This window comes from Pinus tabuliformis, chromosome 6 (assembly GCF_031772625.1).
Source record: "Pinus tabuliformis cultivar Carrire ecotype Pingquan chromosome 6, CPIR1, whole genome shotgun sequence".
NCBI classification, from domain to species: Eukaryota; Viridiplantae; Streptophyta; class Pinopsida; order Pinales; family Pinaceae; genus Pinus; species Pinus tabuliformis.
In genome coordinates, this window is record NC_142292.1 from 1,783,353,000 (window position 1) to 1,783,641,357 (window position 288,358).

The 288,358-nt window shown below is 40.1% G+C and overlaps 2 protein-coding genes across 2 annotated transcripts; both read right to left on the reverse strand.

The window, feature by feature from the left end:
* Positions 1-2,271: 2,271 nt before the first annotated feature.
* On the reverse strand, positions 2,272-215,185 carry LOC149266125 (antitermination NusB domain-containing protein). Its single transcript, XM_089430045.1, is given in 8 exon segments — positions 2,272-2,899; positions 3,016-3,114; positions 76,679-76,766; positions 86,883-86,937; positions 153,601-153,735; positions 214,552-214,628; positions 214,732-214,960; positions 214,963-215,185. Coding segments are annotated over 8 exon segments (978 nt in total). The 5' UTR covers positions 215,078-215,185; the 3' UTR covers positions 2,272-2,719.
* Positions 3,798-7,670, reverse strand: LOC149266126 (uncharacterized). Its single transcript, XM_089430040.1, has 2 exons — positions 4,723-7,670; positions 3,798-4,598 (listed from the first exon to the last, which is right to left on the reverse strand). The coding sequence occupies exons 1-2, from the start codon at positions 6,297-6,299 to the stop codon at positions 4,118-4,120; spliced, it is 2,058 nt and encodes a 685-aa protein (XP_089286166.1). The 5' UTR covers positions 6,300-7,670; the 3' UTR covers positions 3,798-4,117.
* Positions 215,186-288,358: the final 73,173 nt, after the last annotated feature.

The window sequence follows — 288,358 nt, forward strand, 5'->3', positions numbered from 1 at the left end:
TCAACAATTAAATAGGAAAACAAGAGCTGAAATGCAAGCTTTTGATTCTACTCCCTTTTCACTTCAACACAAATCTCACAAGTTCAACATGAAGATTTAATATACACAAATTGAAAACAAGCAAAACACATGTAATTTGAAAGAATAAGATATTGTTAAATTGTCCAAGTCTGCATTCTATTCAATCATATATATTTGTATGTGCACAACTTGAAAATAACAAATGGAACACTAACCTAAGAAAGATCAAGCAAAATAGATATTCTCAATGCTTGTATTCACAAACAATATGGATGTAGCATACTTTGTAGTGGTAGGTGAGGCATCACTTTGATATAGTCTCCATGTTATATTTTATTTTACAATGTGGTAGGTGAATGGGCAAGATATATACAATACAAAAATTATAAACTACAATGAAGTCAAGTAAATAGCTGACGAGGAATGTTAAATATAGAGAATTCACATGGTATAGTCTACACTGTGCTTTTAGGCTCGTTCCTAAAGAGGCCTTGATTAAGGATTTTCTCCACAAGCACAACTGGGCTAAAATTGGCTTCTCAATATGCATATAAGGTGGCAAAAGAAAAGATTTGAAGCATATCTTTTGGGATTGCAAGCTTGTTACATGGTTTTAGCTTATTATTAGTCAATGGTTCCATGATATCTTTTGTTTGACTTGTTCATTGGAGGTTAGCCTTGTCTAGCAATCCTTAGTTTTGTAGGCAATTGTCATGAGTTTTATGCTATGTTTTTCTATTTATTGTCTTTTCATTCTCTTCGATGTCATGTGACTTTCATAGACTTACAAAATCCCCTTCTATAGATACTTCAATGACTTAACTACTCAGGTTTGCACTTTTACTCGAGAAGTATGTTATAAATTCTTAGCTACTAAGGTTTGCATTTTTACTCAAGAAGTATGTTATAAATTCTAATTATGAAACTTGATTGAAAATGGTTACAATCTTGTTTGAATAGGTAAGAAATCCATATGATATTTGTGCTTTTGGATGTACCATATTAAGGCTTAGTTTTTTGGATGACAGAAAAACAAGTATTATATTTCTAAAAACTCAAGATTATGAAAGAATTGTTTTTTTGGATAATGGAAAAAATCTATATAAAATTTTGAAAGTTCAAACTTAACCTAACAAGTGTTGTAATAGGACAAAACTTTAACCAAATGATTTTACATCATTAAATAATATTAAAAAAAGGATAATAAACATTAAATAATATCAGACATGTTCACGCAGCACAACATAAACTAGTATAACCCTGTGTAAAATAGCTGTGTCAAATACTTATACAATACTAGCTTTTATAACCGTGTAAAGTAGTCCTGTGTCAAATGCTCTTTTCACAATATAAATGTAAATTTGACGGTCTGACAATTATTTGATAGACTTTCACATACAAAATCAGTATTCACATAAAGGTGGTGTCCCCTTTATTAAGCTTCATTATACTGGAAATTTGGAACTGTAAATTATATATGAAAAGTGAGAAATAAATATAACATATTGCAATACACACTAACCAATGTGTGCACTCAATCTATATATCGGCGTTTACATACAGCACAAAGTATAGGGCTCCACAGTATAAGTCTTGTGGCTAGGCATAACGTTAGCACATCACATTGCTAAAGATCTTGGGCAACATGACCCTATGAGCCCACAATGCATGACGAGTAACCCGAGCATATACAAATAGCCTTATTATAGATAGCCTCCCCATAACCATACCTAACAACCCTGGCTTGGCAGTAATCTGGTGAAAATTGTTTCAAAAAATCCGAATATAGGGTGTTTGAATTGTTTTTTTGATGGTGGAAATGGATTCAACACCATCAAAAACCCCTTGGGCACCCCAAATCCTGAAGCTTGACAGCTGTAACCAAGACTTCCAAAAACAATCGCCCAGATTTTCTCAGAATCATGCCGGAATTTCCATTGATTTCCGGGCAAAATTGTGGCCTTGTTAGACGACAGCCATATATAATTCATAGAGCTCACTCAAATCCACGATTCATGTCAGTCATTTCAATATAAATATATAGTAAGCTACATTTTATCCATTCACATTTTCTTATAATTCATCTGCCCAAGTTCATTCAGGTAACAATGGCTTCTATGGGAAACTATAGGAGAAAGTAAAGAATTCTTTAACATGATTTTTTTTAAATTTATCTTATACCCATCAGAAAATCTTCCTGTCACTTATTACCATGGGCAATTTCTGCAGATTTACATATACTGCCCTCCATTTGCTATCTATACAGTTAGAGAGTATAATGTTATGAGTCGGAAACAGCGAATCAATCATGTATATGAACTGTCTGAAAGCACTCAGTTTAAAATAAAAACTATAAACACTCTGCATCAGTATTTTTACATGATACATATCCCGACATACAATTTACATGTAATTAACATGGTGAAGCTTCTTAGAAATTGAACAAATGACCAATGATTGGTAACTTCTAGCTCCTGGCAACCAAATCAATTATGTTCTGCCCATAGTATCGCAATATATTTTCAGCTCAATTGCCTCATACAATACACTTGCTTTAGTGCATATAGTGAACCAAAGCTCACTGTCTTCATGTATACAGATTTTGTAAATCTGCATTTGCCAGACATCAAGAAGAGGGATCATTGCCTGTTGATAGTTTCTCTTGCCATTGTTTGCTTTGTGGATTTTTCTTTCAAGTCTAAGTGGCATCTGATAAAGAGTTAGAGGTTTCTAAGATTGTACTTTGTAGTTGAGACTCTCTCAGACTTTGAGAAGGTATTTTTGCCACAAAATTTTCTTTCACAATAAAACTTCGGAGACAACCATTGATAATACGAGGTGAAGCACCATCACAAAAGCGTTTTGCTAAATCAATCGCCTGCAAAGTTTAAAAAAGTTGTGTGCTTACTCTTTAAGGGCAAATGAAATGTATGGAAAGTAAAAAGTCACACAACAAAAATAGTAAGGGCATTTCTAACCCATAATGCAACAGACCTCATTAATGACAACTTGGTAACGCGTGCCCAGAACTACTATTTCTGCCATGGCAATGTGCATGATACATAGTTCTAGAATCCTCCCAGCTGATTCATCCTGCATCATAAACAGGCGTATTATTTTAGCAACATAATAACCATAATGTGTAAGTTATATAGAATAGGCCACATGCAGAAAATTTCATAATCCCATTATTCCAACAAAACACACTTCAATACATTGAATGATAAACTCTTAACTTGCCATCTCAGCAGATGAACTTACCTAATCCCCTCTCAGCAAACCTACCTCATAGTAGTCCATCCAAGTCAACTACAACATCTTCGCAATTTACAACCTAAAAGATCCTACTCCTCCATCCCTAGAAAATACATATTAAATTTGGTTGTTCTTCCCTATTTGAAAAGAAGTAAAGCAGTGATTCATCCATCCTACAAACATTGCATCCACAAACAGGCAACAATGCTCTTTAAGAACAGTATACTCCAAATGAATGAACAAGACATAATAGCACAGGGAAAAGAGAGGGCAATTCTATGGGAAAAAAATTGAAGTTTGGGACTGTTACCCTAAGTCACCAGGTTCGAATTCGAGTTCGAGTTCGAGGACCTTGAAATTCGAATAAAGTTCGGCAACTCAAATTTTGTCGATAAAATTCGACATATAGAAATTCGAAAAAAAAAATGTATATTAAAGATAGAGGGCATATTTATACACTTATAAAGACTATCTTATTGTTAGAAATTATATTAATAATGGAGTCAAAGCATAATTCGATGAAAAGCTTGAAATGTATAGGAAAAATCAGCAAGTTATGTAGCACATGAAAATTGCTAATGAGTCAACCATATTGACAAAGAAATAATGAAAATTTCTAAAAGATACCATTTGATCACCAACCAAAATATGATGTACCATGTAACCATCAAAGCGAATAGAACAGTAAACAGTCATCAAATAAGAGTGAACAGCTTCCACATTAGATAAAAAGAGAGTTTAAACTTTAAACTTTAAAGTAGCAGCTAGCTTGGCAGTTTTAGGCTCTAGCAAATTGTTCATGCAAAAACTAAACTAGAACTCTAAAACAGGAACACAAGTTTTATTCTTGACGTTCCTGTTGACCACTTGTTATATCAAAAAGTTCTATGTCATCAAGAGCAGTATGAGATATGGATCCGCTAGATGCTTCAGCACCAGATTCATCAGCGAATTCCCTGTCACTATCAATGTACAAATCAGCATCATCCATTGTTGCATTTGGAACAGGATCGATCCACGGAGTAGAAGAATTGGCTGACTCTTTAGCCACATTCTTCAATGCCAACTGCAAATTACTACGAACATAAACAAGATCTTCTAATTTTTGAGATGACAGTCTATTTCTTTTTTTGGAATGAATGTGGTCAAAGGAACTCCAATTCCTTTCACATGCTGATGCACTTGCTCCTTGGCTTAAGATACGCATTGCAAAATTTTGCAATTTTGGTGCCCCTGAACCATACCATTCCCACCATAGTGTTGGATCACTTTTGCTCCTATCATACTTTGCTGATACTGTTCCAAATAATCCTTCTTCTAACCTGTATGCATTCAAGTTGAGAGTCTCAATCAGTTCATATACAACAAGATTCATATAATTGCAAGACATTAACAACAAGATTCATATAATTGCATGCAAAGGAATATAATTCAATAGACATTTACCTGTATGCTCTCAACTGACTTCTGATCAAACCTGCAATCTCTGGATCTGGATTTAGCTTCTCAATAGATTGGATAAGTCCATTCATGATTTCTTCGTCCCTATGTCTTGGCAACCCAAACAATCTAGGGTCCAAATAGCATGCTGCTGCGTGTAATGGACTATGCATCATCTTCCATCTATGATCAATTAAATCCCATATCTCCTTGTAATCAGCTTCCACATTATCAAAAGCAGTTGCAATGGCCTCTTTGCAACGATCAAGGCTTTCATAAACAAAACCCATACAAGGTTTGTCACCATCAACCATGCGGAGCACATTAACAATTGGGCCACAAATTTTTAAAACCTTGTTTGCATTTTCCCAAAAGCCATTATTGAGCACTATTTGTTCAACATTTTTCCCCTTAGTTTCTTTTGAGAGAGTAGATCTCTCCCACTCAGTGCTGCAAAAAACAGCTCTTAGGCTCGCTTTTTCCTCAACAACTCTTTTCAGAGTAATATAAAAAGTGGCAAACCTTGTATCACAAGGCCTCAACAACTCTTTTGATGCATTCTTCCTGTATATGCTCAAAGTGAGACGATGGTTGATGATGAAGTTTGAAATTGATTTGGCTCTTCGGATTGTTTCATTGACCCAAGGAAATTTGGCTAAGTCATGCAACATTAAATCCAAGCAATGAGCTGCACAAGGGGTCGAATAAATCTGCCCATATTTTTCCATAATCAGCTTCCCTGCACCAACACAATTTGATGCATTATCTGTAACAACATGGACAACATTTTCCACCCCAACTTCTTGAATCGCTTCATCCAAAATTCCAAAAATGAATTCTGATGTCTTCACTTGATCCATTGCATTCACTGCCTTCAAGAAAACTACCCCTTGAGGACAATAAACAAGCACATTGATCAATGGGCGATGACACAAATCTGACCAACCATCACTCAAAATTGTGCATCCTGTAAGCTTCCAGGACTCTTTAATATCAGCGAACTTTTCTGTCACTCTGTCTTTCGCTCTGTTTAGCAAAGTTGTCCTTAAAGCTTCAGATCCAGGAGGAACATAGCCCTTCCCAAAATCAATGGCCTTTTTAATTACATTTTTAAAATATGGACTCCTCGCCACATTAAAGGGAATTGCACATGCATAAAAATACTCAGCAACAGCGTCATCAACTTCCTGTTTCTCAACAGGTTTCCAGAATTGATTTAATGTTTTCGGCCCACCTGTTTTTGCTTGAGGAGCTGTAGAACTAGATCCACCAATGTTTGAAACTGAATTAATGGTGGAGGAAGACATGGCAATCTCCCTCTCAATTCGCTGCCTCTTATTCACCCTTTTCTGCTTTTGCATCTGTGAACTGGAATGGTCTTTATCCACTTTGGCTTTTTGTTCATCAGTGATCTTAGTGCAGGCTTCAACACCACCTCCACTTCCATTGGTAATACCGAGAAGGTGATCCACTGCTCTAGTCAAAGTGCCCTTGAAATTATGTCCACACAGCTGACATGAAAGATTAGAACCATCTTTTTGGATAAAATTCCAAGCTACAGCAGTTGACTTTGGGGGTGCCATTGGAATTTAGAAGTCTGAAATGTCTGACACTTCAATGTCTGAAATGCCTGCAATTCGTGTTGAAATTACATTTTCGTTAGTCATCTTCAACACAGTCAAATCAGGCTTCAGCCTTCAACACAGTGAGAACATAATTAGAGCCTAGAGCCTAGAAAAAGTGGAGCATATGATCCAAAAGAAATTGTCCTTTGGGTACTCTCAGGCTTCAGCCCACTAAAACATTTTGTTAACTGCAGACTCAAGTTTCAACTGGGCTGATATCATTATAATTTATTACAGTGGCTTGACATAAAATTACAGAGGTTTGATCTTGTTATGACTGTTGAAATAACAATGAAAGACACTACCTTTCTGTTCAGCTTGTTTCTGGCTTACCTTTCTGTATAGAATACATTGCAATTCCATTATGATTGGTCTAATACCAACGAAAGAGACTATCTTTCTGTTCAACTTGTTTCAAATGGTTTTACATGGTATATTATCTTTCAATGTTTGATCAAACAAAGAATCATGGTATGTGAAAATTTCGAGTTTAGTATCTTTTACATGGTATTCTAGACCAGAATATTTTTCTGTTGAAGTTTTGGTGGAGAGATCTACCAGTTTCTTAACATCTGTGGTATTAAAATCAATATAATTCACAAGATCTACAAGTTTTATTCTAGAGACATTGCTGGCAGTATTTTTGCAATTCAGGTGTGTTGAGAATTTTGTTTGATGAGCTTTTGATACTTCAGAAATCTGTACAGTTATGGAAAATTGAATATTATCCATGTATTATATTTAAAAAGATAACCTTTTTATAAGTTTAAAAGGATTTGGCCTTTATAGATATAGGCATATAGCCTCTCGACATACTAAGACGCAGTCCCAGTCTCAGGCTTCAGCATATGTGTAAATTGTAATGAAGATCTCTCAGTAATAGAGTCTTAGCATACCTCTGTTTCAGCATATAGTCTCGGCATTCTTGTGAAGAGGAGGATCTTAAAGTGTCACTCTCTGTCTCAGGCTAAGGTTTCTTAAAAATTGGATTTAATTGTGGAAGCAGCTATATTGAGATGAGAACCTCAGTTGGTTGGACAGATCAGGATACAAAGTCAACAATGCCATCAGATGAAAGGATGTAATGTTCCTGTTCTTATTCATAAGTTTGGGGGGTTTTATGGCTCATCATTTCATCATTTATCATTTTAGGCCATAGTCAACCATGTTTGTACATTTAAACTGTTATATAACTTTTGGAACATATAGACTTTTTGATATTCACCGTTTAATGTCTATATATTTTGAGAGTTGATGTATTTTTCATTTGATTATTTAGTATTTACAATCAAATTCTATGGATTTGACATGAAATTGAAAATCCTTCATCTCATCTTGTGAGATTATGAATATTCTGTGTGTGTATTATGCTGTGTTATTGCTTTACTTTTCAGTGCTTTTTGTGGAGTTGCTGGGGAGTTTCTTGAACTCACTACAGCGGTTCTTCTCCTTCAGATTAGGACCAGCTTGCTTCTTCCGAGTAAGATATAAGTTTCAGCATACATTTAAGATGCAGCTATAATTTGAGCATAGAACTTAGAAGTAACATAAAGACACAGACTACAGTCATAAGTTTTAGTTACAAACTTACAAGCCTACAGGCTACAACCATATGATATATCTACTGGACGGTGGACCATGGTTCGTAACTTCGTTGACGTTCCATTAATAACTATGACGGAATTTGGAAACCGAAAAACTTACAAGTTACAGCCTACAGCCTACAGGCACAGCTGACAGCACGCGGCAGGAAAAACCCGAGCCCGTCAAGCGTTCAAGGTGTAGAGTTAGACTGTAGTGAATAGTCTATGGCGTCTGCGGGCCTGCGGCGGCAATGAAACCCTAGCCCGAGCCCGTCAAGGTGTCGTGTTACAGTGTAGTCGTGTAGTCTCTGTCTCTGTCGTGCGGCGGCAATGAAAACAACAATGAAACCTAAGCTAAAGCCTAAAACAGCAACACGCATACCCGAAAAAACGAATTTGAACGCATATAAACGAATTTAATCGATTTTAATGTCGAATTTATTCGACAAAAATTCGAATACGCCATTAAATACGGCGAACTGAAACGAATAAATTCGAATGACCATTAAATACGCCGAATTTCGAATTTTTTGGATTAAATACGCCGAATCCGGTGACTTAGCTGTTACCCACCACCAGTGGGAGAGACCCCTATAGGAGAATTTTTTCCCTAGATTTATCTTCAGCCAGCAGCCCCTTGCAGCCACCTGATAGCTCGATGTGCTACCATTCTCCGCCACCTGAGCCAGCCATTGTGAGCCCTCGCTCATCTGTCATCATCGTATATTTGAAGGTGGGCCATCCAAACCCGAAGGTATGATTTTTCATTATGTAATTGGGTGTGTATGCTTGCTTTTCTTGCACACTCTTGGGCATGGATTAGTGGAGGGATTCGGAGGAAAGAACAAGCTTTGACTGTATTCTTGTTTACTTACCTCAACTTGGGGGTTAATCTTACATCCTAGTCCCATGGGATCTCCTTTATTGGCTACTAGTTTTAGGAGTGGCACTACATGGGAAACCCAGATTGTGGTTGTGTGGTCCCACTTCCCGATACCATATATCTCACTCCCCTCCACTCATTACAAGCCCTTTCACATTTTCCCCATCTGAGTCCACATTTGTCCATTGGGTCCACAAGGTCCTAGCCTCCCCCTCCCCTTGGGTCGGGCCTAGAGTGATGCTGCTAAAAAAAAAGATAAAAGCATAATATGGCCACATATAATAGGAAGTGTATCACAAAATGCAAAAGATGGCTGGGACATAAAATTTAGCGCATGGGACAAAGCCAAACATGAGCTCTACCCCCTATCATTATGACCATTCTCCGCCACCCGAGCCAACCATTTTGAGCCCTCGCTCATTTGTCATGATCTTATATTTGAAGGTGGGTCATCCAAACCCGAAGGTATGATTTCTCATTATGTAATTGGGTGTGTATGCTTACTTTAATTGGGAAATCCTGGGCATGGATTAGTAGAGGGATTCAGAGGAAAGAATGGGCTTTGACTGTACTCTTGTTTCCTTACCTCAACTTGGGGGTTAATCTTGCATCATAGTCCCGTGGGATCTCCTTTATTGGCTACTAGTTTTAGAAGTGGCACTACATGGGAAACCCCGATTGCGGTCGCGTGGTCCCACTTTTCGATACCATATATATCACTCTCCTCCGTTCATTACAAGCCCTTTTCACATTTTCCCCATCTGGGTCCACATTTGTCCATTGGGTCCACAAGATCCTAGCCTCCCCCTCCCCTTGGGCTGGGCCTGGAGTGATGCCTCGAAGGTTGATGCTGCTAAAAAGAAAGATAAAAGCATAATATGGCCACATATAACAGGGAAAGTACCACAAAATGCAAAAGATGGCTAGGACAATAAAATTTAGCACGTGAGAAAAAGCCAAACATGAGCTCTACCCGCTATCATTATAGCCATCACCCTGGTTCCTAGGGCCCATATGAGTGCCCCTTGCATCATTAGGGAACCCATGATTGTCCCAACCAATGTTGCACGAAACACCCCCTCTGCATCTAAACCGAGATCCGCGTCCCATACAGCTCCGTGGGGGATCTATTGTTGGATCTGCAGTTCGCAAATTCGGAACCTCAAATCGGGCCGGAAATCACAGTTCCTAGAATTTCAAAACCGTGTCAGCCTAATCCGCAGTTTCGAATTTCTGAACCGCAGATCCGGCGTCGGATCTGCCTTGGTTCGGGCATGGATCCCGTGCGGATCCGATGCCCAACGGGTGGTTCTACGCGGTTGTTGGGTCCCTATAATACTAGTGATTACCCCATTACTATTGTAGTTATATCCCTTATTAATATTGTTGTGCCCCTATTGTCTCCATATTGTTATTACTGTGCCCCATAGAATCCCTCTATTGTTATTTTTGTGGCTTTATATTATTATTGTTAGGTCGGCTGGGTTATATTGTGACTCCTTAGACTCCTATATATAGAAAGGAGGTTTTGTCATTTGAATCATCTAAGAATTGCTCATTTGTGTAATGTAAAGGAGGTTGCCCCCTCGAAGAGGCTGAATTCTAAGGCGTTGATCTCTCTTTTCTATCCTTTTGTGAGCTGGTTTCATAACATTTGGTATCAGAGCTTTGGATTCTAGGGTTTCGCTGCTCCAAATAGGTCATCGTGGCATTTTCGCTATAACTTTTTTTCTGCGACGTTTCAGAAGCTAAAAAAAAAACCATTTGAGAAGAAATCACGTTGAATCTCGGGTCCGAATTTCAGAGCTTTTCGCGCTATATTTGCGGAGATATGATCTGAGGAAGTTGGTCTTTTTGCAAACTCCTGAATTACATTCCAAACAGGTGACCTGAGGAAAATCGTCATAACTTTCTCTCTGAGCATCAGATTGAAATTTCATAAGAAGGTACAGAAAGAGGACGGACTGTAGTTTCTTGTATATATTTTTCAAAGCCAAAGGTCAAAACAGTGACTCGTGGCACGTCGTACAAGTTCGCTCTACTGAACTAGTCTATAATCAGGTCATCTTGGGAGATTGTGCATAACTCTTCCTTGGAGAATCCAATTTGGATCAGACTGGTGGCATTGGAAACAGGACACAGAGGGCCACTATAGGTCGCAATTTCATAACTGGATGATCCGAAATTGCAGAAATACATCAGATTCAATATCAAGCTTCTACAAAGTGAAAAAAGGTGTGTAGTTTTTTTTAAATTTTTGCATAAGCTTGGTTTGAAAAATTAGTTTGAATCGGTAATTGATGCCTCGAGGAAAGAAAATGCAAACACCTAGTAAGCAACCTAAAAGCTCTAGCATGACTCATGAAGAAGAGGAAGAAATGCAACATGATATATCAAAATTACGAGACCAAGTGCAACAAGTGTCACTTGCACAAAAAGCAACAGAATCTAAGATGGATGGTTTAAGAAAAGATGTAGAAGCTAAGATGGATGGTTTAAAGAAAGGTGTAGAAGCTAAGATGGATTGTTTAAAGAAAGGCGTAGAAACTAAGATGGATGGCATGGAAGCTAAGATGAATGGCATGGACGCTAAAATTGATGGCATGGATGATAAGATGGAAGAATTGAAGATAAATATGAATAAGTTGCTACAAGAAATGGTCACTAATGGTGAAAGGGTAGTAAAGGAAACTCATGCTGAGAACAAAAGAAATGTTAATCATGATTCCATAACTCTAATGTTGGATCTAAGACCCACCATATTCCAAAAATCGATATGAGGAAGTTTGATGGTAAGGATCCCGCAACATGGATATTACAGATGGAGCAATTTTTCGATCTCAATAATGTGCAAAATACACAAAAGGTACGTATTGCAACTTTATATTTGGAACCAAATCAGTTTGTATGGTATCAATGGCTTTGCTCTCGTAAACAAATTATCACTTGGGCAATTTTTACGGAAGAAATGACAGCACATTATGAGGATACAAAAAGCAACACTTTTTTTAGCCAATTGATAAGTCTCAAACAAAAGGGTTCAATAATGGAGCACATTGAAGAGTTCCAAAAATTGAACATAAGGGTAAAAAATATTCGAGATGAGCATAGGATTGATGCGTTCATAGGGACTTTAAAGGATAATATCCAACATGATGTTCGCCTTTGGGAACCTGATTCATTAGAGAAGGCATTCAGGTTAGCAAGAAAAATGAAAAGCAAAATTATGGCAACCAGGAAGCATACCACTCACAACTATAAAGATGGAAGTGTTGTTGCCCCTAGTCTTCCACAACCTATAAGGTTGACACCACAACAATTGGAAGAAAAAAGAGCAAAAGGGCTTTGTTACAGTTGTGATAGCAAATACACTAAAGGTCATAAGTGTGCTGAGAAGAAATTATTCTACATAGATTGTGAAGAGGAAGAAGAAAAGGAGCAAGAAAGGTCAAAAGAAGAGGATATACTCCAGGAACAAAGCCTAGATAAAGAAGAAATGAATCCGACCATATCTTGTAATGCATTGGCGGGAATTACCACTCCTTAAACCATCAAGATAGAAGGACAAATCAAGAAGAAAAAGGTAATAGTGTTGATTGATTCAGGAAGCACCAACAATTTTATTCATTGTAAGGTAGCAAAAGAATTGAATTGCTTCCTATATCCAGCACCAGAGTGTCAAGTGATGGTTGCAAATGGAGGAACAATAAATTGCTCTGGAAAGTGCCATAATATCAAGCTATCCATGGGAGAATATGTATTGACTAGCCCAATGCTTTCCATTCCAATGGGAGGTGTTGATACTGTACTAGGAGTCCAATGGCTACAATCCTTGGGTACAATAGCTTTTAATTTTCAAGAACTTTTCATGAAATTTTATGTGGAAGGAAAGAAAGTTGAATTAAGGGGTATTGCAGGGAAACCGGGAAAGATAATCAGCTCTAACGGTATGACAAAGCTTCTAAAAAAGGAACAAAGAGGTGTAATTGCACAATTATGTTCACTAGATGTTTCCACATTGGAATCATCTATTTCTCCAGATCTCCAAAAAGTCTTGGACAATCATTCCAAGGTATTTGAGACTCCCAAAGGTCTCCCACCTATTCGTGATCATGATCATGCTATTCATCTGATTCCAGGAAGTGTTCCTCCAAACATCAGGCCGTACAGATATCCCTATGCCCAAAAGAGTGAAATTGAACATATGGTTGCAGAAATGCTAGAGGCTGGTATAATTCAACCGAGTCAAAGTTCTTTCTCTGCTCCAGTAGTATTGGTGCACAAGAAGGATGGATCATGGCGCATGTGTCCAGATTATAGGGAGCTCAACAAGCTCACTATTAAAGATAAGTTTCCCATTCCTGTCATTGATGAATCACTGGATGAATTGCATGGATCAATTTACTTCACCAAGTTGGATCTCCGTTCAGGATATCATCAAATCAGAATGAAGACTGAAGACATTTCGAAAACAGCATTTAGAACTCATGAGGGTCATTATGAATTTTTGGTCATGCCTTTTGGCCTTATCAATTCACCTTCAACATTTCAAGGTTTGATGAATTCCATTTTCAAACCATTCCTTAGAAAATTTGTGTTAGTATTTTTTGATGATATACTAATCTACTGCAAGTCTTGGAAGGATCATGTTGAACATGTTGACAGGGTGCTACAACTATTGGAGGAGAAACAATTATATGCAAAAAGATCCAAATGTTTCTTTGGAGTACAAGAGGTGGAATATTTGGGTCATATTGTATCTCATGAAGGAGTTAAGGTAGACCCTAGCAAAATTAAAGCCATTAAGGAATGGAAAATCCCCACATCCATAAAGCATCTGCGAGGATTTCTCGGGTTGACAGGGTATTATCACAAGTTTGTTAAAAATTATGGGAGAATAGCAGCACCTCTAACAACATTATTGAAGAAAGATGCATTTTCATGGACTCCAGAAGCAACAAAGGCCTTCGAGCATCTTAAAGAGGCAATGTGCCAAGCACCGGTCTTAGCTACACCAGACTTCACAAAAACCTTTATTGTGGAATGTGATGCTTCAGGAAATGGAATTGGTGTTGTTTTAATGCAAGATGAAAGACCCATTTCTTTTGAAAGTTGTCCAATCAAGGGAAAGTTTTTACACAAAGCTATTTATAAGAAGGAAATGTTGGCAATACTCCATGCACTTAAGAAATGGCGACCCTACCTAATGGGAAGACACTTCAAGGTAAAAACGGATCATGATAGCCTTAAATACTTTTTAGAACAAAGATTATCCTCTGAAGAGCAACAAAAGTGGGTCACAAAGATGTTGGGTTATGACTTTGAAATAATCTACAAAAAAGGGAAGCAAAATGTGGTGGCAAATGCACTCTCAAGAAAGGATGAGGATGTGGAAGCATTGTTGTGCGCCATTTCTATTATCCAACCAGATTGGATAAACGAAGCAAGGGAGGAATGGAAGAATGACGAAGAAGTGTGGGCACTTATTCGAAAGTTACAACAAGACTCCAGTACGTCTGATACATTTAGCTGGCAAAATTATTCGTTATGGTACAAAGATCGCTTATACCTCTGTAAGAATTCCCAGCTAAAACAAAATATTCTTATGGAATTTCACACTTCTCCCTTAGGAGGGCACTCAAGTTTTTTAAACACTTACCACAGGGTTAAGAAGGAATTTTTTTGGGAGGGCCTTAAATCAGATATTCAAAAGTTTGTGGCGGAATGTTTGGTTTGCCAACAAAATAAAGTTGAAACAATTAAGACACCGGGTCTATTACAACCTTTATCCATTCCAAGCCAATGTTGGGAGGAGGTTTCAATGGATTTTATCACAGGTTTACCCAAGTCTGAGGGAAAGAGTGTCATCATGGTGGTAGTTGACACACTTACCAAGTATGCACACTTTTGTGCATTATCACATCCATTTAAAGCCAGTACAGTTTCTACTGCATTTATGGAAACAATTCAAAAGCTACATGGAAACCCAAAGATTATTGTAAGTGACAGAGATCCCATTTTCACTGGAAATTTTGGGACAGAATTATTTTCTTGTCTTGGTACTTAGTTAGCTCATAGCTCATCTTATCATCCTCAATCTGATGGGCAAACTGAGATAGTAAACAAATGTTTGGAAGGATATCTTCGTTGCTTTGTATCTGATAAACAGACACAATGGGTCAAATGGTTGCCTCTGGCTGAATGGTGGTATAACACTTCCTTCCATACAGCAACAAAAATGACCCCATTTATGGCACTTTATGGATATCAACCACCATCCATCACATCATATTTAAGAGAAAATTCTAAGGTTCAAGCAGTGGAACATCACATCGAACATCAACAACAAGTCCTCCAACTCTTAAAGGATAACCTCGTGTTGGCACAGAATAGAATGAAACAACAGGTAGATCAACATCGCAATGAAAGAAGTTTTGATGTAGGTGATTGGGTATTCCTACAGCTACAACCATATAAGCAAATGTCCCTCAAGCAAGCTAAGAAGGATAATAAATTATCACCAAAGTATTATGGTCCGTACAAGGTGTTGCAAAAGATTGGTACTATGGCATACAAATTGGAGCTTCCTGCAGCTTCTCGATTGCACCCAGTTTTCCATGTTTCATGTTTAAAGAAGGTTATAGGTGACAAGCTCCCAGTTCAAACAATATTGCCAGAACTTGACGAGGAAGGAAAAATTATATTGGAACCAGAAGCAGTGACAGAAACAAGAACTCGACAGTTATGAAATCGATCAATTTCGGAGTATCTTATCAAGTGAAAGAACTTATCCACTGAAGATTCCACATGGGAGGATGAGAATTTTATACGGAAGCATCCAGAACTACTCAAGCGTTGAGGACAACACTTTTTTGAAGGAGAGGGGCATGTTGGGTCCCTATAATACTAGTGATTACCCCATTACTATTGTAGTTGTATCCCTTATTAATATTGTTGTGCCCTTATTGTCCCCATATTGTTATTACTGTGCCCCATAGAATCCCTCTATTGTTATTTTTGTGGCTTTATATTATTATTGTTAGGTCCGCTGGGTTATATTGTGACTCTTTAGACTCCTATATCTAGAAAGGAGGTTTTGACATTTGAATCATCCAAGAATTGCTCATTTGTGTAATGTAAAGGAGATTGCCCCCTCGAAGAGGCTGAATTCTAAGGCGTTGATCTCTCTTTTCTATCTTTTTGTGCGTTGGTTTCATAATAGCGGTTGACCCAAAAAAATCATTTTTTTTTTATTTTTACTTTGTCTAACTTGAGTTGGGAGTGGGTTTAGGTTGAGTTAGGGAAATGATAAATGGGGTTAAAGCTCATTTCCCCCTCTCATTTCCTCACTCTTGTATTTTTGGAGAGTTTGGAAAGAGAGGAGAAAGAAAGGAGAAGAGAGCTTGGAGAAGAGAGGCTTGAGGGAGCGTGGAGTAAAGGACGAGGAGCTAAGAGCAGTGAAGGAGTAGGAGCTTGGAAGAGTAAAGAAGGGCTTCCATCTACAAGAGCTAAAGAGGTAAGTGCAAACCCCAAACTCCCTCATTTTTCTGTCATTGTTATTTGTATTTTTTCTCCTCCCTCTCTTACTCTTTCCCATTCTTTCTTCTTGCTCATTTCATTGCAGGTTGTCCATCTATATTCATATTCCAAAATGGTATTCTTTTGGCTTCTATGTATCATTCCACTTTTGGTTTTCATGATGGCAAAGGGGGAGTAGGAATAGAAGGGAAGAAGAACAAGAGGATAGTGGTCCCCATATGAGTGACCCAATGTATGATGATGAAGAAGGGTTTGAAGAGGAAGGGGATGAAGAGAACACTGAAATGCTAGAGGAGAAAGCTGCATTGACACCCTTGTCGAATTATGTGACCAAATTTGAAGGGGTAAAAGGTGGTGGAAACGACAAGTTTTTGTGCCCTCATGGTTGTCATGGAGGAAAACCATATAGTGGTTCATATACCCGTGTGAGGAGGCATCTTTGTGGGGTGTTGAACCGTGATCACAAAAAGGGTGTTGTGGGGATAGCAATTTTCCCAAAGGTTTCAACTAGACAAAAAAGAAAATACATCCAAATAGAGGAGTCTGCAACCTCTAGAAGTAGAAGAACAATAGGGGATTTCCAAAATGTTGTTGGGAGGGATGATGTGGATGGAAAGATAGTCCGGTTTCTTTGTGCTTGTGATGTGCCATTCAATGTGCTTCACTCTCCCTATTGGCATTATATGGTTAAGGCCATCAATGAAGCCCCAAAAGGATACAAGAGCCACAACTATGAGAAAGCTAGAACTGTGGTATTAGAAAGAGAAAAAGCAAAGGTTCAAAGAGATTTGACACGTTTTACAAATGAGTGGGTGGATTATGGGGTATCCATTGTATCAAATGGGTGGACAAATGTTAGAAACCAACATTTGATAAATGTTCTTGTTGTTTCTGCTAGTGGTGTAGTGTTTATTACATGTAATGACTCCTCCATCAGTGCAACTTCCCAAAACATTGCAAATCTCCTATTGCAATCAATCAAAGATATTGGTCCTAATAATGTTGTTCAAGTGATCACTGACAATGCAACAAATTGTAAGGCAGCAGGAAAAATTATTGAGCATACTCATCCACACATATTTTGGTCTGAGTGCTTGGTGCACACATTGAACGTTTTGATGCATTATATTGTGAAGCATAAAGAATGTGAATGGGTTAATGAGCTTTACAAGAGAGGGAAGCAACTCATTAAATTTATCACAAGGCATACAAGGGTAAAATAATTTTATGGCACTTACTCCAAATTGTAGTTGCTTAAACTTGCAAAAACAAGATTTTCAAGTTATTACCTTGCCTTTAGGCAGCTAGTGAAGGTGAGACAAGTTTTCACTAATATGGTGACCTATGAATCATGGGAAGAAATTAACATTGATAGAGATGGTGCTAATGTAGCCAAGGACAGTATTCTTGACAATTTAAATATGTTTTGCAATTCATTAAACCAATTTATTACATGATCAAGTTTGCAGATTCATATCGGACAATAATTGGGGAGGTATATGAGCAAATGGATAGCATGTTAGAGCAGATTAAAGACATTGTTAAGCCTAGAGATATCACTTTGTACAATTATATTTGCGTAGAGGTGGAAAAACGATAGGATATGCTAAATGTTCCATTGCATGCCTTAGCATATGTTCTGACACCTAAATACTATCATCCATCATGGCTTTCAACACTAGCACCTGAGGGGGGGAGCAGGAGAAAACCACACCTAAATCCAAAGGTTCTATCTGGTTATATGAAAGCATTGGATAAATTAGTCCTGATAAGGAGGAGGCTGCCATGATACAGAAACATTTGAGCAACTATACGCTTAGCATTGGTCCATTTGGGAGCATGCATGCAATTAGAGACCGAGATAAATTTTCTTCTCTTGAGTGGTGGAACATGCATGGAGGTGCTACTCCACTTCTACAAACTTTGCTATTGTGGGTGCTATCACAGGTGATAAACACTTCTTCTGCAAAGGGGTGTTGGAGCTCTAATTCTTTCATCCACAGTGTTAAAAGGAATAAGTTAAATTTAGATCGGGCAGAGAGCTTGGTTTATGTTCACTACAACTTGTGATTGTTGTCCCATTACTGTGATGATGCAAAGACTAATAAAGACCTTAAGGTTTGGGACAGAAATCCAAAGGAGCCCAATTTGGAGGATGGAGTGTTGCGATTAGAGCAATTGGAGGATGCTCTTATCCAAGATGATGATGATCGAGTTGAGATGCCACCCGCATCTAGTCCCTTGGTTCCCAGGTTCCATGCTTCAACACAAACAGCAGGGGCTTCATCTTCATCAGTTCCACTGCCAGTGCCACAACTTCCAGAGCCACCATCTTCTTCATTGCCACCACGTAGAGGCTCGTGTCCTGTTCATTGTGGAAGGAGGAGAGATTAGTAGATATATTCACAGTTTACTACTTTTGTCATAGATTAGACTTGTAGTCTTGTTGTGAATTTGAACTTTTTTGTCTTACTCTTCCTAGTTCAGTGTGTACTTGAGCCTTGGAGGTGGCTAAGTGGCCTATTTTGTAAACATTATTATTTGAATTTTGGACATGACTCGTGTTGACAATTGCTCACTTGTTAGATAAGTTACTTGAATGTTTGATGATTTTATCTTCTAAATGTTTTATGTTTTAGGATATGCTTAAAAATTTGATGTATGTTTCTAATTGCAAGATTCTAGATGGTTGATATACAATGGAATCATGGATGCCATATCTATCTTGGTTTATGTAAAATATGCATGTTTTCATACCTTCTACAACTAATTTGGTATTTGGAATGTTTTTTAAAATAAAAGCAAGAAAATATAAATATATATACATATATATAGTAGACGCTTCCGAGACACTTCAATTCCTAGATTTTTGGGAAATGATGCTTCCACGTTCACTCTTCCAAAAAACGTCCTTGCTTCGTGCAACATTAGTCCCAACCCTTAGTGGGCAATGAACTACGCCACCTTAAGGGGGTAATCACTGCTACATCTTACGCATCATGCTCTCACACCCTTGAGCCCTGAGCAGTAAAATGAAGAAAAATCAATAAAAAGCAAAAGGCATATGAAGAAGGGTGGCAAAACAAAGGCCAGGGTAACTCATGTACCATGATTGCTCCCTCCTACATTCATACACCCAAGGTATGGTCTCCCCTCATCATAGCTACCCTTGTACCATGGCATGTGGCTTTGAGCCTCCCCCTTTCTCGCCACTCCATTCCATCCTCATTTCACATGACATCTGCCACTTGATGGGTATCCCTTGGACCTGCCATTCCCTTAGAGGTTGAAACCACCTAATAAGGCCCTTCATTAACCTATCTTGTTGAGCAAGGTAACACCAATACATGTTCAAAGCCCATTTGGAAGGGTAAGCCACTATGAAGTGTCCAATTCTACCCTTGATTAGCAAGCTTATTTACTTAATTGCACTATTGAATCATTGTATTGGAAGGTGAGGAGACGCATTGGATGTTATACATGATTGCAAGTGGGTTTTCATCTTGGACATGGCCTCCCTATATGGGATCCAAGCCCTCCAGAGGATTACAATGGCATTTGTAGGGTGGGTGCTGAGAGGCTTGGGCCTCCATCCATTTAGAGCATTGATTGCCATGCCATGGGCTTCTTCAACACCACCATATTGCTTGTTCATGCCCTAGTTATACAGAGATGATGATGCACTTGGACCACATTGCCCAACCGGCTACATACTGCACCCGACACTTGGCAGCTGATCCAGGGCCCAGAGGAGGTTGTTGTTGATTTCTGGTAGCATCAGATGTGCTCTAAGTCTCAAATTTTGCAGGGAGGTTTGGGCACATGCCAAAGAACCCAGAAAGCGTTTTGGAAAATTCCACCCGTAGACAGTTTTATTAAAATAATTAATTATTTTTAATGGGACCCAAAGTCTAAACATAGGAAATTAAAATAATTAATGGGTATTAATCTAACTATGGGTGTAACTTCTAGAAGAAGACGAGGATCAAGCAGAAATGATCTTAGCCATCGATCAGCTTCTAATCTGGGTTGTTGAATGTCAACGAGGAGATTATTTAAGGAGGCTTGAGGGCCATTTGGATTACACACAGAGAGTTGATCAGTCAGATCGAATTAATGAAGCTAGAGGCAGCGCAGTGAATTGTAGTGATCATGCAGAGAGGGGCAGACGGAGTTTTGGCAAGAGAATCTTGTCTACAGCCAAGAATACTCAGCAGAGAGGCAAAGAGACACATAGAGGAGGCATCACAAAGGCCATAGAGGGTGACACAGAGCCAGGAAGGGCTCACGCAGACCCCACGCAGAGCAGCGGAGAGCCTTCACAAAGAAGTCTGAGATTTGTCGGGAGGTTGATGTTTTTGAGCCGGGAGAGCTGGAATCATCTCTTGAGAAGCAAATCGATCTCCAACAGAGGTGACACAAGACCTTAGAGGCTGAGGCGGGCCCAACAGGGGCAGTGCAAAAGTAGCCGGGAACTCGTTGGTTCAACTGCTGGATCAACTGGGACTTGCAATGTAGAGTGATGTAATCTCACTATTTTCTTTTGCCGAGTGATATTCTCTGTAACTAGATTGCCGGAAAGGCATCTAGTAGTTGTATTCATAAATACTTCAACTTAATAATAAAAACCCTCAGATCTGCTACACAGATTTTCCCACATTAGGTTTTTCTAGGGACGTTTATCCAAAAACCACTATCATTTGTGTGTATCTTTCTCTATTGTTTAGTTTCTTGTTTCAACATATTATTTAAATGTAGGCTCAATTTTTGTCGTAGGAAATTGCAAATAACTTGTTCATGTAAATCTAACGAGTAGGATAAATATCATCAGTTGTTGCAGTAGGGATTCCTGGGTTTAAGAAATTTTCATATGGTATCAAAGCAGTGCAGGTGAAGCAAGAAGAATAATGCCAGAGAACCCAGCGTTGAGCAGAAAAGGAGATCGAAAGAACTGCAGAAGGCAGCAGTTCGAATCCCTAAAGGGGTTTGCTCAGTCCAAGCCGAACAACTAAATTTCAAGGCAGTCTCTCTCTAAGTGAGTCGATAGAGAGAAGGGCTTCCCGATCAAAATCTTGTCGTGGCAGAGTGTTAATTTTTGGTAGGTTCTATGCTTAGAGCAATTTATTTCAATTTTTCATTTGGCTCAATATCAATTCGAGATTAGCAATCACATTTAGCATGATAGTAAAATGCAAATAGAACATAAACATAAATCGCAGAAAACAAGCCAAGACAAGAGGACACAAGGTGTGGCGCCAGCCAGGGACAAACCCCAATGTGGGGAAACCCTTGATCAATTCTTCTTGTGTTCTTCAATAGTTCAACAGAGAGAGAGATAGTACATATACATTAGAAGTCAACATTTTGACTTATCAAAATAAGAGCAAAGATCTTCTCTATGAAGATAACACATGAGGTAGTTGATCTGAACTTAGGTGAAGGCATACTGCTTCAACTGATCCTTCAAGGTGACTCCATCACCATGCTACACCCATCACTATGTTGCACCTTATCATCATGTTGCACCCGACACTGTGCTGCACTCAATCACTATGCTACTCCCATCACTGAGCTGTACCTCATCATCACACTGCACCCATCAAGCTGCTCTTCATCATCATTAAGCCGCATCCTTCATGTTGCACTATGATGTACCCTTCATTGCACTATGTTGTACCCAAATGCATACTGCAATACATCGTCATCATGCTGCACCCATACATTCTTGTTGTTGTTATACATCCATGCGCATCATCACTATGCTGCACCATGCAACGCCCAACCTCACTGTCACCTATATGCTGCATATTTTTATTGTGCACTATGCTGCACCCATACATTCTTGTTGTTGTTATACATCCATGCGCATCATCACTATGCTGCACCATGCAACGCCCAACCTCACTGTCACCTATATGCTGCATATTTTTATTGTGCACTATGCTGCACCATCACACACTCAATGCATACCAGCCTTGGTTGCTTGCTATGGATTACAGCCTAGCAGAGCAGCTAAGCTATAGTAGCAGACTCCTTCAACAGGTCCCATTCATGCAGTGATCCATTCATCCTTCAAACAACAACTTCGTAGCGTCTTCTTATAGGATACTTATGCCTAGGATATCATACCAAAACATAACCATGCTATCTCCAACAGCAAGTGGCTAGATGACTGTGCAAGACTTCTTTCGGGACAGCAACCCACTGCTTGTGACCTTCCTCCTGTAAACAACGTGTAAGGTCTACCTCGAACAATCCTCCTCAACTGCGGATTAGATTCTTTCATGCACTGTGTATGCATCTCCTTCTTGATTGCGTTAGGGCTTGTCAAGGGCCTCCTCTTGCTGCATCTAAACTCTTTATGAATGCGGCCTAGGACAGCGTATTATTGTTGTATATAAGTGTCCCTTCTTGCTGCCTTAAGTGTTGCGGCTAGGAGACTATATTTACTTCCTTATTGCAGCTAGGGTAGGATAGATCCTCCATGACAGTGTTTAGCATTAGGACTTCATGACAGCGTTTAGCATGATCTCTTCATGACAGCATTTAGCATCAGGACTTCATGACAGCGTTTAGCATCTATCCTTCATGACTGCATTTCAATTAGAACAGCAGTTAGGGCATATTCTTAACTGTAAGTAGGGCTTCTTCATTTCAGCGTTTAGGGCTTATTTCCATGCCAACATAGGTGTTTCTCCATGATAACAATAAGGCTTCTTCCATGGCTGCATTAGGCTTCTCCATTAGGGCAGCGTAGAGCCTTCTCCATCACAGCTTCTAGGGTATCTCCTATTAGTGCAGCGTATCACCTAGGGCACTCTAGATCTCATCTTCATCAAGCCCAAAATAGAATGAAGAGAGATCACAAGAGTGTGTGTGACAAATGACTTAAAGTCCTCTTGTATTTATACTAAAACGTGGAGGATAAGTGGGGGCAATTTGGTTGCTGGCCGACCTTGACGAATTGTCCCATAACACCAATAAGTTCATATCTCCATGAATACATGTCGGAATCGGATGATCTTTAGATCAATCCTACACCTCTCGATGAGAGGAATCCAAGAAAAATACCAACTGCCATAAATAAGATGACCCACATGGAGTTTGGCCCTAGTTGCCAATTTTAACAAGGGGGAACAACGTTGAGCCTCAGTGTGAGGAAGAGTTGGTGGGACGTAGTTTTTCTGCAACCCGTTTTGCGGGCAGAAAGACGTCAGAAGAGAGAAGAGAAGCACAGTGAGGGAATTTTTCCTCGGTAGACTTCCCGCCAAGAGGAGCAGTTGACATTTTCGTGGCAAAGATGGCAACCAATGGGTTGAGAGATCAAGACAGGTTGGATGGGGCATCCAACTACATCATCTAGAAGGCAAGAATGGCATTCCTTATATATGAGCATTCTCTCAAGACCTATGTCAGCAGCATGGTCGCTGTGCCTGCAGACGCAGATCCGCTCAAGAAGTACCAAGCAAAAATGGTGAAGGCCAAGAGAATGATCCTGGATAGAGTAAAGGATCATGTAGTATGTGACTATGTCACATCGCTAGCAGAGGGATTTCTAAGGAGATGCAGGATGCCTTGGCAATGCTATATCAAGGATCTTCCAAGCAGTAGAAGATGTACTTAGAGCAGAAACTGAGATCTGCACAGATGCAGAAGGGGGAGCGCATAGATCCGTTCCTCACGAAGCTTCAGGAGACCCGTGATGAGTTAGCAGTTATGGGGTCTATGCCTCAAGGGTCTGAGTTGGTTAGACTGACCCTCAATTCAGTCTCAAATGAGTGGCAAGTCTTTGTCCAGAGTATCTTGGGCAAGGCGACTTTGCCAAATTGGGATGAGATGTGGGCAACTCTTAAGCAAGAGGAGCTGAGGAGAGACTTGGTCAAGTGTAAGCTTGATGGAAGTAGCAGCAGTGGGTCGAAGCCCAAGGAGGAGGATGAGAATGCAGCCCTTTCATCCAAGGGGCAGCAAGAGGCGAAAGAAGGACGTCCCGAAGATAAAATGCTTCAAGTATGGTGAGATCAGCGTTTTAAAAACCAGCTAGTCTGAATCGGTAATCAGTCAAACCGGCCAGTTAGTAAGCCCACCAGGTCAACCGGCTTAAAAACCCGGTTTACCTCCTTATTTCGCCTTTTTTTGCCCTAACCGGTCCTAACCAGCCGATTTGGGATGGAACCAGCCGGTTTGTGGTCAAACCGACCAGTTTTGTCCTAAACTAGCCGGTTTATTGCCAGGGCAACTATAACCCCCACAAAATGCATTTTTGTGAGTTTTGAAGCTAGTTTGAGGGAAATTTGGGGTTGTTTTCCTCAAAAAATAGTCCCTGCAAGAAAAAAATGCCTACCCTCTCAGTTTCCTGACACATCTCAACCCTAACAATGTTGAAAATTAATGGTAATGTTAAATTCTTAAAGTAAAAAGGATGAAAATGAAAATTAATCCTTTTACTTAAATTTTTAACATTACCATGAAATGACTCAGGATGTTTGAGAGTGGTTTCGATCTCATTAGATTTCATATGGAGAAACTAGAATTTTAGATTTCACTCAAAATTCAACAGACTTAATGGTTTTCAGAATTTCATGGTTTGGGGGTTTGCAATGTTTCAATTTGATTCTATCATGCGTGACAGTATGAGATTGGCATTTGATCAGGAGCATCAAGCCCTTTAAGAACCTTGATCGTGGTGGCATTGATTGTTGAACTTTGTTGATGTTGGTGGTCCTGATTGTTGAACTCCTCTACCATGGCCTTAACAAGAATGCACCCTTCACTCAAAGGAAAACAACTGGTTAGGCATGCTAATCTTTTTCTACCACATTGTAAGGTTGAGGAGATGAACCCTTCACTCAAACCAAAATCATTGGTTAGGCATGTTAAATCTTTTGAATTTCTATCATGTTATAAGGTTGAGCAGTCCAAGTCTGAAGACTTTGAGCTAGATGATGTTCATGTATCTCTTGTTGATGATGTTTATGTATTTCTAGTACCGTTGAATCAATGATGAGTTTCATGAGTGACCATGTTTATCAGTGATTTGTAGTTTTGATGTCTATTTTTGCTACTACTACTAAAGTTGTAGAGGAGTTTTAGGAGTCCTCAAACTCGGAGGCATATTATTTATGTAGCTCATGTTGATGATCTCTTGTCTAGTAGTGGTGATGAGTTTGATCATGATGAGGAGTGATCATGTTGTTGATCACTGATATGTAGACTTGTAGTAGTTCAGTGACCCCATAGCTTAGAGCATTGTTTTTGGACTCTAGAGGCCATTTAGAGCCTCATTGATTATGTATTTTGTTGCGGATATGTATTGCACTCAATGCCATTTTGATATATTCAGCTTTACATGGTATATAGATGAGCAAACCTTGCATATTTTATTTCTATTGGCTTGGAATCATGGTTTTAAATCTTAAAAATAGTTTTTTTCCATTAAAAAATAATTATTTATTGTATTTTTTTAAACCTGTTCGTTTAGACCTCAACAGTCCCGGTTCGAAACCAGATTCATTAGGTGGACTGGTCTGGTCACCAGTTCCGGTTTTTAAAACATTGGGTGAAATGGGTCACTACGCAACACAGTGTCCTCTTAGGAAGAAGGACAAAGATGAGAAGCACAATCCGAAAGTTGAACCCGTGTAGATCGAGGAGGAGTTCGCCATGACAGTCGGGATACCTCTAGGACAGAGGTGGGCTGATTTGGAGCTGTAGTTCGAAAGAGCTACAGATGGGCAGGATCCTTGAGAAGCCCACCTCTTGGATAAATTCCTTGCTACGGGAGCCCAAATCAGAAGTAGCAAGATGGACCAAGTGTCAGATGGTGCAAAGGAGTGTTGGAGAGAGTTGTAGTGGCTAGGAGTGCCAAAGACTGAGCAAAGCAGAGCTAGAGTTGACAACAGTGCAGTTGGCACATAGCAGAGGTCAGCAACAACGCAAAGGCTTCAGAGGGTCAACGTAGAGACTAGCAGCAGTCAGATCTTCAGCATTGAGATGCATCTATGCTGAACACTTGTTCAGTAATTTAGGATGTTTTTCCATCGCTATTACAGTAGCAGTAGTAGTTTGCAGCACAGGGGCAATTGGCAATAGCAGTGCCAGCAGCAGCACGGATACAAAAATTCAAAGGGAGTTGTAGTATGGATGTAGTGTTGACAGTGGCAGTGTTAGCAGTAGTACAGTTGCAGCAGCAGCGCAGTAGTTGATGGACAACATGTCAGACATTTGCAGTGTAAAGGACGATGTTATGAAGTCAGGGTGATGCTTTCAGTGGAAGGCATTGCTAGAGCACATTCCTCGCTAAGAGGGAGTGTTGATTTCTGGTAGCATCAAATGTGTTCTTAAGTCTCAAATTTTGCAAGGAGGCTTGGGCACATGTATTCCAAAGAACCTAGAAAGCGTTTTGGGAAATTCCACCCAGAGATAGTTTTATTAAAATAGTTAATTATTTTTAATGGGACCCTATGTCGAAACTTAGGAAATTAAAATAATTAATGGGTATTAATCTAACTATGGGTGTAACTTCTAAAAGAAGACAAAGATCAAGAAGAAATGATCTTAGCCATTGATTAGCTTCTCATCTGGGTCGTTGTATGTCAACAAGGAGATTATTTAAGGAGGCTTGAGGGCCATTTGGAAGACACACAAAGAGTTGATCAGTCAGATTGAATTGTTGAAGCTAGAGGCAACGCAGTGATTTGTAGTGATCACGTAGAGAGGGGCAGAGGGAGTTTTGGCTAGAGAATCTTATCCGGAGCCAAGAATACCCGGCAAAGAGGCAAAGAGACACACAGAGGAGGCAGCACAGAGGCCAGAGAGGGTGACGAAGAGCCAGGAAGGGCTCACGCAAGCCCCACATAGAGCAGTGCAGAGCCTTCACGCAAAAGTCCGAGATTTGTTGGGAGGTTGACGTTTCTGAGCCCGGAGGGATGGAATCAGAGCCTGAGAAGAAAATCGAGCTCAAGCAGAGGTTATGCAGGCCCAACAGGGGCAGCGCAAAAGTAGCCGGGGAACTCGTTGGTTCAACTATCAGATCATCCGGTACTTGCAGTGTAGAGTGAGGTAATCTCACTATTTTCTTTTGGCAAGTGATATTCTTTGTAACTGGATTGCCAGAAAGGCATACAATAGTTGTATTCAGAAATACTTCAGCTTAATAATAAAAACCCTCAGATTTGCTGCACCGATTTTCCCACATTAGGTTTTTCCGAGCACGTTTGTCCAAAAACAGCTGTGTCATTTGTGTGTATCTTTCTCTATTGTTGAGTTTCTTGTTTCAGCATATTATTTAAATGGTGTAGGCTGCAGTGTATGTATTTCGATGTTTGTCATAGGAAACTGCAAATAACTTGTTCATGTAAATCTAACAAGTAGGAGAAATATCATTAGTTGTTGCAGTAGGGATTCCTGGGTTTAAGGAATTTTCACAGTTGTATTTCCTAGGGAGACATGGGAGGGCATGTGTCATCCTTTATCCCTCATTGATGGAGCATCAACTTGATCTTGAGCCATTTGGAGACCCATGTGACCCATTTGGAATCCACAAAGCCCAAATTGGGGATTGGAGATGCTTTGCAGCATTTGGAGGTCATCCCTCTCTTATTCACCATGTTTGAGGCCCTCACTCTCATCCTTGGCACATGAGGCCTCAACGCTGCCCTTCTAGGCCTCCACGTCAGCCTAGCATGAGCCTAAGAAGGCTTATTCGATTTACCTTTTGAGCTATCATGGTTGGCTTGTAACCATGGGTGGGTTACTAGACGTTTTAGGCATAGGAGGGGCTTTGTCTTTTCATTTTTGAACTCATAGATCATGTATAAATAGATGAGGCCTAGCCTCATTCTAAACATCATCACTTGGATCTTCGATCTCTCTCTTGAGAATTTCAGACCTGCAATAAGAGGACGAATTTGGATGTTATTGATGAACTATGATGTTTGGATAATTTCACTATCATTCTTGGAGCTTCTCTTTGGCATTTTTGTGGATGGATATATTCTTCATTGTCTTGTAAGTGCCTTTTAATGTTATATTTCTGATTTGGTGAATGTCTAATGCATGGAATATTTTTCTCATGGTTATTGATGTGCCCTAATTGATGAAAATTGTTTAAAGCATTGAAACTAATGGGAATTTTGCATGTGTTACTCATAAGATAATGAGTGAATGAATGTTCCTAGAGGATTGTTTGCATTTTGCATTGTTGAATCTCCATAACAGGGGTCATCAAAGTATAAAAATCTAGAAGTTGTTTTGTTGTTGCTTCCATCAAGGGTAGTGAAATTTTCCTTCTAGGTCTCCTTAAAGAGCAAGTTGCCATTTCTTGGTTTATCCTTGACTCCAATTCTCCCAATAGGCAAGCAATGGTCTTAGATCCTTTGTGATCACATTTTACTCAAAAAATCATTTTTCTTTCACCTTCTTAGCACCTTCTCCTTCATCCCTTAGGATAGGGAGGCCTCTCTAGGGCTTGGTGTGAATTCCAATAGAGGGGGAAATTTTGAATTTCGTTCCAATAGATCTCTTCCTTATTGTCTCCTCTAGGCATCCTCAAGTTTTGAAAGAATTCCAATAGTGGAATATCCATAAAATTTATGCCCTAGCCTTCACACCAAGTGGGAATCCTAGAAGCTAATCCCTCAACTTGGGGACTTCTTCAAGGCTTGTGCTTTAGTACTTCTTGAAGTATATCATTCATAGCCTCTTCTCTTGTCTACCTTGACCATGGATGAATTCATACATCATCGAATATCTCAACCCTAGGTCATGTATAGCCCTTCTTTCAAAGGGTTTTTCTTGGAAAGACATCCTAGATTCTCCCAAAGCTCACGCTTTCATCGAACCTTTTCATTGAATGAGCCACCTTACCTCACTTCAAATCTATTCTAGATACATCTATCACAAGTGAGGAATACTGGGACTCCTCCCATCAGTGAAAATCCAAGAATATAAGGGGACGTAGGCTTTGGTGACAGTGGGCCTCTGTTCCAAGGTGTTGTTGTGCCCTCTAGCTTTTGCCTCTTTACAAGGCCTGCTAGTTTGTGCAACAACAAGGACAAACAAGATGAGATTCATTAGTAAATCCAGGCCTTATGCAGTCATGGGATGAAATGAATTGCTTCTAAGTACACCCATAAAGACACAAAGCTACATGAGATTATGGATTGGTGACCATGGAGGTGCTAAAAAAGTTGATAAAGACAGAAAGATCAATCCTAGTATTTTGAATCATGGCAAAAACAATGGGAACACCATGCAAAACTACATGTAATAACTCTGGAACAAAACTTTCACTAACAAAGAATCCTCTATTTGAAGATATGGGAGAAGCTCCACGAGGCACTAAGGTTCGTTGAGCACAACCGCTAAGCGTGTATTCCTTAGCTACCCTCCTCTGATACAATGTATTCAAAGGCCTTTCCTTTGGGAATGTAGAAACCAACTATTCTCACAACTATGACAAACAAACAAGTGTTAGTTTATTATCTAAGCTAGTGGGTCGGCTTGTGAGTTGTGACCCAATTCATCATTATGACATAACTTGTTGTCCTAGGGGCTTTAGGCCTAAAATAGATGTTATTCCTCCTCATATAAAATGAGGAGAGGACTATTGTATTTTTCATCATCACTTGGATATTTCGGCCACTCTTAGGAGAATTTCAACCTCTTTGTCTTGTGGAGGAAATTGCGTTCTATGAATGCATTTTGATATCTAGAGCTACTCACTTGACTTTGGAGCTCTCGTCTTGGATCAATGGATGAAATTTAATGCATGTTATCTTGTAAGTGAGCATTTTTTTGGATAAATCTTTTCTTTATGTCTAATGTATGGAATATATTGAATCTAAAGTTTTCTACTATGCCCTAATTTATTGAAAATATATTTGGTAGAATCTAAATATCGTTATTCCATGCATTACTCATGAATAACATGTGAATGATAATCCTAGTGGTGAACTTTGATTAGCTCTCCCATGAAACTTCTTGATCCATTGCATAGGTAATTGCAAGGGTTTTTTATGCTAGGGCATCAATTATCCTTCCTCCTTAGCAACTTTTAACTATCTAATCAACTCATAGACTCCATCCTCCCAAGGAGTTGGGCACTGTATCTACTTTGTTGGTGATCAAATCACTTTTCATCCATAAATTTTCTCTTTTCTTCTCTTGACCTAATTCAAACCCTTTAAGGCCAAGCATCCAAGCTAGGGCTTGGTGTGAATTTCTAGGGAGAAAGGATTTTTGGGATTGGAGAGTCTAAATGCCAAGGGTATAGTTGCCTCAAAATCAACCCTCCTGATAAGCATTCACTTCAATTTTATCCATAAATTTTCTTCCCTAGTTGTTTGCCCTAGGGTAAACCCTAGTTTGAATTTAGCTTCAGTATGGGGGCTTCTTGAGGGTTTCATGTACCTTGGCTTTATCAAAATAGATTGTTGGAAACCCTTTATCTTCACCTTGACCTTTGGCCATCCCTGTTGTTTTTCCACGATACTAGTATCTAGGATAGAATCTTAAATCACTGACGCTACCAATCCAAGTATCACAACAAGTCTACTTTGCACAGTGGAATATAAACAAAAGTAAATCTACTAGTGCACAAAATATACACAACATTTTAAAAAATATGTACAATAAACCAACTTCGTTATATTAATCCAACTAAATAATACAAAAGTCAAGGGCTCTTGTACCATGGATAATGGCCCTCATACATCCACTAATACAAGACAACAATAACTAGGGCTTGGTGTCTGTCATAATGACCACCAATCTACCCTAATCAAGATACTCTGACCATCTGGTTGTGGCTCGCTCTTTCAGCTCGTCTTGGTCATACACTGAACACATCTGCACGGTCCTTCGTGTTGAAGAATGTAACTAGTGTTGGTCTTCATAATTGTATTTGAGTCATGGTGTAATGTGTTTATCAAAAGAAAGAAAAAGCAATTTTATTATTAAATAAATTGACTTATTAAAGCATGGGTTTCATGCTTGGGTCAATTGTTTATAGGTCAAAGCCTCCATTGCAGGCTTCTAGGGTTTATGTCAAGTGTCCTTGTCCTTGTCATAATGTAAAAAACCCTTCTTGGGATTTATTTGTCAAGAAAGAAACTTATTTTCATGTAAATTAAGTCTTTTAGGCCTCTCCACCAACTCGGCCTCAAAATGGACAAGTCGGCCTAAACTAAGGGGTAGAAACACCACCTCATTTGTCACACTCACTCATCAAGTTTGATATATATCTTCTGGGGCTAGAAAAAGTGTGAATTTCAAGGAAGAAGGCCAACAAAAATGAAGAAGGTTTCTCTTAACCATTAGAAGTCGAAATTCTCTCTCTCACACACACGTGTGAATTTACTGAGCTGCTGGACGGGTTGAAACTGTAGTTCTGTTGCTGGAGGGGTTAAAACTATAGTTCTGCTGCTGGGTCGAAGTTCTGTTGATGGGGGTCGAAATTCTATAGCTGGGAAGTCGAATTTCTGGATTATTGTTGGGCTGAAGCTATTGGATAAAAAGAGACTACTAAATCATCTTAAAGGACTGACTTGGTGGATGAAGGTATGTTGGTCTAGGGTCTTGGTCCATCTTATTTTGAATTAATGAAGGAAGAGTTCTTGACTAGGTTTTCCCTTATATAGGGGTTTTAGCCCTTGGCAAGTGCCTACATCTAGTGTCCCTAATCTTTGTGTTTTGGTTTTTGGTAATTGCTTGATGAACTATGATAAAAAGGAACATAAGAAAGATAATAAGAATTCAAAGATATCACTGGTAATTATCAACTAGAGAAAATCTTTCTTCCTTTCTTATTTTCTAACATGGTATCAGAGCTAAGGTGAAGAAGGAAGAAAAAGGCAGTTTAAAGGATCTATTGAGGGAAAAGAGATCAAGGAAATTTCATTAAGGGGGACCATATAAAGTATCAAGCCTATTGTCTATAGGAACTATGTAAAATTCATTGAAGGGAGAAAAAAAACTAGAAGGAGCCTCCAACTACAGGGCCTGGAAAAAGAGGATAGATCTCATTCTCGAAAAGAACAAAGTTTTAGATCTTGTTTAAGGAAAAATCAAGAAGCCACTTAGCCACCACTTTGTGGATGATATCCCCAGTAGAATTTTTTCTCCATGAGGAGCCTCAGCCAACAGCTCCTTGATGCCTCCTACTAGCTTGTTGTGCCATTTCTCTGCCACCTGAGCTAGCCATGTGGTCCCTCAACCCCCTGTATTGATTGTATGTTTGAAGGTGGGCCTCCCAAATCTAAAGGTATGTCTTGTCATTTCGTAATTGAGTATTGGGTTTACTTATCATGGATACTTCTAGGTATGGATTGATGGGGGGATTTGGCGAAAAGAGTGGGCTTAGTTTGTGCTCCCGCCCCCTTGATCTCTTTTGGTTGTTACCCTTGGACCTTAGTCCTGTGGGATCTCCTTTATTGACCATTTGGTTCTAGGGTGGTACTACTTGGGAAACCCCAACTTTGGGTGTGTGGTCCCACTCTTTTATCCGCACATATTACTCCCTATCCACTCACTATACCCCCATTCATCTTTTCTCCCACCTGGGTCCACATTCCCATTCTGGGTCCACATAGGGCTAACCTCCCTATCCCCTTGCCCCCACCTTGGGTCCACATAGGGCTAACCTCCCTATCCCCTTACCCCCACCAATGTTGAAACAGTACCCAGAGGTACTTTTCCGATCCACTGAACATCCTGCCCAATCTGCATCAGTAAATCCACTCAACCTAATATCCTTCCCCTTGTTGTACAAGAGCCCATAATCAATTGTTCCTTGTAAATACCTAAGAACGTGCTTGGCTGCTGCCCAGTGAGCCCTCTTTGGTTCGACCATGAACTGGCTGAGAGTGTTGATAGCGTAGCAAATATCTGGCCTGGTATTAACTGGATACATCAGGGACCCTATGAGTTGTCGGTATAGGGTGGGATCGGCATCCTTGTCTTCTGATGCATCAATCTTCTTCCAGTTGGTGATCATTGGTGTAGACATAGGTCTACAGTCTCCCATCCCGAACCTTTTCAGAATTTTTGTAGCATACCTTCTATTGACCACTACCGGTCAACCGCCCATAGCAGTACACCCCCTTTTTTCTTTGCAAAAAGGGTAGCGCTTGATCGACATGTCCGTGCCATCCTTCAGTGATCGACAGCTTGATCAATTTATGTTGTAAACCCAGTCTGCATGTATAAATTGTAAATAATCTTAGCAGATATGAGTCATGTCTGTAAATTGCCTAGGTGGACCTAATTTTCTAAGTGATAATCTACGTCCCGAAAGGTTTTTTGTCTCACCGATCCATGATCGGCAGAGTTTTCCTTCAGCCTAACCCCAAAGCCGGGATGGATTTTGTCACTAGAATCTTAGGAGAATCCTAGTGTGTTAATCTGCTAGATTATAGTTGTGTCGCAGAACTGGGTGATTTATGAGGGTCTATGTCAAATGGGTTTTCCCCCCTTGGGATGTAAAGTTGTAAAAGTCATGATGTAAAGTGTCTTGAGGGTTAGAAAATGTTTTAATCCCCTCATAAGTCCTAAGTCCTAGGTCCTAGGTGATTTTTCCAAAGGCTAAGTTCGAAGATCCATCTAAAAATAAATTAAAAAATTAAAATAAAATAAAATAAATAAATAAAAATAATAAAATAAAGCAAAAACCCTAAAAATAATAAAATAATAATATTTTGAGTAAATAAATGCAGAATTTCAATTTTTTAATACATTAAAAATTCGACGGATGAGATCAAGAGATATCTTGATCCTCATCGACGGTCGAGATCATTTTGACATGGATCACTCGAAATAGCCGTTGGGATTTTTTCCCTTAAATAGGGTCCTAGGGGTCATTTGAGATCAGATAAGATCTGTGAGTCTTCTGCTGAAGAAGCTCTCTTGTAGTTCATTTTTTGTGCAATAAAGAAGACTTTGGGGTTAAAAATCTTGCTGGTGTTACTCTTCTGAAAATGCTATAAGATTGTTCTATTTGTTCTGCATAATTTTATTTTCAGCCATTAATGATAGCTTAATGAAGATTGATCTAGGCACAGGTATCTTGTCTGATCTTTGAGGTTTGAATGATAGTTTAAAATCTGAAATATATTGGCAGGTATCTCCATTTGATCGGGGTTTCACTATTGTTTTCTCCTTCTATGTTGATGGTTGATTTTAAGTTGTGCAGGAAATCTTTTTTTCAGATTACCGGGCGTTAGGGGAAGTTCTCGGCTGAACCAGCCAACTCCCGGGTTGTGTTTTCTGAAAGAGCCCAGCCAGTTCTTGATCCCGGGCTTATCATTCGAAATTTTTTTTTATGAATGCATGCAGGGTCTTCTGAAGCGTTTTATATTAAAATTAAATTCTGATAATATTACTGTGATTATTGATAAATCTGGCTACTAAAGAGCCTTAGATCTGTAAATACTGTAATTATTTAGTTGGCTTTAGGGTTTTGTCTCTAGCATATTTTATTTCTGGGTTTTCTGTTATTGTAGGTTGCAGGTACAAGTTTTGAAAGTTTTGCAGGGTCACTGTTTCGCTGTCCAGGGGTATTTCAGATCTGGAAAAATTTTCACATCAGTTTCATTTGATAATCAGCTCCTGAGTTCTCACTGTCAGATCATCATTCAGCAAACTCAAACCAGCGCAGCTGAGCCTCTCTACCAGGCTGCCAACTGCCTCACGTCTATCCCATTTGCTGCGAAATCTGCCATTCAAACCCTCTTCCTCTCCAGCTCAGCCATCCATAAACGATTCTATTGATCCCCTCTGCCTACCATCACGTCCTTCAATTTCCAAGCTCTTTGCAAAAGATCGTGCCTTCTCCTGCCTGCAAATTTCCTTCTATCTGCCGCCACGAAGAAGCACGTTCTTCTGGGGTATATACTGGTCATCTCATTGCAAATACAATATTCCGCCTGCATAAAACAGCGCGGACGCAGAGCCGAATTTCATGTGCACACATTGGTTGATATACTCTCAGAGCGTTGTCGTTGATCAGGTGTTTAACGTGAGGCAACCGCAGTATTCCGCAGGGGCAATCGGGATCAGCCTGCAGGCCTGTCGTGCGTTCCACCGTCACCTGAGCATATCATAAGCTTCAGAGGCATTACGATTTGGTCAGCCCGTCGGACGTCAAACTTGAAAAAATACCCACGCGTTTTTCTCACCGCCGCCTGGTTGCTGGAGGCTGCACGCTTCAGGTCTACACAAAAACCAGTTGACGTGAGGCATCGATTTTCATTTTTCTATGCGTGGGCATGATTGCGTGTGATGCCAGGTTGCTTGAAAGCTTTCCGGCGTGAACCATTTCGCTCCAGGTAAGAAATCCGGTTTCAATCGAATCGTTCCAGCCAGCAACCCTCCGGTAATCTCAACTGTGGTCCCGTTTTCCTCAGGTTTTTATCGTAGATCTGTTTTCGATATCTCGTAGCCGCCTGAGCAAGAGCGATATTTGCAGTGTCATTTGCATTAGTTTCTTTATTTTTGGCTTACGGTTGTATGCGTTGGTCTATTTTAGATCTAGGTTTTTTGTATATTTTCATTTCGTTGTAAGCATTAGACTTTAGATTTTTTTATTTTTAGATTAGCATAGATTTTAATCGTTATGCGTTTATTTTAGTTAGGATTAAGTTTAGAGATTTAGATTTTAATTTAGTTTTGGTTTTTATAGTTTTGTTTTAGTTTAGAAATAAATTTTTTATTTTTTTTGTTAAGCTTTAGATAGTTTCAATTATTTTTAGATTTTATTTAAAAAAAAAAAGAGTTTCTTTTCTTGTGGTTTAGATTTAATTAAAGTTTCCCTTAGTCTTTAATTTTTTTAAAAATAAATTTTGCATTTTCAGTCTTGGCTCGGGAATTTTTAGGTTTCATCTTTTATGCTAAGGCTAAAATTTTGACGTGGGAATTAATGTTTATCGTGCTTAAATGTTCATTTGAAGATTAACTGCATAAATATGATCTCTGGTGGTTGTTTAAAGCATTTACCTTTTAAAATTTTTAATTGCTAAGCTATTGAAGCCTTTATTGATTATCTTGTATCTGGCAAAAGTTAAGCTTTTCATGATAAATGATTGCTCTTCATGGTTTATATTGCTGCAGTGTCTGATAATTAATCGATTAAACATTTACTCCACAAGGCACTGGTCTATTATTTCAACAAAATCAATCTAGTGCTTGTTTCTTCGTGTCTCCCAACCCAACTGGTCCACAGTTGGTCTTCATCGTCCCTTAGGGTCTACCCCCCTTAGCCGCGGGAGACAGGCTTAAACGGAGAGATCGGGGATCAGAGTGACAGCCCCTGGTTTGAGCGTTGTCGTGTCAATCTGTGCGAAAACACCTTCCTTGCCCAAGGAAGATTTATCCTTTTTGCTGCCAAACTTCCAACCCTAGAAAATAGTGCATTCGTCCCAGATCCTTCATATCGAACTCTATGGCTAGATTCTTCTTGCAGTCTTCAATGAGTCTAGATGATCCTGTCAGGAAGAGATCATCCATATATAATACTAAGATAAGTGGTTCGCTCTCTACGACCGGATAGTAGAGATTCGGATCCGCGTCACTCTTGACAAACCCCATCTTCTGCGAGTAGCCATCTATTCGACCATACCACGCTCTTGGTGCCTACTTCAGCCCATACAAGGCTTTCTTCAGTCTACATACATAAGACTTATTCTCATGAGTTTCAAAGCCCTCTGGTTGTTCAACGTATACTTCTTCTTCTATTACCCCATTCAGAAATGTCGTCTTAACATCCATCTGATGGATCTCCCATCCCATCTAGGCTACAAGAGATATCACAGTTCTGATAGATGTATACCTGGCTACCGGGGCGAAGGTTTCCTCATAGTCAATCCCTTCCTTTTGAGCATACCCCTTAGCCACAAACCTAGCCTTGTTTTTTTCAATACTGTCGTCCGCAGCATATTTGATCTTGTAGATCCATCTTGAACCTACCACAGATCTGTCTTGAGGCCTTGACACCACCTCCCAGACATCGTTTACCATTATGGAGTTATACTCCCCCATCGCATCTAGCCAGACCTGATGCTGAGCTGCCTCTTTGACGCTGGCAGGCTCTCCATCCTGAGCTACTAACGCCTGATACCTGTCTAACTGCTTTCGCTCCCTTTTACTGTTCCTAGGCTCTCCGATGAAGTTCTCTGCATCACGCGGAATCTGACGAATTTCCCTGTTGGTTCTTCTTCTACCAATAGGTGCCTCTGTTTGCTCCTCTTCCTTATCCTGAGAATCTTCCTGATCTGAGGAAGGATTCTTCACTTTCGTTGGTTGAAGAGGCATGACCAACGGATCCTCTTTCGACTACTCCTTGGAAGGCATTTCGCGAGATCTTCTGAAAGCTCTGTCCTCCATGAACTTTACATCTCGTCGTACTACTACCTTCCTGCTCCCTGGAAGATAGATCCTGTATGCCTTAGCGTTCTTGCTATATCCTACCAGATACCCCTTTTCTGCAGTCTGATCCAGCTTCTTCCTCTTTTCTTCAGGTATGCGACAATATGCCAAACTCCCAAATATCCTGAAATCACTGACTTCAGGGGTCTTCCCAGTGAAGACTTTCTCTGGAGTAATCTTGCCCAATGCCTGATGAGGAGTCCTGTTCTAAACGTAGACAGTTGTGTTGCATGCTTCTGCCCATAGGAAATTTGGCATATCCTGATCATACAGCATGGCCCTAGTTGCTTGTACAATAGTCCTGGTTTTCCTTTCTGCCATCCCATTCTGCTCCGGATTATAGGGAGCTGTCCACTCTTTTCTGATGCCCTCCTTAGCGCAATGATCAATGAAGTCCTTATCGACATATTCTCCACCATTATCCGAGCGCAAGACTTTGATTTTCTTACCTGTCAGATTCTCCACTAGAGCCTTGAACTCCTTGAATCGACAGAAAACCTCATCCTTGGTTTTCAAAAAATAAATCCAAGTTTTCCTCGAGTGGTCATCAATGACGGTAAGGAAATATTCGGCACCGTTGAGAGCTTTGACGAACATAGGTCCACAGATATCTGAGTGTATCAATCCTAGTACACTCTTGGCCCTGTGGTTGCTCCTAGGAAATGCCACCTTGGCATACTTTCCTAGAGCTCATCCCCTGCATGCATCATCTCATTCCGTACTCAGATCCGAAACCCCTGTTACGGTGCTCCTAAGAATTTTCAGAGCTCCATGGTGCAAGTGACCCATCCTTCTGTGCCATAGTTCGTTCAAGTCTTTGTCCCATGAATGCCTATTAGTGCCATTGGAGATTCTAGTTGTAATCTGTACAACCGATTACTTTTGATCCCGATCTGCACTTTCTTTTTCCAGCTCGGGTGTTTGACGTATACCTTTTCCTTGATGAAGTAGACGTCATAGCCCTTGCCTTGTAGTTGTGACATGGAAGGTAAGTTCATCCCCAATCCTGGCACATGCAGCACATTTGTGGCACGAAACCGCTCTCCCGATTCTGTCTGAACACTTTGCCCTGTTCCCCATGGTGATCTGAAAGTTCATCTTCTCTTCTCGATATTCTGAGAAACACTCCCTGATTCCCATCATATGCCACGAGGCTCCACTGTCTATATACCATACTTCTAATGATGCAGCACTAGTCATGCACGCCACTTCTTCTTCCAACCTGGAAGCCAACATAGAGAAATCGAAATCTCTCTCTCTTGTGCAATATTTTGAAAATCTGTGTGAGTCCCCTGAGGTGGATGCCTCTGCATCGTGGTCTTGACCCATAACTGATTTTCCCTTTCTGTCTCTAATTACTTGCTCTGATACCATGTGAAAATTCTATCACTGCAGCAACTGATTTACTTTTCCTACTTATTTCATCATAAGTTATTCATGAAATTACTTCAACAAACATTAAAATAAACATTGCTGCAGATATCACATCGTAATACAAAAACAAAAATATGCACACATTGACACAGTTATTTTGGACTAATGTCGCCAAAAAAACCCAATGTGGGAAAACCAGTGCAACAAGGGATGATTTTATTATTCAGCGATTTTCTTGTACAACAGGGTGCCAAACTGGCTTACCCACAGATAGACAAACTTCCAGCACTTTCCTAAACCCAGCGTAGGCCCTACTGACCTCTGCTACAGCCTGAAACCCTCTGCGTCAGCCTACTAAGGCTCTGCGCAACCTCTCTGGGCTTCTGCGTCACTCCTGTAGCCTCTGCGTGGATGATACAGGCCCTTCTGGCTCTGCGCAGTCTCTATTGCTTCTGCGTGGCTTCCTCTGGTTCTGCGTCTGCCTCTTCTGCGTTGATCTCCCATCCCTCTGTTCCGTACTTGCTACCACCTGACTACTCTCCAGACCACTGGTTCAATTTCTTGGCAAACCCCGCTCCAGAAATTGAACTCACTGGGCTCCCTCAGTGTATCCTCCAAGTGCCCCTCAAGCCTCCTCTTATACTTTTTCTGTTGACATCTCAACAGATGAGATTGAGTCCCTAATCAACGGCTAAGATTAGATCTGGCTTGATCCATGTCTTTTGGACCATTCTAACACAGATTCATATTAATACACATTAATATTTTATTTTCCCTAAGTTTAGACTTAGGGACTACATTAAAAATATTAATTATTTTAATATCTTCTGATCTGTTTAGAATCTACCCAAACCCTTTCTGGGTATTGGAGATCTCATGTGCCCCAACCTCTCCACCAAATTTCGTGGCTAGAGCACATCCGACGCTACCCCAAATCAACAAATATGTGTTTTGCAGCTATCCAATGATCATGTCTCAGTTCTATTTGAAATTGATTGAGAATGTTTACTGCAAAACATATATATGGCTGAGTATTTACTAGATACATCAGAGATCCTACTAGTTGTCTATACTTGGTAGGATTTACTGGACTGGATTCAGAGTTTCTTAACATCTTCAAGTTTGTGATCATCGGAGTAGTCATGGGTTTGCATTCCATCATATCAAATTTCTTTAGTAATTTGATCACATACTTCCCTTGTCCCAAGTAGATTTCATTTGGCTCTTGCCAAACTTCTAGACCCAAATAGTAGTGCATGAGTCCTAAATCCTTCATGTCAAATTCTGCTGTTAGCAATTTCTTACATTCTTGAATTCTTTCTTCGATCCCAGTGATTAGAAGATCGTCTACATATAGAAGTATGATGACAGGTTCATCATTTTCTATTTTGATGTAAAGGTTTGGATCAGCTGTACTTTTCTTGAAACCCAACCTTTGCAAGTAAGCATCCATTCTGGCATACCATGCCCTAGGAGCTTGCTTGAGGCCATAGAGTGCTTTCTTTAATTTGCAAACGTGAGTTTCCCTTTCCTTTACTTCATATCCTAATGGTTCTTCGATGTAGACTTCTTCATCTATGGTGCCATTCAAAAATGTTGTTTTGACATCCATTTGATGTACCTTCCATTTCATGGATGCTGCCAGAGATATCAGAGATCGGATTGTGGTGTACCTTGTTGTGGGAGCAAAGGTTTCTTCATAGTCAATGCCTTCTTCCTGAGAGAAGCCTCGAGCCACGAATCTTGCCTTGAGTTTGTCAATGCTTCCATCGGTAGCGTGCTTGATTTTATATAACCATTTAGAGGTTACCACTGACTTGTCATCTGGTCTTGGGACAATTTCCCAAACTCCATTCTTCATGATAGATTGGTATTCCTCATTCATTGCATCTTTCCATTCTTGATATTTGGTTGCTTCTTCAAATATAGAAGTTTCTTCTTCAATGAACTTTGATATGTATACTGCATATCCTGAGTATCTTTTTGGTTTTTTGGTTTTTTGGTTTCTTGCTTTCAGACATAGACCCTCTATACTTGATAATGTCAAGCAATGGCAGGTATTCGAGGATGATAAGCGGATCAAAGGTTTTACAGAAGTAGTTGGGGAGTTCACTAGCTCAACTATTGATCAAGGAGAGGAAAAAGAGGCAGATCAAGAACCAACTTCGTGGGAAGACACAGTGGCTGGACAGAAAATTCTACAACTGGAAGGGAATACTATTCCTCGTGGGCTAGTCCCACTAGAAAGATTATTTAATAAGAATGATGTAGCCTCCAAACCAATGGCTCCGGAGATGGACGAACAAGTAGAAGATTGCAATATCGGCTCAGAAGATGAACCCCAGATGGTCAGACTATCAAAAGGAATCCCCTCACAATATAAACAAAGGTATTTAAATCTCTTCAAAATCTATAAGGATGTTTTTGCTTGGTCTTATGAGGATTTAAAAGCATTTGATACTAACATCATGCAGCATAAGATTCCTTTAAAGAGTGGAATAAAACCATGCAAGCAGAAGCTCAGGCAAATTAATCCACTCTTACTCCCCTCTATTGAAAAAGAAGTGAGGAAACTTCTACAGGCTAAAATCATAGTGCCTTTAAGGTACTCGGAGTGGGTGGCCAACCTAGTCCCAGTTCAAAAAAAGAATGGAGAAATAAGGTTATGTGTAGATTTTCGTAACCTTAACAGGGCATCTTTGAAAGACAATTACCCACTGCCCAAGATGGATTACATATTATAGAAGGTGGTTGGATCAGTTAGAATGTCCATGATGGATGGGTTCTCTGGTTACAACCAAGTGGCAGTCCACCCTGATGATCAGAAGAAGACTGCTTTCACCACCCCTTGGGGAACTTTCATGTATGCTCGCATGCCTTTCGGTCTTATTAATGCAGGGGCCACCTTTTAGAGAGTTATGGATATAGCTTTTGTAGGAGAGAAAGACAAGTTCATAGTGGTATATTTGGACGATATCACAGTCTTCTCTAAGACTGATGAAGAACACATCCTCCACTTGAAGCTCACCTTTGAGAAATGCAGGAGGTATGGGCTATCTTTAAATCCCAAGAAGTCTCAGTTTGCCTTGAGTGAGGGGAAGCTACTAGGACACATAGTAGCACAAGAAGGAGTGAAAATTGATCCTAAGCGAGTCGAAGCTATCAGTCACATTCCTCTACCTAGAAATAAGAAAGAGGTCCAAGTCTTTTTGGGGAGAATCAATTTCTTGAGAAGGTTCATACCCAACTATGCAGAAATAGTGAAGGGTATTACAGATATGCTAAAAAGGAAAATGAAGTCAAATGGAGCCCTACCTCTTGAGATTCTTTTACTAGAATTAAAGAAGCTTTTGCTGAAGCACCGGTACTAGTCAGCCCTGACTACTCAACACCTTTCTATATCTTTTCTTTTGCTTCTCCGCATACTATTGCCACAGTCCTGCTACAGAAGAATAAAGACGGTTATGAACAGCCCATCGCCTTCTTCAGCCAAGTCCTGAGGGATGTTGAGCTAAAATATAACATCTTGGAGAAACAAGCCTATGCTCTAGTCAAAGCTTTGAAGGCATTTCGAGTGTATGTGCTACAGTCAGAAATCACAACATTTGTCCCAACGACAGCGGTCAAGGACATCCTTGTGCAAGGAGACAGTGAAGGAAAAAGGGGTAGGTGGATAGCAAAGATACAGGAATATGAGTTAGACATAAAGCCTACTAAGCTCATAAAATGCCAGGGGTTGGCCAAGATTTTATCAGAATCTAACTGCCAAGCTTTGGGAATAAACTTGATAACAAAGGAAGACAGAACAGAAGTTCAGCAGAATGGGATTAAAACAACAGAGCAAAAGATCTGTGCTAAATATGAGGGATCACCCTGGTATAAGAATATCATCCATTATCTCTTATTCCTGAGGTGCCCACTAGGGCTGGATAAATCCAAATACAGGACGTTGAGACTGCAAGCTCAAAAGTATATCATATCCAATGGTCAACTCTACTGGAAAGACCGGTGGGAGTTTTGTTGTTATGTTTGGTAGAAGGCGAAACTCATAAAGTGATTGAGGAATTTCATGGAGGAGTTTGTGGAGGTCATTACAGCTAGAAGACCACAACTCAAAAAATCCTCAAGGCAAGATTCTACTGGCCTACACTGTTTGGAAATGTGCATTTACAAGTCAAGTCATGTCAGAAGTGCCAAGTCTTTGCTGAGAGACAAAAACTTTCTCCTCTTCCCTTGATCCCAGTGCATGTGGAAGAACCCTTCAGACAGTAGGGACTAGACTTCATAGGAGAGATAAACCCACCTTCTAGTGGCCAACATAAGTCGATATTAACGGCCATGGATTATTTCACCAAGTGGGTAGAGGCCATCCCAGCCAGAAATGCTACAAACTCAGTGGTAATTAAGTTTATGGAGGAAAACATATTATCGCGTTTTGGTTGCCCTACCAAAATCATCACTGAGAATGCAGGTTCTCGATGCATTGCAATCCAATGCCCCGTCCCCAGGTGGAGCCAATGTTGTCACCTTCTGCAAAAAGAGTTCCAGTTGTACAAAGAGGGAAAAAGAACAAAGACGTTTGGAGCTAGCCTCCAATGCCACAGAAGCACTCAAAACTAAATCAGACCCTCTCCATTGGAAAGTGCTCTGAAGCAGCTTTCCAACGGTATATAGAACTCCCCATATGGACTCCAGAATCAAAAGTTAGAGCAGATTGAAGGTTACCTTTGAAAATCAGAAAACAAGGAGAAAATGCCTAAGTGTAAAACCCTGGGTCTCGGCATATCGGCGATCCCACAAATCGGAAGTCTCGACATATCGGAGGTCCCACACATTGGAGGTCTAGAGCGATATTGGCATATCAGCAATCGAGGGTCCATGGCGCATAGTATATCAACATATCAGCGATCGCACTCAGAGCAGCATGGCATATCGACCCATCGCATGTCAAATGCCTGATATATCGGAGGTCCTATATCAGCGAGCTCACATATCGGCGAGGTCAGAGTAAACTTGCAATTAGCGATCGTTGATATCAGGGATCACATATCAGAGGTCCAAGGCACAGTATCGGCGATCGCAACAGCACTGGCATGTCGCAAATCTATAATCGGCGGGGTCCTGTACATAGTGCAATCGGCAGTCGGTGACCAAGCCGTATTGCATATCGACGATCAGCGTTTTCAAAAGTGTCAATCCTAATGGAATTGCGATGTGCGATATACAATAATGTTGTTAGTGTTAAAATGTCAGGAAAGGCCGAAAACGATTTACAAAGGATTTTAGCGAAAAACCAAGGGCAGGTGGGCCTTTTCTCTCTCCTCTAGAAGGCCACATGGCAGAATACTATTGGTCCCAATAAATCCACATGGCATCTGACGTCATCATGATGTGGCAGTACGAAGGACACGTGGCATGCAGATCTAGCATTTTCAAGGGTCCAAAGGGGGCATATCCAGGTGACACGTGTCACCACTCAGAAAGTGACATGTGGTGGAGTGATGATGTCACTAATCGGAGATCGGTGTTCGCAGGATGAGGCATGTTGTTACATCAAAGTTGAAACCCCGATTACGATCCGCCAATAAAGGGTCTCCGATACAGGGGCTGGCCCGCGGTCACATAAAGAGTCAAGGAACCAAGGGCTAAGCACAAAGGATGATCGGTGATCGCAAGTTTCAGGAGGATGCACCAAGGACGTTGATAGGAAATCACCGATTTGCCGACCTCCGATATTTGGCCAAGCACCCGGTCATAGCCTCTGGTCATATGATGAAGAAATACCGAAAGGGATCAAAGCAAAAGGGGCTTAAAGAGATCGGCGTTCGCAGTTTTACAAAGCCTGTCCAGTTTAAAGTTCTCGAACAGCCTGAGCTCCGATACAACTGTATAACTGTTTCACAGGGCATGTATGGCTCTGATAGTGTTCCGTAGGAAGTCTAGAGGGACAGATGAGTTGGCAGCAATGTTCAGGATATGTCATGGCCACTACGCAGAACCACTTTCGGGTTCTTGTAAGTGCAGAAGTGAAACTGTTGAGACTGAAAGCGACAAGGAACTGGCCGAGAGAGCATGAGGCATAATGTAGCAGAAGCGTGGTTGGACCAGAGGCCAGCAAAGAGAGTGGTGTGGAGATATTTTTACAGGACCATCATTTCAGTTCACTTGTTAATTATGTTTTGTTGATTTTGATTGCTATTGTTATTCTGTTTTATTTCCAAGAAAAGTACCTTTCTGTTGTAATAATTGGAGGCGACAGAGACTACACGCCAAGACAGCTAGTCATGCCGACCGCTGGAAGCTCTGGCCTGAGATGTTTTGTAACTAATTTCCATGTTCTCCCTCTCCTTATAAAAGGGAGGAAGAAACACTTAGAAAAGGTTCTGAATCCTAAAGATTAACTACATGTTATTTTTGAGACTGTATGACTTCAAGATTTGCATCTTTCAGAATATTAATGAAATGGTGGTGATTCCTACCTTCGAGTACTACAATATGTTACCTCTCTGTTCAAATTCCATTATGTTCATGTTTCCTCTCTGATTTCATGTAATTGTAGCTACTAGAAATGTTTCATATGTTCTTACAGATTCATTTGTGTTGACTCGTTAATGCACATGCTTGTATGGATCTTTGAGATTATATCTTTAAAATTGCGCTCCATGAATCATCGCACCCAATCCTCTTTCATCCGCTATGTCTATCTTTAACTCAGATAAGTGTAGAATTATTGATGTTTCAAGCTCTATATGATGAGTTATTCTATCTCCTTCTCTTCTTTCATTGCTCTGCCAAAGCTGATTAAACTGTAGGTCCTCGAACTACTCGGCCTCCACTAGTTTATACATATATTTCTGTGAGTTGTATATGTGAAAGAGTACCAGAAATACATGGCTTATGTCCTTGGATGAATGAACCAACCCATGTTGTTTATTGTATATATATATATATATATATAGGTTCAAAATATATGTGATGTCTCCAGTCTCCTGAGAATCATATGAGACACACGAAAATCTAGATGTTCCAGGCACTGGTCTTGTAAGCAATCTAAGGTTGTCTCTGGAAGCAACAACACCTTATAGCATGGTAAAGATGGACTTCCAGGATTATAGGCAGCTAGGCCACAGGAGCAGATTTACTCCATCAACGGGCCCAAGGGCTTCTGGAGGGGCTTTATGCGGTTTTGAGGATCTTTTATGGGATTCGATGGCATTTGCTTGGCATATTCCATCATCCGCACAGCTTTTCTTTTGTTCCATTGCATTCCGACAACTTTCAAAATGGGGTTATTATTGAGCCTAACTCCATTAATTACGCTTAAGGTGGCATTTTGGGAGGAATACTTGATGGAACACCTTAGTGTAATAGCTCATTGGAACCGGAACGAGAAATCTACAGGATGAGATGGTGGGAAGTGACTTCTAGTTGCCTAAGGAGTGATGTTGGCCGATTTACCATTTTAATGAATTTAAAAGATATTTTAATTGATTAAAAGGAGGCAAAATGTACGAAGTGATTAAAATAATAATAGAATAAAGGTTTCTAGAGGGGTCCATGAGATCTATAAAAGAGAAGACCATTTGAGGACATCTTGGATTTGTGCATGTTGTCCTGATGAAAGTTGGAGAACCTAGTTCCTAGCTACTATAGCCCTAGAACGGAAACCCTCAAGTATGTTGTTGAGTGTTGGACGAAAACCCACCACTCCTTGAGGAGACTTCATCCAGGAGTTTCATAGAGCTTCAATGATATTTGAATGGGAACCACTCAGATCCTCAGCGTGGGCATTATCTTCAGTTAATTTTGTAGAGGTTGGGTTCGGCTTGCAGAAAACTATTTTGTGGCCATCTTATCTCAGCTAACTCTAGCTATTGTATTGGCATATTATATCTTTGTTTATAAAGTTGAGTTTGCAACATTTTTGGGTTCCATAATGTAAATCTGTCTCTGCTGTCATAATCTCATGGTGCATGTTCTACTACTGTTTGGAGAAATTTAGGGTTAAATCTTGGTTAAGCAATTTTTGGCAAATTTTTAATTTTGGAACATTACAGTGGTATCAGAGTTGTGCATCCTGCCAACCTAGCTGGTTTCAATTCCAATTGAAGATTGTTTGAGGGTTTATTTTGAAGATAACAAATTTTATTTGCCAGAGAAGCCAAAGACCTAGTCTGCTCAACAAATTTTCCTTATTAAGCGTTCAACAAATTTTCTTCCAAATTGTCTTTCGCTCAATAACTATCCAACAAATTGACAAAAGAATTAGAAAGCCAAGAGGGACGCATCTTGATTATTTTAAGGAGGGGCCATTATATTTTTAAAGGCCATTGAATAATTTTTTATAAAATTGGCCAAATGTTGTTTTTAGAAAGGGACCGTGTGCATCCAAAGTGATTTTCCAAAGGGAGAACGAAATTGCAGGATCGGAACATCGACCATGGGCAGAATTCCATTAAGAGTACTGGGTCGAAATTTCCATTCTCATGTGAAATCGAATCACTGCTGGACCGAGTTTGAGCGATATTTCACTCACTTTCATTAGGCCAAGGCTGTGGTTTGGAATCTATTAGTGGTCGAATTCTCTGTTGTCGCTATATAAGTTGTGGTTGTATTACACAACGATCAATGAGCATTGCTTTGGCCAAATTGGTCTTTCTGTGGCTCGATTGATGATATGTGCAGAGGTTAGACAGTGTGCCAGCGCAATAAAAAATTGAATCTCTGATCATGGGTGGAATTTGCAAATGCTATGGCCGTGAAATCGAATCAGTCACTGTTGTGATCTCAACCCAGTCGAGCACATAATTTGTCAGAGAGCCGAATACCCTCTTTCTTATGTTGGTCGAGATGCTTGACTCAGGGCTGAATCTTGTTGAAAAGGACGAGTTCTACTCCTGTGTGTGGTTGCTAGTCCCATTCCGGAATCGATTCCTTTCCCACTGAGCAAGACCGAGTACCTTCAGCTGGAACGAGCTCATTCTTGTTGACTGGTCGTGGTCACATTCCAAGGCAAAGACTATTGTGGAGAGGAGAACAGAGCGGATGGGTAAAGGATACAACTCCCTTTGTGTGCATCTTTCTTGCTGAGTATTTCACTGGCCATAAACTCGTGGAGCGCTGGTCAAGGGTGGTTCGAATCTGCCTTCACAAGCTTACTGGACATGTAAATAAACTTGAAGCCCAAGCTGATTGCTTCAGACATGAACACTGTGTCCCTGTGCCGTGAATTTGAGTAGCACGTATCTCTCTATTGGCAGTTTGGTGTATCAGGTGCCTCATTGCCAATTCTCGTGTATTTTCTTAAGGGACTGAAAGTTAATGTTATATAAATGACCCAAAACGTCTCTGTTATGAAATTCTATCAGTCATTTCTTAAAATCTTTGAGTTGGAATAAAATATCAGTTGTTGTTGAAGTTATCCATTCTAAGTATGAGTCACTGTGTGTTCACAATAAATATATTTCATCCACAGCAGTGGGTGGTGTAACATATTTGACAAAAATTTCTATCTAAAATATTTATTGAAAACTCATAAATTTGGGGTCTTTGGGGAAATTCCCTCGGGAGGAATTTGACAATGGAATTTTAATGGCTCAGAATGAAAAACAACTAGAACAGTTCCATATATTCAATGTACAAACATACTAGAAATTAAATGAGATAGAGGAACCTGGAAATTTCGTTCCAACTGGGTACTCTGAAAGCTTTTTTTTGGATGCATATTGTTCTTTGTATGAGTTGTTAAGTTAAATTGTGAAGGAGGCACCTACAACAACATACAATCAAATTGTTTGACATATTGCATCACTGAAGGCTTTAACATAAACTCATAAAATTACTGCAAATTCAGGAAATCCCAAGGAAGGAATTTTACAGCGAGGATCATAGAACAGTTATAGGAGATTTACAGGGGAAATGGGTATTGAAAAGACCCTAGAAGACCTCAAAGATGGCCTTAATAATTTAGAGAGAAGATGGGAGTAGCAGCAGTTTAAGACATTACTTGGTTCTTCTTTGGGCCAAGAAATAAAGCAAAACAGTAGACCTTTTCCCATGAAGGTCCATAATATGCTAATGGAAAAGAAGCAGAGCGACTTATAAAAGCAAAAAGAAGTGGGAAATTGCCTTTATGCACTTCGGTTGGACTTAAAGACTGGAAGATCAGAAAATGACCTTCTCACATTGGAAAAGTTGGAATCCTGTCTTTCCAAGGTGGAGCAATCTGATTGGAGTTTAAATTGGGCTCTGGAGCCAGCTATGCTTGCATTGGTACAAACCAGATTCTTGGAGCATCCGGGTGAGAGATTCAAGCTTATAATTGCCTCTTGTTTCAGCAATATTCTGAGGATAGTAGCACCCTTTCCTCCCTACAATGATGACATCATGAAGAGGGTCTTTCAATTGATTGTAGAGTGCTATTCAGGGCTGCATGACACCCAGAGCTCAAACTTTGATAGAAGGCGTGTGATCTTAGACACTATGGCCAAAATCAGATCCTACATAGTCATGCTTGATCTAGAACAGGATGATTTGATCCTTTAGATGTGTCAATTCTTCTTCACCAACATCAGAGAGCATCACCTTGAAGAGGTAAAAGTCAACATGCAAGATATCTTATCTTCATTACTAGTTGAAGGTGATGTCATTTGAAAACAGCTGCAGACAAATTTGTTAGCCATTTGGAGGAAGACACAGATTGTCTCACCAGCATCCTAGGAGCTAGCCATAGGGGTGGTTGAGCAAAACATGAGATTCTTCAGAAGGCAGCTAACCCAAGAGGAGTTGACGTTGATGCAGGCTACAAAGATCCAAACATGTAGCAACAATGAGCTAAGAAGGAAGGGTCTTTGCTTCATTTGCAAGGAAACTTGGGGGCCTAACCACTCATGCTTGAGTAGCACAGATGAGATGACAAAGGGAGATCAGGTGGAGATTCCTTTTGACTTTCTAGATGAGGATTCTCCATCTATAGTAGATTCCATGAGTTTTTACGAGGATACCTCTGAGGAGCAGGAGCAAACAGGTGATGGTGTTGGCAACAACCCAGATGTGCAACCACATTTGACAAAGGTTTATGATTAGTCAATAGACCCAATGGGAGACATTCAGGGAGATGAGTCATCCAAGGTGATTCAGCATGAGCAGCAGCATATCATGGGGCATGAGTCAGATGAGGAGGAGGATATGCACAATGTGCGTGATGGGCCATTTGTGGAGGGTTAGCTAGTGGCTCATGTTGAGCCTAAGCTGCACGAAGCGCCGAAAGGTTTCGGAGTTTCCGAAATGGGTACTTTTAGATATGTCACCTCCCAAAAATGGAAACGTCGGTTGAAACGTCATATATATATATATATATAGAGAGAGAGAGAGAGAGAGAGAGAGAGAGACAGAGAGAGACAGAGACAGAGAAATTTATAAATAAGTGAATAACACATTATCTTGCAAGAAAAAAAAGAATAAGACCCATAGATGACAATTTAGAAGGAAAACCAAGTCTATATTAACTCTCATAGATGATTACATGATGGTCGAGTTTTGGCCAAGTTTTGGCGGAGTTTTGTGGTTTCGGGTATGAGTACGACCTGAAACGCTGAGTTGCTAGAAGTTTCGCGCAACATACCCATGATGTAGGAGGATGAGCAGTCGTCCTTTGGGCCAGCCATTGGGGAGGAGCAGACAAATGCATAGGCAGCAAGCGAAGTTGTCGACACTTGTCATTAGGAGGTGCTAGATCCTAATAGGACAGCTTTGCAGGGAGTAGTAGACTAGAGGAGCACAGAGTTTTCAGTCAGATGAGTGGGGATATCCTAGAGATGGCAGTGCATCCATCTATGGGTCTACCCATTGATGAGATGCAAATAGGCGCAATGGCAGCCAGCAGGGTTATAGTGTTTACTGGCGGCAACCCTCTCGAGGAGTACATAAATAGCGCTTGCAACACCATTTGCCCACCTTTATCCTTCCAAGAGAGAGGTGTAAAGTTTTCCTTGTTGGTTGATCGATTAGTGTGACGGTAGTTGAGCATGGACCAACATCTGCCTTGTAGACTTGTTCTATATGTTGATTTGTGGTAGCATCGAATGTGCTCTAGCCATGAAAATCGGTGGAGAGGCTAAGCCACATAAGATATCCAAGACCCAGAAATGGTTTCGGGAAATTCCACCCGGTTGGAGAGATATTAAAATAATTAATATTTTTAATGGGGTTCCTAGGTCTAAACTTAAGAAAATTAAAATATTAATGGGTATTAATATAAAACTAGGGGAGAATGTTATAAATGACATGGATCAAGCCAAATCTAATCTTAGCTGTTGATTAGGGACTTAATCTCAATCGTTGAAGACTCAACAGGAAAAGTATAAGAGGACGCTCGAAGGTCAGTTGGAGACACACCAAATTGATCAGTCAGTTCGATTTTCTGGAGCGGGGTTTTGCTAAGAGAATCGAGCTAGTGATCTGTTGCAGCGAGGGGCAGTTCGAGGGGTAGTTTGGCACGAGGCCAAGAATACATAGTAGAGAAGCAGAGATAGTTCCAGAGAGACAATGCAGAGCCTGGAGAGGCTAACACAGAGGCTTCAGTAGCTGCACAGAGGCTAGCAAAGTTGATGCAGGCCAAGAGGCAGCGCTAGGAGATTTTTCGTGAGGCAGACTAAGTGTTGGTGAGCTGGGAAGGGTGACGCAGTACCTGCAAAGTGACGCAGAGCAGTAGAGAAGCTTGGAGTAGCTTTTGTTGTCCAACTAAGGAGTTGACGTAGTTGCTATGGGATCGTTCATCCGATGACTGATCAGCGAGAATATACGTCTTCGAGGAGAAGTAGTTCTGCCAAGGGCATTCTTTGTTGGGTGAGCCATTTCTAGCACCCTAATTGTATTAAGAAACTGCATAATAATAAAACCCTCATATCTATTGCACTGGTTTTCCCACATTGGGTTTTTCCGGGGACGATTGTCCGAAAAGAACGGTGTCCCTTGTGTGTTTGTCTCAGTTATTTCAGTGGTTGACCTGTATATGAGTTAAGGCTGCATTTGTGTTTATTTCAGTATTTATATTTATAAATAACTTGTTAATGAAATGAACAAGTAGGAGAAATCAAACCAAAAAATGCAGTAGGGATTTCTAACGTGTCAGACATAGAAATTTCAACATGGTATCGGAGCATTGCAGATCACATGAGGATTGAAGGCACCAGCAGTAATCTGAAGAATTTGCAGTGTTAGCAGTTGTCCCGAGAGACAGCGTTGTTCCAGAGCAGAAGCAACAGTGAAGAAGTGGCGCAGAGGCAGAGAGGGGTAGATCAGACCTACGCAATTCCCGGTCATCTTTCTCAGCCAAGAAGGATCAATGCTGTGGCCAAGAGGAGCAAATTATGTCATTGTCGGGATTGCGCAAAGCCTAAAAGGCTCAGTTTCTTCAGTTGTCGAGGCTTGGGGAGTTGTAGGCAGATTGTGATTGAGAAGTTGGTGGGGTGTTGGTTATGTCAGTACAGAATAGTACCTAAGGAGATGGAACCAAGGTAGAGAGAGTCGTTACCTTGACGGATTTCTGGCCAAGAAATCCAGATCTGAGTTACAGTTGCAAGGAGGATTGGAGAGGGGCGATTCGACAGCTGGCCAGAGGATTTCCAGGAGGGAAATCAGGACTTAGAGGGAGATTTCCAGGAGGGAAGTTGAATCTCAGAGGGAGTCTAAAAGAGGAGTTGAAATGACAGTGAACGGACTGAGGGATCAGGACAGGTTGGACGGGGCTTCCAACTTTGTCATCTAGAATGCCAGGATTCTGGCAGTTCTGGATCGACATCACATCAAGGACTTTGCCTTGAGAACTGTCGACCCCACTGAGAATGAGAAGTATGAGGATGCAATGGCAAGGGCGAAGTGCATGATCCTAGACGGGGTCAAAGATCATGTCATACCACATATTGTTGAAAATAACACAGCAAAGGAGATGTGGGATACTTTGACGACCTTGTATCAGGGCACTTTTGTGCAACGGAAGATGCTATTGGAGAATCAGTTGCGTTCGTATTAGATGCAGAAGGGAGAGCAGATAGATCCATTCCTTCTCAGGTTGCAGGAGATTTGCGACCAACTTATTTCCGAGGGGTCTACGCCAAATCCAGAATTTATGGTTAGGACTGCCCTGAATGCAGTCTCCGAGGAGTGGGAGACATTTGTCCAAAGTATTTTGGACAAGGCTACTATTCTAGGTTGGGAGGAGATGTGGGCAGCTCTTCCCCAAGAAGAGATCAGGGGGATGACCAAGGCAGGGAGTAGTGGCAAGGGAAGTCGAATCAAGAAAGAGGAGGAGGAGGATGTGGCTCTAGCATCTGTGGGACAGCAAGGGATGAGGAAGAAGAAGGACATCTCCAAGGTGAAGTGCTTCCATTGTGGGGAGCTGGGACATTATGTATCCCAGTGTCCCAAGAGGCTTCTGATTCTAAGGCAGCTCCAGCTAAGGCGGAGAAAGAGGTCGAGACTAATAACGATTGTGCCATGAGTGCCCATGCACCTCTAGAGAAGAGGTGGGGAGACATCGAGTTGTAGTCAGGAGGACTACATACTAGGGGCAGGATCCTTGAGGTGCCCAAACTCTTAGATCACATCCGCCTACAGGAGCCCTTAACGACAAAAGCAGAATGACAAGGGTCGAGTGGAGCAAAGTGTATGGAGTAGCAAGGCAGTGCTTGGGTGCAGAAATCTCAGGCAGCGTAGTGGAGGTTGCAATAGTGCGAGAGGCACAGAGGTGTATGCAGCAACGCAGTAGCAGCAGAGGGAGCACAGAATAGCAACAGCGGCAGCTTCAATTTCACGAGGCTTCCAAACTGACTGGGATGTCAGTATTTGGGAGAAGTCAGTTACTTACTTCTCAATAACTGAGTTGTAGTGCAGCAGTTAGCAGTGGCAGTGCTAGGTGCAGCATGGGCAGCATATTGAGAGGGAGTTGCAATACAGATGTGGCAGTGACAATGGCAATGTCATGGGCAGTAGTATAGGGAGAAACAATGCAGATGAAGTGAGGCAGCAAGCCAAGCATCAGCATAGGTACGGGTATGGAGGATCAATGTGATGTTTCCATGGTGAAGCATTACTAGAGCACATTCCTCGCTAAGAGGGAGTGTTGATTTGTGGTAGCATCGGATGTGCTCTAGCCATGAAAATTGGTGGAGAGACTAAGGCACATAAGATCTCCAAGACCCAAAAATGGTTTGGGGAAATTCCACCCGGTTGGAGAGACATTAAAATAATAATGGGATTCCTAAGTCTAAACTTAGGAAAATTAAAATATTAATGGGTATTAATATAAAACTGGGTGAGAATGTTCTAAATGACATGGATCAAGCCAAATCTAATCTTAGTTGTTGATTAGAGACTTAATCTCGGTCGTTAAAGACTCAACCGAAAAACTATAAAAGGAGGCTTGAGGGTCAATTGGAGACACACCAAATTGATCAATCAATTAGATTTTCTGGAGCGGGGTTTTGCTAAGAGAATCAAGCTAGTGATCTGTTGCAGTGAGGGGTAGTTTGGCACGAGGCCGAGAATAGATAGCAGAGAGGCAGAGATAGTGCCAGAGAGACAGTGCAGAGCCTGGAGAGGCTGACGTAGAGGCCTCAGTAGTTGCGCAGAGGCTAGCAGAGCTGACGCAGCACCAAGAGGCAGTGCCAGGAGATTTTTCGTGAGGCAGAATGAGTGTTGGTGAGTTGGGAAGGGTGGCACAGTCCCTGCAGAGTGACGTGGAGCAGTAGAGAAGCTTGGAGCAGCTTTCATTGTCCAGCTAAGGAGTTGTCGTAGTTGCTGTGGGATCGTTCATCCGATGACTGATCAGCTGGAATATTTGTCTCTGAGGAGAGGTACTTCTGTCGAGGGCATTCTTTGTTGGGCGAGCCATTTCTGGCACCCTAATTGTATTCAGAAACTGCATAATAATAAAACCCTCATATCTGTTGCACCGGTTTTCCCGCGTTGGGTTTTCCCGGGAATGATTGTCCAAAAATAACGGTGTCCCTTGTGTGTTTGTCTTAGTTATTTCAGTTGTTGATCTGTATATGAGTTAAGGCTTCATTTGTGTTTATTTCAGTATTTATATTTATAAATAACTTGTTAATGAAATGAACAAGTAGGAGAAATTAAACCAAATAATGCAGTAGGGATTTCTAACGTGTCAGACTTAGAAATTTCAACACTATAACAAGTGTCCATGCATTAGATTCTTTCCACGAGCTGGATTGGCGGGAGATCGTGAGTTGGGACCCTATTGATGGAGAGATATTTTTAGTCAAGGACATAGTGCAACAGGAGCCCTTAGATGGGAGGGATACTACATGTTTTGATTGGCAGTGGGATGCAAGCTGGCAGTTCTTCAACATTCCAACCCAACATCAGTAGATTAGGATTGGCATTGGTTTGTATTAGGGGTTGGATTTGAGAGAAGTGATGAGTTGGTATTCAATTGGAGCAACATCTACAATCAGAGACAGAGCAAAGTTAGCAACATGGGATAGGGGTGTTGATGATTGGCCATGGTGGCATTGGGATCCAAGGGGATCTGTTAATGGCAGGACTAGTCAAAGTTTAGTCTAGGCTTTGAGCATTAAGGGATCCGTTCATGGTTGGGTAGCACTGAGACATGGTATCACTCAGTGGTTTGTATGGGATCCAGGTATTGGCTCTTAGTTGCACGAGACCACTAGATTGGTTGACAAATATGGATTGCTTGAGGGCAAGCAATCTTGGGGCGGGAGGATTTGTCATGTTCCTTTTTCTGGTTTCCCTTATAGCATGGTCAGGATGGATTTCGAGGGTGTTGGAGGCAGCTAGGTCACAGGAGCAGATTTACTCCATCAACGGGCCTAGAGGCTTCTACAGAGGCTTTATGGGATTTTGAGGATTTTTTATGGGATCTGAGGCATTCGCTTGGCAAATCCCATCATCCGCACAGCTTGGCTTTTGTTTCGTTGCATTCTGACAACTTTCGAAAATGGGGTTATTATTGAGCCTAACTCCATTAATTACGCTTAAGGTGGCATTCCAGGAGGAATAATTGACGAAACACCTTAGTGTAATAGCTCATTTGAACCGGAACGAGAAGATCTACAAGATGAGATGGTGGGAAGTTACTTCTAGTGCCTTGAGGAGTGATGGTGGCCGATTTACCATTTTCCTGAATTAAAAGTATATTTTAATTAATTAAAAGGAGGGAAAATGTACTTAAGATTAAAATAATAATAAAATAAAGGCTTCTAGAGGGGTCCATGAGATCTATAAAAGAGGACGAACGATTTGAGGACATCTTGGATTTGTGCATGTTGTCATGATGAAAGTTGGAGAACCTATTTCCCAGCTACTATAGCCCCAAGACGGAAACCCTCGGGTATGCTGTTGAGTGTTGGACAAAAACCCAACACTCCTTGAGGAGACTTCCTCCAGGAGTTTCATAGAGCTTCAGTGATATTGGAGTGAGGACCACTCACATCCTCAGCTTGGGCATTATCTTCAGTTAATTTTGTGGAGGCCAGGTTCAGCTTGCAGAAAACTATTTTGTGGCCATCGTATCTTAGCTAACTCTAGCTATTGTACTGGCATATTATATCTTTATTTATAAAGTCGAGTTTGCAGTATTTCTTATGAGTTTGCAGCATTTTTGGGTTCCATAATGTAAATCTACCTCTATTGTCATAATCTCAAGGTGCATGTTCTGCTACTGTTTGGAGAGATTTAGGGTTAAATCTTGGTTAAGCAATTTTCTGGCAATTTTTTAATTTTGGAACATTACTGTCTGGGGAAGAAGTTCATTTGAAACTTGCTCTAGATTTGACAACTAACCTAGCTAATTTAATCTAAAATAAACCAAGAGCATTCCACTACATATATCTTGCAATCTTAGTGCTTAAGCTTTATTTCATTTACTTTCCTTGCTTTGCCAAGTTTATCTATCTATTGGAGCAATTGTGATTTATTTCAAGTACACTTATTTATTTTGAAGCATTCACATTGCGGGCATTTGAGGATTTACTTTCCAAGTGTTACTTGCTTTACTTTCAAAGTTATTTTATCTCACTTGGATTACTTTTCTTTGCAAGTATCATACACATTGGCACTGGTCTACTTGTTCCTTTATTGCAATATCTTGCTCGTGGATGGTCATTATCATGCTCATGAAATTTATGCTTTGAATCTATTGGTTGTGCTTAATATTGTAGATATATCTTGGTCTTACATTTTTAACTTCTAGATTTTAGCTCATCTAATATAGATTAGTTAAGCCTTGGACATTTTTATAGGGTCCACCACCCTTGATTTCACTAGGAGTTAACCTAGACAGAGGACTTGGGAATTAAGTGTCAACCTCAACTCGAGACTTGCCTTGAAGAACACACCAAGTGGAGTTAAAGATTTTCCCCACGAGAAGCCCAGGTGTGGATTTAGGCAGCATCACCCCTCTCTAAGACCTGCTAGATTTTGCGGCAATAGGCCTTAACCATAATTAATGCCTAATAAAATGCATTAATGACAAAATATGAGATGGTCATGGCCACATTTGAAGATTACACCATTCTCAACAACGTGTGAGTTTAAAAGAGTTGAGTTAGTCTTTTTCCATCTTCCTTATATGCCATTTTATCTTCTTACGCCATTTGCTTGCTTCAAATATAAATCACACCCTATAGGGTTCTTTGAACTTCTAGGTTGAAGTAAGAAATTCAGCAAACAACAAAGTAAACTTCAAGTTCATTCTGGTTCAATGAAGGGTTCAACAAGGTTCTTTGTCGCCAGTCACTTCCATGTGTTATTGTGGATTTACATGTCTTTACGAGTTCTATGTGTCTTCTCCATACTAGCAATGAAAGTTGTTACCGCTCAAACTAGCAGGGATACTAAAAGGCGATCCTTGAAGGGTTACTACTAGGATAAGGGCAACAATGGAGTGATAGCCCACTGTCACTTCAACTAAGGCTCCCTACTCTTTACGGATTTTCACCGATAGGAGTGTTGATTTGGGGTAGCATCGCATGTGATCTAGCCATGAAAATGGGTGGAGAGGCTAAAGAACATGAGATCTCCAAGACCCAGAAATGGTTTGGACAGATTGTACCCGGTTTGAGAGATACTAAAATAATTAATATTTCTAATGGAGTTCCTAAGTCTAAACTTAGGAAAAATAAAAGATTAATGGGTATTAATATAAAACTAGGTTAGAAGGTTCCAAAAGTCATGGATCAAGCCAAATCTAATCTTAGTCGTTGATTAGAGATGTAATCTCGGTCGTTGAAGGACCAACAGCAAAATTATAAGAGGAGGCTTGAGGGTCATTTGGAAGAGATACCAGAGTGATCAATCATTCAATTTACTAAAGAAGGGTTTGCTAAGTAAAGTCGAATCAGTGATCAACAGCGAGGGACAGAGAGGCAGAGATAGTGTTGAGAGACCAGTGCAGAAACCAAGAGGCAGACGCTGAAGCCAGAGCAAGTCACGCAGAGCCTAACAGAGACAGTGCAGACGCCAGAGGACCTGCGTCATCCACGCAGAGGGCAACAGGAGTGGCGCAGAGGGTCCCAGAGGCTGCGCAGTGCCTCGGAGGGCTGACACAGAGGCCAGAAGGGCCAGCACAGTGCTTCAGAGTTGTTGGAGAGAGTTTCGTGGGACAGGTTTTCTGAATACCTATTTCCGAATAGAGAGGTATTACTGCCAGTTGCTTTTCTCTGTCGGGTGAGCCAATTTGGCATGCAAATGTACTTAAGGAAACACTGCATAATAATAAACCCTCAAAATTGTTGCACCAGTTTTCCTACATTAGGTTTTTTCGGGGACATTTGTCCAAAAATAACGGTGTCACTTGTGTGTTTGTTTTCTTTCAGTTGTTGATCTGTAGATGTTGAGACTGTATTGTGCTTATTTCGTTATTTATATGTTTTAAATAACTTGTTCGAATTTAACAAGTAGAAGAAATAAACCAGAAGAATACAGATTAAATTTCTAACAGGTAATACTTAGAAATTTCAACATGGTATCAGAGTGTGGTTGCAAATCACAGGAGAGATGAAGGCATCAGCTAAGCAAAGCATTTGTAGCAGAATCAATTGTCCCGAGTGACAGAAGTTGATCCTTGCAGAAAGTGGCAGAAGTAGGGTTGATGCAGAGGGACTGCGTCATCAGTCTGGGCCAGAGAAAGGCCAGCGCAGAGGCTGAGGAAGGCAGAAAGAGGCTCACGCAGAGACCAGGAGGGTTGACGTAGTTGGCTGAGGGAGTTGTTTTGCCAGTGTCGGGATTGCGCAGAGCCTAGAGGCTCAGTCCTTCAGTTGTTGGGGCATAGGAAGCTATGGGCAGTTTGCGGGAGCGAAGCTGGTGGGGTACTGTGGGAAGAACAGTACCTAACAGGGAAAAACCAAGGTAGAGGGAGTTGCTACCGAGGCGGATTTCTAGCCAAGAAATCTGGATCAATGTTGCAAGTGCACAGAAGATCGAAGAGGTGCAACTTGACGATTGGCAGGAGGATTTCCATAAGAGAAATCGGGACTCAAAGGGAGTCCAGCAAAGAACTTCCAAGCGGGAAGTAGAGCGAATCAGTAGGAGTCGAAGAGAGAACTTCCGGAGGGAAGTAGAGAGACTCGGAGGAGACGACAGAAAGAGCAGAGAGATGGCCATGAATGGGCTGAGGGATCAGCGCAGGCTGGACGGGACATCCAACTTTGTGGTCTGGAAGGCCAGGATCCTCTCCATTCTAGATAGACATCGCATCAAGGCCTTCACCTTGAAAACAATGGCGATCCTATTTGACCACGCTGATAATGAGAAGTACGAGGAGGCAATGGACAAGGCAAAATGCATCATCCTTGATGGGGTTAAGGATCATGTGGTCCAACATATTACCGAGAAGGAGACGGCAAAGGAAATGTGGGACGCCTTGAAGAAGTTGTACCAACATACTTCCGCACAGAGGAAAATCTTACTTGAGAATCAGTTGCGGTCATACCAGATGCAGAAGGGAGAGCAGATAGATCACTTCCTCGGTCGGTTGAAGGAGATTCGGGACCAACTGACTTCCATAGAGGCCACGCCGAATGAGGAAATGTTGGTGAGGACCGCACTTAATCCAGTCTCCGAGGAGTGGGAGACATTTGTCCAGAGCATACTAGGGAGGGCGGATCTTCCAGATTGGGAAGAATTGTGCGCAGCTCTTTGCCAAGAGGAGATCAAGCGGTTGAGCAAGACGAGAAGTAGCAGCAAAGTAGTCCAGATCAAGAAGGTAGAGGAAGAGGATGCAGTTCTGGCATCTGCGGGAAAGAAGGAGAAGAGGAAGAAAAAGGACCTCTCCAAGGTCAAGTGCTTCAACTGTGGGGAACTGGGTCATTATGCGAACCAGTGTCCGAAGAAGAAGTCTAAGGGAGAGGCATCTAACTTTAAGGCAGCACCAGCGAAGGCGAAGAAGGAGGTAGAGGAGGATGACGATTGTGCCATGAGTGGTCATGTACCTCTAGAGAAGAGGTGGGGAGACATCGAGCTGTAGTCAGAAGGCTACAGGCGATGAGGAGCAGGATCCCTTAGATACCCAACCTCTTGGATTATACCTTGCTACAGGAGCCCCGAAGAGAGAGTAGCAAGACTGGCGGATGTCGGTAGAGTCAAATGTGGATGAAGCGGCAGAGAGTGCTACAGTGTAGGAGTCCGCTGGCAGCGCGAGGTTAGCAGGCTACAACAATGCGAGAGGCACGGAGAGTGTTGCAATAGTGCAAGATGGCATAGAGAGATTTATAGTGGTGCGAGATGCAGGGAGTTGTTGCAGCGACGCAGAGGTTAGTAGAGGGAGCACTTGTTGGTCGCAGAGAAAGCTTTAGCATCGAGAGTGTTTTTAGCCTGAAAGGGATGTTAGAAGTTGGGTGGATCAGTTACTTACTTCTAAGTAACTGAGTTGCAGTGCAGTAGCAGTATGCAGTAGCACGATGCAGCGTGATGAAAGGGGGTTGCAATGCAGTTGCAGTGTTGAGAGAAAGGACCAGCAGCAACACGGATGTAGAGGGAGTTGTCATACGGATGCAGCAGTGGTAATGGCAGGGCCATGGGCAACAGTACAGGATACAGCAATGCAGAGGATGTTGAGCGGGGAGGCCTAGCATCAGCACAGGTACCGGTGCCATATAATCATAGTAATGCTCAATGAGGAGTATTACTACAGCATAGTCCTCGCTAAGAGGGAATGTTGATTTTGGGTAGCATCAGATGTGCTCTAGCCATGAAAATTGGTGGAGAGGCTAAAGCACATGAGATCTGCAAAATCCATAAATGGTTTGGAGAGATTGTACCTGGTTTGGGAGATATTAAAATAATTAATATTTTTAATGGAGTTCCTAAGTCTAAACATAGGAAAAATAAAATATTAATGGGTATTAATATAAAACTGGGTTAGAAGGTTCCAAAAGTCATGGATCAAACCAAATCTAATCTTAGTCGTTGATTAGAGATGTAATCTTGGCCGTTGAAGGACCAACAGGAAAAGTATAAGAGGAGGCTTGAGGGTGAGTTGGAAGAGACAACAGAGTGATCAATCATTTGATTTACTTCAGCGGGGTTTACTAAGTAAATTTGAATCAGTGATCAGCAGTGAGGAGCAATGAGTACTGGACAAAGAGGCAGAGATAGTGTCGAGAGACCAGCGCAGAAGCAGAGATGCAGACGCTGAAGCCAAAGCAGGCCACGCAAAGGCCAGAGGGCTTGCGTCATCCATGCGAAGGGCAGCAGGAGTGACGTAGAGGATCCCAGAGGCTGCGCAGTGCCTTAGAGGGCTAACGCAGAGGCCAGAAGGGCCAGCGCAATGTTTTAGAGTTGCTGGAGAGGATTTCGTGGCACAGGTTTTCTAAATACCTGTTTCCGAATAGAGAGGTATTATTGCTGGTTGTTTTTCTCTGTCGGGTAAAGCCAGTTTGGCACCCAGTTGTACTCAAGGAAATATTGCATAATAATAAACCCTCATAATAGCTACATCAGTTTTCCCGCATTGGGTTTTCCCAGGGACATTTGTCCAAAAATAACGGTGGCACTTGTGTGTTTGTTTTCTTTCAGTTGTTGATCTGTAGATGTTGACACTGTATTGTGTTTATTTTTGTTATTTATATGTTATAAATAACTTGTTTGAATTTAACAAGTAGAAGAAATAAACCAGAAGAATATAGATTAAATTTCTAACGGGTAATACTTAGAAATTTCAACAAGGAGGAGACCCATTATAAGGATCACGAAATGGATGGACCAATGATAGGGCGAGGGGTGATCCTAGAAACCTATTCACGAGAGAGACTCAAATATGTATCTTGCATGTCTTGGAAGACAAGATGGAAGGCCCTCCAGGAAGGGCTTGGGGAAAATTTCCAAGGTTAGGTTTTGAGTATGTGTCTTATAAAGGAGATCCCTAAGTCCTAGAATTCTTGTGCAAACTTGGGTTCCAGGTGATCTTTGAAGAATTAACCTTGATAATGTGTGGGACCAAACAGGACCAAGTAAACCCGAGGTTCGGTAAGGGGATAGGATTTAGCAACCAATGATATGCTTGACCTAATTAGGGAGGGGAAAGCGATCAAGGAATGAATTTTCAATGAAAGGCAATGCAAGAATCCCAATGAGGTTTCTAGCCTAAGGGAAACCAAGGGTAAGAATTAGTCTTCAAGCTAGGGCTTGTGATATCTCAAAATCCCACCGTCGGAATCTCATGAAATTTCAAGGGCTTCTTGAGGACACACTAGTGCAGTTGTGGACCAAAAATCAAAGTATTTGGATGACTAGATCGTGAGATAATTGATGCCCTAGGTGACCTAGAGAAGGGGAAAGGGGAGAAGGAAAATACTTTTAATGTGATCACCTTTGGGTGGACCAGTGCCTAATCCTTTGGGGAGATTGGAGTCCGGTAGAATTATGACTATTCACCCTTGAATTTTCTCGGTCAAGGAGGCCTCAAAGACAACTTCACTTGGCACTAGGGCAGCAGCAAAAGCAGCTTCAAAGACTTTATACTTCGTTTTGCAAGGTAGATGGCTTGTCAAGGTGAATTTCAGTAATTAAACATCCCTAGGAACATTCGTTCATTATACATGGCCCATACATGAAGCATTTACTATCCACAAACAAAATTTCCACAACTTCGCATATGAGATGCAGCAAATAAGCCCTAGTATAGCAAAATCTCAGCAACAATGTACATGACAAAATTAGAAAGAAAGAATAGAATTAAAATGTACTTACATGTATAAGAATATATCCAACCATCCAAAAAACTTGCCATTAAGAAGCTCCAAGAAATATGAAAATTGTCCAAACATCAAAATTCATTCCATGCTCCAAAAATTTGTCTTCCAAGAAGGATAGTGAAAATATCTAAAGAGATACCAGTTCCAAATCGAAGTGATGATGCTAAAATGAATCCTCATCACTTCTATTCATACACTTCAAATGAGCTTGATTTAGCTACTTGGGCCTACCTTAGCCCCTAAAATAAAATAATGTGCAAAACAACTAACTTTTGGTGGCAAACCCACCAAACTAGCTCATAAACAAAAGAATAAGCCTCTCAAGAGGTCGAATGATAAATAATACATGTTGTTGGGCCTTCTAAGAACCCTAATGAAGTCCATTGTTGAAATTTCTAAGTCTACCCGTTAGAAATTTTATCTGTATTCTTTTGGTTTATTTCTCCTACTTGTTAATTACAAACAAGTTATTTAAACATATAAACATCGAAATAAGCACAATACAATCTCAACCATCTATAGATCAACAGCTGAAAGAAATAGCAAACACACAAGTGACACCGTTATTTTTGGACAACTCGTCCCCGGAAAAATGCAACTTGGGAAAACCAGTGCAGCAATTTTGAGGGTTTATATATTATGCAGTGTATCCTTGAGTACAACTGGGTGCCAAACTGGCTCACCCGACAGAGAAAAATAATCAACAGTAATACCTCTCTATTCGGAAGAAAATATTCAGAAAATCTGCCCCATGAAACCCTCTCCAGCACCACTGAAGCACTGCGTCAGCCCTCCTGGCCTCTACATCAGCCTCAAACCCCTTTGTGTCAGTCCTTGGAGGCACTGCGCAGTTTCTGCAGCCTTCTGCGTCACTCCTACTACCCTCTGCGTGGATGCTGCAGGCCCTTGTGGCTCTGCATTGTCTCTGTTGGGCTCTACGTGGCCTGCTCTGGCTTCTGTGTTTGCCTCTCTCCCTCTATGCTGGTCTCTCGGCACTATCTCTGCCTCTCTGTCCAGTACTCACTGCCCCTCGCTGCAAACTAATCACTGATTCGACTTTTCTTAGCAAACCCCACTCTAGAAAATCGAATGACTGATCACTCTGGTGTATTCTCCAACTAACCCTCAAGCCTCCTCTTATACTTTTCTTGTTGGTCCTTCAACGACCGAGATTACATCTCTAATCAACGACTAAGATTAGATTTGGCTTGATCCATGTCTTTTGGAACCTTCTAACCCAATTTTATATTAATACCCATTAATATTTTATTTTTCCTAAGTTTAGACTTAGGAACTCCATTAAAAAGATTAATTATTTTAATATCTCCCAAACCGAGTAAAATCTGCCTAAACCATTTCTAGGTCTTGGAGATCTCATGTCCTTTAGCCTCTCCATCAATTTTCATAGCTAGAGCACATCCGATGCTACCCCAAATCAACACTCCCTCTTAGCGAGGACTATCCTATAGTAATACTCCACTGAGCATCACTCTGAATATACGGCACCAGTACCTATGCTAATGCTAGGCCTCCCGGCCCAAAATCCTCTGCATTGCTGCATCCTGTACTGCTGCCCATGGCTCTCCCACTGCCACTGGTGCATCCGTACGGCAGCTCCCTCTACATCCGAGTTGTTGCTGGTCCTTTCTCCCAACATTGCATCTGCACTGCAACCCCCTCTCATCATGCTGCATTGTGCTACTGCGAACTACTACTGCACTGCAACTCAGTTACTGAGAAGTAAGTAACTGATCCACCCAACTTCTAACATCCCTTTCAGGCTAGAAACACTCCCGATGCTAAAGCTTTCTCTGCCGCCAACAAGTGCTCCCTCTACTGACCTCTACGCTGCTGCAACAACTCCTGCATCTCGCACCACTACAAACCTCTCTATGCCATCCTGCATTGTTGCAACACTCTCTGTGCCTCTCGCACTGTTGCAACCTACTAGCTCTCCGCTACCCGGGACTCCTGCACTGTAGCACTCTTCGCCGCTTCATCAGCATCTGTTTCTACCGACATCGCCAGTCCTGCTACTTCTCACTTCGGGGCTCCCGTAGCAAGGATTTGATCCAAGAGTTTGGGTACCTCAAGGATCCTGCCCCTCATCGCCTGTAGTCTTCTTGACTATAGCTCGATGTCTCCCCACCTCTTCTCTAGAGGTACGTGAGCACTCATGGCACAATCGTCATCCTCCTCTACCTCCTTTTCCGCCTTCACTGGTGCTGCCTTCGAGTCAGACGCCTCTCCCTTGTTCTTCTTACTTGGACACAGGTTCGCATAATGACCCAGTTCCCCACAATTGAAGCACTTAACCTTGGAGAGGTCCTTTTTCTTCCTCTTCCCCGCAGATGCCAGAGATGCATCCTCTTCCTCTTCCTTCTTGCTCCGGACTCCTTTGCTGCTACTTCCCCTCTTGCTCAGCCATTTGATCTCTTTTTGGCGAAGAGTCGCCCACAATTCTTCCCAATCTGGAAGATTCGCCTTGCCCAGTATGCTCTGGACAAATGTCTCCCACTCCTCGGAGACTGCGTTTAGTGCGGTCCTCACCATCAACCCCTGATCCGGCGTGGCCCCCATGGGCAGCGGTACAGGATGCAGTAGTGCAGAGGATTTTGGGCGGGGAGGCCTAGCATTAGCATAGGTACCGGTGCCGTATAATCAGAGTGATGCTCAGTGTGGAGTATTACTATAGCATAGTCCTCGCTAAGAGAGAGTGTTGATTTGGGGTAGCATCGGATGTGCTCTAGCCATGAAAATTGGTAGAGAGGCTAAAGCACATGAGATCTCCAAGACCCATAAATGGTTTGGGCAAATTCTGCCTGGTTTGGGAGATATTAAAATAATTAATATTTTTAATGGAGATCCTAAGTGTAAACTTAGGAAAAATAAAATATTAATGGGTATTAATATAAAACTGGGAGAGAAGGTTGCAAAAGTCATGGATCAAGCCAAATCTAATCTTAGTTGTTGATTAGAGATGTAATCTCGGACGTTGAAGGACTAACACGAAAAGTATAAGAGGAGGCTTGAGGGTTAATTGGAGAATACACCAGAGTGATCACTCATTCGATTTACTAGAGCGTAGTTGCTAAGTAAAGTCGAATCAGTGATCAGCAGCAAGGGGCAGTGAGTACTGGACAGAGAGGCAGATATTGGGCTGAGAGACCAGCGCAGAGGCAGAGAAGTAGACGCAGAAGCCAGAGCAGGCCACGCAGAGCCCAGCAGAGACAGCGCAAAAGCCAGAGGGCCTGTGCCATCCACGCAAAGGCAGCAAGAGTTACGCAAAGGGTCCTAGAGGCTGCGGAGTGCCTCAAAGGGCTAACGCAGAGAGTTCAGAGGCTGACACAGAGGCCAGGAGGGCAAACCCAGTGCTTCAGTGTTGCTGGAGAGGGTTTCGTGAGGCAAGTTTTCTAAATAGCAGCGTCCGAATAGAGAAGTATTATTGCCGGTTATTTTTCTCTGTCGAGTGAGCTAGTTTGGCACCCAGTTGTACTCAAGGATATATTGCATAATAAATAACGCTCAGAATTGCTACACCGGTTTCCCAAGTTGGGTTTTTTTAGGGACGAGTTGTCCAAAAATAACGGTGTCACTTGTGTGTTTGCTATTTCTTTCAGTTGTTGATTTGTAGACAGTTGAGACTGTATTGTGTTTATTTCGATATTTATATGTTTAAATAACTTGTTTGTAATTAACAAGTAGGAGGAATAAACCAGAAGAATACAGATAAAATTTCTAACGATTAGACTTAGAAATTTCAACATGGTATTAGAGCGTGGTTGCAGATCACAGGAGAGCTGAAGCAGAGCATTTGCAGCAGAAAACAGTTGTCCCGAGTGACAGAAGTTGTTCCTTGTAGAAAGCGACAAAAGTTGGGTTGATGCAGAGGACTGCGTCATCAGTCCCGGCCAAAGAAAGGCCAGTGCAGAGGCTGAGGAGGGAAGAAAAGGCTCACGCAGAGCCATGCAAGACTAGGAGGGTTGACACAGTTGGCTGGGGGAGCATTTCAACCAGTGCCGAGATTGCGCAAAGCCTAGAGGCTCAGTCCTTTGGTTTCTGGGGTTTAGGAAGTTATGGGCAGTTTGCGAGGAGTGAAGTTGGTGGGGTGTTGTGGATAGAACAATACCTAACAGGGCAAAACGAAGGTAGAGGGAGTCGCTACCGAGGCAGGTTTCTAGCCAAGGAATCTGGATGAGTGTTGCAGCTACACAGAAGATCGAAGAGGTGCGACTTGACGATTGGTAGGAGGATTTCCAGAAGGGAAATTGTGACTCAAAGGGAGTCTAGCAAAGAACTTCTAGGCAGGAAGTAGAGAGGCTCAGCAGGAGTCGAAGAGAGAACTTCCGGAGGGAAGTAGCGAGACTCAGAGGAGTCGACAAGAAGATCAGACAGATGGCCATGAATGGGCTGAGGGATCAGGACAGGCTGGACAGGGTGTCCAACTTTGTGGGTTGGAAGGCCAAGATCCTCTCCATTCTAGATAGACATCGCATCAAGGCCTTCGCCTTCAAAACAGTGGCTATCCCAGTTGACCCAGCTAATAATCAGAAGTACGTGGAGGCAATGGCCAAGGCAAAATGCATCATCCTTGATGGGGTCAAGGATCATGTGGTCCAACATATTGCCAAGAAGGAGACGGCAAAGGAAATGTGGGACGCCTTGAAGAAGTTATACCAGCATATTTCCATGCAGAGAAAGATGTTACTTGAGAATCAACTACGGTCATACCAAATGCAAAAGGGGGAGCAAATAGATCACTTCCTCGGGAGATTGAAGGAGGTCCGGGACCAACTGACTTCCATAGGGGCCACGCCGGATCAGGAGTTGATGGTGAGGAACGCACTAAACGCAGTCTCTGCAGAGTGGAAGACATTTGTCCAGAGCATACTGGGCAAGGAGAATCTTCCAGATTGGGAAGAATTGTGGGCGGCTCTTCGCCAAGAAGAGATCAGACAACTGAGCAAGACGGGAAGTAGCAGCAAAGGAGTCTAGATCAAGAAGGAAGAGAAAGAGGATGCAGCTCTGGCATCTATAGGGAAGCAGGAAAAGAGGAAGAAAAAGGACCTCTCCAAGGTCAAGTGCTTCAACTGTGGGGAACTGGGTCATTATGCGAACCAATGTCCGAGGAAGAAGAACAAGGGAGAGTGCTCATGCACCTCTAGAGAGGAGGTGGGGAGACAACGAGATGTAGTCTGGAAGACTACAGGGGATGAGGGGCGGGATCCTCGAGGTACCAAATCTCTTGGATTATACCTTGCTACGGGAGCCCCGAAGAGAGAATAGCAGGACTGACGTATGTCAGTAGAAAGATGTGGACAAAGCTCCAGAGAGTGCTACAGTGCAAAAGTCCCCGGGCAGCGCGAGGCTAGCAAGCTGCAGCAGTGCGAGAGGCACGGAGAGTGTTGCAATAGTGCAGGATGGCACAAGAGGTTTGCAGAGGTGCAAAATGCAAGGAGTTGTTGCAACAACGCAAAGGTCAGTAGAGGGAGCACTTGTTAGCGACAGAGAGAGCTTCAGCATCAGGAGTTTTTCTAGCCTGACATGGATGTCAGTAGTTGGGTGGATCAGTTAATTACTTCTCAATAACTGAGTTGCAATTCAGTAGCAGTGTGCAGTAGCACGATGCAGCATGATGAGAGGGGTTTGCAATGCAGATGTAGTGTTGGGAGAAAGGACCAGCAGCAGCACGGATGCAGAGGGAGTTGTCGTACAAATGTAGCAGTGGCAGTGGCAGGGCCATGGGCAGCAATACAAGATGCAGCAATGCAGAGGATGTTGGGCGGGGAGGCCTAGCATCATGACAGGTACCTGTGCCATATAATCAGAGTAATGCTCAGTGAGGAGTATTACTACAACACAGTCCTCGCTAAGAGGGAGTGTTGATTTGGGGTAGCATCGTATGTGCTCTAGCCATGAAAATTGGTCGAGAGGCTAAAGCGCATGAGATATCCAAGACCCAGAAATGGTTTGGGAAGATTCTACCCGGTTTGGGAGATATTAAAATAATTAATATTTTTAATGGAGTTCCTAAGTCTAAACTTAGGAAAAATAAAATATTAATGGGTATTAATATAAAACTTGGTTAGAAGGTTCCAAAAGTCATGTATCAAGCCAAATCTAATCTTAGCTGTTGATTAGAAATGTAATCTCGGCCATTGAAGGACCAACAGGAAAAGTATAAGAGAAGGCTTGAGGGTCAGTTGGAGAACACACCAGAGTGATCAGACATTCGATTTACTAGAGCGGAGTTGCTAAGTAAAGTCGAATCAATGATCAGTAGCGAGGGACAGTGAGTACTGGACAGAGAGGCAGAGATAGTACCGAGAGACCAACGCAGAGGCAGAGAAGCAGACGCAGAAGCCAGAGCAGGCCACGCAAAGCCCAGCAGAGATGGTGCAGAGGCCAGAGGGTCTACGTCATCCACACAGAAGGCAGCAGGAGTGACGCAGAGGGTCCCAAAGGCTGCACATTGCCTCAGAGGGCTGTCGAAGAGAGTTCTGAGGTTGACACAGAGGCCAAGAGGGATGACGCAATGCTTTAGTGTTGCTAGAGAGGGTTTCGTGGGGCAGGTTTTCTGAATACCTGTTTCTGAATAGAGAGGTATTACTGCCGGTTATTTTTCTCTGTCGGGTGAGCCAGTTTGGCACCCAGTTGCACTCAACGATATCCTGCATAATAAATAACCTCAAAATTGTTGAACCAGTTTTCCCAAGTTGGGTTTTTCCGGGGACTATTTGTCCAAAAATCACGGTGTCACTTGTGTGTTTGCTATTTCTTTTAGATGTTGATCTATAGATGGTTGAGACTGTATTGTGTTAATTTCGATGTTTATATGTTTAAATAACTTGTTTGTAATTAACAAGTAGGAGGAATAAACCAGAAGAATACAGATAAAATTTCTAATGGTTAGACTTAGAAATTTCAACACATTTCCTTTGTCGTCTCCTTCTCGTCAATATGTTGGACCACATGATCCTTGACCCCATCAAGGATGATGCATTTCGCCTTGGTCATTGCCTCCTCATACTTCTCATTATCAGTTGGGTCAACTGGGATAGCCACTATTCTCAAGGCAAAGGCCTTGATGCGATGCCTATCTAGAATGGACAAGATCCTGGCCTTCCAGACCACAAAGTTGGACGCCTTGTCCAGCCTGTCCTGATCCCTCAATCCATTCATGGCCATCTCTCTGATCCTTTGTTCGACTCCTCCGAGTTTCTACTTCCCTCTGGAAGTTCTCTCTAGACTCCCTCTGAGTCCCGATTTCCCTCCTGGAAATCCGCCTACTAATCGTCAAGTCAAACCTCTCTGATCTCCTATGCACCTGCAACACTAATCCGAATTCCTTGGCTAGAAATCCGCCTCGGTATCGACTCCCTCTACCTTGGTTTTTCTCGTTAGGTACTATTCTGACTCGGCAGCAATAGCACCCCACCAGCTTCACTTCTCGCAATCTGCCCACAGCGTCCTATGCGCTAACAACTAAAGGACTGAGCCTCTAGGCTCTGCGCAATCCCAGCGCTGGCTGAAATGCTCCCCTAGCCAACTGCGTCAACCCTCCTGGTCTCTACGTGAACCCTTTTTTGCCTCCTCAGCCTCTGCATTGGCCTCTCTCTAGCTCGAACTGATGACGCAATCCCTCTGCATCAACCCTTCTTCTATCGCTTTCTGCAAGGAACAACTTATGTTACTCGGGACAGCTGTCTCTATTGCAAATGCTCTGCTTCTATTGATGCCTTCAGCTCTCCTGTGATCTGCAACCATGCTCCGATACCATGTTGAAATTTCTAAGTCTACCCATTAGAAATTTTATCTGTATTCTTCTGGTTTATTTCTCCTACTTGTTAATTACAAACAAGTTATTTAAACATATAAACATCGAAATAAACACAATACAGTCTCAACCATCTACAGATCAATAGCTGAAAGAAATAGCAAACACACAAGTGACACCATTATTTTTGGACAACTCGTCCCCGGAAAAACCCAACTTGGGAAAACCAGTGCAGCAATTCTGAGGGTTTATTTATTATGCAGTATATCCTTGAGTACAACTGGGTGCCAAACTGGCTCACCCGACAAAGAAAAATAATCGGCAGTAATACCTCTCTATTCGAAAGCAGATATTCAAAAAATATGCCCCGCGATACCCTCTCCAACACCACTGAAGCACTGTATCAGCCCTCCTGGCCTCTGCGTCAGCCTTAAACCCCTTTGCGTCAGCGCTCTGAGGCACTGTGCAGCCTCTACGGCCTTTTGCGTCACTCCTGTTGCCCTCTGCGTGGATGAAGTAGGCCCTTCTCACTCTGCGCTGTCTCTGTTGGGCTCTACGTGGCCTGCTCTGGCTTCTGCGTCTGCCTCTCTGCCTCTACGCCGGTCTCTCAGTACTATCTCTACCTCTGCGCCGATCTCTCAGTACTATCTCTGCCTCTCTATTTAGTACTCACTGCCCCTGGCTGCAAACTGATCATTGATTCGACTTTTCTTAGCAAACCCGCTCTAGGAAATCGAATGACTAATCACTCTAATGTGTTGAAAATAGTAACAAGAAATGATAAAAATAGAATCTAGAATATTCCAATTTTAATTTGTCCTTGAATTAAAATTGTGAATTAAATTCGAATTTAGTCTCACCATCTGCTTGGAATTAGTTAATTAATTCATTATGGATTAATTAGTCGGAGAAATTCAAGTTAGAAGTCTTTCTGAAATCATGCAACAGTTATCCCTTAATTAAGGAGATAAGATTGAGTTATACTTGAGTTGTAATTAGTTAGCTCAGTTTACTGAGTTAAGTCCAGTTAAATTAGTTCCAAACTGTTTGAGGAACTAATTGTGAGTTATTAGTCAGTTGATGCATGCATGCACTCAACAAGTGTACTCCGGATAACTGAAGATTCTCTCATCAAAACTCATGCATGTCGATTTAAAGAAAGACCCAGTTGAGCTAAATGTCAAGGACAGTGTACTATCAGTTGCATGTGTTTTCCTATATAGGAAACTCATCCATGCAGTCAAGGTAAGGTTCCTTGAGGATTGCGTAGTTTTACAAGGTGTGAGATCAGTGTGGGTGATCAGTGTTACACTTGGTAACAGGAGGATCACCCAGGAGAAACTGCGCAAGGAAATAGGAGGCTTGGAGGGCAGAGGAGAAGGCTTGTGAGAAGCTTCGTTTGCCTGTGAGCATTTAGGAGGATTGTACTAAGAGCTAAGGCTTTGTATAATTCTGATGTATTTCCACCTTGTATGATAATACAGATAATGGGGTTTTTAGCTGAGGCTTTCCCCAAAGTATTTTCATGTGTATTGTGCATTGATTCTTCTTCTTCTGGTTATATGCGTTCAGCTTTGATTCAGCGCAATCTTTAAGCTTCCGCAAATTGATAGTAGAAGTAGATTATAGTATTTTGCTTTGGTTATATTGCATTATTGGGTTAATCTACAGTTTTGTATGGTCTTAGGGCGAGATTTGTAGAGAAATTGCAGAATTTCTACATGGTGTATTCTACTATTCTCCAACTAACCCTCAAGCCTCCTCTTATACTTTACTTGTTGGTCCTTCAATGGCCAAGATTACATCTCTAATCAACAGCTAAGATTGCATTTGGCTTGATCCATGTCTTTTGGGACCTTCTAACCTAGTTTTATATTAATACCCATTAATATTTTATTTTTCCTAAGTTTAGACTTAGAAACTCCATTAAAAATATTAATTATTTTAATATCTCCCAAACCGGGTATAATCTACCAAAACATTTATGGGTCTTGGAGATCTCATGTGCTTTAGCCTCTCCACCAATTTTCATGACTAAAGCACATCCGATGCTACCCCAAATCAACATCCATAAGTGCCACAATGATGAATAGAACTCCTAAAAGTAGTGGACAAGGGGTTGGCCCCTTGTTCTCCAAATAATAAGCCTGTGGTGCTCCCAATGGGTGTGAGGGCACACAAATAACCTCATGGGCCTCCAAGTAGGTCGAAGATGCCTGTAGACTATCTGCAAGGGCTCAGATGATGGTGTAATTGATGCGACATCGACATACAAGTCTTGGGTCATCTGCCAAATGTATGGTACAACTGTGTGGTCGGCAGGGCAAAGTGAACTAGGTGCATCTTCATCGTCCAATAGGTGAACCTTAAGCAATCTCTGAACATCTTTGGGGATCCATGGAGTACTATCTACTATTATGGAGGCCCATGGCTCTCAACACACACCCTACATGTGCCAATGTAGCCCTCGGGAGGGTTAGGACCCCATATAGAGAGACCAAACCCAAAATGGAGACCATCTACAATCCAGTACAACAAGTCAGTAAAGGAAATCAAGTTAAAACGCTTACAAACCATGAGCAATAGGTGGGCCCTTCATAATCGCATGTGCTAATGTCTCCAAACTCCAAATGGGGTGAACCAAGTATCCTATTAGGTGGTTTTTACCTTTAAAGGGGATAATATGTCCAAGGTCCATCCTTCAAAGGGTGGTGGCATGTGATAAAGAGATGAATGGAGTAGGGAATGAAAAGGGGCAACCCTAGGCCACATGTTGGGGTAGTAGGGTAGCTAGCAAAAGGGAAGCCCACACTTGAGTATATAATGTATAGGAGGGAGCAATCATGGTACATGAGGTGCTCCGGCCTTGATTTTTCCACCCTTCTTTATATTCCTTTTGCCTTTTTATGATTTTTCTTTGATTAACCGCTTGGGGTTCAAGGGATAAGAGTATGATGTGTAAGGTATAGCAGTGGGCACCCCCTTTAGGGTAGGGCGGTTCATTTCCCACCAGGAGTTGGGACAATCATGGGTTCCTGAATGATAAAGGAGGCTCATCTAGGGCCTGTAGGAACCAGGGTGATGGCCATGATAATGGGGTAGAGCTCATGTATTAGCTTTTGCCCACATGCTAAATGTGTTTGTCCTGACCATCTTTTGCATTTTGTGGTACATTTTCCTGTTGAATGTGGCCAATTATGCTTTTAATTTTCTTTTCAGCTGCATCAACTTCCGGGGCATCGTTCTAGGCCCGACCCAAGGTGTGGGCAAGGGGAAGGGGAAGGTTAACCCTACGTGGACCCAGTGGAGGAATGTGGACCCAAGTGGGAGGAATGACGAATGCAGTTATAATGAGCGCAAGGGGAGTGATATATGTGGATGAGGGAGAAGGACCACACAACCAAAATCATGGTTTCCCATGGAGTACCATCCCTAAAGCTCAAAGGTCAATAAAAGAGATCCCACAAGACTAGGGTCCAAGGTTAACATCCAAAAAAGTCTCGGGGACAAGAGCACAGACCTAGCCCACTCTTTCCGTCGAATCCCCCCATTAATCCATGCCCAAAAGTTTTCATGATAAATAAACTACAATACTCAATTAACAAATGACAAGGCATACCTTTAGGTTTGGGAGGCCCACCTTCAAACATACGACCATGATAGATGGGAGGGACCACATGGCTAGCTCAAGTGACGGAGAAATGGCACAACGAGCTAATTGGTGGCTACAAGTGGCTATTGGCTACCGACTGAGGACCATCTTCTAGAAAAAAAAAATCTAGGAATATTTCCCACACAATGGTGGGTAGCAAACCAGTTTTAACCATCAGGCATCATCTTTGTATTGTCGTGCTGTCAATTCATTGCACTATGCACTTGCGCTTTCCTCCCTGTGGGCTTGGCGATGGTTGTGATTCGCTATTGGCGATGGTTGTGATTTGCTATTGGCGATGGTCACATTGTAATGAGTCATGACAAAGGAGTGCTCGCTCAACAGAGTACCGGCCACAATTACCAGTGGTTATTTATGATTTTTTTAATTTTATATTATACAATATTTATTATATATATTTTATATTATATTCTTTTTTAATATTACTCTATATATACACTTTATATATATATATATATATATATTAATTAATATTGTAACATAAATAAAATTATTATAAATTTTATAATGAAATATAACATTATATATATATATATATATATATATATGAAAAATGTGTATAGCCGAGCCTAAAGCTGAACCTCATTTGCTCCTTATTGGAAGATCTGAATCTGAATTGAATTGAATCGTTGTCAAATCCGAGCCATGTGACTTAGCTTCAGATGAGCACAAGGCAAGTCTGAGGCTGTGTTAGTTTCAATTTCTCACACGAGGGGAGCACCTACAACATTCAACTCCTGGAAGTATACAAAATGCAAGTCCACAGAACCAAACCAACCACATGATCAGTTTATTCTACACTTCTTTTCCCATTCCAGCTCCATTATCTTCAAGGGGGGAGGATGATTCAGGCCAATCACAAGATTTCCTACACTACTGCCTCTGTGGAAGAAGAACCAAAGAAGGTGAATGAAAAGAAAGTAGCTTGCTGTTACATAATTCATGGTTGTGGTTTGTGATTGCAGAATTCTTATCTTTCAAATTTACAGTACATCACTAACTGTAACGATCAAAGATTTACATATGCAGTTTCAACTCTCCTGATCTATACTCCCATGCTTTTAGTTTTTGAAAATCAGAAGTTTTGTTAAGCATTTCTCAACGTTTAAACTTTCAGCTGTAGAGTAGAATCTTTGAGTGCAGACTCATGTTATGAATTATAAAATTAACATATTTATATGTATTTTGACCTTGTAGTAGCTCTATTACACCTAACATATTTATATATTTTTTTTTTCTTCCACTTCTCTCATCTGCCAAAACATGACATTATCCTCGGTCTCGAACATCTCAAACATAATTTTGAATGCATCATTCTCTTCCCAACATCTTGAGGATTTTTCTACAATCATAATTGATGATAAGAACTTTCGAATTTCATTTAGTCCAGAACTTTTAGGTGATGCTGGGCAGGCTCCTAAAGTACCAAGGTTGGTATGGTAGTACAAAAAAAGAAGAGCAAGAAAAATAGTGATTAAAGGGTCCTCAAACCTTTGACGGTCCTCACTGTTCCAGTGTTTCCTGAAAAAAATTAAAGATACATCTCCATTTTCTTCATCAATTTTACAAATACCTCAACCAAATTCAATAAATATATTGCAATGAAATACATCACAATGGCATGTTGTCACTATTTAATCTATTACTTGAAAAATTGAGTTCTTATACTCTAAAATAATAACCAACTTAACAGATGTTTACGTTGAATGCCATATAGTATACCATGTATGTGACCAATGCATCTACGCAATTAAAAGAAAAATTAGCTAAATCCTGGTTTGTAATAGCTCAAGACTATAAAATTAAACTCATGTTTTCAAGAGCAAAGTAAAAAGTTTAAAGAGAATACCTTCACCTTCCACTTGGACGGAACAGTTTCATCCAAAGTAGCAGCTTGTTCATCCCATCTTTCAACAACTGCTTTTAATATTTTCTTGGCCATGCTGCACTCAAAATCATTACACTTACTCCGCTATGGCACAGAAAAAAGGAATGGAAGCAAATGCCTTCAGAAATTCTAATAAAAACAGTATATGTTCCAAAATAGATGTAGAACAAAATGTTGGGAAAGCAAGTGTAGTATACATTAATGCTTGATTCCTCTTCTTGATAATTACTTGTGAATATTAGATGTCTTATTATTACTTGTTATGTCTTCTTCATCAAGCAATTATACAAATGTTCAATCAACCAGGAAAATATAGAGATCACAAAGAGACAAGAGACACCAAAATTAGGCTGTTAGTCAGGGGAAATCCGAAAACGGAAAACCCAACAATCTTTCCTTTATAGAATCAGATCAAAATGAGAGATATCCAAGACCAGGACCAATCTGCCACCAAAATACAAAGTCTAGCCCTCTTCCAAGTCACCTCCAAAGTCAAAGTCAACGCTGGTCAAATATGCTCCAATCTGGTCGACCACAGAAAATTTCGGTCCTGTAATTGCTTCAAAAGGTTTGGCATTTTCCACGAAAAGTCAGAAATTCAATCAACAATAGAATATTCTTTTATTCTTTGGCTTCTCTTTATGTTCTCTTTACTTTCTCTTGACTCGGTCTTTTCCTTCCTCGCTTAGGTTCAGATGTACTTCATTTCTTGTTGATGAATGCTCTGTCAAGTAAGTCGAACTTGTCGTTTATATATAGCTGTTCAGGGGGTCAAATAGGTATCTTTTGGAGGACTGGGCCAACTTGTTCATTTGGTGGACTTATGACTCAAAGAAAAAACTAAAATTCCTTTTCTTACATATGTCCAACTGGGACATGACTTAAATACATTTTCTTTTGACTCACAATAAATTCTTTTTGACTCGTTTTGACTCTTTAAGCATGAAGAACATTCTTTGACAAAAATAATAAATACATCAATGATAAATTTACATTATGAAGACCGACTCTAGTTACAACTTCAACAGAAAAGGTTCAAAAAGAAAAATCTAAACTTCAACCCTGCCCAAAACTCAAACAATGACATTTAACTCTTGTTGATCTAAAAGCAATAACCTCAAAACCTGGCTAAAGGATAAATCCCCTAGGATTACATGGATTGGGATAAGAATTGTGATAGGCAGTGAGGGATTACTGACTAATGATCTATCAAAAGCATTGGCATGCAGGTCTTATATGTGAGCAGATTAATTCACGACCAATTAAGTTAATTCCCAAAGGATTCAAGGAAACAATCTGGGTTGGGTCACTTTATGTTATTGAATATCTCATATGAGCTTTTAGCCAAGGTGCTTGCCAACTGGATCAAAAACACAGCTACAATGATAGTTAAACCTGAACAAACAGGTTTTATCAGGGGTCATTTAATCTTGGACAACCCCATCACAACTTGAGAAGGTTTGGAGAGGAAGAGAAATTCAGCAAAATGTCATCATTTAAATTGAATTTAAAAAACCATGTTACAGAATTGCGGGACTCCATCCTGGACATGCTCCAGTGTTTAAGATTCAGTACATTTTCCACTCACACAGTTAAAACATTTTTTTTAACACTGTTACCGCTCAATCTAGCAGGGTCCTAGGAAGGGATTCCTATAGAGTAACTACTAGGTCAAATGGCAACAATGGAGCAAAAGCCCACTGTCACCTCAGCTAACAGTCTCTATAATTATTTTTGACTCAAAATTAATTAAGTTTTTGCCTTAAGATTTTAATTTAATTTAGCAAGAAAATTAATTAATTGACACAAGAGGGGATTAATAGTTTTTTTCCACCCTCAAATATTTTAGCTATGGTGTCTAAATATGAGGTTTTTTACATCAAATTATTACAATATCAACCCTTGAAAGGGGAAAACACATTTAGAGTCTAGACTCATACCCTCAACAATTTACTCAATTCTGGGACTCAATATGATCTGGTATAGACCAAGTGTGTTTGTAATAAAATAATTTAGCCAAATGTGGTTAAATTATTCCCAAACATACTTTTTCAAAGACTCAATATAACACTAGGACTCACCTAAGACCTTGTCAAGGAATTCTACCCTAGCTTTGGGGTTTAAGCTAGAAGAAAAACTTTGTCGACTATCCGTGTTTAGAAACACAAATAATTTGGTGAGGTTAAAAACTTCCTAGGATGAAATCCTTTGGCAAAATCAGAGGTTTACCTAATTGTTGTTACATAATTAAATGGTTATTTACAATATAACTTGCAAAATTGGGTTTACAATGATACAATGGTGTTGACTGAGGACTTCGAACTTTGAAAAAATTTCTTCGCATCTTTGTATTATGTTTCCTTGGACTGTTGACAAAGTGTGGTCAATGGCACCAAAATGTGGCTTTGCCGGATTAGATGAAAAGATGAAAGGATGGAGAAAATGTCGTTGAAGTGTTGAGAAAAATATAAACTTATCCCCAGCAATAGGGCTAAAATGTTGTCGCTCAATTGTATATGCACGATGTGACAACAATCAGAGCGGGGGTTGTCACTCTGATCCCCGCCCTCTTTGTTCTAGTTGTCTCCCAACAACAGGCTATGAGGAGTATCCCTATGAAATGTGAAGACGAAAAGACTCGTTGGCAACCAACAAGTCCAGGAGACACAACTGAATGGCATAGTAACTTGGTTAATTTAGCAAGCTTAATGACTAGATTAGATTATCTTGAGAGACAAGTGCCTTAATGGAGTCAAAACACTTGCTTAATTGAATTATCTACCAAGTTATCAGATGAACAGTTGTTGCTTCAAGATGCTTCATTATCCTCTATGAGATGCACCACCTAAAAACTAAGTGAAATGCAGGATCTTGGTTTATTTTAAATTATATGCCTAATTAGGTGAATCCTTCCTCCTAGTTGTTTTGACTCTTGAGACTAGTCTCTAAAGTAATTTGTGGAGAGAAACCAAGGAGAAGCAAGCTATGGCTTGATTAACTATCCCTCCCCTTGAGTTCTAACTACGTGATGCCTCTGGCACTGCAGAGATTGTGGCTCTGACGACTACAAGGTCACTGTGTTAACCAAGCTCATTATCTCCATGAACTCACTCCATGTTCAAAGAAAAACAACTCGAGATCTTTTTGGCTAAGGCACAAGCCAGAGAAGACTTTCCACTTGCTACAATTTTCAACAGAGTTCAAATAAATGGCGAGTTGACTCTACCATAGTGACTCAATTTGCATTAATTGCCTTTTTTGATGAATTTGACCTCCTGTTCTTCCTACTGCGCATTGGAGGAATTAGAGGAAGGGGTGATAAATACAGATAGAGGCTATGGTTTCAAAACGAATTATCTTCAATAGAAGCAACATTAAACTATCTTTCTCTCTTGTCTCTATTTTCTCTCTCTTATAGCTTCTACTCTATTGTGGTTGAATATCATTGTCATCTGTTCTATGATAGTCATCTTGGTGTAACCAAGCTCTTGGCCTTTGTAGAATAAATTTCAGTTTTGATCCATTGTATCTCTCTGAGTTGTTTGATCTCTTAATATTATCTTATGCAACATCGTAAAAGTTTATGACCCATTTTTACTGGTTTAAATTTGCCATTTAAATGTGAGTTCTATCTATTTTATCTTCCATTTAAATGCTAACACAAGAGATTTTTCCACCATTTTACAAACTTGTTTGGCCACTAACTTGTTGGTCAAAAAACCATTGCATGATGTTCTATTGATGATATTTTACAGATTTTTAGGTGAAAACAATGCATACTAGACGAGGAACACCCCTTGTGATTGGAAAGCACCAACCCAAATGGAGAGAAAGATTTGCAAGTAACACTAAGGGATGTTTCCTATATGTTGCATTGAGATTTTTTATCCCAGATTTCATCAAATAATCTAATTTTGGAAGGGGTAAAAATCCATGCTAATCGGAACCCTTCACATGCAAATATCTCCTAGTAACTTGTCTTCAATGATTGCAATGAATACTAATAGCAGTGACTATATCTTCACTTGATGGCTTGTCATTGCTGAGGAATTATGCCTTCTAATAGTGGCTCTTCCACAAGTAGGACCCCCATAATTCGTCATTGAACCCCTATCACTTCTCTCAGCACCTCTAATCCACAATGGAGACAACTCGATTATGTGGCAGTTTGGAAACATATCATTAATTCGATGGTCTCTTAGTTCAACAGCATATCACACATCTTTATTTCTCATCCTACTATGACGGTTTATTGATTCTCATCTGGTAGCTCCTTCCTTTCACACACCCCACACTCACTTGCCTTCACACCTCTCTTTGACAAATATCACCTTTTTACGACAACACAACCATCATTAATCATCATTTCAATTCTCTTAGTGTGGTTGCAGCTCAACTCCTCTATCCATGGTCTCCCTAACAAACTCTTTGATTGGTCACCCTTTGCAATGGCTCTAGACTTCATCGACCACTTCTACACTTGTGCACTCTCAACATACATAATGGAAATGGCAATAGCTCCTTTAATCTTGATCAATTAACACAACGTCAATGTTAATCTCTTAAGGTGGAACAATATCTCTCTATTTGAGTATCATAGTGATAGCAACTTGTAGTTTATCTTATGTAATAATTCCATGGCTCTATTCTTTCCCTATGAATTCCCACATACACAGTTCTTTGACTCAATTAAGTATGGATTGCTCTTTCTATCTTCTATCCACTATGTGTGAGCAGACACTCGATGTCTTTCTCTTGTCTTCGCAATCTCTCAACTCTGTCACCCCCTTCTTTGGCTTCCCACCTTGGCTTTAATACCATATGATATTTCACACGTGCAACGGTGGATGGGAATACACATGAATGAGAAGAGTCGATTGATTCATCATTAGATGATGCAATGTCTGATTACATAGTAGGAGAGAGAAGTACCTTACATAATGTTGGAATTTCTAAGTCTAAATATTAAAAACCCTTCATGTATTTTTCTGATTTATTTCTGCCTACTTGTTCTGATTAATTAACAAGTTATTTACCATGTGAATAATGAAAATAAATACAAGTACATTCTCAACATTACAGATCATCAACTGAAGGAAACAAAACAAGCACACAAGTGACACCGTTGTTTTTGGACAAATGTCCCCGGAAAAACCCAATGCGGGAAAACCGTGCAGCTATCTAAAGGTTTTATTATTATGCAGTTTCTGAATACAATCTGGGTGCCAAAACTGGCTCACCCAACAGAGAATAATCTCGGCAGTTGTACCTCTCTACTCGGAAGCAAATATTCCAGCTGAAACCCCGGATAAACACTCTGACAGCTCCCAGCTCCAATCTGCCACACGAAAACCCCAGCGTCGGCCTCTAGGGATTGCGTCAGCCATTTCTGGCCCAGCGTTAGCCCATCATCAACCCAATAACCCCTGTGTCAACCTCTGGAGGCACTGCATCAACCTCTAGAGCCTCTGCGTCACCCACGTTGGCTCTCTGAGGCACTGTGCAGCTCCTGGCTGCCTCTGCATCCCTCTCTCCCGGCTTCTGCGCTGATTCTCCCAGTACCCTCTCTACCTCTCTACTTTTGTATTCGCTGCCCCTCAGCTGCAACTTTGATCACTCTTTCGACTTCCTCAGTAAACCTTGCCCCAAAAAATCAAAATCTTGATCAACTTGGTGTGTGCTCCAAGTGACCCTCAAGCCTCCTTTTATACTTTTCTCATTGACAAATAAACGGCCAAGATTAAGTCCCTAATCAACGGCTAAGACTAATTTTGGCTTGATCCATGACTTTTGGACCATTCTAACACAGTTTTATATTAATACACATTAATATTTTATTTTCCCTAAGTTTAGACTTAGGGACTCCATTAAAAATATTAATTATTTTAATATCTCTCAAACTATTTAGAATATGCCCAAACCATTTCTGGGTATTGGAGATCTCATGCGCCTTAGCCTCTCCACCAAGTTTCGAGGCTAGAGCACATTCGATGCTACCCCAAATCAACACTCCCTCTTAGCGAGGACTGTGCTCTAGTAATACTCCTAACTGAGCATCACCCTGATCATCCGACATCAATCCTTATGTTGATGCTAGGCCTGCTGCCCAACATCCTCTGAAGTTGCTGCATCATGTACTACTACCCATGGCCCTGCCATTGCCACTGTTGCATCTGTACAACAACTCCCTCTGCATCCATGTTGCTACCCATGGCTTTGCCACTGCCACTGCTGCATCTGCACTGCAATCCCTCTCATCATGCTGCATTGTGTTGCCCATAGCACTGCCATCTCCCAACTCTGGCATCTCTATCAAGCTAGAGACACTCTCGATGCTGAAACTCCCTCTGTTGCTGACAAGTGCTCCCTCTCTGACCTCTGTGTCGCTACAACAATTCTATGCATCTCGCACTACTGCCTCACGCTGTCCTAGGACTCTTGCACTGTAGCTCCCTCTGTCGCTCCATCCGCATTCCTCTCCACTGACATCCACCAGTACTGCTACTCCTCTTCGGGGCTCCCGTAGCAAGCTATAATCCAAGAGGTTGGGTACCTCGAGGTTCCTGCCCCTCATCACCTGTAGTCCACCTGACTACAGCTCGATGTCTCCCCACTTCCTCTCAAGTGGTGTGTGAGCACTCATGGCACAGTCATCATCTGTCTCCACTTCCTTCTCTGCCCTCGCTGGCGTTGCCTTGGTCTCAAAAGCCTCTCCTTTGCTCTTATTCCTCGGACACTGGCTCGCATAGTGACCCAGGTCCCCACAGTTGAAGCATTTGACCTTGAAGAGGTCCTTCTTCTTTCGTTTCTCCTGCTTTCCTCAGATGCTAGGGCAGCATCCTCCTCTTCCTCCTTGATTCTGATCCCCTTGTTGATGCTTCATGCCTTGCTTAGCCTTCTTATCTCTTCTTGGCGAAGAGTCACCCACATTTCCTCCCAATCTGTAAGGGTCGTCCTGCCCAGTATACTCTGGACAAACACCTCCCAGTCTTCTGAGACTGCGTTCAAGGCTGTTCTCACCATCAATTCTTGATCCGACGTGGCCCCTATGGAAGTTAGCTGATCCCGGATCTCCTTCAATCGACCGAGGAAGATGTCGATCTGTTCTCCCTTCTGCATCTGGTATGACCGCAGCTGATTTTCTAGTAGCATCTTCCTCTGCACGGAAGTATGCTGATACAACTTCTTTAGGGCCTCCCACATCTCATTTGTCGTATTCTTCTCGGCAATGTGTGGTACTACATGGTCCTTGACCCCGTCAAGGATGATGCTCTTGGCCCTCGCCATTGCATCCTCGTACTTATCGTTATCAGCCAAGTCAACTAGGACCGCTATTGTCCTCAAGGCGAAGTGCTTGAGACGGTTCCTGTCTAGAACGGATAAGATTTTGGCCTTCCAGACTACGAAGTTTGAGGCTCCGTCTAGTCTATCCTGGTCTCTTACCTCGTTCACTGCCATCTCGCTGCTCCTCTACTTCCCTTCTGGAAGTTCTCGGTGTGACTCCCTCTGAGCCTCGATTTCCCTCCTAGAAACCCCTCTGCCAATGTCGAGATGCCCCCACTCCAATCCTTAGTGCAGCTGCACCATTGATCCAGATTTCTTGGCTAGAAATCCTCGTAGAAACTCCCTCCTCCTTGGTCTTGCCCTGTTAGGTATTGTTCTGACTACAACACCCCGCCATCTTCACTCTGCAACTTACCCACAGCACCCTAAGCCCCAGCACCTTGAAGGTTAGAGCTTCTAAGCTCTGCGCAATCCCGGAACCAGCAAAATCCGCACCACCTGGCCACGGGCGTCAATCCTTCCTGACTGAGAAAGATGACCGGGCACTACGTAGGTCGAGTCTGCTCCCCTCTGCCATTGCGCTGATCCTCTTCTCGGCTCAAACTTGATGACGTAGACACTGTGTCACCCCTTCCTCGCTGCTTCTTTCTTAGGAACTTCTATCACTCAAGACAGTTGTTTTCTATTGTTGCTGCTCTGCTCAGTTGATGTCCTCAGTTCCCATGTGATCTGCAACCACGCTCTGATACCATGTTGGAATTTCTAAGTCTAACTGTTAGAAACCTTTCATGTACTTTTCTGATTTATTTCTGCCTACTTGTTCTGATTAATTAACAAGTTATTTACCATGTAAATACTGAAAATAAATACAAGTACATGCTCAACACATTACAGATCATCCACTGAAGGAAACAAAACAAGCACACAAGTGACAACATTGTTTTTGGACCAATGTCCTCGTAAAAACCCAATGTGGGAAAACGGTGCAGCTATATGAGGGTTTTATTATTATGCAGTTTCTGAATACAATCTGGGTGCCAAAATCGACTCACCCAACAAAGAATAATCTCGGCAGTTGTACCTCTCTACTCAGAAGCAGATATTCCAGCTGAAACCCCAGATAAACACTCCGACAACTCCCAGCTCCAATCTGCCCCACGAAAACCCCAGCATCAGCCTCTATGGACTGTGTCAGCCCTTTCTAGACCAGCATCAGCCCAGTGTCAACCCAATAACCCCTGCGTCAACCTCTGGAGGCACTGCATCAGCCTCTAGAGCCTCTGCGTCACCCACACTGGCTCCCTGAGGCACTGCGCAGCGCCTCGCTGCCTCTGCGTGGGCCCAAACTGGCTTTGCGTGGCCTTTGGCTGGCTCTGCGTCCCTCTCTCCCGGTACCCTCTCTGCCTCTCTGCTTCTGTATTCACTGCCCCTCAACTGCAACTCTGATCACTCTTTCAACTTCCTCAGCAAACCCTGCCCCAGAAAATCAACAGTCACTTGGAGCACACACCGAGTTGACAAATCAACGGCCGAGATTAAGTCCCTAATCAATGGAAAAGATTAATTCTAGCTTGATCCATGACTTTTGGACCATTCTAACACAGTTTTATATTAATACACATTAATATTTTATTTTCCCTGAGTTTAAACTTAGGTACTCCATTAAAAATATTAATTATTTTAATATCTCTCAAACTGTTTAGAATCTGCCCAAACCATTTCTGGGTATTGGAGATGTCATGTGCCTTAGCCTCTCCACCAAGTTTTGAGGCTAGAGCACATCCGATGCTACCCCAAATCAACACATAACTCCCAAATACCTAACTATTCACAACTACATTAATGACTACATTAAATGCTCCATTATTACATCACCTTATTAGTGAGCAATTATTATTCATCCAAGTTGGGTAGAATTTAGTGGCAGTCAAAGACTATCGAATTTCGGTCTACTTTGCCATGAGATTTTTCAGGGTTTAGTCATATTTGTTCAGACCCAATATAGTGTACAACATGGAGGTCAAATTTCAAGCCATTCCAATATATGGTTCAATTTATATGCATTCTATCTTGGAGGACTCCTTTGGCTTTCAAGCTTAACTTTTGTATAACTTTTAGGAGCTGAGATATCTTTGAGTTGAACTTTACATGGACATATATAGGTACAAATTCTTAGGAGTATCCCAATCTTCTCATTGGGTTCGGGCATGCTTCAATTAGAAGATTCCTTTTCCTAGAAGATGTGTACAACAGTAATAGTACTGACATCCAAAACCTAAATCCAATCACTGAAAAGATAATTCCATAATTTAGTTTTTTATGAAGATAATCCAACTCCTTGCACTGTTAAATTCCAATATACTCTATAACATGGAGATCAAATTTCAAGCCATTCCAATATATGGTCTAATTTATATGCATTCTAGTTTGGAGGACTCCTTTGGCTTTGAAGCTTAACTTTTGTGTAACTTTTAAGAGCTGAGCTACCTTTCTGAGTTGACCTTTAAATAGAGATATTTAGAGACAGAAATTCTTAGGAGCATCACAACCTTCTCATAGGGTTTAGGTATGCCTCAATTAGGAAAAAAAAAAAAAAAAAAATCTTAGAAGATGTGTAAAACAGTCACAGTACAATAAGATAACCTTCGAATAAATGAAGACATCCAAAATCTAAAATCCAATGACTGAAAAGGCAATTCCATAATTTAATCTTTTTATGAAGATAATCCAATTCCTTGCACTATTAAAACTTAACTGTCAAAAATATTTCATAGAATGCAAGATACATACAGATTAAGACATTAAATAATGTTAAATATTAGGATAGTCTCAAATTCTCTGAAGCTTATTTTGCGGTCCGTCTCAGAGAGAGAGAGAGAGAGAGAACCTTAAAACAAACTTGTTATATACCAACTTCAGAGGAGCTGCAAGAACGGCTGCTTCTGCAAATATTAAAAAACAAGGTAAGTATATGCTATTAACCCTCTTTTACTACCATGACCACATTGTTGTCATCCAATAGAAACACGAAGTAAAGATTTACTTTCACCCTATTCATTGTGGATGCATGGAAGGTAGCCGTTAGTAGTGTTTGCTAATCTACAATACACACAAAATCCTGAATGCATTGACATATTTCTTGGTCACCACTTGGTATTTGTATGTTTAAACAGTTAAACCCAGTAAGCACAAAATTACAACAATATATGCACCAACAATAGCCATAGAACTTAGGATCATACGTAATAACAGCAAAGTACAATGCCAACTCACTCACTCAGACTCTACGGAAAGGTATAATACAAATAAACAAACTCATATATCTATCTATATATATGGAATAATACAAAGATGATGGTGCTGTTGAAAATTACAAAGATGATGCTTATCCTGGGGTCCATAGCCATTCCATAATCTTATTAATTATTACTTTTATATTAAATGTCATTTGATTATATTTGGATATACGACAGACTTTCCTCTTGAATTGCTTTGTCCTCACAGCATAGCTAGAGGAAGGTACTGAACTCAAGGCTAATTTTCCCATGAAGCTTCTTCATTAGGAAATCTTCTCCATCTCATAAAGCCCTCGGTTCTTGTTGAAAATGCTTGACAGCAGATTGTTGAAAATGCTTGATAAAGGGATAGAAGAAGCTGACTCGAGTGGCAAGGGCCATCTTTGCTTGTGGCATCCCATTTAATGTGGTTCAATCCCCATATTGGCAGGATTTGGTGAGCGATTAACAAATCTCCTCAAGGTTACAAGGGCCCAAACTATGAAAAAGTCAGAATAGTTTTCCTGAAGAAAGAAAAGCAACTTCTTGATGATGTTCTGAAACCAATTCGTAACTCATGGGGTAGTACAGGGCTTTCCATTATCTCAAATGGCTGGACTGATACAAGACGCAAGCCTTTGATTAATGTCATTGCATCATCACCAAAAGGAGCCATGTTCATCAAAGCAGAGGATTGTTTGGGTGAGATAAAGGATAGTAAGTTCATTGCTGATATTTTAATTTCTACTATTGAACAAGTAGGGCCAGAAAATGTGGTGCAAGTTATCACAGATAATGCACTTGTTTGCAAAGTTGCAGGCTTGATTGTTGAAAGTAGATAAAATCACATATTTTGGACTCCTTGCATTGTCCACAATTTGAATCTGATTTTAGAAGAGATTGAGGCAAAAACAGAATGGATTAAGGAGGTCACAGGGCAGGCTAGGGAGATTATAAAATTCATCACCAACCACCACCAATCTCAAGCAATATATCAAAAGTACTCCAAATTGGAGTTGTTGAGACAAGGTATGCCTCAAACTTCATGTTGCGTTGCCTTGCTGAAGTTAAAAATGCATTAATGAGTATGGTGGTCGGTCCAACTTGCGCTGAGTGGAGACAGGTGGATTCAGAAAAGGGAAGTATGGTGAGGAGAGTGTTGGTTGACAAAGATTGGTGGAGCAAGATTGATTTCTTGCTCAAGTTCATATCACCTGCATTTGATCTTCTCCGAGATGCAGACACAGAGAAACCTTTCCTAGGAGAGGTTTATGATGGCATGGATACCATGGTTGAAAAAACTTTGGAAATCATTACACAAAAGGCTCCCACTCTTCTTTTTGTGGATTTTGATTTTTCTGAACAAGTAAGATCCATTATTGTTACTAGGTGGAATAGCTTCAACACTCCATTGCACACTTTGGCACATGCTCTGAATCCAAAATTTTATGATGAAAAATTCATTGCTGAAAACAATGGGAAGAGGAAGGCTCCACATAAGGACAAGGAGGTGGCTAATGGAATGAAGAAAGCCTTTCTTAGGATATTTCCAACTTCTTAACAAGAATTTGCCTGTTTTGTTGCTGGATTAGAGGATTTGTAGACATATCAGCTTTTGATGAGAGGAGGACCATCGACCTAGTTAAGTGGTGGACTTGTCATGGGGCAAGTGGTGTTCATTTGCAAAGTCTTGCCACTCGTATTCTATCACAAGTGGCAAGCTCTTCATCAGCAAAACAGAATTGGAGCACCAACAACTTCATTCATAGTGTAAAGCACAACAGGTTGGGATCGCAGAAGGAAGCAGACCTTGTACATGTTTATTCAAACCTACGCCTTGTGTCTCGTAGGGGTGAAGAATATACAAGTGGATCTTGTGAAAAACCCCAAACCAAAATCCCTACTGCAGCAACTGATGATATTACTCCTATTTGTTAAATTCCTTTAAACAAATTACTTACAGTTTCCTACAACAAATATCGTAATACATACACTACAGCCTTCACTTAATTAAATATTATGTGGAAACAAGAGACTGAGCAAGAAAGAAAATACAACACAATTGACACCGTTATTTTTGGACAAATGTCTCTGGAAAAACCCAATGAGGGAAAACCGATGCAACAGATCTAAGGGTTTTATTATTATGCAAGAGAAAATTTGAGTACAATTCTTGGATGCTCAACTAGCAATCCAATACAAAGAGAAACTAGACAAAATGAATGGTGAAATGATCTCACCCTGTCACTGGGAGAATCTGAGTCTGATCATGCTGAACTGGAGCCTTTGCGTACCCTCTACACAGAACTACGTCATTCCCACGCAGTTCCTGCGTCACCCCTGTTGGGTATCACGTCGCTCCTTCTCTAGACCCTCTTCTGGCTAGAAAATCCGAATCTCTGCCTCTCGGTCTCACAACCTGGCTCCCGGCTACTGAAATTCAATTTCCTCAACAAGAATTTGATCTCCCTCTAAGGCCTGCTCTGCCACTGTGTCAGCGCTATGTGGGCCAGCATCTACCTCTCTCTGGACGTCATTTTGCCCTCTCTCTGCCTCGTACTCTCCGGCCTAGGAAAACTTCCTTCTTCTGGATACTCACTGCCCCTCTTTGCAAGAAATCTCCTCGATCAGAAGTTCCTCTTGAGAACTTCTCACTTCATAAATTCGATCTCTTAATCTCTCGGTGTGTTTTCCAAATGACCCTCAAGCTCCCTTAAATAATCTTCTCGTTGACATTGAACAGCCCAGATTAAAAACTAATCAATGGCTAAGATCATTTTAGCTTGATCCTCGTCTTCTTCTGGAAGTTACACCCACAATTAGATTAATATATATTAATATTTTTAATTTCCTAAGTTTAGATTGGGGGTCCCATTAAAAAAATATTAATTATTTTAATAGAATTATCTCTGGGTGGAATTTCCCAAAACGCTTTATGGGTTCTTTGGAATACATGTGCCCAAGCCTCCCTGCAAACTTTTAGGCCTAGAGCACATCTAATGCTACCCCAAATCAACATACCTCATAAAGATTAGGATGTGGATGTGTTATGAATTAAATATTTCATAACTATATATATAATAAAATGACAAAATACTAATAAATAAATATCAATTAATAATTAAGTTAATAATTTAAATTAAGCTAGGTTACTCAATTAGTTTTAAGGAGGCATCAGTCTAAAGGGACATGTCTTTTGGGCTCGTGGCCAGTCAACTCCTATAAAGGAGAACTGCCCTAGCCTTGTAAACAATCATCCTTTATCTGGATAAAATTTATATATGAATGTGTTAATAAACATCAATGTTTCTGAGCGTATTGAACGTGAGTACACAACACAGGCGTTCTAGTGGTATCGGAGCCACTATTTCGTTGCCCCGATGTCCTCCTTCCTGCACCATCGCATCATCTTGTTGTAAGTATCATGGTCGTTCACTCCTCGTTCTGCAGGCACCCAAAACCTTGTTTTTCGACACCCTGTACCCTCGTCCTGTGTCCCGCTGTGTTTGTTCCGCACTATTTCCTGTTCCATTCATTCCACCACACTCATCACCGTCCCCTGTCATGACAATCTCCGTCAACCTACATTAAATCATGACAGTCCGTTGTCACTACCTGTCGTGACAATCCCCGTCGCCTGCCCACCTACTGACCAACGGTCCCCGTTGACATTTTCTGAGAAAAAAACTACGGCTGGATGTGTGATACGTCATGCACTTTGGGCAAAGCGAATCCCATATCACACGCTGATTCATATATATTACAATATTAAAACAATATTACGATATTTTTACATATATAATTTAATTAAATTATATTAATTGATTATTTTATATACCAATGATATAATTTAATTAAATTTTATTAATTGGTTAATTTATATACCAACAGTGGGGTGGCAGGAGGGGGGAGGGATTCTCATTAATCCCGAAGGAATCATTGAATATAGATATGCTTGGGGGCTCAGCGGAAAGACCAATAATTAAGCTGAGGCCTATGGAATGCTCCTAGGACTAATCCTGACACATAGAAATGGGATTAAAAAAAATTCAAGTGTTAGGAGACTCCATGATAGTCATACGGCATATGATTAATACTTCAAAGGCTAAGATCTCTACACTGAATCAAATCATAATGAGAGCCCAGAACTTGATCCCTGCTTTCAACTCGGTGACCTTCTATCATGTCTTGAGGGGAAATAATCATGATGCTGATAGACAAGCCAATAAGGCAAGCCACCTGGAGGAGAAAAAATGTGTCATCAACGATGTCGTGAGCACAACAAAAATACCTTAAGAAATTGAAGAGTGTCATTTGTAGGCCGGAAATAAAGCCTCAATGGATTGAAATGGAGGTGGAAAAGTTGAATCGGTCATTCCATCATGTAATATAGCCCTACCCTTCTCCCCCTAGCTCTCTCCTGCCATCTTCTCGAGTCCCCCCTCCCCCTTCCTATCCTTTCCCCCATTCCCCCCCGCCTCCCTTCCCCTTTCTCCCATACCCCCTCCCCTCCCCTAGATTCCTCCCCTTCCCCCTTCCCTGTGGCCCCTCCCCGCTCTAACCCTCACCTCTACGTTACAACCTTTGCCCTGAACTCCCTCTCCCCCTGTCGCATCACCCTTTGCACGCTCCTGCCAGCCATGTGGAATCGTGGCAAGCCGGACACCTAGACTTGCTCGAAACGTGGCGTCCCATGGAATTTTGGTACCACCACTGTTTCACGAATAAGTCACAGCGTGCAACCTCATCGCTTCGGCCCTAGTTCTTGGAGAAATGGGCGGCACATGCAGGGAATTAAGTTTTACGGAGCAAAATTGAATTCAAAACCTCAGCGAGGATGGCTTTGTTTGTGGGAGAATTGTGGGAATGACTAATAGAGAACAGGAGCCTAATGGGCAATTAATGGAGGAGGGTGGATTTATGATGGAATACTCATGGGATCTTGATTGCAGCAACGTCCTCACTCATTTTTGCATCACCTCCAGGTCACGCAGCAAGTATAAAGTGCATACAGGTATGTGGATTTTGTATGTCATAAGGTCTGAGAATGGAACAGTGGCCTCTGTGAAAGCCTGGTGGCTAGAGCCGAGGCTGCTGTGTATCAGTTTTAGTGTCACGAACGCTGGGCATTATGAGGTGAAGTGTTGAAATTGGCAACTAGGGCCAAACTCCATGTGGGTCACCTCATTTATGGCAGCTAATATTCTCCTTGGATTCCTCTCATCGAGAGGTGTAGGATTGATCTAACGATCATCCGATTCCGACATGTATTCATCGAGCTATAAATTTGTTTGTATTTCTTGACAATTTGTCAAGGTCGGCCAGCAAGTAAAATAGTGTTTTACACCCCCAGCTTATCCTCAACGTGGCATATAAGAAGAGGAGACCTTGAGGCATTATAACACTCATCTCACCATCTCATTCCTCTCTCTCCTAGTCTTTTGGGTATGCGTAGGAGGACGAAAGCACTCACATGTGGGAGAAGGAAGGACGCAGGTCTGTTTTAGGGTAGCGTTGACCTAGGGCTGACTGTGGAGCAGCATGACTGTTTTATGCATGCGTTGACCAGCGAAGAGGAGGTTTGACTACGTTCTTGGGTTGGGCAGCCTCTCCTAGGCTAGCTGCATTGCTGGGCAGCCAAACGTTGACCTGTTTGACCACGGATTTGACCAGCATTGACTGGTTAGGGCTGATTGCGAGATTGTTGATATGTTGACTGTTGTTTGACCATATTTTGTGGACTGTTTTGGGTTGCTTACTATTGCTGTTGGAGGCCGAGTTCTCCTAGGTTGAGTTGAGGACATTTGGGAGCTGTTTGACCAGCTTTGACCTTGTTGATTAGGATTGTACTACTACTGTTGTGAAATCAAAAATTTGTGATATTGTACTATCTCTCTCTTTGCTTAATTATTGAAGAATATAGAAGAATTGATCAAGGGTTTCCCCGCATTGGGGTTTGTCCATAGTTGGTGCCACATCTTGTGTCTCTTGTCTTGGCTTGTCTTCTCTTGTTTACATTTATGTTCTATCTGCATTTTACTATCATATTGATGTGATTGTAATACTGGAAATTAATATTGAGCTAATAAGAAGATTTGAAGTAAAATTGATCTTAAGCATAGAACATACCATAATTTAGCATGGTAGCAGAGCTGAGGTGAAGACAAAGCCCAAGCAAGAGCGAGAGCAATCATCGAAGACAGTTGGAAAATCAAAAGGCTTCATGGGTTCCTCATCACACTTCCCGGCCGAAGACAAGCTTCGTGAGAAGTTCGACTATCACGGATGGAAGATGTCTCCTGATCTGACATTGGAAGAGCAAGAAGTGTTGGACTATGTCAGGGGCAGAATTACGGAGCCTCCATCAAATGCACCAGCTGCTACAAAGAACAAGTACACTAAGGGAGAAGCCAAAGCGAAGAAGATCATCCGAGACTCCATTCACAAGCATCTGGTGGCCTACGTTTCCGAATTGAACACCTCCAAGGAGATCTACGATAGACTAGTAATCTTGTTTAAAGTTAGTGATGCAAATCAAGTTTTGTTCCTCAAAAATAAGTTGAAGGATATTAAGAAGGGCAAAGACGAAGATATTCAATCCTACTCCTTAAGGATCACTGAGATCAAGAATGATCTCTTATCGATTGGAGAAGTCATTCCTGACAGGGAACTAACTATCACTACCCTTGGAGAGCACCCATCCGAATGGTATATATTTAGAACCACTCTTCTCAACAATGATCGAATTCCGGGATTTGAAGAATTGATGGCAAGATGCATTCAAGAAGAGACAAGGATGGTGGAGCAAGAAATGCCTTCAAGCAAAGGCAACCCTACTGCTTTCTCCTCTCATGCCAAAGGGAGAAATAATTCTAGGTCTAAAGGTCATTTCAAAGGAAAGCCTAGATCGAAGGGTGGAAGGAAGGGAAGATGCTTCACTTGCAATAAATTTGGCCACTATGCGAGGGAGTGTCCAAATATAAAGGACACATCACATGATGATGATCAAAATCACTCCAGGGGCAACTCCAACCACAATCAAAGGAATGGCAGGTTCAATGGCAAAGGAAAGAGGAATGCAGGAAAATCAAGGAAGTGGTCAACCCTCCAAGAAAGCAAGGAACTCCAGATATGAATCAAATGTTGTTAACAATAAGCAAGATGAATATTATTTGATATCGGCCCTCTCCACTACCTCTCATTAGGAGTCGTTGGGCAATTGGCTTATTGATAGTGGTGCATCAAGGCACTTCACTGGTTACAAGGAAGCTCTTTCTAATCTGATAGAGAAGGAGACAAACTTGGAAATTATTCTTGGAGACAATTCCACCTATCCCGTAAAGGGTGTAGGGAATGTTACTCTTCAATTAAATCAAGGTAACACGATCCATTTGCAATAAGTCTTATATGTACTCGATCTCAAGAAGAACCCGGTGTCCATTTCGGCAATGGAAAACAAAGGCAACAAGGTGGCCTTCATCGATGGCAAGGTACGCGTGTGGAAAAAGAATTTTAGAGATGCTTTCACTCTTCGGTTTCGGGTTGACTCTTTATATCAAGTTGGAGGAAATTGGTGGGCTCCAGTATTGCAGCAATAATGCTGCAACTCCTAGGACTCCCTTCTTTACTTTTATCAACCCGGTAGTTCGTAACAAACTTGGAAGCGACGGTGCTGTATGCACAAGTACTAGCTCTTGCCGCAGCTGTCACTTGGTCAGCTGGCACAAGTCCGCTAGGAGCTTAAGCCAACTTCTATGAGCTCTTAGAAGAAGTTTTTTAACTGATGGATGAAATCTAACTCAAAGGAAGCTAATCTACTTGCGGAAAGAAACTGAAAGCCAAAAAGTAATGCAAACCCTAGCAAACCCTAATTCTACCAGCTAGTCCTATTGATGCAAAGGAGAGAATGCAAACTACTAGAAGGGATGCCATTACTTCTATGAAGGTAAAAATTAAATACATGTGTCTAGACTACCTCTACCTGAAGAAAACATCTTTTTGTATTTTTGAATAAGTTATTAGAATTTTCATGCATGTGCTTTTAACTGGCTTTTTACTGTGCAGGGGTGGATCAAGGAGGAGAAATGCTTGGAAAAGGTTGGGAAGGTTCAGAGAGGCTCTAAGGAGTCCCTAACACCCTTCCAGAGAGTTTCACAAAGTTTGGCTATCAAGAAACCTCATTTGTGAGCTTCTACAAGAAGTCTGCAGGGGTTCTACAGGATGTTCAGAGATTTCTGCAGGATGTTCAGAAATTTCTACAAGATGTTTAAAAAGTGGATTTTAGAGGATGGGTGAGTGAGGGAAGATGCATAAATGGATAGGGAGGTAGGATAGAGGCCTGGAGTGACCCAGGGACTGGTGGATGGAGTGGTGAGAGGGTGTAGAAGGCTGACTTGGCTTAAAGAAGGCTAAGACAATGATGGAGCAAGAAGGTAGGGTTACGTGGGCAAAAGGACAGGTGTGAGACGAGGAACCTAGCTAGGAGATGGAACAGCTGGCTCTGATGAAGCTTAGGCGGATGAGAGAGTGGTAGAGATGCCCTGCACGATGTACATTTAACCGAATCAACAAAGTCTTACAAATAATCAAAGTCCTAGCTAATCTAATCTAACTATCAATAAAACGAATGAACAACAGCTTTATTTGGAAAGAAAACCATGTACATCAATCATGCAAAGAAACATTTCAGAGATCTAAACCCATAACTAACTTCTGCAAATGAAAACAGTACACTAAGGATTGCATGGTCAAGCAAACTAGTGTTTTTGTTGGGGCAGCACTGTTTCTTCAATTCCAGCCCCTGATCCAATAAGGATGAGGTGAAACTGAGAGTGTTGTTGACCCTTTTCTTGGAGCTTTTTTCCTGTTATTATCCTACCAATCTATTTTAAACCTCTGAAGCAATTCTATTCATAAACAGTGACCTATTTAACCAACACAACTAAATCTACCCAACAGAAATATGTTTCAAATGCATAAAAGGAAAACAACAATGCATAAGGGAAAGGTAACAGTACAAAAAGGAAGCCCGAGGCTCTCAGGTTGGGCCCAACCCTAAGAGCTATGGATCCTATAGAAAACTCAGAGTTGATATAAAATCAGACTGCTTCTCATTATCAAAAAATAGTCATAAGTCAAGAGTTATGCCAAAATGGCTACAAGAGAACAAAGTAAAGCTAATAGCACTGTAGTGCAAAATATGCAATGGTTTCAAAAAGTCCCTTACGAAGGCTGAGGCCTTAACATTTATACACCACGAGGGCCCTAGCTGGCCTCCTAGATCTATGGGACTTGACTTTCCAAACTGTGAGTAGACAGCCCCTTCCAAAATCTGCTTGGCTGCCTTCTAGATCCGGTTTTGGTGGCCTTTGGAACTCGGAGTTGGGGGTGAAGATCCCGATGAAGGGCTATTTAATGCCATAGACAACCCCCCTATGAATCCTCACCTCAAGCTTGGCTGTCTTCTAGCCCATGATTGCTCGGTTTTGCTCCAACATGTGTCAAAAAACCTGAAATGAGCACGTGTTAGACACCTAGGAAGAGTGACTACCCTTATTCGTACAAATGACATAAACATACTGAAAAATAATGCATAAACTATGAAAAATGAAGGATTGAACAAGGACTGAACAAGGATAATTAGGCCAAATGAGCCCAACAAGTTACCAAATTTGGGGCTCATCAGAAGTCTGTTAGGAGTCATGTCTTGCGACACATCTCTACAGTCGGAACTATGGCACCGGAGGTTTGCCCACCTTCATTATAAGGCTCAACCCGATGTGAAACAGATGGTGACAGGGATGCCTGAGTTCAAAGTAGAGCATGAAGGTTTATGTCCAAGGTGTGCCAAAGGGAAGCTTAAAAGGGGACCATTCCCCTCAAGCCATAGCAAGACCTCCGACATTTTGCAGTTGGTTCACTCTGACATATCTGGTATGATGCCCATGAACTCTTTGGGAGGATATCAATATTATCTCACTTTTACAGATGATTATTCTCGCAAGACTTGGATATACTTCTTGAAAAATAAAGATGAAGTGTTCTCCTAGTTCCATCACTTCAAAGCCTTGATCGAGAATCAAACCGAGAAGAGAATCAAGATTTTAAGGACTAATGATGGGACCTAGTATGAATCCAATGAGTTCCATGACTTTTGCAAAGAAGTTGGCATTAAGAGGGAGACCACAACACCATACACTCCTTAGAAGAATGGTGTGGCTGACATCTTGCTTTGCATGAATCTAATTTCTGTGTCATGATTAGTCTTCATGGCTTCAATTTCCTTACTATGTTGATTTTGCATGATCTCCATCTCCCTATTACGCCTTTCCAGGTGAGTGCATAAAGTTCTCACATCATTGGCATAATTAGTTTGATTTATCTCCATATTTCTTACCAGTAGCAATAGATCTTGTATAATTTGCTTATGACCTTCCTTTTCATTGTCAACACTACTATGATCTGCAATGGTACAAGTGGATGGCACATTCTGATATGAAGCATTGTCTTGAAATCTTTCTTCGACAGCTGAACCTTTTATAAGATTACTTTCATTCTGTTGCACGATTTTAGGGGCACAAGGCGAGCTATCTGGATCACCATATCTATCTTTAAAAGCATTGACAATGTCTTGCAAAGAAATGAAGGAATCTTTAGGAAAACTATTAAACCAGTTCAAAGCATCACCCTTTAAAGAATGGACAAATAGACGCATCTTGAAATCTTCATGATTATATTGAGGAAGTCTACAATATATGATCATTACACAAGTAAACCTGTTTAAATGCTGTCTAACAGCGACCGAATCACCACCTGAGAACTTAAATAATTTAGAAATGGCCTCTTTCGGAAAATCATGGAGATTATCAGTAAAATGACATGGTTTAAATGAATAATCCATGATGAATAATACGGGATCAAATGGATGATAGAAAGAGATTTCTGCTCAAGAGAATTAAGAGATGAAAGAAGTGGAGTCGCCACTTGAACAGTGAATCTAATTCTAGAATCCAAAAATCAACCAACAAGCAGATATGAGAGAGGCTTCTTGTCTGGGAAATGAAAAGAAATGGAGTCGCCACCCAAACAAGAAACGAATTGAAGAGAAGTTGCTGATATGACGAAAGATAAGATCCAAATGATGCCAAAAAATGTTGAATCTGCCAGCTCAAATGAGAGATGAGAAAGATGAAAGATGATGAAAAATGAGAAGATGAATGTCGAATAAACCAAGGACAGAAAAAACTCTTTCCCCGGCAACGGCGCCAAAAAATGTTGGCGTTGTCGGCTCAAACGAATGATAGAAAGATGAACGATGAATGATAAAAAGTCGTTGAAACACTGAGAATAAAGTATCCCCGGCAACGGCGCCAAAAAATGTTGTCGCACAGATTGACACGACAACGCTCAGACCGGGGGCTGTCACCCTGATCCCCGATCTCTCCGTTTAAGCCTGTCTCCCGCGGCTAAGGGAGGTAGACCCTACGAGGTGATGAAGACCCACTGTGAACCAGTTGGGTTGGGAGACACGAAAGAGCAAGCACTAAAAAGATTTTATTAAGTTAAAAGACCAGTGCCTTGTGGATTTAATGTTTAAACGATTAATTACCATGTACAGCAATCATTTATCATCAAATAATTTGAACGATGCAAAATATCCAGTAAAACCACAATGCTCTTATGAAAATTAAAGCTCAATAACGATATCCAGAGATTAAAACTTCGAAAGATAGATGCTTCAAACAAGCACGCAAATTGTGAACATTATGCAACTAATCTTCAGAATAATCATTCATTCCATATCAAAAGAAAATTTGAATCTCAGCATGAAAAAATAGATAAGTCCCCAAGCTGAGACTGAATCTGGCAAAAATTTCCCACAATATTTTTTATGCTTTTATAATTTTTTTTTTTTTTTTATTAGAAGAAAATAAACAAAACCTAAAGTTAAAATTAAACTGAAACAAAACTTGAATTTATAAAAAATCTACTCTAATTTAAATTAAAATCTAAATCTATAAAATCAAAACCCTAAAAACAAATAATAATTAAAACTAAACGCTACCCTCCCTTTTTTCTTTCTTTTTATATATTCCTTTTAAAAGGTCAAAACTTAACTAAAATTAAACAAATTCAAAAAAAACAAAACCTAAAACTAAACAAAGTGCATCTAAAATCTAGATTAATCTAACCATGTAATAACAAAAATCAAACTAAAAAAAAAACTCAAACTAAAGTTCTAAACGCTAATGTGAATAAAATATAATCGAATAAAACAAACGTTCAGCTCTTACTCACGTTGAGGGCCCGAAAAAGATATGCAGACTTCACAACGAATTTACCTGGCCCGTGGATGAAGAAAGACGTCAAACAGCTTACTGTTGCGGGTTGAAATGAGCTTGACGGCGATGAATATGTTTTCATGCAAGCAAACGGGTCAAACGTAATACCAAAGTTGCCCTCCCCTGCTTGTACATGGATGTGCTTGATGAGCAGAGGGAATCGATGTATTTCCTTCTTTGTGCTTCTATCCAAATCGAAACCATCTGCGTGATGAGGGTCGACTGGCCTGCGTAGCAACAAATTTTTTGTTTGACGGCGGTAGACAGCAAAACGGAGTGATCTCTTGCAAGAGATTAAAGCCACGCAGATTTGCCTGAAGATTTTTGCAGGGCCACGCAATTTTACCCAGCGGCAGCCACACGTAGGAAGAAAACCGGTTTGCTGAAGTGATGAAAGGATCTGCCTGTGGTTTGCAGGTTGCATACACGCACTAAAACAAATTTCACAGGTTTGCAAGCGTTGATGAAGAGATGGACACAGCGAATCAATTCTGGGCGTATTGATTCGGATTTGTCATTCAACGCAGAAACTTGAGACAGGCTTCTCAGCAGAAGTTGAAAACAAAACAGCGGCCTGAACAATGATGGGTAGAGCAGCAAATATAGAGAGAAATGCGTGAGGGATGACCGCTGTAGGCTGAGACGCAGGCCAATTTAAAAAAAATGCGGCTGTGGTAAATCGATTTTTCCAGACTGCGTTTTGCATCCACAGGGCAACGTTTGAAACTGACAATGCTTTTTGCAGGGTTTAAGGATTGTTTTGAGATGCAATCGGTGATGGCAGAATGACTGAATCTGATGCCCACACGCGTGTCTTCAGATTGTTTTCAGTGGGTAGAAGGCAGCAAACGCCGACAACATGGGAGAAAGCCACGCTGAGACCCCAAGAATGCAGGCAGATTGACGCTGGCCTTCATGCATATGATTGCAATGCGACTTGAAAAATCAACTGACAGATAGACGCGGCAGGGATAAAATATTTCAATGCACCAGATATTGTCACGATTTTACTGCTCCTTCCCTCTTTTTTCTATTGCGTTTGTTAACCCGACAGCAACAAGAGCGGCAAAAAAAAAAGGGTGACTGCGTGCAGGACTAGAGCTGCGTGGAGGCCTACAGTAGCCCTGGTGAAGGCAATGAAGAGCTGATGCGTAGAAAGCCTCACGCGAGTAATCTCCAAGTGCTGTGAGCAAATATGCAGACAAACTCACTTGCTGACCCAAGAAATCGAATTTTGTTGGCTTAATGTGACTGCAGGATTGATTGTGGTGACCGATCTGCGTTGAAGAATAGATTTGGGCGATGGCGTGGAGAGAAATGAAATCTGCAGGATGTAGGTTGTTCGCAGGTTTGGAGCAGGGATGCACATTCAAGGGAATAGGAAGAGCATGGGAGGGCTGTAAAAAAAAAAATGTTGTAGCAAATGGAGGGGGCAGCGTACAGGAGTTGGAATTTGATGGGGAACAGCGAAAAATAAACTTCCTGCAAATAATGAAACCCTGGATCTGAAAACAACTGATATCTGAAACCCTTGGACAGCAAAACGGTGCAGATAAATCCTCAGAGATCTCCAGAAAACCCTGCAACCTGTAATAAAAAAATCGCCAAAAATAATATGTGCAGTAAACAAAAACTGAAAACCCTAAACCCAACTAAATAATTACAGTATTCACTGATATAAGGCTCCTTAGTAGCCAGATTTATCAATAACCACAGTAATATTATCAGAATTTAATTTAAATGTAAAATGCTTCAGAAAACCCTGCATGCATTCATAAAAAATATTTCGAATGATAAGCCCGGGATCAAGAACTGGCTGGGCTCTTTCAGAAAACACAACCCGGGAGTTGGTTGGTTCAGCCGAGAACTTCCCCTAACGCCCGGTAATCTGAAAAAAGGATTTCCTGCACAGCTTAAATTCAACCATCAACATAGAAGGAGAAAACAATAGTGAAACCCCGATCAAATGGAGATACCTGCCAATATATTTCAGAATCTAAACTATCATTCAAACCCCAAAGATCAGACAAGATACCTGTGCCTAGATCAATCTTCATTAAGCTATCATTAATGGCTGAAAATAAAATTATGCAGAACAAATAGAACAATCTTACAGCATTTTCAGAAGAGTAACACCAGCAAGATTTTTAACCCCAAAGTCTTCTTTATTGCACAAAAAAAATGAACTACAAGAGAGCTTCTTCAGCACAAGACTCACAGATCCAATGATCTCAAATGACCCCCTAGGACCCTATTTAAAGGAAAAAATCCCAACGGCTAGTTCGAGTGATCCATGTTGAAATGATCTCGACCGTCGATGAGAATCAAGATATCTTTTAATCTCATCCGTCGAATTAGTTGATTCATTAAAAAATGAAAATTTGCATTTATTTACTCAAAAATATTATTATTTTATTATTTTAGGTTTTTGCTTTATTTTATTAATTTTTTATTTTTTTATTTTTTTATTTATTTTTTTATTTTATTATTATTATTATTATTATTTTTCAGTTATTTATTTATTTTTTTTAATTTTTCAATTTTTTTTCAATTTTTAATTTATTTTTAAATGGATCCTCGAACTTAGCCTTCGGAAAAATCACCTAGGACCTAGGACTTAGGACTCATGAGGGGATTAAAACATTTTCTAACCCTCAAGACACTTTACATCATGACTTTTACAATTTTACATCTCAAGGGGGGAAAACCCATTTGACATAGACCCTCATGGACCACCCAGTTCTGCGACACAACTATAATCTAGCAGATTAACACACTAGGATTCTCCTAAAATTCTAATGACAAAATTCATTCCGGCTTTGGGGTTAGGCTGAAGGAAAACTCTGCCGATCATGGATCGGTGAGACGAAAAACCTTCCGGAACGTAGATTATCACTTAGAAAATTAGGTCCACCTAGGCAATTTACAGACATGACTCATATCTGCTAAGATTATTTACAATTTATACATGCAGACTGGGTTTACAACATAAATTGATCAAGCTGTTGATGACTGCAGAATGGCACGGACACGTCAATCAAGCGCTACCCTTTTTGCAAAGAAAAGGGGGTGTACTGCTATGGGCAGTTGACCGGTAGTGGTCAACATCTGGCTCTACTTGGGGACACGTTGCTGCACTGTAGGAATGTGAGAATCCAGAATCTGTATCCATGCAACACACAACAAAATATAAGTAGCGTCCGTCCAAAAAATCATAACATTAAGCACATGAAAGATATAAGCTCTTCATTTATTAACTAATCTAGAAAAGCAAATCTAATCCTAAAACAAAAATGAAAATACTGAAATGACAAGGAGTATGGTTAGAAATACAATACAAAGGATGCCCCATGGCATCAGATGTGTTCAATATAGTGTATACTGAGCATTTGCCTGCTTTCAGGCAAATCTGTCGGCTGCTTGTCGGATGTGCCATGTCCAATTCTACATATGGTAGGACTTTTTCCTATCCGAAAATCAAGCTGCTCGCGGCCGTCTGATGCATCAAATCTTCTTCTCATTTTCTTTCTCTTGCGTTTTTTCTTTGTGGCAGGTTGTATCACTGATGACATGGAACTTTCTGTTTCAAAGCTATCAGATGAAGTATGTAAGATATGTGTGACATGTCTTTCTTTATCCTGCATCTGATCTTTATCATTTTTAAGTCTATCTGGATCACCTTCAATTAACCATCTTTCAATCGAACCAATGACCTCCTCATAATAAGATGGAACTTGTTGCAACAAATGAGAAGGCTCCTGATCTGTTGATGTCCCCTGGTTTCTCTCATCCTTTGACCATTGTTGAAACTTTTGAACCTGTATTTTAATGGCATCCATCTGACTAGAGTGTTCAACCTTTATAGCACTGATTTGCCTAGCATGGTCTTCTTCCATATCTTTTATTACTTTATCGTTCTTTTCCTTTATATTCATCAAGCAATACTGCATGGAGTTTATTTCTTCTTTATGATTTGCTTGCATGGTAGCCAACTGATTATTATGATCAAACGTCATGATAGTCATTTCTTCATCCATAGTTAATAACTTGTTTTGCATAGAATTAATTTCCCTATCATGATCAGCTTTCATGGTCGTCATATTTTCCTCTAAGCCTGACATCTTGCTTTGCATGAATCTAATTTCTGTGTCATGATTAGTCTTCATGGCTTCAATTTCCTTACTATGTTGATTTTGCATGATCTCCATCTCCCTATTACGCTTTTCCAGGTGAGTGCATAAAGTTCTCACATCATTGGCGTAATTAGTTTGATTTATCTCCATATTTCTTACCAGTAGCAATAGATCTTGTATAATTTGCTTATGACCTTCCTTTTCATTGTCAACACTACTATGATCTGCAATGGTACAAGTGGATGGCACATTCTGATATGAAGCATTGTCTTGAAATCTTTCTTCAACAGCTGAACCTTTTATAAGATTACTTTCATTCTGTTGCACAATTTTAGGGGCACAAGGCGAGCTATCTGGATCACCATATCTATCTTTAAAAGCATTGACAATGTCTTGCAAAGAAATGAAGGAATCTTCAGGAAAACTATTAAATCAGTTCAAAGCATCACCCTTTAAAGAATGGACAAATAGACGCATCTTGAAATCTTCATGATTATATTGAGGAAGTCTACAATATATGATCATTACACAAGTAAACCTGTTTAAATGCTGTCTAACAGCGACCGAATCACCACCTGAGAACTTAAATAATTTAGAAATGGCCTCTTTCGGAAAATCATGGAGATTATCAGTAAAATGACATGGTTTAAATGAATAATCCATGATGAATAATACGGGATCAAATGGATGATAGAAAGAGATTTCTGCTCAAGAGAATTAAGAGATGAAAGAAGTGGAGTCGCCACTTGAACAGTGAATCTAATTCTAGAATCCAAAAATCAACCAACAAGCAGATATGAGAGAGGCTTCTTGTCTGGGAAATGAAAAGAAATGGAGTCGCCACCCAAACAAGAAACGAACTGAAGAGAAGTTGCTGATATGACGAAAGATAAGATCCAAATGATGCCAAAAAATGTTGAATCTGTCAGCTCAAATGAGAGATGAGAAAGATGAGAGATGATGAAAAATGAGAAGATGAATGTCGAATAAACCAAGGACAAAAAAAACTCTTTCCCCGGCAACGGCGCCAAAAAATGTTGGCGTTGCCGGCTTAAACGAATGATAGAAGGATGAACGATGAATTATAAAAAGTCGTTGAAACACTGAGAATAAAGTATCCCCGGCAACGGCGCCAAAAAATGTTGTCACACAGATTGACACGACAACGCTCAGACCGGGGGCTGTCACCCTGATCCCCGATCTCTCCGTTTAAGCCTGTCTCCCGCGGCTAAGGGGGGTAGACCCTACGAGGTGATGAAGACCCACTGTGAACCAGTTGGGTTGGAAGACACGAAAGAGCAAGCACTAAAAAGATTTTATTAAGTTAAAAGACCAGTGCCTTGTGGATTTAATGTTTAAATGATTAATTACCATGTACAACAATCATTTATCATCAAATAATTTGAACGATGCAAAATATTCAGTAAAACCAGAATGCTCTTATGACAATTAAAGCTCAATAACGATATCCAGAGATTAAAACTTCGAAAGATAGATGCTTCAAACAAGCACGCAAATTGTGAACATTATGCAACTAATCTTCAGAATAATCATTCATTCCATATCAAAAGAAAATTTGAATCTCAGCATGAAAAAATAGATAAGTCCCCAAGCTGAGACTGAATCTGGCAAAAATTTCCCACAATATTTTTTATGCTTTTATAAAAAAAAAAAAAAATTTTCATTAGAAGAAAATAAACAAAACCTAAAGTTAAAATTAAACTGAAACAAAACTTGAATTTATAAAAAATCTACTCTAATTTAAATTAAAATCTAAATCTATAAAATCAAAACCCTAAAAATAAATAACAATTAAAACTAAACGCTACCCTCCCTCTTTTCTTTCTTTTTATATATTCCTTTTAAAAGGTCAAAACTTAACTAAAATTAAACAAATCCAAAAAAAACAAAACCTAAAACTAAACGAAGTGCATCTAAAATCTAGATTAATCTAACCATGTAATAACAAAAATCAAACTAAAAAAAAAACTCAAACTAAAGTTCTAAACGATAATGTGAATAAAATATAATCGAATAAAACAAACGTTCAGCTCTTACTCACGTTGAGGGCCCGAAAAAGATATGCAAACTTCACAACGAATTTACCTGGCCCGTGGATGAAGAAAGACGGCAGACAGCTTACTGTTGCGGGTTGAAATGAGCTTGACGGCGATGAATATGTTTTCATGCAGGCAAACGGGTCAAACGTAATACCAAAGCTGCCCTCCCCTGCTTGTACGCGGATGTGCTTGATGAGCAGAGGGAATCGATGTATTTCCTTCTTTGTGCTTCTATCCAAATCGAAACCGTCTGCGTGATGAGGGTCGACTGGCCTGCGTAGCAACAAATTTTTTGTTTGACGGCGACAGACAACAAAACGGCGTGATCTCTTGCAAGAGATTAAAGCCACGCACATTTGCCTGAAGATTTTTGCAGGGCCACGCAATTTTACCCAGCGGCAGCCACACGTAGGAAGAAAACCGGTTTGCTGAAGTGATGAATGGATCTGCCTGTGGTTTGCAGGTTGCATACACGCACTAAAACAAATTTCACAGGTTTGCAAGCGTTGATGAAGAGATGGACAAAGCGAATCAATTCTGGGCGTATTGATTCGGATTTGTCATTCAACGCAGAAACTTGAGACAGGCTTCTCAGCAGAAGTTGAAAACAAAACGGCGGCCTGAACAGTGATGGGTAGAGCAGCAGATATAGAGAGAAATGCGTGAGGGATGACCGTTGTAGGCTGAGACGCAGGCCAATTTAAAAAAAATGCGGCTGTGGTAAATCGATTTTTCCAGACTGCGTTTTGCATCCACAGGGCAATGTTTGAAACTGACAATGCTTTTTGCAGGGTTTAAGGATTGTTTTGAGATGCAATTGGTGATGGCAGAATGACTGAATCTGATGCCCACACGCAGGTCTGTAGATTGTTTTCAGTGGGTAGAAGCCAGCAAACGCCGACATCGTGGGAGAAAGCCACGCTGAGACCCCAAGAACGCAGCCAGATTGACACTGGCCTTCATGCATATGATTGCAGCGCGACTTGAAAGATCAACTGACAGATAGACACGGCAGGGATAAAATATTTCAATGCACCTGATATTGTCACGATTTTACTGCTCCTTCCCTCTTTTTTCTATTGCGTTTGTTAACCCGACAGCAACAAGAGCAGCAAAAAAAAAAACGTGACTGCGTGCAGGACTAGAGCTGCGTGGAGGCCTACAGTAGCCCTGGTGAAGGCAATGAAGAGCTGATGCGTAGAAAGCCTCACGCGAGTAATCTCCACGTGCTGTGAGCAAATATGCAGACAAACTCACTTGCTAACCCAAGAAATCGAATTTTGTTGGCTTAATGTGACTGCAGGATTGATTGTGGTGACCGATCTGCGTTGAAGAATAGATTTGGGCGATGGCGTGGAGAGAAATGAAATTTGCAGGATGTAGGTTGTTTGCAGGTTTGGAGCAGGGATGCACATTCAGGGGAATAGGAAGAGCATGGGAGGGCTGTAAAAAAAAAAAAAATTGTTGTAGCAAATGGAGGGGGCAGCGTACAGGAGTTGGAATTTGATGGGGAACAGCTAAAAATAAACTTCCTGCAAATAATGAAACCCCGGATCTGAAAACAACTGATATCTGAAACCCTTGGACAGCAAAACGGCGCAGATAAATCCTCAGAGATCTCCAGAAAACCCTGCAACCCGTAATAAAAAAATCGCCAAAAATAATATGTGCAGTAAACAAAAACTGAAAACCCTAAACCCAACTAAATAATTACAGTATTTATAGATCTAAGGCTCCTTAGTAGCCAAATTTATCAATAACCACAGTAATATTATCAGAATTTAATTTAAATGTAAAATGCTTCAGAAAACCCTGCATGCATTCATAAAAATATTTCGAATGATAAGCCCGGGATCAAGAACTGGCTGGGCTCTTTCAGAAAACACAACCCGGGAGTTGGTTGGTTTAACTGAGAACTTCCCCTAACGCCCGGTAATCTGAAAAAAAGGATTTCCTGCACAGCTTAAATTCAACCATCAACATAGAAGGAGAAAACAATAGTGAAACCCCGATCAAATGGAGATACCTGCCAATATATTTCAGAATCTAGACTATCATTCAAACCCCAAAGATCAGACAAGATACCTGTGCCTAGATCAATCTTCATTAAGCTATCATTAATGGCTGAAAATAAAATTATGCAGAACAAATAGAACAATCTTACAGCATTTTCAGAAGAGTAACACCAGCAAGATTTTTAACCCCAAAGTCTTCTTTATTGCACAAAAAAAATGAACTACAAGAGAGCTTCTTCAGCACAAGACTCACAGATCCAATGATCTCAAATGACCCCATAGGACCCTATTTAAAGGAAAAAATCCCAACGGCTAGTTCGAGTGATCCATGTTGAAATGATCTCGACCGTCGATGAGAATCAAGATATTTCTTAATCTCATCCGTCGAATTAGTTGATTCATTAAAAAATGAAAATTTGCATTTATTTACTCAAAAATATTATTATTTTATTATTTTAGGTTTTTGCTTTATTTTTTTATTTTTTTATTTTTTTATTTATTTTATTATTTTATTATTATTATTATTATTTTTTCAGTTATTTATTTATTTATTTTTTTTAATTTTTCAATTTTTTTCAATTTTTAATTTATTTTTAAATGGATCTTCGAACTTAGCCTTCGAAAAAATCACCTAGGACCTAGGACTTAGGACTCATGAGGGGATTAAAACATTTTCTAACCCTCAAGACACTTTACATCATGACTTTTACAATTTTACATCTCAAGGGGGGAAAACCCTTTTGACATAGACCCTCATGGACCACCCAGTTCTGCAACACAACTATAATCTAGCAGATTAACACACTAGGATTCTCCTAAAATTCTAATGACAAAATCCATTCCGGCTTTGGGGTTAGGCTGAAGAAAAACTCTGCCGATCATGGATCGGTGAAACGAAAAACCTTCCGGAACGTAAATTATCACTTAGAAAATTAGGTCCACCTAAGCAATTTACAGACATGACTCATATCTGCTAAGATTATATTTACAATTTATACATGCAGACTGGGTTTACAACATAAATTAATCAAGCTGTTGATGACTACAGAATGGCACGGACACGTCAATCAAGCGCTACCCTTTTTGCAAAGAAAAGGGGGTGTACTGCTATGGGCAGTTGACCGGTAGTGGTCAACAGGGCTACCCACAATGTCATTGATGTGCAGAAGGCAGAGTGGAGAAGCATACAAATAGAGGACTTTAAGAATTTTTCAGTCTTGGTACCAGGAGACAGGACTATGTAGTGTACCAGGTATGTCCTAGTCTGACAGTGACTATGGGAAATTACTCAGTGACCGATCACTTCTTTGTGGTCAATGTTTCAAACACTAATGTGGTGATGGGTGTCCAGTGGCTCTATTCTTTGGGATGGGTCACTACTGATTAGAGGAAGTTGGAGATGGAGTTTACAGGGCCAAATGGGAAGTTGGTGGGGTTGAGCAGGATGCATTCATACCCACCGCAAACAGTATCAGCACACTGTATGAAGGTTGATCTGCAACATGGAGATACAGAGTGGGCAGTGGAGCTTAGGATCACAGAGACAGGGACTCAGCCACGACCTGTACATCCAGACATTCAAGCGCTTTTGGACAAGTACCCACCAATTTTCGGAGACATTCTCCCAGGTCGCCCACCAGACTAAGGGTTTGAGTACACGATTAAGCTTGAGGAGGGTGTGCATGTTGTTATCACTACGCCATACGAACATCCCAAGGCTTATCGGGATGAGATTGAGCGAGCTATACATGAGTTGTTGAGATTGGAGCACATCAAGCCCAACACCAGTCCTTTTTCTTCTTCGGTGGTGTTAGTGAAGAAGAAAGATGGGACCCTTTGTAAGTCTATTCACTACAAAGCTCTAAACAAGAAGACCCTGAAGAACCGGTACCTAATCCCACGTATAGATGAGTTGATGGATGAGCTCATAGGGGCCAAGTTCTTCACCAAGATAGAACTACGCTCAAGATACCATCAGATTCGAGTGAGGGAGCAGGATATCCCGAAGACAGCCTTCAATTGTCACTATGGACAGTTCGAGATTTTGGTGATGCCCTTTGGGCTAACTAACACACCCGCTACCTTCCAATCTTGCATGAACCATGTGTTCCGCAAGCAACTGTGCAGATATGTTTTAGTATTCTTTGATGACATCATGATCTATAACAGGACATGGGAGGAGCATTTGCAGCATGTGGAGGAGGTATTGCGCATGGTAGAGGAGCAACAGTTGTACGCCAAGATGTCCAAATGTGAGTTTGGGCTAACATAGATGTTGTATCTTGGCCATATCATCGGAGAGAATGGGGTGCAAGTACATCAGGAGAAGATTCGAGCCATTCTAGATTGGCATATGCCCAGGAACGTGACGAAGTTGAGAGGATTCCTGGGCATGTGCACTTATTACAGGAGATTTGTGAGGGGATTCTCATAGTTGGCAGCACCCCTTACTGATTTGACAAAGAAAGGGGCATTCGAGTGGTCTGAGGGGGCACAGGAGATTTTCGAGTGCCTCAAGGAGGTGATGAGCAGTTGCCCGATATTGGCTTTACCAGATTTCTCGCAGCGTTTTGTGTTGGAGTGCAATGCCTCTAGAGAGGGGCTTGTAGCAGTTCTGATGCATAATGGGCACCCCATTGCATTTGAGAGCCGGAAGCTACAGAAGCATGAGAAGTTGTACTCCATATATGACAAGGAGATGTTGGCCATCATGCATGTGTTGGCCAAGTTTCGTCAGTATTTGGTGGGCAACAAATTCAAGGTTAAGACCAACCACAACACTCTTCAGTTTTTCTTGGGGTAGACAGGACTGAATGAGAGGCAGCAGAAGTGGGTCAGCAAATTACAGGCATATGATTTTGACATTGAGTATGTCAAAGACCAGCAGAACGTGGTAGTGGATGCATTGTCTAGGAGGCCTGCAACTCTCTCTCGTATGAGCATTGATCAGGATTGGAGGGCCCTACTGCTGGTTGAGTATTCCAAGGATCAGTGTGCATGTGAGATCCTGGATGGCATGGCAGGTGATGACAGGTACAAGGTGATGAACGAGGTGATCTATTACAAAAACCGAATTTACTTGGTACCTAGTTCCCAATTGCGGGTGAAGATCATGCATGTTGCACATGATCACCTTCTAGCAAGACATTCGGGGTTCACCAAGACTTATATGACCATCAAAAAGCGCTTCACCTAGAAAGGCCTCAAGGAGGACTTATTGAGGCATGTCCAGGAGTGTGATACTTGCTAAAGGAATAAGGGAGAGCTGACACACTCGACTGGTTTACTCTAGCCCCTCTCGATTCCTAAGGGGAATTGAGAGAGCGTGTCTATGGACTTCATTATGGGATTGCCCGCAGTGCAGGGACGAGATTGCATTTATGTAGTGGTTGACCGGCTAACCAAGTACGCTCACTTCTTCGCCATACATTTTCGGTACTCAACCTCATAGGTGGCCGAGTTGTTTTTCAAGGAGGTGTTCCGGCTGCATGGTCTTCCCAAGACTATAGTTAGCGACAAAGACAGCAGGTTCATGGGAGGATTTTGTCAAGAGTTGTTCTTCCTTGTGGGGACTAAGCTTACACCTAGTACCAGCTACCACCCATAAAGGGATGGTCAAACCGAGATCGTGAACAAGTGGTTGGAAGGGTACCAGCGCAATTATGTCACCGGGTAGCAGCGTGAGTGGGTGAAGTGGCTTTACCTAGGAAAATATTGTTACAACACCACCCACCATATGTCTATAGGTATGTCTCCATTTTGTGCCTTGTATGGTTATGATGCCCTAACTTTCGTTGTTATGGTGTTTGGAGACAGTTGGGCCCCAAAGGCCAAAGATTGGGTTCAAGAGAGCCAAGACATCCTTAGGGCTCTCAAGGACAATCTGCAAACAACTCAGAACCAGTTGAAGTTATATGTAGATAGGGGTCGAGTAGAGAGACACGACACTTTGAGGTTGGGGACTTGGTCTTTTTGAGATTCCAACCCTACAGGCAGTACACACTTAAGCAGAAGGGAGTAGAGAAGCTGAAGCCACGATTTTATGGGCCCTACAGAGTAGCTAGGTGAGTTGGGGAGGTGACTTACAAACTAGAGCTCCCACCAGGGAGCAAATTGCACAACATTTTCCATGTCTCTTGCTTGAAGAATGCGTTAGGGCAGTAGGTTACAGCAGCAACTAAGTTGCCATACCTGGATGATAAGGGGCATTTGATATTAGTGTCGAAGGCTATTGTGGAGGTGAGGGAGAGGAAGCTCAGAAAGAAGACTATCTGAGAGTTTCTTGTGAAGTGAAAGGACCTGTTGCACTCATTTTGTCAAAATTCCAAGGAAGTAGATGTACCATATTTTTCTTCAAAGGATCGAGATCACCAACCATCAGCACTATGTTATCGTAAACCCATTCTGCAAATTTTAATGTAAATAATGCTAGTAAGATCATGAATGTATGTAACAACCTAGATAAACCTATTATTTTGGTGATAATTTCATCCTATGAGGTTTTTTGTCTCACTGATTCATTTGTGTTTCTAAACACGGATGGTCGACATAGTTTTTATCTCCAACCTCACCCTAAAGTTAAGGTGGAATTTGTCGTCAAAGCCTTAGATGAGCCCTAGTGTTCTAGTCGAGTCTTATGTAAAAGTAATTTGGGAATAATTTAAGCTAATTGGGTAAATTATTTTATTACAGATCACTTGATCTACTAAATCATATTGTGTCGCGGAATTGGGTATGTAATTTAAGGGTTTAAGCCGAAAGGGTATTCCCCCTTTGAGGGTTGAATTGTAAAAAATCTTACGTAAAAATATTTTAGTGCATGGTCCCTCATACTTAGACGCTGTGGCTAAAATATTAGAGGGTGGAAAAAAAAATCCCCTCAAGTGTCAAATAATTAAATTCTCTGACAAAATTAAATTAAAATCCTAAGCCATAAATTTAATTAATTAGAGTCAAAATTAAAACTCTTGAGAAATTAAATTCTCCAAGTGGAAAAATTCGTGGGTATCAAAAGAATTGATTTTTGGAGGTCCTCCACCATAGGAATATCGGAAATTTCAAGAAAAATTAGACCCTTGAACCTTGGTGGTTAAGTCAACGTCAATTCTTTTAGGAAATTAGCTCAAAATAATTAATTTTGAGCTAATAAAAAAGGGATTTAATGAGAAATTCGAATATTCCTCAAAATAAATATGTTCAACGGCTAGGATTAAAAGATCACCAAGGATTTATCAACAGCCAAGATTATTTTGACAAGGATCAAGCCAACTAGCCGTTATTTTTCCACTTGGAGGATTTATCTATATATAGAGAGTCATTTGTGTGTCAAAGCCATCTGAGGTCCCGTTGGGAACGTTTATTTGAATCATAATAAAGTCTTTGGGGTGCAGTTCAAGGTATTCAGTGTTCGTTGATTTGTGGTATGTGCTAGGTACGGGCTTTCCTATATTGTGTTGATTAATGTTAAAATTTGCTTTTCATTAAATGGGGATAAAGTCATTCTATTGATAGATTTTGGGTTTATCTTAGATGATTTGATTCACCATATGTCTAACAAATTTTCTTGAGAAATATATATAGTGTTTGCAGGTTCCCCAGTCCTTGGTCTCCAAGTTCACAAACTGTGGGCATGAACCGACTTTGTTTGGACTCCAAATATTTATGTGGTTGATTTAACTTCGCTAAGGCTATAGTGGGAATTAATTTTCCAAAATATTATTATTAGCCATCCATCAAAGAAACTCCCAAAAAAAAAATCTCAAAATTTATTTTAAAACCCTTGTATATTTGTAAATTTTGTAAGTAATTTGTAAATTATTTTTGCTAATTGGGGTTTTGGGGTTTTGAGATTTTGTATATATTTGGGGTTTTGGGTATTTGTAAATCTATTTGTGCAGGTTAGATCAAGTAGAAGAAGCTAGAATAGAGCTAGATCTAAGCCCTTGAGGGTAAGATCTAGTCTCTAAAATTTTTTGCAAGGCTAGCCACGGAAGAATTTTCAAAAAATTGAAGAGTTGAAGCAAAATAATTTTCAGGAGCAACGGTTTCAAATTTTTGAGGCTCCTAGCCCTGGTTTTCTCCTCCAAACCCTCAATGTCAGCCTTCTAGCCCTTTGTGTCAAGGTTTCTAGCCTCCTTGAGGCTGGCCATGAGCCCTAGGGGCTTTGGCCTCCCCTCCTAGGCCTGTCGCAGACCTCCCTCTCCCTCTCAGCCTCCTCTGTTGCTCTTCTTCCTTCCCCCCGGGCCTCCATCCTCCTCTTCGGCCTCTCTTCCTCCCTCTCTCCCCTCGGCCCCTCCGCTTGCCCTTAGTCCCCTTTCTCCCTTAGGCCGCAACCCTAAAGAGCTTGTGGCAACCTCTCTTGAGGCCTCCCCTAGGGTGTCACAAGCCGTATGGCCTCAAAACCCTAGGCCACAACCCCTAGTGGACCTTTAGGCCCTTCCTTTGCCCTAATGGCAGCCTTCGTAGGCTTGTCGTGAGGCCTACTAGGCCTCTTGACCATAGTCACAGGCCTATTTAGGCCTTTTTCCCCTTCCTTTCGACCTTTTCCTAGCCCTAGATTGCCCTAGTCCATCTCTGGAATTTTGGAACTGAATACTTGATGGATTTTACAAAATTTTTGGCTCAAAAAGTTTGATTTGCAAGTGGCAACTTCATTGCAAAATTGTGACAAGCTTGGGCAAAGTGATCTTCAAGGATTTTGGCCTAGGGTTTACCCTCTAAACCCTAATTTCTCACTGTTTTATTACCGCTGTAAATTCCGATTCATAACAGTGATACATGAGCCCTAACAACTCATCCAATTGGTCAAAATACTTCTAAATTGCAAAATAAAATTTTCCTAGAATTTTGGCCACTTGAGCATTGAAAATCTATCTTAGATCTAATAATTTGCTTGCTAGAATTTTTCTGCATAATCTCTTAATCAGATCTGAATTTTTCTAAATAACACACCTAAAAGGGCTCAAAAACTAAATTTTTCAGTTTTGGGCAAATTTTTCCGGGCAGATTTGGCTCCTGTTGTGGCATAAATAACTCATTGATTTTCTGTTCTACATATTGTTGTAACGAGTTAAATCAGATCTGATATATGTCTTGACTCTTAACATTGCATCTTAAAGTGGGTTAAAAATCATAATTCACATTAAAAAAGTGTTGGGCATCTCATTGATCATTTGTGGCTATCATAGGCTATTTGTTTCTCGAATCTAAAGTGATTTTATTATTGCTGTCATAAGGATAACAAGTGTTCATATTTCTGAAGTATTACTGTTGATTTTGATTATTGGAAATCTAACATTCGCTTGTCTTGTCTTAAGCTCTAATAATTGTCAAAGTTTGCACTTAAGACACTCACACATCTAAAATCTAAGTTTCTAAATCTTGTTTAAGTTACTTTTAGCATCAAAATTAAATTAACACTGTGAACAAATCATTGTTGAATAAGTGCCCTATTTTAAGTTCGTAATCATAAGAATCTTGGGTAATTGTATCCTTTATCTTGAGGGATTAGCATCTTAAGTTTTACTCTTAAGCATCTTTTATTATTGGCATCTTGTGGATTTGATATTGGCATCATCATTGGCATTTACTTGGTTGAAATATCTTTGAAGATCTCTAATTGTTTCAATTGTGGCATTGTCTTTAATAATCTTGCAATTGATATCTTGACTAAGTGTGAGTTAAGTTATTACGGGAATTGTGTAGATCCTGTAGTCATTAGAACTTCGTGATTATCTTTTGGTATCTACTTCACACTTAAGTATTTGGCACATTCTTGTTTGTTTAAGATTGTCTTTTCATTTATCGTTAAGTACTCTTGTCATAAAGAATAATCATAACCTAAGAAATTAAACATTTAAAACAATCTTAAGCTACGAACTTCACTCATCCATCTTGTATTTCATTCTAAGAGTAGTTGCATTTAACAGCTTACCTTCAGGCATAAGCTTGGTTGATAGACTCCTAGGACAACCCTTTTTCAAGTAGCTTGGGGAATTCAACCCTTCTTACTAGTTAACACAGTGACCTTGCAGTCATCAGAGCCACAATCTCTGCAGCGCCGGAGGCACTGGGTAGTTGGAACACAGGGGGGATATCGTTAATCAGGCCTTTGCCTGCTTCCTGTTGGCTTCCACCCCACAACCTACACTGAAGACTGTTTCTCAAAACAGTTAAGAGAAAGGTTCCATCTAGATTAGACATATAATCTAAAATTAACCAATATCCTTGCATCGCACTTAGGTCTTAGGGGTAGCATCTCATACAGGTTAGTCAATCATATAAGCAGCAATTGTCCATCCGATTACTAGGTCATAATTTATAATAAGCAAGAACTTTTGACTCCATAAGGCACTGGTCTCAAATTTTAAATCTAATTTTCATCAAGTAGCTAGGCCACTCAACTGTGTCTCCTAGGCAAGTTGGTTCCCAACTTGCTTTCCATCATCCCATTTCCATAGGAACTACCCCCATAGCCTGTTGTTGGGAGACAGCTAGAACGGAGTGGGCAGGGATCAGAGTGACAGCGCCCACTCTAAGTTGTTGTCGGGGTGCCTGTACAATCCGAGAGACAAAAAGACCTACCTGATGAAGACGCTACTTAGGAAGGAGAACAGGTACTTCAACACACATCATTGCAGTTGCTTGAGGGAAGGCAACAACTAGGCGAAGAGGACTGTGATATTCCTACTTAGCAAGATTCTGCTAAGTAATACATTTTTGCACATTTTTGATATTTTGGCATGTTTGACTTAGGGAAAGTGGGTTGAGAGGAGCCCACTTAATTTTGATAGAAAAAGGGGAATTTGACTTTGGAAAAAGGAGGCAAAATAAAAGTAGGTGGACGTGGGGACCACCCTCATGGGGAATACACACCCGTTGGAGCAATTTGAATTTGTGGAGGGAAAGGAATCACAAGGGGAAAGAATCATGGGACCCACATGGTCTGAAGAGGGGCTCAAAGATAAATAGGAAAAGAATGCCTCTTTTTGGGACTTTTGCCAATCTAAACATAGAACCAAGGTTACCTGGAAGCGAGAGCGAAAACAGGGAGCGAGAGCTGGAGCCAGAGTCGGACCGACATTTTCAGAAGCTCCTAGTTCGGGAGCGAATCGAGGAGCGAATTTTTATAATATATTTTTTTTATATTTTGATGCATTTATGTCAACAAAAGCATGTAGAATGATGAATTAGATATGAAAAACATGAAAACATAGATTGAACCATATAACATCAATCATCTAGAAGTTATAATTTTCATCAACCACGTGCACAAGTTAGTAACATACAACATATTGAGTCTCATGATTCATCAATCTTAAAGTTTCAAGCTTTCAAAATTCAATATATAACATTTATCATCATTGATCACCAAAGTTGTATTTGTAAGCTAAGAGTAACCATTACAACAAAGAATATCTAACATGAAATGAAACAACTTTCAACTTTCACGAAGCATCATATTCATAATTTATTACCAATGAGTTATAATTGCAAACTTCAAACTTAAATTGTCATATATTGTTTACAAAAAATATCATAATAAATAAGAAAGAGTCAACAGTTATAAAAACTACTAGAAACTAGAAAAGACAAGTAAATCTATTATCTATTGCTAAGGGTTGGGCCTCTCGCTGCCACGAGAAATGCCTAACTTTTTAGTCTTGTTGAAAAACCGGGATCTTTGACATTAATATCACCCTCTAAGCATTAACATAAGATAGAAAAAACATAACATGTCAAGTCAAGATTTTGTTTGAGTAATGGGTACATTTTTAGTAGGGTCATGATATAGGAGTTCGACAACCATTGTCACTAACATCAAGGTACAAAGAGAGATTGGTGCTCTTGATTAAATACGAGTTCCATACCCTAATACAAGACAAAATCCAATGGAAACATTGCAATCCCCCCAATCCTGAAATCCTGAGAAAACTGATAAGTTTGTTGGATTTTGAATGAGATCTAAAATTCTACTTTCTCCATATGAAATCCAATGAGGTCAGAACCACTCTCAAACATCCTGAGGCATTACATGATAACGTTAAAAATTTAAGTAAAATGATGAAAATGAAGATTAAGGAGAATGTTACTCTTACTTTAAGAATTTAACATTACCATGAATCACATATCAATACTAGGGGGATAAGCTTGATCATTAGGTTGTCCCACTCAAAAATTATTTGTTTCTTTGAAAAAAATTGCATTTGGAATGTTACTGCAAAAAATAAATTACAAAAAAGGCTAAGGAGCGAAAATTTCGATCCCGGGGTTGCAGGGAGCGATTTCGGGAGCGCGCTCAAGGGGTCGCTCCCGAAGGGAGCGTGCTCCAAGAGGGGGTTCAAGGGGGAGAGTCGCTCCCCCGCAACCCTACATAGAACTCCTTGTACGCTTGAGCTGTTGAGCCAAGTCTACATTTTGTTGTTCAACACACAAGATTTTCGAGCGGGAATCTCAACTCCATCTTCAGTAGACTTCGAGTGCCATTCTAGTCACATTTCAAAGTTGTTCCGAGAGAAATTACAAGCATATTCAATCACTACTTAGAGCAGACTGGGCACAGGAAGGGAACACACACTCCTTGGGGAAATTAGATTGTGAGCAGACTAGATTCAGGCATTGGTGGGAAATTTTCCTTAGGGTTTTGCTAAGGATTCCTAGTGATTTGCAGGGCTGATTGGAAGGCTATTCCCCAAGCCGAATTTTGCTATTTTTGGGCATGCACAGAGGCAGACTGGCAGGGCCTGCACAGTCATTGAGGAATTGATGCTCATTTGGGAAGATCGGTATTTGGGAGCACGGCTTGTGCAGTCTCCCTGCTGAAATAATTCTCTTCAAGTCGACCTCAAAATTATACATCAGCATGTCGGCTCAAATTCAGTGACACTGCTCTTCAAGAATATCATGTCGGTTCATTTAAATGGACAATGAACTATATATATAAGGATGATGACTTCGCATTACTAACAAAAAAATTCAGACAATAATTCAAAGGAACATGTTTTGGTACCTTTACAGGAAAGAGGCTCGGGTTAATCAACAAAAGTTTTGGGCTATTACAATGATTACAAGTTTGATACCATTACAATCTCAAAGATTATCATAGGTATCGATATAATTACAGTGGTAAAGGATCTCAGTATTTCTGTAGTGATGAAGTCGTGATGAGATGGGATCTTGGTGCAACTACAGTGGTGAGATCTCAATACAATAATGAGATCTCAGTGTTATCTCTATGAATTAGTTTTTGGTACAAGGTCTAGATACAGTGAAGAAGGTTTCAGTGCTACCAAAGTGACAAGGTCTCACAATGAGATGGTTTTGTTGCTATCACAAAGATAAGGACTCGGTGCTCTCACAATTACAAGGATGACTTGATGGAGGATGTCTTGGATCTAGATTGTAAGGGTCTTGGTTGTCTCATCTTTTGAATCTACTGAAGAAAGAATTTGTGACTGGGTTTTCCCCTCGAGGGGGGTTTTTCCCTAGCAGCGTGCCTACATCTTGTGTTCTCATCTATTTGTTGCTTGGCATTAATCTTGATGATAAGAAAAGATAATTAAAAGATCTAATACTAATAATGAAAACATCACAAGTTAATGTCATAATGAGGAAAATCGTTTAGCTGCCAACTCTATGGATTTTCCAACATGGTATCAGAGCTATGGTGAAAAGGCAATTTGAAAATCACTTAGGTGCATTTGTATTAAAGATCAAGTCTAAAGGAATTCAAAAGCATCCTGAAAGGCATAGTGATACAAGTTCAATGCCAGTGCAAGGATGAGGACTTCACATTACAATCACAGAATTTCGAATAAGGATTTCAGAGAGCAAGTTTCGGTGCAACAACAAACATCACAAGTTCGGATTTCCAGAGAGCAAGTTTCGGTGATATGACACAGAAGTAAACTCAAATAAAATCTCAATGATATGTTTCGTTACTACTATATGAGCTTGGGTTAATACGGAGATGATATTTTCGGTGATATTACAGTGACCACATCACATGAACTTATCTCGATACTACCACAGAGAATGGCTCGTTGTTATCACAGTGATGAAAACTTGATTCTCCAGTATCTCAGTGCTATCACAGTCTCGCAGTATGGTTGTGATGCTAAAGGATAAACTTCGATGTGAACGTATTCATTGCCTCCACAGTGACAAAGAACTCGGAATTGGTGCCATTGAAGTGATATGATCTCGTGAAGAAGAATAACAGAGATATCAAGTTCGAACAAAACAAATGTTTTGTTGTCATTACAAGGAGCTCAGATAGGGTGTAAAGATAATCTTTATGCTTCCACAATTCGTGTTGAGAATTCAGTAAGGCAATGTATATGTTAATTCTCTTAACTTGATAGCTGCTTGTGTTTGATTTTTACTTATTAGCTTTGATCTTTGTTAGTTCAATATGCAATCAAACAGCTACCAAAACTATAAGAATAATGACACAGTATGTAGGCTCCAAGCCATGGCCAAAACCCCTCCCCTTGAGGGGAAAACCCACAAAATCTCTTCATATCTTTTAGATCTTTCAATTGACGAATACCATGACCTAGACTTAGACAAACACCCACCAAGATCAAGTCTTCCTCGACCTCTTGTTGCAATATCTTCGACCTCCCCAGTAAATGCGAAATTTTGCCCCAGCAACTGCTGTCGCTTCACTAGGAGACTTCGATCTCCCTCTTGTTGCTCTTCCCTTGACCTCGCTTGCCTTGATTTGAGTCTTAGGGCTAGTAGGAAACCCTAAGAGACCTTAGCTTGCCTTCTTGCTCTTCCTGCTTCCAAAATCGAACTTCTAGATTTCCCCAGTGCAGAAACCCTAACTTTGCATTCCCAAAAGAAAGTAGAGAGACCCAAAAACACTTCGACTTCTTCTTCGCACTTCTTTCTTCGTCCTTTTGTTGCTTCCTTCTTCGTATGAGAGATGAGTGAGTGAATGAATCAAATGGAGGACGAGTTCTACTTATATATAGGCTTCCTTCAAGGGTGGACATGTCTCTTCACTTAGGTTGACTTGACAACTCATGTCGGCCGACTTGATCTTTGAGGTCGTTTGACATTTTCAAGGCAAAATAAATTTTCTTTTACAATTAACAATATGCCCATAGGGTCTTCCATATATGACAATGACTTTTATACCTAGGACAAACCCTAGAAGCACTCAATGGGTGCTTGACCTATAAAATAAAAGAACTTGAGCATGAAACCCATGCTCCAATAATAATAATAATTTCTTTTTCATTTTATATATACAAGAATACATTTCATACTAATGAAGACCGAACCTAGTTACACATTTTTCAACACTCCCTCTTAACTAGGGAGGTATTCATAGAAGGTACATGGTCATTCTCAATCTGAAGAGATCTCATAAGAAGAGTCGGATTGGTAACCCTTCTGTCGAGCATCATAACGACCAGCATTGTTATAGCAAGGCCTTGACTAACAGCTCTATCTCTCCACAAGATTAGAGCACAATGCTGGCGACACCAATGATGTGTAGACACCAACATCATTGTCTCTCCAAGGTACATACCCCACCTAGGTGTTCCCAGAGTGTGACCTCTCGTTGGACTATTCTTATCTTGGGTAGCTAATCCTCAAAGAATATCAGTCCACGACTACTCTTATCTTGAATGCCCTACCACATTCTCAAATAGTATCGAATGCCAGATGATTACCCAATCCTCCATCCTTTTTTCCCAAGTGAAGACAAGAATGCTTGTGTCTATCCCCCCCTCTCAATCCGAGAGGACAAATCCACCAAACTCAGCTTGTCCCTTAAGTATACAAGCTTCTTGTTTGGAAGTGATTTTGTCAATATGTCAGCGACTTGCTTAGTGGAGATACATTGTAGATGCACCACACCATTTTGCACTAGCTTTGTATATAGTGATACTTGTTGTTGATATGCTTTGTCTTCCCATGAAACATTGGGTCCTCAGACAAACGAATACAACTTGTGTTAACACAACGTATCACTATAGGGTTCACCGGTCCTTCAAATAAGTTAGACAACAGCTTCCTTAACCAAACTGCTTCCCAACTAACTTCACATGCTGCAACATATTTTGCTTCAGCACTACTCAAGGCAACGGTGTTTTGTTTTCTGCTCATCCATGAAACCATAGATGATCCCAGACTAAAACATCCTCATGTAGTGCTTCTTCCATCTTGTTCACTACCTCCCTTGTCGGAATCTGTATAACCAATCAATTGAACATTATTCCTTCTATCATATTTCAGACAGTAGTTGATGGTTACCCGCAGATATCTTAGGATATGTTTTGCTGCTATCCAATGATCATGCTTCAGCTCCACTTGGAATTTACTAAGTATATTTACTGCAAAACATGTGTCTGGATGAGTATTCACCAAGTACATTAATGAACCATTCAAATGTCTATATCTCGAAGGATCCACAAGGCTTGATTCAAAACTCCTTAGTCTTCTCAAGTTTGTGATCATTGGAGTAGTCATCTCTTTATAGTCCATCATGTTGAACTTCTTCAGAATCTCGATCACGTACTTTCCTTGACCTAAATAGACTTCATTAGGTTCATGCTAGACTTCTACTCCCAGATAGTAATGCATCAGCCCCAGATCCTTCATGTCAAATTCTGCCACCAATTGCTTCTTACATTCTTCAATTCGACCTTCTACACCTGTTAAGAGAAGATCATCTACATATAGAAGAATGATTACAGGTTCATTGTTTACAACCTTAATATAGAGGTTTGAGTCAGCAAAACTTTTTGTGAAGCCTAGTCTTTATAGATATGCATCATTTCTTGCATACCATGCGCTTGGTGCTTGCTTGAGGGCATATAATGCTTTCTTTAATCTGCAAACATATGCCTTCCTATCTTTGATTTTGAATCCCAAGGGTTGTTCTATGTAGACTTCTTCATCTATTGTGTCATTCAGAAACGTAGTCTTGACATCCATTTGGTGGATGTTCCATCCCATCGATGCTGCCAGAGAGACTAATGATCGAATTGTTGTGTATCTTGTTGTTGGAGTAAAATTTTCTTCATAGCCGATGCCTTCAAGTTGAGAGAAACCTCTTGCCACAAATCTTGCTTAAGACTTGTCTATGTTTCCATCGGTTGCATGCTTGATCTTATAGATCCACTTGGAAGTAACTACAAATTTGTCTCAAGGCCTTGGTACGATCTCCCATACTCCATTCTTCATTATAGATTGATATTCTTCATTCATGGAAGCTTTCCATTCTTGATGTTCTATAGCCTCTTCGAAAGTGGATGGTTCTGCTTCTATTAAATTTGTCATATATGTAGCATACCTAGAGTATGCCTTGGGTCTTTTACTTTCTCTAAATGATCCTTGATCTGCTCCATGACCATCTGCATCAAGTAGTGTAGACTTCAAACAATTAGGTATTTTCCTTGTTTCTTGAGTGACCACAGGTTGAATAGGTTCACTAGGTCCTTCTTCAACATGATGGGATCCTTCTTCCTTGTCAACTTCTTCCTCAAACATAGGAAGTTCTTTGTCATCAGAATCTAAAGAAAGTTCTTTTAATTTTTTGAATGTTATGCTTTCATCAAATATGACATCACGACTAACTTCAATGTGATGTCCATCTTTCATATAGATTTTATAGGCTTTCGATGAGTTACTATACCCAACAAATATACCTTTCACACTGGAAGGATCCAGCTTCTTTCTTTTGTCTTTTGGTATATGAATGTACACAAGACATCCAAAGATTCGGAGATGATCGACGGATGGCTTCTTCCCAGTGAACACTTCTTATGGAGTTTTGTTGTCTAGAGATCTGTGAGGACATCGATTTTGTATGTAGATTGTTGTCTTAGTTGCCTCACCCCATAGAAACTTCGGTAGATCTTGATCATGTATCTTTGCTTTTACACTTTCTTCAATGGACCTGTTCTTTCTTTCTGCGACTCCATTTTGTTTGGGACTATATGGAAATATCAACTCCCTATTAATCCCAGATTCCTTACAGAATACTATGATCTCCTTAGATGTATATTCTCCTCCATTATCATATTTTAGTATTTTGATCCTTCTTTCTGTAAGGTTCTCTACTTCAGTGTTGAATTCTTGAAATTTAGTGAATACTTCATCCTTGGTTTTCATTAAGTAAACTCAAGTCTTTCTTGAGTGTCATCTATGAATGTAGCATAATAAAGATGTCCTCCAAGTGATTTTGGAGTGATAGGGCCACATACATTAGAGTGAATGAGATTCAAGGTTCTTTCAACCGTGAAGCACTGCTTCCAAATGGTTTCTTGGTATTTTTGCCTAATGCACATCCTTTGCATACACCTTCATGGTCCTCCTTTAGACTTGGTATTCCATCTACTATAGAATTTAGGGTTGGAAGAATTTTGAAATGTAGATGACCAAACCTTCTATGCCAAAGTTCACATGGACTAATCTCAGTGTGAACTAGGGCATGATTTACAGGAGATATTAATCTGTAGAACCTTCCTTCTAGGATACCAATTACTTTAGCTTTTTCTAGGCTTGATTCTTTTGCCTAAACAACTACTTTTCCATCAATAAATGCTACTTTATCTCCTTTATCTTCTAAGCTTGAAATAGAAAGTAGATTTTTGTGCAAACTTGGAACAAACAGAATGTTGTTGAGGTGGATGTTGCTTCCATCTTCTAGCTTTATGGATGATGATCCAATGCCTTTCACATGATAGCTCTTGTTGTCTCCAAGTTCCACAAAGTATGCGGATTTTCTTTTTGATAAGGTCTTCAATTGGTAAGAGTGACAAGCCATGTGCCTTGATGCACCGCTATTAATTACCCAGCTGTCTTCGTCCTGAAATGTTCCAGAGAGAGCAGAGAAGAGTCCTTCATCTTTTTCTATGATCGATTCCTTATTTGAAGAGAATATAAGACTCCATACCTCTTTGATGATTTTCTTGAGATGGCTTGCAATCCTTTTGATGACCTTCTTGATTGTAGAGGAGATCTTCATGATGCCCTTAGATAACCAAAGCTCTGATACCATGTTGGGAATTCAGTAGCGCAATGTATATGTTAATTCTCTTAACTTGATAACTGCTTGTGTTGGCTTTTCACTTATTAGCTTTGATCTTTGTTAGTTCAATATGAAATACATCAAACAGCTACCAAAACAGTAAGAACAATGACACAGTATGTAGGCTCCAAGCCAGGGCCAAAACCCCTCCTCTTGAGGGGAAAACCCGTAAAATCTCTTCTTATCTTTAGATCTTTCAATTGACGAATACCATGACCTAGACTCAAACAAGTACCCTCCAAGATCAAGTCTTCCTCGACCTCCTGCTGCAATATCTTTGACCTCCCCAGTAAATCTGAAATTTTGCCCCAACAACTGTTGTTGCTTCACTAGGAGACTTCGATCTCCCTCTTGTTGCTCTTCCCTTGACCTCACTTGCCTTGATTTGAGTCTTAGGGCTAGTAGGAAACCCTAAGAGACCTTCGCTTTCCTTCTTGCTCTTCCTGCTTCCAAAATCGAACTTCTAGACTTCCCCAGTGCAGAAACCCTAACTTCGCATTCCCAGAAGAAAGTAGAGAGACCCAAAAACACTTCGACTTCTTCTTCGCACTTCTTTCTTCATCCTTCTGCTGCTTCCTTCTTCGTATGAAAGATGAGTGAGTGAATGAATCAAATGGAGGACGAGTTCTTCTTATATATAGGCTTCCTTCAAGGGTGGACATGTCTCTTCACTTAGGCCAACTTGATAACTCATGTAGGCCGACTTGATCTTGGAGGTATTTTGACATTTTGAAGACAAAATAAATTTTCTTTTACAATTTACAATGTGCCCATAGGGTCTTCCCTATATGACAATGACTCTTATACCTAGGACAAAACCCTAGAAGTACTCAATGGGTGCTTGACCTATAAAATAAAAGAACTTGAGAATGAAACCCATGCTCCAATAATAATAATGATTTCTTTTTCATTTTATATATACAAATTTACATTTCATACTAATGAAAACCTGACCTAGTTACACATTTTTCAACAGTTTGGATCTTTTCCAGGATGGAGTCATAGCATTTTTTATGATACAGTCCTAGCATTTCCGGTGATGGCACAAGTTTTAATATTTTTGGTATGTAACCAACAAGATGCACATACAACAAATCTAATAAAACAAAGTTATGTAATTCACAAGGTACGTACGCTTATAAACATTTGAATTTCTAATGGCTCATATAATCCTTGTTTCTAACTAGTCTAATACATTAGAACCTTAATCCTCTAGGATTTACAAGTAATCTAGGATTCCAAGCAAAAGTCCTTGATTGAAAGAAAGAATAATTTTTCATTGAATTTCATCCTCAATGGCTATGAAAGAAATCTAACCTAAGAAATTAAATTGTGTTCTTGGTATCACATGTTATGCTTGTAAGTATGTACTACAGATATAAAAGATGTTGGCTTAATACAAAGAGGACACCTCAAGGACTCCTTACCAGGTTTGCCAAGGAACATCTCCAGGTATGTCTTAAACTATTCACCTTAAAAATTCTCTTAAAGATACATTCATCTTATTTTTGAAGTTTGCATTACTTTACTAACATTGTTATGTCTAGTTGTCTCGAAACATAATGATTCTTGTTCTAGGTGATTCATCTCTTGATAACTCTACCCCTCCTCATATTCTTAATTGATTTTATAGAACCCTAGACAGGTTCTCTGGAAAACCTTATTGGAGAATAAAGGGAAATTAGGTGTAGTGTGATTCTTTTTGACTTGATAACAATTTGTGGAGTCTTTTTACTTTTTCTTGTTAGCTTAATCTTCTTCTTATTATTATTAACGCACGTGTGTGTACTTCATCAAACTGCTACCAAAAACATAAGAGCAAGAACACAAGATGTTGGCTCTCTGCCAGGGCCAAAACCTCTCTTCTATTGAGAGGAAACCCCTTTAGTAATTTTCTCTTATTGAAGTTTCTTATTGATCAATGCCAAATCCTAGACCCCTGACTAGAATGTCCCCCAAGAACAAGTCAAGTCCTTTCTCCTTTCTGCACTTTGTTCCCTGGCACTTCCTTCTTCCGGCACTTCATCCTCTTCCTTCTGGCACTTCGTCCTTCTTTCAATTGTTGGTAAACCTTGTTGCACTTGCTCTAGAAGAAACACTTATTCTTGGTCCATGATGAGACTCCTTCCTTGTGATGATCCCTTCCTTCATCTTGACCAAATGAGCTTCTTCCTTGAGGTGTAGGTACAGACTTGATATGACTATCCTGCAGCCCTAATTTCTCATACATGTGGGAGGTTTACTTGATGTTGTATGCTCTTCTCTCCTTTGCTTGAGTACCCTTCTTCTACGCTTGAGTAGGAGGCCTTGTAGGCCTAGATTTAACCCCAAACAATGAGAGATAGTTCATTGTGAGTTGTTGTTGTCATAACCGCAGGGACAACCCTCCTTTTTCCTCGCATGTGTGACTGCAGCTGCCCTAGAACAGACCTCTAAGGCTCGGTGTTTCTTCCTCCTTCTTCGCTGTCCTTGGAGACTTTTTTCTTGTCCTCTTATTACCCTTTACTTGCCTTCTACCTTCGTTGATTTCAGACAGGAATGCTTGACGTTATGAGGGAGTGGGCAGCCTTTATATATAGAGGATTGTCCCTCCTTTAGGCCGACTGGCTGTTTGTAGGCCGACTTGATGTCTTTGCTTCGAATAGCTTCTTTAATGGTGCCTTTGCTTTGGAGGAGACTTGACTTTGCTTGGAGGTGACTTCTTTGACTCTAATACATAAGTATGCCTATAGTAACATGCCCTTAAGGTCTTCAACATTTTCTTTTGACTATTTGACTCACCTATAGCACTTTAACATGTTCTAGACCTATTGCAATGAGCAAGAAACTCATTGACATATATTATAAAAATAATATTTCTTTTCCTGAATAAATACAAATATCAAAAGTACATTTATGAAGACCGAACCTAGTTACATTTCCTTCAACAAACCCTAACCTAAGGGTATGCTAATGTCAATGTTTGAAACTCTAAAACTGCGTAGGGTTATTGGGAAATGTTATTTGAAGTTTTGGTTGATGATGTCATTTCGGTATGATCATGAAGACCTAACATGTTAGGGTTGAATGATGTTTGTCTAAGATCCTGAAACTTTGAAAATTTTGGAATAGTAGGGTTTGCTTTGCTATGTTATGAAACCATAGATCTTTAGGGTTTGGTTGGGTCTATAAGCAAAACCCTTGTTAAGTATTTAGAGTCCTAGGAATGAAAGCCTAGGTATGTGTTAATTTGGTTGAAAACCTTGCCTATTCTAGGTTGGTATATGCCTAACATATTAATATTCCCTGACATATGATGTGCTTATGATATTCTTGAGTCCTAGGGTTTGGAAACAAGCCCTAGTCAAAGTTTGATGGTCTAGGATGATGTTTGGAAAATCTAGGGTTTAGCAGCGAAAACCCTAGTAGTAAAATTCTCTAGTGTGTATAAATATCTGGAATTTATGAATCTATATAGTGACTGTTGAGAATTTGAAGATGGAAATCTAGGGTTTACATCAAACCCTAGTAGATGCTAGTCATGATATTGATTAAGTTGTGATTAGTTTTGATTGTTGAAGCTCATGTATGAAATCCTAGTGAGGAGTCTAACATATGAATTCTGAAAGTTGTTAGATTCATTGATTTTATTTCTTTCTAGGGTTTTCTATATAAGAGAACTTGTCATTGAAGGAATATTGAAACCCTGGATATAATGAGTTTCATATCTTATGAATGTGATTTAGGGTTTGTAACTAAACCTGGGCAAGAAGTTGAAGTATAGTCTCGTGTTGTTTATGTATGTAAAATGCTTTCGTTGTTATAAGATTTTGATATGGCTAACTTCATGCTTCTATAATTTTAGTTGTACTTTCTATCTAAGTTGTGCAGGTACATCATCTTCAAGTTGGTGAAGATGATCGTAAGTAAAATTGATGTGATAAGCATGATATATGAATGACTCTGATAAGAAGGATGGAAGCCATGAAATATTTTCCGATGTCATAAAGAAGAAGTAGAACTCCCTACGTTAAGAGGGAGTCTGGATGAAATCTCCCTAATTTAAGAGGGAGCTTGAATGAAAGGAGTCTTCCTAGGATAAGAGGATGGTTGAGAATATTCCTTGTATAGGAATAATCAGATCCTCTTTGTTCAAGAGGGACTGACAGATATGATTCTCTACTTCATGTGTCATGCACTAGACCAGGCCTAACAGTCGTAAATTTTAGTGAAGGCCATGAGTGAGAGAAGGAAATTGGAGAATGCATTTTGAGGTGTTGCTAAAAGAAGGAAAGAAGGAACTGATTGAAGAATATGTTGTTGCACATGAAGTAGGAAAGGAAAGTGTATGATTGAGGAATCTTGTAATTCGGTTGATAGTCCTACTATGAAAAGTTGAGAAGCAACATCAAGTTGTCTGGAAGAACCCAGAGGTTTGTATTTGATTATGTACATGTGAAAGTATATTATTGATTGGGGTTGTGTTTGTACAGGTAAATCTCTCGAAGGTTTTGATAGCATGTTGGTTACCGATCAGTTTGATCGGGAGAGATTTGTTGTCTTTGATCTGTTGGATCAAGGGGTGATGAGGCTTTGTGACTGAAGCGTCTCCTGGGAGGAAATCTGGCCGACACTTTGTGTTGATGTCTAGGTCTCGAAGTTGGAAAGGTGGCGTTGGTCATTGAGCTCTGACACGCACCTGGATCCTTGGGTTGATGGTTAGCAAGTAAGCCTGATGGTAGCTAAAGAGGCCGAAAACTTGAGTCCATCTTAGTCCTACCCGGATAGATTTCCTTGGTCAGCAATCTAATTCGTGGCATTGCGGTGCCTAAATTGTTGAGAGACCAATGGATAGATTGCCTTGGTCAGGAATCTAGTCCATGGAATTGTGTGTTGAAGAATCTAAGGGCATGCATATTAAGGGTGATTCTTCGATACATGATAACAATTTGTGAAGTGTTAATGCAATTTTATCTTAGCTTGATTGTTTACTTCATTATTAGCATGTGTAAGTTAACTTCATCAAACTGCTATCAAACAAAAGAGACAAGAACACAACTGGTTGGCTATCTGCCAGGGCCAAAACCTCTCCCTCTTGGAGAGGAAAACCCATGCGTAAAATTCTTCTTATAGAGATTCCATTGACGAATACCAAGACCATGACCCTTGACACACTCTGCCTCTCCAAGACCAAGACATCAATCCACTTGCTTGAACGCTGCTGAGATCATCAACTTGTTGCACCTCTGAGATCACTATTTCATCTTCAAGAGCTTCGTCACTGCTGCAAGGTTGATGAGAGCATTATACATCATGACTGTTCCTTGAGGCTAAGATGATCTTTGTACCTTGAGATCATAACTGCACCTTACTTCACTATAGGATTATGATCCTGGTCTCTTACCTTTGATGAGACTAACACTCCTCACAGTGGTGATCATTGTTTCTTTTATCACTGCCTTATATTCTAAGACACTGTTGTACAAGATGTTTGTACTGCCATAAGAATGTCACCGAGATCCATATATCATGACTGTTGTGCAAGATCCATCAACACAGTCCCTTCCACTAAGATCTTCTTCATCCTACCGAGATACTTATAGGTATGCCGAAGTCATTATGTTATTGTGATCTGTCTATACAGATCCGAAAGTTAAGACAGAGATGCCGAGATATGACCCTTGACACTTCTTGTAATTCTGATCATTGTTTGCATTATGCAATGAATACGTTACTTGGATCATCTTCATACTGCTATCCAATATGCCTAGACAGCTTACATCACTACTGCGTCAATCATTATGCTCCATTCATGCAAGGTCTTGACTACGGCTACTGCGGCTATGACATGTTTGACTGTGGCTCTCTCTTTATCACTGTGGCCACCCTCTACTACGGCTCCTCTTCATGACTGCGGCTTCATCTTTAAGCGAGTTCTGTTCTGCTCCATTAGGCCGAGGTCAAGACTGCACCTAAACCCCAAACGAGGTGCAGTCAAGCCCTAACTGCGGCTCTGCTCCTCCACACGAAATTTCAGAGCCTTCTGAAATTTTCTTGTATGTTTTTCGTTGACCCTTCATGGGTATTTATAGTGGTCATCCCATATATGCAAGCCGACATGAACTTTCGAACCGATGTGACCCTTTCTTCAAGCCGACATGTCATATATTTATTTATTTAATTCATTTTGGAGCTGACGTTACATTCCTTTGTTGTTTTGCTTGCAGATTTCGGTGAGCTTGCTCTTGGAGGATTCTTCTTGGTCTTGGAGGGTTGGTTTGACACCAATACATTTTACATAGGCTCTTAAAGAGCTTCTCCATTCATGACATGACTCTTTGACATATAAACAAAATCCTAAAGACATCAAGAAGTCTTTGACCTAGTTACACTTCTTGCTCATGAAACCCATGTAGCAAGATTACAAAAAGTAATTTATTTCCTTTTATCAAATACAAAGATCATGTCATTATGAAGGCCGAACCTAGTTACACTTTCTTCAACATTGGGTGCATATATTTCTTCATAGATGATGAGTTTTGAGATATTCCATGTACCTCTTTAGTTATATGTAAATATGAATATATCCCTAGTTAAGAGGGAGTGTTGGAAAATGTAACTAGATTTGGTCTTCATTTAATGTATTTGAGTCATCTTGTAATATATTTGTCAAAAGAAAAGCAAAAAGAATTTTCATTATTTTCTAATTGACTTATCAATGAATGGATTTCATGCTTGGGTCAAATGTATAGGTCAAGCTTCCATTGTAGGCTTTAGGTTATTGTTAAAGTCAATTCGTGAAGACTCCTCCATCAAGTTTAGTCTCCTTGCTAAAAGAATTCTCTTCAAGTCGGCCTCAAAATTATACATCAACATGTCGGCTCAAATTCAGCGACACTACTCTTCAAGAATATCATGTCGGCTCATTTAAATAGACAAACAATTATATATATAAGGATAATGACTTCGCATTACTAACACACAAAAAAATCGAACAAAAATTCAAAGGAACATGTTTCGGTACCTTTATAGGAAAGAGGCTTGGGTTAATCAACAGAACTTTCAGGCTATTACAATGATTACAAGTTCGATACCATTACAGTCTCAAAGATTATCACAGGTATCGGTATAATTATATTGGTAAAGGATCTCAGTATTTCTGTAGTGATGAAATCGTGATGAGATGGGATCTCGGTGCAACTACGATGGTGAGATCTCAATACAGTAATGAGATCTCGGTGCTATCTCTATGAATTAGTTTTTGGTACAAGGTCTAGATACAATGAAGAAGGTTTCAATGTTGCCAAAGTGACAAGGTCTCACAATGAGATGGTTTCGCTGCCATCACAGAGATAAGGACTCGATGCTCTCACAGTTACAAGGATTACTTGATGGAGGATGTCTTGGGTCTAGATTTTAAGGGTCTTGGTTGTCTCATCTTTTGAATCTACTGAAGGGAGAATTTGTGACTAGGTTTTCCCCTCGAGGGGGTTTTGCCCTGGCAATGTGCCTACATCTTGTGTTCTCATCTATTTGTTGCTTGTCATTAATCTTGATGATAAGAAAAGATAATTAAAAGATTTAATACTAATAATGAAAACATCACAAGTTAATGTCATAATGAGGAAAATCATTTCACTACCAACTCTATGGATTTTCCAACGATAGAACATATCCAACCATCCACAATTTGATAATAGAGAAGCTCCAAGATAAAATAAACCAAATCCAAACATCAAAATTCCTCCATAAAGCTCCAATTCATCATCCAAGAAAAAGTGTGAAATTCTCAAGTGAGAGAAGAGATCTAATCCAAAGTGATGATGAGAAAATGAACTCATCTCACTTGTATTTATACACTAATTAGGAGTTCGAATTAGTCTCTTAGGCCTACATAAGCCCCAAAAATAAAATAATGTGTTAATAACCTAACTTTTGGTGACAAGCCCACCAAACTATCTCATAAATGAAATAATAAGCCTCTTAAAAGGACAAATGATAAACAATACATGTCGTAGGACCATCCAAAAGGCCTGAGGAAGTCCATAGATATTGTTGATTTGGGGTAGCATTGGATGTGCTCTAGCCATGAAAATTGGTGGAGAGGCTAAAGCACATGAGATCTCCAAGACCCAAAAATGGTTTTGGCAGATTCTAAACGGTTTGGAAGATATTAAAATAATTAATATTTTTAATGGAGTTCCTAAGTCTAAACTTAGGAAAAATAAAATATTAATGGGTATTAATATAAAACTGGATTAGAAGGTTCCAAAAGACATGGATCAAGCCAAATCTAATCTTAGTCGTTGATTAGAGATGTAATCTCGGTCGTTGAAGGACCAACAAGAAAAGTATAAGAAGAGGCTTGAGGGTCAGTTGGAGAACACACCAAAGTGATCAGTCATTCGATTTACTAGAGCGAGGTTTGCTAAGTAAAGTCGACTCAGTGATCAGCAGCAAGGAGCAGTGAATACTGGACAGAGAGGCAGAGATAGTGTCAAGAGACTAGCGCAGAGGCAGAGAGGCAGACACAGAAGCCAAAGCAAGCCACGCAGAGCCCAGCAGAGACAGCATAGAGGCCAGAGGGCCCGTGTCATCCACGCAGAGGACAACAGGAGTGATGCAGAGGGTCCCAGAGGCTGCGCAGTGCCTCAAAGGGCTGACGCAAAGGGTTCTGAGGCTGACGCAAAGGCCAGAAGCGCTGACGTAGTGCTTCAGTGTTGCTGGAAAGGGTTTCGTGGGGCAGGTTTTCTGAATACCTGCTTCTGAATAGAGAAGTATTACTGCCGCTTATTTTTCTCTGTTAGGTGAGCCAGTTTGGCACCTAATTGTACTCAAGGATATATTGCATAATAATAAACCCTCATAATTGTTGCACCGGTTTTCCCGCATTGGGTTTTTCCGGGGACGAATTGTCCAAAAATAACGGTGTCACTTGTGTGTTTGTTTTCTTTCAGTTGTTGATCTGTAGATGGTTGACACTGTATTGTGTTTATTTCGTTATTTATATGTTTTAAATAACTTGTTCGTAATTAACAAGTAAAAGAAATAAACCAGAAGAATACAGATTAAATTTCTAACGGATAGACTTAGAAATTTCAACATGGTATCAGAGGGTGGTTGCAAATCACAAGAAAGCTGAAGGCATCAGCTGAAGCAGAGCATTTGCAGCAGAATCAACTGTCCCGAGTGACAGAAGTTGATCCTTGCGGAAAGTAACAGAAGAAGGGTTGACACAGAGGGACTGTGTCATCAGTCCGAGCCAAAGAAAGGCTAGCGCAGAGGCTAAGGAGGGCAAAAAAAAGCTCACGCAGAGACCAGGAGGGTTGACGCAGTTGGCTGAGGGAGCATTTTTTCTAGTGTCGGGATTGCGCAGAGCCTAGAGGCTCAATCCTTCAGTTGTTGGGGCATAGGAAGCTATGGGAAGTTTGCGAGAGTGAAGCTAGTGGGAGAACAATACCTAACAGGGCAAAACCAAGGTAGAGGGAGTCGCTATCGAGGCGGATTTCTAGCCAAGAAATCCGGATCAATGTTGTAGGTGCACAAAAGATCGGAGAGGTACGACTTGACGATTGGCAGGAGGATTTCCAGAAGGGAAATCGTGACTCAAAGGGAGTCTAGCAAAGAACTTCCAGGCGGGAAGTAGAGAGACTCAGCAAGAGTCGAAGAGAGAACTTCCGGAGGGAAGTAGAGAGACTCGAAGGAGTTGACAAGAAGAGCAGAGAGATGACCATGAATGGGCTGAGGGATCAGGACAGGCTGGACGGAGCGTCCAACTTTGTGGTCTGGAAGGCCAGGATCCTGTCCATTCTAGATAGACATCGCATCAAGGCCTTCACCTTGAGAACAATGGTGATCCCAGTTGACCCGGCTGATAATGAGAAGTACGAGGAGGCAATGGCCAAGGCGAAATGCATCATCCTTGATGGGGTCAAGGATCATGTGGTCCAACATATTGCCGAGAAGGAGACGACAAAGGAAATGTGGGATGCCTTGAAGAAGTTGTACCAGCATACTTCCGTGCAGAGGAAGATGTTACTTGAGAATCAGTTGCGGTCATACCAGATGCAAAAGGGGGAGCAGATAGATCACTTCCTCAAGAGATTGAAGGAAATCCGGGACCAACTGACTTCCATAGGGGCCACGCCGGATGAGGAGATGTTGGTGAGGACCGCACTAAACGTAGTCTCCGAAGAGTGGGAGACATTTGTCCAGAGCATACTGGGCAGGGCGAATCTTCCAGATTGGGAAGAATTGTGGACGGCTCTTTGCCAAGAAGAGATCTGACGGCTAAGCAAGACAGGAAGTAGCAGCAAAGGAGTCTGGATTAAGAAGGAAGAGGAAGAGGATGCAGCTCTAGCATCTACAGGAAAGCAGGAGAAGAGGAAGAAAAAGGACCTCTCCAAGGTCAAGTGCTTCAACTGTGGGGAACTGGGTCATTATGCAAACCAGTGTCCGAGGAACAAGAATAAGGGAGAGACATCTGACTCCAAGGCAGCGCCAGCGAAGGCGGAAAAGGAGATAGAGCAGAATGACGATTGTGCCATGAGTGCTCATGTACCTCTAGAGAAGAGGTGGGGAGACATCGAGCTGTAGTCAGGAGGACTATAGGAGATGAGGGGCAAGATCCTTAAAGCACCCAACCTTTTGGATTATACCTTGCTACGAGAGCCCCGAAGAGAGAATAGCAAGACTACCGGATGTCGATAGAGACGGATGCAGATGAAGCGACAGAGAGTGCTACAGTGCAGGAGTCCCTGGGCAGCGCGAGGCTAGCAGGCTGCAGCAGTGCGAGAGGCACGGAGAGTGTTGCAACAGTGCAGGATGGCACAGAGAGGTTTGCAGCGGTGTGAGATGCAGGGAGTTGTTGCAACAGCAAGAGGTCGTAGAGGGAGCACTTGTTAGTGACAGAGAGAGCTTCAGCATCAGGAGTGTTTCTAGCCTGACAGGGATGTCAGTAGTTGGGTGGATCAGTTACTTCTCAGTAACTAAGTTGCAGTGCAGTAGCAGTTGGCAGTAGCACGATGCAGCATGATGAGAGGGGGTTGCAGTGCAGATGCAGTGTTGGGAGAAAGGACCAGTAGCAGCACGGATGCAGAGGGAGCTGTCGTACGGATGCAGCAGTGGCAGTGGCAGAGCCATGGGAAACAATACAGGATGCAGCAGTGCAGAGGATGTTGGGCGTGGAGGCCTAGCATCAGCACAATTACCGGTGTCGTATAATCAGGGTGATGCTCAGTTTGGAGTATTACTGAGCACAGTTCTCGCTAAGAGGGAGTGTTGATTTGGGGTAGCATCGGATGTGCTCTACCCATGAAAATTGGTGGAGAGGCTAAAGCACATGAGATCTCCAAGACCCAGAAATGGTTTGGGCAGATTCTAACCGGTTTGGAAGATATTAAAATAATTAATATTTTTAATGGAGTTCCTAAGTCTAAACTTAGGAAAAATAAAATATTAATGGATATTAATATAAAACTAGGTTAGAAGGTTTCAAAAGACATGGATCAAGCCAAATCTAATCTTAGTCGTTTATTAGAGATGTAATCTCGGTCGTTAAAGGACCAACAGGAAAAATATAAGAAGAGGCTTGAGGGTCAGTTGGAGAACACACCAGAGCGATCAGTCATTCGAGTTACTAGAGCGGGGTTTGCAAAGTAAAGTCGAATTAGTGATCAGCAGCGAGGGGCAGTGAGTACTGGACAGAGAGGTAGAGATAGTGCCGAGAGACTCAACGCAGAGGCAGAGAGCCAGACGCAAAAGCCAGAGCAAGCCACGCAGAGCCCAGCAGAGATAGCGCAGAGGCCAGAGGGCCTATGTCATCCACGTAGATGGCAGCAAGAGTGACGCAGAGGGTCCCAAAGGCTGCACAGTGCCTCAGAGAGCTGACGTAGAGGCTAGGAGGGCTGACGCAGTGCTTTAGTGTTGTTGGAGAGGGTTTCGTGGGGCAGGTTTTCTGAATACCTGCTTCCGAATAAAGAGGTATTACTGTCGGTTTTTCTCTGTCGGGTGACCCAGTTTGGCACCCAGTTGTACTCAAGGATATACTACATAATAATAAACCCTCATAATTGTTGCACTGGATTTCCCGCATTGGGTTTTTTCGGGGATGAGTTGTCCAAAAATAATGGTGTCACTTGTGTGTTTGTTTTCTTTCAGCTGTTGATATGTAGATGGTTGAGACTGTATTGTGTTTATTTCATTATTTATATATTTTAAATAACTTGTTCGTAATTAACAAGTAGAAGAAATAAACCAGAAGAATACAGATTAAATTTCTAATGGATAGACTTAGAAATTTCAACAGGTACCATAAAGAAGAATAGGACTCTCAAAAATGATGGACGAGGGGGTGGCCCCATGTTCTCCAAAGAATAAACTTGTGGTGCTCCCAATGGGTGTGGGAGCACAATAATAACCTCATGGGTCTCCAAATGAGTCAAAGACATCTGTAGACCATCTGTAAAGGCTCTGATGATAGTGTGGGTGATGCCATATCATCCTACAAGTCCTGGGTCAGTTGTCAAGTGCAGGGTACATCTGTGGGGTTGGTTGGGCAAAGGTAAACTAGGTGCATCTTCTTTGTCCAATAGATGGATATTGAGCCAATCTCTGAACATCTCTAAGATCCATGGAGTGTTGTCTACTGTTGTGGAGGCCCATGGCTCTCAGCACACACCCTATATGTGTCAATGTAGCCCTCTAGAAGGTTAGGACCCCATATAGGGAGACCAAACCCAAGATGGAGACCACCTGCAATCCTACATAAGATCCAATGCATCCCCTAGCCTTCCAATACAACAAGTCATCAAAGAAATCGAGTAAAAGAGCTTACCGACCATGGACCACAGATGGGGACTTATAATGATCTGCCCTTCCATAATGGGCTTTGGCATGTGTTAATGTCTCCAAACTCCAAATGGGGTTAACTAAGTATCCTATTAGGTGGTTTCTACTTCTAAAAGGGATAATATGTCCAATGTACATCCTTTAAAAGGTGGTGGTATGTGATAAAGAGGTGAATGGAGTAGGGGATGAAAAGGGGCAGCCCTGGGCCACATGTTGGGGTACAAGAGTAGCTAATAAAAGGGAAGCCCACACTTGGGTATACAATGTATATGAGGGAGCAATCGTGGTACATGAAGTGTCCCGACCTTGATTTTTCCACCCTTCTTTATATGTATTTTGCCTTTTCATGATTTTTTTTTAATTAATTGCTCGGGGCTCAAGGCGTAAGAGCATGATGTGTGAGATGTGGCAGTGGATACCCCTTTTAAGGTAGGGCGGTTCATTGCCCACTAGGGGTTGGGAAAATCATGGGTTCCTATATAATGAAGGAGGCTCATAGAACCTGTAGAAACCAAGGTGATGGCCATGATGATGGGGTAGAGCTCATGTATTGGCTTTTTCCCACGTGCTAAATGTGTTTGTTTCGGCCATTGTTTGCATTTTGTGGTACATTTTCCTATTGAATGTGGCCAACTATGCTTTTACTTTTCTTTTTAGATGCATGAACCTTCGGGGCATCATTCCAGGCTTGACCCAAGGTGCGGGCAAGGGGAAGGGGAGAACTAGCCCTATGTGGACCCAGTGGAAGAATGTGGACCCAGGTGGGAGAAATGATGAATGGAGTAATAATGAGTGGAAATGGGGTAATATATGCAGATGAGGGAGCGGGGCCACACAACCAAAATCAGGGTTTACCATGAAATACCATCCCTAAAGCCAAATGATCAGTAAAAGAGATCCCACAGGACTAGAATCAAAAGTTAATATCCAAAGGGGGTCTAGGGGACAAGAGCACATACCTAACCTAATCTTTCCGCTGAATCTCCCATTAATCTATGCCCAGAAGTGTTCATGATAAGCAAACTACAATACTCAATTACCAAATGACAAGGCATAACTTTAGGTTCAGGAGGCCCATCTTCAAACATATGATCATGGAAGATGGGTGAGGACCACATGGCTGGCTTAGGTGGCGGAGAAATGGCACAATGAGCTAGTAGGTCGCTACAAGGGGTTGTCGGCTGAGGACCGTATTGGAAAACAAAAATCTCCTAGGGATATCGCCCACAAAATGGTGGGTAATGTTGACCCTGCCGCCTACACCTACCTACAAATCAGTGAGAAAAGCCTTCAACCCCACAAGGTGTGGTTGGTGACAGGGAACTCAAAGAATGGGTTGTCACACTAATCCCGACTCTCTTCGTTTGAGCTATCTCCTAGGTTAGCTAAGGGGGGTGGTCCCTAATGAAAGGTTAAGTTAAAAGATGTGAGTATCTAGGAGAGCGTTATAGTGAAAATGAATTACTTTTAAGAATTTATGAGCAAATATGAAGTGAGCAACTTGAAATAACAATGCCAATCATTAATATGATTAAAAAACAACCATAAAACCAGTGCCTTGTAAGGAATTTGCTCAACAATTTAAAGATATATTTGCTCAAAGTAAAATGCAATGCTCTCAAAAGAGAAAACAAAGTAACCCTTAAATGTAAATAAGAATTGTTAGCACAAGATATGTAAAATACAAAATGCTTTTGAGATAATCAACTTTATAAATCAAAACATGTGAAACATATCTTGCCAAAACCAAAAAATTAGTAATTAACTTGGAAATATAAAAGAAAGGAAATGCCAAACCAAGACATCAATATGCAATTAGACTTGAAGCATGAAAAGAAAACACTTGTTTTAAATGATTACAGTACTTGGTTTTGGAATAGGCTTTGCATATGAAAACTCAAACCATCAAGAGACAAGTAAAGTAAATGTAATGGAAAGTGCTCTTGGTTAATTTTATTAATTAGCTCTACAACAAGATTACAATTTAACTCTTCAATCCCCAGACCTCATCCTCGCCGAATGATATGGATCTCACAGTGAAGAGTCAATAAAGGAGTAGAGAATCCCTAAGATGTCTACTTCAACCAACTTATGTTGGAGGTAAAATTTTAATGAGGCTTGAAGCATTCTTACACTAAAATGCCCAGATGAAATGCAAATTGTGTTAATTCTCCAAATTTAAATAATGATACATGCAAATGCTTCAAAGAGATTGATTTGCAATGCTTGAAAATGAAATAGTGTTCAACATAAGTTGCAATTATAACTTCAATTGGAGGAATAAAATTAGCTTACAAATGTTGCATGTGTTTCATCAATGAATTAAAATGATACAAGTAATTTGCTTGAAAGTAAAATTTGTTTCAAATAGACAATGACAATAAATTGCTCCAATATTCAAGATAACAATGTAGCCAAAATTGAAGCATGTATTCAAGTGCTCATGAAACAATTTATGAAGGTAAATGGAAACGAATCAAAGTTTGTTAAGAATATTAAATGCTTGCATGTAAAGGATGAATTGCCCAAAGTAAAGCGTAAGCTTGTAGCTTCAAGCAACAATGAGATAGAGAATGCAAAGCTCAAATGAAATTGTAACAAACTTTAACTTAATGAAATGTGATAGTAAGGTTGTGTTAATTCCCAATTAAAGCATGCATGTAAGTGAATGAAGTATGAAAGCTTAAAACATGCAAATGTCAATCCACCCAAGAGAAGCCTCCCTCTAAATGGGGATAAGATACCATGGGAGAAATCCCAAGCTCCCACAAAAATATTAGATCTTTTATTAATATTACAAAGAGAAGAGGGTCCTTCAAAGTCCTCAACTAAACTTCAAGGAGAGTCCTCACAATAATTGCTTGAAACTTGGACACTAGACCTCCTCTCTTGAGAAAGTAGTGACAAGATCTCACTAAACTTGTGTAAGGGAAACAAGGTGGGAGCTTCCTCGAAATGCCCACGGCTTAAAGAGGAAAATGGGCAGCCCTCTAGTGAACTCGACTTGGCCAAAATAAGCCTCAAAAGGGCTCACGACATCCTTGGAAATCGAACCCCCAACACTTGCCAAAGGTCCTGCAAACACTTGTTAGATGTTGCGGGAAGTTGCTCTTCAAAATCTGCCACACAAGAGTTAGCAAACAATCCAAACAATGATTGCAAAATAAGTTAAGTATTAATGGAAAAATCAGTAACATAAAATGTATATGTACAATTATAATTTACAAAAGGCTAAGCTAAAGAGTGAGAGTAAACTCTCGTCTTTTCTTAGCCATCTTCAAGCTCTTAGATAGCAAATGAAAGAAATGAAGTACAATGTTTTTTAAAAGAGATTTAAATTTAGAAGTTCTCGGCTTGTGTACAAGCTATGTGCCGAAATCCCTACAAAACCACTTTATAAAATAAGACTATGAAGGTTCAAAGAACAAATGAGAGCTACTTTATGAATGTAGCAAGAGTGGGTTGGTCTCTCCAAAGACTTCCCCTCACGCTTGATTCTGTAATCCCAATAAGATGTTCCCTCTACAAAACTTCAATCAAGAATTAGTTCCATATATATTTAGCAATAAACCATGATAAGAAACTCTAAAGATTTATTTAAAACCAACTAAAGCATTATATACCTAGAGCATACTTCTAAATCAAATGTCAATGCAAGATAGCTCTACATTAACAAATCTACAAGAGCATATGGAAGCAAATTAAATCAAAGAATGAATAAAAGGAATTATACCAATGCTCAACAATTCATCACTCGAAAAGGAAGAACACCTCATGAATGAAACTCCAAATTCTTTATTGATATTTCTGAAAGTGTACAAGGCAGCAGCGCTTCCGCAAGCACAATAGCTAGTAACAATATGATCCAATGTGAGAGCCCATGGCTCTATTATATAGAGAGTTGGGAGCAAATCCCAATGAAAAATGACAATGACAAATGGCATTGGAGCCAATCCCAATGTAGAAGTGATTAAACAAGTGGCATGAGGTGACAATCCCAAAGAGAAATTCGAATTTGTTGAATGGAGCTCCAATGCCAAGTGTAAAAATCGAATTCTGGTAAGTGGACATCATTTTCTTCTTCCCTTATGTGCCAAATTCGAATTTTATGGTGGAATGACAAGCGTATATGGGTGGTAACCCATGTGGGGACAATTTCCCACAAAACACTCCACCAAATATTCTCCCAAATCCTCCCAAATATGCATTAACTTCACAAATTCGAATTTCCAAGCAGTTTTTTCATTTAATGCCAAAAATTCGATTTTATTTGAGCACATGTCATTTCCATGATTTTAGGAGTTCATATCACCTTGGGACTTCACTTTAACTCCCCCATAATTTTCCACCTCATTTCCACAACATTTCGCATGTGTGGATATTTATTTTTCTCCATTTATTTAATTTATGCCTTAATTAATTGCCAGATTTCCCACTAAACTTAGGAAAAATGGGTTTTGAGGGTCCAAAACACATTATTAACCCCTCCAAGTGTGTCATAGTAGAAAGTTGAGGGTGAAAGGTGTAAAATTGATTACTCATACCCCATACAATTTCTCTAAACTACACTTATTAAAATTTAAATACAATTTTATTTGCAATTTTTGACCTGCGGGAAATCTAAAAAATTAAAAAATGACTACCTAGACCCAACCAAATTCCACGAAATGTTTTGTGTGATCTAGTATGGTAATATACATCGACTCTAGACACTAAGATGTGTCAGGGGCTCAACTTTCAAACCGTCACCCCGGCTTTGGGGTAAAACATGAGTGAAAAAACCCAGAAAATTATCCACCTCTGAAAAAAAGACATAATTAACCAAATAAAAAAATACTCCAAGGTGTACTCATTTGTTGATCGAATCTCAACATCCTGGGCCTATTACAGACTCAAAACTCATCATTACTAGTATCACTTATTATAATTCTCCGTAGGATGTGGAATCTGGGTACAAGATAGATGATGAGAAGATAGAAGTAGAGTTAAAAAACTCTGTTGATTGATGATATCTGATGGTACAAGTGTCCTCTGGATCATCCTTGGGCATAGAGTCTTCATGTAATCATCAGGTGCCACTCCAGTGGTCAACATTTGGCTCCATATGGGGATGCATGCTAGATACAAAGTGATAGTGTGCAAGAACCTGGAATCTGCATCAACCGACAAAAGACATATATCAGCAGTATCCATTCAAAATATCATCAAATGAAATAAAGTACAGAAACGAAGAAATGGAAATTTATTCTAAGAGCATAAATGACAATTTATTCATGAAATAAAACTACTTAAACAAAAATGACACGAGATAAGGTTAGAAATATGATACAAAAAGATGCCCCATGGCATCAAATGTCTTCGGTGAAATCCATCTTGAGAACCTGCCTACTCACAGGCAAGTCCATAGGTTCTTTCTTTGATGTGCCTTGCCCAATTCTGACTATCTTGGGACTATGACTTGCCCCAATATTAACATGTTTGTGGCCATCAGATATACCAAACCTCTTCTTTTTCCTTTTCCAACTATTGATGCATTGAGGCTTGATCCTGCTCAAAACTGGTGGTTCATTTTTTATATATTTTTTTCTTTTTTCGCTTTTTTCTTTTCTTCTTGGTTAGTTGTGATGATGATGATGATATATTTATTGTTAATCCTACTGCTTTGTCTTGAAAATGCTCTGATGGAAGATTTGAAGTACCCAAGCTTTTTGAGTTATGCCTAATCTCTTCGTTTTGAATCTGTTCTGTTAAGGGGGAGAAGAAAATTTGTCAACACTGCATCACTTCCTGTCTGGCATGATCTATAGATAATTTCATTGTTGGGTTTCCTTGGATCTTCAACATGATATCTTTTCTCTAACTCTTGATCAAGTCTAACAAAGGTATTATTAGACATGGGGATGGTGGCATATGATAAGTCCATTTGAAGGCTGCCACTTAGATCTGATGCCCATTTTCTTGATAGGAGCATTCCCCATGAATCTGGAACATCTATCACAACAATATCCATAGTCATTATTCTATCTGTGTATGCAGCTAGGAAAACCTATAAATATTTAATTATCCCACACACTTCAATTCTTTTAGGATCCATTGAACATATGTTGTGATAGGGCCTAGAAAACCTTAAATTCAGTTGCTCCATGACTTTTTTGGTCATGACATTTAATGAAGCCCCTGAATCAACCATGCAGTTGTGTAAAAGACGATCATTCACTATGAAAGAAACATAAAATGGTAGATGATCTTCATTCCCCACATAACAGTTCATACTTTTCAATACAATTTCCTCATCTTCTGGTTCGTCACTAGGCTTTTCTTCCCTTTGAGTAACTTCAATGGCACTTAGTAACTTGGCCCTTTGAGATGGTATCTTTAAAAGTTCTGTCACTGGAATAGAAACCTTTGCATTATTCAACCAATTGCCTAAGTCAAAATTCAATTCTGAAGTAGGAGGAGAAAAATTTATGTGATTATTCTGGTCTTGGATATCCCTTCTCTGATAAGTCATCCCTTTGTGTTTTTCCATAGCAAGAATCTATCCAGATGTAGGTTTTTCCCCAAAAATCTTAGTGACCTCATCAAAATTTGCAATCATATTGTAAACCCCAAGATTATTAGGCATATGGTCAATCTCTTGATTTCTCTCAATGGTGTATATCTGATCCTCCATGGAGAACATATTGATTTGACCAGTTGTCCCTACATGTTCATCTCCTAACATGCCACTTTCCATGATTCTCTTCACATATGGGCATGTGGCTTCTTCATGGAACTGATTACATGGCCTACAAAAAGGGGGAATTTGATCTACCATGTTGGTGGATTCCAATGGATTTGGAGGCCTATGCTCCTGTTGAGGGCCTTTATTCTTTTGCCATCTATCATTTGGCCTAGGTTGGAATCTTTGCACTTGTGATCTCTCCATGGCCACCAACCTATTTTGCATGGCTTGCATTTCTTTAATGTGATTTGCTTCCATGCTCTTGATGAGTTGAGTTAATTCTTTAATAAGATCATGTGTAGTCTCTTCCTTGGCCTTGCCTTTGGAATCATTTGATTTTGATGGCCCTCTATTGAAACCAGGAATTTTCCTGATTGCTTTCCAGCCCTTTCTATCTTCAAGGCTTCAGATTGAGCTACACTTAGATTTGTAGGCTCCTTCCTCCTCAACTCATAGGCAATGTCAACCCCAAAAGCATCTAGATATGAGCATAAAAGAAATTCATCGAGAGGTTTAACAGTAGCAGGCATGCTTTTTACTAATTCGTTGAATCTCTTGTTAAACTCCTCCATGGTCTCATTCTCATTTTTCTTCATGTTGCTAATGGCATTGATCAAATGCCTATTTTCCTTCTTCTCTCCAAACTTATCTAAAAATGCAATCAGAATGGCTTGTAAAGAGTTATATGAGTTAGCAGGTTGCTCAATGAGCCAATCAAGAGCATCATCTTCTAAAGATAAAACAAAAAGTCTCATCGTCACATCCTCATAATTAGCAGTGTTACACCATTTAAAAATACAAACATTAAAATTTTTCACATGTGATGTAACACTAATGGCATTGTTACCTTAAAAAGAAGGCAACTTTTCAATAGCCTTGTCAGGGATATTGTGAGGATAGCCATTTATGTTAGTGAAGTCACAAGGAGAAAAAAGATCATTCATGATGCTAGGCTCTACTTGTTCTTGAAAAAGCAAATGAATATCAGAAATAGCCTCTTGCCCAAGACTAGCAAGAGCTCTACTACGAGAAAGTCTATTCAACCTCTCTCTAAAAACCCTTTCAGGATCAGGAGAGGGGCTAACTAGACCACTTGAATTTCTCCTAGTAGAGACTCTTGCAAAATTTAGATTGAGTGGAGTCGCCACTTAAGCAAGAATCTAAATCTAAAGTTCAAAATGCTAAAACCAAAAGGTTAGTCGATTTTTCCCAAGTACAAGAAGAATTGTCCCCGGCAACGAAGCCAAAAGATATTGACCCTACCGCCTACACCTACCTACAAGTTAGTGAGAAAAGCCTTCAACACCGCAAGGTGTGGTTGGTGGCAAGGAACTCAGAGAAGGGCCTGTCACACTAATCCCGACTCTCTCTGTTTGATCTATCTCCTACGTTAGCTAAGGGGGGTGGTCCATAATGAAAAGTTAAGTTAAAAGATGTGAGTTTCTAGGCGAGTATTATAGTGAAAATGGATTACCTTTAAGGATTTATGAGCAAATATGAAGTGAGCAACTTGAAATAACAATGCCAATCATTAATATGATTAAAAAAATACCATAAAACTAGTGCTTTATAAGGAATTTGCTCAACAATTTAAAGATATATTTGCTCAAAATAAAATGCAATGCTCTCAAAAGAGAAAACAAAGTAACCCTGAAATGTAAATAAGAATTGTTAGCACAAGTATGTAAGATACAAAATGCTTTTGAAATAATCAACTTTATAAATCAAAACATGTGAAACATATCTTGCCAAAACCAAAAAATTAGTAATTAACTTGGAAATGTAAAAGAAAGGAAGTGCCAAACCAAGACATCAATATGCAATTAGACTTGAACACGAAAAGAAACACTTGTTTGAAATGATTACAATACTTGCTTTTGCAATAGACTTTGCATATGAAAACTCAAACCATCAAGAAACAAGTAAAGTAAATGTAATGGAAAGTGCTCTTGGTTAATTTTATTTTTTCTACGTAAAGACTATTCTATTAAAAAAGAGAAAAAATATGTACAAAGAGGTAGGGACCTCAGAGGGGGCCGAAGCCAGCCCTCAACCAGAGATTCTGAGACATACAGATCCTTCTATCTGCCCTTTCAGGATTGAGAGACTTCGAAACATGATTTGTAAGACCCTGACATACAAGAAAGTAATCCAGTTCTGTGTCTAGCACAACAGTACTATCGCCAACTATGGCTTTGCTGATAAGCATTCTGTCATAACCGCCATATACAAAATTAAAGCAAAAACAAGGCTTGTTGAGCCATGATTTGTTGCTGCTCATCAGATTATATTGGCTCGCACCGATACAAAACAAGAACTGAGACAAGAACAGTATCCAGAGACCCAAAACATAGACGCATAACATAAAATAAAACAGAGCAGAGGCAAGAGTGCCACCAGTAGGCATTGAACCAGAATCATTAGACATGTTGCGGAGAGTCGGGCGCATCCTTGTCCACCTGGCTGGAAGAGGCAATCCATGTGACGAACTCATTATCTGCATCCCCCTCGATACCGCCATCTGGAGGAATTACCAGATTCAAGATGCTACCTGGATGATGAACCGGCTCACAAGCAAGCACCTCGCGCTGACTGGATTCTGCTGGAGGTTGAGGAGCCTCAGGAACAATGTCGTCTTCCTGCATGTTGTCGTCATTGAACACGACCCCAGCCATCTCCCCCTGAAGGACACTGTCATCCTGAGACTGAGAGGTGGTGGTGTGGGCCGAGCTGTTGGGCTTATCCTCCTCCTCAGCAAGAATTACAGTGATGCTGGCTGACAACACTGGCCTATTGAGCCTGCTATGGAAGGTGAAGCGGGTTGTTTGAAAGGAGTTGTGCGGGAGAGGTCTAGCATGGCCAGAGGGCGGAGAGGACGGGGAGGCAGAAGCAATAGGGACAATGTTCTGAGGAGCAGAATGAGAGGCCCTGCCTCGATTACCAGTGTTGCCTCCACGGCGAGAGACTCCACGACGGCGAGGCATCTTCGAATTATCAGAGAAACCAGGTAAGGGAAAATGGCAGAGCCGAAGGGGGAAGGACTGAGCGCAGACGAACCAGGCAAGACTTAGAATCCAAGAGAGCTTCCAATCTGCCTGAACGAAACAGGGGTGCGGGAAGAAAATCAGGCGGAGGTGGAAAGAGCCGAGGGCAATGGCATAAACCAGACACCAGGCCATGGATAAAACATCGAGCATAGTCTCTCGAACCAAGCGCGCATTGAATACGAACTGTGCGACCATAATTCTGTACTCTGTCCAATTGATATCGCATGCCATGGAAATGTGCGATCCTCGTCCGCGAGCCAGGTGCAGGGACAGCTGCCTGCGAGGAATAAATCCTCATAAATGCGCAGCAGTAACACCCGCATCCGGGTGGTTAATTTTATTAATTAGCTCTACAACAAGATTACAATTTAACTCTTCAATCCTCAGACTTCACCCTCGCCCAATGATATGGATCTCACAGTGAGGAGTCAATAGAGGAGTAGAGGATCCCTAAGATGTCTACTTCAACCAACTTATGTTGGAGGTAAAATTTTAATGAGGCTTGGAGCCTTCCTACACTAAAATGCCTAGATGAAATGCAAATTGTGTTAATTCCCCAAATTAAAATAATGATACATGCAAATGCTTCAAAGAAATTGATTTGCAATGCTTGAAAATGAAATAGTGTTCAACATAAGTTGCAATTATAACTTCAATTGGAGGAATAAAATTAGCTTACAAGTGTTGCATGTGTTTCATCAATGAATTAAAATGATACAAGTAATTTTCTTGAAAGTAAAATTTGTTTCAAATAGACAATGACAATAAATTGCTCCAATATTCAAGATAACAATGTAGCATAAAATTGAAGCATGTATTCAAGTGCTCATGAAACAATTTACGAAGGTAAATGGAAACGAATCAAAGTTTGTTAGGAATATAAAATGCTTGCATGTAAAGGATGAATTGCCCAAAGTAAAGTGTAAACTTGTAACTTCAAGCAACAATGAGATAGAGAATGCAAAGCTCAAATGAAATTGTAACAAACTTTAACTTAATGAAATGTGATAGTGAGGTTGTATTAATTCCCAATTAAAGCATGCATGTAAGTGAATGAAGTATGAAAGCTTAAACCATGCAAATGTCAATCCACCCAAGAGAAGCCTCCCTCTAAATGGGGAGATAGGATACCATGGGAGAAATCCCAAGCTCCCACAAGAAAGTTAGATCTTTTATTAATATTACAAAGAGAAGAGGGTCCTTCAAAGTCCTCAACTAAACTTCAAGAAGAGTCCCACAATAATTTCTTGAAACTTGGACACTAGACCTCCTTTCTTTAGAAAGTACTGACAAAATCTCACAAAAATTATGCAAGGGAAACAAGGTGTGAGTTTCCTCCTAATGCCCATGGCTTAAAGAGAAAAATGGACAGCCCTCTAGTGAACTCGACTTCACCAAAATAAGCCTCAAAAGGGCTCACGACATCATTCGAAATCGAACCGCAAACACTTGCCAAAGGTCCTGCAAACACTTGTTAGATGTTGCGGGAAGTTGCTCTTCAAAATCTGCCACACAAGAGTTAGCAAACAATCCAAACAAGAACTGCAAAATAAGTTAAGTATTAGTGGAAAAATCAACAAGATAAAATGTATATGTACAATTATAATTTACAAAAGGCTAAGCTAAAGAGTGAGAGTAAACTCTCGTCTTTTCTTAGCCATCTTCAAACTCTTAGATAGCAAATGAAAGAAATGAAGTACAATGTTTTTTAAAAAAGATTTAAATTTAGAAATTCCCAGCTTGTGTACAAGCTATGTGCCGAAATCCCTACAAAACCACTTTGTAAGATAAGGCTATGAAGGTTCAAAGAACAAATGAAAGCTCCTTTAAGAATGTATCAAGAGTGGGTTGGTCTCTCCAAAGACTTCCCCTCACGCTTGATTTTGTAATCCCAACAAGATGTTCTCTATACAAAACTTCAATCAAGAATTAGTTCCTATAGATTTAGCAATAAACAATGATAAGAAACTCTAGAGATTTATTTAAAACCAACTAGAGCATTCTATACCTAGAGCATACTTCTAAATCAAATGTCAATGCAGGATAGCTCTACATTAACAAATCTACAAGAGCATATGGAAGCAAATTAGATCAAAACATGAGTAAAAGGAATTATGCCAATGCTCAACAATTCATCACACTCGAAAAGGAAGAACACCTCATGAATGAAACCCCAAAGTCTTTATTGATATTTCTGAAAGTGTACAAGGCAGCAACGCTTCCGCAAGCACAATAGATAGTAACAATATGATCCAATGTGAGAGCCATGGCTCTATTATGTAGAGAGTTGGGAGCAAATCCCAATGAGAAATTCGAATTTGTTTAATGGAGCTCCAATGCCAAGTGTAAAAATCGAATTCTGACAAGTGGATATCATTTTCTTCTTCCCTTATGTGCCAAATTCGAATTTTATAATGGAATGACAAGCGTATATAGGTGGTAACCCATGTGAAGACAATTTCCCACAAAAATCTCCACCAAATATTCTCCCAAATCCTCCCAAATGTGCATTAACTTCACAAATTCGAATTTCCAAACAGCGCTTTCATTTAATGCCAGAAATTCAATTTTATTTGAGAACATGTCCTTTCTTTGATTTTAGGAGTCCACACCACCTTGGGACTTAACTTTAACTCCCCCACAATTTTCCACCTCATTTCCACAACATTTAACATGTGTGGATATTTATTTTCTCCATTTATTTAATTTCTGGCTTAATTAATTCCCAAATTTCCTACTAAACTTAGGAAAAGTGGGTTTTGAGAGTCCAAAACACATTATTAACCCTTCAAAGTGTGTCATAGTAGAAAGTTGAGGGTGAGAAGTGTAATTTTGATTATTCATACCCCATGCAACTTCTCTAAGATACACTTATTACAATTTAAATACAATTTTATTTGTAATTTTTGACCTGCGGGAAATCTAAAAAATTAAAAAATGACTACCTAGACCTAACCAAATTCCACGAAATTTTTTGTGTGATCTAATATGGTAATATACATCGACTCTAGACACTAAGATGTGTCAGGGGCTCAACTTTCAAACCGTTACCCCGGCTTTGGGGTAAAACGTGAGTGAAAAAACCCAAAAAATTATCCGCCTCTAAAAAAGGGATAATTAACCAGATAAAAAAAACACTCCAAGGTGTACTCATTTTCTGATCAAGTCCCAACATCCTGGGCCTGTTACAGACTCAAAACTCATCATTACTAGTATCATTTATTACAATTCCCCGTAGGGTTTGGAATCTGGGTACAAGAAATATGATGAGAAGATAGAAGTAGAGTTAAAAAACTTTGTTGACGGACGATATCTAATGGTACAAGTGTCCTCTGTATCATCCTTGGGCATGGAGTCTTCATGTAATCATCAGGTGCCACTCTAGTGGTCAACAGGTAACACGGCCATCATCAACATGGATGTTCTCCCTATGGTGCACTTCCAGCTCATCAATGTGAATCCCAAATAACATCAGTGATAAGGGGTGACCTTGCTTGATCCCAATAGTGTTCTTGACAAGTCAAAACGTCCTTGGGAATATATAAGGTTATCCTATCACTGTCTCATAGAACCTCATGACAGCAACAATGGGGACTTTGTGGCAACAATTTTGCACAATATTTCAAGGGTGGTTTCCCTTGGGACTAAAACAAAAACCTTCCAAAAATCTATGAAACATCAGAAGACTCTAGAAGAGCATTGTCTAGCCTCTTTAAGAGGCATCCAGGAAAATAATTGCAATGAAATGTGACTTATGAACAGCACCTACGGAGTTCAACCATGTGAATAGTGACTCCAGAACAGTCACAACATTGCCAAGAATGTGATTTTCAAAACAAATCTCATGAAATGCTGAGACAAGCAATTCCAGCAGAGGCTAGCTCCATACAATGTTATTTTTGGCCATTGCAAGAATATTTAACTAGGTGTTAAAAGGAAGTGAAGAAAGTGAATAAGGAAAAATCATTCAATTCAAGAAATGGCAACACAAGACCCCATGCCGATGAATTTGTATATAGAACAAAGTCTGCTAAAGAGTTTGGTGGCTATGTGGTGACTTAGTGAGTCTTCGTGAGATTATTTCTGTGACTGGACTTCAGCCCTGTCTGTCACATTTGGGTATCAGAGGCAGTTAAAAGTGATTATATGTCTTATAGCAATATTCAAATGTATTGTTTCAATATGAGTTGGTCAGAAGTATATTTGAAAGAATATGATTTTTTTCAGTGCAATATTGTCGCTGCTGATTTATTGTTTTGAGCATCAAACTTAGATGACTAGTTGCATAAAAGGTAGCTTCAAGACAGTGTCTCAGGCACACCTGCTAGCAAAAGGAGACTTTAGGGGGTTTTTAGTGGTGGTTGTTTAGGAAAATTTGTAGCAATGACCAAGCTGTGAATTTTACTTTCAATATGAGAGTGATTCCAGATGAGTAGAGGGAACAGCAACAATAGTTGATGAGGTGAGTTCAGCACCAAGTTGTGAAATTTACTTTCTATGTGAGTGATGATAGACTAGTAGAGAGTTCCAAATTGTAGGAGGAGAAAAGTTGTAGTCAATTCCAAGTTATTCCTCATCAAAAGTTGAGTAAAAGTTCGTGAGGTTTTTTATGTGTTAGAATATCTGTGTTGAGGGGGGAGCTGGGGTGTTAGGTGCATCTTAGTGGTGATTGTCTAGGAAAATTTGTAGCATTGGCTAAGCTGTGAATTTAACTTTCAATATGAGAGTGATTCCAGATGAGTAGAGGGAACAGCAACAATGGTTGATGAGGTGAGTTCAGCACCAAGTTGTTAATTCTACTTTCTATTTGAGAGTGACGGCAGATCAGTAGAGAGTTCCAAATTTCAGGAGGAGAAAAGCTGTAGTCAATTCCAAGTTATTCTTCATCAAAAGTTGAGCAAAAGTTTGTGAGGCCTTTTTTTGTGTTAGAATATTTGTGTTGAGGAGGGACGTGGGGTGTTAGGTGCGCCTTGGTATAATTATGTGTTGGGAAGTTATGTGGCACACAATCAATGGTAGAGTTAGATGGTTAAACCATCATAATTTTGTTAGGGTACTGTAAATGATGTAAGGAGATATTATTTATTACAGAGAGTGACATGGGTGTGTTAACGAGAAGCCTGCCTTGGGCTAGCCTTGTACATTGGCTGCAGCATTAATATATATTATAAACTTGATCACTCTCTCCATTCTCCTGTGTATCTTGAATGTGTATGCACTCTTTTAAACCAACACCATCATATGAAGCATGAAGGATATTTCAAGGGCACGATCATCTTTTTGCATACAATTAATTTAGTATGACTCTTCATTCCTATCGTACAGGCATGCCATGACAGATCACTACATACATATCGCCCAACAGCACATCACTGCTTGCAGGCCTCTTGATTAAAAGTTTCATGCAATTGCTTGTACAAGCTGATTAATGAAATTCATATGGTATAATACAAAATGTGAGCATTCCAATCCTTGCCTATGATACATATCAGATACATACTACTATGCCCACGTCACAAAATATATGAATAATACAAGTGACAAGCATCGAATAAGAACAACTTGTTACGAAATTAATGCAAGACAATAGGAAATGAACTTCTGATAAAATGGATGGGAATGGCAGTCTATGACCACAGGAAGCCCCCTTTTGATTGAAGCATCTTTATCTGATACATAATGGCCTCCCTGTTTTGTACTAGGAATAAAAGGTTTCCGTAGTTTACTAAATGTATTCTGATCATGCTAGCCCATTTCCACTGCCAATTTTGTACAGCCTTTCCTATATGATGGTACCCACAGCAATATATAAACAATTTGCCTTCTCTGTTAGTCTTTCTGTGTCTTGTTCCAAGAAAACAATTGGGATCAAAGAAACAATAACAAACTTATGAGTATTTTCAACACAGGTTAGCTTGTTTGCATTTCTAAAATTAGATGATCTATCAAATACTGTTGTGAAGAATTTAGGAAGTAAAAGCCAATGCATATTCTCTGTTATAATTTGTTTCCCAATAGTTTCATCTATTAAAAATTAAAATAAAGCAGCTTAATGCAAAGAAACAACACTCAAGAAAAGCCAATAAAGGGTCTCAGACAGACAAGCAGTCTTCATAAGAAGGAATGTACCTGTCAAAGCTTCCTTCTCATCATCCATTTGAAGAACTCTAGCTTGTTCCTCAGTTTCAGTGTAAAGTGGAGTCCCGCTAAAGCGCATGTGATCATAATACTCCAATAATGTTCGATCAAATTGTGCAGACATAGCTGACAGGGAAATCAACAGAAAGAAAGTACAATGTGTCACAAAAGACACTAAAAATCTGTTATGCATAATACTATGCCGACACACAGAAATCCACGTAAAATTATGCAACTCTAGCTTCAAATTTATAAATATTCTGATTTCTAGATCCTAAACAAGATTGGTGGCATGCTTTAAAAATATTTGAGAAAGCAACATAGACATTATTATCTTGGTCACAATCTGTCTCTATGTTTTTATTGTCAAAGTGATCTCTTGCCAGACTCACAAAACAAACATTGATACCATATAGTCCATCAGCCATATAGCAAGCAGCTGAATATACATGTACTTCAACTAATTTATCTACCTAGCACCTTAAATTCATTTATGACATAATTTTTTATCTAACCTTTTCTAACCATTGATCCTTTAAGAAGTTGGTCAATCACCATGCTCTCATTATCTCAACATCTTGCACTACTTGTCTGCAATGAACATCAATTAATAATATAGTAACAATAAATAAAGTGACACATCCTAACTAAGGGACGTGACCTAACCAAGGGACATGACCCATCAACAATAGTGATTAGTCAATGCAGATATCATCACACGGCACTGCATCGCACATTCTGTTATATTTATTACTTCCTCATGTAGCATGGGGAATGTCCAAGTTTGAACACCCAGCTCAAGCAGGATGCATATAGAGGATGATTGCTTGATGGCCATTTATTGCTGCCTTTGATGCCTTTCTTTTCACTATTCATCATATTTTGAGGCTTCATCACATAGCTGAATATATGCAACATCACCAGTATCTAGAGTTTGATTAGTGCCTTGCATTCTTGCCCTATATGTGATGTCACACGTTTGTATTACAATGGTTTACAGGCTTGGTTGATGGAGCACTTGGCCTATTGATGATTCATTTGTCAATTGGTTGCATTCACACTTTGTTGCACACATTCCTAGAGTGCCCTACTTTTCGTACATGGTATTGAGAACGATTGATGGTTTTTGCACATGGTTTCACCTTGTGACACATGGTTTTGGTTATTTTATCCTTATTTCGAGGAGTGCTTCACCTTGCACACTTCTCCAGAGTGCCCACCTTATTTTAAGGGTTTTGGAGTTGGTTTGTTCAAATGCACATTGATTTAGGCCTCTTGGCACATTCTTTCAAGGTCTCCCTAGCTTTAACGAGGTTGTTTTAACAACCAAAGCCCACACTGGCAGGGCTATCCATGAAATCCACTTTTGGGGGAGCTAGTTGGGCAAAGCACCCCAACTAATTTTGCTATTTTGGGCATCTTGTTGGCATCTTCAATTGGATTGAACTCTTGGTTTGAACAACACCCAAACTCATATGGCTACAATTGGCATTGTTTTGGAATCTCAAGGAGGTTTGATCCTCCTCATGAGGAGCATGTTCATGTTTGTAGCTCAGGCGGGTACTTCCACACAATGTTTTAAAACTTCGACTCTGACTCGGAAACGGCCGAGGGTCGACTCCGACTTGGAAACAGCCGAGGGTAGACTCCGAATCGGTATCAACTCAGCCGATTTGATTTCAATGACTCGGTCGTTGTAAACAATACATTAAATATTTAATTTTTTATAAAAAAACATAATTTCAAAGATTTTCATTCATGTTTCCAAGCACAAAGCTTTAGAATATAGATAGAAGACAACATATGATCAAAATAGGCTCATGAATATATCCATTACTATGTTACTTGGGAGCGGGAGCGAAAACGGGAGCGGGAGCGACATTTTTAGAAGCTCCCGGTTTGGGAGCGAATCCTGGAGCGTTTTTTATATAATATATATATATATATATATATATATTATATTTTTTATATTTTGATACATATATGTCAACAAAAACATGTAGAATAATGAATTAGATATAAAAAACATAAAAAGACATAGATTGATCCATATAACAACAATCATCTAGAAGTTATAATCTTCATCAACCACGTCCGCAAGTTAGGTAACATAGTAACATACAACATATTGAGGCACGGAGCGAAAAAAATTTTAGGGAGCGCACTCTCGAAATCGAGTGCGCTCCCGACCCGCTCCCAAGTCACTCCCGCGCGGAGCGCGGATTGGGAGCGGAATCAAGGGTGGGGGGGGGGCGCTCCCCCGCAACATAGATCCATTATGTCAAAATGGCACCCAGTGCACTATCCAATACATATATGATGATGATATAGAGATCAAAACAAAAACACATAACCAAGGAGGCTAGAAATGGCCTCTACAACAAAAGTAAACTGTGAAACATCACTAGTCACCACTGACCAGTACTACTGGCTACTGTTAGAGGAGCAACATCATCTGGCTCAACCTCTGAATCAGAGTCAGACAAGAAAACCATGGCTCCTCCTCATCATCATCTCCAATTGCAACTGTAGTAGTGGTAGCACTAGCAAGCTGTGCAGCAGCTGGACGTTGAGATAGACGAGATATGCGCTTACATCGTGGCTGAGCAGAGGAAGCACGTGCAACTGGAGGTCTTGGGGCTAGGCCTGAGGCTGGTACAAGTGGATATGCATTCAACTGAACATTTTCTTCAAGTGATGCCACCGCCTGTAAATCCAAATCAAGATCCTCGTCAGAATCAAACTCTGTTGGATGACTCTCCACTACGCAATCTAATGTTGGATCAATATCTTTCAACACAATGGGATCTAAATCAGGTCTTTTGTTCAGCAATTAGTTGCGTCTGAGCCGAAGGTTGTATTGGACATAGACTAGATCATTTAACCGTTTTTTATCCAAACGGTTTCTCTTCTTTGTGTGAATCCTCTCAAAGACAGACCAATTGCGCTCACACCCAGTAGCATTGCAAGTTTGACTCAAAATATGAATTGCAAACTTCTGCGATTGAGGACAATCGATACCAAAAGCCTCCCACCATTGTGCTGCAAAAAACATAGTAGTGTAATGAGTTAGCTCAAGTTTCAACTTTCAGCAAATTATATCCAACTTTCAAATTATAAACAATCTAACAAAATAAGTATTAAGAATTTGAAAATTGAAATTTTTGTTTACCTGGCTGATCTGCTTCCCTTACAATCTTTGCTAGGTTCTTCCCAAAGGTACCTGTGGCTTTGCTAAAGGTTGTGATCTGTCGATGTATCTCCAGTTGATCACACTCCAATGGGATCATGCGATCAATGCAGTCAATCAATCCATCTCTAACTTCCCCACTCAAAGCTCCTGCCACTAGAGCTTTATAATGATACCGTGGGTTCAAAAAATACCCATCTGCATGTATAGGGCGATGGAGTTGATTGTTCCATCTTTCATCAATGATTGCCCAAATGGGCCCATACTTAGCCACTCTATCCTTGTATGCCCTCTTTATTGACTCCTTTGCTTGATCCATAGCCTCATAAATGAAGCCCATAGCCAAACTTTCCCCATCCACCAACCACAACACCTTAACTAGTGGCTCAACAACCTTCACAATCTATGTTGCCTTTCTCCAAAATATTTCTTCATTAACTTTATTTTTCAATTCTTTGCCTTCCTGTTTGAGAGACCACTGGCTTTGATTCCATTCATCACTGGAAAATATCTTTTGCAAGTTTCTATGTTGTGAAAGCATAGGTTGCAATGTCAAAAAATGAGTTGCAAATCTAGTGATGGTAGGCCTAATAATATCATCAAGCTCAAAATCCATGAATGATTGTAGATAAATTTTGTTATGCTTTTGGCATGATCTACAGTGTTTTTGACCCAATCTAATTTGCCAATATCCTCAAGCATGAGGTCTATGCAATGTGCAGCACATGGGGTCCAAAAGATGGTTTTGTGTTTTTCCTCTAACAGTTTACCAGCAAGAACATAGTTAGAGGCATTATCTGTGATGACTTGAACAACATTAGCCACCCCCACCTCCTCAACAACCTCATCCAATAGCTGAAACAACAATTGTCCATCTTTCACCCTATCAGATGCATCAACTGATTTTAGAAACATGGTTCCCTATGGGCAGAAGATAAGAAAGTTTATGATGGTACGGTTCCTTTGATCAGTCCATCCATCTGACATGATGGTACATCCTATTTTTGCCCATGAGTTTTTGAAATATTTCAAATACTCATTAATGGAGGAAATTTCTTTTTGCAAACGATACCCCCTTATCTCATGCATAGTAGGGACTTGAAGCCTTTTCCAGCAGCAAATATGGCATCAAACATAGGCTCATAATATGGTGAATGGAAAGCATTGAAGGGGATATCAGCATCATACCACCATCGGCATATGTAATCACAAGCAGTCTCCCTCAATTCTTTCTTCCAATGATCATCTAAAGTGGGCTGCAAAGTTCTACTAGCTTCAGGACCATGTGCATCTGATGGAGAGGAGGGTGTGACAGTGAAATAATTTTTGATATTCATATCACCCTTCTTTTTCATTTTACCCTTAACCTTTTTTTGAATAGACTCCAAAGAGGGAGGAACATAGCGGAAGGGGTTGGATGCATCAGTACAAGGAATAGAAGAAGAACCCCCAAAATCAATATGGGGGTTGGTAGCCATCATTTTTTGTATACTCCTCTTCCTCCCAATTTCAGCCTCTATTTCTTTTCGCCTTGCTTTTTCTTCTTGAAACTTCTCAAAGCTATTTAACAACTCCTTCCTAATCTCCCCAATTTCGTGATTCACATGGAGTAATTTGGCCTCTAATCCCTGCCAAGTGTTGTTTCAACCTATTATTGCCCCTAGGACCATCCTTAAATTTTCTATGGAAAAATTTGCAACGCATTTGACTATCAACCATTTCAGCATATGCCCAAGCAGCATCTTTCACTCTAGGAGCCATTTTTTGACTTGGAAATGAAAGAAAAAAAAAATGAAAATGAAAACAAACAAAAATTGCATTGCTTCAATGTTCATTTCTTTCACAAAAAACACAATTTCCAAATTTGCACAAAAAAATAAATAAGCAAAAACAGATTTTTAGAAGTGAAAAAAAAAATACCTCTAGGCACACACTGCCTCCTCAAAGTTGCTCCAACAAACCAACTCCTCAATGTTGTTCCAATGGCTGCCCAAGAAACTCCTCACTCTTGCTCCAATGCTTGCCCAAAACTCTTCACTGCTGCTCCAAAAACAAACTCCACAACTCTTCACAAACTCCTCACAAATTCTCACTCAAATGCAATGAGATGGTTGTGAGGAAATGAGAGGGGTTGGGTAGGTTTTATAGGCTTTGGGAGAGAGAAATGGACCCCAAAGAACCCAAAGGCATATAAGAATGGGCTTTGGGGTCCCCAAAAAATCACACAAAAAAAATGTTTTTCGGTCGCGCCCACCGAGCCGGTCAAGTTAGCTCGGGCTCGATAACAACCCGGCCGGCCAAACCGAGTTGCCCACCGAGCCGACCCGGCCAGGCTTTGACTCGGTTTGGCTCGGCCGTTTCGGAATTGGTTCAGTCGAATCTTAAAACAGTGCTTCCGCATAGACCTAAGTGTTTAGGCGTGTGGAAGTCACCTAATTGACCCTTAACCTTCACAATTACTTTAATTATTAATGTAATTGACTTTCATAAGATAAAGTGAATTAATCTAATGAAATGCAAAGATTATTTGCATTAGTGAATTAGATGAATCTCAACCATTGCACTCAAGTAATATTGAGATATAATCTCAACTGTCAATCACTTTGGAGATTAGAGTTGTGGATTTGGCAATAACTCAAATTTATAAAAGGAAGGCTAGGCTAAAGGAGAAGACACATCTTTGAGCACAAGACATAGGGAGACAGTGAGATCTCAGTGATTGGGTTGAAAAGGACTTTCTTCCAAGTGTGTAGGGTTCAAAGAAGATTGCTAGGGACAGGAAGGGAAGGATCTGGATCAGCCAGCTGATCGAAGGACAGATCAAGGGTTTGATCAGATGGATCAATTCTAGGTTTATTGTTGTATTTGTATTTTCCCTCAGAGCGACATTATCCCAAGAAGGGATCCCTTGTATGTTATAGATTGTTATTTAATGAAACAGTAGATTTCAAGGGCAGAAATATTGTGTGCATGTGATTAGGATCGTTGTTTTAATATGCTTCCACTATTATATTTATTTTACATGTTAAAATCTCAGATGTGTTTTTTATTCAGTAGATTTGCATTTGCTAGGAAGTAATTAACCAAGTCATGTTGAAATTTCTAAGTCTAACACGTCAGAAATTCTCCCTGCATTATCTGGTTTATTTCACCTCCTTGTTTATTTCTTAACCAGTTATTTAGCCATATAAATACTGAAAATAAACACAAATGCAGTCTCAACCATCTACAGATCATCAACTGAAATAACAAACAAACACACAAGGGACGCCATTATTTTTGGACAATCTTCCCCGGAAAAACCCAAGTTGGGAAAGTTGGTGCAACACTTCTGAGGGTTTTATTATTAAGCAGCTTTCTTGAGTACAACTAGGGTGCCAAACTGGCTCACCCAACAAAGATATCTATTTGGCAATAATACCTCTCTTCGGAAGCAGATATTTAACAAGTCTGCTCCACAAAAAGCCTTCCAACGCTTCTCTGAGGCTCTGCATCAGCCCTCTGTTGCTCTGCAGTGGCTCTCTAGCCTTTTGCGTCACCCACGCAGGCCTTGCTAGCCTCTACGCAGTCTCTCTGGCCCTTTGCGTGGCTCCTGCTGGCTTTGCGTAGCCTCCTCAATCACTGCGCTAGCCCTCCGGCACTATCCCTGCCTCTCTGCTATGCACTCACTGCCCCTCGCTGCAACTCAAATCACTTGTTCGAATTTTCTCAACAAAACCCGCTCCAGAAAATTGAACTGACTGATCAATCTCGGTGTGTCTCCAACTGACCCTCAAGCCTCCTCTTATGCTTTTCCTGTTAAGTCTTCAACGACCGAGATTAAGTCTCTAATCAATGGCTAACATTAGATTTGGCTTGATCCATGTCATTTAGAACATTCTCACCCAGTTTCATATTAATACCCATTAACATTTTAATTTTCCTAAGTTTAAACTTAGAAACTCCATTAAAAATATTGATTATTTTAATATCTCTCTAACCATGTGGAATTTCCCCAAACCATTTCTTGGAGATCTCATGTGCTTTAGCCTCTCCACCAATTTTCATGGCTATAGCACATCCAATGCTACCCCAATTTAACAAGTCGTTGGGGTTAAGGAAAATTAACTAATCATTCCCATGATTTAGCACATCAATCCACATTGTGAAGGCTTCATAAGGAACTGTTGACCACTGGACTGGCACCTGATGATTATTTGAAGACTCCATGCCCAAGAATGATCTAGAGGACAATTGTAACATCAGATATGATCAGTCAACAGAGTTTTTTAACTCTACTTCTATCTTCTCATCATCTTTCTTGTACCCAGATTCCACACCCTGCGGGGAATTGTAATAAGTGATACTAGTAATGATGAGTTTTTGAGTCTATAACAGGCTTAGGATGTTGGGACTCGATCAGCAAACGAGTACACCTTGGAGTGATTTTTTTATCTGATTAATTATCTCTTCTTTTTTAGAGACGGATAATTTTCTGGGTTTTTTCACTCACGTTTTACCCCAAAGCCGGGGTGACGCTTTGAAGGTTGAGCCCCTAACACATCTTAGTGTCTAGAGTCTATGTATATTACCGTACTAGATCACACAAAAAATTTCGTGGAATTTGGTTAGGTCTAAGTAAGGTTTTTAAATAATTAAAATTTTCCTGCAAAACATGATTTTTTACTTATTTTCTATGTAATGATGTAAATAAGTGGCCTTAGGAAATGTATGGGGCGTGTGACTACTCGAAATTCTTCCTCAGAGGCCCAGCATTATCCTATGACCCACTTTGAGCATCAAAAATCGACTTATAGTCTCTCAAAAGTTGATTTTACTAATGTTAATGGCAAAAATGAGGAAAAAAAATTTTAAAAATGAATAATTGGAATAATTTAGAAATTTTTCCAAAAGTAAAAATAAGTCAAATTTTGACATGGCAAATTCAAGTGAAGGTCAAAGGTGATGTGGCAAGCATGTGGGGCCTACCAGACAAAGTACAACTCAAAGTCAAAGGTTCCAAGTACTAAGTCAACAAGGCAGCACGTTGAAATTTTGAGACACCACGAATTATTGAAAAGTGATCATTTATTTAATATGTTTTAAAGGAATAAAGGGAAAGCTCATTAAAGTTTAAAGGGGGACAATAATGCCACATGGGACAAATCTTGTCCCCCCACTTTGTCCCCACAAAGAATAATGCGTTCAGAAAGTTATATTAATACAAGCTACCAGGTCCACGCAGATTTGAGATCAGTCAGCTCATAGCAGTCAAGGGGGGCAACACAGCCACGTAGGACAAGCCTTTTCTCCCACTAAACACTGCAAGCCAATCAGAAGTTATATACAAGCTCACAAGAAGAAGTTATATACCAGCTAACAAGAAGATACGTAGAGCATATTTGGCAACCTATACACAGCCCAGTTCAGCAAGGTAACACGCAGATTTATGGAACAGCGTGACACGTGATTGGCAAGGTGTCAAATCATAGGTTATGATTGGAGAGTTGTGTGCGAATTTGTCTCCCTTTACCCACTCCAAATTACACATGTTGCGCTACCGATCTGCTTCATGATCCACGCATAGCAAATCAACCTCTACGCTGGCAGCTATACACAGATTTGATTGGCAGCGTTGGTATTTGGTTGCAAATGTGTCAAATCACTGGTTTTAGTTGGAGATTTGTGTGGGAGTTTGTCTCCCGTTTACTTCAGTTATATATGCACTTGGCAAGTAGCTCTCGCACTAATCAACAGTTAGGAAATTTGGCACATGAGGAAAGGATATATGCTGCCCAGCTAAGGAGATATGCACATCAGTCATATCAGCCACTTGTTTGATCATTGCTACACTTGTCATTGGAATTTTCCTTGGGATCATCTCCCATTTTCTTATTTATATGAGTCTTGAGCTCTCATTTTTTTTAGATGGAACTATTGGCGCTTACGGAGACTCTACTAGATTTTGTATTCATTTTCATATAATAAAAGAGACTTTGGGGTACTATTGTGTTGGTGTTCTCCTTCTATTTCTTGAGGTGATGTTATTTCAATTGTTGCGTTTTACATTCTACATATATGTTGAATTATGCTAGTTATCATTTTGCCACTTGTTTGGATTAACATATGCAAGCTATCTTGTATGGTTTTACTGTTTTTGGGTCAGAGAAATACCCTAGGAAGAGAAGCACTAGAAGATTTTTGGTGAAATCTCTAGCCTTATCCTCCATTGTATAATCTAATCCCTTATGATTGCAGACATCTTTTTCCAAGCGTGTAGAGATCTTTAGATTCAGTTGAAGGATTTACGAACAACTCCCAAGATCAAAAATAGAAGGACCCAATCGGTTTGCCTCGAGGATCTCGTCAAACAATTTTGAAAGAGGGAGTTTCCTTTCCTCTAGCCTACTAGGATCACATAAATTTAAATTAAATATTTTTCTTGATCAATATCTTGTGTTTTCAAGGATTTTATTTGCTACCTAGAGCATTGTTTTAACTAGACAAGTATGGAGTTCTACTTGCGTGTCTTGATCTAGTTCTTGTACACTAATTGTAGATTATCATTTTGACTCTTTCACGTCATCTTTGTCTCCATTCCAGGATTGCTTTGCTTTCAATTTTTTAAGCATTCTACTTTTGTTTTAAGCAAAATATAATTTCATTTCTTAAAAATAAAATACTTGGAAGGCACTGGTTGTTTACGTATTTCATGCTTACCTTATGATGGTTATTGCTCATATTAGTTTTTGTTTATAAATCTTAAAGAAATAATTTATTTAACTCTAACAATTCTCCTAAAAACTCACATCTCTTTTTAACTTAACTTTTCATTAAGGACCACCCCCCTTAGCTAACCTAAGAGATAGCTTAAAGGGAGAGAGAAGGGATTTAGTGTGATAGCCCCTTCTTTGAGTTCCCTGCCACTACCCACACCTTGTGGGGTTGAAGGCTTTTCTCACTGACATGTAGATAGGTGTAGACAGCAGGGTCAACAGGAACATCCTAGCTTTGAGGAAGACATGGCATTGCTTTATATTCCAAGGAGGAATAACCACTTCTCTTGAGTGCTCCCCTAGCAAAGACATTTAATACTATTTAAAGGGTAGTTAGTTATATTGACGAGTCAACAGGAACATCCTAGCTTTGAGAAAGACATGGCATTGTTTTATATTCCAAGGAGGAAAAACCACTTCTCTTGAGTGCTTCCCTAGCAAAGACATTTAATACTATTTAAAGGGTAGTTAGTTATATTGACGAGTGTTCCAAGGGTAGGAGACACACATGACCTAATAAACACTAGATATGTTGTCCAATAAGTATATTTGAAGGGGACGCCTTACACAAAATGAAGACAAGTGGTAATCAAAGCTTGGTCATGCATTATTTATTTATTTCCTGAGGAACCCCCTATATCTAGGGAGATCTTGATATATTTTGCAATGCACAACTATCTAGGGCAACCACTCTATAATGCCTTGTTTATTCCTTGATCCAAGAGTTTTTCATTACAGGGAGTATTTATCAATCGAAATGGTAAAAAGCACTCTCTCAATGGCTAGTCATCATGTTTTTTATGGTTGGTTTGATTGACACTCTCTCCTTAAGGGAAAATCTCAACAAGAAAGAGGTCAAGGATACAATCAAGAGAAAGAACATAGAGGTTATCATGATAAGGATTGTGTCAACCAAACCAACCACAAGAAGTTGATTTCAATTTAGCCTTACTACCAAAATTTTACAACTAACGAAAAGATGGAGCTACTTCCTTAAAGAGCACTGTGGTATGATCCAGTAAATTTTTCAAGTATGAGGGATTTTCCCCATGACGATTATAAAATTAGGTCACATGACATGCATGTTTTCTATGGATATGGGGAATCAATTGAAATTAACTTTTTGCATCTATCAAATATTTCAAGAAAAATGATTTCCTCCATGACGAAGTCATGATGGGTAACTTCATGGTAAGTTTGGAAGGATCTGCAATGATTTGGTACAAAAGCCTTGGCAAAGGTATGTTTCCATCCTTTGCAAAATTTCTAGAAGCATTGTGTAAGATGGGGTTGTCATTCAGAAAGTTGTCTTTCCTTTATTCAAGAAATAGAAGGTTTGTAATTGGCACAAAAATGTCTAGAAGAAGGCCCTGGTCCTTTATTGCCAATTGGGGAAGTCAATAGGGAAAAAGAAGATTCACATGTAGAGGCTCAAACTTCTCCTACCTCCCTTGAACCATTATTGCATGACCTTGAGAATAGTGATAAACGAGATCTTATTATTGAAGAAAATAAAGAAAACCATACAACATATTTGAATGTGTCATCTCAAGGCAAGAACAGTAGTGAAGAATCCCACTTCACGGAGGAGGACAAAGTGTTGGAATTAAAAGAAGATATTTCTACTTGTACAGATGAAGAAGATAAAGACTCTTAGTCGAAGAGAAATGAAGAAGAATCTCCTTGTTCTCCTATCAGGAACCAAAAAATAATTAAAAACCAAGAATATGAGGAGAGCCTTGATGTCAAGGTAACTCAAGAACCCACCTACCTTTCTCTAGATGAAAGCACAAACTCAACAGACTACACACCTTTCCAAGCAATTGATCTTCATGACATGTATCCTAGTGATCTGGAAGAGGAAGAATCAGTGAACAAGCATGCTCTTGTAGAAGATGGGGGCCACGAAGAGCTTGAATCTATTGATGCATTCCTTAAAATTGATAGATGTAAATGTGGCTTAAGTTATTCTTTCTTCATCGATGATCCTATATATGACACAAAGTCTAAGGGATATTAGATTGCAGGATGTTGGCCTCATCAAAAACCAAGTTGTTCCATAGAATATGAGTAGCCATATCAACCCATACAGGAGTAGGCATATGTATAGGTGCAAAAAGGGGATTTCTACATTCAAGATACAACATAAGATCTTCAGAAATGGATAGCTTTGGCATGTCGTCCACAGTGTACAAAGACCCATTTGACAGGAAGGACATGAACCTTGTAGTAGTGGGCAAGTCGCATCACATTCAGCTTCATACATATTTCATGAGCTCTCAACTTCCTTTGCCAAAATAGTGAATTGTAAGTGGTGGTTTCCAATATATTCTCAATTCTCATGAATTTTATCATCATTTGTGTGTGCATGTGATTAGGGGCAGCCAAGGAGGATAGTAGTCCTTGTGTAGGTTCCAACTAGAGGTGCCATCCAAGACTTCCTTGACTACAGATTTGCTAAACAACAGTGATGAGTGGTTTCACTCCTGCAATAAGATCATTATATTACCTATCGATCTGTGTATCAAAGATACCTACAGTGGCGCGAATAAACCTTGGCTCTTCTTCGACCATGATGAAGATTTCCTAGCAAATGTGGTCCAAGCTATAAATGAAGTACCAAAGTGTACTTATCTCAGGTTTGATGTTTCATTATTTTTCACAAACCAAGCACAAAGGTAAAACTAAAAGTAATGATGAAATTATTTGTTGATTGCATTGGTTATATGATTTGGCCTAACATATTCCACTTCTCTTAGATTATAATAGGACATAATGAATAAGCTCTTTAGCGTGATTATTAGATTAATTTATATGTTCTCTTATTTATCGCAATTTCTAGCATAGTTCAATTTTTGCTCGTGTGTTTTCATTCCATTGATGTGATGTTATTTACATGCTTAATTAATTATATGTTTTTGCCTTATATTGTTTCATTACATTAATTATGCAACTTTGTTTTAGTTAGTTTCTATTTTTATTTTTATTTATTTCCATCTTAGGAAGGGATAGGATTTCGATCTTATTCTCTCCTAGTATTTTACATCTATTTGGTAAGATTGTTTCAAGTGTGTTGCCTCAAAATCTAGCAGGTATAGTGAGATTGTTTCAAGTGTGTTGCCTCAAAATCTAGCAAGTCTAGTGAGATTGTTTCAGGTGTGTTGCCTCAAAATCTAGCAGGTATAGTGAGATGTCTCGCTAGACAAGGACTAGACCAAGTGACAACACTATGAGGTGCGGCCCACTGTCACCACAACGACCACCTCCTGCTCTTTAGTGGATTTTCACCACAAGGGAGGCTTCCCTATGTAGGTCACCTAATGGATATACAAGTGTGAGGCTTGGAGGTGACAAGGATAGGCCCAGAAAAATCACTCAACATAACGACGGGACTCAAACTAGCATAAACAAAAGGCTTGAAAAGACGAATGTGATTAATCTTAGGAACAGCAAGCCTTCACAAAGCCCCAAGTTGAAGCCTAGGGCTAGATTAGGGTTTACCTAGGGCTTGTGACGTCATCCCTAAAATGGAAGAATTAGCCACCGAAAAAGGATGATTTTGAGGAAATGTGTTACCAACCACATGTAGAACCCTTCCACAAGCCAACACATGCACCCTAGTTGAATTTTGGCCCTAACCCTAGCCTAGTGACTTACCTTAAAGGGCCGAAAATTTTAGAGAGGAGAGAGAAATTAGGTTTTATGGAAAATTTATGGTGTGATCACCTATGTGGAAAGACTAGTGCTTGATCTTGGGTGATGGAGTCTAGAGGGAGATCTACTTATGAAAAATCAATCCCTAGAATGGAGTAAGGGATAATGAAAAACCTTAGTTTCATACCCTAGCTATCATTTTATGAGGGAACAAAGTCATTGAGGAGTTTAACATGAAGGATCACTCAAGGGATTGTCACACAAGTCTTAAAGGGTAATGCATACAATACCATTGCCAAGATTTCATAGAAAAATATTCAATAAAAACTAGCACATAGAAACCTTAACAATATCCATTCCATGCAATAGCCATAAAGATATTCAAATACAATAGAATAAGTACAAGAAAATTCATGAACCAAGCCTTTATTGTTCCAAAATGTGTCTCCAAAACAAGAGAAAGTCTACATAAGCAAATACTCCACAAGAAACAAATCAATTTCAGCTAGGTTGAAATCCTCTAAGGAGGCCAAATTGATCCACAAGTGATGATGAAAAAGAAAATAAGGTGACCCCTATTTATATGAGGTCTACCTCTACCAATTTGTGACTAATGAAGCCCCTAAATCAAGTTTGACATAAGAAAACCTTGGGTTACAAGCCAACCCACTAGCTAAGTGACAAAATAACCAATAAATGCCCACACGTGTGAGTCATAGCCTCAAATAATACCGACGTCATGCCCTTTTAGGCCTCCAAATGCCATGTCAAGGTGTGTTGAGGTGTGAGAAAATGTCAAAGTGCCTGGATCATCCAAGTTTGAGGAAATGCCCTCAAATGTACCTCAAATCCTCCTCAGGGGTCCCAAGCCCAATTGGGGTGCCATCATGTTAGCCTCCTCTCTCTAGCATTAGGGCTTCTCCAAGTGTAACAAGCTTGTTGAGAAATCAATATGCTTGTAGATTAGGGTTAATTCTTCTTACTTGATAATTACATATCAGTGTTTGTTGGCTTTTATTCCTTTATTATGTCTTCTCAATCAAGCAATTACCAAAAACATGAAGTGCATGAAGATCACAAGAGACAACGAACACAAGATGTAGGCTCCAAGCCAGGGCAAACCCCACAAGGTGGAAAACCCAAACAACTTCTCTTCTTGTAGAATCAAACCAAAGTGCGACATCCAAGACCCAAGACCAAGACCAAGATCTCCACAAGTAACCAAGTGAGCCCTCCTTTAGATTTCCTCCAGCCAAACTAAGTCAACAAGAATCAAAGTTGCTCAAACCTCTTCTAATCAGAATTTTGGACCTGCAACTTCACAGAATTGCCACAACACCTTGGCAGGGTTGCCTCGGCACCTTCACAAATACAGAATTTCCCTAGCACCTTCGCAGAAACAGATTTTGCCCTGTAATTTGCAAAGTAACCCCAGTAATTTTGCATGTGTGGATAAAGACAAGCAAGAATTCGATTTTCGTTCCTTGGATTCTTCTCTCTCTTCTTGGCCTTCGCTCTACTTCTTCTCTTTTGTAAAAAAATCGAAGTGTGTGTGTGAGTGATCAAATGAGGTCAAGTCTCTTCCTTTTATAGCCATTTAGGAGGTCGAATAGGGCCACTTTAAGGCCGACTTGGTCTTATGGGATAAAATGACTCTTTTTAAATTAAAAATAATATTTTCATTTTGTAACAAATTTTCCAATTAGGACTTTGAAACATGACAAATTTTCTTCTTGACTTAATAAACCCTAGAAGCATGAAGAGCATGCTTTGACTAGAAAATAATAATAATAATAATTTCTTCTTCTTCTTCTTTTTGCTTTTACAAGGAATACATATTGATACAAATACAAAGATAATTATGAAGACCAAACCTAGTTACATTTTTCAACAAAGCCCTCCCAAGTCTCTTAATGGGAGACCATTCTCATTTGGGCTCTGAATCAAGTCCTACCCATCAAGTTGTGGCAAGGCCAACTTGGGGCATGTTGGGTCTAATAGTGTCATCGTGAAGAATCCTCTATGCTAGGTCAAAGTAGACCAACTTCCCGGGTCCTGAGGGTGCTCTGGGACATGTAACATCTACTCATGCTATGAGGAGGCTCAACTCTCTCAATGCTACATCTACTAAGCCATATATCTCTTTGGAAAGCCTAGGTACCTATGGAATGGGTGTCCTCACTTGAGCTGCAATGAAACACCTAACAAAACAACATGAACTCAAGTCAAAGCAACCATCCATCAAAGATTACGATAGTATATGCATTTAAATGGATCAAACTTGAGTGTTAGGGGCATGTTAATACTTCAAACAGGGATCAACTTCCGATATCTAATTAGACCAAATCCCATAAAGGTGTTCCCTACCTTGATAGAGGTGGCTAATGGTCATCCCTATTAAGTGCTTCCAGCCCTCAAGGGCAAGTGACAGTTCCAAAGTCAACCCCTCAATCAATAGGCATTAGTGTAAATATGTGACAATGAAGAGGGAACGACTTCATGGCCAAGTGCCATAGTCAAAGGGACCAGTTGATGGGGTGTCCACATCCTGAGTGTATGAATGTAAAGGAGGGAGCAATCGTGGAGGCATGAGTTTCTATACTCAACCTGGTTTTTCCACCCCTCTTGTGCGCCTTTTACTTCTTCTTGATAATGCTTTGTATCATCACAAATAGCTCAAGAGTTAGAGGTTGCTCTTTAAGATGTATCATTTTTATAACCCTTTAAAATGAGACAGTTCATCACTCGTCAGGGTTGGGACATGCAAGGGTTCCCTTTCATGTGCAGGAGCATCATGTCCTCAAGAACTGAATGATGGCTAATGAGGATGGTAGAGCTCATGCTAGGCTTTTGCCCGCATGCTAACTTATGTCCCGACATCTTTTGCATTTTGATTTTCTTCCTTTTCTTTTCTTGCAGCCATGATATGCTTTTTCATTCTTTTAGTTGCATCAAACCTCCAGGGCACTTGTTTTTCGGCCCTACTCAAGAAATGTGTACATAAGGATGCCAAATCCACATGAACCAATGACAGGTTAGGACCAAAGAATGGATGTGGTGTATGGGCTCGTAATGTAGCATGGAAAGTGTCAAGTATGGTATAGGAGATAATAAACACGCTATCTTAATCCGGGTTTTTCAAATAGTGCCCCTCCTATAACCCTAAGGCCTCAAGGGAGCGTCCCACTAGACAAGGGTTAAGAATTAACCCCCTGGTAAGGTGAGAGAACAAATTTACAGTCGAGATTGATCAATCTTCCAGATCACCCTTTTATCCATACTAAATGCCCAAAACAAACAAGTATAAGCACTCGATTGTAAAATGATCAAAGTACCTTTCGAATAACAACCCACCTTCATCCAAGTGGAAATACCAGATGGTGAGAGGCACATAGTTGATGCAAATGGCAAAGGCACATGGCATATCAACGTCAAACAGTGGTTGTGAGGGGCTGCTGGATGGTTGGCTATTTAGCTAGCTATCTAATGGAGGAGAAAAGTCTTCTCCTATGGGGTTACCCATTTTGGTGGGTAACAAGGTGCAAATGGAAGATTATGGGGTTCTCACATCCTCGTAGGTAGAGGATGTGCCCCACAGTTGGACCCAATTGTTCCCCCTCATGTCAACAAGGGTACACATATATTTTCACATTATATTTATCACCATTGTAAGTCCAAGGTCACAAGTCAAAAGCCTTATAGCAACCATGTGAGTCATTGTATTAGGTGTCCTCGACCTTGTGATGGTCAACCATGGCCTATCATTTTGGGCTAAGTCCTTAGTCTCGTTGTCATGTATAGGACTTGTTGCACCCATTTTATCACAAGTCCAAGGAAGCAGTATACAAAATTTTTCAACGATCAGAATCACCAGCCAGCTATATGATATATCATTGTAAACCCAATTTCTGCAAATTATAATGTAAATGATGCTAGTATGATTGTTTAGTTATGTAACAACACCTAGGTAAGCCTTTGATTTTGGAAACGAATTTCATCCTAGGAGGTTTTTTAACCTCACCGCATTGTGTGTTTCTAAACACAGATAATCAGCAGAGTTTTTCCTCCAACTTAAACCCCAAAGCTAAGGTGGAATTTATTGACAAGGTCATAGGTGTGTCCTAGTGTCACATCGAGTCTTTGTAAAAGTGGTTTGGAAATAATTTAAGCTATTTGGCTAAATTATTTTATTACAGATCACTTGGTCTACTAGATCATATTGTGTCACAGAATTAGGTAATTATTTTGAGGGTCTATATGTAAAAGTGTATTCCCCTTTTGAGGGTTGAATTTGTAATATATGATGTAAAAAATATTTTAGTGCATGGTCCCTCATAGTTAGAGTCTTAAACAACATGGCTAAAATATTTGAGGGTGGAAAAATAATTAATCCCATCTAGTGTCAATTAATTAATTTTTCTGGCAAAAATAAAATTAAATTCTAAACCAGAAAATTAATTAATTTAGAGTCAAAAAATAATTTTAGAGAAATTAATTTCTCCAAGTGGAAAATGACCAAAAAACTCTTGGGTCAAAAGGAAGTTAATTTTTGAAGGTCCCCCACCAAGGAAAAAATGGATTTTTAAGAAAAAGTAAACCCTTGGACCTTGGTGGTCAAGTCAAAGTCAAAATTTTGAGGAAATTAATCCAAAAAAAATAATTTTTGGATTAATAAAAAATGGGTTTTATAAGAAATTCGAAATTTCCCTCAAAATAAATATTTTCAATCGCTGAGATTAAAAGATAATCAAATTATTATCAACGGTCGAGATTATTTTGACGGGGATCAAACCAATTAACGTTATGTTCCACTTGGATGGATTTCTCTATAAATAGAAGTTATTTTGCTTCTCAAGTCACAAGGATTATGGATTATGTAAATTTGTAACATTGGTATTGAGCCATTGCTCTGCTGGGAACATTTGATATCATAATAAAAAGACTTTGGGGTTCAGTTCACGGTGTTCTTTGTCCATTGATCTATGGTACGTGTTGGTTATGTGCTTTCCTATATTGTGCTAAAAATAATTATAAGCTTATTATTTCATTTTTTGGTGATAAGAACATTCTATTGGTAAAATTTGGTTTTATCTTAGGTGATCTGATTCACCATATGATCTAACAAGTCTGCTTGAGAAAATATATAGAGATTTGCAGGTACACCGGCCCTTGGGCTCCAAGTTCATAAACGTTGCAGAGGAGTAGAACTTATTTGGGCTCTGGGAATTTTTACTTGGTTTTCTTACTTCGCTAAAAGGGTGTGGCCAATATTCTAACTTTCAAAAAACACATTGATCCATTATCATTATTTAAAAATTATTTTCTCAAAAAATATTTTATTTACAAGCCTTGTATATTTGTAAATATTTGTAAAATGATATTGTAAATATATTTCTAACCCTTGTTTTGCAGCAGTTGGGGTTTTGGGGTTTATTTTCAATTTTGTATATATTGGGGTTTCTGGGAAAAAAATTATTTCATTGTGCAAGTGATTTCTCAAGCCAAATCTGAAATTTTGGAAGGGTTTCAAGGGTTTATAGCCTTTGGAAAAAATCATTGGGATTTTTAGAGGCAGATCTAGGCCTAGGAAGGCAAGATCTGGCCACTATCTCTCCTCCAAGCTCAACGCTCAAGCGAAGGAAGAAGCCGCTAGCCCTTTGTAGCAATTTCGTGGTGATTTTTGGCGATTTTGAAGAGCTGAAGCATAATTTATCAATTTTGCAGGGGTCCAATATTTTTTTAGGCCTCCCAGGCCTAGCATTGCTTCCTCCTAACCCTAGTTGAATCCTCTTTCTCTTTCCTTGGCTAGCCGCGAGCCTGAAGAGGCCTCTAAGGCCTTGTCGTGGGCCTCCCTTGCCCTCTCTTCCCTTGTCGTCAAGCCTAAAGGCCTGTTTAGCCCTAGCTGCAGGCTTTCCCTTAGCTTTTTCTACCCTTGGCTTGCCTCTTCCTCCTCTCCGTTACCCTTTTCCTCCTTCGTCTGCCCTCCTTTCCCCCTTGGCCAGCGTTCCTCATCCTTGTCGCAGCCCTTTGAGGGCTTGTTTCTTGGCCGCAGCCCCTTGTGGGGCCTCCTTTCCGTCTTGGCCCTCCTTCTAGGCCTTAAGGGCAGGCCTAGAGCCTTTCTCCTCTTTGTCGTGGGCATTTTTGGCTTCTTCCCTTATCTGCGGGCCTATTAGGATTTGCTGCCCTCTCTCTAGCCCTAACGCTAGCCTTCTAGGCCTAGCGTTGCCCTCTTCCTAGCCCTCTTTGCCTCATTCAGTCATTACATTGGGTTATTGTTTGATTTTTGCCCCTAAAATATTGTGGTTGCAACAAGATTCATGAGATTTTGAGCTAACATTGGTGGTTTCAAGTGGTCACTCCATTGGAGAAGTTTTGGGCAAATTTCCTAGTCATCTTCTAGGCCAAAAGGCTTATTGGTTTGTTTCCTAAAACCTTATGCCCTCATTGTTTCACTTATAGCCATCTAATTATTTGATAACAGTGATAAAAGACTCATTTAAGTGGCCTAAAAGTTACTCATTATTTGTCTAACTGTAACACATTGCTAAGTCACTTGCATGAATTGGGCATTCATTGTTTAGCTTGTTTCATGAAAATTTGATTACTATCATAAGCATATTAAGGTTTAATCATAACAATGGCATTGGCATCTGAAAAGAACCTAATTCATTGTGAATCTTGTGTTGGAAAAGTGTTTTAGTATTGGGTCTCATCATTAGTATTTTTGCACTTATATGAATTTCAAATTTTGCATCCTAATGTACTCTAATTGAAACTTACTGTTGTGATAAGAATTGAGCATAAGTTGCACAAGGTTTCTAGCATTTGTTCATGCTTTATTGATTATCATAGCTCATTGTGGAAAGGTGTTGTTTACACTCCTTACATTGTTTACATTGAATTGTTGAAGTAATTTGGCAATTGGTGAAGTTATCTCATTGCTAATAAGAACACTAACACATCGTTGTCTCTTTTGAGTTTCATAATCTTCAAAGTTGCAATTTTGCACTTAATAAGCTCACTCGCATAAGCACATAATCCTAAGATCTAATTGATTGGTTAATATTGCCTAAATTGGTAATTCAAGGATTTATTGGATATTGGCATCTCTTGAAGATCTAATTGTTACACATTTAATTTGGCATTGTGATAATTGGTTGACAAAATTTTGGAGAATTGCTCATCTAATTTTCTATCTCTTAAGCAACCTTTCATTGGCATCCTTTTCACTATTGTAATTGTCTCTAAAAAGAACCTTGGTTAATTGTTCTAAGTAATATCTTGGTGATAAGTGCTCTAATCTCTTTTACTTACCATCATTGTCATTATTGTTTCACGGTTAATATCCATTGCAGATGATAATTTTATCTTTGGCATATTGGTGAATTGCTAGATAACCGGATTCGTCCTATAGGCCCCACGAATCCCGAATCCATCGTGTCCGACACGATTCTCTCGAGATTCGTGTCCAAAAACCATGACACGTCGAATTCGACTGCGTGTCACGATTTTGGCAGCGTGTCCTGTTTTCCAGGACTCGTTAGGCGGCAAAAGTGACCTGCACGGGTATGAAAAGGCCGCATTTGGTCATTACAGCGACGCATATTTTCATTTGGCAAGCGTTTTGGCAACTTAATGATCAAGTCTAGGCCCTAGTAGTAATGTTAAATTCTTAAAGTAAAAGTGTCATTCTCCTTAATCTTCATTTTCATCCTTTTACTTAAATTTTTAACATTACCATGAAATGACTTAGGATGTTTGAGAGTGGTTCCAGCCTCATTGGATTTCATATGGAGAAAGTAGAATTTTAGATTTCATTCAAAATCCAGCAGATTTATCAGTTTTTCAGGATTATAGGATTGGGGGATTGCAATGTTTCCATTGAATTTTGTCATGTATTAGGGTATGGAACTCGTATTTAATCAAGAGCACCAATCCCTCTATGTACCTTGATGTTAGTGACATTGGTTGTCGAACTCCTGTATCATGACCCTCCTAAAAATGTACGCATCACTCAAACAAAATCTTGACTTGACATGTTATGCTTGTTCTATCTTATGTTAATGCTTATAGGGTGATATTAATGACAAAGATCCCTATACAGATACAGAGGTAATGGCAAAGATACCTCTGGATATTAATTCTTAGAGGGTGATATTAGTGACAAAGATCCTGATTTTCCAGCAAGACTAAAAAATTAGACATTTCTCGTGGTGGCAAGAGGGCCAAGCATAAGAAATAGATAATAGATTGACATGTATTTGAATTTTGTATGTACTATGCATGCTAATAGCTATAGATGAAGATCTATATTTGAAATCAATAACTTTGTATCATTAATTAAAATTTGTGTAAGAAATATCTAATTTTTAATATATATATATATATATATATATATATATATATTTTAATAAAATAATATATAACGAATCCTACGTGTCCTGTTCCAAGGGGTCAACGTGTCCGAATCCGACACCACGAATCCCGAATCCTACAAATCCCGAATCCCCATGTCAGGTGACTTAGGTGAATTGTTACTAAGAGCATTTATCTTGTTATCATTTGGTACTTTAAGCAAGTACTACTTGGTTATATTTGTTATATCTTGTGGGTACTAGTAAAATTAAGCACTTTATCTTGTGTATAAGATTGTCCTTCATTTACTAAGTACTTTTGTGTGACAACTAGAGATAAATTTTAACTAAGTACTAAGGATCATAGGCAATCTTAACTCGAGAGCACTCAATCATCTTGCATTGAATTTTAGGCCTAGTTGTGCATTAATCAATTTACCTCCAAGCCTAAGCTTGGTTGATAGAAAGATAGGGCCACCCTTCATCTTGTAGCTTGCAAAGGATAGACCCTCTCTAGTGGTTAAAACGGTGACCTTGCAGTCGTCAGAGCCACAGTCTCTGCAGCGCCGGAGGCATCGAGTATGTTAGATTTCAAGGGGAGGTATTGTTAACCAAGCCTTTGCTTGCTTCACCTTGACTTCTCTCTACAACCTACTTTAGAGACTAGCCTCAAAACAATTGAGGATCAAGGGATGAATTTAGTTAGGCATATAATTAAAATAAACCAAGATTTCTTGCATCACACCTAGATTATAGGACTTGCACTTCATATAGGATAGCAAAGCATCTAAGCAGCGATTGTTCATCCGGTCATTTGGTATTTAATCAATATAAAGCAAGTAGTTGACTCCATAAGGCACTGGTCTCATATAACAATCTAATCTAATCTCTTAACTTGCTAAAATCAACCAAGTGGCTAGGCCATTCAAACGTGTCTCCCGAACTTGTTGATTGTTGACCTAGATTGTCGTTGATGTCAATATGGCAATATTCTAGAATACTAAATGATGATGTGAAGCCAAGGAGAAGCAGAGCAGATCAGTGAAGTAATAGAAGCAAGAAGCCAAAGAGGAAAGCCATCAGGGAAGCCATTGGAAATCAAGAACAAGAGCTATCGGAGCAAAAGAAGCCACAGGAAAACCAAGCCAAGAGTAAGAGTCGAAGAAAATAGCAGAGGAGCATTGTGGCAGAGGAGCATTGTAGCGGAGTAGAATTGCGGCATTCTGTTACAATTCGCCTTTATTGAACTATCGCATATGCCCAAGAGAAAAAGCCAAAAGGAAAGAAATTAACAGCGCATCGGAGTTAATATATCGGCGTCTTTATCGGTGGTTCTATTATATGCCACTACTCAAAACCCCCGATGCGATATGTATTACGGACCTAGTGGTTCCATCACAATACGCCCTATTGTTATATCGCATCCACCGTATCGGAACCTTCACAAGTTATGAAGGCCTGTTACATTCAAAAACATCGATTGCAATATCATTGCGGGCCCGCTGCACCATTATAATACACTTTAATGAAATTTCGCATCTGCCTATCAGAAGTTATGTATCGCAAAATCTTAAAGGAATGTCACACTAAAACAGCGATTGCGATATTATATCCAGACTCGAACAGTATAGTAACAACCCTAATATAATATCGCATCCGTCGCATATCGCAAGTCATAAAGGGATGTTACATTCAACAACTCCGATTGCGATAAGGTGGTGGACCCAACAGAGTTATCAAAAATAGTTTAATGTCACATCGCATCTGCTCCATCGGTAGTAGGGTATCGGAGATGTTATATCGATAATATTGAATGTTGCGATTGCATGAGTTTTGTAAAGTTACGATTGCGATTAAAGGTGATGACATGGATGTGGGACCTCATGTGGGTACGGCCTTCTCCTATGAAATTTCTAAAAATAAACAATTTACGGCATATTTTGTAATGTGCAATAAGTCGGCTTCTCCCTCCAAATGAAAGTGTCCTTTGGGTATTGATGAAACCCCTATAAATACAAGCTAAACGCCTCACCTCAAGTATCGATCTCAAGGATCAATCACAGAGAACGTGAGATAGTTCAAAACTCATGAACTTGAAGAAATAACAGGAAGCCGAAGGTCCAGCGGGAAGGAATGAAGTCGAATGTCCAGCGGGAAGGAAGGAAGTCAAAGGTCCGGCAGGAAGGAAGGACGCCGAAGTTCAAACGAAGTCGAACACTGAGCGGGAAAAACAAAATATTTGACTAGGTTAATCTTGAAAGGCTCGGACTTGAAAAATCTATAGTGCAAACCGCGACCTGTTACAAAGACTACAAGGACAAGGCTTAGTGAAGAAGACCTTGGGAGCAGTGTAATACAATCAAACATTTCTTGACAAAGTAAAAATATAGGGTCGGAGCCCTTGGGGTTGGTGCCTTAGAATTGAAAGGATTGGTGTCCTTGGAGTTGGTGCTCCTAAATTCAAGGTTGGTGCCTTGATAAGATAGGGTCGAAGCCCTAGAGGTTGGAGCCTCATCAAAGTCCAAGTTGGTGCTTGGCAAAATTCATCAGATATTGTATTCAATTCTTTTCTATATATAATAAAATCATTTCTTCGTACTAAAATTGTAAAGAATCTAAACTAGTAATAATAACAACTGAAAAGAAATATTGATTCACCCCCCCAGTATTTCCAACATTGATTACCAACTGGTCTTTCATTTTCATATTCCATAGGGACTACCCCCCATAGCCTGTTGTTGGGAGACAGCTAGGACGGAGAGGTCGGGGATCAGAGTGACAGTCCCCGACCTAAGTCGTTGTCGCACCGTGCCTATACAATTTGATCGACAACAAGACCGAGGGATCATGGATGTATCTTGGGAGGACTCATGGTTCTAGAGGAGCCTACTTATGTATGGGTGATCACCAATGCATGGGCCAGTCCAGCCCACACCAAGATGCACCTATGTCTTACTACATGGTTATGAGTCATAAAGTCTATATGTGGCATTGGTCTTGGTGCAATATTCCTCAAATAGTTCTCAACATAGCAATCCCACAAAATTAGCATTTTAGCATTTCCCGAAGCAGTTCATGTTTTCCGATGCATGTGGTCCCAAGAGTAAAAAAGCAACTTAGTCTCAAAAAACTAAGCAAAAAATCTAGATGATGTGCCACATTGAAATTTTTCCAAAATGTGGAGGCATCATCAAGACAACAGCAGTCAAAGGTGGCCCAATGGTATGGAGAGTTTCTAGGTGGCATAACAAGAGCAAATTTTGTGAGAGTTTGACATGCAATATGTCAAAATTGGTCTACAAAGAAAGAGGAACAAGACTTGTGTCTCATTTTTCTCAAGTTCCTACAGGCATTAGAGATCCAACACTTCAACATGATGATGTGGCACAAGCAAGGATGATATGGCAACACAGGGCACAATTTGGACAAATGAAACTAGACCTAGGTGAAATCAAGAAAAATACTAGCAAACCTAGGCAGTAAAAGTGTCAAATTCAACAAGGCAATGGAAAACTAAGCAAAGTTGGTGAGTCGAGTTTTACTAGTCGTTTAAAGTCAATGGAGATAGCTATTCGAGGGTCAAAAGTGAAACATTGAAGGCCTTATGGACCAAATTAGCAAGTGGACAAAGTTCTTGTTCTTTCAAAATCAAATGATTCTTTCCTCAACCACATCGAGGTCTTCCTCAAGCAAAGTGAGTTGTACTATAGACCAAGTCGAGCCACATGTAACCGTTGAGGTGGAATGTTGAGCATCTTTTGACTATTATTATTCATCATTTTCTCTTCCGAGTGTTGAAAAGTAGCAAAGGAATGGATTCCTTGATTTGTGCCTTAATTCAAAGAATTGAATTTTGTGTTCTCCTTAGTCATGTACGAGTTCCAATGATGTGGAAGAGTCCAAGAAGCAGTTTGACTAGTGTGAGTTTGTGGAGGACCGAGTTATATGTCCTCTAGTGTGAATTAATTTGGGAACTGAAAGAGCAAGTGGACTTAGCCTCCTAAATTTTAGGAGGGACTAGTTAACTACTTGTGTTAACTAGAAAAGCACCAATTCGACTTCCCAAACATATAATTTACTAACAATAGCCAAATCGAAGTGCTTATAAGGAGATTGAAGGCACACCTTGTATTCATTATTAAGCACGAGTTTGTGAGCAAGTGAGCTTGTAAGAGGAATGAGCCAAAAAGTTTTCTCTTGTGCGAGTTGGAGAAAGAAGGCAACCTTGAGAGGTGCATTGAAAAATAGGAGGAAATTCCTATTTTTTTGGAGTTGGGAATGCGCATAGATTTAGGAGCTCCGGTTTGCACAATTTTCAGGGAGCAAACCAACATCCTAGTAGGTGTTTCAAGCCTAGTTTAAGGCAGACAGAATATTGTATTTTCTGATTGAGACAAGTTGGTTGTAAGAGCTATCTAGCTTATTCTTCTTCAATCAAATTCTCAAGCAAGCGAGGGTTTTCCCAATTGGGTTCCCTAGAAAATTGTTGTGTTCTATTGTGTGAATTTGTGCAATTTCGTTGCTCCTTGTAAAGAAATTGTGTGATTATATGACAAGAAAATTATTTTCAGATTGTTCATATTCGCAGATCAGAATTTCATGGATTTTCTACATGGTATAAGAGTTGTGAATAGAAATCAATTAGCACATAGTCTTCAAGGTTGAAAGATGACAACTCACACAAGATTAGGATTGTGAGAGCAAGATAGACTGGATGGCTCTTCAAATTTTGGTGTTTTGAAGGTCTAGATATTGTTCTTGTTCGACGAGTTTGGGCCATAGGAATTCAAGGGTTGCAAAACCTTCAGATCTAGACAAGTTGAGGCTCCAAAGGCAGATGGCCAAGGGCAAGAGGATGATCTTGGATGGACTCTGGGATCATGTAGTCCCTCATGTTGCAAGTAAAGATATAGCTAAGGACATGTGGGATGCCTTAGTCAAGCTCTACCAGAATTCTTCCGAGAACTGGAAGATGGTCCTCAAAGAGAAGCTGAGGACAATCAAGATGCAAAAGAGTGAGTGTGTAACTGCCTATCTCACCAGAATTCAGGAAGTTTGTGATGAGCTAGTAGTTGTTGGAGAACAACCCATGGACACAGAGCTAGTGCGTGTGGCTTTGAATGGGTTTACCAAAGATTGGCATACTTTTGTTCAAAGCATTATTGGACGAGATAAGTTGTCAGATTGGGAACGACTATGGAGTGACTTCATCTAGGAGGAGCTAAGGCTCAGACTAGTTGAGACTTCTAGCAACAATGGCAAGGGTTCCAAGGTTGAGAAGAAGGAGGAAAATCTTTCTCTTACCAGAAAAGTCAACAGCAAGAAAGGCAAAGGGAAGAGTGAAAAAAGTAAAAAGGGTGACAAGAAGAAGACGGATCTAAGTAAGATCAAATGCTTCCATTGCCATGTTTTTGGACACTATGCTTCTAAGTGTCCTAATCGGAAGAAGAAGGGGTTGAATAAGGAGCATGTAGTTGCATCAGTTGAGGTAGATGAGTTTGCCTCTCAATTTGAGAAGGATTTCTCATTGATAGCTTGCATGGAAAGCTCAATAGGGAGCAATACGTGGTATATTGATTCAGGGGCCTCTTTCCATATGACTGGGAACAAGGAGTATTTCAGCCAGTTGGATGAGAAGGATATGAAAGTGAATATCAAGCTTGGAGATAATGGCAAGTATGCTACCAAGGGAGTTGGTATTGTCAGCTTTGAGAGGGAGTCAGGTAATCCTCTTCATCTCAAAGATGTTCTCCATGTTCCAGGGTTGAAGAAGAACCTAGTTTCAGTAGTTGTCCTTGAGGACAATGGGTACGATGTCATCTTCAACAGAGGTAAGGCTTACCTCAAGTATCTAGCTTCAAGAGCAATGAAGCAGATACGTGTGAGGGTGAAGAACCTCTACAAGTTGCAGGTAGACATAGATGCAATCTTGAGCAGCAAGGCAGGTTCTGCAGATGTTGGTGAACTTTGGCACGGGCTCATGGGATGTTGAGAAATCAATGCTAGTAGAAGTAGGGTTAGATTTCTCTTTCTTGATTATGTTGGCTTCTTTTACTTATTTGTTATAATATCTTTCATCAAGTAATTACCAAATTATGTGTGCATGAAGATCACAAAAACACAAGACACAAGAAGTAGACACCTTGCCAAGGCAAAACCCCTATCTAGGAGAAAACCCAGTCACAAATCTCTTCCTTCAATAGTTTTTCTTGAGACTTTTCAACCTAGACTCAGACCTCCTCCACACAAAGCCAGCCTCTCCTTCTTTGATTCAACCTTCGATCTAGTAGCAGTAGCACTTCGACCTAGCAACTTTGACCTGGCAACTTCCGGCATCAATAGCAGCTTAGACTTTGACAAGGAGACTTCGATCTCCTAAACTAGCCGACATGAGAGAGAGAAAGAGAGAGAGAGAGAGAGACCAAAACTTCGATTTTGTCCTTCCCTCCCTTCTTGACCAAATTCGCACTCCTTTTAGCCTCCTTCCTCACCTTCACACTTTTTCCCAGATTCCAGCTTTAGATATCGAATTGTGTTGAGAGAGTGAGATGCTCAAATGAGTTCGAACTGACTTGTATATATAGCCTTCCAATGAGATCGAATTGCCTTCCTGGAGGCCGACTTGATCTTCTTGAGGCCGACTTGATGTGGAGGTTACATAATTCATCTTTAACTCGAAAATAATTCTTTTTACATCGTTCGAAAGCCCAAGAAGGTTCTCATAAAATATACAATGACTCTAATGACTCTTTATTAATCCTAGGAGTCCACAATGGGAACTTTGACTAATAAAATGATGACCCAAGCATGAAACCCATGCTTTAATGAGTCATTGTAACAATAGTAAAAATTCTTTTGACAAATACATTTTATGAAGACCGAACCTAGTTACAGTTTTCAACACTCCCTCTTAATTAGGGAGGTATTCATACGGAAGATCTCAAACTATATAAACTATGAAGAGTTGAGGCACCGCAATGTTAGGGACTAGATTCCTAACCAAGGCAATCTATCCAAGGTGTTAGTTTTTGTAGCATCATATGTGTTCTAGCCACGAAATTTTGTGGAGAGGCTAGAATACCTGAGATCTCCAAAACCCAGAAATTGTTTGTGGAAATTCCACCTAGAAGTGTCTCAATTAGATTATTAACCAATTTTTAAATATTTCCTAAGTCTAAACTTCGGGAATATGGTTACTTAATCAGTTTTAATTGAGATAAGGTGTGAATCATTTAGAAACTCACACGGATCGACCCAGAAATGATCCTAGCCATTGATTAAGTTTTAATCTTGGTCGTTGGTGCTCCAACAGTGGATTATAAAAGAAAGTCGATGTGGTGATGGAAATCATCCAGTGCAGATATTTAGTTTCCCAGGCAGTTCGATTTTCTCAGTGGCAGCAGTGGCCGACTAGCAGCGACCAAGTAACAGCAGTTGAGCAATGGCTAAGTAGCAGGTGGAGTAGGAGAGCAACAGCATTTCGGGAGAAAGTTTTTAGTTCCCAGAAGAGTCGAAGGAAGGAAGACTAAAATCTTCAGAGGGCCACCATAGGGACTGTGTATAGGCTAACGCAGGCATCTCACGCAGAGGTTGAGGAAGTTATTTTGGAGGGAGAAAATAGGTGTGAGGTGAGAAAATTCTCACAATATTTTTGCCAATGTTCTCTTCAGATTAGATTTCCAGCTGGGCATCTAAATTATTGTACTCATATTTGTTGCTGAACATAAATAATAAAACCCTCATCTGTTGCATCGGTTTTCCCAAGTTGGGTTTTTCCGGGGACAATTGTCCAAAAATAACTGTGTCAATTTTATTGTGTGCTAGAATTTCTCAGTTTCCAGCATTTTATATTCCACAGTATTTGTGTAGTGAAAATTGCAGTTGTGATTTTATTCATTATTTGTCGTAATAAATAAACTGCAGAATTAATTTCTGAGTTAGAAGAATAATCTCCAGTAGCTACAATAGATAGAATTTTCACATGGTATCAAAGCTTAATTGATCATCCAAGAAGCTCAGAAGCAAAAAAAGGAATTTCATTGTTCAGAGGGAGCGGTAGATCAAAATTCCCAAAGAGGTTGTGCGAAACCCAGATCAAGCAATTCAAATTACTAGGGCAGCAGTTTGATTTTCTCAGTTAAGAGGAGGCAGGAAAATTCGAATTGCCCAGTTAGTGATTCCAGCATTCAGAGGGAGTAGTTGCAGCTCAGTTTTTCCCCTGAGAATAATACTGGTTGGACGCAAAGAAGTTTTGTTGCAGGCTGCAGAATTCACATCGGGAGAAAAAGAGAAATAGCACACTAAATTTGTTCCAGTTTAGCCATGGACAGAAGTAACATTCAAGAGACTTTAGATTTGTCTTCCAAATTGGAAGACGAATTTGCTTGCTTAGCAGGATCAACTTCACAGGGAGTCTGGTACATAGACAACGGAGCTTCAGCTCACATGACAGGGGTTAGAGAATATTTCTCTAACTACAAAGTGGAGTAGATGGATTTCCAGATTACTATGGTAAACAGAACGAAATGTACTCCAACAGGGAGAGGTACCATAGATTTTCAGGGCGAGTCAGGAGTAAGCACTAGTGCTTTTGATGTATTGCATGTGTCCAGATTGGGTATGAACCTAATTTCAGTATCCCAGTTACAAGATAAAGGGTACGATGTTCACTTTGTAGGGAGGAAAGTGTATGTCAAGCACCTGAGCTAGAAGAAAGTAAGACAGATTGGAGTTCGAAGTAACAGGTTGTACCGATTACAAATCGATTCTCCAATGGCACTGATAAGCAGCAATAGTAGCAGTGGGAAGGAGCTAAATGAATTATGGCACAGAAGAATGGGACATCTACATCATGGAGCACTCAGGATGCTCAAGGAAACTGTAACAGGGGTTCTTGAACTAGGGATTGAACACTGTTGACCACTATGTTTCAACGACCCATAGCAGTACACCCCATTTTTTCGCAAAAGGGATAGTGCCTGATCGATGTGTTCGTGTCATCCAGCTATCATCATCAACTTGATCATCATCTTATACTGTAAACTCGATTTGCATGTGTATAATGTAAATAATCTCAGCAGATCTGTGTCATGTATGTAATTACCTAGGTTAACCTACTTTTCTGGTGACGATCTACATTCCAAGAGGTTTTTTGTTTCACCGATCCATTCGCAGATGGTCAGCAGAGTTTTCCTTCAACCTTACCCCAAAGCCGGAATGGATTTTGTCACTAGGATCTTAAGGGAGTCCTAGTGTTCTAGATCGAGTCTATGTAAAAGTGATTTGGGAATAATCCTAACTATTTGGTTAGGTTATTTTATTACAAATTGCTTGATCTGCTAGATTATATTTGTGTTGCAGAACTAGGTAGTCTGTGAGGGTCTTTTGCAAATGGGTTTTCCCCTTCGGATGTAAAAAATGTGAAAATCATGATGTAAAGTGTCTTGAGCGTTGGAAAAATAATTTATCCCCTCATAGGTTGATTAATTAAATTTTCTGACCAAAATTAATTAAAAACCTAAGCCAGAAATTTAATTAATTCTAGGTCCTAGGTAAATTTAAATTCTCCGCGGGAAAAATTCGTCGGTCCTTAAAAATAAAATTTTAAGAGGTCCAAGGACTAAGGTAAATTAATTATTTTGCTAAATTTTAAGCCTTTGGTCCCTAGGGTTAAGTAAAAGTCAAAATTTTGACGAAATTAATTCAAAATTTTAATTTTTGAATTAATTAAAATGCATTTAATTGAAAAATTCGAATTTCCTCAAGAATTTAAAATTTCGACAGATGAGATTAAAAGGAATTTTGATCCTCATCAACGATCGAGATTGCTTTGACAAGGATCACTCGAACTAGCCGTTGGAGGATTTATCTTTAAATAGGAGGTCATTTGTCAGTCAGTTCATCCGATCTTTTGATCGTGTGCTAAGCGAAAAGCTCTCTTGTAATCTTTTTATGAGCAATAAAGAAAGACTTTGGGGTTAATTTCTACTGGTGTTACTCTTCGTGGAAATACTGTAAGATGTGTCATTTTCATGCATAGATTTATTTTTAGCCATTGATGATAGCTTTCTGAAGAGTGATTTGAGTACAGGTATCTTGCTCAGTCGTTGGGGTTTGAATGATAATTTAAGTTTTGAATATAATAGCAAGTATCTCTATTTATCTGAATTTTATTATCGTTTTCTCGCTCTATGTTGATGGTTGAATTGAGTTTTGCAAGAAAGTCTTGATTTTTAGATCATCAGGCGTTCGGGGAAGTTTTCAGTTGGACCAGCCAACTCCCGATCCGTGTTTTCTGAAGAGCCCAGCTTAATTTGATTCTGGGCTTATCATAAGATATTTTTTATGGGTGAGGCATGAAGGGTTTTGAGCTCAGCACTTCCTTTAAACTTCAAAAATTTTAATTTTTTTCTATGCTAAATCAATAGATCTGGCTGTTGATAGCCTCAGATTATCAGATCTGGGAGCGGAGTTGGATTCACACTCCCTAGATCTGATAGATCTGCCATTCATGTACATAGATCTGTAATTATTTTTGGTTTTCTGACTTGAATTTTCTGGGTTTTAGTTTTTTGGGTCATTGTATATATCATTTGGGTGTTTCTTGTTGTCTTGCAGCCACAGATCTGAAGAAGGAAACTGTGTAGAGTCCAGATCTAGGCCCCAGAGGGTAAGATCTAGATCTCTGGGGTTCATCAACATCATTTTGCAGGGATTTTATTCAAAAGAATTTTGTAGTCCAATTGTTTTAAAAATTCTTAGATCTGGAAGATTTCACCAGGGTTTCATAAATAAATTTGAAGCAAGTGGATTAAAAATTTTAAATTAAGATTGCTGCAAATTTTTTTAGAGGTTCTGGTGGATTTAAAGAAGTTCTAGGCCACCATTTTGCAGATTGATTTGAGCCTGGTCTTAGGGTTTACTGTACATTTCGAATTTTTCTTAGAGGGCTCAGTCATTTGGCTGCTACTACATTCTCTAAAAATCTGCAAACCCCTGTCTGTTGCCTGGGTTTTTTTCAGTCACCTCACCATTCATCTGTCCGCAGCATTTCTTCATTCCCTCACCCACTCAGATCTTGCAACCATTCATCGCTGAATCCTTCTCCGCTACTGTCATAACTTCCTCTTCCTGCAAATCTGTCCTTAAACCTTTGCTGCTCTATCCAAGATCATAAACCCTCCATCGATTTGCGCTTTCATCACCTCCATGCTACCCATCGAATCCCGCAACCTGCATTCTCCTCAAATCTGTCGAGCTGCCTTCTCCATTTCTGCAGCATTCCTAGTCTGTCACTGCCAAACTCCTGCCGGGGTCTTCTTTCTTTTGCATGAACGCTTTCGCTCCCTCGTCCTCCTGCCTTACATTGCGATCCTTGCTGTCATCCCTCAACCTGCAAAACAAACGCGTCCCTCTCAGTCTCCCTCAATTTTCAAACCTTGCGCCCTCCTCTCCTCGATGTTTCTTCTCCCGCAGCCATTCCTCTTTTCATTTCACCATTGTCCGTCCTTCCTCGCTGCTACTCCAGCTCTCACCTGCAAACCTACACACAACAGCAACACACATTCGATTTTTTGTTTATTTGTCACGTATGGGTATGATTAGGGTTAGTATATATAAAAAAAATTAGTTTCATTTGATCTTAGGCTTAGGTTAGTTTAATGCGTTTTAAATTTGATTTTTTTATTATTTGTTTAAAAAAAAAAATCAAAGTTCCATTTTGGTCTCTTTTTTTTTTTTTTTTAGTTTTCATTATTTTATTTTGACTTTGATTTTATTTTATTTTATTAAATTAAATTTTTAAAAAAATCTAAAAAAAATTAAAATCTCAAAACTTAAAAAATTCTAAAATATTTAAAATCTTAAAAATTAAAAAATTAAAAAATTTTAAAATCCAAAACCTTAAAAAAATCTAAAAATTAAAAAATTCTAAAAAAATCTAAAAAAATTAAAAAGTTCGAAATTTTGGTGACTAAATAAATAAATTAAAAGACTTGCACTTTCACATTAAGTATTTTTAATGTGGCCTACGGCCCATTAAAAATCCATTTTATTGACCATTTGATTTGTTTTCTTCATTTTTCACATTAAATTAAGTTCCTAAGAAATAATTAAATTGTTCATCTGAAGTTCCTTAGTGTTATTTGGTGATTAAATACATTTTTTATATTTTTCTATGGTCAAGGTGCGATAAACGTTTTAAATCATATTGACTGTTGAAGAAAGTTAATTGAATCTAGATCTGGGCAGTTAATGAAAATCATTTTAAATCTGGAATCTCTTGCATGTTAAAGTTTTGGGCATTTACATCTAATTGTTCATGATCGTCACTTTGCCACATCTATAAGTTTTCTCTGGATGACTTGTTATTACTTAGTCTACGGTTAAACATAAAAGGCATTGGTCTGTAGTCATTTATATCTTGTAATTGTGTCTTATCTTAATCCATCTATCGTAATTTACCAAGGCTTGCTTTAGATTCATCAAGTTGTCCATCATTAAAATCTCCTAGAGTCTGTGTTTCGCAGGCTTTCTCATTCATTTACCTTAGGGACTACCCCCCTTGACTTGCCTAGGAGAGTCTAAACGGAGTGAGTAAGGATCAAGAGTGACAACCCTTACTCTGAGCATTGTCGTAGTGCCTAGACACTCTGTGCGACAACAAACACGATGATGTGTGCAAAGGGTGTGTACTTGGGAAGTATGCTAAGGCAGCATTTCCCAGGAGTGACACCATAGCTGATGGCATGTTAGGTCTTATACACTTAGTTATTTGTGGCCCGATGTCCACTAGAGCTCTCAGCAATGCCGAGTATTTCGTCACCTTTATTAATGATCATTCTAGAAAAACCTGGATCTACTTCTTGAAGACCAAGGATGAGGTCTTCAATCGTTTCAGAGAGTTTAAAGCTCTCGTGGAGAATGCGACAGGGAAGAAGATCAAGGTACTTCGCTCAGATAATGGAGGAGAGTATATTGATAAAGACTTCACAAATTTCTATGCGAAGGAAGGCATCAAGAGAGACTGGACAACTCCATATAATCCACAGCAGAATGGTGTAGCAGAGCGGAAAAACAAAATTATTGTTGGAGCTACAAAGGCTATGTTATATGACCAAGATCTACCTAGATTTACATGGGTAGAAGCATGTAACACGACAGTGTATATTCGAAACAAGACTCCTCATAGATTATTGGGGAAGAAAACGCTAGGAGTCTTAACGGAGAAGAAGCCTGAAGTTAGCCACCTTAGAATTTTTGGCAACATTGCTTATTGTCACGTGTCAGATGATAAAAGGACCTGTTAGCTCTGTTATACAATGAGGATTTTCTATGGTCAGAGACAGGCTTGGTCTGCTTGGTTGTGCTCAAAAGGGTCCAAGGCATACACAGGGGGCGCTTCATTTAGCAAACAACCATATCCTATCACAATCGCAATTGCAGCTTTCAGGAGGAAGAGAGACTGAAATGCAAAGAATTGTTGCTTATTAAAAATATCAGGAATGTCCGCATGCCACGTCACAATCGCAATCGGCGATCGCAGCTTTCAAGAGGCCTTTTATAAGTCATGTCTATAACATTGCCGATGGCCGATTACCGATTGCACCTATCGGATGCGATAGTGCTATTAAGCCATGTTACAATGCCCGTCGGGTCCACAACAATATCGCTATCGACATAGACCAGGAAGGAGGAGCGATTGCGATCGGCGATTAAATGTCGACCGTTGATTGCGCGCGCAGATCGACGGACCACGTTACATCGCCGGATCGCTATCGGCGGAAACCAAAGGGGCAGGGTCTTTACATATATATGCATGCGACCCGATGGCACTACAAATGATTTCTTATAAAATTTCAAGTCCGACAAAGGCAATTTTTGATGTTTTCCAACGTTTTTTATGAATTTCCAAATACAAAGGGAAGCGAGGGAACTGGTCGACTGCGATATGTGACAGCAACCTAAAGAGCAGACCCGATAAAGGAATTAATCATACTTGAGGACTTTTGAAGTCCGAAAGAAGCAGAATGGGCGAGATTTCTCAGTATTACAGGGCTTTCTGTATACAACAGAAAACAATCATTATTAAGCATTTTTCAAGAGATCACAAAGACCCGAATACCCAACCCATCACCTAAAAAAGGCCGAGAGTCAGAGACAGAAGGTTGGAGGTGGAAAGGCGACAGCACAACACGATGCAGCCTGCAACAGGAGTGATCAAGGAGCATAGACAGCGCAACATAGCCATCTCATATTCCCGAAAGGACGAAGGTGGCCAGTGTTCACCACTCCGCGCAGTTACTCTTCAACCACCGCATTCAACAAACGGAATGGCCGAGAAGGAAAGGACCAGCCTCGAGCAGATCACAGCATTTACCAGTTATGGAACTTCTTCCATACTACACTCCACCTGCTCGAGAAGGACAGCAGAGTATCCAAGGAGATCAATTTTGTTCATTAAAGCAAGCAAATTGTAGCAGAGACGCCATCAGAGAGTTAAAGCGGTTGGTGGTTCATTATGACCCCTCCACGCATAGAGCAGCGGAATATCTTTGTAATCAAACTCTATATATCCCCAGAACACAAATGAAATGGGTTGATGGTTGTAGTTTTGATGTAAAGTTCAACTTCTGGAGACTGTAACTACTTTGATACTTGCAGCGTCTGGTCTTCATTTTCAGCTAATACAAGCTTCTTTTGCTGTTAATTGCTCACTTTCCATTTCTACTCTGTTCTAGGTTGTGCCTGTTATGCATTTGTTCATGTGCTCTTGATATTTAGCATTAGAGGGGCTGTCATCCCACCTCTGTGTTGAAGTCTAGTATGTATCATTGAATGTGTTATGCAGGTTTTTGTTTACTTAATGCCAGAGAGTTGTCATCCTATCTGTGCATTAGGAAATAGATTTGCAAACCTCTTTACTGGTTGCAGCCAGCCATCACTTGGTCTTGTGCATCTGCTAGTGTGGTCAGTATTCTCCATGTTCACCTAATTTTCAAACTGTGAGTAATCGGTGGTCTAAAGCCTTGTAGTCTGGGGGTGTTCACCCATGTCTGGAGTTAAGCATAATAGAAGTGGTTATCTGGCTTGAACAAGCATCATTCCTTCCATTCATCCATTTCCAACATTTTATTGAGTTTGTAATGTTCCCGAGCATCTCCGAGAGACAACCTAGGAGAGTTTCTTGGGGTGATAACATTAATTAGCGTCGTTGTCGGGGAGAGGAGATTGAAGCTCAGCTTCCCTAGGAAAACGACACAGTTCCAGATTTTGATGATAGACAAGGTCTGGGCACATTTCTGGTTGTAATCATCTATCTGGCGACTCCACTGGAGGAAGACCAACCTTTGGCGACTCCACATTATAGTCCTGACTCAGCTTGTGAGACATGCTCGAAGAAATCCTCAGACATCACCAGCTGAACCAGTGCCTGACCCTGAGAAGATCGTTAAGCAGAAGAAAACTTCGCAGAAGGGAGCATCAGGATCAGGTAAGCCTAAAAAATCCCATGTACCTCTGCTAGTGAAATAATTCCTTCATAGATTCATTCAGCGCCTTGTCCATTTAATCCCCCTTTGAAACTCAGTCCAAAGAAAGCATCCCATACAGTCCATCACATTCCTTTGTCTCTGTCATCCATTGCATCGCTTCATACTGCTCAATCTACCAGTATCATTCCACCTACCTCAGTCATGGCAGTTCAGCAAGCTCTCACAAAGATTGAAAGAATCGTAGCTGCTAGGTATGGACCCCTGGTCTTACTGTCCCTTTGAATGCCATGCCTGCAGGAGATTATCAGAAATATATGCCTAAGTTTACTGGTACAGAAGGAGTAACAGCTGAAGAGCACCTTGAGTCTTTTTATAGCTATGCTGATAACCTGGATATTAGTGAAGATGATGTGTGGATGAGGGTTTTTGTCCAAAGCCTAGATGGGGAAGCTAGAAAATGGTTCAGAGAATTAACCCCTAGGTCTATAACAGATATTGAGGCCTTAGATGATCTGTTCTTCAAGCATTGGGGGGATAATAAAGATCTGCTCTATTATCATACTGAATTTGGGAACTTGCAGAGAGAAAATGGTGAGCTGCTGTCTGATTTCAACAAGAGATTCAACCAATTGTACAGCAGAATACTAGCTGAAGTGAAAACTACCCCTACTTCTGCTATGCTCACTTATGCCAATGCCTTCGATTCTCAGTTCTCCCTGCTGTTAAGAGAAAGAAGATATGCTTCTTTGGTTGATATGCAAGATGCAGCCTTTGAAGTAGAATCAAACATCATAGCTGTAGAGAGGCTCGGAGGTGATGTTGATAGGAGAAGACAGAGGGGTGAGCTCTCATCATCCTCAGATCCTAAGATCAATAAATTGGTCAAGATGATAGAGTCATTAGCCTCTAGAGTTTCCAGATTAAGAGTTGAGCAGCATTCTGAAGAAGCAGGAGCTCCTAATGCCTTTTCTCTTCCAAATCCAAATCTACATAGAGGAACACAGGAGCAGTTGCAGATTTTGCAGAGAAGCAAAGATGTTAACAAAGACGAAAGGGTGAAAACCCTTTTTCAGAGTATAGTCATGGAAGAAGAGCAATTTGAAGAAGAGGAGGAGGTCCGTAGCATGGAAGATAAGGGCAGTGCCCCTTTCTTAACCCGAGCTGCCTATGAAAAGTCATTATCCAGAGGCACTGCTCATGAGTTTGTTGTACCTGCAGAACAACAAGCTTATCAGCAGAAGCAATCAGCAGCAGGTCCCACCATCCTCGAAGACCTTGAGCCTAAAGCCAACCCAGCTTCCAATGACTATGCAGATCTGCGAATCGACCAGCCTGTTGTTATCCCCAGCCCAGTGAGCAAAAAGGGCGAAGTCAGTTGCCCATCATCTTGTGCTTCTTTGTCTGTTCAAGAGACAATCCCTCATGATTGCCCATTAGGCACTAGGGCAGCCCAGAATTCAGTGCCCAAGGCTGATATGGATAATCTCAGTCTTGATATTCCGAAGCCTGCCCAGTTGGCCTCCACACAACTTGAAGGGGCAGTTTATCAGATCACAGAGGAAGAGGATGCACAGTTTTGGGACACCTCCTTGGATGTAGATTGTTCTAAGGAAGATGCAGGAGCAGATGAAGTCTTTGTATCCTCCACACAAGAATACATTGGTTCACCATTCATATTAATTGTGCAGGCCACAAATGACACAGTCAAGTACGCAACAATCATTGTTATTCAACAGGCGTACAAAGGCTTCCACGAAGAACATCCAAGGATGAGACCATACAAAGAGGGGGTGAAATACAAGCCATCTCTACCTGATAAGGTCAAATGCCCTAAACTCTTTAAGGTAGAGGATCAAATCAACCCAATTTTGCAGATCTTTGATGAACCGGCAGATAGGCCAGCCAAGAGGAGCGGAAACAGTACTGATGGTTCAGTGGATGGCCAGTTTTTGAAGATTTATGTTGTTTAAGGTTTTCGAGCCTTAATGATTGTAAGCATGTTCTTTTACAGGTTTCAGCATAGACTTAATTAGACTCCATGCCCAATGGAATATTAGGCAATGTTTTTAAGCTTGTTTTGTATGAAGGCATTGGTCTGCAGTTCTTGAGACCTCACAGGGAGGATCTCATCCCCAAAAGGAGCCAGTGTTAGCTCTGCTATACAACGAGGATTTTCTATGGTCAGAGACAAGCTTGGTCTGCTTGGTTGTACTCAAAAGGGTCCAAGGCATACACAAGGGCCGCTTCATTTAGCAGACAGCCATATCCTATCGCAATTGCAATCGCAGCTTTCAGGAGGAAGAGAGGCCGAAATGCAAAGAATTGTTGCTTATTAAAAATATTAGGAATGTCAGCATGCCACGTCACAATCGCAATCGGTGATCGCAGCTTTCAGGAGGCCTTTTATAAGTCATGTCTATAACATTGCCGATGGCCGATTACCGATTGCACCTATCAGATGCGATAGTGCTATTAAGCCATGTTACAATGCCCGTCGGGTCCACAACAATATCGCTATCGGCACAGACCAGGAAGGAGGAGCGATTGCGATCGGCGATTAAATGTCGACCGTTGATCGCGCGCGCAGATCGACGGCCCACGTTACATCGCCGGATCGCTATCGGCGGAAACCAAAGGGGAAGGGCCTTTACATATATATGCATGCGACCCGATGGCACTACAAATGATTTCTTATAAAATTTCAAGTCCGCCAAAGGCAATTTTTCATGTTTTCCAGCATTTTTTATGAATTTCCAAATACAAAGGGAAGCGAGGGAACTGGTCGGCTGCGATATGCGACAGCAACCTGAAGAGCGGACCCGATAAAGGAATTAATCATACTTGAGGACTTTTGAAGTCCGAAAGAAGCAGAATGGGTGGGATTTCTCAGTATTACAGCGGTTTCTATATACAACAGAAAACAATCATTATTAAGCATTTTTCAAGAGATCACAAAGACCCGAATACCCATCCCATCACCTAAAAAAGGCCGAGAGTCAGAGACAGAAGGTTGGAGGTGGAAAGGCGACAGCACAACACGATGCAGCGTGCAACAGGAGTGATCAAGGAGCATAGACAGCGCAACATAGCCATCTCATATTCTCGAAAGGACGAAGGTGGCCAGTGTTCACCACTCCGCGCAGTTACTCTTAAACCACTGCATTCAACAAACGGAATGGCCGAGAAGGAAAGAACCAGCCTCGAGCAGATCACAACATTTCCCAATTATGGAACTTCTTCCATACTACACTCCACCTGCTCGAGAAGGACAGCAGAGTATTCGAGGAAATCAATTTTGTACATTAAAGCAAGCAGATTGTAGCAGAGACGCCATCAGAGAGTTAAAGCAGTTGGTGGCTCATTATGACCCCTCCACGCATAGAGCAGCAGAATATCTTTGTAAACAAACTCTATATATACCCAGAACACAAATGAAATGGGTTGATGGTTGTAGTTTTGATGTAAAGTTCAACTTCTGGAGACTATAACTACTTTCATACTTACAGCGTCTGGTCTTCATTTTCAGCTAATACAACCTTCTTTTGTTGTTAATTGCTCACTTTCCATTTCTACTCTGTTCTAGGTTGTGCCTATTATGCATTTGTTCATGTGCTCTTGATATTTAGCATTAGAGGGGCCGTCATCCCACCTTTATGTTGAAGTCTAGTATGTATCATTGAATGTGTTATGCAAGTTTCTGTTTACTTAATGCCAGACAGCTTTCATCCTGTCTATGCATTAGGAAATAGATTTGCAGACCTCTTTACTGGTTGCAGCCGGCCATCAGATAGTCTTGTGCATCTGCTGGTGTGGTTAGTATTCTCCATATTCACCTAATCTTCAAACTGTGAGTAATTGGTGGTCTAAAGCCTTGTAGTTTGGGGGTGTTCACCCATGGCTTGAACAAGCATCATTCCTTCCATTCATCCATTTCCAACATTTTGTTGAGTTTGTAATGTTCCCGAGCATCTCCGAGATACAACCTAGGAGAGTTTCTTGGGGTGATAACATTAATTGGCGCCGTTGCCAGGGAGAGGAGATTGAAGCTCAGTTTCCCTAGGAAAACAACACAGTTCCAGATTTTGATGATAGACAAGGTCTGGGCACATTTCTGGTTGTAAGCATCTATCTGGCGACTCCACTGGAGGAAGACCAACCTTTGGCGACTCCACATTAGAGTCCTGGCTCAGCTTGTGAGACATGCTCGAAGAAATCCTCAGACATCACCAGCTGAACCAATGCTTGACCCTGAGAAGATCGTTAAGCAGAAGAAAACTTCGCAGAAAGGAGCATCAGGATCAGGTAAGCCTAAAAAATCCCATGTATCTCTGCTAGTGAAGTAATTCCTTCAGAGATTCATTCAGCTCCTTGTCCATTTAGTCCCCCTTTGAAACTCAGTCCAAAGAAAGCATCCCATACAGTCCATCACATTCCTTTGTCTCTGTCATCCATTGCATCGCTTCATACCGCTCAATCTACCAGTATCATTCCACCTACCTCAGTCATGGCAGGCCAGCAAGCTCTCACAAAGATTGAAAGAATCGTAGCTGCTAGGTATGGACCCCTGGTCTTGCCTGTCCCTTTGAATGCCATGCCTGCAGGAGATTATCATAAATATATGCCTAAGTTTACTGGTACAGAAGGAGTAACAGCTGAAGAGCACCTCGAGTCTTTTTATAGCTATGCTGGTAACATGGATATTAGTGAAGATGATGTGTGGATGAGGGTTTTTGTCCAAAGCCTAGATGGGGAAGCTAGAAAATGGTTCAGAGAATTAACCCCTAGGTCTATAACAGATATTGAGGCCTTAGATGATGTGTTCTTAAAGCATTGGGGGGATAATAAAAATCTGGTCTATTATCATACTAAATTTGGGAACTTGCAGAGAGAGAATGGTGAGTTGCTGTCTGATTTCAACAAGAGATTCAACCAATTGTACAGCAGAATACCAGCTGAAGTGAAACCTACCCCTACTTCTGCTATGCTCACTTATGCCAATGCCTTTGATTCTCAGTTCTGCCTGCTGTTAAGAGAAAGAAGATGTGCTTCTTTGGCTGATATGCAAGATGCAGCCTTTGAAGTAGAATCAAACATCATAGCTGCAGAGAGGCTCGGAGGTGATGCTGATAGGAGAAGACAGAGGGGTGAGCTCTCATCATCCTCAGATCCTAAGATCGATAAATTGGCCAGGATGATAGAGTCATTAGCCTCTAGAGTTTCCAGATTAAGAGTTGAGCAACATTCTGAAGAAGCAGGAGCTCCTAATGCCTTTTCTCTTCCAAATCCAAATCTACATAGAGGAACACAGGAGCAGTTGCAAATTTTGCAGAGAAGCAAAGATGCTAATGAAGACAAAAGGGTGAAAACCCTTTTTCAAAGTATAGTCATGGAAGAAGAGCAATTTGAAGAAGAGGAGGAGGTTCGTAGCATGGAAGATAAGGGCAGTGCCCCTTTCTTAACCCGAGCTGCCTATGAAAAGTCATTATCCAGAGGCGCTGCTCGTGAGTTTGTTGTACCTGCAGAACAACAAGCTTATCAGCAGAAGCAATCAGCAACAGGTCCCACCATCCTCGAAGACCTTGAGGCTAAAGCCAGCCCAGCTTCCAATGACTATGCAGATCTGCGAATCGACCAGCTTGCTGTTATCCCCAGCCCAATGAGCAAAAAGGGCGAAATCAGTTGCCCATCATCTTGTGCTTCTTTGTCTGTTCAAGAGACAATCCCTCATGATTGCCCATTAGGCACTAGGGCAGCCCAGAATTCAGTGCCCAAGGCTAATATGGATAATCTCAGTCTTGATATTCCAAAGCCTGCCCAGTTGGCCTCCACACAACTTCAAGGGGTAGTTTATCAAATCACAGAGGAAGAGGATGCACAGTTTTGGGACACCTCCTTGGATGTAGATTGTTCTAAGGAAGATGCAAGAGCAGATGAAGTCTTTGTGTCCTCCACACAAGAATACATTGGTTCACCATTCATATTAATTGTGCAGGCCACAAATGACACAATCAAGTACGCAGCAGCCATTGTTATTCAATAGGCGTACAAAGGCCTCCACGAAGAACATCCAAGGATGAGAGCATACAAAGAGGGGGTGAAATACAAGCCATCTCTACCTGATAAGGTCAAATGCCCTAAACTCTTTGAGGTAGAGGATCAAATCAACCCAATTTTGCAGATCTTTGATGAACCGACAGATAGGCCGACCAAGAGGAGGGGAAACAATTTTGATGGTCTAGTGGATGGCCAATTTTTGAAGATTTATGTTCTTTAAGGTTTTCGAGCCTTAATGATTGTAAGCATGTTCTTTTACAGGTTTCAGCGTAGACTTAATTAGACTCCATGCCCAATGGAATACTAGGCAATGTTTTCAAGCTTGTTTTGTATGAAGGCTTTGGTCTGCAGTTCTTGAGACCTCACAGGGAGGATCTCATCCCCAGAAGGAGAAAGTGTTAGCTCTGCTATACAACGAGGATTTTCTATGGTCAGAGACAGGCTTGATCTGCTTGGTTGTGCTCAAAAGGGTCCAAGGCATACACAGGGGCCGCTTCATTTAGCAGACAGCCACATCCTATCGCAATTGCAATCGCAGCTTTCAAGAGGAAGAGAGGCCGAAATGAAAAGAATTGTTGCTTAATTAAAATATCAAGAATGTCTGCATGCCACGTCACAATCGCAATCGGCGATCGCAGCTTTCAGGAGGCCTTTTATAAGTCATGTCTATAACATTGCCAATGGCCGATTACCGATTGCACCTATCAGATGCGATAGTGCTATTAAGCCATGTTACAATGCTCATCGGGTCCACAACAATATCGCTATCGGCACAGACCAGGAAGGAGGAGCGATTGCGATCGGCGATTAAATGTGGACCGTTGATCGCACGCGCAGATCGACGGCCCACGTTACATCGCCGGATCGCTATCGGCGGAAACCAAAGGGGCAGGGCCTTTACATATATATGCATGCGACCCGATGGGCCGGACCCGATGGCACTACAAATGATTTCTTATAAAATTTCAAGTCCGCCAAAGGCAATTTTTCATGTTTTCTAGCGTTTTTTATGAATTTCCAAATACAAAGGGAAGCGAGGGAACTGGTTGGCTGCGATATGCGACAACAACCTGAAGAGCGGACCCGATAAAGGAATTAATCATACTTGAGGACTTTTGAAGTCCGAAAGAAGCAGAATGGGCGGGATTTCTCAGTATTACAGCGTTTTATGTATACAACAGAAAACAATCATTATTAAGCATTTTTCAAGAGATCACAAAGACCCGAATACCCATCCCATCACCTAAAAAAGGCTGAGAGTCAGAGACAGAAGGTTGGAGGTGGAAAGGCGACAGCACAACACGATGCAGCCCGCAACAGGAGTGATCAAGGAGCATAGACAGCGCAACATAGCCATCTCATATTCCCGAAAGGACGAAGGTGGCCAGTGTTCACCACTCCGCGCAGTTACTCTTCAACCACCGCATTCAACAAACGGAATGGCCGAGAAGGAAAGGACCAGCCTCGAGCAGATCACAGCATTTACCAGTTATGGAACTTCTTCCATACTACACTCCACCTGCTCGAGAAGGACAGCAGAGTATCCGAGGAGATCAATTTTGTTCATTAAAGCAAGCAGATTGTAGCAGAGACGCCATCAGAGAGTTAAAGCGGTTGGTGGTTCATTATGACCCCTCCACGCATAGAGCAGCAGAATATCTTTGTAATCAAACTCTATATATACCTAGAACACAAATGAAATGGGTTGATGGTTGTAGTTTTGATGTAAGGTTCAACTTCTGGAGACTGTAACTACTTTGATACTTGCAGTGTCTGGTCTTCATTTTCAGCTAATACAAGCTTCTTTTGTTGTTAATTGCTCACTTTCCATTTCTACTCTGTTCTAGGTTGTGCTTGTTATGCATTTGTTCATGTGCTCTTGATATTTAGCATTAGAAGGACTGTTATCCCACCTCTGTGTTGAAGTCTAGTATGTATCATTGAATGTGTTATGCAGGTTTCTGTTTACTTAATGCCAGAGAGCTGTCATCCTGTCTGTGCATTAGGAAATAGATTTGCAGACCTCTTTACTAGTTGCAGCCAGCCATCACATGGTCTTGTGCATCTGCTGGTGTGGTCAGTATTCTCCATGTTCACCTAATCCTCAAACTGTGAGTAATTGGTGGTCTAAAGCCTTGTAGTCTGGGGGTGTTCACCCATGTCTGGAGTTAAGCATAGTAGAAGTGGTTATCTGGCTTGAACAAGCATCATTCCTTCCATTCATCCATTTCCAACATTTTGTTGAGTTTGTAATGTTCCCGAGCATCTCTGAGATACAACCTAGGAGAGTTTCTTGGGGTGATAACAGGACCAAATTGGATCGGACTACAGAGAAGGGTATTTTCATTGGGTACAGCGAAACCTCAAAGGCATTCAGAATCTACATTTCTAGCAGTAGGAAGATAGTAGTAACACGAGACGCAAAGTTCATGGAAGACCGAGCTTTCAGGAGGTCTCGAGAGATGCCTACCAGTGATCAAAATCAGTCAGCAGAAGCTCCTTTAGTCCAACAACAGGGGCAACCACAGGAGCAGCCAGTGGGACAAGAAGGAGGACAGTCACAAGGGTCAAGTACTGTGACCAGTACCAGTATTTCCTCAGGGGCAGGAAATCTAAGGAGTTCTCAATAGATGGAGCAACAGAGACAAGATGAGGAGGAGCTGGCAGAACCTCCCACGACTAGTGGTTGAGCCAGCAAAGAGGTTCGTCAAACATTAAGGGATGTAGAGGACTCCAAGATGAGCAAGAGACAACGCAGACAACCTGAGAGATACCAAGTATTGGTAGCTCAGGTTACAGAACCTTCCAACTTTCAGGAGGCCACACAGCATCAGGTGTGGATAGATGCCATGGTAGAAGAGTATAGCTCTATCATGACGAATGATGTTTGGCAGGTAGTGCCCAGGCCAAAAGACAAATTAGTTGTAGGTTCGAGATGGATATACAAGATCAAATATGTGGCAGACAGTAGTGTGGAAAAGTACAAGGCTAGGTTCGTGGCAAAGGGGTATGCACAAAAGGAAGGGATAGATTATGAGGAAACCTTCGCCCCAGTTGCCAGATACACTTCCATCCGATCAGTTATATCTCTAGCAGCTCATATGGGATGGCAGATTCACCAGATGGATGTCAAGACAGCCTTCTTGAACGAAGTGATAGAGGAAGTGTACATAGAACAGCCAAAGGGCTTTGATACTCAAGAAATGTGCACGCATGTGTGCAAATTGAAGAAGGCTCTATACAGGCTCAAGCAGGCTCCCAGGGCATGGTATGGTAGAATTGACACCTACTTGCAACAGATGGGGTTCGTCAAGAGTGACGCAAATCCCAACCTTTACTATTTGATGGTAGAGGATGAGCCCCTCATTCTAGTTTTATATGTGGATGATCTATTCTTGACAGGATCATCAGGGCTCATAGAGGATTGCAAGAGGAACCTAGAAGCAGAATTTGACATGAAGGATTTGGGGTTGATGCACTATTTCCTAGGATTGGAGGTGTGGCAGAAGGATGGGGAGATCTTCCTTGGGCAAGGAAGATATGCTACAGATATTATGAAGAGGTTAAGAATGCAGGATTGCAAACCCATGTCTACATCCATGATTACCAACTAGAAGAAGACAAATGCATCAGATAACAAGGATGTCGACCCCACCTTGTATAGACAGCTCATTGAGTCTGTCATGTATCTGGTCAACACTAGGCCAAACATTTGCTTCGCATTCAATACCCTTAGTCAGTTCATGGTGAAATCGAAAAGGGTACTTTGGGCAGCAGCGAGGCATATTCTGAGATACATTCGAGGCACAGTCAAATATGGGTTGAAATATACTCGAGAGGATAATGTCAGACTTTGTGGAGACACAGATGCAGATTGGCCAGGCAATTCAGTGGACAAGAAAAGTACCTCCAGGTACTACTTCAGTGTTGGATCAGGGATGGTTTCTTGGTGTAGTAGGAAGCAGAAGTCAATAGCACTGAGCTCTGCAAAAGCAAAGTATATGGCAACTAGCACAGCTACATGCGAAGCTATATGGCTTCGGAAGTTGCTAGTAAGCTTGTTCAGGTAGAGGATGGATGCGACCAGTGTCTATTGTGATAATCAGAGTTGCATAAAGCTCTCTGAGAATCCAGTGTTTCATGACATGCCGAAGCACATCAATATTCAGTGTCACTTCATTAGAAATTGTGTACAGCGAGGAGCAGTCCAGCTACAATATGTTCCCACAGAAGAGCAGGTTGCAAATATACTCATGAAAGATCTAGGGAGAGCTAAGTTCGTCTATTTCAGAGAACAGATGGGTATGGTGGAGAACACGTTTCAATAGCAGGGACAAGCTATTTTGGATGTTGTAGATGGTACAGTTGCAACAACAACAGATGAAGAGGGAGTTGCAGTGTAGATGCAGTGTTGGCAGCAGTTTTGTAGAGTCAGCAGCAGCACAGATGCAGCGTATATCAGAGTTGCGCAGTGGTTGGTGGGCAGCAGCAGCCAGACATCAGCAGCGTGACAGGAGATGATGCAGAGACAGGGTGTTGCTACAGGGGGCAGCAACGCTAGAACACATTCCTCGCTAAGAGGGAGTGTTAGTTTTTGTAGCATCGGATGTGTTCTAGCCACGAAATTTTGTGGAGAGGCTAGAATACATGAGATCTCCAAAACCCAGAAATCGTTTCTGGAAATTCCGCCTAGAAGTGTCTCAATTAGATTATTAACCAATTTTTAAATATTTCCTAAGTCTAAACTTAGGGAATATGGTTAATTAATTAGTATTAATTGAGATAAGGTGTGAATCATCTAGAAACTCACACGGATCGACCCAGAAATGATCCTAGCCATTGATTAAGTTTTAATCTTGGTCGTTGGTGCTCCAACAGTGGATTATAAAAGAAAGTCGATGTGGTGATGGAAATCATCCAGTGCAAATACTCAATTGCCCAGGCACTTCGCTTTTCTCAGTAGCAACGGTGGCCAAGTAACAGCAGCGGAGCGATGGCTGAGTAGCAGGTGGAGCAAGTGAGTGGCAGCGTTCCGGGAGAAAGTTTTCAGTTCCAGGAAGAGTCAAAGGAAGGAAGAACGAAATCTCCAGAGGGCCAACGTAGGGACTGCGCAGAGGCTGACGCAAGCATCTCACGCAGAGGTTGGGGAAGCTATTTCGAAGGCAGAAAATAGCTGTGGGGTGAGAGAAAATTCTCACATTATTTTTGCCAGTGTTTTCTTCATATTAGATTGTTAGTTGGGCATCTAAATTATTGTACTCATATTTGCTGCTAAACATAAATAATAAAACCTTCATCTTCTACACCGGTTTTCCCAAGTTGGGTTTTTCCGTGGACAATTGTCCAAAAATAAATGTGTCAATTTTATTGTGCGCTAGAATTTCTCAATTTCCAACATTTTATTTTCTGCAGTGTTTGTATTGTGAAACTTGCAGTTGTGATTTTATTTGTTATTTGTCGTAGTAAATAAACTATAGAGTTAATTTTTGAGTTAGAAGGATAATCTCTAGTAGCTGCAATAGATAGAATTTCACACAAGGTCTCTCAATAGTTTGGGCACCACAATGCCATGGACTAGATTCCCGACCAAAGCAATCTATCCAAGTGGGACTAAAAGATGGACTAAAGCTTTCAGCCTCTCTAGGTACCATCAGGTTTACTTTCTAACCATCAACCCAGGGATCTAGGTGCGTATCCGAGGTCAGAGTTCCATGACCAATGCCGCCCTCCCTACTTCGGGAACTAGACATCAACACATAGTGTCAGCCAGATGTCCTCCCAGGAAATGTGTCTCACACACAAAGCCTCAACAAATCTCTTCCAAACTTTTATCATCATCAACAAAATCAGCAATATCAACTAAACCAAGCATGCTTCTAAGATATTCAAACTTCTTATTAGGAAGAGACTTTGTTAGTATATTAGCTACCTGATTGTTTGTCGGGACATACTGTAGCTTCACGATCCCATCCTGCACCAATTTCCTAATATAGTGGAACTTATTGTTGATATGCTTCGTCCTAACATGAAACACGGGATTTCCAGACATCTTGATACAACTTTGATTATCACAATTAATCGAAGTAGGATCAAGAGATTTCTCGAACAAATTTGTTAGAAGCTTCCTCAACCATACAGCCTCCTTTCCTACTTCACATGCAGCCACGTACTCTGCTTCAGCACTACTCAAAGCAACAAGATCTTGCTTTCTACTCATCCATGAGATCATGGCAGATCCCAAACTAAAGCATCCACCGGTAGTGCTTCTTCCATCGGTCTCACTGCCACCCTAATCAAAATCTGTGAAGCCAATCAACTTGATTTCCTTGCTATTGTACTTTAGGCAGTGATGTATCGTGCCACGAAGATATATCAATATATTCTTGGCAGCTATCCAATGATCATGACGAGGCTCAAATCGAAACTGATTGAGGATGTTTACAGCCAAGCATATAACCGACCTAGTATTTACCAGATACATCAGAGAACCTACCAACTAATGATAGGAGGTAGGATCCACGAGACTTGAGTCGGAGCTCCTCAACTTGTTGAGATTAGTGATCATAGGAGTAGTCATGGGCTTGGAATCCATCATCCCAAATTTCTGCAACAACTTGATGATATACTTTCCTTGCCCCAAATATATCTCCCCAAGATTTTGCCATACTTCTAAACCTAAGTAATAGTGCATTAGTCCTAGATCCTTCATCTCAAATTCAGCGGCCAACATCTTTTTGCATTCTTGTATTCTTCTCTCCACACCTGTAATGAATAGATCATCCACATACAATAGAATAATGACTGGCTCATTATTCACAACCTTGATGTAGAGATTTGGATCAGCGGAACTCTTCACGAACCCAATTCTTAGAAGGTATGCATCCATTCCTGCATACCATGTTCTAGGAGGTTGCTTCAAACCATATAAGGCCTTCTTGAGTCTATAGACATGAGTATCTCTGCCATTTACCTAAAAGACTTCAGGTTGCTTAATGTATACTTCCTCATCAATGGTCCCATTCAGAAATGTTATCTTCATGTCCATTTGATGGATATTCCATTCCATTGTAACAACCAATAAAACCAAAGATCTAATGGTGGTATACCTTGCAATGGGTGGAAAGGTTTCTTCATAATATATGCCTTCCTTTTGAGAGAAACCCCTTGCAACAAATCTAGCCTTGTATTTATCTATGCTTCCATCAACAACGTGTTTGATCTTGTAGATCCATTTTGAGGTGACAATCGATTTGTCACTAGGTCTAGGAACGATTTCCCAAACCCCATTCTTCATGATGGATTGATATTCTTCCTGCACAAATTTCTTCCATACTTCTTGATGATAAAATTCTTCAAATGTAGATGGTCCTTCTTCAATTAGTCTTCTCATATATGAAACATATGCAGAATATCTCTTCGGCCTTTTTCTTTCTCTAAAGGTTCCTTTCGCAGCTCCATGTCCTTCATCATCTTCAAGAGTAGATTTTAACCAATTTGGCCTCTTCCTTGCATTTGGTATGACCACAGGTTGAATAGGCTCACTTGGTCCTTCTTCTTCTTCTTGAATTGTAGAAGGGTTGTCAGGTTGTACTTCTTCTTCTTCAAATATAGGTAGATCTTCGTCATCAGAATCAATAGGAATATCCTTTGATCTTTTGTAGGCTTGATTTTCATCAAATATAACGTCCCTGCTTACTTCAATGTGTCTCCCTTCCTTGATGTAGATTCTATATGCCTTTGAGGAGAGACTATAGCCAACGAAGATCCCTTTGATGCTTGTAGAATCTAGCTTCTTTCATTTGTCCTTTGGAATGTGGATGTAGGCAGGACTCCCAAAGATTCGGAGATGGTCCACACTTGGCTTCTTCCCTGTGAATGCTTCCTCGGGTGTCATATTATCAAGAATTCTATGAGGACTTCTATTTTGAATATATATGGTTGTCATTGTTGCTTCTCCCCATAGAAATTTTGGTAAGTCTTGATCAAGGAGCATTGTTCGTACACCTTCTTCAATTGTCCTATTCTTTCTTTTGGCCACTCCATTTTGTTCGAGATAGTAGGGAACAATAAGCTCCCTCTTAATTCCTGCTTCTTTACAATATGCAATCAATTCTTTAGAAGTGTATTCCCCACCATTGTTGGATCTCAAAGTCTTTATTTTTCTTTCGGTTAGGGTTTCCACTTCGCATCTAAACTCTTTGAATTTCTCAAATACTTCATCCTTTTTCTTGAGAAGGTAGAGCCATGTCTTTCTAGAGTGATCATCAATAAATGTTACATAGTAAAGATGACCTCCAAGTTATTTGTCAGACATGGGCCCACACACATCAAAATGTATGAGGTCTAATATTTCTTTATACCTTGTTTCACTATTTGAAAATGGTTTTCTTGTATGTTTTCCCAAAGAGCATCCATTGCAAACTCTTCCACAATCTTCTTTGATATCGGGGATGCCATGAACTAGATGTTTAAGAGTGGGAATGACCTTATAGTGAAGCTGACCATATCTTCTATGTCATAGCTCAATAGGAGAGATTTCCATATGAACTAGGGCTTGAGGAGGTGGTGTAATGACTCTATATAAACTTCCTTCACAAACTCCAATAGCCCTAGCTTTATCAATACTTGAATCTTTTCCACAAACCAAGACCTTTCCATCAACAAAAGCAACTCTATTCCCTTTATCTTCTAAGCAAGAAATTGAAAACAAATTCTTTTTCAAACCTGAAACATATAGTATGTTGTTGAGATGTAGTTTTGCTCCATTCTCCAGCTTCAAGGATGTTGATCCCAAGCCTCTAGCAGCGTAGCTTTTGTTGTCTCCCAATTCCACTGCATGGGAAGATGGTTCCTTCAATAGAGTTTGTAGTTGATTATTTTACCCTGTCATACGCCTTGATGCTCCACTGTCAATGATCCATGCATTCTCATCATTAAGTGATCTTGTAATTGCAACTAAGAACCCTTGACTTTTGACCTTGTTGAATAAGTAGCAGACAATCTTCTTGATCCATCTTCCTTAGAATTGAATCTCATTCTTATCATAGAGGGAGTAATCAATTCCTTCAAGCCAAAAAAGCGATCTTCAATCTTCTTTGACCTTACCTCTGATACCATGTTGAGAAATCAATGCCAGTAGAGTTAGGGTTAGGTTTCTCTTTCTTGATAATTACTTGAGAATTATGTTGGCTATTTTTACTTATTTGTTATATTATCTTTCATCAAGCAATTACCAAATTATGTGTGCATGAAGATCACAAAAACACAAGAGACAAGATGTAGGCACTCTGCCAGGGCAAAACCCCTATCTAGGGGAAAACCCCGTCAAAAATCTCTTCCTTCGATAGTTTTGCTTGAGACTTTTCAACCTAGACTCAGACCTCGCCCACACCAAGCCAGCCTCTGCTTCTTCGATCCAACCTTCGACCTAGTAGCAACAGCACTTCGAACCTTGCATCTTCGACCTGGCAGCTTCTGGCATCAACAGCAACTTTGACTTTGACAAGGAGACTTCAATCTCCTAAACTAGCCCACACAAGAAAGTGAGAGAGAGAGAGATACCAAAACTTTGATTTTGTCCTTCCCTCCCTTCTTAACCAAACTCGCACTCCTTTTAGCCTGCTTCTTGATCAAACTCACACTCCTTTTAGCCTCCTTCTTCACCTTCACATTTTTTCCCGACTTCCAGCTTCAAATATCGAACTGTGTGAAAGAGTGAGATTTTCAAATGAGTTCAAACTGCCTTGTATATATATATCCTTCCAATGAGGTCGAACTGCCTTCCTTGAGGCTGACTTGATCTTCTTGAGGCCGACATGATGTGGAGGTTACATAATTCATCTTTGACTCAAAAATGATTATTTTTACATCGTTCGAAAGCCCAAGAAGGGTCTCATAAAATATATAATGACTCTAATGACTCTTTATTAATCCTAGGGGTCCACAATGGGGACCTTTTTTAATAAAATGATGACCCAAGCATGAAATCCATGCTTTAATAAGTCATTGTAACAATAATAAAAATTCTTTTGACAAATATATTTTATGAAGACCGAACCTAGTTACATTTTTCAACATGGGACACCTACATCGTGGGGCACTGAAGATTCTTCAGCAGTTGCCATAGGATTACCAGCAAGAGGCGTTGACAAGAGTGGAGTGTGCAAGGGATGCACGCTTGGCAAGTATGCCAAGTCTTCTTTCCATGGTTAGGATAGCAGATCCAAAGGGATTTTGGAGCTGGTGCATTCAGATGTGTGCGGGCCCTTTTCTTCTCCATCACTGATGAGACACAGGTATTATGTTACCTTCATTGATGATTTTTCTCAGAAAACTTGGATTTCATGGAGTTTAAGGCCTTGGTAGAGAAGCAGACCGGGAAGAAAATCAAGGCAGTGAGAAGTGACAATGGTGGAGAATATATCCAATGCCTTCAAGGAGTTTTGTGCAAAGGAAGGTATTAGCAGAGAGTTGATAGCACCTCATAACCCTCAGTAGAATGGGGTAGCGAAGAGGAAGAAAAAGAGCATTGTTAGAGCAGTTAGGGCTATATTGCATGATCAGGACCTGCCTAATTCTTGTGGGCAGAAGCATGCAACGCTGCAGTATTTCTACAGAACAGGAATCCACACAGGGTGCTTGGACGAGTCACACCAGAGGAGGCTTTCACAGGAAAGAAGCCTGATGTTTCACACTTCCAGATCTTTGGCACAAAGGTCTATTGTCATGTGTCCAAGGATAGTAGGAAGAAGTTGGATCCCACAACAGAAAAGGGAATTTTCGTGGGATATAGTGAGACATCTCAGGCATACAGGGTGTATCTTCCAAGACTCAGGAAGACAGTTCTCAGGCGAGATGTGAGATTCTAGGAGGATCAGGCTCTAAGAGTTTCCTTAGAATGTGAGCAGTTGGCAGTACCTAAGGAGTAGCTACTCCCTCCCAAACAGGGGTTACAGCTAGCACCTCAGAGTCAGCCACATTCTAGTGGTAAGAGGGTAGCGCAGCAGGATGAGGAGGAGAAACTACGCCGAGAGCAGACAGATCAGCCAGAGCCACCCACCACAGGGAGGAAGAAGGCCAAGTGGGCTAAGAGGTTAATTCAGGAGGTTGAGGAGTAGGTTGAGGCTCCTAGTGCCATGTTTAGGCAGAGTAAACTTCCACAAAGGTACACAGGTTATATGGCACTGATGACAGAGTTGGTGGACACTGAGCCTTCTTCTTATAAGGAGGCAGCGTCTCAACAAGTTTGGCAGGATGCCATGGTAAAGGAATATTCTAGACCTGCGTTTAGGGCACATTAACAGCGTTAGAACTTCTCCTTGCTATGTTATAGAAGCCTCTTCCATGACTGCAATAAGGTCTTTCTTCCATGACTGCGTTAAGGGCTAGGGCATCTCCTCTAGGGCAATGTATAGATCTTCTCCAAGGACAGCGTATATGCCTTCTCTTCTAGGCCTCTCTTTCCATTAAAACCCAAACGAGTGGAGAGAGGGATCACAAGAGATGAGTGACCAAATGACTTGAAGGCCACCTCTATTTATGGTGCAACGTTTAGGTTGAGTGGGGGTAACTTGGTTGTTGGCCGACCTTGATGAATTGTCACATAACACAAATAAATTCATATCTCCATGAATACATGTCGGAATCGGATGATCTTTAGATCAATCCTACACCTCTCGACGAGAGGAATCCAAGAAAAATATCAGCGGCCTTAAATAAGTAGACCCACATGGAGTTTTGCCCTAGTTGCCAATTTTAACACTCCCTCTCAACTAGGGAGAACTCCATCTGCTAATCCATCTGCCAGTCCGTACTATCTCTGCCATTAGTGCCCTACACTGCTCTGCTCTGCTGAACTATGAAGAAGAAGAAGTGATCGAGAATGTATCATACCATTCTCTACTGACCCGAAGTCAGTCCCATATAAAGAGAGTGTCTCATACCACTCTTACTGATACGAAATCAGTTCCAAATAGAGAGAGTGTCTCATACCACTCTTACTGATCCAAAATCAGTTCCAAATAAAGAGAGTGTATCATACCACTCTTACTAATCCGAAATCAATTCCAAATAAAGAGAGTGTATCATACCACTCTTACTAACCCGAAGTCAGTTCTAATTGATCCCAGATCAATATCATCCTAGCATAGGGAGAATGGTACTACACGATGCATCCATTAGTAGTACTATGGTCCCTATCCTCATTTCCCTGCTCATTGGTCAGATAAGAGGTGTTTCCCATGAGTTCTAGATTGCATGGGTAGGATGTCTCGGCAAGAGAAGGATGAACCACTCATCCTGCCTACATGTCGCCATAGGGTATCCCAGGGGAAGGCTGAACCACTCTCCCTGTACACAACAAATCACTAGGGAAAGGCTGAACCACTCACCCTATGATTGCGTCTCAGCGAGAGAAGGATGAATCACTCATCTTGCCTACATAGCAAACCACTAGGGGAAGGTTGAACCACTCACCCTATGGTTGCTCATCGCTCCAAGAAGTACCCCCAAGCCCCCCGGAGCTCCCAGAGCTCAATGTCCATATCATACAGGACCCTCAGGAGAGAGTCTCTCCACGACTCCTAGTCGTTCTCGAAAATTCAAGAATTTGACCTTTCCCAGGGGCTTCATCTGAATATCAGCGACCTACACATCAGTCCCAGAGTGATGGAGCCTTCTTGCTCCCATTGTACCATATCCCAAATAAAGTGGTACCTGATGTCTATATGCTTGGAGCGATCATAGAACACGGGATTCCTCAACAATCAAATCCCCCTCTGGTTGTCACAGAAGATCACGATGGTATCCAGCACGTGTCCAAACAGCTCACAGAAGAGCTTCCACAACCAGACAGCTTCACAGGAGGCCATACTCACAATTATGTATCCGGCCTCATCGGTGCTCAAAGCAACCGACTTCTACTTCCTGCTCATCCAGGATATCGAAGCAGAACCCAAAGAGAACCAGCACCCAGAAGTACTCTTGCGATCCTCCATACTGCCTGCCCAATCAGTATCAGAATAATCATGCAGCCTCACAGCTCCAGCAGTGTATCACAGTCCATGAGTGATTTTGCCCTGAAGATATCTCAAAGATTCTTGGCACCAATCCAATGTGAGTGATGAGGCTCAGCAATATGTTGGCTCAACATGCTAACTGCAAAACAAATATCCAAACGGGAGTTCACCAAGAACATCAATGCTACTATGAGTAGATAAAACTCAGAGGCATTTCCCAAATCAGGTCCGATAGCACTACCGCATAATTTCTTAAAGTTAAGCTCTATTGAGGTAGTCACAAGCTTGAAGTTCACCATTCCAAATCCGGAATCCAAGTCCCTCTTACTTTTGTAAATGAGAGGGTTTGCATCTGACAGAAAGAGGCCGTCCTCATAAGGTACCAGTATGAGAGGTTTATCATCAACAACCTTAAAGCAAGGGTTTGGATCGGCTTCACTCCTAGTGAATCTCAGCTTCATCAGCTAGCTATCAATCCTCTCATACCAAGCCCGGGGTGTTTGCTCTAAATCATAGAGAGCTTTCTTCAACCTGCATACATGAGATTCCCGATCATGAATCTCAAACCCCTCGGGTTGTTCCAGATCTGTGGTCTTGCTATTACATGAGGGGAATGGTCCCCTTGTAATATTTCCTTCGGTACATCTCGGACATGTACCTTCATGCTCTTCTTTGAATTCAGGCATCCTTGTCACCATCTGATTCACATCGGGTAGGGCCTTACAATGAAGATGGGCAGACCTCCGATGCCATTGAAGAGATGTGTCACACGACATGGTCCCCAATGGACTTCCTGCAACTTGATACAAAGTGCCAACCTACACCCTTTGCGGGATAGGTAGTATCGTCTCCAAGAATAATCTCCAAGTTTTTTTCCTTCTCTATCAGATTAGAGAAATCTTCCTTGTATCCGGTGAAGTGCCTTGAAGCACCACTATCAATAAGCCAATTTCCCAAGGATTCCGGAGGAGAGGCAGTGGAGAGGGCCAATATAAGATAATACTCCTTTTGCTTATTAGAAACAACATTTGATTCTTCATACCTGAAGTTCCTTGCTTTCTTGAAGAGTCGGTCATTTCCTTGATGACCTGCATTCCTTTTTTCTTTTGCCATTGTACCTGTCATTCCTTCAATCATTGAAGATGCCCCTGGAATGATTGTTATCATCATCAAGTGATGTGTCCCTTCTATTCGGACACTCCCTCACATAATGGCCAAACTTATTGCAAGCAAGGCATCTGTCTTTCCTTCCACCCTTAGTGTACTTGTTCTTTGTAGCATCTAGTGCATTTGATGGAGCGTCGAGGATTTTACCCTTCACGTAATCCTGCACTTCTTGCCCTTTCAATTCAGCCGGGAAGTGGGATGAGGAACCCATTGAGCCTTTTTGTCCCTTCCAACTGTCTTTGGTGATTGCTCTTTCACTCTTGCTTGGGCTTTGTCTTCACCTCACCTCTGATACCATGTTAATTTTAGGTATGTTCTATGCTAGGAGCAATTTACTTCAATTTTTCATTTTAGCCCAATGACAATATTCAGATTAGCAATCACATCAGCATGATAGTAAAGTGCAGATAGAACATAAACATAAACATCAGAAGACAAGCCAAGACAAGAGGACACAAGATGTGGCACCAGCCAGGGACAAACCCCAATGTGGGGAAACCCTTGATCAATTCTTCTTATATTCTTCAATAGTTCAGCAGAGAGAGAGATAGTACAAATACATTTGAAGTCAACACTTTGACTTGCCAAATGAGAGATCAGACATCAGAGATCTTCACCATGAAGATGACACAATGCAGCAGATGATAGGCCTAGAGCAGCTCAACCAATTACCCAAAATACTGAAGCTTTCCTTCTATAACGCTCTTCCTCCTTTGCTGCTTCACTGATCATGTCAAGGCTGCCCATCTGGCAACTTGTGTAAGCTGAAAGGACTGAAGCATATCTTGGCAAACCTGATCTCTGGTTAGGGCACAAGATCTGAGAGCTACTGCACTCTAAACATACTCCACAGTCCACCTATTTACTGAGGATAGCCTTCACACTGATCTCCAATGATACGCTGCATTATAGGGTCTGGATGCAGCACTTAAAGAGGCCTCCAACTGCTGGCTATGGCCTGCGGCCTAGCCCAACAGTTGACTGTAACCTTGTCCCTTCACACAGTGACCCAATCAGCCTTTATGCAGCAGCCCCATAGCTCCTTCCTATTGGATACTTCTGCCCAGCATATCATACCCAAACAATACGGAAATGGCCATGCTGTCACCTACAGCAATGTGGCATTATCCCAGCGGCTAGGTGACTGTGTAAGGCCTCCTTCTGGACAGCAACCAGCTGTTAGTACTTCCGGTGACCATCCTCCTGTAGCTGCGGATCACCCTCTAGCTGTGAAACAGCATGTAAGGGATTCTTAGAACAGTCACCCTTAACTGCGGATTGAGGCCTCTAATGACAGTGTATTTAAGACACCTTAATACAGCGTATAAAGGCTTCTTTGAATCACCTTTCACTGCGGATGGAGGTCACCTCTTGACCTGAGGTTTAGGGCACTTTGGAACAGCAGATAGAAGCCTCTTCTTAGGCCTCCTTCACTGCCGTTAGGACAGTGGCTAGATGCTCCCTTTTGCTGCGGATTAAAGCCTCCCCTTTACTGCGTATACGTGCCTCCTTTCACTGCATATAAAACCCTCATTGACTGCGTCCTAGGGCACCCTTAAATGCTGCGGTTAGGAGCCTCCTTTAGCTGCAAATAGAACCCTACTTGACTGCGGCTTTGGACAGCGTATGAGAAGCATATAGAAGGCCTGTCCTTGCTGCATAGATAAACCCTCCTTGACTGCGGCTAGGTGTCTTCTTCCTCTGTGGCTATATGACTCCTTTAGGACAGCGTTTAGGGCACTTAAGGACAGCGGCTTAGGGTCTCTTCTAGACCTGCGTTTAGGGCACATTGACAGCGTTAGAACTTCTCCTTGCTGCGCTATAGAAGCCTCCTCCATTACTGCGTTAAGGTCCTTCGTTAAGGGCTAGGGCAGCGTATAGATCTTCTCCCAAGGACAGCGTATATGCCTTCTCTTCTAGGCCTCTCTTTCCACTAAAACCCAAACGAGTGGAGAGAGGGATCACAAGAGATGAGTGACCAAATGACTTGAAGGCCACCTCTATTTATGGTGCAACGTTGAGGTTGAGTGGGGGTAATTTGGTTGCTGGCCAACCTTGATGAATTGTCACATAACACAAATAAATTCATATCTCCATGAATATATGTCGGAATCGGATGATCTTTAGATCAATCCTACACCTCTCGACGAGAGGAATCCAAGAAAAATATCAGCTGCCTTAAATAAGTAGACCCACATGGAGTTTTGCCCTAGTTGCCAATTTTAACAAAAATGGTTCAAAACTCTATACAAAATCCATTGTACAATTAAGCTACTGTTGGTTAAGAACTGGAACAGAGAACATTATACTATGTCGAAGTCACTCGAGACTTGCAGCACCTAATGCACAGAAAACCATGTTAGCTACAGGAAGTGACCCTGCCATATTTTTAACCCCGGACATCTCCGCTGCATAGCACTCTAACTTGCCTCTAGACCACAGCCCAACTACCTCTTTCCTTAATTTAATTTGCTGTAACAATTTTACTGTAGTTTCTTATTGGTCCATGTGAAATGGCCCTAAGTTTCCATGGAAGCTACTTTAAGAGACCATTGAAATATGCAAAACATAGGGCTTCAGTCTTCGCATTCCCATTCATTTTGGAAGAAAACAATTTTAAATAAACACTGCAGAATATTTAAAATTAACGGAAGTTCCGAAACACCCTTCTAGCATTACTGTAGAAACTAATAGTTGCCAATGGAATCGTGGTAGTGGAACAGTAAAATGCCAGGGTACCCACCCAGGTTCAATTTCTCTAAAGGCACCAATAATAGTCGGGGACCAGGTGCAAGCCCTGGGTGACTTTGATGGCAGAGTAGCCTTGTAATGGCAACTTCATCCAAGCGAAAAGACTTGTGATTGATGGTTTGCACTTGGACAAGTGTGGTGCCTGACGTATTAGGGCCAGTTGTAATGTTTCTGGAGTTTAGGGGAAGCACTTAAAAAAGGCAAAAAGATATTTAATGGTTGAGCAGTACATAAACATTGTTGCACCTGGATCCCATGTAATACAAAACCCAGAGTATGTGGGTATGCCATTATGGTAGTGCTTAAATCCATCAGAGAGAAATGAGTGCAATTTCTGTGAAGTAACGAAACACAAACACAACAAGCACAAAACACTAAACATACAGGATAATCCTAAATTGAGCCTAAATCGTTCCTAGTGCCTATGATACAGGCTTTCGATTGGCAACAAGGACATTAGCCATGCCCAAGAAAAAATGTTTTGTTTACATAAGTTAATGAACATAATACCATTTTTCATATTCATTCGCCTCTCGAACAGTCTCAGAGGATCAGAGCCTTCCACACAAGCTTCGTACAGCACCACTCTGCCACGGAAAAACCACAAAAGCATACCAACATTCAGCACATGGACAACGACTGTCGTAATTTATTTAGAACAGCCTCCATAACTTAACCATCAAATCTCACAGTGCAAGTTCTCTCGCAGCTCGGGGACTCCGGAAACGGCCATTCTTGTCCAGCCTCTTACTGCCGACATTCGAACTCCGGTCCGCCTCAACACATGCGCCTGTGGCACCCTTGTAAATGTCTGAAGATTGTTCCAGTTGGACCACATTAGAAATGCATCTCGTTACAGTTAGCCGGTTTATTGCAGGAGCAAAGTTAGTTTTTCCCTTAATTCTTCCACCATTTTCAAACCAGAAAAATTTCTATGACAGCCATGAGCAATTCTAAAATGGAATTTATAAAACCCAACTCGAGGAGGAGATGAAGAATGCATTGGCGAACACAGATTCGTAAGAGACACTGCCATCGTTATAATGGAGTCCTTTTACGCAGAGCAGCTCTTCGGGAGAAGATGATAAGAATTTAAACCCAGTCCCACACACTAGATATTTCACAGTTTAGCAATTTGAAAACAAAAAGCAATCCAATTATCCTTTGATTATAGTATTTGGGCAACTAATTAAATTACAACAAGCTAGCTGGGCAGACTTAGTGCATTTGGAATTTCGAATTAGTTCATCCAGCCAATTCAAACTATTACTGTAAATGTCCACCATGTTATCGAGAAAGATGGTGGATGAGTGTGATTATTGTGTGTCTAGACTATTAGAGACAAAATAAATAATATTTTATGCGTAATTGAATTATTTATTTTAGACATAATATTCAATGTAATTACGTAATTGTTTTATTCATTGCACTTAGAGGGATCAACATTTAGTTAAGATGGATATAACTTAATATTACTTCTGTAGTTTATAGTGGATTTTCGAGCTTTTAAATATGTTTTATCAAGGACAAATGCTATAGCTCGTAAATTATGTTACGTTAATTTTATAGTTTAATTTTAATCATAAACAAATTTGTGTTTTTATTTTATTTTATTTTATTTTTCATCCATTTAAAATGTTTATGTTGATGTTATAATATTATTGTTATTTTGAGTTAGATAATACTGAATCAAAAATTTAAATCAGCTTAGATCTATTTTAATTTTGGATTTTTGAGAGCGAGTTAAGATAGATTTAGATTAGTTTTATTTCCCTCTTTAAACAAGTTATATTACCATGGGTTCTCATAAACGTGGAGTTCAAAAACTAACTTGATCAAGTTAAGTTTACCTTAACAACATAACAAAAATTAATAAAAATAATAATAATAACAACTTAGAATTTTTATTTTTATTATTTTATGAAGCTATTTTTAGTTTAACAATATTTTTATTTTATTTTGACTTAGTCAAAATGTTTATAGGACATTACATTACATTACAACATCTCTATTATGGCTAGAGAATGCCTTGATGCAATTAGTTTGTTTAATAGTTTTTATGTTTAATATTGTTGTGACTAGTTTTTTTTCCATTACTTTTTCAAAATTAAGAAACTTTGATTAAATAAATATTTTTCATATTTTATCAAGCTATATCAATTATTATAGTTATAATAATTCAATTAAAATCCTAATTTATATGGCCTTACCCCATCTATGTTTAAGTGTTACATGGATTTGGTACCATAAGGAATCTATGTAATGTTGATTTTCTTATAAGTTTCTATAACCTAGAATTTTATTTTAAAAACTTTAACAAATGATCTCATGGTGTTTTTGTTCATTTGAACTCTACAAAAATATGTTGAATGTGATTTTTTTAAGAGAGAATGTTGTCAACTAGGTGACGGTAGGAGGACCATCCACCCACTAGTAATGGAAGGTCAACATGGACCAATGACAATAAACAAGTAACCTTACTCATTAATGAATGCAAAAAAAAAAAATTAATCTTCTTCAATAATCATGCGTGGGATAATGTGGGATAATGTGGAGACAGACCAAGTTAAGTTTACTTTAACAACATAACAAAAATTAATAAAAATAATAATAATAACAACTTAGAATTTTTATTTTTATTATTTTATGAAGCTATTTTTATTTTAACAATTTTTTTATTTTATTTTGACTTAGTCAAAATGTTTATAGGACATTACATTACATTACAATACAACATGTCTACTATGGCTAGAGAAGTTTGTTTAATAGTTTTTATGTTTAATATTGTTGTGACTAGTTTTTTTCCATTACTTTTTCAGAATTAAGAAACTTTGATTAAATAAATATTTTTCATATTTTATCAAGCTATATCAATTATTGTAGTTATAATAATTCAATTAAAATCCTAATTTATATGGCCTTACCCCATCTATGTTTAAGCGTTACATGGATTTGGTATCATAAGGAATCTATGTAATGTTGATTTTCTTATAAGTTTCTATAACCTAGATTTTTATTTTAAAAACTTTAACAACTGATCTCATGGTGTTTTTGTTCATTTGAACTCTACAAAAATATGTTGAATGTGACTTTTTTAAGAGAGAATGTTGTCAACTAGGTGATGGTAGGAGGACCATCCACCCACTAGTAATGGAAGGTCAACATGGACCAACGACAATAAACAAGTAACCTTACTCATTGATGAATGCAATTTTTTTGTAAATCTTCTTCAATAATCATGTGTGGAATAATGTGGAGACAAACCCTGATTTCTAAAATTCTATTTTATAGCTATATTCAAAGTTAGGAACATCACAAACCTTGTGTGAATGAGAGCATAAATAACAAGAGCGTTGTACTTTTTAGTTAAGGCTTCTCCCTTATTATGTGTGGTTGTTTTAGTCATGGTATTTCTTAATCTAATTTTCACTTCCTCCCTAAAATTAGGTTTGGCTTTAACCCATTAAATGGAGCAACATTTGGTCTACATCCTACATGTTATGTTAATCTCTTCCATGTATAGGGGCAGCTTTGTCTTCTCTGAAAATTGCATCCTCCTTTGCCATCTAGTGGGTGATAATCTATTTCTTTGAAGATTACTAGTATGCCTCTTACAACATGTTGATTTTTCCTCAACACTTCATAACCAGGTTTATGTTTCAGAACTTGATCACAAACACACTAAAATTCCACAACACAAGCAGTTTGCAGAACATAAAATGTATAGAAATGAATCAATGTAGTACACAAGAGAGTTTTTCAACCCAAAACTTGTTATATTACAACTTTAATACAACAAACATAGGGCTCATGTACTAGGGATCATGGCCCTTACAGTTAGCCCTGATACAAGAACAACTAGGGCTTGAGATCAACAACTTATGACACTTAATCTACCCTTGAACAAAATATACTTGACTTGTTGAAAGAACATTCACACTAGCCTTGTCAATCCACATACCTTGAATACCTGATAGGTCCTTTGCCACCCCTTTTGTTGCTTCATAATTGCTTGCATCTTTAGCTGAACAAAACACCTTCTATCAATCCTCCTGCTACTCCAAAGAATTATTCTCTTCAAGTCTTTAACAATTGCCTTCTAGAAATGCTTTTCCACACCAAAAGTCACTGCACATAAGGTATTCAAAGATTTCCCTCCAACAATGACAAGACACCCTTATTTCATTGTACTTAGGGCTTCTTGCAACCCTCGCATAGTCTCTTAACACCTTATAAGATCACTGAACTAAGGAAAATAACTAGATGTCCTCATCCTCCACGTAGGATAGACTTCAACTACTCCACTTCAACAATTCTCTCCAACGATTCTTCCCTTTGTACTTCTCTTCAAGACAACTCCTTCACATCTGGCCTACTTCGCACCACTTTCCACACTTGAAGACATACTTCAACCCTCTCTAGATTCCTAAAACAAATCACATAATACAGGGATCATGTGACCCTAAATACAATTCAAATAAAAACCTCTTGTCACCTTCCTTAGGGTCTTGGCCCTCTCCAACAAGCTTAGAAATCAAGGGATATTATCACAACCTTTCGGATAGACTTGTAGGGAAGAACTTGGCTAATTGTACCTACACAAAAGAAGCCCTAATCTAGGGAAAAACCACATAAATAGACCTCCAAAACATGAGCAGAACATACCTACTTGAGGTCAGAAAATCACAAGATCAGTGTCCTCTTTCCTGGGCTAAACTCAACATTCCATTTCAAACATGAGACCAAAATTACTCCAATTTTCGTCCTTCTTAAGGTTTTGTGACTCCTTGAAGTATTCAAAACTATTCCTTGGACAAAAATCACATGAGATATGTGTTTACATGGATGGTCTCCAACGAACTAATCTTCACACCTTATAGTATTCCTTGGTAGTGTCTTTTCTCACAAAGGGTCGTGAAATATAACCAAGTCGACCTAAGTTAACATGTTTAAACATCATTTTCTTAAGAGATAAAATACTTTTCATTTGGTTTTCACCACATCATTGATGATCCATAAATTGCCGTGGATATTCCACTGGACAGTTCGTCACAACAAATTTGATAATATTATATTAAAAATCTAAGATTCTACACTATTACAGTTTTATAATTTCTAGATCTGTAAAATTAATTGTAATTAGTGCATGCATGTAAAAGTAAATCAAGCAGAAAAGTAGAGAACGACAAAATAAGCTCACAAACACATAATACACGATATATGCTCTTTGGGAAACCCTTTCGAGAGAAAACCCAGCTGGAAGGTGAGGTCGCTTCTCTCTCTTTCTCTTTCTGGAAATATGGTTGCAGATACAAAGAAGTAATGTTTGTGGCCCGTGGGCTGCTACAGTGCACAGATCCTCTCTTTGTGCTCTACCTCTTATCTCTCCTGGCTATCTTTTCTCAACTATGGAACAAAATGGTCTCAAAAGAATGGAATTCCTCTTCCTCCTAGAAGCCCGGTTATAACACCGCCCGATAACCTACTACTGGTTAAGTTTGACTACATCAACTCTTAACTAGAGTTACAAAATAGACTCTTTTAGATTCTTTTACATCACAAACACGGGGCTAGCACCTTTTCCATGAATAATGGGGACTTGCGCGGCATCCTCCCTAACTATAGTTGTGAAAACAGGAAGGTCAACTTTTGAGTGGCATAACTTTTTGCATACAGACTTTGATTGACGTGATTATTATGTCATTGGAAATATCTTTGTATGTAGAATAGCATGAAAATGTGCAATGCTTGGGCGGCAAAGTTTTACCCCCAAAAAACAATGTTTGATGCCTCAAAATAGTCCCAGAAGGTTTCGGACCCCGTTTTTCCAAATTGGATCTCGTCGGTAAAAATGGTCCCATGAGTTGATTCCTCCACTTTTTCCACTCCAAATGCATCGAGATGGATGAAAAACAATATAATGATCCAATTCGGATCATACCTCCCTATTTTTGGAGGCTTTTGGTCCCCACAAGATTTTATTGAATGAGGTGAGGAAATTTGTCCTCCACCTTCTCTCTCGTGTACCATCTAGCTTTTCCTGGAAGTTGTCCCTTCAACACAATTTGCCAAATGTCTTGTTTCCCTTGTCTTGTAGTTCTAGACCTCTTCTACAAAATTGTATCTTCTGTCAACTCTGTCTGAGCATTTGGGGCCAAATCCTCCACAGAATGTCGAACATGTTCCTCTTCATGATCTAGCATGGAAGGCTCATAGAGTTTCAAATTCTCTACATTTACAACTTAGTAAATGCACATATATGGTGGTAAACTAAGTCTATAGGAATTATCACCCACCTTTTTCGGTATCTCAAAGGAACCATACCTTAGAGCCTTGATTTTCTTACTAGGCCCATGCAGCCTCTCCTTGTTCAACTGTAGCAATACTTTGTCCCTCACCTTGAATGATTTCTCTATTATGTGATGATCATGTATGGCCTTATACTTCACCAGCAACTTCTGCAGTGTTTCCTGTATCTATAGATGGATCTGCCTGATCTTCTCTATAATTTTTTCAGCCCTCAAAGCATCACCTATAATGTCTTCCCTCACTCCTCCTTGCCACCCATATGCAATATCCAAAGGTGAAGGTGAAAAATATCCAAAACAAGTTTCAAATGGGGACTTTCCTTTAGAAGTGTGGACTACCCTATTATAAGAACGTTGTATATATACCAAATTTTTATCCCAGGTCTTTGGATGCTTCTAGTTGTAACCCCTCAGAAGTTGCACCAAGTCCTGTTAACTACTGATGTCTGCCCATCTGTCTGATGATGGAATGTTGTAGATCTCTTCAACTTTGTGTCCATCTTCTCCCACAATGTAGTCCAGAATGCACTGAGAAATCTTGTATCCTTGTCTGAAATGATACTCCTTGGTATCCCAAAGTGTACCCAAACATGTCCAAAGAACAATTTTGTTGCTTCTTGTCTGCTTGTGGACTTTTTACATGGCATCAAAACACACATCTTGTTGAACCTGTCAACTACCACGAATAGTTATTCATGTCCCTTCATGGTTGTCAGTAAAACTCCCACAAATTCCATGGAAATGATTTCCCAAAGATGAGTATGTATAGGTAAGGGATGATACAAATGGTGTTTCATGTTGTTAGGCTTGTTGGTACAACAAAGCATGCCTCCTCTTATGAACCTAGCTACTTTTTCTTGCATCTTGGGCCAATACATATGCCTTTGCAAGTTAGCCACGGTCTTCCCTACACCAAAGTGCCCTGCAACCTTGGAGGTGTGAGCCTCTATAATCAGCTACAAACGCTCACCTTTAGGAACACATAGCTTATCTCGCATGTAGAGTAACCCATCTTGGAGATGGTAGTAGAAGGTGTTGTCGTCATCGTGCACATGACTTTGAATCTACAACTGCTGATACACCTCCTTGAAGTCCTCATCTTCTAAATATGCCTCTATGTATGCATCATGGGTGAATGGCTCCATGTGCATAAGAGCCCCCAAAGCTATAATGTTTGATGTGGATTGCCTTGAAAGCATATCTACCAACTTATTTGTGTTTCCCTTCTTATACTTGATCATCAAATGAAATTGTTGTAAAAACACCTTCCACTTGTAATGCCTGGTCTATTGTAGCTTATTCTGGGCCTACAGGTACTGTAACGGATGGTGATCCATGTGGATTATTGTCTCCTTTCCCATGAGATAGTGCTTCCACTTCTTCACACATTGCACCATGGCATAAAGCTCCTTATCATAGGTAGGGTAGTTAAGAACTTCCCCATGAAATACTTCAGAATGGTAGCAAACAGGTCTGCCTCCTTGTATCAAGACAACTCCCATAGCATACCCACTCGCATTTGTCTCCACTTCAAAGGGACATTACAAGTTTGGTAATGCTAGAACTGGTGCTTCAATGATCTTCTTCTTTAACTCATCGAAAGCATTTTGTTGCCCTTTTCCCCACTAGAAACTATTTCCACTTATTGTTATGGCGTGGAGCAGGGTTGCTGCCGCTGAAAATGAGGTTATGATTTCCTCAAGTACTGTGTTGCTCCAATGAAACTCCTAATGTCAGTAACATTAGTAGGCACTGACCATTTCATGATGGCCTCCACCTTGGAAGGATCTATCTTCAATTCTCCTCCATCAATCACATATCCCAAATACACCAAGGACTACAGCATAAACTTGAACTTCTTGATATTTGATAGTAGTTGGTGCTTCCTCAATGTTTTCAGCACGTGTGTCAAATGTGAAATATGCTCCTCCTAGGTAGCATTATATACTAGTATATCATCCAAATAGAAAATAACAAATGAATCTATAAAAGGGCGCAATACATAATTCATTAATATCATAAATGTAGTTGGTGCATTGCATAGGCCAAATGGCATAACTAACCACTCATACAAACCTTGCCTGGTTTTGAAGGCAATCTTCCATGTATCTTCTTCTTTGACTCGAACCTACTGATATTTAGACTTCAAGTCCAACTTGGTGAAATACTTTGCTTGTTGTAACTGATCTAGCAGATCGTTTATCCTAGGCAGGGGGTATCTATTCTCGAGCGTGATTTTATTCAATGCCATGTAATCTATACACATCTACCAAGTCCCATCCTTCTTTGGCACAATGATGATGGGTGACCCACATGGTGATGTACTCGGTTAAATGACACCCTGTTTCAGCAACTGTTTCTTCACCTCACTTGCTTTTATAATAGACTGCATGTACAACCCAATATTTGGTAATGGGGAGTCTGGCAATAGCTAGATCTCGTGCTCCACTTCTCTCTTAGGGGGTAGCCCTTTAGGCTCTGGAACACGTCCTTGTATACATGTAAAAACTCCTCCAATTTTTGTTTTTGTTTCTTAGTACACCCATCTAGGGATGCCTTGCCTCCTATTGACTCCTCTATAGGTTGATTTTCTCTTAAAAACAATGAAACATACTTCTTACTGGAACTGATCAATTTCTTGGCTTGGTTGGCACTTATGAGTGAAATTTTCGAACTGCCTTTGGGTGCGTTGATGATGAATGATTTTCCATCCTTGATGAATCGGTACTAGTTATCTCTCCTCGTGAATATGGCATCACACATGTACATGTATGGACTCCCAAACACGATTCCACATACATTAAGGGGAACCACATCTAGATCTACTTCATCAATAAAATCAACATTGATATCAAATCTAATTTTACACTGTTTTGTTACCTTCAACTCTACATCCTTATGTACCCATCCCAGTGGATATGGGTTTGGATGATCATGAACTTCCAACCCCAACTTCTTGATTAGATCTGTTGCAATGAGATTTTCCAATGATCCTCACTCAAATAAAGCGTCAATCTTCGTCTTCTTGACCTATATCTTTACATGGAACAGTTTGGTCATTTCTTTCTCTTCCTGTTGCTGAAGGCTACTCAAATTCACCTCCTTCTGCACTGATGTACAGACGATTTTCTCATCCACGTCTGACCTGCTTTCAACTTGGTTGATCGAATCAGTGGCCATGAGATTCTTCTTCTTATTAAAATTCTTCTTGTTCTTCAGGTTTAGATTTGGATGCAACTTCCAGCACTTCTCCTATGTAAGGCCATCAACGTTGAAATGGTTGTAGTGATTGCTAGGATCTTTGCACTGGTGTGTTGTGGTTATCGTCCTTTTATCTTTTCCCCTTTTTTATTCTTCTTCCCATCCTTAGAAGTGTCTTGTTTCTCCTTTTGCTTCGATCCACTTGATTGCACCCTTTTTAGGCCTATGTTCTCCAGGTATTGTAGGATTTACAGGGTAGCTTCCTCAAATAGAACACCAAAGGACACCGCTCACAAAAAGATCACAGATCAATACACCAGTATTCTTGAAGTGGTTAAAACCCATAAAGAGGGAAACATTCCACAACCTGAGCCAACGCGGCCACTTCAGGAAATTTATTAATAAAATAAAGAAAATTTACATAAGCTTCTCTCATGAACGGCCACCCTACAAATGACCCTCCATGCTCTTTAAATAGATATCATGGACCAATCAGGTGTTAAGCCATGGATCAAGTGTCGGTAATACCGAGGAGAGAATGAACCATCGAATCACTTCATGTCTAGAACATATCATGATTGTTGGATTGTAAGTTACAAATGTACATGGTAAAGAGACACACTTTACCTAACTCTACACTAGACCAAGTTATACTTAATTTTTTCCTATGTGTCGGAATATCCTACAACCCCCCCTTAAGAACAACTTGGGATAGGATTGAAGGATGTACAAATATGACACAATAGGAGAAGGAAAGAGGCATTAAAGCCTATCCCCCCTTAGTGACAACTTCCTAAACTCCAACCATAAATCGAAGTTTAGTAAACTTCGCCTCTATGAGAGCCTTTGTAAAGATATCTGCAACTTAATCATCAATTGAACAATATTGCACTTCAAGAGCATGGTCATGAATGAGCTTTCTGATGAAGTGCATGTGTAGTTCAATGTGTTTTTTGCGCTGATGTTGGACTGAATCTTTGCATAGTTGAATGGCACTTTGATTATCACACCAAAGTGTAGTCGAATGTTGTTGTTGAAAACCAAACTCTGACAGGATCTGACAAAGCCACAGGGCTTCCTTACTAGCTTCTACGGCGCCACAATACTCTGCTTCTATTGAAGAAAGAGAAATGGAATTTTTTTCTTACAAGCCCATGTAATAGGTCCAAAACCAAGAGTGAAGACATAACTTGCAGTAGACTTCTGATCATCAGGGTCACCAGCCCAATCAAAATTAGTGAAACCAACCAATAGAGAAGATGCTTCTGCACTATGATGAATCCCAAACTAAACTGTACCTTGAACATAACGAAGTATTCTTTTAGCTGCTTTCCAATGACTTTCATGTGGGTTTTGCATAAACCGAGCAATAAGGCCAACAACAAAGGAAAGGTCGGGATGGGTATGGGTCAAATACAAAAGTTTTCCTACAAGTTGACGTATAAGGTAACATCAACTTTAGGGGAAGTACAAGTGATTGAAAGTTTGACTCCATACTGGAAGGGAGAAGGGGTTGGCTTACATTCTTCCATGTGAAAGTGGCGTAGAAGATCACATGCATACTTGGACTAGAAAGGGAAATACCTTCCTTGGTTTGCAAGACTTAAAGACCAAGAAAATAATGCAAGTGTCCTAAGTCTGTCATTTCAAACTTCTTTTTAAGGCTGGACTTCACATGGTTTATAAGGTTGGGATCACTACCAATAAGGATAAGATCATCAACATAAAGAACAAGAATGATAAGAGATTTACCCACTTTCTTGGTCTAGACAGTATTGTCAGAATGACACCTAGAAATGCCAGTATCTAAAAGAAAGCTATCCATTTTGGCATACCAAGCTTGAGGGGCTTGCTTGAGACCATAAAGGGATTTCTTAAGTCAACATACAAGGTTGGAGTCTATTTGTATATAGCCAGGAGGTTGTTCCATATAGATTTCTTCATGCAAGTCCCCATGCAAGAAGGCAGATTTAACATCCATCTGATGGAATTCCCATTTGAAAGAGGCAGCAAGGGAAAGAACAAGGCAGATAGAGTTCATTTTGGCAACAGGGCAGAAGGTTTCAGTATAGTCAATGCCTTCAACTTGTGAAAAACCCTTAGCAACAAGATGAACCTTATGTTTATCAACTTTTCCATCTAGTCCAAACTTGATTCTGTAAACCCATTTGCATCTAACAAGTTTTCGTCCCTTTGGAAGAGGAACAAGATCCCATGTATCATTTGCCAATAATGAATGATATTCTTCATTCATAGTTGTGTCCCAATCTAGATGGTTTAATGCTTTTGCAAAGGTGTCATGATCATAATTCCCTGAAGCTTGAGCCAGTAAATAAGAGGCTATATCGAACTGAGAACGTGTACATCGTTGATCTGTAGGGTCACCTGCAAGAGCACCTATTGCATCCCGAGTAGCACGAACCCATTTTGGAAGCTGAGGAGCTGAAGAAGAATCCAGAGAAGGTAGGGGAGGATTGTCATCCTCGTTGTCATCATCTAAAGAAGAAACATTTTCAGAAGTAGAAAGGATAGAGAGAGGTGGCACATTCGCCTAACTAGGCTTGTAGGTTGATATATTTTCAGCAAAATTTACATCTCTTCTAATGATAACATTTTTGGACTTAAGTGAAATAAGTCTATATCCTTTGACATCTTTAGAATATCCAACAAAAATACATTTTTCATTCTTAGGTTCTAGAGCTTTATGTTTCTCATATGGAATATGGGACCATGCTTCACTTCCAAAAATACGAAAGTGACTTGCATATGGTTTAATTGAGCTCCATGCTTCTTTTGGAGTGATATTCTTTAAAACCTTAGTAGGAGTGTGATTTACTATGTAATTTGCACAGTTAATTGCTTCTGCCCAAAAATTAAGACTAAGTCCTTTAGGTTGAAGCATACAATTAGCCATTTCCTTTAAGGTACGATTCTTCCTTTCACCTACACCATTTTGTTGTGGAGTATATGGAACAATATGTTGCATTTTAATTCCATGCTCAGTGCAAAAGTTGATGAAATTGTTGTTAACATATTTGTTGCCATTAGTAGATCTTAGCTTAAGAATTTGATGTCCAGATTGTTTCTCAACAAAGGCATTAAAGGCCAAGAAAATGTTAAATACTTCACTCTTGAGTTTTAAGAAGTATACCCAAGTGCATCTAGAGAAATCATCAATGAAAGTTAAAAAATACTTGTAGCCAGAGAATGAAACAACTGGAAGTGGACCACATAAATCACTATGCACAAGTTGTAAAGGGGTTGAGGCTTGCAAGAGGTGCGTTTTTCAAAACTATACCAATGATGTTTTCCGAGTACACATCCAGAACAAACACTATCATTGCAAGATACCATAGGAAGACCTGTCACCATATTTTTTTTACATAGATTTTGAAGGGAGCGATGATTAAATTGACCAAATCACTCATGCCAAACGTTTCTCACTTCATCATTATGAGCAACAAATACCTAGGGAAGAGTTGATGACCCAAAGTTTTTAAACTTATACAACCTTGTAGAATCATCAGGAATGCCAGTAACTAAAATATGTCTAGGATCTCTTAGGTCCTTAATTACAACATCATGAAGTGAGAATTCAATGATTTTACCTTCACCGGAATGAGTTATCTAATATATAGATAGAAGGTTGCAGGATAAGGTTGGAACACATAATACATCATTAAATTGACCATTGTCTATATGAATAGTTCCAATCCCTACAACATTAAGGGATCTATCATCACCAACATATATATTTTTGGTGTTATAATCATTTAAAGAAGAAAACATGGCTTTGTTTTTGGCCATGTGATAAGAAGCTCTAGAATCAATGAGCCACTCATGAGAATGAGAAGAAGAAGGTACATTTAGTGCATAACTAGACCGAGATGCTTGACAACCACACACAAAAAGTGTTATTCCTGAAGATGAAGTTGAAGTTGAAGAATGCTCCAAATGGATGTTATGCTTCTTCATTGTTGCTTCCAAGGCTTCCATCGTCTTAAAGCTTTTGGATTCTAAGTGGCCATCTCGATTACAAAACTTTCAATGTCTATCAGTCTTCTTCCCTTTGTTTTTTTTGCCTTATCATTTTGCTGAAATGATTTTTCATTTTGAGACTGAAATTGCTTAGGACCCTTGTTTGGTTTAGGACCATTCTTTTTAGGATACTGCTTCTTAAGATATTTTGAATTTGGTTGTTGTTGGGTAGTTAAGGCTTTCTTAGAAGAGTTTCCAAGATTAAGAAGACCAAGATGTAAGAGTTTTTGTTGTTCTCTTATTAAAGAATCACAAAAGGCATTAAAAGAGGGGGATTTGTAGTCTTGTCCTTGAGAAATAAATGCTTCTCTAATAGAATGGAAGGTGGAAACAAACACAGAGTAGGCTGGTCGCAATTTAGTAAGAATGGAATAGATAAGGCTACCATCTTCTTTCTTAACCCTAACACCTTCCAAGAGAAGTCTAAGGGTCTTGAACTTGGACAAAAAATATTCAATGGAAGAAAAAATATTGGAGTCCAACGTAAGCAACTCATTTTTGAGTTGATGGGCTCTAATCTCATTTTTAATTCCAAAAACTTTAGTAAGTTGTTTCATTGCTTCATTAGGGGTATCAAGTTCTACAATATGGAATCTAAGGTCTGGAGAAATTGACATCCCTATCAACCCACGTGCTTGATCTTGCCTATTTTCCCATTTGGTTGCATTATCTTCATCTTTAGGTTTATTTTCTTGGCCTGAGGCTATTCTATAAAGACCTTTACTTCTAAGTAAATCCACAATGTAGGACCACCATTGGAAGTAGTTGGTGCTGTCAAGAATAAATTGGCATGTAATTTCCATTTTAATAGAAATTGAAGTTGTAGATGCTGAAACTAAGTGTTCCAATGGAAATATCTCGAAAAATTAGGCTGATTAAAAAAAAACGGCTTCCGGATGAAGAATTTATGGCTTTTTGAAAAAAGTTGTTGAAGATTCCGACGGAGTGCGTGAATGTGCGGAAGTGAATGATAATATTATATTTAAAAACACCCCCACTCCCCCCTCCCCCTTACCAAACTTAATCTAATTAGCTCACTTAATAATAATAATAATAATTATGTAACTTTTATAAATAAGTGAAAGTCACTTTTACAATGGTACTTTATGAGCTACCCACTAAATTGTAACTTAAATAAAAGATAAAGAGACTTTAGAATTATAAGTGACTCACTTTTTATAATGGGTGAGAACACTTTTACATAAAATAACTTTAAAACATAAGCTACATGTGTTTTTGAAAAGTAACTCAACAAAAAGAAAGACTTGAACCCAAGATCTCTATTCTCATAAAACAATTATGGACCAAGTGAACTAGTTTAAAAGGTTAGTAATTTTTGAAAAAGAGAAAGGAGATTTTTTTTTAGTCATTGAAGCTTTGGGGTGTGTGCTTACTTGAAAAAGCTATTTTTTTGCCTACAAAACAAAAACAAAAAACCCAACATGGACATACAAAAAAAACAAACCTTATGGTTTGAAGTTAGTTTTACCCGGAAACTAAATTTTTTCCTGAATGTTTTTGATCTTCTGAGATCACAGTAAGGCGCGATGGAAAAGAGCATACGCATGAGAAAAATCCTTCCTTTTTGTTTCTGATTTTCCCAGATCGCACAGAGTTGCGGGGCAAAGAGCATACGCAAAAATGAAAGGTATAGATCCGGTAATAAAAAACAGAGAGATAAATAAATTGAAATAAACAGAGAGAAAATAACTAAAAACTGCAAATAAACATTGTATACCTCCAGATTTTAAAAAAAACATAGCTAGGGCTATCAGAAACCTTTTCGCGTGAAGCAAAAGGGGTTCCTCACTATAACATATGCTACTAACACAATAGAGCAGTCCTCTCGGCCCGAAAGCAGTCAGAAACAGTGGATTTGGGAAACGACAGTCGGATGCAGTTGTACCGGATTCGGATTTGGATCACCAACGGATGCAACCCTCAAATAGCTTTGATACCATGTAGGAATTTACAAGGTAACTTCCTCAGATAGAACACCAAAGGACACCGCTCACAAACAGATCACAGATCAATACACCAGTATTCTTGACGTGGTTAAAACCCTCAAAGAGGGAAACAGTCCACAGCTTGGGCCAACGCGGCCACTTCAGGTAATTTATTAATAAAAGAAAGAAAATTTACATAAGCTTCTCTCATAAATGGTCCCCCTACAAACGATCCTACATGCTCTTTAAATAGAGATCATGGACCAATCGGGTGTTAAGCCACGGATCAAGTGTGGGTAATACCAAGGAGAGAATGAACAGTCAGATCTCTTCATGTCTAGTACATATCGTGACCATCAGATTGTAAGTTACAAATGTACACAATAAAGAAACACACTTTACCTAACTCTACACTAGACCAAGTTATACTTAACTATTTCCTATGTGTTGGAATATCCTAACAGGTATTGTGCCTGTACACAACCCTCATCCACCATTTTGGGCTTAAACAACATCACTTTCTCACGCAAATGGTGGTGCAAACCCCCCAAATAATTGAGGAGTACATTTGGGTTCTTTGGAGAGATATCCAACATTATAGCCATCTTTTCTGAATTTTGTGGTGTACTCTTGCATGCTTTGGCCTGACTTTTGCCTGAAGTAATTCTACCGCATCCACTAGTCTTCCACATTGCCTATGGAATAAAACTGTGACTTAATGAGCATTTTGAAATCCTCCCACTTAGTCACTGGAGGTTCTCCCTCCAACCTCAGGGTTTCTGTGTGGTTTTCCCACCAAGTTAGTGCATGGCCCTCCAATTTCAGTCGCATGAATGAGATCTTCTGCCCTTCCTTGATTTGATGAACGCTGAAATAAACTTCCAGTTGATGTAACCAGTGGTTCAAGTTCAGAGCATCAATCTCATTATCGTATGGATTGATATTGACTTTTGCTTCCACTTTAAAAGAGGATTGGTTCATGACACTCGTACTGGATTGATCTTTTCTGGGTTCTTTCTTTAGTTGGTTATCTACATCTTCCCTATCTCCTGATCCCCCTTCTTATTTTTCCTCTGCATTCGAACCCTGTTCTTCTCGAAATAACCCCAACTTATTGCTTAAGGTCTCCATGAGGAGGTTGACATTACAATTTATATCTGTTACTTGTTGTTCGAACCGTGAAAAGCTCACCTCTGCGGGATCATGAGGTTCGTTTACAAATTCGTCGCCCATGATTAGGGTTTTATGATTTTCGGTCTCACCGATCTAGATCCCTACAATCTTCACAAAATACCCAAAGAAATCTGCTCTGATACAAAATGATAAACTACCATGGATATTCCACTGGAGATTCATCACAACAGATCTAATAATATTATATTAAAATTTTTAGTTTTATACTATTACAGTTTTATTTAATTTCTATATCTGTAAAATTAACTGTAATTAGTGCATGCATGTAAAAGTATAGAACAAAAAAATAAGCTCACACACACATAATACACAAGATATGCTCTCTTGGAAACCCTTTCGGGGAGAAAACCTAGCTGGAAGGTGAGGCTGATCCGCACTCTTTCTCTGTCTGGAAATATGGTTGTAGATACACAAAAGTAATGTCTGTGGCCCATGGGCTGCTACAGTACACATATCCTCTAAATGTGTTCTACCTCCTATCTCTCTTGGCTATCTTTGCTCAAATATGGAACAAAATGCTCTTGAAAGAATGGAACGCCTCTTCCTCCTAGTGGCCCGTTATAACATAGCCTGATAGCCTAAAAACATGTAGCTAGCCCCTTTTCCATGAATAATGGGGGCTGACGCGACATCCTCCTGAACTATAGGTGTGAAAACAGGAAGGTCAAATTTTGAGTGGCATAATTTTGCATACGGACTCCAATCAACGTGATTATTGCACCATTGGAAAGCTCTTTGTGTGTAGAATAACATGAAAAGGTGTAAAAACTGCAATCTGCGGGTGGAGATCTATGGTGTTGAGGAGAGATTATGAGGGTGAAGTGTATGCAGGGAAGGTTGGCGCGCCCACGACCTAACATGCGGTAGCCCTACCAGATGTACACCTGGGGCCTAGACGCAGACGTTGTTTGTATTCCATTGCAGTCTTGGCCGTAACCTACCTCGAAACCCCATTTACCCTCCCCTCCTATTTACCCCTGGCGACTTTGAACTTGTGAATGTGGTTTGCGGTATTGCGGTTTTAGGGTTTCGGTTCAACCTGTGTTGGTTACTCTAGTTCTCAATGGCAGTTGGCGTAAGCCTTTGAGAAACATGGAGGGAGACCTGATAGACTACTCTGAGGACCCCCTTGAAGGCATCTCCATCTTCGGCAGACCAGCTAATAGAGATGTGCACTTTCCGTTCAGCAGTGAGATCTCGAAGGTAATTACCCCTCTTCCGTCGCTTTCGAGATAGCCAGGCTCTGTGATCGATCTTCCGGAGCTACCTGTGACTTGGCCGTCTCTTTCCGTGCCTTCCCTGACACTGTCCTCCCATCTCACTGATCCCGACCCCTCCGCATATATACCAACGGTCGATTCCATTGGTCTAACCTCCCTCCATCTCCCTAAGGATATACATTACCCTCCTTGTTCCTCGCTCAATAAAGCCCTCCCTTCACACTCCTTCCCTCCCTTGGGTCAAGCACAACCATCTGGAAGCTACACTACTATTCCCCCCCCCCAGATGCCTACTCGGAATAGTTGCCTCCAAACCCTCGCCTTGAAGAGCACCCTGAGTAAGTGGAGACTGTGGAGACCCAGGGAAAGAAGCAAAGGTGTGTAAAGTCGAAGCCACAGGATGTTTTCATTGACTGGGAAGAGGATTTTCAATGGCAAGACACTTTGGACATGGCAACGACAGTCCTGGTAAGCAGAGTCAGAGGAAGGACCTATTCCGTAGCTAGACTGAAGCAATGGGTAGCCGAAATATGGGGCCATCATTTGGCAGATCTACCTATTGTACAAACTTTTGTTCGAGGTTGGTTTGCCCTTAGATTACTCAAGATGACCACACAAATTGGGTTTTGTCATCCTACTGGCACATCGAACAAGCTCCTATCATGCTAAGGAGATGAAGCCCGCTCTTCGATCCTGAGAGAGAACAGCTCGTGGTAGGGCCAATCTGGGTTAGGCTACCCTGTCTGCCCTTGCATTTCTAGACCAAGGAAATCTTCAAAAGAATTGGCAAAACCTTAGGAACTTACCTGGATTATGATAGATCCTACCTTTCCACTAGTGTCATGGTCTATGCGATACTGTTAGTGCACCTTGATATAAGAGAAGGCTTATAAGAAAAAGCTACCCTTCATTGGAGGAACTATGATCGGACGTAGATCTTGGACTATGAAGGGTTTCCCTTCCACTACAAACGATGTTATAAAGTCAGACATCTCTACAAGGACTACCCTCTCCTTGCAAAAAATAAATCTGGGTCCAGAGGGAAGGCCACAACTGCCGAGGGAACACAAACACAGAAGGAATAATAGGATGAAGCCAACATGAACATCACTGAGCTGGATGAATCCAGGCCTAACTTAGAGATGACAAAGAAGTGAGGGACTGCACCCCTTCGGCCACCTTCACCACCACTAACCAGGTCCAAGGCAGCCATTGGCGGAGCGCTCTCCTCGGGTATGTCTTGTTCTCCCTTACTCTCTACTTCCATTAAATTTTCATCGGCTCTATCATCTAGTCCACTAAAATATGGGGCTATCTCTATTTCTACCCCTTGGACAACCCATAGGATTAGTCCCCTCATCTCTCAATTGGATCCCCAACCCGTTTTTGAGCCTTCGTTCTTTCCCCTAGCACAAGAGATCTCCATCCTTGGGACTACCCCTGAACTTCATCGCTACCATCTCTGCTCCCACACCCGAGCAACTATGATGGATGCCATTAGCCTATGCAGCTCTCCATTCCCCTCTGTCCTAAAGCCCACTTGGGGTAGATCGTCCTCTATGAACAGAGCAAAACAAGAGGCGGGGTTAGAGGTGGTTTATGGGAAACAAATTTCACCAGATAAGGTCCTTAGAGCATAGAGCCCTCCTCTAGTGTTCCCCCCATGAAGGCCATCTCTTTCAATTGAAGAGGGATAGCTAGTCCCGACAAAAAACTAGCGCTGAGGAGACTCCTTCAAAAGGAGCCTGTTGATTTAGTTCTTCTTTAGGAAACCTTGGGTACAACATCCATCATAACACCTCTTCTGGAGTCCATGCTCCCTGGTTGGCATTTCTATGCCTTGGAAGTAAATGGTTGATCAGGAGGCATAGCCCTAGGCTACAACCCTCGCTCTATTAAACTGTCGGGAGCCTGGGGAGGCATAGGGTTCTTAGGGGTTAACATATACACAACACAACTGGGATCAGAGATTAGAGTGTTGAACATCTATGGACCCTGCCACCATAGAGAGATCTTCTGGGAAAGGCTGTTGGGAACCAACATTATACAGGCAGACAATCTTATCATAGGGGGAGATCTTAATTTTTCCCTAGGTTTCTCGGAATCCTAGGGTCTTCAGGCATAGGCCAATCCCCTAACGAGATTTTTTGAGCAGATCCTTGACTCTAATGAGCTCATTGATATTCCAGTGGCAAAACTAACCCCAACTTGGAGCAACAAACGAATTGGGGAGGCCAGTCTTGCAAGGAGACTTGATTGTTTCCTCATCAAGGAACACCTATTGGAGCAAGTGTACACTTATCGCCAATGGGTGGGATCCGGGGGGCTCTCAGATCATTTACCTATTCATCTGGAAATCTAGGGCACCATCAACAAACCTAGAGCCCCCTTCAAATTCAACTCCTCATGGTTGAATGATATCTCTTACACTAGTCTTGTGACAAACTTTTGGAAGACCCACCCTCCGGATAGGAACAGACACATCACTGAAGGATTCGTGGCCAACCTGAAGGAATTAAAGAAAATTTCCAAGATCTAGGCTCACAATAAGAGATGTGAAGAAGAACACCGGGTGATTGAAATTGAGAATGAGATAGCCATCCTTGAGGAAAATAGCAAAGGCACCTTCCTTTCGCCCAAGCTCAGGAACAAGCTTATGGAGAAAACAACTCTAAGAGGGAAAATCCTCAAGGACAAAGAGGAAACATGGCGACTGAGAAGTCGGGCTATCTGGCTGAGAGAAGGGGATGATAATACAAAGTTTTACCATAAATTCACAAACAGAAGAAGGGCTTATAACACCATCTAGAACTTAATTAATGAACATGGAGATGTGATTGACAATTTCCCCCAGCGGACCTCATTGGCCACCTCACACTTCAAGAAAGTCTACCAGAACCCTCCTAATGCCACCCTGGCAAAGGTTATCAGAGTAGTGCAATTGTTTCCTCGATTTACTGATATGGAGGAAGCCGAGCATCTCAATGGAGAAGTTACCATGGGGGAGCTTGAGGCCACTCTAAAGTGGTTCAAAAAGAATAAAAGCCCGGGCCCAGATGGGTGGTCAGTCAAATTCTACCTGGCATTCTTTGAGGTTCTTGGGAATGACCTACTCAAGGTAATAGAGGAATGCAGGATTTCCGGGAGCGTGCATGGAGCTATTAACACCACTTTTATAGCCCTCATTCCCAAGACTGATAACCCCTCATCTTATAATGACTTTCGTCCTGTCTCCCTTTGTAACTATCTTTATAGAATCATTTCCAAAATCATAGCCAATCGAATCTGGCCCATCCAATCTGCCCACATTTCCGCTGAGCAATTTGCTTTCCTAAAAGATAGACAGATTCACGAAGCTAGCGGATCAGCACAGGAGGTGTTGCACTCAATACAATCCAAAAAGATCAAAGGCATGATTCTCAAAGCCGACCTCTCCAAAGCCTTCGACAGAGTAAGCTGGTTATATCTTAGAATGCTCCTTGCTCATCTAGGCTTTCCTTTCAGATTTATCAAATGGATTATGTGTTGCATCACAAATGTCTCCTTCAGTGTACTAGTCAATGGGGCAGCCTCTCCCTTCTTTGGCTCTGAAAGAGGCCTTAGACAAGGATGCCCCCTATCGCCTTTGCTCATTCTTCTTATTATTGAAGGCCTAAACAGATTGATCAAGGACAAACATCACAGTGGTATACTCTCTGGTATCAAAATGACTAAGGACTGTATTATAACCCACCTTCTCTTTGTGGATGATGTTCTTATGTTTCTAAACAGAGGAATAGGGGATCTCACTACCATCCAGAACACTATCAACCTCTTCAAAACTGCTATAGGCATGGCCATCAACAATTCCAAATGCATTATTACTGTCTCTGAATGCTCCCCCCATGAAATAAACTTCGCATTACAAAGGTTCCCTTTCACCCTGAATCAATAAGACGAGGGCCTTAGATATTTGGGATACAGATTGAAACCGCATGGATATAAGATCGCAGACCGGATATGGTTACTTACCAAGTTGGAGAAAAGTCTTCATATCTGGTACCACAAATATCTATCCAGAGTCGGTCAGTTGGTGCTCATCAAAGCAGTTCTTAAGGCCACCCCTGGTCTACTGGATGTCCCTTGCATGGATTCCTAGAGGCATACTCAATAGAATATAGAACCTCTGTAGCAGATTCCTTTGGAAAGGTAATCAAATTGGGAGAATATTTGCTTGGGCAAGATGGGACCTCCTATCTATACCCAAGAAGTGGGGTGGATGGGGCAAAAAAAAATGGGAGGAATTTTCCACTGCACTGGCACCCAAGCTTGGGTGGCATCTTCTTACCTCCACCAATCTATGGACCAACATTGTTGTTGCAAAATATATCACCCCACTCAGGCCATTGGAGTGGCTGAGACAGCCTAGCTGGAACAAATCAGGGATATCTAATATATGGAAAGCAGTCTTGAATGCACTTCCCCTTATACGGGATGGACTTACTAGGAGAATATCTGATGGGGCTTCTGTCCAAATTAGCCGAGACCCTTGGATAGGATGCGGTAATGCACATCATCTCCCCCTGGACTTACTACAGATCCTCTTTGAGAAAGGAAACACGCATATAAATCATGCAGCAGACCCAAAGCAATCATCGTTTCTCCATCAAGCATGGAAGACAGCCTGTAGCCTGCTCCTCCCCCGATAATGGCATCAAGCATGGAATTCCTAGACTTCTACCCTACAAGAATCCCACATCAGACTCAGAGAAGGGGAGGATGGGATTATATGGGCCATAGCAAAGAGTAGTCGGTACTCCCCTAAAGAGGGGTACCTTCTATTGGCTAACAATCACAAGCCACAACTCATTGAACCATGGTGGAAAGACACATGGAAACTAAAAGCACCTCCCCGCACAAGACTAATCCTATGGTCAATCCTAAAAAACAAGGTTTCGACTGGGGAAAAATTGAATAAGAGAGGTCAATAAGGGTCGTTTTGGTGCTGCTTCTGCAAAAACAATTCTGAACCTTTGGATCATATTTTTCTGACCTATACAGTCACTATTAGCATATGGACCTCCACCCTTACCCACCTTCACTTGCCTATCAACTGTGGGGGGGGGGGGGGGGTGTCTGACTAACAAGGAAGCTTGGGTGAATTGGTGGTCATCTTCTACATCGGCCAAAACCATAAACCTCCCCCTCCTCTTCTGTTGGGAAATGTGGATCGCCAGAAATCGCTACATCTTCAATGACACCACCCCTCATTGGACATCCATATCAGCCAGAATTATAGCTGATTTCAACTCTCTCCTTGAGAACTTGTCCACCACAGCTCCCAGGAATATCATTCCTAAACCCATAGATCATACAAAACCCTGGGCATACTTTGATGGCTCCACTCAAGATACATGAAGTGTTGGTGAGGCTATACTACACATTTCGGCAAGCCACTATTATCATATTCAAATGGGACTTGGGATAGGCACCAATAACTTTGCTGAACTCTCCATGGCACACCACCTAATCAATTTTTCTATAGAGAAAGACTGTCATAAATTACAAAACTTTGGTGACTCCAAAATTGTTTGTGACTGGATAAACAAAACCACAATCTGCCACACATACACTTTGGGACATTTATTGGTAGAAATTTATAGATGCATCTCACATTTTGACAGTTTTGTTTGTCATCACATCTACAGGGAACAAAACACCATTGTTGATCAACTTTCAAAAACGGCAGCAATCAAGCCACGCAATGTCTGGTTGATATAGGAGCAGGGAGTGGATCACTTCTAGTACTATCACTGGCCGTATATGGACCATGCCAACCACGCTCAATAGGAGCCTAAACTTATGAAAAACAAGCCTCCTTTAATATGTCTATTTTTTTAATTATGTCTATACATAACAACTCATGTGTTTAGCAATACTCTCTGTGTTGAGTATGTTTAAATTTTGACTTAATTATGCAGTACTATTTAAAGACTATCTCCCTGCATGGAGATATTATTTTGGAGATCATTTTTGGGATCTAATTATTTTTTGAACTGGTACACAGCCACACCTTATGCATATGCTTTCGCATCTACAGCATGTAATTTTCTTATATTATTGAAAATTACGATTTTTCCAAGGGGAAAAAACATGAAAAGGTGCGACGCTTTTGTGGCAAAGTTTTACCCCCAAAAAATGTTGTTTGATGCCCCAAAATGCACCCGGAAGGTTTCGGACCCCATTTCACCAAACTGAATCTCACTGGTAAAAACGCTCCTGTGAGCTTATTCCTCCACGTTTTCCACCCAAATGCATCGTGATGGATGAAAAACAATATAATGATCCAATTCGGATCAAACCTCCCCATTTTGGGAGGATTTTAGTCCCCAAAAGCTTTTACTAAATGAGGTGAGGAAATTTTTCCTCCACCTTCCCTCTAGTGTACCATTTAGCTTTGCATGGAAGTTGTCTCTTCAACCCAATCTGCAAAAGGTCTTGTTGCCCTAGTCTTGTAGTTCTGGAAATCTTCTACAAAACTGTATCTTTTGTCAACTCTGCCTAAGCGTCTAGTGCCAAATCCCGCACGGAAGGTAGGACCTATTCCTCTTCCTAATCTAGCATGGAATATTCATAGAGTTTCAAATTCTCTACATTTACAATTGAGTAAATGCGCATATATGGTGGTAAACTGAGTCGATGGGCATTGTCATCCACCTTTTCCAGTATCTCAAAGGGACCATACCTTAGAGCCTTGATTTTCTTACCAAGTGATCCAAAATGGATCTAATTTTACCTTGAGATCAAAGTCTTCAAATGTAGATGAAAGTGGTATCAAGTTGAAGTGCTCATCGATACGATTCCAATGGTGTGAACAGCGTGTAAATCCGAGTCCGGATGAAGAAGTTAAAGCCAGTCAAATTTTATGGAAAATTAAGGCAAAAAGTCAAAAAGTCAAAGGTCAATAGTCAACGACCAACTATGAACTGTCAACGGTCAACAATCAACAGAGTGATATTAGCAGGACATGTGTCATCCCGGGAATACAACACTTGTCTTGGATGACATCAGCAGAGGAGGTGACTTGTTGCGGTGTGATTGGTTGATATGGGCCAATTTAGTGCACACACGTGGCAGCCCGGATTTTGCCCAATGTGGCCTTATTTCCAAAATTTTGGGGATCAGGGAGGATCAAACCCCTGACCTCCCGAAATGGCTAAGTTTTCATAGGAGGACGACACTAGACGGGCTACATTGAGACTTGTAAAGATTCGAGATAAGTTTATATTTAAGGTTGACGGGCTTTGAGTCGCAAAAAAGGCCGAGGTCGCAATCAACCCCATGGCCACCGAAACCCTTAGTTCGTTATGTATTATCCCACATTCACCGCAAGACCAAGCCAAACATGGTATATAATGCCATATGTTCGATGTATAAACCAACAGAGCGGAGTGATATGGACGAAACCTTATCATATAGCGCGAATATCTATATATATCCAATATAAAATGACGGGAGTGTCGGGTAGGGGTTTCGACCCGTTGACCTCCAACCTTATATATGCAAACGCCTTCACACACATCTGCTAATCAACCTTTCAAGGGTGGAACTTGGTTAACCAAGGCACCATAATTTTTGTTAAACAGTTGCAAGTGTTGAACCTGCCATACCACCAGTGCCCAAACTGAGGCGATTTTGTGCAATCAGAGGTACTTTTTGTCAGCAGAAATTGGTTTTGCAGGGACAGAGGTAGTTTTGGATCATACCAGGGGGTCTGGAGGTTACAGTGGCCAAATATGGTCAAGTTTATACTCGTTTGACTCAAAATTTCGAGCTGAACGCAATGGTGAGGTCCAGTTTCTCATTTGAGTCTTTGTTTTTGAGCTCATACTTGTAATAGAATTTTGAAGACAAAATAAAGCGGTCAGCGCTGGAAGCTAAAGGACGAGGAGACATAGCCAAGAAGTCTGGTGAACTCCTTTATTAAATTTTGTTGTGTTGATGCATTTGAATGTGTTTTCAATTTGCTTAAGTGTTTATGTTATTCGTAATCTTTTCCATCCATTGCACTAAGTAACATAAGCAACTTCACATAAAGATTATAATACCTTTTTCATTAACGGATCAAGTGGTATCATAGAAGCAAGGTTTTTAAGTTTTGGCAAGCTTGTGTGAATATTTGAATGCTTACTAGGTTGAGGCTCGGACGGGGTGAAGGTGAACTTGTTGAGGCGAATCCAGAGATTGGAATGGTCTTTTCACAAAGAAGGATGGCAGATGAAACGCCACTTGGGTCAGAATCTCAATTTCTGGTAGTTTCATGAAGATACGTGCAATGGTGGAAGAGATGTATCGCGAGTTTAAGAAGAACGAAGATGAATTCACTTCATCACCTAAAGAACAAAAAGACAAGGGAAAGGGAGAAATGATTCCTCCATCATCTCCTCCATCATCACCATCATCGTTATCATCATCCTCTTTTTCTCATAAATCTATTCCTTCTAAGAAGAAAAAGAAGAAATCCTCTTTGATCAAATTAGATGTAAAATTTGATTTGCCAATTTATGATGGAGAACTTAACGCTGAAAAGCTTGATAATTCGATAAGACAATTTGAAGTGTATTGCAGGGTGCAGAAAGTTGTTTCAAAAAAGAAGAAGATCTAGCTTGCTAGCCTTCGACTTGGAGGAACCACACCTGTATGGTGGGAAGGAAAGATACAAGCAGATCTCTAAAAGCATGGTAAAATAATTTCAACTTGGAATGAATTTATTTCTGCTATTAAAAATCAATTTTACCCTTTGGCTTATATGCAACAAGCAATGATGAGTTAGCAAACACTACGTCAATTAAAAGGTCAAAGTGTTCAAAGTTATACTCAGGAATTCCATAAGAGAGCTTTAACATTAGGCATATCATTGGACTCACCGGAGACATTGTTGAAATACATAGGTGGTCTTCATAGTTATTTGAGTCATACAATACTTATGTTTAATCCAACTAGCTTAGATGATGTATTGGTTCAAGCAACTCATCTAGAAGCTAGAGGCCAAAATGTAACCCAAGATGTTGGGAAATCATCCAAACATATTGAAAGCAAGAATAATGGCAAGAAGAAACTTAAATGGAAGGAGAAGAAAACAAACACTGTGAAGAAAGATAAACCTTCATGCACTCATTGTAACAAGGAAGGTCACGATGAGGCACACTGCTAGTCATTGCATCCGGAATTGAAGCCTAAGAAGTTTGGGAGTAAGGAGCGGAAAAATGTTGCTGCTATTGAAAAGGACTTGGGATCAGATTCAGGTGACGAGACAATGGTTATAGCTACAGGTATAAAAGGTAAAGATTCTAAAGCATCTACAAGTACTTCTTTGCATTCTATTGATAATGATAATGATGAGAAGAAAAGAAATGAGCTATTTCACATTAGAGTCATTTCCAAGCATACTAAAATTGATACTTTATTTGATAGTGGGTCACAAGTTAATTTGATTTCGGAAGCAATTGTAAAGAAGTTGGGTCTAGAAACAAAACCTCATAAAAATCCATATCCATTAGGTTGGGTGTGTGATAAAACTAAGGTACAAGTTACGAAACAATGTAAACTTCATTTTGCTATAGGGTCAAAGTTTGTAGATGAGGTTGTGTTAGACATAGTCCCATTGGACATATGTGGAATTGTATTAGGAAGTCCATACTTGTACGATAGAAATGCTATCTTCTATCAAATTTAAAATAAGTATCAACTCACTAAGGATGGAATTGAATATATTGTAAGGGATCATAAACTCAAAGATAATTTCTCTCACATAAATTTGGGACAAATGAAAAGAATTGTAAATTCAAGTAAACAATTTTTACTTATGATTGTAAAAGCAAAGGATATTGATAAATCCGATGCTTTCCAAGGCTATAATCCTAAACAGAGAGCAGCTCTAATTAAATTTGTTTCTGATTATGATATTCTGTTTCAAGAGCCTAAAGGGCTTCCACCCAAGCGAGAGATAGAACATGAGATTTATTTGCAGCAAGATGCTCTGCTACCTAACATTGGAATGTGCAGGTTATCAGCTCTAGAGAATGCAGAGATAAAGAAGCAGGTACATGAGTTTCTCGATCAAGGGTTTATTCGACCAAGCACATCACCGTGCGGATCATCTATTGTGTTAGTGCGAAAGAAAGACGATTCATGGAGAATGTGTGTTGATTTTAAAAAATCACAATAAAGAATCGTTATCCTCTTCCTCGTATTCATGATTTATTAGATCAGTTAAAAGATGCAGCTTACTTCTCTAAATTGGACTTGCGAAGCGGCTACCATAAGATCAGAGTTGCAGAACAGAATGTATGGAAGACTGCTTTCAAAACAAAGCAAGGACTCTATGAATGGATGGCTATGCCTTTTGGCTTAACTAACGCTCCAACTACATTCATGTGAGTCATGAATGATGTATTTAGTCCATTAATTGATGATTTTGTAATAGCCTATTTAGATGATATTCTTGTTTTCAATAGAACATGGGATGAACATGTAAAGCATGTAAAATAGGTTTTAGATGTTTTGAAAAGAGAAAATCTTTATGTAAAACTATCAAAATGTGAATTTGGTAGAACATCTTTGAATTATTTGGGCTATATTGTAGGGGGTGGTGAATTGAAGATAGATCCCTCTAAGGTCGAAGTCATTGTAAATTGGCCTAAGCCGAATACTGCTACAGAAGTTAGAAGTTTCTTAGGGGAAGCACAATATTGGAGAAAGTTTATTGCTAATTTTTCTTTGATTGCAGCTCCTTTACATGCTTTAACAAGTGTGAAACAGGTGCTTCAGTGGGGAGGAAAATAGCAGAAAGCCTTTGACACATTGAAAGAAAGGATCAGTACAACGCCAGCACTAGCACTGCCAAATCTTCAGCATCCATTTGTGATCGAGACTGATGCAAGTGAATATGCCATGGGGGAAATGTTGATGCAGCATAGAAAGCATATATGATTTCATTTTGATACATTCACATCAGCAGTATTTAACTATCCTACATATGATAAGGAATTATATGCATTAGTTCAGAGTGTTAAAAAGTGGAAACATTACATAATGGGTAAAGAAACAATCATACACACAGATCATCAACCACTACAATACTTACAATCACAAACTAAATTGCAACAATCACGACATTATAGGTGGATGGGTTTTCTACAACAATTTCATCTTGTTATCAGATATAATAAGGGCATACATAATAAGCTTACAGACATGTTATCCAGACCAATTATAAATGCATCCACAATACTTAAGCATAATTCAGTAATTCATGAAAGTTACATTGAACAATATGCTCAAGACACAAATTTTAAGGACATATATAGTCATGGAAAGCAGGTAGAAGAATTGGATTATTTCATAAAGGACAAACTCTTATATCATTTGGTAAAGTTATGCATTCCAAAAACTGAAAGAGTAAATATAATTCGAGAAGCACATACTTCTCTCATATTAGGTCATTTTGGTGTAAGTAAAATAGTTGCACAATTACAAAGATTCTACTATTGGCCACAAATGAATGAGGCAGTTTCTAGATATATTAAAGGATGTACTATGTGTGCTACAAGCAAGCCAAGTAATAGAAAATTAGGCTTGTATAGTCCACTTCCAATTCCTTCTCGTCCTTGGGAAAGTGTTTCCATGGATTTTGTTGGGGGATTGCCAGAGTCTAGAAAGGGTCGTGATTATTTGTATGTAATTATGGATAGGTTCAGCAAGATGTGTATTTTGAAACCATGTAATAAACAAGTCACAACTGAACAAACTGCAAAGTTGTTCTTTCAAAATGTATGGGTTCATTTTGGGTTACCCACTTCTATTGTATCCGATCGAGATTCTCGGTTTGTCGGGAAATTTTGGTCAAGTCTATGGGAGTTAATGGACACAAAGTTAAAGAAGAGCACGGCATTTCATCTGCAAAAAGATGGTCAGACAGAAGTGGTCAATAGGATAGTGATACAGTTGCTTCAAGGATATTGCAGCAAGCATCCCAAACTTTTGGGATGAGCATTTGTGTTATGTGCAACATGCTTACAACCATGCAAAACATTCTTCTACTCAGAGATATCCTTTTGAGACTTGTTTTGGTTTTATACCAAAGTCTCCCTTGGATTTTGTCTTTGGCAAAGACATAGTAGTTGATGGACATAGTGATGTGGACAAAGTAACCAAGTTCATTCAACAAATCCAGGAAATTCACCAGGGAGTACAGGAACAGCTAGAAAGAAGCCAAGCAAAGTATAAGGTGTGCATGACAAGCATCGAGTTGAGCATAGTTTTCAAGTTGGTGATCAAGTCTGGTTATACATCAACAAAGAAAGACTACAAGGGGAAGGTAAGAAGTTAAAACCAATTAGATATGGTCCTTTAAAAATACTTGACAAAATTGGTGAAAATGCTTTCCGCCTAGATCTACTAGCTTATATGTTGATCTATTTCGTTGCAAATGTTGAAAACTTGTGATTGTATGAACCTTCATTGATTGAAGATCCCGAAGAACAAGGTCAACTACCTTCCATTGAAGATCTTTTGCCAGAGTATCTTAATGAGTTATAGGAGGATACGGTTCTTGACAAGAGGATAAGGACTTCGCGACAGGGAAATGTTGAGTATCTTCGAGTTGGAGTCAAAGGTACAAATGCAAGTAAAGCACAACGAATAGAGATTAGAAAAGTGAAGGAATTTTATCCTCACTTACTCGACAGCTAAAACCAACTTTTGGTGGTCCAAAAGCTTCCAGTGGGGAGGAGTGATCCAAAATGGATCTAGTTTTGCCTCCAGATCAAAGTATTCAAATATAGATGAAAGTGGGATCAAGTCGAAGTGCTCATCGATACAATTCCAACGGTGCAAATGACGTGTAAATCCAAGTCCGTATGAAGAAGTTAAAGCTAGTCAAAGTTTATAAAAAAATAGGGCAAAAAGTCAAAAAGTCAAAGGCCAACAGTCAACGATCAACGTTCAACAGGGTGATGTCAGCAGGACATGTGTCATCCCAGGAATACAACACTTGTCCTGGATGACATCAACAGATGAGGTGATGTGTTGTGGTGTGATTGGTTGATATGGGCCAATCTGGTGTTGACACGTGGTAGCCCGGATTTTGCCCAATGTGGCCTTATTTCCAAAATTTTGGGGATCAGTGAGAATCAAACCCTTGACCTCCTGAAATGGGTAAGTTTTCGCTGGAGAACCGCACCGGACGGGCTATGTTGGTACTTAGATTTGGGATAAGTTTATATTTAAGGTTGACGGGTTTTGAGTTGCCGGAAAAAGGGCCGATGGTCGGGGTCAACCCCACGGCCGCCGGAACCCTTAGTTCATTATGTATTATCTCACGTTCACCGCAAGACCAAGCCAAACATGGTATATAATTCCATATGTTCGATGTATAAACCAAGAGAGAAAAGTGATATAGTCAAAACCTTATCATATAGTGCAAATATTTATATATATCCAATATAAAATGACGGGAGTGTCGAGTGAGGGTTTCGACCCGCCGACCTCCAACCTTATATATGCAAACGCCTTCACACACATCCGCTAACCAACATGTCAAGGGTGGGACTTGGTTAACCAAGCCACCATAATTTTTATTACACAGTTGCAGGTGACAAACCTGCCATACCACTAGCGCGCAGACTGAGGCAGTTTTGTGCAATCAGAGGTAGTTTTTGTCAGCAAAAAGTGGTTTCGCTGGGACAAAGGTAGTTTTGGATCATTCTAGGGGGTTTGGAGGTTACAGTGGCCAAATATGCTCAAGTTTATACTCGTTTGACTTGAAATTTTGAGCTGAACACAATGGTGAGGTCCATTTTCTCATTTGAGTCTATGTTTTTGAGGTCATACTTGTAATAGCATTTTGAAGACAAAATAAAGCGGTCAACACTGGAAGCCAAAGGACGAGGAGACGTATACAGGGAGTCTGGTGAACTCCTTTATTAAATTTTGTTGTGTTGATGTGTTTGAATGTGTTTTCAATTTGCTTATGTGTTTATGTTATTCGCAATCTTTTCGATCCATTGCACTAAGTAACATAAGCAACTTCACATAAAGTTTATAATACCTTTTTCATTAACGGATCAAGTGGTATCAGAGAAGCAAGGGCTTTAAGGTTTGACAAGTTTGTGTGAAGATTTGAATACTTACTAGGTTGAGGCTCGGATGGGGTGAAGGTGAACTTATTGAGGCGAATCCAAAGATTGGAAGGGTCTTTTCACAAAAAAGGATGGCGGATGAAACCCCACTTGGTCATAATCTCAATTTTTGGATAGTTTCATGACGATACGTGCAATGGTGGAATAGATGTATCGCGAGTTTAAGAAGAACAAAGATGAAGTCACTTCATCACCTAAAGATAAAAAAAGATAAGGGAAAGGGAGAAATGCTTCCTCCACCATCTCCTCCATCATCGTCATCATCATCCTCTTCTTCTCATAAATCTAGTCCTTCTAAGAAGAAAAAGAAGAAATCCTCTTTGATCAAATTAGATGTAAAATTTGATTTGTCGATTCATGATGGAGAACTTAACGCTAAAAAGCTTAATAATTAGATAATACAAATTGAAGTGTAATATAGGGTGCAGAAAGTTATTTCAGAAAGGAAGAAGATCTAGCTTGCTAGCCTTCGACTTGGATGAACTGCACTTGTATGGTGGGAAGGCAAGACACAAGCAGATCTCCAAAAGCATGGTAAAATCATTTCAACTTGGAATGAATTTATTTCTACTATTAAAAATCAACTCTATCCTTTGGCTTATATGCAACAAGCAATGATGAGTTGGGAAACACTAAGTCAATTAAAAGGTCAAAGTGTTTAAAGTTATACTCAGGAATTCCGTAAGAGAGCTTTAACATTAGGCATATCATTGGACTCACCAGAGACATTATTGAAATACATAAGTGGTCTTCATAGTTATTTGAGGCATACCATACTTATGTTCAATCCAACTAGCTTAGATGATGTATCGGTTAAAGCAACTCATCTAGAAGCTAGAGGCAAAAATGTAACCCAAGATGTTGGGAAATCATCCAAACTGATTGAAAGCAAGAATAAAGGCAAGAAGAAACTTCAATGGAAGGAGAAGAAAACAAACATTGTGAAGAAAGATAAACCTTCATGCACTCATGGCAAGAAGGAAGTTCACGATGAGGCACACTGCTGGTCATTACATCCAGAATTGAAGCCTAAGAAGTTTGGGAGTAAGGAGAGGAAAAATGTTGCTACTATTGAAAAGGACTTGGGGTCAGATTCAGGTGACGAGACAACGGTTACAGCTACAGGTATAAAAGGTAAAGATTCTAAGGCATCTACAAGTACTTCTTCGCATTCTGTTGATAATGATAATGATGAGAGGAAAAGAAATGAGCTATTTCACATTAGAGTCATTTCCAAGCATACTAAAATTGATACTTTATTTGATAGTGGGTCACAAGTTAATTTTATTTTTGAAGCAATTGTAAATAAGTTGGGTCTAGAAACAAAACCTCATAAAAATCCATATCCATTAGATTGGGTGTGTGATAAAACTAAGCTACAAGTTACGAAACAATGTAAACTTCTTTTTGCTATTGGGTCAAATTTTGTAGATGAGGTCGTGTTAGACATAGTCCCATTAGACATATGTGGAATTGTATTAGGAAGTCCATACTTGTACGATAGAAATGCTATCTTATATCGAACTAAAAAATAAGTATCAAATCACTAAAGATGGAATTGAATATATTGTAAGGGATCATAATCTCAAAGATAATTTCTCTCTCATAAATTCGGGACAGATGAAAATAATTGTAAATTCAAGTAAACAATTTTTACTTATGATTGTAAAAGCAAAGGATATTGATAAATCTTATGCTTTCCAAGGCTGTAATCCTAAACAGAAAGAAGATCTAGTTAAAGTTGTTTTTTATTATGATATTCTGTTTCAAGAGCCTAAAGGGCTTCCACCCAAGCGAGAGATAGAACATGAGGTTTATTTGCAGCAAGATGCTCCACTACCTAACATTGGAATGTACAGGTTATCAACTATAGAGAATGCAGAGATAAAGAAGCAGGTACAGGAGTTTCTTGATTAAGGGTTTATTCGACCAAGCACATCACAGTGTGGATCACCTATTGTGTTAGTGTGAAAGAAAGACGGTTCGTGGAGAATGTGCATTGATTTTAGAGCATTAAATAAAATCACAATAAAGAATCGTTATCCTCTTCCTCGTATTGATGGTTTGTTAGATCAGTTAAAAGACACAATTTACTTCTCTAAATTGGACTTGCGAAGCGGCTACCATTAGATTAGAGTTGCAGAACAGGATGTATAGAAGACTGCTTTCAAAACAAAGAAAGGACTCTATGAATGGATGGTTATGCCTTTTGGCTTAACTAACGCTCCAGCTACATTCATGCAAGTCATGAATGATGTATTTAGACCATTCATTGATGATTTTGTAATAGCTATTTAAATGATATTCTTGTTTTCAATAGAACATGGGATGAACATGTAAAGCATTTAAAATAGGTTTTAGATGTTTTGAAAAGAGAAAATCTCTATGTAAAACTATCAAAATGTGAATTTGGCAGAACGTCTTTGAATTATTTGGGTTATATTATAGGGGTGGTGAATTGAAGATAGATCCCTCTAAGGTGGAAGTCAATGTAAATTGGCCTAAGCCCAATACTGCTATAGAAGTTAGAAGTTTCTTAGGGGCAACACAATATTGGAGAAAGTTTATTGCTAACTTTTCTTTGATTGCAGCTCCTTTACATGCTTTGACAAGTGTGAAACAGGTGTTTCAGTGGGGAGGCAAACAGTAGAAAGGCTTCAACACATTGAAAGAAAGGATCAGTACAACACCAGTACTAGCACTTCCAGATCTTCATCATCCATTTGAGATCGAGACAGATGCAAGTGAATATGCCATGGGGGGAATGTTGATGCAACACATAAAGCCTATATGCTTTCGTTCTGAGACATTCACATCAACAGTAGTTAACTATCCTACATATGATAAGGAATTACATGGATTAGTTCAGAGTGTTAAAAAGTGGAAACATTACATAATGGGTAAAGAAACAATCATACACACAGATCATCAACCACTACAATACTTACACTCATAAACTAAATTACAACAATCAAGACATTACAGGTGGATGGGTTTTCTACAACAATTTCATCTTGTTATCAGATATAAGAAGGGCATACATAATAAGGTTGTAGACATGTTAACAAGACCAATTATAAATGCATCCACAATACTTAAGCATACTTCAATATTTCATGAAAGTTACATTGAACAATATGCTCAAGACACTGATTTTAAGGACGTATATAGTCATGGCAAGCAGGTAGAAGAATTGGATTATTTCATAAAGGACAAACTCTTATATCATTTGGGAAAGTTATGCATTACACAAACTGAAAGAGTCAATATAATTCGAGAAGCACATACTTCTCTCATATCAAGTTATTTTGGTGTAAGTAAAACAGTTGCACAATTACAAAGATTCTGCTATTGGCCACAAATGATTAAAACAATTTCTAGATATATTAAAGGATGTACTATGTGTGCTACAAGCAAGCCAAGTAATAGAAAATTAGGCTTGTATAGTCCACTTCGAATTCCTTCTCGTCCTTGGGAAAGTGTTTCCATGGATTTTGTTGGGGGATTGCCAAAGTCTAGAAAGGGTCATGATTATTTGTATGTAGTTGTGGATAGGTTCAGCAAGATGTGTATTTTGACACCATGTAATAAACAGGTCACAACTAAACAAACTGCAAAGTTGTTCTTTCAAAATCTATGGGTTCATTTTGGGTTACCCACTTCTATTGTATCCGATCGAGATTCTCGATTTGTCGGGAAATTTTGGTCAAGTTTATGGAAGTTAATGGAAACAAAGTTAAATAAGAGCACAACATTTCATCCACAAACAGATGGTCAAACAGAAGTGGTCAACAGGATAGTGATACAGTTGCTTCGAGGATATTGCAGCAAACATCCCAAACTTTGGGATGAGCATTTGTGTTATGTGCAACATGCTTACAACCATGCAAAATATTCTTCTACTCAGAGATCTCTTTTTGAGACTTGTTTTGGTTTTATACCAAAGTCTCCCTTAGATTTTGTCTTTGGTAAATACACAGCAGTTGATGGACATAGTGATGTGGACAAAGCAACCAAGTTCATTAAACAAATCCAGGGAGTACAGGAACAACTGGAAAGAAGCCAAGCAAAGTATAAGGCTCGACATGACAAGCATCGAGTTGAGCATAGTTTTCAAGTTGGTGATCAAGTCTGGTTGTACATCACCAAAGAAAGACTACAAGGGGAAGGTAAGAAGTTAAAACCAATTAGATATGGTCCTTTCAAAATACTTGACAAAATTCGTGAAAATGCTTTCCACCTAGATCTACCAGCTTATATGCAAATCTATTTTGTCATAAATGTTGAAAACTTGTGATTGTATGAACCTTCATTGATTGAAGATCCCAAAGAGTAAGGTCAACTACCTTCCATTGAAGATCTTTTGCCCGAGTATCTCAATGAGCTAGAAGAGGATACAGTTCTTGATAGGAGGATAAAGACTTCACGACAGGGAAATGTTGAGTATCTTCGAGTTGAACTCAAAGGTACAAATGCAAGTAAAGCACGATGGATAGACGTGAAGGAATTTTATCCTGATTTAATCGATAGCTAAAACCAACTTTTGGTGGTCCAAAAGCTTTGAGTAGGGAGGAGTGATCCAAAATGGATCTAGTTTTGCCTCCAGATCAAAGTATTCAAATTCAGATGAAAGTGGGATCAAGTCGAAGTGCTCGTCGATACGATTCCAATGGTGTGAATGACGCATAAATCCGAGTCCGGATGAAGAAGTTAAAGCCAGTCAAAGTTTATGGAAAATTAGGGCAAAAAGTCAAAAAGTCAAAGGCCAACAATCAACAACCAATAGTTAACAGGGTGATGTCAACAAGACAAGTGTTGTCCCGGGAATATAACACTTGTCCTGGATAACATCAACAGAGGAGGTTACGTGTCACGGTGTGATTGGTTGATATGGGCCAATCCGATGCTGACACATGGTAGCTCGGATTTTGCACAATGTGGCATTATTTCAAAAAATTTGGGGATCAGGGAGGATCAAAGCCCTGGCCTCCCAGAATGGCTAAGTTTTCACCAGAGGACCGTACCGGACGGGCTACATTGGGACTTGTTAAGATTTGGGATAAGTTTATATTTAAGGTTGATAGGTTTTGAGTCGCTGGAAAAAGGGCCGATGGTCAGGGTCAACCCCACGGCCGCTGGAGCCCTTAGTTCATCATGTATTATCCCACATTCACCACAAGTCCGAGCCAAACATGTATATAATGCCATATGTTTAATGTATAAACCAACAGAGCGGAGTGATATAGCCAAAACCTTATCATATAGTGCGAATATATATGTATATCCAATATAAAACGGTGGGAGTGTTGTGTGAGGGTTTCAACCCGCCGACCTCAAACCTTATATATGCAAACGCCTTCACACACATCTGCTAACCAACATGTCAAGGGTGGGACTTGGTTAAGCAAGCCACCATAATTTTTATTAAACATTTGCAGGTTTCGAACCTGCCATACCACCAATGCGAAGACCGAGGCGGTTTTGTGTAGTCAGAGGTAGTTTTTGTCAGCAGAAAGTGGCTTTGTAGGGACAGAGGCAGTTTTGGATCATTCCAGGGGGTCTGGAGGTTACAGTGGCCAAATATGGTCAAGTTTATACTCGTTTGACTCAAAATTTCGAGATGAACGCAATGGTGAGGTCCATTTTCTCATTTGAGTCTTTATTTTTGAGCTCATACTTGTAATAGCATTTTGAAGACAAAATAAAGTGCTCAGCACTGGGAGCTAAAGGACCAGGAGACATAGCCAAGAAGTCTGGTGAACTCCTTTATTAAATTTTGTTGTTCTGATGTGTTTGAATGTGTTTTCAATTTGCTTATGTGTTTATGTTATTCGCAATCTTTTTGATCCATTGCACTAAGTAACATAAGCAACTTCACATAAATTCTATAATACCTTTTTCATTAACCGATCACCAGGCCCCTTTAGCCTCTCCTTTTTCAATTGTAGCCATACTCTGTCCCCCACCTTGAATGATTTCTCTGTTCTGTGATGATCATGCCTAGCCTTATACTTCACCTGCGACTTATGCATTATTTCCTGTACCTGTAGATGGATCTGCTTAATCTTATTTGTAAAATTTTCAGCCCTCAAAGCATCTGCCTGATCTGTCTTCCTTCACTCCTTGTCGCCCATATGCAATATCCAAAGGTGAAGGTGGAAAATATCCAAAGCAAGTTTCAAATGGGGACTTTCCTTTAGAAGTGTGGACTACTCTGTTATAAGAATGTTGTATATATATATCATATTTTCATCCCATGTCTTCGGATGCTTATAGTTGTAACCCCTCAAAAGCTTCACCAAAGTCATGTTAACTACCTTTGTCTTCCCATATGTCCATGGATGGAACGTTGTAGATCTCTTCAACTTCATGTCCATCTTCTCTCACAATGTAGTCCAGAATGCACTGAGAAATCTTGTATCCCTGTCTGAAATGATGCTCCTTACTATTCCAAAGTGTGTCGAGACTTGTCCAAAGAACAAGTTTGATGCTTCTTGCCCGTTGATGGTCTTTTTACATGGCATTAGAGCACACATCTTATTGAACCTGTCAACTACCACGAACAGGTAGTCATGTCCCTTCCTATTTGTCGGTAAACCTCCCACAAATTCCATGGAAATTCTTTCCCAAGGACGAGTAGGTACATGTAAGGGATGATACAGACCATGTTTCTTGTTTCTAGGCTTGTTGTTACAACAAAGCATGCATCCTCTTATGAACCTAGGTACTTGTTCTTGCATCTTGGGCCAATACACATACCTCTGCAAGTTAGCCACGATCTTCCCTACACCAAAGTGACCTGCAACCTTGGAGGTGTGAGCCTCTCTAATCAACTGCAAACACTCACCTTTAGGAACACATAGTTTATCTAGCATATAGTGTAATGCATCTTGGAGATTGTAGTCAACGGTGTTGTCACCATCATCCACATGACTCTGACTATGCAACTGCTAATACACCTCCTTGAAGTCCTTATCTTCTGAATATGCCTCTCTGTATGCATCATGGGTGAATGGCTCCATGTCCATAAGAGTCCCCAAAGTTGTAATCTTTGATGTGGTTGGTCTTGAAAGCATATTGGCCAATTTATTTGTGTTTCCCTTCTTATACTTGATCACTAAATGAAACTGTTGTAAAAACCCCACCCACTTGTAATGCTTGGTCTATTGTAGCTTATTCTGGGCCTACAGGTACTATAATGGCTGGTGATTTGTGTGGATTATTATCTTCTTTCCCATCAGATAGTGCTTCCACTTCTTCACAACTTGCACCATGGCATAAAGCTCCTTATCGTAGGTAGGGTAGTTAAGAATTGCCCCATGAAATACTTCAAAATAGTAGCAAACAGGCCTTCCTCCTTGCATCAAGACAACTCCCATAGCATACCCACTTGCATCTGTCTCCACTTCAAAGGTTCATTGCAAGTTTGGTAATGCCAGAAATAGTGCTTCACTAATCTTCTTCTTTAACTCATCAAAATCCTTTTGTTTCCCTTTTCCCCACTGGAAACTCTTGCCACTTACTGTTATGGCATGGAGCGGTGTTGTTACCACTGAAAACGAGGCTATGAATTTCCTTAGGTAATGTGTTGCTCCAATGAAACTCCTAACCTCAGTAACATTAATAGGCACTGGCCATTTCATGATCGCCTCCATCTTGGAAGGATCTATCTTCAATTCTCCTCCACCAATTACATATCCCAAATACACCAAGGAATATTGTGCAAACTCGCACTTCTTGAGATTTTCTAGCAGTTGGTGCTTCTCCAATGTTTCTAGCACTTGTGTCAAATGTGAAATATGATCCTCTTAGGTAGCACTATATACCATTATATCATCCAAATAGACAATAACAAATGAATCTATAAAAGGGCACAATATATCATTCATTAATCTCGTAAATGTAGTTGGTGCATCACATAGGCCAAATGGCATAACTAACCACTCATACAAACTTTGACTAGTTTTGAAGGCAGTCTTCCATGTATCTTCTTCTTTGACTCGAACCTGGTGATATTCAGAATTTAAGTTCAGCTTGGTGAAATGATTTGCTTGTTGTAACTGATCTAGCAGATCGTTTATCCTAGGTAGGGAGTATCTGTTCTTGAGTGTGATTTTATTCAACACCCTGTAATCTATACACATCCGCCAAGTACTATCCTTCTTTGGCACAATGATGATGGGTGACCCACATGGTGATGTACTTGGTCAAATGACACCATGTTCCAGCAGTTGTTGCAATTGTTTCTTCACTTCACTCACTTATATGAAAAACTGCTTGTACAACCCAAAATTTGGCAATGGAGAGTCTAGAAATAGTTGGATCTCGTGCTCCACTTCTCTCTTAGGTGGTAGCCCTTTAGGATCTTGGAACACGTCCTTGTATGCCTGTAACAACTTCTCTAATTGTTGTTTTTTTTCTTGGTACACCCCTCTAGGGATGCCTTGCCTCTTATTGACTCCTCTACAGATTGATTTTCTCTTCAAAACAACAAAACATACTTCTTGCTGGAACTAATCAATTTCTTGGCTTGGTTGTGTTGACGGTGTTAGACTCGCCAACATTTAGGGGATTTCCTTGGTATGAATTCCAACTAGATCTCAGACCATTTGGTGTAGGAGTCTCATCCGGTATGATGGCCCAGTTGCCATTTATTAAAGATATGCCTTAGCTCTTGCTTTTCAGCATATGAGAGTGTTTCACTTAGTCTTTAAAAAGCGAGGTTCATGTGTCTGGTGAGTGCTTAGTGTAACTTGTGTCTAGGTTCTTTCACTCCAGAGGGAGAGGGTGAGAGTGAGTCTCAAGTCGAGAGGGAATAGTCCCAACTCAGGTAGAGAAACACAATACAATGGGATTTGTGCATCTTCCAGCGGAGTAGTCCACATGGATGTGGCAATCACAAACAGAAAGTGAACAGATAGCACGTAGAACACCCATCCGAGTAGTCCACATGAGTGTGATGGTCATTTTAACAGGTTTACAAGAATGAGTCCGTTTCATGTCTGATGGAGTATTCCACATGGGTTAGACAACGATAACAATTGATATAACAAATTTCCAATAGCATATGCACTAAAACAACTGAAATAGTTCAACTATCTTAGTACAGGTTAAAGCAACATCCATTACAAGCGTCCAAAGAATAGTCTTACAAATGAATACGATACATGTGTGAAAACGTGTTGGCCTGTTAACAAGCTTTTGAATTAAGCAAAAGTTCCAAGACACATTTGTACACCATACATCACTAACCCAGTAGTGGGGCGTTGGAACCACTGCTCGCTCCTCAAATAAAAGGCTACAAAATCTGAAGGCTATGTGGTAGGAGCCAGGGTGAAAAGTCTTTTGCATGTACAAATGACGGGTATATATAGCTAAGGGTGAACTTGACCTTTGTGACTCTTCAACTTCCCTCATGACTGTTTGACTTACATGACCCTTTAACTAACATGACTCTTCAACTTCATATGTGGGTCTCATGGACTTACACATTACTTACATTGATTAGAGTAGTATGACCCATAGTAGTGATGTGGTCGAGATGACTCATAACATGACTCGACATGAAATTGTTGGTATGTTCATGCGGATGGTGGTGTCCATGTCAAGTTGTTGTGCTGTTGAGTGATGAGTGTGCTCTTGGTGTATCATAACTTTACCTCTACATGACAACGTGTGCATAGACTTCGATAGTCTTGGTGTTCGCTTGATGTTTCATGTGCATGTGTCCCCTTCGTTGGTACTCAACATGCTTCATGTGTTCATCCGTTTGCGAACAAGTCTCCTAGCGTGCGTTCCTTGTTCATCTCGTTCACCTGTGCACCATGTCTCATTCATGTACCTGTCTCTGCAATCACACATGACGAGACGACATCAAATCCAGAAATCCCCTAGTCTACCATGATGCATCATCTTTCATTTCTGGGTGCAGGTGACCGGGAGAGACGACAAGGCTCTGAAACTATGCAGAGCACATTTTAGGTTGGGATGCGAGGCTCCGGGGCACTGTCAGAAAAACTGTGCAGAGGTCACTAAGAGGCTAGCTTGAGCAGTTCGGGATAGCAGGTGACCTAATTTAAAATATTAGTTTTCAGTGCTAAGATCTTCCTCATATTATAAACAAAATGATTTTATTGTGCTAAAGGATTCATCAATTTTTGCAAGTGAAATGATTTTTTTTTTTTTTATGTTAATTTTATGAGAAATTTAACATAAACCAGAAACTGAAAAACATCATAAACATGTACATAACAACATCAAAAACACATTACAACAAGCACATGATAAAGGAGTTTACCCCTCCTAGGCTACTTCTCCTTGGTCCAGCCTACAATGGCTTGGGCCTCTCTATTATGCTCAAAAGTCTAAAAATATGTGTTTACAATGCTCAAATACTTCTGAAAATTTCTCCAATGAGTTGAGAATACTCAAAAATGGTTATCTAGCCTCTTTTTTCATCCCATTTGGTGTCAAACTGAAGAATTTATGACTTCTCCTAGTTCTCCTACTGTTTATTCTAAAAATTGCTCCAAATCCAATAAGAACCCACATTTTTTCTCCAAAATCCTCTAATCGAGTGAGAATTTTGCCATGCGGTGAGCCATAACCCATTAGCCGAATAGCAAATCGCAATTGGTGAGTGTTGCGGGCTTACGGTCTGTGAATAAAATGGGCGAAATGCAATTGCAATATCGGTGGACCCAACGACAGTATTAACCGGAATACCTAAACAAATCACATTTGGGATCCATTTTTTCATTTTACAATCAGTGAAGTTCGACAGTGATCATGATGTGAGACTTGCGTGCGAGTGTGATCTGCAATATCGCATCGTAACCCAAACCTACGAGGCCGATTCTGTAATGTCGATCTTCTTTCCTGTTGTGATGTGTGATATGCGATTTATCACATCGCAGCCTTGATCCCTCCGAGGGCCGATTCTGTAACACCTCCTTTCCTATGATTTCAATTTGCGATGTGTGGGCCAATGGCGGCATGCCACTTGGCACCTCCTCATTTGCTGAAGGGCCTTACCACGTCATCCAATCCTACCATGTGAACAACTCAAACTTGAACTTTGACTTTCTCTAACTTCTGCATATGAGCTCGGATTTGAGTGTCATTCACACCGTGGCATTTAGAATGATGAGTTATGCAATCTGAAGCTAAGTTTAACAAAATTCCGACACTTTTATTTTTGAGCATAATTTTGAGCACCTGATCACTCCTCCTCACTGGAAGTCTTTTGGACCCCAAAATATCACTTTCAATTGACCAACAGGTGAGGGTACAGTTCCCTCACCTTTACAACCTCCATCCATTCGGATTTTGAAGGATTTGTACCCTCGAGCCACACTTGAAGATAATCAATACTTCCCCTTTCTGTTGTCCTTGTTCTTCTGTCAAGTATAGTGTCTTGTTGAAGCTCATCATGGAATTCTGGAGAAAATATTCAATAGAGGGAATCTGCATATTCTCTCCTTGATCTTCAATCAAAGGAGACTCATACGATCTCCAATTTTCAACATTAACAACGGAATAAATTTGCATATATGAAGAAAAATCAAGCTTGAAAGCATTATTACCAATCTTTTCGAGAATTTTAAATGGACCATAACGGTTTGGTTTCAGCTTTTTACCTTTACCTTGAAGCCTTTCCTTGCTAATGTAAAGCCAAACTTCATCACGTACTTGAAACTGATGATCCACACGATGCTTATCATGCCTTTCCTCGACTCTTTTGTAGTTGTTCTTGAACTGTTTGGTGAATCAACTGAATTTGCTCAATAAATTTCTTTGCTTTGTCTATGTCATTATGTCCATCTACAACTACATCTTTCTCAAAGATGAAATCCAAAGGAAATTTAGGAAAATAACCAAGACATGCCTCAAAAGGCGAAGTTAGAGTAGAAGAGAGTTTTGCTCGGTTGTAAGCATGCTGAATATAATGCAATTGTTCATCCCACAACTTAAGATGTTTGCTGCAATATCCTATTAGCAAATAAATAATTGTTATGTTAATCACTTCAGTTTGACCATCTGTTTGTGGATGGAAGGCTGTACTTTTCTTCAACTTGGTGTCCATCAAGTTCCATAAATTTGACCAAAAATTCCCAACAAATCGAGAATCACGATCACTTACAATAGAAGTAGGTAATCCAAAATGAACCGATACATTTTGAAAGAAAAGTTGAGATGTTTGTTCAACTGTAATTTGTTTTTTACAAGGCATTAATATGCATGCCTGGTTGAACCTATCCACAACTACATACAAATAATCATGATCTTTTCTTGATAAAGGAAGACCTCCTACAAAATCCATTGAAACACTCTCCCATGGACGCGAAGGCACTGGATGTGGTGTGTACAATCCTAATTTCCTATTACTAGGCTTATTGACTTCACACAATGAACAACCTCTGATAAAATGTGACACACTTTCAAGAATACGAGGCCAGTAAAAATACATCTAAAGATTTGCCACTGTTTTACTTACACCAAAATGTCCAGCAATAAGAGAAGTGTGCGCTTCCCTTACGACATTTACTCTCTCTCCCTGTGGAACACAAAGTTTTCCAAAATGATACAACATATTATCATGTACATGGTAGTCTAATTCTTTAACTTGGTGGCCTTAACTCAAGTTTGAATATACCTCTTGAAAGTCAACATCATGTGCGTATTGTTCAACATAACTTTCAGGCAAAACAGAATGATTCTCGAGTAAAATGGCTACATTAACAATCAGTCTAGAAAGCATATTAGCAACTCTATTATAAATACCTTTCTTGTACTTGATTACTGTTAGGATATTCCGACACATAGGAAATAGTTAAGTTCAACTTGGTCTAGTGTAGAGTTAGGTATAGAGTTAGGTAAAGTGTGTTTCTTTACCGTTGTAACTTACAATCCGACGGTCACGATATGTAGTGATCCGACGGTTCACTCTCTCCTCGGTATTACCGACACTTGATCCGTGGCTTGACACCCGATTGGTCCATGAGTTCTATTTAAAGCGCATGGAGGGTCATTTTTCGGGTAATCCGTGCATGAGAGAAGCTTATGTAAATTTTCATTCTTTGATGTGATCTGGTTGTGAGCGGTGTCCTTTTGGTGTTCTTTCTGAGGAACTTACCCTGTAAATTCCTACATGGTATCGGAGCTATTTGAGGGCCGCGTCCGTTGGTGATCCAAATCTGAAGCCGGTAGAACTGCATCCGACTGCCGTTTCCTAGATCTGCTATTTCTGACTGCTTTCGGGCCGAGAGGACTGCTCTGTTGTGTTCGGAGCATCTGTTCCAGTGAGGAACCCCTTTCGTTTCACGCGAAAAGGTTTCCGGTAGCCCTAGCTGCGTCATTTTTAAGATCTGGAGGTATATCGTCTTTATTTGCAGTTTACTGTTATTTTCTCTCTGCTTATTTCGGTTTCGGTTTATTTACCTTTTTTTTAACCAAATCTATACCTTTCACTTCTGCGTATGCTCTTTGCCCTGCGACTCTGTGCGATCTGGGCAAATCAGAAACAGAAAGGAAGGATTTTTCTCATGCGTATGCTCTTTTCCCTGCACCTTAGTGTGATCTCGGAAAATCAGAAACATTGAGAAAAATATTTAGTTTTTCGGTTAAAGCTAACTTTGAGCCGCAAGGTTCAGTTTTTAAAATATCTAGTTTTTTGGCTAAAGCTAACTTCGAGCCATAAGGTTCGTTTTCTTTGCATGTCTGTGTTGGGTTTTGTGTTTTGTAGGGAAAAAGAGCTTTCTCAAGGCAAGCACGCAAACCAAGGCCCCCCCCCGCCTCTCTCTCTCTCTCTCTCTCTCTCTCTCTCAAATTTTTTGTATAGATCAATTGGTTCAAAGCTATTTTAAGAGAGTAGAGGTCTTGGGTTCAAGTCTCCATTTTGTGGGGGTGGATTTTTTCATTTCCGCACATTCGCGCACTTTGCCGGCAACTTCAACAACTTTTTTTCAAAAAGCCATAACTTCTTCATTCGGAAGCCTTTTTCAGAGCCGTTTTTTTAAAACCGCCTAATTTTTCGAGATCTATCCATTGGAACACTTACTTTCAGCATCTTCAGCTTCAGTTTTTTTTTTAAATGGAAAGTCCATGCCAAGTCATTCTTGACAGCACTAACTACTTCCAATGGATATCCTACATGGAAGATTTACTTAGAAGTAAAGGTCTCTACAGAATAGCCACAGACCAAGAGAAGAAACCAAAAGATGAAGACAAGGCTGCAAAATGGGAAAATAGACAAGATCAAGCACGTGGTTTGATAGGGATGTCTATTTCTCCTGATCTTAGATTCCATATTGCAGAACTTGAGACTCCTCATGAAGCATTGGAACAAATCACTAAAGTTTTTGGGATTAAAAATGAAATTAGAGCCCATCAACTTGAAAATGAGTTGCTTACATTGGATCCTAATAATTTTTCTTGCATTGAAGATTTCTTGTCCAAATTCAAGACCCTTAGATATCTTTTGGAAGGTGTTAAGGTTAAGAAAGAAGATAGTAACCTTATTTATTCCATCCTTACTAAGTTGGGACCAGCCTACTCTGTATTTGTTTCCACCTTCCATTCTACAAGGGAAGCTTTCATTTGTCAGGGAAAAGACTACAAGGCCCCTTCCTTTGACTCTTTTTGTGATTCTTTAATAAGAGAACAAGAAAAACTCTTACACCTTGGTCTTCTTAATCTTGGAAACTCTTCCAAGAAAGCGTTAGCTGCCCAGCAGCAACCAAATTCAAAGAATCCTAAGAAGTCATATCCTAAAAAGAATGGTCCTAAACCAAACAAGGGTCCTAAGCAAACTCAGCCTCAAAATGAAAGATCATTTCAGCAAAATGATAGGACCAATAAAAACAAATGGAAGAAGACTGATAGACATTGTAACTTTTGTAATCGAGATGTCCACTTAGAATCTAAATGCTTTAAGAAGATGGAAGCCTTGGAAGCCGCAATGAAGAAACATAACATCCATGTGGAGCATTCTTCAACTTCATCTTCAGGAATGGCACTTTCTGCATGTCGTTGTCAATCATCTCAGTCTGGTTATGCATTAAATGTATCTTCTTCTTCTCATTCTCATGAGTGGCTCATTGATTCTGGAGCCTCTTATCACATGGCCAAAAACCAAGCCATGTTTTCTTCTTTAAATGATTGTAACACCAAAAATATATATGTTGGTGATGATAGATCTCTTAATGTTGTAGGGACTGGAACTGTTCATCTAGACAATGGTCAGTTTAATGATGTATTATGTGTTCCAACCTTATCCTGCAACCTTCTATCTGTATATCAGATAACTCATTCAGGTGAAGGTAAAATTGTTGAATTTTCACCTCATGATGTTGTAATCAAGGATCTAAGAGATCCTAAACAGATTCTAGCTACTGGTATTGCTGATGATTCCACAAGGTTGTATAAGTTTCACAACTTTGGGTCATCAAATCTTCCCTCAGTATTTGTTGCTCATAATGATGAAGTGAGCAAACTTTGGCATGAGCGATTTGGTCACTTAAACTATCGCTCCCTTCAGCATCTATGTAAAGAAAATATGGTGACAGGTCTTCCTATGGTATCTTGCAGAGATGGTGTTTGTTCCGGATGTGTACTCGGAAAACATCATCGGGACAGTTTTGAAAAACGTGCCTCTTGGCACGCCTCAGCCCCTTTACAACTTGTGCACAGTGATTTATGTGGTCCACTTCCTGTTGCTTCATTCTCTGGCTGCAAGTATTTCTTAACTTTCATTGATGATTTCTCCAGACGCACTTGGGTATACTTCTTAAAACTCAAGAGCGAAGTATTTAACACATTTTTGGCCTTCAAAGCCTTTGTTGAAAAACAATCTGGACATCAAATTCTTAAGCTAAGAACTGATAATGGTGGAGAATATGTTAAAAACACATTCATCAACTTTTGCACCGAAAATGGAATTCAAATGCAACATACTGTTCCATACACTCCACAACAAAATGGTGTAACTGAAAGGAAAAATCGCACCTTAAAGGAAATGGCTAATTGTATGCTGCAATCTAAAGGACTCAGTCTTAGTTTTTGGGCCGAAACAATTAATTGTGCAAATTATATAATAAATCGCACTCCTACTAAGGTTCTAAAGAATATCACTCCAGAAGAAGCTTGGAGTTCCATTAAACCAGATGTAAGTCACTTTCGTGTTTTTGGAAGTGAAGCATGTGCCCATATTCCAGATGAAAAGCATAAAGCTTTAGAACCTAAGAGTGAGAAATGTACTTTTGTTGGATATTCTGAAGATGTAAAAGGTTATAGACTTATTCCATTTAAGTCCAAAAATGTTATCATTAGAAGAGATGTAAAATTTGATGAAAATAAATCAGCCTGCGAGCCTAGTTCGGCGGATGTGCCACCTCTTCCTATCTCTTCTACTTTTGAAAACATTTCTTCTTCAGATGATGAAAGTGAGGATGACAATCCTCCCCCACCTTCTCAGGATCCTCAACTTCCAAGATGGGTCCGTGCTACTCGGGATGCAGCAGGTGATCTTGCCGGTGATCCTACAGATCAGCGACGTACACGTTCTCAGTTTGAAAGAGCCTCTTCTTTACTGGCTCAAGCTCCAGTAAATCATGATCCTGACACTTTTGCAGAAGCTTCAGGCCATCCACATTGGGAAGCAACTATGAATGAAGAATATCATTCATTGTTGACAAATGATACATGGGATCTTGTTCCTCTACCAAAGGGACGCAAACTTGTTAGATGTAAATGGGTTTATAGAACCAAGTATGGACCAGATGGGAAAGTTGATAAACATAAAGCTCGTCTTGTTGCTAAGGGCTTTTCACAGGTTGAAGGCATTGACTACACTGAAACCTTCTCCCCTGTTGCCAAAATGAACTCTATCCGCCTTGTTCTTTCCATTGCCGCCTCTTTAAAATGGGAATTCCATCAGATGGATGTTAAATCTGCCTTCTTGCATGGGGACTTGCATGAAGAAATCTATATGGAACAACCCATTGGCTTCATTCAAACAGACTCCAGCCTTGTATGTCGACTTAAGAAATCTCTTTATGGTCTCAAGCAAGCTCCTCGGGCTTGGTATGCCAAAATGGATAGCTTTCTTTTAGAATCTGGCTTTTCTAGGTGTTATTCTGACAATACTATCTACACCAAGAAAGTGGGCAACTCTCTTATCATCCTTGTTCTTTATGTTGATGATCTTATTCTTACTGGTAGTGATCCCAACCTTATAAACCATGTGAAGTCCAGCCTTAAAAAGAAATTTGAAATGACAGACTTAGGATACTTACACTATTTTCTCGGTCTTCAAGTCTTGCAATCCAAGGAGGGTATTTCCCTTTCCCAGTCCAAGTATGCTTGTGATATTCTTCGTCATTTTCACATGGAAGACTCTAAGCCAGCCCCTTCTCCCTTTCAGTCTAGAGTCAAACTTTTAGTCTCTTGTACTTCTCCTGAAGTTGATGCTACCTTATACCATCAACTTGTAGGAAAACTCTTGTATTTAACCCATACTCGTCCTGACCTTTCCTTTGCTGTTGGCCTTGTTGCTCGTTTTATGCAAAATCCCCGTGAAAGTCATTGGAAAGCAGCTAAAAGAATACTTCGTTATGTTCGAGGTACAGTACAGTTTGGGATTCATTACAGTGCCAAAGCATCTCCTCTATTAGTTGGTTTCACTGATTTTGATTGGGCTGGTGACCCTGATGATCGGAAGTCTACTGCCGGTTATGTCTTCACTCTTGGTTCAGGACCTATTACATGGGCTTGTAAGAAACAGGCTGCCATTTCTCTTTCGTCAGCAGAAGCAGAGTATCGTGGTGCCGTGGAAGCCAGTAAGGAAGCCTTGTGGCTTCGTCAGATCCTATCAGAGTTTGGCTTTGAGCAGCAACATCCAACCACACTTTGGTGTGATAATCAAAGTGCCATTCAGCTATGCAAAGATCCAGTCCAGCATCAGCGCAACAAACAGATTGAACTGCACATGCACTTCATCAGAAAGCTCATTCATGACCATATTCTTGAAGTGCAATATTGTTCAACAGATGATCAGGTTTCAGACATCTTCACAAAGGCTCTCACAGAGGCGAAGTTCACTAAACTTCGATATATGCTTGAAGTTCAGGAAGTTGTCACTAAGGGGGGATATGCTCTAGTGCCTCCTTCCTTCTCCTATTGTGTCATATTTGTAAATCCTTCAATCCTATCCCAAGTTGTTCTTAAGGGGGGATGTTAGGATATTCCGACACATAGGAAATAGTTAAGTTCAACTTGGTCTAGTGTAGAGTTAGGTAAAGTGTGTTTCTTTACCGTTGTAACTTACAATCCGACGGTCACGATATGTAGTGATCCGACGGTTCACTCTCTCCTCGGTATTACCGACACTTGATCCGTGGCTTGACACCCGATTGGTCCATGAGTTCTATTTAAAGCGCATGGAGGGTCATTGTTCGGGTAATCCGTGCATGAGAGAAGCTTATGTAAATTTTCATTCTTTGATTAATAAATTGCCTGTAGTAGGCACGTTGGCACAGGCCGTGGACTGTTTCCCTCTTTGAGGGTTTTAACCACGTCAAAAATACTGGTGTATTGATCTGTGATCTGGTTGTTGGCACAGGCAATTTATTAATCAAAGAATGAAAATTTACATAAGCTTCTCTCATGCACGGATTACCCGAACAATGACCCTCCATGCGCTTTAAATAGAACTCATGGACCAATCGGGTGTCAAGCCACGGATCAAGTGTCGGTAATACCAAGGAGAGAGTGAACCGTTGGATCACTACATATCGTGACCGTCGGATTGTAAGTTACAACGGTAAAGAAACACACTTTACCTAACTCTATACCTAACTCTACACTAGACCAAGTTGAACTTAACTATTTCCTATGTGTCGGAATATCCTAACATGTGATCTGGTTGTGAGCGGTGTCCTTTTGGTGTTCTTTCTGAGGAACTTACCCTGTAAATTCCTACAATTACCAAGTGGAATTGCTGTAAGAATCCCATCCAACGAAAGTGCCTTGATTGCTGCAATTTTGTTTGAGATTACAGATATTACAAAGGTTGATGACCAGTGTGAATAATTGTTTCTTTTCCCTTAAGTAATGCTTCCATTTCTTCACACTTTGCACCAGTGTGTAAAACTCTTTATCATATGTAGGATAGTTAATAACAACACCATTAAAAATCTCAGAATGAAATGAAATGGGATTACCATGTTGTAAAAGAACTGCACCCATGGCATAGTCATTTGCATATGTTTGTATTTCAAATGGTTGTTTCAAGTTCGGCTATGCTAAAACTAGGGTGGAATTGATCTTTTGTTTTAAAGCATCGAATGCCTTTTGTTGTTTTCCTCCCCACTGGAAGACAACCTTCACTTTGGTCGAAGCATGTAGTGGAGCTGCTATGGAAGAGAAATTGGCAATGAACTTCCTCCAGTACTGTGTTGCTTCCAAAAAAATCCTTACTTCCGTGACTGGTTTGGGTATTGGCCAATTCACAATGATCGAAACTTTAGAGGGGTCAATCTTCATCTCAAACTATGTAGCCTAAATAAACTAAGGAAGTTTTCCCAAATTCACATTTAGAAATCTTCAGAAATAATTGTTCTTTTTTCAAGACATCCAACACTTTCCTCACATGCTTGACATGCTCTTCTCATGATTTGCTGAATATCAAAATATCATCTAAATAGACAATTACAAACTCATCAAGAAAGGATCGTAAAACATCATTCATAACTCTCATGAATGTAGCTGGAGCGTTTCAAAAACCGAAAGGCATAACTAGCCACTCAAACAATCCCTATTTGGTTTTAAAAGCAGCCTTCTAAATATCCTCGTCAACTATTCTAACTTGATGATATCCACTTCTCAAGTCTAATTTAGTGAAATATTTTGCATTCTTCAACTTATCTAGAAAATCATCTATTATGGGCAGTGGGTATCGATTCTTTATGCTAATTTTACTCAAAGCTTGATAATATACACACATGCGCTAGGTTCCATCTTTCTTGGGTACCAAAACAATTGGTGAACCACATGGCGAAGTAGAGGGACGAATTACACCTTTATCTAACAATTCCTAGACTTGTTTCTTAATTTCTAAACTTTCCAGGATTGACATTTGATACATACCGATATTTGGCAGTGGACAGTCTTGTTGAAGCTAAATTTCATGTTGAATTCCCCTTTTTGGTGGCAATCCCTTTGGTTCTTGAAACACATCTCCATATTGATTGACCACATCAACCAATTCGGGTTTTAGCTTCACGTCACAGCCTGCAAAGGATTCACGCTCCGTGCCATTCTTTTGCTTGATCATAAGGAGCATGAGATTCTTGTTGGAATTGACCAGTAGTTTCATTTGCCTTGCGCTTGGTAAAGACATATTAAGCTTTCTACGATGGGATCTCACAATATAATCCACTCCATCTTTGAACAAATGATATTTTTTCTCAAATCTATGGAAAACGACTTTCCGTTCATACAGATACAGGCTTCCCAACATAATTCCAAAAATATCCAGTGACACTACATCTAATTCAACTTCATCAACGAAATTGGCAATAATAGAAAACCTAGAAACATATTTCCTTGTGACTTGAAGATTTGCATCCTTGGTTATCCAACCCAACGGATACAATTTATGATGAGGCATGGTTTCTAGATTCAACTTCTTGACCAAGTATGTAGAAATTAAATTTGCCTGGGATCCACTGTCAAACAACGTATCAATCTTGGTGTGTTTGGAAATAACTCTGATATGGAACAACTCAATTATGTTTTCTTCATTTGAAGCATTGTTGGAGTTATTTTTTGCGCTGGTGCTTGCCACGACTTCCTCTTTGCTTGTTTTTCCATGACTTTTCCTTTAGTGATTGTGGCTGCAATCTTTGTTTCATCACCTGAGTCAGAACCCAAGTCTTGTTGTACAACAACGTTTGTCTTCTATTTCCCTTTATTGTTAAATTTCTTCGGTCTTAATTCAGGATGAAGCTTCCAGCAATGCGCTTCATCATGGCCCTCTTTGGAAAAATTCTTGCACACGGCTTTCTCCCCTTCTTTCCTAAGAGAAGCATTTTTCTTTTACTTTCCTTTATATTTCTTTCATTTTTCACCACTCTAGAATGGCTTATTCTTACCTTCTTCTTGTACATTTTTCCTTCTTGCTTCGAGGTGTGTAGCTTGAACACAAACCTCATCAAGGTTCGTGGCATTAAACATAATAATTGTGTGTCGAAGATAGCTATGCAAACCTCCTATGTATTTCAGCAAAGTATCTTGTGACTACAAGTCTACTCCTAACATAGGCGCTCTTCTCCTAAAATTCTGAGTATGCTCTTGCACATTTTTACCTTTTAACTGTCTAAAATTTTGCCAATTCATTATAGCTTTTTTCATATGAGCTAAAGGGTATAATTGTCTTTTTATAGCAACAATGAAATCAGACCAAGTAATAGAGATTTTACTTTGTTTTTTAATCTCCTCTTGGGTCTTTGATTCCCACCATACAAGTGTTGCATCTTCCATTCTCAAGGAAGCTAACTAGATCTTTATGTCATACTCTTGAAGGTTTTGAATCATGAAATAGACCTCCAACTGATGAATCTAGTTATCCATCTTTTCTGCATTAACTTCTCCATTGTACATTGGTAAGTCAAATTTAACATCAAGTTTTAAAAAGTGATTTACCAGTTCCTTTTGAAGAATGATGATGAATATGAGTAAGGGTTGTATTAGTGGAAGAGTGTGAATATGCTTGTGAAGAAGAAGATGAAGAAGATGGTGGAGAGGGTGGAGGTCTGTCTCTATCCCCATTACCTTCTTTTCCATTACCTCCTCCTGAAGAGCCTTCTCCTTTGGGAGGTTTGGAACTTTCTCCTTGCAACCTGCTATTCCTCTCTTCATAGAGGACCGTCACCATCTCTGTTATTTCAAATAAAGCCTTTATGAAGGTCTTCTCATCTTCTATCATGTTTGTAGGTTCTCCTTCGTGACACATGATCTTTGGAGTCTGAACTGTAACTTGAGGTTGAACTAGTGTTGGAGATTGCGACAACCTTGCTCTTCTTCCCCTTGACCCAACTTCAGGGCTTCCAACCAGCTTTCCTTCACCTCTTTTGATTTTTAACCTTGTAAGCATGACATAAACTTGCAAACAATTAAATCCTTATTTCACAAAGCAAAACCTAGTCCTATTATACAAATTTATCTGATTCAAAATATTAGTTTGTAGTGCTAAGATCTTCCTCAAATTATAAACAAAATGTTTTTATTGTGCTTAAGGATTCATCAATTTTTGCAAGTGAAATGAAGTGTTTTTATGTTAATTTTATGAGCAATTTAACATAAACAAGAAACTGAACAATAGCATAAACATGTATAGAACATCATCAAAAACACATTACAACAAGCACATGATAAAGGAGTTCACCCCTCTTGGGCTACGTCTCCTTGGTCCAGCTTCTAATGGCTTGAACCTCTCTATTATGCTGAAAAGTGTAAAAATATGTGCTTACAATGCTCATATGCTTCTGAAAACTGCTCCAACGAGTCCAAAATACTCAAAAATGGCTATATGACCTCTTTTTTTCATCCCATTTAGTGAAAAACTGAAGAAGTTATGACTTCTCCTAGTTCTCCCACTATTCATTCCACAAATTGTTCCAAATCTGATAGAAACCCACATTATCGCTCCAAAATCTGCTAAACAAGTGAGAATTTTGCCGCACGGGAGGCCATAACCTATCGGTTGAATCACAAATCACAATCAGCAAGTGCTGCAGGCTTACAGTCTGTGAATAAAACGGGCGATTTGCAATTGCAATATCGACAGACTCGACGGGAGTATTAACCGAAATACCTAAACAAATTTCATCTGGGATCCTTTTTCGCATTTTGCAATCGACAGAGTTCAGTGGTGATCATGATGTGGGACTTGTGTGCGATTGTGATCTATGATATCGCATCGCAACTTGAACCTGCCAGGGTTGATTCTGTAATGTTGATCTGTTTTCCTGTTGCAATGTGTGATATGCGATTTATCGCATCGCAACGCTGATCCCATTGGGGGCTAATTTTGTAACACTTCCATTCATGCGATTGTGATATGTGGGGGCCAATGGTGGCATGCCACTTGGCCCCTCCTCATTCTCTGAAGGGCCTTGCCACATCATCCAATCATGCCATATGAACAAGTCAAACTTGAACTTTGAATTGCTTTAACTTTTGCATACAAGCTCAGATTTGAGTGTCATTTGCACCGTTGGATTTAGAATGACGAGCTCTTCAATCTGAAGCGAAGTTTAACAAAATTCTAACACTTTCATTTTTTAGCATAATTGTGAGAACTTGATCAATAGGTGACATCTATGGGATATGGCTCAGCTTGGAGGCAAAATTACAGTTTTTCTGGGGAAGGAAGTGCAGGAGTAGGAGGCACTGGCACTGAAAACTACGAAGATTTCCCGAGGAGGCCAGGAACGGGCTATGGGAGCCTTCTGGTTAGAACTACACAGATATGGGAGGCAGTCAAGTAGGACATGACTGCGTAGTATCCAGGCTGAGAGGGGTGTCAGGCAACAGGTGGGTTGTCAATTAAAACTACGCCGTTTTAAGGAGGAGTGGAGAGGAGGCCAACAAGGGGGTTGCCTCACAAAACTACATAATTTCCAAGGATAGTGTAGCGATAGGTAGTGGGTGCCTATCCCTCATATCTTTGTAATTTAAGGTAGTGCAGGCAGGCAGGCTGGACAACTTTTCCGCATTTTTTGAGAAAAGTGCATCCCTAGTTCATTGCTCAAGTCAAATTTTCTGATTGACTAGCGGGAGGCTTGATAGATAGGCTTACGGGAAGCACATATTGAGATGGCTTATTGGGCAACTTATGCACTGTTCTGGGTGTCAATCAATGAGGTTGATTCCAGAATTGCGCAGTGCATACTGCCTTGAGGGAAGCCTCAAGATCTGCGCAGTTTTAGGCAACAATTCTTGGCCACTGAGGGCTGAGACTATGCAGTGCAGCTCAGTGGAGGTATGACTGATGGAGGGTGGTTCGGTCAACAGATCTTCAGAAAAATGGTTAAGTGTGTGAGCAAGTGAACTCGTATATACATAACCTTGTGAACACACACTCAACATCACTCGACGAAAGACACATCAAACCACAAGAAATCATATGCTCAATATGACTGACCAAAGGGTGAGAGCGACAAGTGTGACACTTGAGATAGATCATTGAACAACCGGGACAACACTTGTGTGACATTACATACAACTTCATGTGTGAGTGTGACACATGTTTACATAGCGAACAAAAATCATACACACAAAGACATACCTTCAATATAGCCAGAACAAGATCGCAAGCATGACATTGCAAACAACATGCTAAAATATGACTGATGATCGGTCAAGCAAAGAGGGTGTAAAGACTCGACAGGATCTCATGGGATGAACTCGAGTGTTTGCAATAATCAAGGAGAAAACCGAGGAAGGCTCCAAAATTGGATGCAAGCCAAAATTTTAGATGGTGTTGCAGCCGCTACAACAAGTTGGCACTTACCAGTGAAATTTTTTACTTGCCTTTGTGCATGTTGATGATGAATGATTTTCCATCCTTGATGAGTCGATATTGGTTAGCTCTCCTCATGAATATTTCATCACACATGTGCATGTATGGACTCCCAAACACAACTCCACATACATCAAGGGGAACCACATCCAAATCTACTTCATGAATAAAATCATCACTAATATCAAATTTAATTTTACATTGTTTTGGTACCTTCAACTTTGCATCCTTATGTACCCATTCCATTGGATATGGGTTTTGATGATCACAGACTTCCAACCCCAACTTATTGACTAGATCTGTTGCAATGAGATTTTCCTACCATCTTGAGTCAAACAAGCATTAATATTCATCTTCTTGACCTGTGTCTTTACATGGAAGAGTTTGGTCATTTCTTTCTCTTCCTGTTACTGAAGGCTACTCAGATTCACCTCCTTCTGCACTGATGTTTAGATGATCTTCTCACCCACGTATGAGCTGCTTTCAACTTAGTTGCTTGAATCAGTGGCCATGAGATTCTTCTTCTTATTATCTTTCCTCTTGTGCTTCGGGTTTAGCTCTAGATGCAACTTCTAGCACTTCTCCTCTGTATGGACATCAATGTTGCAGTGGTTGCTAGGATCTTTACACTAGTGTGTTGTGGCTGTCGTATTTTTATCTTTTCACCATTTTTGCTTCTTCTTCCCATCCTTAGAAGTGTGTTGTTGCTACTTTTTCTTCGATCCACATGATTGTGCCCTTTTTAGGCCTATGTTCTCCATGTACTATGTCTATACACAAGCATCGTCCACCGTTTTGGGCTTGAATAATATCACTTTCTCATGCAGATGGTAGTGCAGACCCCCCAAATACTTGAGGATTACATCTAGGTTCTTTGGAGTGATACCCGACATTATAGCCATCTTTCTAAATTTTGTGGTGTACTCCTGCACATTTTGGCCCAACTTTTTCCTGAAGTAATGCCACCAAATCCACTGGTCTTCCACTAACCCTATGGTATAAAAATGTGACTTAATGAGGGTTTTGAAATCCTCCCACTTAGTCACTGGAGGTTATCCCTCAAACCTTAGGGTTTCTTTGTGGTTCTCCCACCAATTCAGTACATGGCCCTCCAATTTCAACCATTCAAATGAGATCTTCGACCCTTCTTCAATCTGATGGACACTGAAATAAACTTTCAGTTGCTGCAACAAGTGGTTCAACTTCAAAGATTCAATCTCACCATGGTAAGGATTGATATCGATTTTTTCTTCCAATTTAAACAAGGATTGTTTAATGGCACTCGAACTGGAGTGATATTTTCTTGGTTCTTTCTTCGACTGGTTATTTGTGTCTTCCCGATATCTCGATCCCCCTTCTGGTTTGTCCTCAGCATTCGAACCCCCTTCTTCTCGAAATATCCCCAACTTATTTCTTAGGGCCTCCATGAGGAGGTTGACATTGCGGTTTATATCCGCGATTTGTTCTTTGAGCCACGAAAAGCTCACTTCTGCAAGATCACGAAGTTCATTTACAGATTCGTCACCCATGATTAGGGTTTTATGATTTTTGGCCTCGCCAATCTAGATCCCTACAATCTCCACAAAATACCCAAACAAAACCTGCTCTGATACCAAATGATCCATAAACTGCCATGGATATTCCACTGGACAGTTCATCACGACATACATGATAATATTATATTAAAAATATGAGATTCTACACTATTACAGTTTTATCTAATTTTTAGATTTGTAAAATTAACTGTAATTAGTGCATGTATGTAAAATTAAATAAAGTATAAAAGTATAGAACGACAAAATAAGCTCACACACACATATAAACAAGATATTCTCTCTAGGAAACCCTTTTGGGAGAAAACCGAGCTAGAAGGTGAGGCCGCTTCACTCTCTTTCTCTGTCTGGAAATATGGCTGCATATAAAAAGAAGTAATGTCTGTGGCATGTGGGCTGCTACAGTGCACATATCCTCTCTATGTGCTCTACCTCCTATCTCTCCTACCTACTTTGCTCATATATGGAACAAAATTCTCTTGAAAGAATGGAATGCCTCTTCCTCACAGTGGTATGGTTATAACACAACCCAATAGCCTACTAGTGGTTAAGTTTGACTACATCAACTCTTAACTAGAGTTACAAAATAGACTCTTCTAGAGTATTTTACATCAAAAACATGTGGCTAGACCCTTTTCCATGAATAATGGGGGCTGACGTGACATCCTCCCGAACTATAGGTGTGAAAACATGAAGATCAACTTCTGAGTGCCATAACTTTTGCATACGGACTCCGATTGACATGATTCTTATGTCGTTGGAAATCTCTCTGTGTGTAGAATAACATGTAAAGGTACAAAAGTTTGGCTGAAAATCAATACCCCTCGAAAACATCATTTGATGCCTCAAAATGCTCCCAGAAGATTTCAAACCCCATTTCGCCAAACTAGGTCCCACTAGTGAAAACGGTCCAGTGAGATGATTCCTCCACTTTTTCAACTCCAAATACATTGAGATGGATGAAAAAAAATATAATGATCCAATTAAAATCACACCTCCCCATTTTGGGAGGCTTTTGGTCGCCAAAAGCTTTTACTGAATGAGGTGAGGAAAATTTTCCTCCAACTTCTCTCTGGTGTTCCATTTAGCTTTTCCTGGAAGTTGTCCCTTCAACCCAATCTACCAAAGGTCTTGTTCCCCTTGTCTGTAGTTCTGGACCTCTTATGCAAAACTATGTCTTCTATGAACTCTGCTTAAGCGTCTAGTGCCAAATCCGCCACATAAGGTAGGACATGTTCCTCTTCCTGATCTAGCATGGAAGGCTTATAGAGTTTCAAATTCTCTACATTTACAACTTAGTAAATGCACATATATGGTGTTAAACTGAGTCGATAGGCATTATTTCCCATCTTTTCTAGTATCTCAAAGGGACCATACCTTAGAGACTTGATTTTCTTACTAGGCCCCTAGAGCCTCTCCTTGTTCAACTGTAGCCATACTTTATCCCCCACCTTGAATGATTTCTCTGTTATGTGGTGATCATGCTTGGCCTTATACTTCACCTATGACTTCTGTAGTGTTTCCTGTACCTGTAGATGGATCTACCTAATCTTCTCTATAAATATTTTTAGCCCTCAAAGCATCTCTTGTAATGTCCTCCTTCACTCCTCCTTGATGACCATATGTAATATCCAAAGGCGAAGGTGGCAAATATCCAAAACAAGTTTCAAATGGGGACTTGCCTTTAGAAGTGTGGACTACTCTATTATAAGAATGTTGTATATATACCAGATTTTCATCCCAGGTCTTCGAATGCTTCTGTTTGTAACCCCTCAAAAGATGCACCAAAGTCCTGTTGACTACTTCTGTCTGCCCATTTGTTCGTGGATGGAATGTTGTAGATCTCTTCAACGTCATGCCCATCTTCTCCCACAATGTAGTCTAGAATGCACTAAGAAATATTGTAGCCCTGTCTGAAATGATGCTCCTTGGTATCCCAAAGTGTACTCAGACCTGTCCAAAGAACAAGTTTGCTGCTTCTTGCCCGTTGATGGTCTTTTTACATGGAATCAGAACACACACCTTACTGAACCTGTCAAATACCACGAACAGGTAGTCACATCTCTTCTTGGTTGTCGGTAAACCTCTCACAAATTCCATGGAAATGTTTTCCCAAGGATGAGTAGGTATAGGTAAATGATGATACATACCCTATTTCTTGTTTCTAGGCTTTCTAGTACAACAAAGCATGCATCCTCTTATGAACCTAGCTACTTGTTATTGCATCTTGGGCCAATACATATACCTCTGCAAGTTAGCCATGGTCTTTCCTACACCAAAGTACCATGCAACCTTGGAGGTGTGAGCCTCTTTAATCAGCTACAAATGATCACCTTTAGGAACACATAACTTATCCATCCTATAGATCAACCCATCCTCGAAATGGTAGTCAACGGTGTTGTCGTCTTCATGCACATGACTCTGACTCTGCAACTATTGATACACCTCCTTTAAGTCCTCATCTTCTAAGTATGCCTCTATGTATGCATCAAGGTTGAATGGCTCCATGTGCATAAGAGTCCCCAAAGCTGTAATCTTTGATGTGGGTGGCCTTGAAAGCATATTGGCTAACTTATTTGTGCTGCCCTTCTTATACTTGATCACCAAATGCAACTGTTGTAAAAACCCCATCCACTTGTAATGCCTGGTTTGTTGTAGCTTATTCTGGGCATGTAGGTACTATAGTGGTTATTGATCCATGTGGATTATTGTCTCCTTTCCCACCAGATAGTGCTTCCACTTCTTCACAACTTGCACCATGGCATAGAGCTCCTTATCATAAGTAGGGTTGTTAAGAAATGCCGATGAAATACTTTAGAATGGTATAAAATGAGCTTTTCTCCTTGCATCAAGAAAACTCCCATAGCATACCCACTCACATATGTCTCCACTTCAAAGGGTCATTGCAAGTTTGATAATGCCAAAACTAGTGCTTCATTGATCTTCTTCTTTAACTAATCGAAAGCCTTCTACTGCCCTTTTCCCCATTAGAAAACACCTGCCACTTGCTATTATGGTGTGGAGCGGTGCTTCTATCGTTGAAAACGAGGCTATAAATTTTCTCAGGTACTATGTTGCTCCAATGAAACTCCTAACCTTAGAAACATTAGCAGGCATTGACTATTTCATGATGGCCTCCATATTGGAAGGATCTATCTTCAATTCTCCTCAACCAATCACATATCCCAAATACACTAAGGATTGTTGTGCAAACTCGCACTTCTTGAGATTTGCTAGCAGCTGGTGCTTCTTCAATATTTCCTGCACCTGCGTCAAATGTGAAATACGCTCCTCCCAGGTAGCATTATATACCAGTATATCATCCAAATAAATAATAACAAATTAATCTATAAAAGGGCACAATACATCATTCATTAATCTCATAAATGTAGTTGGTGCATTACGTAGGCCACATGGCATAACTAACTACTCACACAAACCTTGCCTGGTTTTGAAGGCAGTCTTCAATGTATCTTCTTCTTTGACTCGAACTTGGTGATATCCAAACTTTAAGTCCAGCTTGGTGAAATTCTTTGCTTGTTGTAACTGATCTAGCAGATTGTCTATCCTGGGAAGGGGATATCTGTTCTTGAGCGTGATTTTATTCAACACCTTTTAATCTACACACAACCGCCAAGTCACATCCTTCTTTGGCACAATGATGATGGGTGACCCACATGGTGATGTACTCGATTAGATGACACCATGTTCCAAAAATTGCCTCAACTGTTTCTTCACCTCACTTGCTTCTATAACAGACTGCCTATACAACCCAATATTTAGCAATGGGGAGTCTGGCAATAGTTGGATCTTGTGATCCACTTCTCTCTTAGGTGTTAGCCCTTTAGGCTCTCGGAACACATCCTTGTATGCCTATAACGACTCCTCTAATTGTTGCTTTTTTTTCTTAGTACACCCCTCTTGGGATGCCTTTCATCTTATTAACTCCTCTACAAACTGATTTTTGCTTAGAAACAATAAAACATACTTCTTGCTGGAACTAATCAATTTCTTGGCTTGGTTGGCACTTACCAATAAAATTTTCAACTTGGATTTGTGTGCGTTAATGATGAATGATTTTCCATCCTTGATGAGCTGGTACTCATTAGCTCTCCTCATGAATATTGCATCACACATGTACATGTATGGACTCCCAAACAAGATTCCACATACAATAAGGGGAAGCACATCCAGATCTACTTCATCAATAAAATTAACACTGATAGCAAATCTAATTTTACATTATTTTGTTACCTTCAGCTCTGCATCCTTATGTACCCATCCCAGTGGATATGGGTTTGGATGATTACGAACTTCCAGCCCCAACATCTTGACTAGAACTGATGCAATTAGATTTTCCTACGAACCTGAGTCAAACATAGCATCAACCTTCATCTTCTTGACCTGTATCTTTACATGAAAGAGTTTGGTCATTTCTTTCTCTTCTTGTTGTTGAAGGCTACTCAGATTCACCTCCTTTTGCACTGATGTATATACAATCTTCTCATCCACGACTAAGCTGCTTTCAACTTGGTTACTCGAATCAATGGCCATGCGATTCTTCTTCTTATTATCTTTCTTCTTGTTCTTCGGGTTTAACTCTGGATGCAACTTCTAGCACTTATCCTCTATATAGCCATCAATGTTGCAATGGTTGCAGTGGTTGCTAGGATCTTTGCATTGGTGTGTTGTGGCTTCCGTATTTTTACCTTTTCCCCCTTTTTTCTTCTTCTTCCCATCCTTAGAAGCATTTTTTTGCTCATTTTTCTTCGATCCATTTGATTCAGGCCTTTTCAAGCTTATGTTCTCTAAGTATTGTGCCTGTACACAAGCCTTGTCCACCATTTTAGGCTTGAAAAACATCACTTTCTCACACAAATGGTAGTGAAGACTCCCCAAATACTTCAGGAGTACATCTTGGTTCTTTGGAGAGATACCCAACAATATAGCCATCTTTTGAATTCTGTGGTGTACTCCTACACGCTTTGGCCCAACTTTTGCCTAAAGTAATGCCACCAAATCCACTGGTCTTCCACATACCCAATGGGATAAAACTGTCACTTAATGAGGGTTTTGAAATCCTCCCACTTAGTCACTAGAGGTTCTCCCTCCAACCTCAGAGTATCCATGTGGCTCTCCCACAAAGTCAGTGCATGACCCTCCAATTTCAGCCACATGAATGAGATCTTATGCCCTTCCTCGATCTGATGGACACTGAAATGAACTTCTAGTTGTTGCAACCAGTGGTTCAGCTTTAGAGTGTCGATTGCACCTTGGTATGGCTTGATATCGCCTTTACTTCCACTTTAAACAAGGATTGGTTCACGACACTTGAATTGGGTTGATCTTTTTTGGGTTCTTTCTTCGGTTGTTTTATCTGAGTCTTCCTAATCTCCCAATCCCCTTTCTGATTTGTCCTCTGCATTTGAACCCCCTTCTTCTTGAAATATCCCGAACTTATTGCTTAGGGCCTCCATGAGGAGGTTGGCATTGCAGTTTATATCTGCGACTTGTTCTTCAAGTTGCGAAAATCTCACCTCTGCAGGATCACGAGGTTTGTTTACTGATTCATCGCCCATGATTAGGGTTTTATGATTTTTGACCTTGGCGATCTAGATCCCTGTAATCTCGACAAAATACCCAAAGAAACCTACTCTAATACTAAAATGATCTGTAAACTTCTGTGGATATTCCACTAGACAGTTCATCACAACAAATTATATAATATTATATTAAAAATATGAGATTCTACACTATTAAAGTTTTATTTAATTTTTAGATCTGTAAAATTAACTGTAATTAGTGCATGCATGTAAAAGTAAATAAATAAAAAAAGTAGAGAATGAAAAAATAAGCTCACACACACATAATACACAATATATGCTCTTTGGGAAACCTTTTCAGGAGAAAACCCAACTAGAAGGTGAGGTCGCTTCGCTCTCTTTCTTTGTTTGGAAATATGGTTGCAGATACAAAGAAGTAATGTCTGTGACCCATTGGTTGCTACGATGCACATATACTCTCTGTGTAATCTACCTCATATCTCTCCTGGTTCTCTTTTCTCAACTATGGAACAATTTTTTTTTGAAAGAATGGAATGCCTCTTTCTACTAGTGGCCCAGTTATAACACAACCCGATAGCTTACTAGTGGTTAAGTTTGACTGCAGAAACTCTTAACTAGAGTTAAGAAATAGACTCTTCTAAAGTCTTTTACGTTAAAAACATGTGGCTAGCCCCTATTCCATGAATAATGGGGGCTGACGTGGCATCCTCCCGAACTATATGTGTGAAAATAGGAAGGTCAACTTCCGAGTGGCATAAATTTTGCATACAGACTCCAATTGACGCGATTATTGCGCTATTGGAAATTTTTGTGTGTGTAGAATAGATTGAAAATGTGCAACTCTTTAGTAGTAAAGTTTTACCCCTAAAAAATGTCATTTGATGCCTCAAAACGCTCCTGGAAGGTTTGAGACCCCATTTCGCCAAACTGTGTCCCACCGGTAAAAATGGTCCCGTGAGTTGATTCCTCCAATTTTTCCACTCCAAATGCATCGAGATGGATGAAAAACAAGATAATGATGCAATTTGGATCAATTGAAGCCCTAGGTTCCCCTTATACCTTTAAAGGTGCCCCTCACGCTTTTAATGAATATGCTATCAATTTTCCACCTTAATCTTACACCCATAACTTTGGGTACAAAACCCAATGCTAGGGTACATTGCCCACAAAAACACTATTCTATGGGTCAAATCCTCACAAACCTAATACCAGAGGGGTTGATGGAGTACCTCCCAAGTTATACATTTAAACACTCACTCTTAGCGAGGGAGATACTTCCACTACTCAAAAGTAACTGGTCATTGTCAATGACACTAGCCCTGTCTCTGGCATTCACTACTGCAACATACCCTGTAGAATGAACCACACTATTCTCAACAATGTCCTTGCTTTGATCTTGTTAGGACTTGTAGATTCAAACTTCCATAGGGCTGTTGGAAATACTGGGGGGGGGGGTGAATCAATATTTCTTTTCAATTATTATTTTTATCAGTTAAAAACATTTATATTTGGAACACAAAAATAGATAACAGGAATATATGCTTTTATTAATGTGATCTTTGCAATAAATCAAATACAATATATATATATATTGTTTCAATCAGTTGCCAAGCACCAACTTGGACTCTTTGTGAGGCTCGAACCTCTAGAGCACCAACTCTATCTTGTCAAGGCACCAACCTTGAATTTAGGAGCACCAACTCCCAGGACACCAATCCTTCCAGTTTTGAGGCACCAAATTCAAGGGCTCCAACCCTTTGTTGTAACTGTCTGGATCTATTTGGTTGTAATTATTTTCTCCCAACCCTGCAGGACCTATGGCTTACTTCTGTCCTCCTATTCCTTCCACTTCTGCCAGAACTTCGGCTCCCTTTTTTTTTAACAGTTCGCCAACAACATTAAACTTTCCTTGTTCTCTATTTTATATGCCTGATACGCCTGACATTTGGCTTCCTCCTTACTTGCTTGAGCTTCGGCTTCCTCAATGCTCGCTTAATATTTCAGCTTCCTCTACGCTCACTCTTCGGCTTCCTCTGTCTCTTTGAATTCATCAATACTCACAGGACACATTAATTAGGAAGAGAGGCCATCTTTATTATTATTCAAATAATAGACTTATTCTTTACGACAATCGCAACATTCATGAACAATCAGAGTTATTCCTTTAAACCCACAACCGCAATCGCAACATTTTGGAGGTCTTTATAAGTTGTACCCATAGTACAGTTGATGGCCGATCGTTGATTCCCTTGTTGGATGCAATATGATTTTAAACTATTTTTAATGAATCCATCGGGTCCATAGTAATATCGCAATCACAGTTTATAGTGTGCCATCCCTTTATAACTTGCGATACATATCTTCCGATGCGGCAGACGCGATATTACAATAGGGCGTATTACAATGGAGCAGCACATCCACGGTATTATCACAAGCAAAGTTTTAGCATGACAAGGCCTTAAACACTGCGATACATAACTCCCGATATGGCGGATGCGATATATTCCATTGGAAGCTTACTACGCCATAGATCTCTTCTCTCTAGATCTAATGGTCCCAACTTAACCAGATCAACCCAAAGTTGTTCGTTGATCCTTCGTGGTAGATCAACTCGCGCTAGATCCAACAGCCTACATGCATTTCAGGTGGACTACTTGCACGAGAGTTACCCGCCCGAAATGAGCGGTTTCTCTCTCTCCTTTTGTTGCTACGTGTCAAACATTGAATGGAATCAGGTGCTCTCCTCTAAACACCACTTACCATTTTGCATCTGCCTGAAAACCACTACCACTATTACAAACCCGATTTTTGGAATATAACCATGTGCATTAATCAATAACTTAAATAAAGTGCTTAATCCTTTAACCATGAGATTAACTGTTAACTCCTCCGTTATGGCTCTTACTCTTGGCATATGCGATACTTCTGATAGCTCTACTCCTTCGGATTCCTTTTACACTAGAAGAAAAACCCATCTTTGTCATTCATCTCTTAACGCCATCCAATACGACTCCACAACCCTCCTCCATACCTCGGCCCCAATATAATGATCCTGGTCTTACAACTTCCAATATTCTTTGCTCTAATATGTTCCTCTTTGCTTATTTTGATGAATTCTTCCTCTCGGTCCTTCTTGGGCATACATTACACGCGATACTCCCAATATGGCTCCTCCGATGTGGCTCCTCCTCAATCTTCTGCTCTTACACTTTCTTCTCTTCTCTGCTTTGATAGCTCTGCTCTGATAGCTCCTTGGCTTCATATTGCCATTAATGACAATCTAGATCAACAATCTCCCCCTTTGTCATTGATGGCAATATTCTTCTTCTCTCCCCCTTTGACATCAGTGGCAAAGGAGTGCACAAGGACTCCCCCTGTCGAACTGCTCCCCTTGTCCTGCATCTTTATGAATCAACTTAATTGATGTGTTATGATACCAGCTCAAGAAAAGATAGAAAAGAAAGATCAACGCCTTAGAATTCAGCCTCTTCGAGGGGGCAACCTCCTTTACATTACATAAATGAACAATTCTTGGATGACACAAATGACAAAACCTCCTTTCTATATATAGGAGTCTAAGGAGTCACAATATAATCCAGCCGACCTAACAATAATAATATAAAGCCACAAAATAACAATAGAGGGATTCTATGGGGCACAGAAATAACAATATGGGGGTAATAGGGGCACATCAATATAAATAAGGGGTATAACAACAATAGTAATGGGGTAATCACTAGTATTATAGGGACCCAACATGCCCCTCTCCTTCAAAAAAGTGTTGTCCTCAACGCTTGAGCAGTTCTGGATACTTCTGCATAAAATTCTCATCCTCCCATGTGGAATCTTCAGCGGATAAGTTCTTCCACTTGATAAGATACTCTGAAATTGATCGATTTCGTAGCTGTCGAGTTCTTGTTTCTGTGACTGCTTCCGGTTCCAATATAATTTTTCCTTCCTCGTCAAGTTCTGGCAATATTGTTTGAACTGGGAGCTTGTCGCCTATAACCTTCTTTAAACATGAAACATGGAAAACTGGGTGCAATCGAGAAGCTGCAGGAAGCTCCAATTTGTATGCCATAGTACCAATCTTTTCCAACACCTTGTACGGACCAAAATACTTTGGTGATAATTTATTATCCTTCTTAGCTTGCTTTAGGGACATTTGCTTATATGGTTGTAGCCGTAGGAATACCCAATCACCTACATCAAAACTTCTTTCACTGCGATGTTGATCTGCCTGTTGTTTCATTCTATTTTGTGCCAACACGAGGTTATCCTTTAAGAGTTGGAGGACTTGTTGTTGATGTTTGATGTGATGTTCCACTGCCTGAACCTTAGAATTTTCTCTTAAATATGATGTGATTGATGGTGGTTGATACCCATAAAGTGCCATAAATGGGGTCATTTTTGTTGCTGTATGGAAGGAAGTGTTATACCACCATTCAGCCAGAGGCAACCATTTGACCCATTGTGTCTGTTTATCAGATACAAAGCAACGAAGATATCCTTCCAAACATTTGTTTACTATCTCAGTTTGCCCATCAGATTGAGGATGATAAGATGAGCTATGAGCTAACTGAGTACCAAGACAAGAAAATAATTTGTCCAAAAATTTCCAGTGAAAATGGGATCTCTGTCACTTACAATAATCTTTGGGTTTCCATGTAGCTTTTGAACTGTTTCCATAAATGCAGTAGAAACTGTACTGGCTTTAAATGGATGTGATAATGCACAAAAGTGTGCATACTTGGTAAGTCTGTCAACTACCACCATGATGACACTCTTTCCCTCAGACTTGGGTAAACCTGTGATAAAATCCATTGAAACCTCCTCCCAACGTTGGCTTGGAATGGATAAAGGTTGTAATAGACCCGGTGTCTTAATTGTTTCAACTTTATTTTGTTGGCAAACCAAACATTCCGCCACAAACTTTTGAATATCTGATTTAAGGCCATCCCAAAAAAATTCCTTCTTAACCCTGTGGTAAGTTTTTAAAAATCCTGAGTGCCCTCCTAAGGGAGAAGTGTGCAATTCCATAAGAATCTTTTGTTTTAGCTGGGAATTCTTACAGAGGTATAAGCGATCTTTGTACCATAACGAATCATTTTGCCAGCTAAATGTATCAGAAGTACTGGAATCTTGTTGTAGCTTTCGAATAAGTGCCCACACTTCTTCGTCATTCTTCCATTCCTCCTTTGCTTCGTTTATCCAATCTGGTTGGATAATAGAAATGGCACACAACAATGCTTCCATATCCTCATCCTTTCTTGAGAGTGCATCTGCCACCACATTTTGCTTCCCTTTTTTGTAGATGATTTCAAAGTCATAACCCAACATCTTTGTGACCCACTTTTGTTGCTCTTCAGAGGATAATCTTTGTTCTAAAAAGTATTTAAGGCTATCATGATCCGTTTTTACCTTGAAGTGTCTTCCCATTAGGTAGGGTCGCCATTTCTTAAGTGCATGGAGTATTGCCAACATTTCCTTCTCATAAATAGCTTTGCTTAAAAACTTTCCCTTGATTGGACGACTTTCAAAAGCAATGGGTCTTTCATCTTGCATTAGAACAGCACCAATTCCATTTCCTGAAGCATCACATTCCACAATAAAGGTTTTTGTGAAGTCCGGTGTAGCTAAGACCGGTGCTTGGCACATTGCCTCTTTAAGATGTTTAAAGGCCTTTGTTGCTTCCGGAGTCCATGAAAATGAATCTTTCTTCAATAATGTTGTTAGAGGTGCTGCTATTCTCCCATAATTCTTAACAAACTTGCGATAATACCCTGTCAACCCAAGAAATCCTCGCAGATGCTTTATGGATGTGGGGATTTTCCATTCCTTAATGGCTTTAATTTTGCTAGGGTCTACCTTAACTCCTTCATGAGATACAATATGACCCAAATATTCCACCTCCTGGACTCCAAAGAAACATTTGGATCTTTTTGCATATAATTGTTTCTCCTCCAATAGTTGTAGCACCTTGTCAACATGTTCAACATGATCCTTCCAAGACTTGCTGTAGATTAGTATATCATCAAAAAATACTAACACAAATTTTCTAAGGAATGGTTTGAAAATTGAATTCATCAAACCTTGAAATGTTGAAGGTGCATTGGTAAGGCCAAAAGGCATGACCAAAAATTCATAATGACCCTCATGAGTTCTAAATGCCGTTTTCGGAATGTCTTCAATCTTCATTCTGATTTGATGATATCCCGAACGAAGATCCAACTTGGTGAAGTAAATTGATCCATGCAATTCATCCAGTAATTCATCAATGACAGGAATGGGGAACTTATCTTTAATAGTGAGCTTGTTGAGCTCCCTATAATCTGGACACATGCGCCATGATCCATCCTTCTTGTGCACCAATACTACTGGAGCTGAGAAAGAACTTTGACTCGGTTGAATTATACCAGCCTCTAGCATTTCTGCAACCATACGTTCAATTTCACTTTTTTGGACATATGGATATCTGTACGGCCTGATGTTTGGAGGAACACTTCCTGGAATCAGATGAATAGCATGATCATGATCACGCATAGGTGGGAGACCTTTGGGAGTCTCAAATACCTTGGAATGATTGTCCAGGACTTTTTGGAGATCTGGAGAAATAGATGATTCCAATGTGGAAACATCTAGCGAACATAATTGTGCAATTACACCTCTTTGCTCCTTTTTTAGAAGCTTTGTCATGCCATTAGAGCTGATTATCTTTCCTGGTTTCCCTGCAATACCCCTTAATTCAACTTCCTTTCCTTCCACAGAAAATTTCATGAAAAGTTCTTGAAAATTAAAAGCTATTGTACCCAAGGATTGTAGCCATTGGACTCCTAGTACAACATCAGCACCTCCCATTGGAATGGAAAGCATTGGGCTAGTCAATACATATTCTCCCATGGATAGCTTGATATTATGGCACTTTCCAGAACAATTTATTGTTCCTCCATTTGCAATCATCACTTGACACTCTGGTGCTGGATATAGGAAGCAATTCAATTCTTTTGCTACCCTACAATGAATAAAATTGTGGGTGCTTCCTGAATCAATCAACACTATTACCTTTTTCTTCTTGATTTGTCCTTCTATCTTGATGGTTTGAGGAGTGGTAATTCTCGCCAATGCATTACAAGATATGGTCGGATTTATTTGTTCTTCATCTAGGCTTTGTTCCTGGAATATATCCTCTTCTTTTGACCTTTCTTGCTCCTTTTCTTCTTCCTCTTCACAATCTATGTAGAATAATTTCTTCTCAGCACACTTATGACCTTTAGTGTATTTGCTATCACAACTGTAACAAAGCCCTTTTGCTCTTTTTTCTTCCAATTGTTGTGGTGTCAACCTTGTAGGTTGTGGAAGACTATGGGCAACAACACTTCCGTCTTTATAGTTGTGAATGGTATGCTTCCTAGTTGCCATAATTTTGCTTTCCATTTTTCTTGCTAACCTGAATGCCTTCTCTAATGAATCAGGTTCCCAAAGGCGCACATCATGTTGGATATTATCCTTTAAAGACCCTATGAACACATCAATCCTATGCTCCTCTGGAATATCTTTTACCCTTATTTTCAATTTTTGGAACTCCTCAATGTGCTCCATTATTGAACCCTTTTGTTTGAGACTTATCAATTGGCTAAAAAAAGTGTTGCTTTTTGTATCCTCATAATGTGCTATCAATTCTTCCGTAAAAATTGCCCAAGTGATAAATTGTTTACGAGAACAAAGCCATTGATACCATACAAACTGATTTGGTTCCAAATATAAAGTTTCCATACGTACCTTTTGTGTGTTTTGCACATTATTGAGATCGAAGAATTGCTCCATCTGTAATATCCATGTGGCGGGATCCTTGCCATCAAACTTCCTCATATCGATTTTTGGAACATGGTGAGTCTTCGATCCAACATTAGAGTCTATGGAATCATGATTAACATTTCTTTTGTTCTCATCATGAGTTTCCTTTAGTACTCTTTCACCCTTAGTGACCATTTCTTGTAGCAACTTATTCATATTTATCTTCAATTCTTCCATCTTATCATCCATGCCATCAATTTTAGTGTCCATGCCATTCACCTTAGCTTCCATGCCATCCATCTTAGCTTCTACACCTTTCTTTAAACAGTTCATCTTTGCTTCTACACCTTTCTTTAAACCATCCATCTTAGCTTCTACATCTTTCTTTAAACCATCCATCTTAGATTCTGTTCCTTTTTGTGCAAGGGACAGTTGTTGCACTTGGTCTTGTAATTTTGATATATCATGTTGCATTTCTTCCTCTTCTTCATGAGTCATGCTAGAGCTTTCAGGTTCCTTACTAGGTGTTTGCATTTTCTTTCCTCGGGGCATCAGTTACCGATAATAATGCTCTACTATGCCCTTTGAATTCCTTCAAAATAAATTTTCAAACCAAGCTTAAGCAAAAATTTAAAAAAATCTACACACCTTTTTTCACTTTGTAGGAGCTTGATATTGCCTCTGATGTATCTCTGTACTTTCCAATCATCTAGTTCTGAAATTGTGACCTGTAGTAGCTCTCTGTGTCCTCTTTCCAATGCCACCAGTCTGATCCAAATTGGATTCTCCAAGAAAGAGTTATGCACAATCTCCCAAGATGACCTGATTATAGACCTTTCCAGAAGAGTGAACTTGTATGAAGTGCCACGTGTACAATTTTCGACCTTTGGTTCTGAAAAAGATATACAAGAAACTACAGTCCGTCCTATTTCTGTACCTTCTTACGAAATTTCAATCCGATCCCCAAAGAGAAAGTTATGACGATTTTCCCTAGGTCACCTGTTTTGAATGTAAATCAGGAGTCTGTAAAAAGACCAACTTCCTCAGAGCATATCTCCGCAAATATCGCGCAAAAAGATCTGAAATTCGGACCCAAGGTTCAGCGCGATTTCTTCTCAAATGGGTTTTTTTTGCGACTTCTGAAACGTCACAGAAAAAAAGTTATAGCGAAAATTCCACGATGACCTGTTTGGAGCAACGAAACCCTAGAATCCAAAGCTCTGATACCAAATGTTATGAAACCAGCTCAAGAAAAGATAGAAAAGAAAGATCAACGCCTTAGAATTCAGCCTCTTCGAGGGGCAACCTCCTTTACATTACATAAATGAATAATTCTTGGATGATACAAATGACAAAACCTCCTTTCTATATATAGGAGTCTAAGGAGTCACAATATAATCCAGCCGACCTAACAATAATAATATAAAGCCACAAAAATAACAATAGAGGGATTCTATGGGGCACAGAAATAACAATATGGGGGTAATAGGGGCACAACAATATAAATAAGGGGTATAACTACAATAGTAATGGGGTAATCACTAGTATTATAGGGACCCAACATGATGCTAAAAAGATAACCCCCATCTTTTGATGAAGATGTTCAAATGCTTCTCGAGGAAGATGTTTTGTGAAGATATCAGCTATCTGCTACTTAGTATTGATATATTCCAAGATGAGGTTTTGTTCAGCTACTTGTTCACAAAGGAAATGATACTTGATTGGTATATGTTTGGTCTTTGAGTGCATCACTGGATTTTTGCTGAGGCTGATCACACTTGTGTTATCACAATAGATGGTAATTGGTTGATTTGTACCTATGTTGACATATTTTAGAGCTTCCTTCATCCATAATATTTGAGTACAACAATTTGCGACAACTATATACTCGGCTTTAGCTGTAGATAGTGATATGGATGTATGTTTTTTGCTGAGCCAAGATAGTAAACAGTCTCCCAGAAATAATGCATTTCCACTAGTACTTTTTCGATCATTGACACTTTCGGCCCAATCAACATCGGTGTATGCAGTCACAGTAATGTTGAGATTGCAACAAGATGATGGAGCTTAGTGAAAAGAGTCACCTTCACTAAGTGGGCCCGCAGGCTATTTTTGGCGCAAATCTATTTTTAGACATATGGATCATGTCTATGGATTGCAAGTTGCTGTTTATGGATGATTGGTCAAGTTGGGAAAAATAGATGGACTTCTATTTTTAGATCACATCGGAGTGACTGCTCAGTCTAAATATAGAACAATCAAATATTATTATCTCATAATAATATTTGGACTATAAACTTTGTCTTATTCTCTTGGAGCACTTTAGGATGAGCTACGGATGTGGTACATGCAGATCCCAGAAGGAAATACGTGGTTACCTATGGGATGACTGATCTTTACATGCAGGACTTCAGTTAGAACTCAAGTGAGTTGAGTTTAGTGGACTGGAGGTGCAGTTGATGGAGTTGTGTTCAGTTTAGCTTTGTTAAACTGGTTGTATTTAGTCTAACTGGCAAATAGACTAGAGATGAGTTGGGTGAATTAGTTATTAACTAATTCACAATTTATTAACTCATAATGAAACTATAGAATACATCAGTTAACTCAGTTGCATGTCAGTGCATGTTTAGTTCAGCAGGGACAGGTGTTAGAGGATCAGATTGCTATCAGTTGTGACTATAGTTGTGCATGATGATTTGCACAATCAAAGGGATTGAGTATGCCAATGAATTGGCC

Coding starts and splice junctions, on each gene's coding strand:
- LOC149266126 (XM_089430040.1), bottom strand. CDS start 6,299: ATGGCACCCCCAAAGTCAACTGCTGTAGCTTGGAATTTTATCCAAAAA. Junction 4,599..4,722: donor AGTCAGTTGAGAGCATACAG/GTAAATGTCTAT, acceptor GAATGCATACAG/GTTAGAAGAAGGATTATTTG.